Genomic DNA, 288,358 nt, shown 5'->3' on the forward strand with positions numbered 1-288,358 from the left:
GTTTACTTTTGTATACGGTGTTAGAGAGTGTTTTAAGTTCATTCTTTTCCATGTAGCTGTCTGGTTTTCTCAGCAGCATTTATTGAAGAGACTGTCTTTTCTCCATTGTATATCCTGGTCTAATTTGTCATGGATTAGTTGACCATAGGTGCATTGTCTGGTTTTAATGTTTGGAAATGATAATAGCAAATATGTTAATAAATCTTTTCCTGAACAGCAAAACTTTCTGTAAAGGCTTGTTTAGGGTTTCTCACTTTTGCTTCAGTATAGAAGCAGTAGAGCCTAGTGCAAGGCATCTGGATCCAAATCCTTGCACTGTTTCTTACCAGCATCAGACCCTGGGGAAGTTTATATAACCCTAGAAGTCCCTGCTCATGCATCTTGTACTCACCTCTCACCTCTTTCCTCCTCACACTCCGTGTTCTGATATCCTGTTCTCTGTGCCGAGTTTTCACTTGCCATGAGGGCTTTTTCAGTACGTAACACTCTCCCCCTGATTTCCCCCCTTATAATTCCTTAGGTCTTCAAGTAAATATACTTTCTTCTCTGACAATAAAGTGTAGATGTTTTTGACAGGTGCTATAAGTTAGTTCACTCCGAAACCATTTCCAAACTCTGTTGTATTTGCCTTCCATTAATGTAGAGTGGTTGTTATCAAAGTTATGCTGATTCTGGAACAAGCAGCAGAAGCTTTTTCTGAAGAATTGTTATAAATGCAGATTCTTAGGCCCTGCCCCAAACTGCCCTAATTAGAATTATGAGGGTGGGGGCCAGCAATCAATATTTTATTAAGCAATCAGGGTGATTATGATGCACACTGTAGTTTGAGTGCTGTACTAAGTCCTGCAGAAAGTATAATACTAAATATCCATTCTCTAGCCTTTCTGGATGCTAAAAGTGTCCATGTGAAACAATTCTGGATAAAAATAATTAGGTAAGCTCAGCTACTGAGGATTCTGAGAAAAAAAATTTTCTGTCTTAAAAAAAATAAGACAGATGCAGCTTGGATGGCCCTTTGCTCTTCTCCCTTCTTGCTCTCTAGCTTATGTATAAAATGCCTAGAGATGCGGCAAATACTTTGCAGCCAAGAGGTGATACACATAAGAGTTAAACAGCCAACACTGAGAATGGCAAGATGGGGAGAAGGAATCTGGGGGATCTGACAGCTTTATTAAGTAGCTGAACTAGATTGAAGAAATCATCACTTTTTTTTTGTCTTTTGTTTTTGACTTTTCTACAGTTAAAAAAAAGTTTATAGTTTTCTATATATAAATATAAAGTTACATATATTTATGTACTTTAAAATTTAAATTTTAAAACATTTTAGTATATAAATGCAAATCTACTTATGGCCTGACCTGATAGTCTGGTAATTTCCCTGAAAAAGGCTTTAACTGCCATATACTTAGACTTGTTCAATATGATATAAGATGTCTTATTTAAATGTAGGTTACAAAAACAAAAAGAGAACTGTAAACAAGAGAAGTGAGAGTGTAGTCTTGGCTTTCAGGAATGAGGGTTGGAGACAAGCTGCCAGTTTTGCCAGCCAGAGGCTGAGGTTTTAAAAGCCATGCAGGGAATGTAGATAAGGCCTACCTCCATGTCTGGGGATTTAAACTGAGACACTGGTATTAAGCTGTGTAAGGGTGATAGAGAAAGAAAAGCTTCACACCTGCAAGGGTAGATAACAGGGAAACTTGATCGTCATAGCTTAGGCTCTGGAAAGAAAAAAATATGAAGCTCTCTTGACAGTACTTATCTATGACTCTCCCACAAATGGACTAGGTGTTTTAATTTCCTGTACAATCTTAAAATTAACATAAAAAGCCATCTCAGGTTACTTATACCTTTGAAGCACCTGGCTAAGCCAAACCAAAACTTCCCTGTATGGATACAACTCTCAAGCAGGCCAGATGGTAGGTACTTCCAGAGATAAAATCCCACAGAATACAAGATCATAATCTAAAATTATAATTAATACAAGAACACAGTTCACTACAAATCTGCAGCTAGTGCAAAGCATAGAAATAGACTCCATAGAATGTCAAATTTCTTAGAATTAAAATATAGAGTATATAAGATAATATGCTTAAATACTTAAAGCTTAAAAAAAAAGCTATGACTTGGACTTGCTGGTAGTAATGGAGGGGTAAGAAGTTGTTAAGTTCTTTGTGTGTTTTGAAGGTGGAATTGGTAGAATTTGTTAATGAGTCTTATCTGAGGTGTGAGAGAAAGGAGACCAGATTTGGGGCATGGTATTTGGTCTGAGTAAATGGAATAGTAGACATTAAGACAAAAGGCTTTATTAGAGGGAAAGAAGTTAAAATTACCTCCTCATTAAGACACAGATATTCTTAACTTGAACATTCCTTACAACAGAGCCTTGAATTTATGGTGAAATTGTTAGAATTACAAGGTGTTATTGACAGACTCACTCTCATTGTGGGAAATTTTTAACAAATCTATAGTAATAAAGAGAGCAAAGAGAAAGAAGTAGAAATATAATTCATTTCAAGAGTAGTGAGTATACATTTTATGCATCCGTATTGCATTTAGAAAAATCAGATTCAAATTGAGCAATGCAAGTCTCAGCAAATATCAAAAGTATCATAGAGCTTACATTTTCTAACCATAATTCAATATAGTTTATTAATAATTAAACATATGTATTATTTCCCATATATATTTCTATATTTCTATTTTCTAAATGATTTACAGGTAAAAATAAAAATGAGAAAGTATAGTTATAATACTTTATCAGACTTCGCGAGTTGCAATTAAATTCATATTTGAGAAAGATTTGCAGTGTCAAAAATTAATACAGTAAAGTGCAAATTTTATTGTCATTGCATCTGTGATCCCACTTAAACTATTACACAAAATGACGTATAGGATATGACCTAGTACTAAGACATTCTATGTTAATATAGACAGTGATGCTTTTTTGTATCACAGTTGACCCTTGAGCACCACAGAGGTTGGGGGTACCCACCCTTGTGCAGTCAAAAACCAAGTATAACTTTACCGTTGGCCCGCCCCATTTGCGATTCAACCAGCCAGATTCCTCAGTACCATATTATGTATTCAGTCAAAAAGATCTGCATATAAGTGAACCAGTGCCATTCAAACCCATGTTGTTCAAAGGTCATTTGTAGTTTTAAAGCCGACTATGAGCACACTGGTGTGTACTGTAACAAAGAACACTTTTATACGTGATGATCATGTCCATTTCTAACTTTTCATCAGTATTTACCTTGGAACCAATTTAAGTTTTCCAAGCTCACGTCTCCTTCTGTCTGAAATGCTCCGTTCCTTTTATCCTCCTGGAAAATTCTCATCTGTTTTGGCTTCCTATCATATTATCCTTTCCTGATTGTGGTCTATGGCTTTATTCTCCACTCATCATGTTCCCCACCATCTATAACATGCCTGTGTATTGTAAGTATATCAGCTAGTTTACATATAGTATTGTAATACAATGATTTCTATATATCTTTTTCTTCTGTTGGTCTAAACATTTTGAGAGCAAATGCCATATCTTAACAGAATTAGCATAGTGCTTGCCATATAGTGTATGCTCAAGGAACAGGTATTAAATTCCTGCGAAGGGAAATCAGACAATCCTTCTACATTATTTCTTCATCCATAAAGTAAAATCTTTTACCGTAGTGATGTATTAATCATAAATATGTATCACCCACACTACTAATTTACTTCTGTCTCACATTGTCACAAAAGGATTTAAGGAAATACAGGGCCAGAGGGAGAGAGAGAGAGAAAGAAAGAGAAAAGGAGAGAAAATAAAGATCCATGTATTTATAGAGTTTAATATTTGTTCTAAGTGCAAATAATGTTAATCGAAACTCACAAAGGGAAGACAAGAAAGAATCAAACAGAAAGATGTGAAACATTTATATTTAGGAGGTGTGAGAAATAAAGTCAATTCATGAAAGATTTAGATAAGAATGTATATAGAGGAGTTCCCATAAAGGATCAGCGGAAATGAATCTGACTAGCATCCATGGTGATGGAGGTTTGATCCCTGGCCTTGCTCAGTGGGTTAAGGATCCAGCATTGCAGTGAGCTGTGGCGTAGGTCACAGATGTGGCTCAGATCCTGCATTCCTGTGACTGTGGTGTAGGCCAGCAGGTATAGCTCTGAATGGACCCCTCGCCTGGGAACTCCCATATGCTGCAAGTGCAGCCCTAAAAAGCATAAAAGAAATTACGTAGACAGGAGAGCTAGGACATTGTGACAGAGAAACAAAGGGAAGGAGTGTATCTTACTGAGAGAAAGCCAACATTATAAGTGAAGCAAAGTTAAGATGAGAATTAAACACCTGGCTACATATTAAATAAGAACTACATTTTTGTACTGGACCAGGGTGAACATCATAAGATCAAAATGGGAGTTAAATATTTGAAGAGAAATGTTATAATTTAGAATAATTTAAAAGGAAAAACCAGCTTTTGAAAACCTTTAAAAATTCATTTTTAAAGCACTTTCAAATTCTTTATCCAAGTGAAATATTTTGGGGAATAAACATTTCATATATTTTATCATAATTTCTCTACCTACATAGTATAATTATATATTTCCCTTCTGTTTATTCAAGGTAAATCTTCATTCTCTTTGGAGAGAAGAATGAACTCAATAAATCTTATATTACTTCAGAAGTATCAACTATACTTTCATGATACATTCACTTATTTTACATGCCTCACTCCAAATACTAAATTCTGATAGTTGATGTTTTCATTGTATCACAGGAAAAGTCAGGGTGGGCTTAAGGAAAAAAAAAAGTGAAACTTTCAGAATGAACATTTGTTGCTGATTATGAGAATGTGTCAGATATGTGTATGGGGAAGGGGGTGGGTGACCGGTGGTGGGTAGTTGCATGATCTATTAATAAGAAACAGTGTAATGCAGGAGATCACTAAAGCATGCCTAATTCTGAAGCCAAAACCCACACTTTCTTAACTTTCCCTCCAGCTTTAGAACCAGTCTCCACACACTCAGTATAGGAACTGAAACATTATTCTTTGAAAGCAAAGCCAGTGTTTAGGAAATCTGAAATTGAGCTAACAGCGCAGCATATAGAAGTCACACAGGATGTTATTTTAAACTGTAACGCAGAAATGTCAGTTCATTTGATATCTTTATTTGTTACATGTGGGCCTGAAGAAAGCATGTTATATACATTTTTGCTTTACAGATACTCTGTTACAGAGTATATTCAACTGTCAGGAAAGTTTGAGATCCATCAAGACAGAATCTTTAGTGAACAGCTTTGGAAGCTTAGAGAAAAGAACATAAAACAATTTCTCTCATCTTCTCCTAGGACAATATATAGTTTAAAATACCGGTTAGGAATCATTCAGAAAAGATGTCCAACCAGCCTGTAATGTTTATGCAATTTAAGAATCAAATTCATATTCTATCCACATGTTCCCTCTCCATTGCACATAGGTCAAAAGCTTAAATACACAATTGGGTCCGAAGACGGTTATGCCGTATGTGGAGGCAATGAACACTGTGTTTAATTGGCTACACTTGACCAATGCTTGTGCTGTTCTACAAACAGCCCCAAATCCAAATATCTCACCACCTCCTACATTTACATTTCCTCTTTTAGCTCCACTACCAGTTTAATCTGACTACTCCTAAAATGTTAAACCAGATGGTTAATTGGCGACCTTCTACTAATTGATTAGCTGCTGTAAAAGGGAAAAATGAAATGTGAATTTTAAAATCAATCGCACATGCTTTTACGTTCAAAATAGTCTGGAGTGTATACATCTCTGTTTTGTATAAAATGTATAACTAGGATAAATGAATTAGTTGAAATTTTCTATGTCTCTGTAGCACAGATAAGCAGAAAATTCTTTTGGATGTAATACTAAAAGAAAGCAGTCTTTGGCAATTGTTGTAGAACTGTTTCCAAAGGAAAAGAGCAAAGTTACTTTCCTTTAACAAGGACATGAGGAGAGAAAAATATGGGGTAAGAAAGGACCTACTTTTTTTTTGTTTGTTTGTTTTTATTTTTGTCTTTTTGCTATTTCTTGGGCCGCTCCCAAGATGGAGATGCCCAGGTTAGGGGTCTAATCGGAGCTGTAGCCACCAGCCTACACCAGAGCCACAGCAATGTGGGAGCTGAGCCGCGTCTGCGACCTACACCACAGCTCACGGCATCGTTAACCCACTGAGCAAGGGCAGGGACCGAACCCGCAACCTCATGGTTCCTAGTCGGCTTCGTTAACCACTGCGCCACGACGGGAACTCCGGACCTTACTTTTATTAGCAGAAAACTTAGAAATGAAGGTCTGCAAGCTATGGCTGTACCTATACAATATAGCTGTAGGAACAGAGAAACTCCAGCTCAGTAAAGGCTCTACCACAGGCTGATGGTGGTTTTGCATCTTGTTGGAGGCTGGTGTATGAGTGGCCAGAGCACATTGGAAATAATGTACTACAATGTCTGTCTACTTCAATTTCGCTGAAAAAGACCACCTCTGAGTATCAATACTTAAAAATATGTGATGGGATATTTTAAATATTGCATGATTTTTAAAATTTATTACCTTTAACAAAAGATTTTGATAAGACAATGTCTCTTTTTTCATAATAGTGAAAACAGGTAGAAACACAATATTTAATGTGAAGAGATTTTATAACTATGCATATTCAGAAAAGCAAAACATACTTCTTTCCAAATGATTATATTGATTAAAAATAAGCAAAGCTAAAGATACTGGACAAATTTTATTTTTAAAAAAGTACTTAAAGTGACTTGTATATGAGAGGAGAGTGTTTTATGCTCCAACAGGTATATGTTGCAAAAAAAAAAAAAAAGAAAAAAGAATAATTAGGTACCAATCAAAACAGTTTTGTTGCCAACCATCAAATTCCTTGCATGTTTTAACTGTTGCTTTACATTTATATGTTTTACTTGTATCCTATTATTATGTGTAATGATTCAAACAATAGCAGGCCATACAAATCCACTGTCAAGAATAACTTTTTGACAGTGAATACATATTTTATCCAAGAGTCTGATTAACTCCTGTCTTTAAATTTATTATATTTATTCATACACTTACTCATCCAAAAAAAAAATGTGTGTTGAATGACCTTTATCTATTAGGCACAGTTTAGGCACCGGGGGTTGGCGTTTTCATTAATTCACTTATGGTTGACCCTTGAACAATGACCCCTGGGCAATAGAAAAATCCATGTATAACTTCACAGTTGGCCAACCACATTAGTGGTTCCTCATCCTTGGATTCAACCAACTAAGGATCATATAGTGCTGCAGTATTTACTGAAAAAAAAAAAAAATCCACATGTAAATGAACTCTTGGAATTCCAACCTGTATTGTTCAAGGGTCAGCTGTATTTTGATAACTGTGTTGTCAGTCATTTCCTGGGATTCGTGTTTTTCCTTAATTCGTCGGGATTATAAGTTGTTTTGAAGAGAATAAAATGAAACACTGATGAGAGAGTAACATTGTACAATCACGATTCAATTTTTCAATTTTTAACACGGTTTGTAATTCCTTGTGTTGTTTATACTAAAACTACTCCCATTGTGTGAGAAATATCCAGAAATGACTGAGTTTACTTTGATTTGAACACAACTTGAATTTTCCACCATCACTGGACATGGGGCTACAGAAGTTAACTTCATAGTAAAATACTAATTAAGAAGCAAAATTTTTGCATATATGAATTTGAGGAGTAAATATCACAAAGATCTGTCAAAAGATATTTTTTGCATACATGAAATTATAATTATAAATCATATAATCGTTATATACACTGCAAAGGACTTGGTGGAAAGTACAAATAAATTATGTATTAAACCTTCACTGAGTTAGTATGTTACCCTTCTTTTAGGAGGGAAAATTTTTGAAATTCTGCCTTTGTTTAGAGCCTCTCTTTAACAAACCAAGAAATCATGGTGTCATTAACTACATATTCAGCTGCTCATGGACTTTACCGATGCATGGAGATTCATTGAGAGAGAGAGAATGAATATCATATACATAATTTTACATCATAAATTTAAATGGCAAATACAATAAAGTAAATGCTATTGTTTTTGAGAATTTTTGCATAAGAAAAATAAGAGATTCTGGATAGAAAAACAGAGGGGAACAAACCAACACTGGATGAAGGAAGAATACAGATTCAGAAAACGTTTCCTGTTTCAATACATTAAATTCAGTGTGAGAAGAGAACTTTCAGGAAAGACCCATAAGAGTCACCCCAAATTTCGTTGGAATTGTCATAGCAGACAGGTCCCAGCATTTAGAATGTGGACCATCCAAGCTGTTGCTGTGGCTCATCACTTGTTCTGCCACAGTACAGTAGTTAAGCATGCAGGCTCTGAAACAAAACTGCTGGATTTTGATTTTGTTTCTACCACTTATGAGCTGACGAACTTGAGGCAAGTTAATTCACTTTCTGCTCGCTAAATTCCTTCATCCTAGGAGGTCCCATCATGGCTCAGCGGTTAAGGAACCTGACTAGTATCCATGAGGACGTGGGTTCAATCCTGGCATTGCTCAGTAGGTTAAGGATCTGGCATTGCCGTAAGCTGTGGTGCAGGTCCCAGACCTGGCTCCGATCCCAAGTTGCTGTGGCTGTGGCATGGCCAGCAGCTGTAGCTCTGATTCGACCCCTGGCCTGGGAACTTGCATATGCCACAGTGTGCCCCTAAAAAGATTGATAGATTGATAGATTGATAAATAAATTCCCTTTTCCCCAAAGTAGGGCTGGTAAAATTCTCTAATTCATCAAGCTGCTCTGATTTTCAAAAATTAGGCACTTGAAACAATCTCTAGTGCCCTCAAATCATGAAATATTATTTTTGTTTCCATTAGCACTTATTTCAAGTATTACCATTCTTCTCAGATCTCTTACTAACCCTTCCCCATCTTATCTTCAACTGATAATCTCAAGGTCTAATTTGCCAAGATTGTTGAATTCCTTGGGTGTCATCTCCTTCTACCTCCCAACTTTTGCTAACTAGTTTATCTGTAAAAGCAAATTTTGTTACTTCCAGTCTTCAAGAGACATGATATCTGTCCTACTGTGGAGCAGCTCATTCTTATCCTTAAGTCCATCATATCTTTTGCCTATTCTAGGTCCATTTGTCTCCATTTGTTCTGCTTCAGTCCTTTATGGTTCCCTTGGACTATTCTAATTTCCAAACTAGTTTCCTGTTCTCTTCCAAACCATTCTGCCCAATGTGACCAGACTGGGCTTTTGAAGTTATTTTTGTTGTGCCTCTATGTAAATCCTTTCCATGGTATCCCTTTGTTCTTAGATTGAGAATATATACTCCATAATAGATGCTGCATTATCTGGCTTCTGCCTACAGCTTCTTGCGCACCTCCCACCACACTCCACCTCTTTTGCTGTGTGTCTCTGGCTACTCTGCTTTTCTCTGCATCACACAGAAACAGCTCCTTGCCACTCTGCTCACATGGTCCCTTGTGCTTGGAATGCCCTTCCACCACTCCAGCACTTTTTAAAAACTGATTTGCTGCTATCTTATCCTAACTTCAATATTACTTTATCAAGGAGAATTTCTCTAACATTCCAAACTGATTGATACTTACTTCCTCCTAAAGTGTCCTGAAATTTCTCTTCCCAACACAAGGTATACTGAAGTTTCCCATGATAGTCATCTAATTTGCAGATTTAAGGTTTGCCTATTTAGTTCAATAACTCAACTAAAACTTGAGCAAAGTCTAAGTCTGTGTTTTGTTGTTCACTGTTGTATTTCTGACACAAAGTGACTGGTCGTTTTATTTTTGAATAAATTAACAAATTCTGCTGTTTCACTAGGAATTTTTTTTTCTTCTTTTTAGGGCCTCATTCATGGCATGTGGAGGTTCCTAGGCTAGGGGTAGAATTGGAGCTACAGCTGCTGGTCTATACCACAGCATCTGAGCTGCATATGTGACCTATACCACAGCTCACAGCAACACCAGATCCTTAACCCACTGAGGCAGGGATTGAACCTGCAATGTCATGGTGTCTAGTCAGATTCATTTCCATGCACTACAATGGGAATTCCTACTAGCAATTTGATGTTAGAAAAACTCCTTTACCCTCCTCTCGAGGCTATCAAATTTCAAAATGTATTGCATGAATTTTGACATTGGCCTCAGCTTTAAAACTCTGTAAGAAGCAGAGAAACTAAGAATTTTAGCTATTTCAAATCAAAATATGAGTTAATCTGCTTACCCTTCAAAAATTCTCTTAAAATAATGTGATTATGTGGATTTTAGAACTGAAATGTACCATTAATGATTTTGGATGCATTATTTATAGCCATCTTTTAATTTTCTGCTCAATAGCTGAAACTTAGGCAGATTAATCTCTCTTTGACCTGATTTTCTCATTTAAATGTGAGTATATGCTTGATCATCTATCAAAAGTCTTTAAAGCCATTCTTGTACTATAGTAGGTACTCAATAAATGACAGAAGTTCTTTATGATTCTTTTTATTAATATTAAAGCCAGATATAGTAGTTATACCTGAAGTGTGCAAATATATATTTTTCAAATACATATTTGAAAAGCCTGTAAATAACAGTGTTACTTGCCAGGATACTCATTGGAACTAACCAAAGAGCAAACTATACCACAGGAAGGGGGCCAAGAACAGAATTTAGTGCACAGTAAGTGTGAAGCACATGTTTGTTGAAATAATAAATTAATAATAGAATAATTCGGAGTTCCCATCACGGTGCAGCAGAAACGAACCTGACTAGCGTCCATGAGGACGCAGATTCAACCCCTGACCTCCTTCAGTGGGCGAAGGATCGGGGTTGCCATGAGCTGTGGTGTAGGTCGCAGATGGAACTCAGATCTGGTGTTGCTGTGGCTGTGGTGTTAGGCCAGCGGCTACAGCTCTGATTTGACCCCTAGCCTGGGAACCTCTGTTAAATGCCATAGGTGCGTCCCTAAAAAAAAGACAAAAAATAATAGAATAATTACAATACAACAGAGTTCCATATTTTAGATATACAGGAAAAAAATAGAAGCAGCTTGAAAACTAATGTTTTAACTTAGCAAAATTAGGATATTTTAAAAATCTTATATATCTACATTGGTTGATAAATTTAATTTTCTATTACTTTGGATTTTGAAGTGTAAATTTCTGTAATTAAACATTTAAATTAAAACTGATAAATTTGTTTATTTATTTATTTTTCTTTTTTCTTTTTTTTTTTTTTTTGGCCGCACCTGCAGCATATGGAAGTTCCTGAGCCAGGAGCTGAGCCACAGCCACTGTAGAAGCAACATCAAGTAATAATGTTGTGAGCCACAAGGGAAGTCTAAAATTGATAAATCTTGATATAAAGCAATGTGAACTCTTTTCATAATGAATTATTTAAAAAAAAAAAACTCTCAATACTTCCTAGTTGTGCCATCCTTCTCCAGAGGTTTTAAATCCTTTGCTACTATTTTGACAATGGGCTCCATAAGATAATTTTTAAGTGTCTCTCTACATGTCTTATATTGGAGGTTGAGCAAAGAGTATGGGTATCTGTCTATGGCAAATGTCCCAGGAATAATAATGAATAGTAAAATAAATATATAAAGTTTACATGAGTAAGTTGGCATTCTGCCATGGAGAGACAACTCTATCCCCGGCTTCTCTCAGGGAAGATTCAGCTTAGTATCGATAAATATTTACTTTCTTAATAAAGTCATTGAACCATATAATAGCACAGCCTCTACTTCCCTGAACTGATCTTAGAAGTAATAAGCAGCCGAAAGGTTAAGTCCCCGCTTCTACTGTAAGCAAGTCAAGGAGTGGACTCCTAAGAACACAGTTTCTTCTGATGAATTAGTTGGAACGCATGGATAGTCATGGTGGGAGGAAGCTCTATGGAGTCTCCAAGCTCTGGTCACAGACTAGGGAGGCCACAATCGACATTCTAGATCTATACAGTTAAGGTGATGACCCAAGAGGCAACCCTACTTTCTCATTTTTCTTTGTGTAAGAGCAGAGAGGATTCATATATCCAAACATAGCTAAACAGAGGCATTGATGTCATACAATCAAGAGTCACAACTATTCTTAGGAGGAATAGCCAGAGATGTCCCTGGGATAGAACCTTGAGACAGAAAGAGAAGAGACTAGGAGTCCCTATCGCCTGTGCCATTTCAATTTGTATTCACTACATGCCCCCTCCACTTCCAGAAAATAAAAATAATAATAATAATAAAGGTCTGTGTTTAAGTGCTATGAGCTGAATATTTGTATTCCAAAAATTCATATGTTGAAAGTGTAATCCCAATGCGATGGTATTTTTGAACATGGGACTTTTGGGAGATAATTAGGTCATGAAGGCAGGGCCTTCATTAGGAGTAGTGCTCTTAAAAAAGAGGAAGTTACATGAAATCTGGGTATGTCTGTGTATACACACCAAGGAAAGGCTGTATGAGGACATAACCAAGTAGGCAGCTCTCACCAAGAGCCTGACCACACTTGCACCCTAATCTCTGAGTTCCAGCCTTCAGAATCACAACAAATAAATGTTTGTTGTTTAAGACACCCAGTCTGTGGTAATTTTTTATAGCAGCCCAACTTGACTAAAATACTCAATTTCTAAGATTGATAGCTCAGTTCATTCAAACTCTTAAGATTTAAGACAAGCTAAGTGAAAGTTTAAATAGCAAAACACAGAAATTGGTGAGAAGAGAGATGAGCCATGTTTTGTGAAATAATTTATCACTTCATAACATGTTTACCAAAGAATGCTCTGATCCCTGGCCTGGGAACTCCATACGCTTGGAGTGGCTCAAAAAGAAAAAAAATAAAGAATATGGAAGATAATATGGGAAAAAAGGATGTATTATATATGTATAACTGGGTCACTTTGCTGTATAGCAGTATTTGACAGAACATTGTAAATCAGCTATTAAAAAAAAAATATAGTAACTCCAGACCAACAAATTTCAAACCTATTCCATGAAGTTCTAGAATGTGAGCAGTAATCTTAGGAGGTTCACTGAAATACAGTGTGGTCACAGAAGGCATGCTTTAACACCACCATTTTGGGGACTTGATGCTGACAATGAAAGCACATGAGGGATAGCAAATAAAACTGTCTGCCCTGCTTGGGGAGTTCGGACTTGTGTTAGGGAAACAGTGACTTATTTATGACAGGTATTTGGAGAAGAGATAGTCTGTCAAAATAAATGTATCTTTCCTCTTTTCTTGAGAGGAAGCAAGCTGTTTATGGATTTCCTTGGAATCCTTAAAAACAGCAGGGGGAGAAATGTTTCCATTATTCATGGCATGCTTTAAGTTTTGCAGGTTGAACCGGCTAAAACATTCATACTTATATAGATGAAGCTGGAAAGTTTCATGCCTTGCCATGGGCTCTTTAGGTATGATCCATACTAATAGCTTATATCCCCCATATCCAGGATCTTTGGACTTCCTCAAAGGACTTGGCATGATTTTAGTCACACACAGATTCTGAAATTAGGAAAGTCAAACACAGCAGGGAGGAGAGCAGAGCATAGGGTGAACCATCTATAGGTGCCTGCAAGCACTTGTCTTCCTGTGTGTAAAAGAGAAAAATAATTACACTTCAAATTCTTTGGTCACCTTGATTCACACTGTTTAGTTTACCTGAAAAATTCCCCATATTTTCTTTCTCCCATCCTCAAATTTAATCCTATAATTTTGTGAACTAATGAATACTGGTAATTCTGGGGTTCAAAACGCATCTTCATCTGTCAATTGGATATTATCTTCTTGCAAGGATGTGAAAAAGACTAAATGGAAAATGTAGATTCAGCCCTTAATGAAATGCCAGGCACACAATAGGCACTCCATAAATTATAGCTTTAAATAAAAAAATACACAGACTTGCATCTATATTCTTTGAACTAGTGTTATAACAGTATTATCCCCAAATGATTTTCCCTCTATTTTATCCTCAGAAGTTGTCTTAGGCACACAGTAGTAGAATATAAAATAGGTTTTTGATTCTGAAAATGAATCCTGATCATTTAAAGGCATATATGTCATGCCCCGACCATCTATTGAAAGTGGGACAGTGTACATAAACATCTTTCACTCTACTAGAAACAAATGTTCAGGATAAATTTATGGATAGTATTTGGCAGATTTAGATCCTTTTGGAAGATATGGAGGAAAATAATGCTTTGTAATTATTGTAAATTCAATTTAAAATTGATTTAAAAGTCTTTCTCTTTGGTTATTATGGTTGTTTAAGTTCTGGCCCTCCTCCTCTAATTACCATGATTTCTGGCCCCATGTACTCCTCCTTTATTTCTTGCCAAGGAATAAAATCAAACCCTGCTGCGATGATCCTTTTTCATTTTTCCAAACAAGCATTGTCTTTTCAGGAATATAGAACATGAAGCAGGGGAAAGTAAACTTCTGGTTGAACTGTTCAGCTCAGAGTTGCCCTCCTCTGGGAAACTTATCTCTACCCTCCTTCCCTTAAATCTCTATAGAAGTAATTATTCATAATTATTAATATTCTGTGCTCTCTGCACTCTGTACATATCATTAATCTTTCCTTTACCATACTGTACTGTAACATTTTTTTGCATACCTGCCTCCTTTCGGAGACTGTGGGCTGTCTGAGTGGAAAGACCAGTCTGTAAACATCTTTGTATCCTGATCTGCTGCTTGAATACATATGTGGCAACTATTTATTGAACTGAATTGCTGATTTCTGGAGTAATTACTGTTACTTTTAGTTAACACCTAATGTGTCCACATGTCCATTTCATAACAAATGGTCAGTGGTAACTATTTGGTTAAGCCATGATTTTTAAAAAGCTTTCTTTGTAATATATCCATATTTTCTACTTTTTAAAGGTTAGTGTTGGTGTTGTACGTTTTTTAATCTCTAAACTCAATGATTTACTTCCACTTCACATGTCACTCTAAACTCTTGGTGAAAAGTTTCATGCCTGTTCTGCCTTTTCTGATGAATGTTTTCCTTTTGGGTGTGTTTAAGTTATTTACTTTTCCTGTAATGACAAATTCTGTCCAACGAAAGAGTATCTTTCTAAGTTGTTAGATAAATATCTTAGATTTAACAGCCCTTAAGGAACTTGCCTGAATTTAAAAGATTTATTTTCTCTCTATTTTTCCTCTGACAAATAAATTCAGCAAATACAGAAAGGCTGTTTTTTGGAATATTGTGTACTAGGTTTTTAACTACTTTAATTTTTTGAAAAGATAAAGATGAAAATATATAAATTAGTAATTGAATTCTTATTGCATCTCTTTCTTATTTTCAACATTTGCTCTTTAATATTTTACTTTATAAATTTCCAAAAGTAACTGCATTAGAATGTTAATACTAGGTTTTTCGTATATTTATGAGAGAAAATAGCCAAGATATATTGCATATGTATGACATCATATTAATGATAACAATAAAATAATTTTCTGTATACAGTTACGGCAAAAGGTCAGAAATTAATTCACTACAGAACTAAATTATTTTCTGAATAATAGCAAACAGGTGAGATATATTTTTAACATATTTAAAATTATATTTAAAGTAAAATAATCTCTGTATCCTGCTATATTACAACGTTTAAAGGGACATTCATGTTAGTTGTTGTTGATAAGGTTAACTTGCTTGCTAGGGTCCCATACCTAGTTAGCAGCAGGGTTTTCCTGACTTGCAAGCCAAGGTCTTGTTATTTTTAGGCAAATAAATTAGAAGGACACGTTAGACCATGAATTGTCAATGCATTTCAGTTATCTCATTATTAACCATGACAGTTACATAATGGGCTGTTTTGGTGCCAAATTTTTATTAATTTTCAGTGCAAGGCCTACTAAAAATATACAGAAAGTTACTGCTTAGTGTTTATTTGTTTCTTTTTTCATTAAACATTTATTAAGCTCAATCAGTGTGCTGCCTGATGTTAGGCATTGAGGACACCAAATCAGCTGAAAACATCTGTGCCCAAAGACACATGGTTGCAGTAGAAGAGCCAGCCCTGTGAGCATATATTCTGAATATTAAAAGTTCTTTTTAATATTCAACGAAGAGTGCAGTATTTGAGCAAGGACAGGTGATATTCCTGGAGTTTCTCAAGTTTAAAGAGAAATAAATTTCAGAGGAACATAACTAGACATACCTGAAACTGTGAATTAAGTCAGTGGTGCTGTTTTGTCCATACCTGACACACAGTTTTCCTGGAACTGATGCTTCACAGCCTCTTCTCATTTGTCCCCAGCAGATTCTGCACCCCACCCACTCAGAAATCCTGCCATGCCCACTTACTGCTCAGTGTCTTTTGTTCCTATTGGCTCTCTCACCTTCTTTCAGTTCACTATTTCTTATCCATTCCTTAAATCTCAAATCAAATACCTTCTCTGCTTGGAAGCATTTCTTGACCCTCCAGTAGCTGAATTCATCACTGAGTCACTTGAAATGTTAGATCTAGTTAAAGTGACCACTAGAACTGATATATCTACTTTGTTTTCTTGTGATTTTGCACATTAATTAGCTTAAATAAGAAGGGATCCTAACATTTTTCTAATCCTACAAATGATATGTGGCTCTCAGGAAAAACAAGTTCCCTCTATTTATTTATTGCTTTTTGGACTGTACCTACAGCATATGGAAGTTCCCAGGCAAGAGGCTGAATCAGAGCTGCTGCTGCCAGTCTACCCCACAGCCACAGCAAAGCTGGATCCTTAACCCACTGAGTGAGGCAAGGGATCAAACACACATCCTCATGGATACTAGTCAGATTCATTTCTGCTGTGCCACAGTGGGAACTTCCTGGATTGTAATAATTTAAACCAGTCCTGGGTTGTTTCCTACAGTGATCATTTAAATATTCACCTCATAATATGGAGAGATAGGGTGATAAGAGTTTATGCCTCAGTTTTTTGATTTGTCATTACAGGAGTAAGACAATTTCTCTCTCTCAGTGTTGCTCTGGAAACCTTGCTCTTTATGCCGCTGAGGAGACTAAGCAAACAAAAGACTGTAAGAAGAGAACAGAATATGTGCGTCAAGGAAGAAAAATTTTGAAGCTCCTTTTATCAATCTATTTATCAATTTTTTTCTACATTTAAACATAAGAATAATTTTATATTAAAATGTCTTCATTAATAAAATATTGTCATAATCACCTTTATAAGTTTGAAATACCAAGTGGCATAGGAACCCCAAACAGTTACAGCAAGTATTGTACATTCTCTATTTTACATTGTTTACATTATTGATTTTCAATACATCACTTGCCTCTTTTATCTTCTGAACTAATATCATTTGCTCAATTGCCTCATCAGTACTCCTTTTAGCAGAGATTATTTCAATATGTCACATTTCAGAAAAAAAATCAGATCTTTGAGAGCTTAAATTTTTTACTTTAGTTTCTTCCAAAATTGCTTTGTATATTAGGTCATAAACATTTCCTAAAACTAAATCAAACACATTTTATTTTGTATGGTTACAATTTCTTTGTTTTAGATAAGTATTATCTATGGCTATATGAATATGTTTTAAATTAGCTTATGATGTCTTGAGAAATTATGTCCATTGTAACATCAGAAACCATTTTGAATTTTACAATTGATGTTATAGGTTAGAAGTTGATGTTTTTCCATTTCCTTTCCCTCCCCAAACTTTCCAGTGGAACCTACACATCTAAACAATTATCAGGGTTAATGTAATGTCTGGTTTGTTTCTAAAATCTTTATTTAGTTCTGAAACATATTTATACCATACACCTATAAATGATACAGAGATAATACTGCTGATTTTACACTTTGTAAGGCATAATAGACTAAATAATTTCATACATGTCTAATGGATCTTCTAAGATACTGACATTTTAGTTTACTCGGCAGAAAACAAAGTTCTCTGCATGGAGCACAACTCATGCAACAGTATCCTTAAAATATGAATTAATGATTTAAATCATTATTATTTATTTCTTAGTACCATCTCATATAATTTTATCCTTTTTCTCCAGTGAGAATGTGTATGTATTCTTGTGGTAATCAAGATCATTTTTATATTCCTTTCTGCAATAGAAAAATTGATCCTGGGGTTCCCGTCGTGGCTCAGTGGAAACAAATGCAACTAGTATCCATGAGGATGTGGGTTCAATCCCTGGCCTTGCTTAGTGGGTTGGGGATCTGGTGTTGCTATGGCTGTGACCTAGGCCAGCAGCTGTAGCTCTAATTCAACCCCTAGCCTGGGAACTTCCATGTGCCATGGGTATGGCCCTAAAAAAAAAAAAAAAAAAAAAAAAAATTGATCCTTACCTCCTTTCTCACATTCTTTCTGAAAAAGCACCTGTGTCCACTGGAAGTTTCCACTATGGTGGATGGTGAACCTAGGCAGCTTCTTTTTTCCAGGTGACCTTGCCCTTGAAGGGATCCAAGCAGATTCTCTTAGGAATTTGCAATTTAGAAAGATCAAACAGAGCGAAACATCCAGCTAAAAAATAAAACCTAGTCACAAGATAATAAAGAGATATGACTGGAAACTGGCTCTGAAAAAATCCAAATCCAGCTACAGAGAGAAGATGGCCCCAAGTCAGCAAAGAAAGGTGGTTTTCAGAAAGAAAGAGTGTAACAAAACAGAAGCAAAAATCTAGGCAAGACCAAGAAACAGGCAGTCCCATGAAAAGCAGGGGGAGTAGTCTGGTTCTCCACCCTCTGATTTGGGCCAGTGTGACCAAGCTGAATTGTGCTTTTGTGTCTTAATCTCAGGTACCATCAGATATCTTCTACCGCCTGCTTCAAATTTTCTGTGCAAGCTTGAGTAAATTTTTGTTAACTGCAACTTAATAATCCTGAGAGGTATTTAAAAATCAAAAGATATTTATAAATTTAGTAATACTTGAGAAGTATTATAAATCAAAAGAGTGAAATAGATTCTCCTTATTGTTCCATTTTTTATAAAATTACCAGATCCAAAGTATGTGAATAATAAAACAGAGACATTTCATCTGAAAAAGAACTTTTTAATCTTAAGTTATATTTCTATATTAGAAAACCACAAATGATTTTTTTTTACGTGGTATCTATCACACGAGGCAATCATGTCAGTTGCTCTCTAGTAAATTCTCAAATGTCCACTTGGCTCCAATCAAACCTGAACTCTAACATGTGTTAAGCTAAAAGTTAATGGAAAGTATACTTATTTGCTCAAGTAACAAATTTCCTCTGTTTGTTTCTAGACTGGAGTTTGTTCAACATGTGTTCTTATTTATTCCAAATTCAGTGTATTTTTATTTAGAACTCTTTTGACTCTAAGTGATAAAACCCCAAACTTTGAAATAGCTTAGACAAAAAGGGAAATTTGTTGAGTCTCATGATAGGATCCTCTAACATTAGATGTCAGGTCTGGCTCGAGCCATAAGTAGTAATCTTTCTCTCTTTGCCTCTTGACTCTGCTCTCCCCTTGTAGAGCCTTCTTTCTTAAGTAGGTAGTCTCCTATCTTATCTCCTGCCAGTTAAGAAATCCTGGCAAGAGGAGAACTTCTTATTCTCAGTGTTTCAGCAAATGTCTGGTCTTGCTGCTAAAATCAGCTTTTACGGCCAGGGATAGAATGCTCTGAGTTGCAAGGTCTGGATCCTATGTCCACTCTTAAATCACATGAAGAAAGAATGGGGCAGTTGGGAATGAGTAGTTTTATAAACACTAAGTGCTTTCACTGTGAGAAGGACAGGTGGTGCTGGGAGGCACAAGCAAAGATATACCCTATTTTTACCCAGTATTTCCCATTTCTGTATTTATTCTGACTTCACATGTCCACTCCAGTTAATATAGCTTTGTTCTTATCAGTTATGTTCTGTGGAGCTACAAATTTTTTTGCATTTAGCGGGATATTATCTTTCAAATGGGATCCACCAATTCAAAAATCATTCATCCAGTGAGTCTTAGGAATCAAGACTCTTTACATGATCTGATTCAGAGTGCTTGGATATTTCCTCTTTTTCAAATATTCCCTCCCACCACCTGACAAAGATATGTGCTTCTTTGGATCCTAGGGGTCTTGGAGTTTTCCAGTTTTATTTAAACACAAATATCCCATTAGAGCAGTAGTATCTTAAGCCAATCAGAGTTGGTACTCTAGCAGGGATTAGCTGATGGCTAGTGATAAAAGTTTTCTGAGGGATAGTGGCTAAGAGAGATGGAATATTAGATGATTTTTAATGGCTCAGCATCAAAGATTTACTTGGTTTAACGTCACAATTTTGGTTGTGGTTATTCCAGCTCTAAGCCATCTTTTATGTGTCTTAACTCCAATGGAAAAATAGAGATAAATCATATTGGATACAAGAGAAAAAATTACAAAACTATTTATAGATGTTTTAAAAAATGAAGGGATTTCAAGTGCCAAATCACAGGAAGACAACACATGGTAGCTATTCATCTGCTCTGGTGGAGTAAGATTCAATGTCAATGAAAGATAATGTTGGTATCTTTGCAAGTCTTTCTGGTAGGAAAAACTCATTCAATAACAGATGTTGAGATCATGAAAAATACTTTTTAGGTACAAAGCACTAATGTTTTATTGATTTGAAAAGGTTTTAATCAAGTGTTTTAACTTTTGGTACCTTCTACATGCCAGGCATTAACTGACACGTTTGGGTTGCACTGGTATGTAAAACAGACTGAGGTCCTCACCTTCGCTAAGCTTACATGTTAATGGATAACATAGACAAAGTCAACATAATAAATAAGTAAAATATGTAGAATGATAGAAATTTACCTATGGCCTGGGAAAAATAAGATACAGAATAAGTTAACAGAAATAAGGCAGGCTATGTGGTAGCAATGACACAATTTTAGGTAGGGTAAATTTGATTGGGAAGATGGCATTTGGTCAGACTTGGGCCATTGAGGAAATGAGCTAAAGATGTTGGCAGGAAGAAGTTGTGGGCAGAGAGATTAGCCAGTGAGACATTGCTGGTGAGAATGTCTCTGGAGGGTTCAGCACCAGCAATGAGGCTGGTCTATCAGGAGTGAATGAACAAGAAGGAGAGCAGGGGGAGATGAGAACACAAGGGATATTGTTACATATTATCTATAAAAATAATTTAGTATGAATTGCTGGTATCCCCTGAGGTTCTAAAGTTTTAGCTATTAAATTTTTCTAACTTTTTTTTTCTCCTGTAAATATGATTAGATTAAAATGTTCTGAGCTGTGATCTCCTTTAGTTCAATGTTAGTTTTACCTATTATAAATGTCCTCAAATTTGTAATCTCATTTTATAACTAAATGTGAGTTATTTCCTAAACTGGCATCTGTCCCATGTACGTTAGAAGACTGTTCTTAAAAATGTGTTTTTGTTAGGTTCTAAAGGTGGAAAGCTTCCATATGTGACTATATGCAGTTACAGACTGGATGATGATAAAAAAAGAATAGCCTTCCTGCAAGATATGACTAAAAGTGGATAACTACAAATAATCTCCCTCTAGTGTCCAAGAAGGAAAATGTGCAGACTTTACTGGAATGTAATTTGCTGGAAACAGAGCTTAAGTGAAGTGAAGATAAAGTTTAGCGGAACTTCCTGGCCACTGAAGTTCTGGGTAACTGTGACCAGTTATTGACCAGAATTTTAAATAAAGGGTTTGATTGCATCATTCTGAAGTTACTTAGTAGCTGATGAAATTTATTTGAGATCAGTTTATACTCTGTGTGTTTTTCAATTGACAATTGTAATTTATATCTAATCATTTATTTCACAAACATTTGTTAATATGAAACCCAGTGGATAGAGCTAAAGTATTTGGGGAAAAAAGTTACAAAACCAGAAAATCAGAGTCCCTTTTCTTGATAATTATAATATATTTTGGTTTTCCCAGCCCTGAGTATTTATTCCCAGCCCTGCCTTTGCCACTAAGTGACATAATTTATGGCTTCTTTCTTCCAGGGAATGCGAATGCTTAAGGAATAGCAATTTATTTAGTGTTAGCCTAAGTAAACACAAGAGAGCAAGTCTATGAAAGGAAATAAAATATTACATTCCAAAAATGTCTTATGTTATTGCTGGTTCTAGTGGTAAAGTTAAGAATTGATAATTTTTTTAACTGATAGAATCTTAGGTTCTTACTAATTGTTTTGAAGTCAAAAAGTTTCCCTTTAGTCCTCAAATTCTTGCTTAGTGTTTCCTGGATAGTAACAGTTATAAATTTCATTTTTCTTCCCTGTTTAGATAACATATGAATATAAGCATATAAAACATTTATAAAAACAAGACAAAAATAGAAGTGAGCTATAAAAATTTAAATGATTTTGGAAAGCACATACGAAGAAGTATCCTTCACCAACCTATTTTCCTCAGTCCTACTTCTCTTCCCATGGTGAAACCAACCTTAATTTCGTTTAAATGTTCAGCTTGTGTGCACACACAAAAACACAGTTAGACTGTGTTTTTCTGCATTTTGGTTTTCTTATTTAACTATACAATCTGGAGCTAGTTGTAGTGATAACTACTCATTTACCTCTATGTTTTATCTATCCCACTCTCTCTTTCTGTGTGTGTGTGTGTGTGTGTGTGTGTGTGTGTGTGTGTGTGTGTGTGTGTGTGTGTTTACCTACTTAGCCTTTTATTCACCCATCCATTTAACTAATCTCTTATTTTTAATACCACCTAGTAAGCCCTCTTCTCTCCATTTGTCTCCACCACTTTCTGCTCATCAGTATCAATCTCTCTCACCAAAGACTGACTTTCTTTCCCTCTTGTTCACAAGACAGAAAATAGTACCCAAAGATTCTGAGTGTGTATCTTCTTATATCAAGAAAACGAGTAGAATTAGACTGTTATTTTAATGCCCATTCCAATTTTCACAGGGAAGGAAGAGGCTTAATGGCCTTATTGGGTCAGATGTGACGCCAAATTCAAGTACTGTGTGGGCAGAGAGGCAAATAGTGCTGTAGCAATATGACTGTCAGGAACCTTGTTTTGCAGCTAAAAGAAAGACAAATGTTATACGATCTCATATAACCTATATGTGGAACCTAAAAAATAATAAAATAAATCCATACACAAAACAGAAACAGATTCACGAACATGGCAAACAAACTTACAGTTACCAAAGGGACAAAGGGGAGGAGAGGGACAAATTAGGATTATGGGATTAACAGATACAAACTATTATATATAAAGTAGACAGGCAATAGGATTTACCATATAGCACAGGGAATTATATTCAATATCTTGTAATACTTTATAATGGGAAATAATCTAATGGATTAGAAAATTTCATCCATATATAATGGAAAATATATATCACTGAATCATTTTGCCATAAACCTGAAACTAACATGATATTGTAAATTGACTACATTTTTGTAAAAAAAAAATCATATATCATACAATACAAAGAAAAAAATAACTATAGATGAGAGTCTGTTCTCAAAGAAAATGGTTCTCTGAGAAAGATCTGGGATCTAGGTATGCAATTCAGTAAGTGTCTACTTATAGGTTAACTTCCACTTTAAAAATTCAATTTAGGCAGTTCTCATTTGTGGCTCTGCGGGTTACAAACCCCTGGTATCCATGAGGATGCGGGTTCCATCCCTGGCTTTGCTCAGTGGGTTCAGCTTCTGGTGTGGCTGTGAGCTGTGGTGTAGGTAGCAGACATGGATTGGATCTGAGGTTGCTGTGGCTCTGGCATAGGCCAATTCAACCCTGAGCCTGGGAACTTCCATATGCTGCAGGTGTGGCCCTAAAAAGAAAAAAAAAATTCAATTCAGTTTTAAAACTTACCTCTCAAAGGTGAACTCTGGTATCAATAGCATTATTTTGTATATTTGTGTAGGAATTATCTTCTTACACAACTATTTCTGGGATAGACTCTTTTATTCTTCTCTGGTTTCTAAACCTGCATTACCATTATCCATTCCACACTGTAAAATATAATACTTTGGGATTGGGAGTACACTGATTTTTTTTTTTCCGACCTAAATCAGGAGACTTGTCTCAAGTGTTATTATTGAAACAAAAGGATAGTATTGTTGAACTTGGGTGTCACTAAAAAAGTTAAAATATGCTTGTTCTAGATATATCTCCTGGGAAGAAATCTAAATGATTTGTGGTCCTAAAGCCAACTTGCCTTTGCCGAAGTATTTAGAAGAGGTTAATTCCTCACAGATATTTTAAGTTACAGACCTCAAGTTTCAGTATTTTCAGTTCTCTTGAAGAGTTTAGAAGAAAATGAAAAGATATAATCAATATCCATGAAAATATTTTGCCCCAAAGGCCACCGATTTGTATAATTGGAGATATTGCCTTAAATTTGTTATTGCTATTGTCACTTTTATTTATGGAAATTTTCAAAACTGTAACAATAAAAACGAGAGTATAATTCATGTGTACACATCAGTTAGCAGACAATTATCTGCTTATGACCACTCAAGTTTCACTTGCATCCCAAACCCCTCCCTGAGATTATTTTGAAGCCAATCCCAGACATAAAGCTATCTCATCTTGTCAGTATTCTAGCAGGTATGTTTAAAAGATAAATACTAAAAAAACTTATTCAGAGAAACCATGATCACACTTAAAAATTAACAACAACTCCTAATTTTATCAAGTATCCATCATAAATTGTTCAGCTTGTTTGCTTAAATCAGATCCATATATGATCCATTCATTACAATTTTTTAATGCATCTCAATTATTTTTTATTTTACATCCTTGCATTTTTGTGTTGTTGCTATTGTTCATAAAAATTGAGTCGTTTGTTATAAAGAATTTTGTACATGATCAGGATTTTACTGATTTCATCCTTGTGCCACTATTTAATATGTTCTTGCATTCTCCTTATATCTGAAAATTCATACTTTAATCTAGAGGTTTCATCAGATTCAGATTCAATTTTTTTGTCAAGACAACTTGCTAGGTGCTACTGCTGACCCTAAACAAAAATGGCGCTTAGGGAAACCAGCGGTTGAAGATTCACATATAACTCTACAGTTGGCCCTTCATATCCTTTGTTCCATATTTGCCAGTTCAACCAATATTAAAAAATTGTATAACGTTGTAGTACATATTTATTTAAAAACTTTGTGTATAAATGGACCTGTACAGTTCAAACCCATGCTGTTCAAGGGTCAACTGTGCTATGGACTCCCATCAAGCAGCATCTAATATTTGGCTGTCTCAATTTCTGTAATGTTACCAAACGTCGATGAAGATTGCCTAGATTCTATTACTCCTTAGGCTTGCACAATGATGATGCTCTAATTCCATCATCTATTCTTTGTATATTAAGCCCTGTATGAAGAAAACTTCTTGATAAATTCTTTGATTGTTCTGAGGCACAGTGAGACTAGGAAAGGCAGGATAAATGCTTATTTTTTCTCCTTTGTCATTTCCAAAATAAGCTAGTTACTTTGCATGATCCAGAAGTAACTCAATTTTTAAAATATTGTAATGAACTAACAGGTCTGAATTATTTTATGAGTTTCAATGCATTATAGTTATTTTCCTTATTTATGCACATTTGCCAAAGGGAGACTCTTTAGGTTGGCTCCTAAATCCTTTGGATATGATCTTAGTGGTCTTTTATAATTTCCTTGCTGTCTAATTTGTCAAGATGATAAAGCTGAGTTTGTATATTTCCCACTTTAGACTTTAGCCTTTCCTGAAAAGAGCGCTTGATCCTTTTAGTAGGAAGTTAATATTGATACTGGAGATTCAAATTCCAGCATACAGCGTTTACTTATACATAGCCTCATAAATTTTATATCTGTTTTTCGTATTTCCAACATCAAAAATTCTGGTCCTCACCACACAAAAGTAATTACAACCCAACAGAAGCCACAGGAAAGCCTCAGGGTACTGATACCAACCTTACCTCTAAGAATCTGATTACTGAAAATAGTTCAATAATGAATAATTATTTTATAGTTATGTCAAGTATTTATACAGTTAAACTGCCAATTCTATGAAATGACTAATTTATATTCATGGTCCCCGCCATCCTATTCCTGTCCTCCATTTTATTTTGTGTCTTTATGTTTTAAAACTCATAAGCAAACACAAATAGAGACACAATTACAGATATGTCTTGTAACGACCCTTTCTTATTTAAATGATAGCACACAGTTTTCCATCTTGCCCCCCCCCCCTTAACTTAATGTTATATCTTGGCAATCACTCCTTGGGAATATATTAAATATGTTAATTATTTATTTTTACAGATACATAAAACTCCGTTGTAGATATGTCTTGAGTTTATTCAACAAATGCTCTGCTTATTGGACATTTAGATTCTTTGCAAACCCTTGATATTACAGACAGTGCCATAGTAAACACCCCTGTGTTAATGTATATTCCTATTTTTACTAGCGTATCTTTGGAATATATTACTAAAAGAATGATTACTCACTAAGTCGAAGGTAAAATGCATGTGTAATGTTACAAAATTGCTAAATTCTCCACCGTATAGGATACTACCATTTTGTATTCCCATCAACAAGGGTGCTTGTATTCTCCCAAGCTTGCTATAGAAATATTGTTGAACAGTTGAATTTTTGCAGTCTTACAGATAATAAACCACATATTTGTGTGGTTTTAATTTGTATTTCTTTTACCACATGCAAGAGCTTTTTCATATTTTTGAGCCATTTGATTTTTTTCTTTAAACTCTCTGTAGCTCGAGGCTATTTTTTATAGTTGTGGAACTTGTCCATTTTTAAGAAACTTTACACATTGGAGATAGTCACCATTTATTTCTGTATAAGATCCGATTACTTTTTCTTGTTTGTCATTAGTATTTTAGCTTCGTTTATAGTGATTTTTGCCAGGGAAATAAATCATCTTTATGAAATCAAATTTTCTACTCTTTCCCTTTATTACTCCTGGATTTTAAATCAGAAGAGTAATTAATTCCCTGGTTACAGAGGAACTCAGTTTATGGAGGAATCCATCCATTTTCTTTTTACCTCTGGCATTATTTTATTTTATTTTTTTACATTTAAAATTTGGATCCATTTGGAATTTATCTGTTAGTGTGTGAAGAATAGATCCAGTTTTACCTTTTTTTTTCATATGGTTATCTAGTTAAACTAAAGCTTAATAAGTCCAACTTTTTAGCCCACTGACTTGGGATGCTGCCTTTATCGCATACTAAATGTCTGTATGCAGTTGACTATACTCCTGAGTTATCTGTTGTGTCATGTTGGTCTGTATGTCTGTTTATGTGCCAGTAACAAACTCAGGCCATTTCTAAAGCCTTTAATTTCTTGGTAGGTTTATCTCCATCTCTCTAATCACTACTCTTCTTTTTCAGGATTTTCGTGACCATTCTTGTTTACTCTCCTGAAAGATTTTTAATCCAATGAAATTTATTTATTTATTTTTGTCTTTTTGCCTTTTCTAGGGCCACTCCTGTGGCATGTGGAGGTTCCCAGGCTGTGGGTCTAATCAGAGCTGTAGCTGCTGGCCTACACCAAAGCCACAGCAATGTGGGAACCAAGCCGGGTCTGTGACCTACACCACAGCTCACAGCAATGCCGGATCCTTAACCCACTGAGCAAGGCCAGGGATCATACCTGCAATCTCATGGTTCCTAGTCGGTTTCATTAACCACTGTACCACGACGGGAACTCCATCCAATGAAATTTTTAAAACAACTTTCCGAACTTTGGGGAAACAGAAACATAATGCATTTTTATTGATATCATATTAAACATACTAATTAATTCAGGCATAATTGATATCTTTGTAATGTCGAGTCTTGTGTTCGAAGAAAACTATATTACTTTCAATTGGCTTAAGCCCACTTCAAAAAAAATCTTTCCAGAGCATTGGTTTTTAAAAGTATATATTTTGTGCATTTCATATTATGTTTTTACCTAAGAATTATACTATTTGTTTTTGGCAATTGACATGAGGTCTTAGCTTCTGTTATGACTTCTAAATAATTTTTTTCTTACATATGAAGACTAGAGATTATTCAGCAGTAAATTTAAAGACTGATCCTTTAGTAAATTCCTTTTTTTTTAAGTTTTCCAAATATTTCCTTATATTATCTGCAAATAGAAGTAGGTTTACTTTAACCTTTCCAATTCTTATGGCTATAATTGATTTCTGTTTCTCCAACTGAATGACTTAACAATAAGAAGAGGATGATCAATCAGTTGTTTCTGACTTTCTTATTTAAGCATTAAGTGATTCTCTTAAGTAAGGATTCCAACTTGTAATGATATCTCTGTCCCAGTTATCTCTTTTTTATCTCTATATCTGTCTCTATCCCTTTACCTATAACTATACCTATACAGTTGACCTGTGAACAGTGTGGGAGAGTTAGGCGCACGGACTGTCTATGAAGTAAAAAAATCTGAGTATAATGTATAGTCAGCCCTCTGTATTTATGGATTTAACCAACCAAGGATCCGGTAGGACTACTGTGGTATTTACTATTGAAAAAAAAAAAAAACCTGAATGTTAGTGGACCCATGCAGCTCAAACCTATCTTATTCAAGGATCAACTCTATTTATCTCCATAAATTTCCATTCTATAGGTAATTTTTAGCATGAATGGTGTTGATTAGGTATTGCCAAATGCTTTTTCCTGCATCTATGAGATGATCATATTATTCCCTCCTTAGATCTATTATATAGTAGGAAAACATTAATTGATTTCCTATAAGTGTATTACATTTCTGAATAAATCCCATTTATTCATTGTTTAAAAAGACTATTGAATTTTATTTACTACTACCTTATTTAAGATCTCTTCACATCCACATTCATGTGTTATTGCTCACTCTTTCTCTTGCATAACTTGTTACTGCATATAGGCATTATATAATACATGTGTCTCTCTGAAAACCATCCTGACGTTTTAGTTGCACAGGTGACTGCATTTTTAGTATCATTCTTTATTTCAGTGTCTCCCTAGTCATTGTGGCTGTCTAAATCTTATTTTCCAGTGAATTTCTAAGGGAGGGCTTATGTGATAATATTCTCTGACTTATAGGCTCACTGGTATTCTTGTATATGAAGTCTGGTACCAGTACTTTGTCTGGCACTCTTGTATGTGAAGATCAGTTTAGCTTGATTCAAAATCTTGGTTACCATTTTCTTCCTTTGAATATCTTAAATATGTTACGTGATTGTATCCTACTATACAGTGGTTGATAAGAGTGACATGATCTTTTTGCTTACTTGCCAAAGGACATTATTTTCAAGTTCAGTAGTTTAAGTAGAATATGTTATGAAGTTGTCTATTCTGGGTTGACTTTCTCCTGTGTTGCATTATCATAACTAGTTTCAAATCTTTTTGTTTTTGTTAATGTTATTTTAAAACATTTTCTTAAATAATTTTAATTAGTGTTTGTTTTGTTCTATTGCCTGGGTTTCCTATTTGGGGGAAACTATTATAAGTATGTCCAATCAGCTTTTCCCATTTCTATATTTATTATTTTTCTTGAACTCTTTTAAAAAACCATTTTCATTATTTCTTGCTTTATAAACATCCTTCCTCTTCATCTGATATTTCTCCCAAAGATTCTCTTTAGAAGATTTATTAAATCTAGGTTTCTAAAAATGATTTTTCTTTGAGCTCCTTTGTGGCTCAGTGGGTTAATGACCCAGTGTTATCACTGCTGTCGCTCAGGTTGCTGCTGTGGCACAGGTTCAAAATCATCGGCCTAGGAACTTCTGTGTGCCATGGGTCCAGGAAAAAAAAATTTTTTCTTGTTACATTTCTTTTTAAATCTTTCTTATTTTGAGACATATTATTATGAGTTGTTCTAATTCTGACCTATGGTGTTTTTGATAATTTCAATTTCTTCTTCATTTCCTTTAGTGTGCTTTGGAATATTAGGTAATTGTTTCTGTGTGCTCACTCGGTTAATCATACTATAGTTGTAGTCTATCTTTTTTTTTTTTTTGGTTCTGTTATCCTAGTATCTTCTTCTGGTTTCGTAAAGAGGAGTTTAAAAACTATGCCATCATGAATTCCCAGAAGTTGAGTCTGGGAATACATGACGGCATAGTGTGTAACAAATGAGTGACAGTGTACAAATTAACTTAAACTTAACAGTTTTAGGTGTTAATACATTTTGCTAAAGAGAATGAAGAGTATTAGGTTGTAACAAATATAACTTTTGATCAGAATTTGTGGGCTTTATTAATGAGTGACCTTCTGGAAATATGTAAACATATAGAAGGAAAATCATGTAATTCTGTGAACATGAAAGTGGTGCTTAAAAGACTATAAATGGGAGTTCCTATAGTAGCTCAGTGGGTTAAGAATCTGACGAATATCCATGAGGATGCAGGTTCGATCCTTGGCCTCGATCAGAGGGTTAAGGATCTGGCATTGCTGTGAGCTGTGGTGTAGGCCGCAGACACAGCTCAGATCTGGCATTGCTGTGGCTGTGGTGTAAGTCAGCAGCTACAGCTTTGATTTAACCCCTAGCCTGGGAACCTCCATATGCTAAAGATGCTGCCCTACCAAAGAAAAAAAATATATTATAAATGTATCCTGACTTTTCACATTAGAAAGTGTCCTATTTGGCATATCCCTGGCCCCAGTGCTAGCTCCAGTGTTAAGTGGAGGGGGAAGGGTATTCAATATTATAGAACAAGGGGATTGTTTTTAAAATTTGAATAATGTTATAACATTGTTATAAAATTATTTCTTGTTAATTAAAATATAAAACATTTTTGTTGGAGAACAAGGCTAACCCAATTTTAAAACATGAAAACAGCTGTTATGTTCTAGGAGATTATTATTATTACTATTATTATTATTATTATTAGGGCCACACCCATGGCATATGGAGGTTCCCAGGCTAAGGGTTGAATTGGAGCTGTAGCCACTGGCCTATACCATAGCCACAGCAACGTGGGATCTAAGCCACGTCTTCAACCTACACCACAGCTCACAGCAACGCCAGATCCTTAACCCATGGGGTGAGGCCAGAGATGGAAACTATGTCCTCATGGATACTAGTCAGATTCATTTCTGTTGAGCCACAACAGGCACTCCTAGGAGATAGTATTTGATTATTTGCACATATATTCTTGACACTAAGAACCAAAATAGTATTACAGTATTTTATGGATTTCAGAAAGAACAACTAAAAAAAAAAAAAAACCCAAAAAACAAACCAAAAAACCCACCTAAATCTGAGCTTATTCTAACTCAGATTTCTTGATAATTTAAAAACTAAGTGGTCAAAGTGCACATGTACTAAAAAAAGATTTCATAAGCAACTTCAGTGAAATTAGATATTCCCTCTGCTTCTACATATTTAGCACTGCCTTGAATTAATTAAAGTTACCATGATTCCAAGTGACTATTAATTTACTGAGTAAATTGAACAAATCAAATTAAGTAAGTGGACAAATTAGGTTAGTAACAGAACAACGCGCTGATTGCTAGATCACTCTATTTTTGATGGCCATTTCCTTTTTCTTTGATCTCCAGTGATTTCAGTTTTGTATCACATACTCCTGTATTTTATTGCTTCCATCTTTCATTAATAAAGCGCTGTTTTTAAATACAGAAATGAGCTTATCTTCTTGGCAAATAGCTTGTACTTTTTGTTTCCTTTTTCAGGGTCCCAGTGGAATCTTGACAGTCACATTCAGGCTCAGTCAGCTGAGTTCATATTTAGCCATAATTCACACAGAAGGAAGGTGAGGAAGTTAATTTCATTAACATAGGCTAGAGGTCAAATGGTATAGGAAAAATTTAAATGACACTTTTAAGTGGACATAAGACACATTTCTCACCTTAAGTTTAGGAACTCCAGCAGAGTTGCAGAAATGTTACTCTTTCCTCAAATGTTTCCCATGCACTATGTCTATAAATGCATCTTCTGTAGGCTGAATTGTATGCCCCCTCCCTAAGTTCATATGTTGAAACCCTAACCCCTAGAACTTCAGAATGTAACTGCATTTGGAGATAAGCTTTCCCAAAAGGTAATTAAGTTGAAATGGGCTCTTTAATTGGAAATGAGCCCTAATCCAATACGATGTGTATTCTTTTGAGGAGAAGAAATTTGGACAAAAACAAAGGGACAGCATAGTGCAAAAAGGGCCATCTGCAAGCCAAGGAAAAAGACCTCAGAAAAAACCAAACCTGTTGATATCTCCATCTCAGACTTCCAGCCTCCTGAACTATAAGCAAATATATATCTATTGTTGAAGTCCTTCAGTCTGTAGTGTTTTATTATAGCAGCCAGAGCAGACAAAGATATCATCAGTATAGCAGAGAGACTTTTTGGTTTTCTGCTATATGATCATTCAGTTTTCAAGAGGCTTTAATATATTAGTTGAATCAGTAATATATGTCCTCATTTACTAAGAATCTTGGTGCTATGTGTAGTCCAAGTGATTTATCTTGGCTCTTTTAGAGGAATCAGTATATTGTTCTAATGCAATGGTGCAAAGGCACCTCCATTTCCTTTTGATAATGTTGGCTTTTTTTAGGTGCACTGCACACTGTTGATATAACTGAGCATCTATATCTACAACTTGCCTGCCGTGTGGCAAGTTACTCTTTGCTCAGAAGTATTTGAATATTGCACATTGTTTTAAAGGCATGAACTATGGTATGTAAATAAGAGATAATACATGTAATACATATAAAGTACCTAACAGGCCTGACACATTGAATATATTTTGGTTATCATTATTATTCTATTATTGTTATGTCTTCCAAGTCAGTTACCTAAACTGGTTGAAGTTTAATATCTTGATTTTTTCCATACCTCAAAATGTTTTCAAGCATTGGAGACTATTCTCAGAGTATTAAAAGGTAGGATCTATTACAAAATGATCATTTAAAGATAAACTAAACACAATTTATGTTCCTGTTACCAAGTGTGGTAATGCTGCAAACATGGAATTCATATTGCCACTTGGGAACCTATTTCCTTATTTTTTTTGCAGGTAGTTTTCCCATTATTTTTCAATCTGTGCCACAATTTATTTTACAGTTAAGGTTTTTCTTTTTTTATCTTTTATTTATGTGTATTTTTTTTCTACTGTACAGCATGGTGACTCAGTTACGCTTACATGTATACATTCTTTTTTCTCATATTACATGTTCCATCATAAGTGACCAGACAGAGTTCCCACCGCTACACAGCAGTATTGCATTGCTAATCCATCCCGAAGGAAACATTCTGCATCTATTTACCCCAAGCTCCCAGTCCCTCTCACTCCCTCCCCTTCCCTCTTGGCAACCACAAGTCTATTCTCCAAGTCCATGATTTTCTTTTCTATGAAAAGGTTCACTTGTGCTGTAGATTATATTCCAGATATAAGTGATATATGTTTCTGTTTCTGACTTACTTCACTCAGGATGAGAGTCTCTAGTTCCATCCATGTTGCTGCAAATGGCATTATTTCATTCTTTTTTACAGCTGAGTAGTATTCCATTGTGTATATGTAACACATATTTCTAATCTAATCATCTGTCCATGGACATTGGGGTTGATTTCATGTCTTGGCTATTGTGAACAGTGCTGCAAAGAACATGTGGGTGCATGCGTCTTTTTTAAGGAAAATTTTATCTAGATATATGCCCAAGAATGAGATTGCTGGGTCATATGGTAGTTCTATGTATAGTTTCCTAAGGTATCTCCATACTGATTTCCATAGTGGTTGTACCAGCTTACATTCCCACCAACAGTGCAGGAGAGTTCTCTTTTCTCCATACCCCCTCCAGCATTTGTTATTTGTGGACGGACTTATTAATAATGGCCATTCTGACTGGTGTGAGGTGGTATCTCATGGTAGTTTTGATTTGCATTTCTGTGATAATCAGGGATGTTGAGCATTGTTTCAAGTGCTTGTTGGCCATATGTATATCTTTCTTGGAGAAATGTCTATTCAGGCGTTTTTCCCATTTTTTTCATTAGGTTGTTGATTTTTTTGCTGTTGAGTTTTATCAGTTGTTTGTTTATTTTAGAGATTAGGCCCTTGTCTGTTGCATCATTTGAAACTATTTTCTCCTATTCTGTAAGTTGTCTTTTTGTTTTCTTTTTGGTTTCCTTTGCTGTGCAAAAGCTTGTCAGTTTGGTTAGGTCCCATTGGTTTATTTTTGCTCTTATTTCTGTTGCTTTGGGAGACTGATCTGAGAAAATATTCATAAGGTTGATGTCAGAGAATGTTTTGCCTATGTTCTCTTCCAGGAGTTTGATGGTGTCTTATCTTATATTTAAGTCTTTCAGCCATTTTGTGTTGATTTTGGTACATGGTGTGAGGGTATGTTATAGTTTCATTGATTTGCATGCAGCTGTCCAGGTTTCCCAGCGATACTTGCTGAATAGACTTTCTTTTTCCCATTTTATGTTCTTGCCTCCTTTGTCAAAGATTAATTGACCATAGGTGTCAGGGTTTATTTCTGGACTCTCTATTCTGTTCCATTGGTCTGTCTGTCTGTTTTGGTAGCAGTACCACACTGTCTTGATGACTGTGGCTTTGTAATATTTCTTGAAGTCTGGAAGAGCTATGCCTCCTGCTTGGTTTTTGTTTCTCAGGATTGCTTTGGCAATGCTGGGTCTTTTGTGGTTCCATATACATTTTTGGATTATTTGTTCTAGTTCTGTGAAAAACATCATGGGTAATTTGATAAGGATTGCACTGAATATGTAAATTGCTTTGGGTGGTATGGCCATTTTTACAATACTAATTTTTCCAACCCAGGAGCATGGAATATTTTTCCATTTCTTTACATCCTCTTTAATTTCCTTGATTAACGTTTTATAGTTCTCGGCATATAAGTCCTTTACCTCCTTTGTCAGGTGTATTCCGAGGTATTTGATTTTTTAAGGTGCAATTTTAAAAGGTATTGTATTTTTGTATTCCTTTTCTAATATTTCATTGTTGGTATACAGAAATGCAACTGATTTCTGAATGTTAATCTTATATCCTGCTACCTGCTGAATTTGTTGATCAGTTCAAGTAGTTTTTGGGTTGATTCCTTAGGGTTTTTTATATATAGTATCATGTCATCTTCATACAGTGACAGTTTTATCTCTTCTCTTCCTATTTGGATGCCTTTTATTTCTTTTGTTTGTCTGATTGCTGTGGCTAGGACTGCCAATATTATGTTGAATGACAGTGGTGAGCGTGAACATCCTTGTCTTGTTCCACATTTTAGTGGGATGGCTTTCAGCTTTTATCCATTGAGTTTTATATTTGCTGTGGGTTTGTCATATATGGCTTTGTTCACTACATATACGTTCAGATAAGTGCCCAGAAACAGACACATTTTACCATGACTGGATTAGCTACCCTGCTTTTCCATTTTTTAATGTTCTTTACTTCAAGTGATCATTTGTGACTGGAGAAGTTGAGAGGTTTTCAGTAGTTTCCCCATTTGAGTAATGTTTGTTTTGGAAATAATCTGTAATAATAACAGGATAGAAATCAATCCATCCTGTTGTTGTCAGGTTGAGAACTCATAGAATATTTTGCCCAACCCATTGTTGCTTCCAGATCTGTCTGGCTGGTTAAAACCAACCCACCCACCCACTCACCAGCCAACACACCCTTCTCCCAAACAAAAATAAGAGCCAAACAGGAATTTAAAAATTCATGTTGCTGGAGCCCTCTCCCTCAAAATCTTTCCAAGAGTACAGCAGTTCTAACTTCTGTGTTGGACTTCTACAGAACCCTGGAGGTCTAAGGAACAGAATTTTGAAAACATTGGTCAAGGTTATCTAAAAGCTGTTTTGTTGTTCAAGATGATATTTCCTCTTGAAAATTGCAATGAACCTCTCTTAAGAATTAAACATATTTCCCTTTCACCACCAAATATAGTGCTGTTTCCAAAGATTAATCTTGAAACAGCCCGCCAGAGCTCATTGGTAAGAGTAAGTGGACCACCATGAAAGATATGTGATGTGCAGAACAGGCAGATATTGTGCATCACAGAAGGAAGAGTTTGGTGTTAAGTATTTGGAGATTATTTCTAATCTCAGTTCCACCTAATATCACTCACATGTCCAAGAATCAATAGAAGTTTGTCTACTTGCACTTCTGACTGTATTATTTGCATGTTCTTTATTAGTTAGGTTCAGGCTCTAGGGAAGGGATTTGTTCAATGAATTTCTTTCATTTGGGTGGCAGATGATTGATGTATCAGGGAGCAAAATACAAACTTTTGGCTAAGAAGTTATGTTTCTGATTGATTTGCTCTAAAATCCCTTGAACCATTTCACTTGTACATGTTTGCGTCAAGCACAGCTAGTGCCTCAAATGTGATTAACAAGGTTTTCTCGCATTAGCTGGTTCTAGTGTCTAGGAGATCAAGTCAGAAAAGAGTTAATAGTTGAAATTATGGCAGGCATAGAACAAGAGATGTATTTTTTCATATCTGGAATGGAAATTAGTCCTATCAAGAAACACAAAAACTCACAATACCTGTGCTAATGTTCATTTATTACAAATTATTTAAAATGTTATTGATGCCAACATACGGTATTGTTTTTCCTTAGACAAAGTGAGAAACATAAAATTCTCATGTGATAAGATCCAAAAGGTGAGAGTTCCTGTTGTGCCTCAGTGGGTTACCAACCCAACTAGTATCCATGAGGATGAGGGTTCAATCCCTGGCCTCACTCAGTGGGATAAACAATCTTGTGTTGCTGTGAACTGCAGAGAAGCTTGCAGATGTTGCTCAGATCTGGTGTTGCTGTGGCTGTGGTGTAGGCTGGCAGCTGCAGCTCTGATTCAACCCCTAGCCTGGAAACTTCCATATGCTACCAGTGTGGCCCTAAAAAAAAAAAAAAAAAAAAAAAAAAGCAAGACGTAAGTACTACTAGAACAGGCGACTCTGTAGGATGGTTTACTATGGAGAAAGGAAACCCATGAAACTATACTTTCCTAATCTTTTAACACTCAACACGATGAAGATGCTTCATATCCGTCTTTCATGAACAAGATGATTTGGGGATATATGGGCCCTATGAAAAATTACTTTCCCTTTCCAAATTTGCTACAGTACAATTCTTCTTACCTAAAATAACCACAGCCAGTGTCATTTCTCTGGGTTTAACCACAAAGTCTCCCTGTACGCTATTAAAATGTACATGTAACTTATGAGAAATGGGAAGACTCTGGGAAACATTCTTAATATTTTTATTCCTTTAGTCATATGAATTCAACCCAGCTTGGAATTTCCAGATACCCTTGAGAGACTGAGATTGGCAGAAATCAGTGGTGGATGAGAACAAAGGAAAGCTCATAGCAGCAACCCCTGAGAGGGGTGTAGGCAGATTTCAGTAAGCCAAGGCCTTCACAGGGGCTGTAAGCCTCTCCATGGCCAAGGCCCACTTTTGGATCCTGAAGGCCCTAAATTTAATAAATATACAGTGAATACATGAACAATTGCTAAACAGACTACTGTAGAAAGTGGCTATAATGCAAAGAGAGAGATAGAAGGATGAAAAACAAGAATAAGGCAATGATATATACACTCAGCTTACATCAGGCCTAAGTATTCAGAAGGACGCCAGGACACAGGAGGAACTGCTGAAACAGTTGTGGGTTTTCTATGGAATCTAAAAGATCCCACAGCTGGAGGAGCAGGGAGAAGAAGGAAAGCATGGCCAAAGGAGAAAGTGTCCACTGAGGCACTTTCTTCTGGACAAGGAGACCCTACCCTTATTTCCATACAGTGTTATTTTTGTATATTTATTCCCTAATGATATTATTGAAAAAGGCATACAAATCTATTTTTCCAAGTAGGATATGAAGCTTGTATCTTCATACTTACGAAAACACACATGAGAAAGCACATGTGGGATTATGACAGTAATTCTAAGGATTATGTTTATTTGCAGTTAGTTGATTTTGTGTATGCACATCTACTTGTCTGCATATGGAGTATGTGTGTCTGTTCCTGTCTTCTACACCAGGTTACAGAGAGCGTTTGGATCATGAATGAAGTTAGTTTTTACCTCCTTTTCAGCCTAAGGCATAGCTGTGTATGTTTTAGCATTTGATTTCACAGTATGATTTTGTTTTGTATAAAAGGTACAATGTTTGTGAAAGTGACTTTGTCAACTTTGATTTTTAACTGAATTTGTAAAATTTGCTTTTGGAACTTGTAGGGTCCTGTGTAAACCTCTAAGATAATCTCTTTATCCTGATATCCAGAGCTGAGAGGTTTCTTGAATGTAAATATGCTGAGCTTTACACTACTTCTTTTTAACATATGACAGGAGTTAGGTCTGACTATGTGGTGTCTTATTTTGGTTGGTGGAAAAGAGAGAACCAACAGAAATAGGCAGACTACCTTCAAATTTTCTTTTAATTCATTTGAGTTGGTTCTTCAGCAACTGGTAGATATCCATACTTTTCCAGTGGAGGTAGAGTGATTTCTTGTTTGCATATTTAGCTCTCTTTTTCTTTTGTTCTAAAACACTCTTGAAAAATATCCAAACCAGTAAGTAGCCTCCTAACTTAATTTTATCCATTCCTCTGATGTTTTCAGATTGGCAGAATCACAATGAAGGCAAAAGATACAACCTCCCTTAAAGTCTAAGCATTGAATTCCAAGTCCCTATCTATAGAGTGTAATTCAGTTTCCTTGCCCTCTAACAGTGCCTGGGATGCTTCACTTGTCCTTACAAATCTATTCCTGTGTGTATTTTTATAATGTGAAAAGAAATTTATTGGGAACATCTCTACCCTGAGGAAGTACAAGGCAATCCAAAGATAAGAAAACATGTCTGAGTATTCCTCAGGTTTTAATCACCTTTTGCTTGTGTATTAAAAAAGAAATTGAAAAATCATTCTGAAAGTGAAGAATTCCAAGGCAGACAGACTCACAGAACAGGGCAGAGATATATGCAAAGCTGGTGCAGCCTGGGAGAGCCCAGCTATAAATTCGCACTGTAGACCTAATCCCTTTCTTGGGAAAAGAAAGGAGTCATTAATGTTCTCACATAGGGAAGTGTTGACGGTATACCCCCGGTAGGTGCTGTTACCGTAGATATGGATGTGATGTGTGCCAGGATCAGGTATGAAAGCTAGGGAATTCAGATCTGAAAATTCTAGGGTGGGGCTGGAAAGAGCAGCCTCCTCCCCAGCAGTAGCCGCCAAGTTGTGCATCGCTGCCTGTATCTCTCTGTGCACAGGTTAGCGCTCCAGAGAAGGAGAAAGGTAACAATTTCCTAGCCCCTCGCGTTGCTTTGGAAGCCTTGGTCTCCAATCAGGGAGATTGCCTGGGACAGCTCTTCTGCTGCAGTACTTCGGCACGTCGCTCATCAGCTGCTGCTGGCGCCCCCAAGTGCCACAGGCCTGCATTCACGCTCCAGACTTTTTCAGAGCCGGACCTGGGGAGCCTCCGGGTCTGGCAGGAAAGGCTTCCCATGAAATTCCCAGAGGTTGGGAGGCAGAAAGCAGAACTTCAGAGGCTTCCTTTCCCCCGTTCATTCCTGTTTGGGATTTCCTCCTTGCAAAGCGGGGAGTTCCATGGGGCGGTAAAGATGTCCGGTAGATCTGTGAGCTTCAAAACTCAAAGTGTACTGGGGTCACCCCAGTACCCCCAGATCCTCAGAGATATATGCAAATGCTGCTAGTCTGCAGGGATCGGGGGCTGGAGGTGAAGAGGGAGGAGACAAGAAAGTCCTAAATGCCTCTTGAGAGGGAGAATGGGGGTATCTTTCCCTCTTCTCTGGTACTTTTCTTCCCAGAGCCCCCATCCCATCTGGATCGGTTGGACAGCCCCTGGCGCACCAGTACAGTGTCAACCTCATACATCCACCGGGAGGCACAGGCTAAAACCCAACTTGAGCGTACACAGACCACTAACTCCCAGATGCCCACTTCCCTCAAACTTCTATAGGGCTTTTCCAGTGCTCCTCTTAGAGTCAGGAACTGGAGATGAGTTGAGCAACCCATGAAAGGGTATCAGTGGTAGCGAAGCACAGCGGCAGCTCCCCTCTCTCCGCTTCCAAATTTGCCCTCCGTTTGCTTTCAAAAGTTCTTCCACCCTCCGGAGCGGTTGTTAGGAATTAGGAGCCCTCATTTCCTCTAAGGGTGAGTTCTATTTTCTTAATTGCTGTACGGTGGAGGTGGAGTGAGAGGGGGCGAGGGAGAAGCAGGAGGGGAAGTCTCAGAAGGAGCAGCCGCAGGCAGAAGAGAAGAGGGGGCGGGGACGCGGAGGGTGATAGAAACGTTTTCACTCTTTGTCATTCTTGAATTGGGGGCGGAGGAAAAAAAAAAAAAAAAAAAACAACCCACCGTGGGAAGCTATAAAAAGCAAAGGGAGAGACTGTGAGAGAGCAGTCGGTGAGAGGGAGACAGAGGCAGACCGCGCAGAGCGCAAGACCACTCCCAGGGCATCGCAGGGTTCCTGGCAGCGTTTGGCTGCTGCCGGGTGGTGAACTGGAATACCACGCTTCAGGGCGACTGTGAGAGCGTACTAGGGGGACCTCGGCGGCGGGCCTCATACTCCAAGGGTCCGGTCTGGGGGCGATTCCTGATGCCCCATTATAGTTCCCGCTAACATTGAAAAGGGGGACTATGTCCTGCAAAGGTTGAGACATAAAGGGTAGGGAAGGAAAAGAGAGAAAACTCCACTGAGGCCGAAGGAGAAGGAACTAATGTGGACCTCTTGAGGAATTGAGGAGGATTGGACCGTGGAGAATCGGGCGGGATCTTGGAGGTGCGGGGCAAGGAGCAACGGAAGCTGTGCGGTCGGTCTGTGGGGCTGGGTCTTCTTGCACCTCGGGTCACGCCTCCTTGGCGAGAAGGCGCCTCGCCTTTGATTGCTTCCAGTTACTGCAGAACTTCCTGCCCTGGCGGAGAAGCGGGTCTTGCTTGGGTCGCGCTCTCTCCTGGTCTGAGGCGCGAGACTGAGTTCACACGGTGCTGGGCCCCCAAAGTCAAGTGGGGTTGTGGGAACAGAGTCCGCGAGTCCCAGCACCCAGAGTGAAGGGACTAGTGTTGGGGTCCTCCCTCCCTTTGCATCCGTACCCTTGCGGGCTTTGCGCCTCCCCGGAGACCCGTCGCCGGGAGATGGCCGTGTTGATGCGGGGCAAGGACTCCTCCCGCTGCCTGCTCCTACTGGCCGCGGTGCTGATGGTGGAGAGCTCACAGTTCGGCAGCTCGCGGGCCAAACTCAACTCCATCAAGTCCTCTCTGGGCGGGGAGACGCCTGCCCAGGCCGCCAATCGATCTGCGGGCACATACCAAGGACTGGCTTTCGGCGGCAGTAAGAAGGGCAAAAACCTGGGGCAGGTAGGAAAATACCCCAAATACATTCCAGCCCGAAGAGATAGGGGCTGGCTCGCTCTAGCACTTCCTTTGCCTTTGAGGCCCTCGACCTTCCTAGTGCGCCCTCAGGTGTGGCGCGCTAGACAGCTGGGGAGGGGTTCCCAGAAGCAGGTCTGCATGGGTGAGGGTGGCTGGGTGGCTACGTGTGTCTAGAGGGCGGCGAAGCGGGAGGGTTAGGGTACGTTGATCTCTGCTTTGGGATATGGGCATGTACTGAGATCTAGTGCATATTGATGGGGAAAGTGGCCAGAATGGTCCTCCACATTTAACACAGCGATGTGGAGAATGATGTTAATAGCTAATACATAGCAACTATTATGCGGCAGGCAGTGTTCTAAGCATTTAATACATTTTTAATCTTTACAACCCATGAGCTAGGCTCTGTTACTATCCCTGTCCTGCAAATGAAGAAATTTAGGCACAGTGTACGAGCTACTTGCCCAAGGCACACAGTGTATGTGGCAGAGCAGGATTCGAATCTGGACAGTCTGAGTCCAGTTCCTAAGCTCTTAACCATTACACTTCACAATCTGAAGGGGGAAGTTACCGGGTTTTTTTTTTTTTTTTTTTTTTTTTTTTTTTTTTTCAGGTTATCCTTCCTTTCCAGCCACTTTCTCACTTCCATGAAGTAAGGTCACATACAGAAAACTTCAATAGGTGTGCATTTCTCATCGTTGTAGAATTGTAATAAATCATCCAAAGAAATCAAACTAACGAAGTGACAATGACAGCATCATAGGTGCGGAAGCCCAGGGTGCCTGCAACATAGCAAGGCAAACTCTAGAGGTATAAGTTACCAGAGGAAACTTTCCTCGAGCATCTCTGTCTGTGTCACACAGACAGATAGACTGACAGTCACTCAAACAGTTACACAGACACACAGAGAGATAGGAGCGTGCGCACTCAGCACCAGATCCGGCCAGCGCACAGCGGCCAGGAGAGGGGGCCCTGGGGGCCCCGGGAACCGCTGCAGCTCCCCCTTCCGTTCCTTTTGTGAGAAGCCAAAAACTGAAAGCCAATTTGCCAAACAGCACCGCCACCTCACACAACACTACTGTCAAACCGTGAAGGCGGCTCATTGCCCCACAGATGTTGGGCTTCCTTGTTTTATGAGAGGAGCCTGCTGCAGCAGCTGTGTGGCTCAGTATACCCCAACGCAGGAGGCAGGGTGAAGGTTGACAGCCACGGGCAGTCCTGGATAGACTGCTGCGCTTGGCCCCCTACTGCCCGCTCACAGGGCAGGTTTTGCTAGTTTTGCATTCCAGAGTGCTTCCTAGGCTTTGAAACGTCAAACATTTGGGCTCTCCTCTCGAATACAAAGTCTACAATATCAGAACTTTTTTTTTTTAATGTTTCAAGGGAAATAATAACTATACATCACCATACACACTACCTGCATACATGCCCTGTGCATATTCTCACACACGTGCACATACCTTTATACTTACAAGACCGCTCTCATTCCCTTCCTTTTTCTCTTCCCTGGGAAACACCCTTCCATTTTCAAAAGGAATGGACTTAACATTCTCTTAGAGGTTCATCCTGGGATGGGTCAAAGGTTACAAAGAAAAGATGCTCTCAGTCCAAATCATCAAACTTTTTTTCAAACATCACTGACTTCAAATTACCTTATCAGTGATTACCTTATCAGTTGTTGAAAAGATCTGTGTTTATTTAGTTCAGTCATAAACAGAGGGATGGACCCAATGATCTTTGAGGTTCCTTTTGATTCTAATCCACATACGTTCTGTGAGTTTCTTTCCGTCAACCATTGGGCCGTAACACCTGACGTTCCTCAGTTAAATTATGTGTTATGTCAGGACTGCCACTAGCCGTAGACTGTAGAGTGAACTCCAGAACCTGGCTTACCCTTTGTATTTTGATAGTATATCTGTATATAAATATGTATAAAATGTTTGCTTATTTTTCTATCTCTCTAAATATCTGCTCCTTAAAGACACTGTGACTCTATTTTTTGCATGTCTTCAAATTGAAGATGGATTTATTTTATAAATGAGTTGAATTTTTTTCAATTGTATATCTTATATGCTCTCCATAACTTAGTGGTTCTATGGAATATGTCATTATATTTACCCATTATACAGGATCCTTAAAATTTGACATTAGCTTTGTGAGAAAATTGCAACTTACTAGAGACAATGGTAAAGTACAATGAAACCTTGAGTCGAATCACAAGAAGACAGCTGGAAAATAAGAGGATTATTTTTTGTATGTTCTGGCTTCTTATGCGTTTAGTTTATTGAGTGATCTAAAATGTGTACTCTTATGAAGTAACAAATAGAAATCTTTCTTTTTTGAACTAGGAAGAGGAATTCTTTGAATATTGAAGGGTCTCTTTATCTTCTTTCTTCCACTAGTTATGCGGTTCCAAATTCTTAGCACTCTTATTTTCAATAATGGAATAGAAATTAAAAGGACTGTTCAAAAGGGAACATACCATATCCTTTTATGGAAAAAAAATTTAGAGGTAAAATGTAGTTGAGCTTAATTTTTTTCCATAATAATAGAAAAATACAATTGGCTGAAATGTGTAAGTAAAATGCCAACTGATAAGATTAGCTAATTATGTAGTGTGATCCTGAGGCCTAATACGTCTGTCTCCCTGTTCCCAATCTTTGATTGATGATGCTAAATTGTATGCATATCAGAGATACAAGAACAAGAAGAGACTGTAAGGTGAAACTTCAAGCAGACTGTCAGAAACTTTGGTATTCTTTTCCTTATGTGAACACTGAATAATTATCTTTTTTTCCTGATTTACTTCCAGAATAGAGAATTAAAAAATTATTGCTGTTGCAGAAGAAATTATCAAATAAATTTAATAATTCATTAATCTACAAAACTGAAAATAAGATTAAATGGGTCCCGAGGATTTTTTGATGCACCGTAGCCTGATTCCATGTAAAGACACATTCTCATTTATAATTAAACATTCTCTTGTCCTGTTCCAAGGTAGATTATTTGTAAATCACTTCTGGAAAAGTTGCCTTTAAATTTCAGGAAAGATTTAGAAGACTCCCAGAGAAAATGCACTGTTCTCCAGAAATATTACAATTCTCATTCTTAGGTTTGCTTTCAAAGACACAGTTATGAATTTTGATTGGAAACTGACATAAAAAATCGAATGTCTTAGTTTTCAGGTGATCGGTTCAGTAGTAGCAAAAATGATTTTGCTGAATTATTCACATTAATGTTTTGGTTTGATTGTCCGTTTGCATCTCTTATTCATGGGTTTTAAAACATAGTGGGTGTATGTACATGTAGATGGGATAAATTAGATTACAGAACTATTACTAACATATGTGTCAGTATTTATATATTTCAATCTTTAGAGACTTGAAAGTTTTTTTCTATATCAAAAGTAATATTAAACAAAATCTTCAATATCATGTGGATTAATAAATTCTGATTAAGTACACTGCTGCTCGACATTGCCCCTTGAGTGTGAGATATCGGCTTTCAGAGGCCACCTTAAACACAAATTTTTTTAAAAAGGAGTGTATAAAATCAATTTATCCTTGCAATTAACAATGATTTTTTTGGTTAATGAAAAACCTTGTGGATGTATTTGTAATCGCTTCGTTTAGTTTTTACTCCTTTATGAGACGGGCAGATAAATTTGAACACAATGTTGTATGATGTTGAAGTATTTTTAAAAGTTATGGAAACTATGGAAAATAATTATATTTTAAAGGTAGATAAGCTTCCTGGCCTGTATCTATTAAAAAAAGAAGCAGAAACTAGCTTAATGTAAATTCGGATTCAATTATTTTCTGATATAATTTGGATAAGGATAAGGGTTTGGATGAAGGATAAGGGTTTGGATGAAGTTTGTTGTGAGAAAAGCACACTTGAAATTCATTGAAACAGAAGTTTGGAAGTTAGAGAACACTAATATTTGTACATTGTGTTTTATTTAATGAAAATGCTGCATCTATTTGCATGCACAAACACTCATAAAAATACTCATTGAAATAAACTACCCATCCTATTTTCTGTGGGTGATCCCTTCACTTTCTGAAATGATCTGACTTTTTTTAAAAAAAAAAACAAAAAACCTCAGCCCTACTCTCCCCTGCTAGAGGATAAATATTTGCTCTCTCCTCTGGACATCAACTGATGCCAAGCATAATCAGAAAAGCAAATCATTTTTGAAATTAAATTTTTCAAAATAAAAAGTATTTGAAATAATCTACATTGAGGTTTCTTTTTTTTCACTGTGGATAATGGAGAATTGATGGTTGACACGAGGGACGGTTAACTTGTGAATAGAAAGAAAAGTATTTTAATGATACTCTAGGTGTGTGTGTGTGGGGGGGGGCATCCGTCATTTATCTCTGTACTGAGGAGAGGGTGCAAAGGACAAGGTTACCGAAACTCATTGCAGCTGTGACTTTGAACTGCCAATCTTCCTTAGTAGTCCTCTCCGATACTAACTCCTCCCCATGATGTTTCAAATCTTATCATTTTAAAGTAGAGAAAGCAATGCAATAGAAAGATAACTGATTTATTCTGTTCTAGGAGAATATTGTTGCTCTTTTCTATGCACAATCATTTTAAATGCCCATTAAAACAATCTGTTAAATTATAGAGGCCTTTTATATGTTGACTATTTAAGACTCTGTTTCGTCTGGCTGTTCATTTGTTGGTATTGATGTAACATCAAAATGAATTACAATCTTATTTCTGTCTATGACTTCCTGGTGACCCTTATTTTTTAAGTCATTTTACTTCATTATACCTCTCATCACTTGTACGCATCTACAAAAAGGAGATAAAGCTGCTTCTAGTTAACTATCCAATCACTGAAAAGATTTATGCAATATTTATGTTACTCTTATTGAGTCATTTAAAAAAAATCTGAAGCGACCCCTCCAAAACAAAATTAATAATAATTAATAGATAGATTTTTGTGTTGTGTAGGCTTTAAGATTACATGGAAAGAGTAAAGATAGGATGTATAATAAAAATTTAGTATTGCTGTTTAAGGAAAGTAGATGTTAATTTTCTCTTCTTTTGTCCCCTCTTTCTAGAAACTAGAGAACAACATGTTTTTCTTTAATTATCTTTTGGGGGTTAAATATACCCCGTTCTCCCAAATACAGAGGTCAACTGATAAAAAATATTAGAGACTTTTTTTTTTTTTTTTGTAGGAACATCTGTCCACAGGAAGAAAAGTCACCATCCAAATATTTAAATAGTGGCTTCCCAATGAGTGTCTCATGCTAACAGCTTTGGGTTACTGCCCACTTCTTTGGGTTCAAACCAAGGAAGGAAAGCCATTAATAACAAACACCAACATCTAATCAGAGTCCTTAGGCAGAGTTCATCCCATAAATCCTTGTCTTTGTAATGGTAAATTAAATCAGACACCTTTAAGGCAGAGGGGGTTTCAATATCACATCTGAATCGCTATAAACTCAGTTTATGTAGCACTAGAAACAGAAGTATTATTCTAACATTTATCCACAACCACTGAACCTGAATAAGAGACTATATTTGTGAGTTCTTAACACTAGCTTGGTTTATCTATGTGTTCCAAATAATAAATGTAGAAATAAAATCAGAAAAACACATAAGTACTAAGTATTTTTAAAAGTTACTTATCTCTCTCCCAGAGTCAGATAAAAGGGACAGATGTGCATCAAATAGCCTTTGAAATATATTATGGTATTTAATTTAACTGCTTGATTCTAGTTATGTATTATAATTTGGCACATAATGGCTTAAGTTTAAATATTTAATTATCATTCAACATTTTCACTGTCTCAGTTTGTCTAAAGCAACAAATAAACACAATGAATGAATGAATAAGTATATTAAGTGGCAAAACGAAGTGTCATGATTGGGGCAGGGACTGGATCCATCCAAACAACTCCTAAAAAATGTTTGTTCTCCATACCATGCTTTATCATGAGAATGTTCTTTCTTCTGGGAACTTTTCAGATTGTATTATTTCCTTAAACAGGCTTGCAAGTAGTTATAAAACAAATTATAGTAAGAGGTTTAATTTATTGATTGTTTACTCTGTACCAGGAACTGCCCCAATTGCTTCATTTGAATTAACTTTTAAAAATTCTCCCTCTGAAGCAAGTCCTAATATCGTCCTTATATTTATAAATTATAAAACAATAATTCTCCTGAGACACAGAGAGACTGTGAAATTTGTACAAGTCATACGGCAGTAAGTGGAGAAAGCCAAAATATGAACCTAACTAAGAGAGGTAGTGCACATTTAACTAACCAGGCTAAGCTGCGTCAATATGCTGCTATATACAGTTTAGAAACAATACCTATACAACATGCACTTAAGAGGAAACATGGACCTTTATTTTACTCTTCCCTCTTCTATTTTCTAATAACATGGGTATAACTCTAGGTTCATTAAAAACCACAGCAAAATCTAAACCCTCTATTGTTGCCAACTGCCATTCTGAGTTTCCAGAGTATGTTAGCAGTTCATGGATACAATGGCAGGCACACAGTGGTACATTATTTTCATCTCTGCCTTCACTTGCCTCCCTGTTAGGGATAATTCACTGTCAATAAGAAAGACACACATACCTTTCTTTCTCCTACTCTTTCCCATTAGCGCTGCCCCACGTAGAAGGGAATGCTATTGCATAAATCCTATTTTTCTCTTCTCTTCTCATGGTAACCACCCCACAGTCCCCAGTGCCCATCTTCCTGCATCCAAGTAACATCACGTACCCATGGACATCAGCCAAGTGGAAGCCTTCTCAATGGCCTCTCTACAATGACTTTATGTCGGCTTGGCTGATATCCCTCACACTCAGATCAGAAAAGGGGAAACTGTCTAGGTTTAGAGGCTGCTATTGCTTTTGCGTTTTCTTTACTTTTGACTCCTCCTAGCTGCTTTTCAGACAATCAGTTTATCTGTAGCAGCGCTGCAGCACTACATTTTCCTAATAGAATTCCAAAGGGAATTTTTCTGAATTTGGCTGGCTCGCACTGACTAGCCTAACGTCTATGGGAAAGCCACTTAATCTTTGGTACTTCTTTAAAAAAATCTGTGAAATAGGATAACAATAACAACAGCAACCATAGTCGTAATACTCATCTTACTGGTCAACAGGGACAAAGAGGAAAGTGCACTTAGTCATTGTCCTGATGTCATTACTACTACAGCTGTTACAGAAATAAGTAAGGTCAAGTGCTCCTGTACCAAATAGAAAGTGGCTGCTTAATTTCCCCCACCAAGGTAGGCAGGAGTTACTAAACAAGTGATGTAGATGAAGGAAACAAATGAACGCAGTTATACCAAGGCCAAGAATTGTAAGACAGAACAAAATAAACATACACACATGCTCTCATGTTTCTTGTACTGAATGTTCACATTAAAAGGGATAGTAAGTCAATGTTGTCTTAGTAAGCAAAACATCATATAATTGAATAATTGGTGAAATTACACAGAAGCAAAATTATACCAGACATTAAAAATATAATCACGATAGGGAGAGGCCCTAACAACTACAACAATATTAGTTTTTTAAACACAGGAACCAAAATAATTGAACAACATGTTAGAGTCTGCTGCCAAGAGCATTAATTTGATATTCTCCAAAGTAAGATAGCCTGTGCAAAGGCAAGCTTATTGACACTTTCTGCATAGTGCTTGGAGTGCAAAGAGCTTGCTGAGAATTGGAAGATTTATGACCCTCTTTCTGCGTCAGCCTGTCCTGCTAACAGGACCCAGAAATTTGAAGCTCATTATTCCCATTCCATTCCCTTTACTTTTTTGTTTCATTTGAGTTCTTCTTTTCATGGTTCAGGTAATTTGAAGATGTTTTAATGTTTGAGAGTGGAAGTCATCTCAGTGAAGTATGTGGTTAATTTCCTTTAATATATTGGAAAGAAACTATATGCCAATAAGCGTTCATAGCTGGTAAGAAACCAAAAACTTCATCCAAATGGGAGGACTGGGGAAAACAGTCATTTAAACCGAGTGAAATGACAGCTTACAATCAAACAATAGTCCTCACTTCTCATTCTAACTTCACTTCATCTTAACCTTTTGAAATTTGGCTCAACAAGCACTGTGTTAATTTGTCACTTAAAATCCAAAGTCTTTTTTCCAGTAACCATTCTCTGTACTCTGTAGCCTGTTGTGTATCTTTTATACCTAACCTGTCCCCTTGTTTCTGTAATATTACGTGCTTTGCTTTTCCTCCCTGGCTGATTCCCCTTTACAGCTTTCACTGATTCCTCCAAAACCTTCTACCTATAAACATGGGCATTTCCTCATGTTTTCTCCTCAGTCATCTTCCCTTTCTGTTCCATATTCTCTTCTTGGCTGGTATTATTTCCTTCTTTGAAATCATTCATCACATATGCAGATGTCTATCTTGAGCTTGATTAGACTCCTGAGTTCCCATTGCTTGCTCAACTGTTTTGGAAATCCTTCCAGAAACAAACAAACAAAAAATATCCATATCAAAAATTAAAACTTTTATGGTTAACTCCAAATTCTCAGGACTCAGGCCACCAAGTCTTATGATTTCTCATCACTATCAAAAAAGCCTGCTAAAAAGTGTCCTGGGTTTAACTTACACAGGCCACAAGAATCAAGTCTGATTGCTCCAATCCTTCTCATGCTCTGGTCTGTTTCAGAACTCACTAGTGATGAAAGAAAGCTGTGTAGATTCCTATCAAGACAGGTGTTTTTGTTTCTTGAATCCTATTTATTTGAATGCTTGAGGTTTAAATGGCTTCTGAGTTTTTTTTCTCTATAATGGACTTTTTGTTAGGGCAAATACTATCTAATGAAGATATGCAAGTGTCTCTTATTTATGCTCATGAAATGTTACATATTTTAAACAATATGTAACATTTGTTTTTATAGCTTGAACTATGCACTAAAGAGTAAGTTTTTGCTACTTGCTACTTTGTGAGTAATCATTTGCTAATTTTTTTTGTGTGAAAAACCTCATTCACACTTATTTCAACCTGGTAGATCCTTAAGAGTGCTCATTTAATAACCAAATAAGAGGATTCTTCAAATATGCTTAATCATTATCAATCAAAAAGGAGAGCTTTAAAGAAAGAACCAAGAGAACATTTTATCATCTACAATTCAAAAATTTGTATAACAGACTAAAGTGGGCATAGAGCTGGGAGAAACATTAGAAATCACCTAGTTTAACTCACTTATTTTACATACAAGAGAACCAAGGGTTGGTGGTGGTCTGCCCAGTGTAGTACAAATAGTGCCTGTAACAGTGGAACTTCTGCTGGAACTTGGATCATCTAACTTCTAACACAAGCCTTCCAAATAATAACAGAGCTCTGTAGAAGAACTAAATTCACTTGATTAAAAGCTGGCATAAGATTAAATATATGTAGAGCTCTTTTTCAGCTCTACATTTGTGTATGTCAAAATGTATTAGCAAAGAATACAATGTCATGATGACAACTGAGTCAGTAGCTTTTAAACAAATTAACGAAAGGACGTGGCTTTGACTATATTGTCCTTGTTGCCTTTTCAGTCATGATACTGTAATGATGAGATTAGCAAGAAGCCTGGCTGAGAGGGTCTGTACCAAAAAAATATACATGTAAATATAAATATAAATACACACACACACACACAAAAGACAAGTACATATATGTATTTTTGGGCCGCACCCATGGCATATGGAGGCTCCCAGGCTAGGGGGGTAAATCGGAGCTGTAGCTGCTGGCCCACACCACAGCCATAACAATGCCAGATCCTAGCTGTGTCTGCAGCCTACTCCACAGCTCATGGCATTGCTGAATCCTTAACCCACTGAATAAGACCAGGGATGGAACCTGCATCCTCATGGATCCTAGTCAGGTTTGTTTCTGCTGAGCCATGATGGGAACTTCCAGAACTATATTTTATATTGGGATCAAGTACACACACAAAGTTTCAATCATAAATACTCTAATGATACAGTGAGACTTAAGAATTTTTTTTAGTCCTTCTGCTCTGTGCTATTCTCTTCTTCCATTCTGTTGGCTCTAGTTTAAATATTGGTCATCACTCTTAGAATTGATTGATCAAAATCTGTGGTTTGAAAACCCACTGACCTATTTGATACACCCTTGCCCTGCAGGGAACTCAGGGCACTAGGCTTGGAGACTGGCTGTACTTGAGAAATCAGCCCCATTGAGAGGAGGTAGAAAGAAGGGGCAGGTAGATTTTCATGGAGAGAAGCCTCTATCGTCTCAGACTTCTCCCACCTTCCCTTCTGCAGCCTCAGGTCAGCCTCTGGCCTAGATGTGGTGAACCTCTTCATCTGAGATGTGCCTAACCTCTGCCTCTTTCCCCACTTCCAGGAGTAACTGACTTATAATGATGCTTCATTTAGTACTTAGGTGTGTCAGGCATGTTAATCTTAATCTGTTACCCTACTTTAGTAATGTTCTTTCTGGGTGTATGCAATAGGTATCCTCATATTCTGTTTCTAAGAATATGTAGTTGAGGATGGCTACAGTTTCTACATAGGACAGATGAACTTAACAGAGCCAGGGATATAGATTCAGAGGATCTGGTTAGCCTATTTTTTTATATGCTGGACATTGAAGAAATCCTCTAACACCTGTTAGACTTAGTTTTCTCATCAGTAAAGTGGTAGTTGTGACAATGGTGTCTATTCTTATCTCTTTGAAAAGTACAAAATTTTGCTTATTTACATTTCATTATTAGAGGCTGTTTGATGGAAAACAAAATTAAGACCTTTCCACTCTGAATTTATGAAAGACAAATCTAAATAAAAGAGAATAAATCAAAGAATGAGTTAATCTAGTTGGATTTTATTATTCTGGAATCTATTTTGGTAGATTATGGGGTTTTTTTATAGGAGGAAAGATTGAAAGTGTATTTTTTTTTCTTTTTTCTTTTTTTGGTTTTTAAGGCTGCATTCATGGCATATGTAAGTTCCCAGGCTAGGGGTTGAATTGGAGCTGCAGCTGCCAGCCTATACCACAGCCATAGCAACACAGGATCGGAGGTGTGTCTGTGACCTATACACCACAGCTCATGGCAACACTGGATCGTTTAACCCACTTACTGAGGCCAGGGATCGAACTTGCATCCTCATGGATACTAGTCAGGTTCGTTACCACTGAGCCATGATGGGAACTCCAGGTCAGCGTATTTTTAAAGCTCTGAAACTAAATTTGAATGTCATAGTTTGGGCACATTATAGATGTGGGGTCACAATGGGGTCACAATGGATAAAGTTCATGGAATCATCCAGTTGGAAAGTCAAGTTGTATGGGTATGAAATCATAGGACTGTGACAGAGGAAATATATTTTGCCACAAACTCTTCAAACAGGAAAGAGGATATTTTTCAAAGCTATTGAAAACATATTATTGTTTTGCTAGCAGGCATTTCCTAGAGAACAATATAGTAGCTCTGATCACTCACATTACATGTGCAGGAATCTCACCTCATCATTTGTCCATCTAGAAACAGTCTAGGCTTCCTGCTTGTCATCCCTGTTCCTTAAAAAAAAATATTCTCTAATTTATAGGATTCTGTTTCTTAATATTGATCTCTTTTGTTGTTTTATCACCATCCCCTCTGTCACTCTCTTGATTCAGACTATTACATTTCCTGATTGAACGTTATAACATTGTTGTAGTTTTGTGCTTCTCCAAACCACCCTCCATACTACGTCTAAAGTGAGCTTTCTGAAGTAAAATATGATAAGGCTCTTATAGACATATTCATTTCTAGAGCCTGAAGTCTGAACTTCTCAAATTGGCACATGGTGTCATCAATTATCTTGCTTCTCTTCATTCCTGGGACCACTCATGGCTGATGAGTAGCAGAGCTGGGATTTAAAGCCAGTCTTACTCGAGTGTGTCTACTTAATCATGCTACACTATAGCCTCATATAAATTAGAGGCCAGATAATCTAGCTAGAAGCTTTTTATTGATATCTTTCAGAAATCAGATGTGATTCAATTCTTCCAGTAAGTCATTCAACCTGCTAGTTGTTTATATACTTCTTAGGTATTTTAAATGCTGTGGTCACAGCCAACAAACATAAGACACAATATGTTATGCTAGGTCCTTGGTATAAGTAGCCGTAAAAACAACAACTTGATGAGTTTTCTTTTTTATAAAGATTTTAAGGATGAACACTTGTATCTCTTACTTATCTAGTTTTCTTAACTTTAATTATGTTAAGAATGGGAACATTCTATTCTCTGCTCTAAATGAAGCATGAATAAAACAAAGCTGGGTCTCACTCTCCATGTAAAAGCCCTTAGCCATTTAGCCATTTTCACAGTACATACTCTAGTTGCCTTGATGGACAGTAGGCTGCCCTGGCAGAGACTCTATATTCATACACAACCAAGAAAAGGTCTGATACGCTGGACATTATGCTGATGATGTAAAGAAGTGGTGCATACCTTTTCATTTCCAAATATTTTGAAAGGAATTAAATTTTGATTTTTTTTTTCCTTTGTAAATGCCTCACTACTCCCTGAGGAAAACAGATCCTAATTTTATCATTTACAAAGCACTAAGGAAATCTAAGTGGAAAGAGGCAGGCTTACAAGGAATTAGAAGCATGGTTAAGAAATAACAAAGTTGCACTAGTAGGAGGGTAGTTGTCTGGTGACCTCAGAACAGATGGTGGAGAGTCATGTTAAGGAAAGTGGATAAGATCTTCCCACAGGTAGGGTGGAGGAACAGAACGCGTGTTGAAATATGTCAAAGAAAGAATGTGATAAAGGTGTGAGTTTAAAATGATGTCATAGATTTTTTTTAATACAAACACACTCAATCATTATTTTTCCAAATTAGTCACTGAAGAAAACTCATTCCCTTCATATTGTCATTCTAGACATTTCCTTTGAAACTAACTTCAGAAGTAGTTTACATGTTTATTTATTTTAGGCCATAACCTATGACCATAAACAAAATTATACATTTGATTAACACACTGCATTCAAAATCCTTGGCTCTGACTGACTTTGTGTTGTTTCCATAAACCAAATAAACCACAGAAGGCAAGGATGTCAGTCAAAGAATTGTGGTGCAGTTTCTGAGAACAGTTCCAAAAAAGTTTCAAAAGGCACTCTGAGTCACGGAATGAGTGTTATGGTTATATAGGTAAACCCTTCAATGTTGATTGTTCTAAGGGAGAATACCCTCAGTTTGGTTGATAGCCTTACAAAAATCTGCACTATTATCTGTAATCAGGTTCTTTCCTTAAAAGAACTTGGGCAGAGTTTATGTAATAGAGTTACCATTTCTCAGAGAACCACAATGTTCAGGAAGCAGTTAATGAGCGCAAGCCAATAGTATGTTCCCCACCCTAAACCCACTCTGTTCCTGAACGAGGAGGCAGGAACAAATCATTCCCAGTGCAATCCCCTAGAGTCCAGTCTGGTGATACACATAACTTCATGTGCCACTTGGTAATTAAAATGCGTGCACTGAAGAAAAAAAAAAGTCAAAGCTATTTTTTAATGCAAACACATCCTCTTAAATTTCAGAGAAAAGGCTAAACAGCTTAACTGTGTAAAAATGTTTTTGCAGTTGTTCAAAATTAATACAATGCTTCCAAAAGACTCTTTGGAAATCCTCATAAATTTAGCTACTTGCTTATTTGCCCTACTGCTATCTTCCCAATACTCTTTAGAAGGAAATGGCTTTTTAATAAGAACAATCTTCTTAAATTACATTTCCAGTGGGGTCCTGGAAACGCATTGTAACTAAATTTTAGTCTCTGTGGGCTCGTATTGTTCAAAGCACAAGTGACCAACTGTCAGGTCTTGTGCCACAGCCACCCCAGTGATTGACTACAAATTGGATTGGGGTGTATGCTGTGAATTTTATTGTTAGAAAATACAAGCTTTCAACACAAAAGAACAACTATATCTGATAGTTTGTCATTTGAAAAAATAAGACGAAAAAGTGTAATTCTGGTTCTTAGTAGACATCAATACAAAAAATGTAGCCCAACCTCACCAGTAATTCCGGTTTTTAAAAATGTCCACTTCTGGAGAGTCAGACTAATTGGAGAGAATGCTTTGATGGTGGGACCAAGATGTTCTTAATTTTTATGGACTATTTAAAATATCTGAGGAAGTCAAGGCAGAGTGGCCAGAGCACTAGACTAATTATTGGTTTCAAATCCCTGCCAACAGATTTAAGACTTATACCTTCAGTGAAGAGCCAATAGTCATCATCATAATTAGGTTTAATCTACATGTTTGAAAAAGTGATATTCTGCAGCTAAAATGTATGGGAAGAAAAGGAAGAGCATAACTGATAGATGCTTATGACTTCAACACAAAGTTAAGCAGGATAAGCAAGGTAATTTCCAAATTATAGTCATTGCCTATCCATGGATCATACGGTCTGACATTAAACATGTTGTGACTATACCTCTCCACCACATTCTTAGCAGTATCCTTCAGCCAGCATGAGTGTGGTTGATACTGTGGCTGGCTATCTAAGCAATATATGGGCCTTTGCTTCTAGAAGATAGTCTAACATTTGTTGAGCCAAGAAATGTATGTTAGCGTTATTATATTAATAAAGTCAAATTCAGTTAATCTTAATGCCCTATAGCTTCTGTAATATGCAGAGCACTCAGTAAATGAAGAAGGCCATCAGGCAGGGAGGAAGATGCTAGAAAAGTGACCATATACATTATAAGCAAGCTCAATATTTGGTATCTGTGATTCTGTCATGGATCAGGTTCAAACTCAGTTTTTAAACTGCAGTTTTATATAGAAGAGTTTTGCCTTGGTGAGTTAAGTGGGACGAACACGTAAATTTCTTGCTGATTTTTTTGTTGTTGTTAAAGTGAATGAGATTGTTTTCCCATATTGGGGTTTTAATTTGTTTAAGGAGTTTAAAAGCCTTATAGAACTGTGCATGTAAATTCTAGAAACATATTGAAATCCTTGTGTTCTCATCTCTGAAGAAGAAACCAAAATGGCCACAATCTTCAAGGGGAGTGGAGTATAAATATCCATTAAAAGAAAAATAAACATTTAATGTATCTAATAATTACAAATGGTTACTAAAAGGTAACAGATTGCTAAGAAAGGACATAAAAGGCAATTCATACTAATTGTTCAGTAGATTCTGGGCTGTCCACCATATTTTCTCTGACCAGATTTTCATTAAAAATCAGGAAGGCAAGGTATGGGCCAAATATCTCATTATATCTTAGAGGGACTAGGAAAGATAGATATTCCCTTGTTGGTATGATTGTTGCAAATCCAGTGACAGAAACAGAGCATTTTTGGAATTTGCACATGCTTAACACCTGGAATTTTCTGAGAGTTACAGTCATACTTCATCAGTCACTAGAATGAAAAGCCAAATGCCGATCTGAAGGAGAACTTCTGAGAACAATTCTTCTGGAGCTAGCAATATACCCTACTTGTCATCTCTCAGACACAAGCCTTTAATCCCCTCTTCCTAAAATTGTTTATTTTAAAATGTGAGGAAGGCTAAGGATGTCACAGTCAAGTGGTGAGCTTTCTCTTTAAAGAATCCCATTCTTCAAACCCATCTTCAGCAAAGAAACTGGTATTTCATGTGCTGAGCAGATGGCGTCCTGTAGCACTGGCCAGCCCACATGTGCAGCTGGGTCTATCTGGCACACAGGTGTCCTGATTTGGAACTTCTTGAAATTCTGACACCACATTTTCCTCCATTGGGAACTATGACTTGGCTATGCTATTTTCCAGTGACAACAGATATACTGGCCTAACAATAACAGCTCCAACTAACGTGATAACATAACCCTCTAACTTATATTTAGTTGGGACCCAGGGTACAGGGTTTGTTCTAGGAGTCTGAGCCAACTTTTTGGTTTTGATTTCCTCTTTTATATTGTATTTTGTCATTCCTATCTCCCTCTTTCACGTCTTTGGATTCTGGGTACATCTCAGAAGGGTGGGCAAGTTCCTTAGAGAAGGAAAACATTGTCAGAATAAACAAACAAAGCTAAAAATCGTACATAATATAGGCAGTTTTCTAATCATTGGTAAATATTGAGTAACCACATTCCAAAGTGCTTAAAGGGTTTAAGAATAAGCAAAACTGGACAAATTCATTAAACTTTTCATAGTATTTGACAAAAACTACTGTGAAAGTAAAAGGAGACTTTCAAAATGTAGACAACAAGGAAGAGATTTAGTTGCTGTTCATTCTGCATAATCTTTTACATAATCATTTCAGTCTCACCAAAAATATTTCTTAGTGCAGAACCCAGATGTTTTGGAGCTTTTTTTTTTTTTTTTAAGAAAGCAATATTTAAGACCTTTCCCATTCCTTTCCATCTTAGTAACAGCTGCCTCTAATAACTGCTTATAATGAATATGTCTAAGTAGGAAAAACATAAGTGGAAATAACAAAGGAAATAGATGGTATTGTTATTTAAAGCTATAGATTGTATTCTTGCCCTGACTTGGATTCTCTCTCACAAAACTTAGTTTTGAAAATTATGTATTATTTATTAAAAGCTATTTGTCTTCATTCAGGTATGACTTACAAACTCAACTGGCTCTGCCTATAGGTAAGCAGGCAAAATTACTTGGCTGAAGAAGGAACTGAAAGTTTATTACTCAAAGTTATTTTATCCCACTGTCTTAAGATAATTCAACTATTGTCGTGGGTCTAAAAGCAATAATATATGAGATATTCTGATTTTCCAAAAGTGACGGTTTGTTCTAGAGAATGATGGGTTTGGTGTTGATTGTGGACTACATTACAAAGCAGATTGTAAAATTAAGTACTTACAGAAATAGGTTTATTTAGAGTAAATCATGACAAACTAATTTTATTATTTCTTAAACATGGGAACTGGTCTGATACTAGTATGATGTTTAGTCATTGCCATTTATAGCCATACCCTTTGTGGATTAATGATCTTTTGGCTTTACATCCACTATATGCCAATGACGTCCGTATTTATATCTGTTGGTAATACCTTTCTCTTGATTGTCAGAATAATAGGAATAAGGGTCACCCTAACATTTCCACTAAAAGACATTTCATACTGACCATATCAAATTCATCTTTTCCCTTTTCCAAACCCATTGATCCCATCCCATTTGATGGTAAATCTATTTATTCTCCTTATTGCTCAACCAAAAAGCACTGGATTCAGCTATAACTTTTCTCTTTCCCTTGTTCTCATGTTCAGCCCATCAGGAAAGCCCCTTAGCTCTATCTTAAAAAAACATATCCAGAGATCAAAACAGGCATCTCTACAAAGGGATGTTAAGAGTATCTCACAGAAAAACGACTTAGGAATTTAACTTACACTGGGCAAGATACAGAAAGGGCAGAGGAGACCTTTCTAAGAAAATACCTTCATGTACATGTGAGAGACATGTTTATTTTATGGTCGAGGCAGTGTTTTATCTGTATACATTTAGAGCATTTAAAAAATCTTGTATCCAAAAAACCAATTCGATCTTCAAGGCTGCCACTGCCAGGGCAGGAAAACTCAAGTTATTAACCATACCCTATAAAAATAAGAACATTTTGAAAATCCTCTTCTTTGTTGGACTATATTCCTCAATCATCTTTTCAGTGACTAGACAACACCAAAACCCATGCATTAGCTGTGTTTTCCTGATACTTTCCAAATGTTTTTTGGTTTGGGGGTTTGTTTTTGTTTTGTTTTGTTTTGTTTGTTTTGGGGGGTTTCTTCTTTATTAGTTTTTCTCTATGTATGGTACACACATAGCTAGCAGTGGATTCTAGGCAGACAAGGAGAATAATTTGTTAGACTGGCCATTGTGTTCTCTAACAGTCTTATATGGAGATGTGATTTAGTCCCCCAAACTTAGACTTTTAAATAATTTTGCTCTAATTTGACTCTATGGAAGGGCAAGCTTTATTTATTGTTTAGAGTTGGGGGAAATTACATCACACAAGAGGTGTTATGATATTGTTATTATACCTTTTATCAATCTCAGTTTTTATCTTGGGTATTACTGCATCCTAGTGTCCACTCATATTGCCAATACAATTTATCTGGTATACTGGTACATGGACATTTGAAGAAAACTATATGTCACTTTCATTACCAAAAGTATTTTACCTTGCCAAAATTTCAGGTTATTCTGTAATCCCACTTACAAGAATTAAAATCCCATTTATAAGAATAGTAATAGTATTACTATTTATAAGTATTAGTAATTGATTAGTATCAATTAACTGTAAAGCTATGTTAATTGATGCTGTGGTACTGACAGAGTAACCAATGAAACAGACTAGAGAGCCAAGGAAGAGATGGAGATGGAGATCATTAAGAGAAGGAGGAACTATTTCAAAACTGATGCTGGAAAAATTGAGCATCCATACAGAAAAAAACCCGATATTGTAACACTACCTTACTACATACATACAAAGATCAATTCAAAATGGATTAGTGTTACATTTAGAAGAATATATAATAAATCTCAAATCTTGGGAAAGAAAAGACTTTTCTAAGCAAGGCATGAACCAGAAAATAGATGATAAATTTGAGTATGTTAAAAGAATACTGGCCTACCCAATGACACCATAAAGAAAGTAGGAAATAGGTCACTGACTGGGTGATGTGTTCAGCACACATAGCCAAACAAAGTCTTATATGACCGAGGATTAGTGTCCAGAATATGCAACAAATTCCTGTGAATCAACAAGAAATTAAAACCAAGGTAAACAATCCATAAAAATGGGAAAACACATGAAAAGGCATTTGACAGAAGAGTAATAAGATGGCCAATAACCAAATTTGAAAAGTTTCAATATTGTAATAAAGAGAATGAAAGTTAAGATGTCGACTTTCAATTATATATATATCATATTATCAAAAATTAACAAACTGATAATACCAAATATGTAAGACAATATGTGAAATTTTCATATATTGTTCATAGAAGTATAATTGCCACAACCACTTGACAATACCTTGTAATTCTGAACATTCCTACATTCTATGACCTAGCAATTCTAGTCCTAAAAATATAGCTCAGAGAAATGTTTATAGCCCATCAGAAGATAGATAGATAGACAGACAGACAGACAGATAGATAGAGATATATAAAGGGCTATCGCTGCATAGTTTGTAGTGTAAAAAACTAGGAAACAACCTAGTTCATCGACAAAAGAATGTTATATAAATTATGGTAGACTAATACTATGGAGTATTATAGAGCAGCAAAAATAAATAGCTGAACTATGGCTAGAAGTGAGCGCAAATGAAGCTTTGAAATGTAATGGTTAGTGACAGAAAATAACATATAAATAATATAGAGGATAGTGTTAATTTTGTAAGAAGTAAAAGGGGTTGGAACACAAGAATATACTAAATTAAGGCAAGTTATTGATATTCTAGTTCTTGGGTTGGATGGTGGGTTCATACTTGTGCTTGACAACTTACAAATACTTAAATATACTTTGTATTTTTTTTTTGATTTTTTGCATTTTAAGGCTGCCCCACGGCATATGGAAGTTCCCAGGCTAGGGGTCGAATTAGAGCTACAGCTGCCAGCCTATGCCGCAACTACAGCAGTGCAGGATCCAAGCCACATCTTCGACCTATAGCTCATGGCACTACTAGATCCTTAACTACTGAGGGAAGCCAGGGATTGAATCCGCATCCTCATGGTTCCTAGTTGGGTTCATTAACCATTGAGCCACGAAGGGAACTCCAAATATATTTTAATATATTTTAAAAATAAAAAATTTAAAAGGTAATGCAAAAGAGAGATCTGAAAATCATTGTATAACTTGGGGATCATCCATTCAGGTGAGAGTCTGCAGATGAGATCTCAAAGATAAGTAAATGCCTCTGAGCCTATCTTCTGAGAAGTGTTATCATTTTAAAAGTAACGATTAGGAGTTCCCATCATGGTGCAGTGGTTAGCGAATCTGACTAGGAACCATGAGGTTGTGGGTTCGATCCCTGGCCTTGCTCAGTGGGTTAAGGATACGGCATTGCCGTGAGCTGTGGTGTAGGCTGCAGACATGGCTCAGATCCCGTGTTGCCGTGGCCCTGGCGTAGGCCAGCGGCTGCAGCTCTGATTCGACCCCTAGCCTGGGAACCTCCATATGCCATGGGAGCGGCCCTAGAAAAGGCAAAAAGACAAAAAAAAAAAAAAAAAAAGTAATGATTAGAGGTCATAAGTTGACACTGTGATAAAAAGTATTAGGGAGAGTTGACTAAAAGTAGAACTCATACCTTAAAGAATGTGGTTAAAGCTTTTATGAGATTTCTCCCTAATACTAACTAACCAGTGATGAGTCTCTTTCCCACTCTCACACATCCCCCTACCTCAGGGTATATTCTCCCTGTCTATGAACCTGGATATTCTTCTGCTTACCATCTCTGAAAACATCATGATTTGGGGTTAGTTTCTAGATTACTAATCTAGAAACATTTTTTCTTCTTTTAGAAAAACAATCATGGCTTCAATAAGTAATCCCTTCTGCAAAACATGTCTCTTTCTTATTACTGTAGCTACCTAGAAGATTTGATAGAGATGAAATTACTTACAATAAATGAAGGGAACAATAATTTTAAGGTCTCAACATTGAAGCTGACACAAATAGTGGGTAAATTTATTTTAATCACATTTGCAAAACACTGCTGCTAAATTGTTCTACTGGGGATTTTATTAAATCTATTTGCTCCTTGGGTTCCTTGCTTGTAAAGTAGGTGATAATTATTAAGCTGTAGTAAGAGAGGTTGAAATCTCTTTAAATTCTGTGTTTAAACTTTCCCTTCACCAATATTATTTGTATGGGATATAAGATATTTCAGCATTTCAGCTTTGGATATACTTTGCCTGTTACTTTGGAGAGTGTGGTTAAAATGATTTTTACTATGTCAAGTAGTAAATTATATCTGGTTAGCAACTTCCTTTCTTAAAGACGATAGTGGGCAGTGCTGTAACTCTTACCTTGAAGAGTAAAATAGAAAATTACTTGTTCTAATTTATTGACCTGAAAACTTACCTTATGCCAACTTGTGCAAGCTTGGCCCATAGACTCTTGGGTATGCCCAGGACCCTTGCAAGAAGTCTAAAAAGTCAAAACTCTTTCATAACACTAGAATGCCTTTCTTTCATTATGTTGACATGTTATCAATGGTATGAAAACAATGGTGAGTAAAATTGCTGGTGCCTTATCATGCATCATGATAATGGCACCAAACTGTGCTAGCAGACAGTATATTCTTCACCAACACGCATAATAAATTATACATACATACATACATATATATGAACTTTCCTTTAAGAATGTCCTTGATGAAGCAGTAAAAGTTAATTCTATTACATCCTGACCCTTGAGTACATAACTTTTAAACATTCTGTGTGATGAAACAAAGTATGCATAAAGCACTTTTATTGCATCTCATAATAGTACTGTAATACTTGAGTTGCAAGGTGAACTTACAGCTTTTTTTCAGGAAAAGTAAATATATATATTTTTTACCTAAAGAATAACTGAAAAACAAACTGTAGTTATTTAGACTTAGCAAATATTTAGCAAGCATTTTCTCAGAAATGAACAAAGTGAACCTGTTAGTTCAAGGAAAACAGCACATGATATTTGTTGCCATGATAACGTTTGAGCTTTTAGGGTCTGTGTAACTCTATGAACCAACAATTTCTAAATGATCAATGGATGATGTTGCAAAATCATAGTGCAAAGTGGACCAAAGGATTTTTATGTAATAGAGTATGAAATTTTCATTGATATGATTTTGGATTATATATTGCAATTAACCTTTAAGAAACTACCATCTATCAAGCTTTGGTGTAGCAATCAAAGAATATTCACAATTGTATGAAAGAGCTATTAAAATACTCCTCCACTTTCAAACTACATATCTGTGTGAAGCCAGATTTTCTTTATCTATTTCAACCAAAACAACATATCACAAGAGATTGAATGCAGAAGCAGATAAGAGAATCCAGCTGTCTTCTACCAAGTCAGACATTAAAGAGGTTTTCAAAAATGTAAAACAATTCCATGCTTCTTACTACATTTTTCTTTTGTTTTAGAAAATATAGTTATTTTTCATAAGCATATAATGGGCTTATATTGTTATTTTGTAATGACCTAATAAATATTACATTTTTACTTCTAGTATGGTCATTATACATAGGTACCACAAACATAAACAAAAGCTTTCAGGAGGGCCTTAATAGTTTTTAAGACTCTATAAGGGTCTTTAGATTCAAAAGTTTGAGGACAATTTTCTTACGCAAATTCTTGGTCTTTCTCTTCCAGTGGTTAAGAACAAAGTAAATAGAAAATTTCCAGGAGATTTAGAACTTAACAGGAGAACTAGAAAGGCAACTGAGTCCATTCCCTTTAGTTTAATATTTTAGGTTCTGAGACTTACCACCTCTTCCTAAAGTTGAACCCTAGGTTTATTCTCTTAACCAGTATTTATTGAGAACATTTTAAATGACAAGTATTGTCCTATGACTGGGAATACAGAAAGAGGACAAATGTCCCATCCCCTCTTAGAAATATTATTTAAATGAGATATTGGATTTAGCTTAAATTGATAACAGTGAAAAATTGTGAATGTACTGGTATGTATTTTGTCAACTGAAAAATCAGACTATTGCTGTAAGGCAACAAAACCGTTTACTTGGAGCCTTAGGAACTGCAGTTCTAGGGACACAGAATCAGGTAGAAATCCAGTACTCTGAGGCGGGTTAAAGGGTTTTTAAAGGAAAAGGAGGAATCTGATATGAGTTATATTGCAAGAATTATGGTTGGTGCTGGCAGACTGGAACCATTTTTGTCTATACTTAATTGATTACTAAGGTTGTTATTATTCAGGAGTCTGCCATTCTTTCAGGATACTGCGGCCCAGTTCAAAGTTCATGTTCCATCCAGATGGACACCTGCATAAGTTTGCTTCCCCGGTGGGCCCCTGGCTCCATATCAGTGCTCTCTTGGTATTATAGACTCTGTTTTATTCATTCTACCACAATTTAGTAGATTATTTCAATTAAAAAAATGGGAATGGAGGTATTATCTATTTTTATTGCCTAATAACTCTCATGTTTAGGTTCTCAACACAGGGTTAACCTATACTTTGAAAGTGAATCTTTGGATAGTTTATAATTTTCAGTTGATGAGGCTTTAACGGAGACTCATGGCTATAATCTAACTCAAAGCACACATGTGAGTACAGATATCGTGTCATTATTGATTTCCTACCTAGTAAGGAGGCAGCCTGTTGGCAGGTAAATCAAGTCATTTAAACAGAACAAAATAAAACTCAGAGGTTTTTTGTTTGTTTTTAGTATAAAAAACAGCTGATTTAAGATGATAGTGATGATAAATTTCACAGATGGCAAAATGCTTTGGGATCCTTAGAGGAAAATAAATCCTTTTGAAGTACAAACATGAAGAATTGACGAACAGTCACCTGGAGCCAAAATCATATCCTCTGTAATTTGAGGAGAATTCCCACAGAATTACAGAGATTTAGAAACTGGTTAGCAAGTACTCATTTAAAGAAAAATCTCTGTTAGCCAAGGAGCCTAAAATTGTTTTTTTTGTGTGTGAAACAAAATGCCTTAGTCCACTTTGATATTGATTCAAGAATGTCCCTTCCAATTCTGTCAAAGTGAGGGCTTGCATGTTCCACTAAAGTGACTTACTTGAAAAATATTGCTGTCCCTTTGCCCTCCCCCAGCTGCAAGATCCCTTGCTGAAGCATGATTTCATAAATTTATTCTGAAATAAAATTATTTTTCTTTGCTTTACCCTTTCCAGCTGCAAACGCCTATCCTGCCTTGTGCAGTAATTAATACACATGTTTAAAGTAAGAACTCATCTTCTCCCTTTATCCTCCCAGCTGCAGAATTCTAGTCCTTTCGTAGTTTTTTCAGCTTTTGTTTGTAGTAATATTTTATAAATACAGAACAAGTTTAGATTCTCCACTACCTCTTTCCAAACCCACACTGTTGTCCTGACTCTCAGTTCTGATTCTTGCCAGTGGAGATTAGCCCAGGCCCCTCCTCAGTTGCAACATTACTTTTTAATTCCACTATTTTTACTTTATTTTTGAATTTTTCAGTCCTGAAAACATTACTAAATGAGTACTAGCCAAGGAAGGACATGTTATAATTTTTTAGTACTGAAACTAGGGCAATTTTTTTTCTATGTTCAAAGATGATAGATATCTTTTGAACTGATCCTTTAGTAGGAAATCTGGAATGCCTTCATATTAAAAATGTTAAGTATGTGAAAGCATTTCAGTTGTTGAGAAAATATACTTGTTTCTATTTTGATAATCCTTGATGTTCATAATTGTTTTCATTTAATTATCAAATTGCAAACAGAAAATTCTGTTATTTGGCACTTTATGAAATGATTTTATGATCAAATCTTCCTGATAACAGAGTAGTGAATTGATATTTATTATACAATCCAGTTTTGATTATATTTGTCATCCTTCTAAATACTCTTGAAATTTTCTGCTTAGTGAAATATCAAATCTCAGAGAAATTCCTATAATACTACTATTAACATAATTTTATTTTGGCTTGTAATTTTCTTAAGTTATTAGGCCCTAAAACTCGGAAACAAATACTTAATAAATAACTTGATGTGTAGAAAATATTTACTTTGCACACGTGTGCTTAAGATATTGTTGTGTGTACGAGACAGCAAAGGAGCGTTGGCCTCTCCCTTTGCTCTTCCATGTTGTGGGTGGAGTGAGCTTTCAAAATTGGAAATCTGATGGTTTTTCCCCCCTTGAAAATGGAGTCTGACTGCCTTAACATGACTTGTAAGTCCATGACTTACACGAGTGCTTATGTTTGCTTCTTCTTTTTCCCGTTACCCATTTTACTTGGATAATTCTTGATCATTCTATAGGCTTTCATGAAGTTCTCAAGACAGAATACGATTCCTAGGTGTTCCAATAGCATCCTGTATTTACTCTCATTACAACTGTGATGTTCTGAATGTTTTTGGTTCATATTACCCGAGTCCCCATTTATAACCAAACTGACGTTCATATTTTTCAGCATTGTATATCCAACGTCTAGCACAATAACAGAAATAGAGTAGATGTGCAGTAAATACTACCTGAATGAATAAGTTCTCTTTTAAAGAATGTCTTCTCTTTTTAATATCTAAAACATTGTCCTTTTGAAAAGTTTTCAGTTTATCAATGTTTGACCTATTTGTCATATTAAGTCCTTATTTCCTTTCATTTTCTCCTTTAAAACAGCTGAATTTTACTTACAACCAAGGAAAGTTAAAATTTCATTTCAATTTGTACTACTCAATCAAAATTTGAGAACAATATTTTTGCTAAAATTTCTTATTTAACAGTTACATGTTTCCTTAATTTTCATTTGATGTGCTTTGTACAGAAACAGGATACAAGCCAGAGATTGTCACGGATCTTTTTACTTCTTTCACTTAAGTCAAATTGGGAGGTAGGGAGTGTGAATGTGGGGGAGGGGAAAAGCAGAGCATACACTGAGAAGGGGAAACCACCTGCCTGCAATTCAGCCATCAAATGAATCACATAGAATTTAACACTTCACAAATACTGTGCACTTAACATGATCCTAGAGTCACTAAAGATTTCAACCAGATCCTAGAAAGCTGATTCAGACAAACAAACCGTCTTGGTTACCAGAAGATTGTTTGTTGAAGGTATTGTTTTTCCCACAACCAGGTGCTGCTGAGCATGGAAAGAGGAGCTGAGGCCAGGGAGGATTCCTTCCCTGGGGTTTAGAGAAAAGTGGACTGCTTTGAAATTGTTGTTGAGATGTTGGAATTCCTCCTTCTGAATCATGCTATAACACCCTACTCACATTACCAAAATTATATAGGCAAGCATGATTATCATTAATAACACAGAAAAAACTGCCTTTTTTAAGGTCATTTTAATGTGAGCCCTCATACTATTACCCTCCAGCCCTTTAATTTTTTATTTCTGACATTTGCCTTCTAGCTCATTAGTTATATTTTAGCTCTTTGATTACTTTCTTAGTTCTTTAGCTAAGAATTGGTCTGTGAAGCCCTGCTGGGTTTTACACAGAAGGGTGTTATTTATTTTAAATTCCCATTGGTTTTAAAATTCTAGTTTCTGTATAGTTATGCTGTTTTAAAACAGGAGATTATAGTCTTCCCTGAGGAGCTTCTAAAGTAACTCTGGTAAGCTACCAGATTTGGGGATTCATCACTCTAGAAACAGAAGTATTTATAAAGTGATATTGTAAAACTTCTTTTTACTAGTGTAGCATAATCAGGGCAACTCTAATGATAATTGTATGATCATACTATAATTTATCCAACAGAGTGTATGAGCCTATTAGAAACTAAAACCAAAATAAAATAAAATAAAATAAAATAAAATCTACATATTTTATCTTTCCACTTATAAAAATACTTGGAAACAGCTTCTACCTCTTTATTTTTTATTTTTTAAATTTTTTGTCTTTTTAGGCATATGGAGGTTCCCAGTCCAGGGGTCAAATCAGAGCTGTAGCTGCCAGCCTACACCAGAGCCACAGCACCTCAGGATCCAAGCCACGTCTGCAACCTACACCACAGCTCACAGCAACACCAGATCCTTAACCCACTGAGTGAGGCCAGAGATCAAACCCATGTCCTCACGGATCCTAGTCGTGATCATTAACTGTTGAGCCACGAAGGGAACTCCTCTTCTACCTCTTTAATTGCAAGTTCAGATTAATAATGCAAATGGGCAGCAAGACATATAGAGGTGAATTAAGAGAATGATGCAATTGACAGAACACTGTAAACCAGCTATAATGGAAAAAATAAAATCTAAAAAAGGAAAAATTATTTAAAAAAAAAAGAGAACGGTGCATATCAGATACCATAGATGAAAGAAAAAAATGCAGTGATGTTAGAGCAAAATATATATCTCCATATATTTGGAGGAGAACTGCATTGAAGGCATCAAGAAGGAAGAAACAGATCTTCCAGGTCTTTCTACAATTTCATGTTTTTAAATTTTCTTTTCATTTTTCTTTTGTTTGCTTTCTCTTGCTGCTGTAACAAATGACCACAAACTTAGTGGCTAAGTCAGAAACTTAAATTAGTCAAATTAATTAGCAGATCTATACATCAGAAGTTCAACACTGGTCTCACTGGGCTAAATCAAGGTGTCAGCAGGCCTGAGTTCTATTCCAGAGTTCTAGGGGAGAATCCATGTCCTGAACTTTGCCAGTTTCTAGAGGTTTCCCACATCGGACCCCTTTCTTTCATCTTCACAACTAGAAACAGAAGATTGAATCCTTTCACATTGCATCACTCTGGTATCTTTTCCAGTTTTCAAAGACCTATGTAACTGGATTGGGTCTGCCCAGATATTTCAGAATAATTTCCTTTATCCCAAGGTCTTTAATATCTGCAAAGTCTCTTGTCATGGGAGGGAACATATTCACAAATTCCAGGATTAGGATATGGACACCACTTGGGGGATATTTTTCTGCCTAGTGCAGTGATTCTGTATACCATATTGAATTATAGAATTATATAGTGAGATAAATTTTAAAACTTTAGTAAAGTTTAGTAAAACTTTAGTAAAATAATAGAGCCTTAATTGGGGCTTTGATCTAAACCACCCTTGATAATTTTTTAGGAAGACATCATTGTGAACCCTAGCATAGGGCTTAGATCAATAAATAACCAATATACCCATTTTTTTTCTTCATTACTGGAAGGGATCACTAGAACAGTTATCTGTCTGAGCATCAGAAAAATATATATTCTTAAACACTTGAATGACAGTGAAGTGAAATACCACAATATCACAATGTAAGAATCGCTTTGAAACTGAGTAATTCAGTAGCTTATTCATATACCCAACCCCTCACTCACTCTGATTATATAGTTTGGAATAGTGGGCTTAATTTAAATTGTTCTCTCTCATACACTTGTATAGATTCTTGTACTTTTTCTCAACCCACATAGAATTATGTATATAAGTTATGCTGAACCATATTGCTTCATCAATTCTAATTTTGATCATCCCTCATAAGAAAATAAATAAGTAAAACAAATGGGGAATATGAATTCCATTCCAATTCATTCCCACCCCCCTTCATCTTGCAGTTTAGTTTGGATTGTAAGATTTACACAACTTCTTAAAGTGGGCTTCTCAAATTATAATGTGCATACACATTACCTGGGGATTTTTATTAGAATGCAGTTTCCAATTTAGTAAATCTAGGGTGGAGCCTAATATTTTGCATTTTAACAGGGTCTCAGGATGTGATGATGATGGACCCAGTCTGAAATGGTTAGTTGTGCCCTACTGATGATTTATTTGTTGTTGCTATGGTAACCCTGCCAGTAGGAAAGGAAGCTGCTGGTTCAGGCATTTGGTGTATATGCTTGGCTGAGAAGCCAAAAGGTCCAAGCTGTGGAATGATGACTGGACGCCTTTAATTAAGAACTCTGCCAGGGCAGAACTTTAGGGCAGTGCCACCAAGCCTTGAATCTTCTATAGCTCTTGGCTCAACAACGGTGAAGTTTGGTAGATTCCCTTGCTGAGGTGGGATCCTGAGGCCTTTCCAGTCAGCCAAGGGAACACTGGGAATATGAGCACATTTGTTAGGACTGGATGATAGTGAACTATGCCTGGGCAGAATGAAGCCTGAGGAAGCTCTGGTAGACATCTTAGTGGTCTTTTGCAGAACGCTCTTCTGACTTGACTATAAAGGAGAACGACTGAGCCATCCAGGAGCTAGTTTTCTCTGAAGTTTCTGTCAGGATAGCAGGCACACACCTGGCGAATGCCATGTGAAAAGGAAGACAGAAATCTACAAGCTAAGCCCCACTAAAGGTTGCCAACAACCACCAGAAAAGACAAGGAACAAATTCTCCCTTGACATCCGCAAAAGGAACCAACCTGCCACCACTTGTTAAGTAACAAGGTTTTAGTGGACTTGAACTATGAAAAACTTCACTTTCAGTCTATCCATAGCCCTTTAGTAGGTGCCATGATTTTATATACTATTAAGCATGTATGGAATATAATAACTAATCTGACACCACACTAAGCATTTTATTTATATACCAAATTTAATCATCCCATTGGTGTCAAGAGATGGGTATTATCCCTGTTTTATAGAACAGGAAGTGAAAGCTGAGAAAAGTCAAATGATTTGTCCAGGATTACATAGTTTGTAAGAGGCACAGTTGAATTCAAACATATCTATGTTATTCTAGAACCTGGAATTTTAATTGGGGTGTGCTATGGTAATTATTTCAACAGGAGCAGACTCAGAACCCCAGGTCCAAAAGTTAGAATGTTGGAATAAGACTGATTTTTAATTTCTTTTACCATTTTTAGGGCATGTCAAATTTGCTTTTGACTCAACATTTGGTCAAGGACTAGCGGTTTTCTTTTCCCTTTTCTTTCTTTATTTTTTCTTTTCTTTTTCTTTTTGGCAATAGAAATCATTGAGCCAGCAAAGCAGAAGCATGTGAAGCCCTCCAGCAGATAAACATTTTCCATTCACATTTTGAAGAGAATAAAAAAGCCAAATAAAAGAACCCAAATGGCAAACACTGTAAAGCCATTCCTTCATAAAAATAAATTTTTGGTGAAGAGGTTTTTCATTTGGAAATTAGATCCAGGTTCTGCTTGTGGAAAAAGCAAGTAAAAGGAAGAGAATCAGTAGGTCTGCTAACTATATAGCCACTTGGTGAAACTTGGAGTTCCAGAATACAAAAATGTAGACTTAAAAGATTTGGACAATTCATTTGCATCCCTATGCACTGTGAAATCAGTCATTGTGAAGAAACAGTGTCTTGTAGCTAGTTCAGAATGATATAATTCAGGACAGATTTTTTTTTTTCCTCCAACACATGGTTTTGAAATTGAGTATTTTTTTCTTTGAAGGAAGATGGAAAAGTCATTATGTACCAAGTGCAAAAAATTAAGTTCAGAATAAGATTTTCATGGTAGGTAACATTTCCCTTCCTGCTTATCTTTGATTGGGTGAATGTATTTTTTGTCAGCAAAGACCAGAGGGTTTCCAGGGCAGAGGTCTGCAGTAGTCCAGTGAAGGTTATGATGTAATGATAAGGCTTTCACATTCCAAAAGGCAGTAATTTTTCTCCGTTGTGAATTTTAAATGTTTATTTTTCTTAATTGTAACAGAAAATTTCTTTAGTGCCTTGTTACATGCCTTTCCTTATGGAAAACAAATAAATTTTCATTCCCTTAGGTTAAAACAATAGCAGTTCAGTCTTTTGTAAACACAGCCCATTGTACTTTATAAGCAAGACAGTGCACTGATAGTATGAGAGATGTCAAGCCAAGATCTCTGCCCGCCATGACCTTAAAACCTGCAGATAATCTGGGATGAGAGAGAAGGAAAAGAGAACGTACTATTTCTCACTGAGCAAGAGATTCCTCCCAGGTTTTGGACTAAGAGGCTTTAAATATATTATTTGATCCTCACAGCAATCAGTATCAGTTGATTTCAACCCCATTTCAGTTGCCTCAAAAAGCTATTTCCTTAATTTAGCCCTGAAAGTATGAATATCATCATAGGAGTTAAATTACTCACTTGGAAAATTCTTAGCAAAGGAAAGCCTTTAGATTACCAAGATCTCTAGTAATTCCCTAGGGCTGCTTTAACAAAGTGCCCCAAACTGAGTGGCTTAAAACAAGAGCAATTTATGCTCTCCCAGGTCTAGAGGGGAGAAACCTGAAATAAAGGTTTTGGCAGAAACTAAAGGCTCTAAAGTCTCCAGAAAAGGGTTCTTCCTTGTCTCTTCTCATGGTTATTGGCAATCCTTGGCATTCCTTGGCTTTGTAAATTGTACAGAGTTAACAATGCTGAAGAGTTGTAAAACTCTCTTTGGGGCTTTATATTTCTAAATGGAAGGTAAATTTTTTGTTTTGTTTGTTTGTTTTTAGCAAGAGAGGAGCCCTACCTATGTGATATGGAGAAAAGTGAAAAAAGGTCACCCTTAAGTCCTCAGACTAGTCATACCTGGGTTTTCCCTCCCAGGAAGTTTCAAATCTATGATCTTAGAACCAGCTGTAGTTGGGACAGTTCAGGTATTTGTGGAACTTGGAATAACTGCTTACCTCTGCTCTCACAGATTTTGAAGGTAATGAGATCTAAACTTCCTATGGCCATGATCAAGAGACTGAATTCAAATTTTAATTTCCTCATGTGCAAAATGCAGATGATATGCTTTGCAGGAGGATTTTATGAGGCAGTACATTTAAAGAGTCTGGCATCATATCTGGCACATAATGGGCCATTTGTTCTCTTTGTCCTTTGATACATGTGAGTGCATGCTATATCTCAAGGGGGTCACAGTTTAGGAAATCTGGTACAAAGCTCCCTCTGTTGGCATATCAAATAGGAAAAATGGTGAGAAGAAAAACATTAGCATACAGAAAGATACTGAATAGTTACCAAATAACAAATTGACATAGGCAGGTATAAACTGCCTTTTTGCTCCTTGAATACAAGCCCCACTCTGAGTAAAGTCTCAGGTGCTAAAAGTAGTTTAATGTCCAGTGTTGCAAAACTGATGGTGCAAGTTTTGCTTGGATTGGAAATTCCATAATCATTTTGTCTTGATGTTATAAACGACATTCTTTATTCTAATTGAAATGAGTGTTATATTTTTGATGAATTAAACAGAATTGCTAATTTAATCTCTAGCCATTAATATAGCTTGAAAACTATTGAACTGTGGTTTTTCAGCCTAAAACACTAGCAAAAAAAAATTCATAGCAATAGCAAATTTGCCGTTAATAAAGGATCATTCTTCTTAAAAGAATTTATTAGATATTTAGCAAATCTTAAGCCCAGTAAATAAGTTTTAGTGGGTTTTTATCTTTTATCTATAAAACTGTGTATTGTTTTAAAATATTTTGGCCTATTGATGTTTATATTTTCATTTTATCACCCTTTACACACATTCCTTTTCTGCACATATGCCTGTTCTTATCACCTCTTTATGTATTTCTTTTGCATTACAAATATTATTATCATGTTTATTCATTTTTAAGGTGATAAGGTTTCAAAACATCGCCTTCCTTTCACAGGAACAGTTCTTTCTACCAAAATTATTTGAAGTTCAAATCTTACCAATTAAAATACTCTAGATTACACTTAAAATTTACATTACACTTATGTCTATAGAATAGTAAAATAAAAAATATGAAAAAAATACAAAAATTGAACTTAGCTTTTTTAATAAACTACTTTTTTAGTGTAGCCATAGCCATTCTAAGAAAATAAAGATTGAATTAGAAAAAGAAGTCCCCTTGAAAAAGATATATGTATGTATACACACATACACAACACACATAGAGATTTTCTTTATAAAAATAGGATTACATCTAAAATTCTTTTTTTGCTGTCTTTATTTAAAAAATTTTTATAGTTGATTTATAATGTTCTGTCAATTTCTGCTGTATGCAAAGTGACATATTATATATATATAATACATACATACATACATACATACATACATATATATACACACACACACATTATCCTCCATCATATTCTGTTACAAGTGATCACATAGAGTTCTTTGGGCTATACAGCAGAATGTCATTGCCTATCCATTCCAAGTGCAATAGTTTGCATCTGCTAACCCCAAACACCCAGTCTACCCCACACTCTCCCCTTCCCCCTTGGCAACCACAAGTCTGTTTTCCAAGTCCATGAGTTTTTTTTCTGTAGATAGGTTCATTTGTACCATATATTAGATTCCAGATATAAGTGATATCATATGGTATTTGTCTTTCTGACTTCACTTAGTATGAGAGTCTCTAGTTCCATCTGTGTTGCTGCAAATGTCATTATTTTTTATGGCTGAGTAGTATTCCATTGTCTACATGTACCAAATCTTCTTAATCCATTCCTCTGTCGATGGAAATCTAGGTTGTTTCCATTGTCTTGGCTATTGTGAATAGTGCTTCAGTAAACATAAGGGTGCATGTATCTTTTTCAATGAATGCTTTGTCTGGATATATGCCCAGGAGTGGGATTATTGGATAATATAGTAGTTCTATATTTAGTTTTCTGAAGTACCTCCATACTGTTTTCCATAGTGACTGTACCAATTTACATTCCCACCAACACTGTAGGAGGGTTCCCTTTTCTCTACACCCTCTCCAGCATTTGTTATCTGTAGACTTACTAATGATAGTCATTCTGACTGGTGTGACTGGCCCCTCAATGTAGTTTTGATTTGCATTTCTCTAATAATTAATGATGTTGAGCATTTTTTCATGTGCCTGTTGGCCATCTGTATGTCTTCTTTGGAGAAATGTCTATTTAGGTCTTCTGCCCATTTTTCAGTTGAGTTGTTTTGTTGTTGTTGAGTCATATGAGCTATTTGTATATTTTTGAGATTAAGCTCTTGTTGGTTGCATTATTTGCAACTATTTTCTCTCATTCCGTAGGTTGTCTTTTATATATATATATATATATATATATATATATATATAGTTTCCTTTACTGTGCAAAAGCTTGTTAAGTTTGATTAAGTCCCATTGGTTTATTTTTGTCTTTATTGCTTTGGGAGCATTCTTAAAACCCTAAAACAGAATGGCTGAGCCTTGTGCTAGCTGATTTACATATTTCAGTTGTGATTCTCATAGCAGCTCTAGAAGGTAGGCATGGATTATCACCAGAAAAGTAAAGTAACTTGCCTATGGACACAAAAGCTAATAAATTCTGAAGTCAGTATATTAATCCAATTCTTTCTGATTCCAAAGTTCGTATGTTTTCCCTGAGGCCGACTTCTGCCTTTTTTCCCCTAAAGAAACTTATAGTGGATGAATCTGAGTTACTTACTACATTTGGCTCAGTCACTGATCCCCATTTTTAATGCTACAGTTTTCCACATAGTATTTGGGAACTATTTTTATTAGCTGCAAAGTCACATTCTTATAATATGACCCATTTATGTGATTACTTGGGATTTACTGGTACAAATGTAAGCTTTCTAATATGGTCATCAATATGAAGTACTATTTAATGTCTTCTGTAATTAGCACAGATAAATGGATTTCTCTCTTTAAACAAGACATAGGGCGATTTTTATGATTGCTATAGCTATTTGTATATGGCTCATCTTATGAACGTTTGATAATAAATTTATTAAACATATACCTGTGGAAAGTTTTATTAACATTTTTTAGAACTATTCCATATACATGAAAATACACTGAAGAATTTCTTTTAAAATTATATCACTATTATTTTTCAACTACAGCTACTAAGTTAAATGAGATTTATTGTAAGCTGCTTGCTGGCATCCATTTCAGAGTGCGCTTATAAGGAACATTGACTGGTTGCCCTCACTGGATTAAAGGAAGGGATGTAAATAGAACCTTATGCCTTTGCTTAATCAAAGTGATTACAGCAATTTGACAGGGAAAAAATGTGGATACACTTAATGTACTATTCTTCCAGAAGATATTTAAGCAAAATAACTTACCTGTGGCCAGAGCGAGGGCTATGACACTGAGATTGAAATAGAATGGACCAGAAAAACCCAGTACATTCAAAATTGATTAGAAGATATGGTTCCTTTGTGGAAAAACGGGATATCTTGACAACTGAGAAGAGGAAGTCCTTTGCTTGGATATTTCAACTTCTCTGTGCCAGTTGTTTAGGATTCTCCTGCCTTACCTGCTTAAATGTTCACAAAAAGCGTGTTTCATATGACAACAATGTTTGGATCATTCTTATTTTTGAACGGTCCTGACAACTTTAAGACAGTAATTCTAGAGACAGGAGCCTGATATTAAGCAACTGCATGTGCTGTCTATTATTTCCTCCTGAAGAAAACAATTGTTGGGTAAGATCACACTTTAATGGAATCCATTTTCAATAAATATGTACATTTACTCAGGTGTAGTTTGGTAGGCCATAAAAGAGGAAAAGAAGACACTATTTAAAATGAAAAGGGCAAGTATAATGCCCATTAAAAGTGTCTGAGTAATTGATTACACATATATGCATAATTGCAGACCTGAATATTTATTTCAGTATACTTGAGTCTTGGAAATTTTTGAAAAGAAAAATAAGTATTTATTTGGAGTTCCCGTCGTGACTTGGTGGTTAATGAATCCGACCAGGAACCATGAGGTTGTGGGTTTGATCCCTGGCCTTGCTCAGTAGGTTAAGGATCCGGCATTGCTGTGAGCTGTGGTGTAAGTTGCAGACACGGCTCGGATCCCTCATTGCTGTGGCTGTGGTGTAGGCTAGCAGCCACAGCTCCAATTGGACCCTTAGCCTGGGAACCTCCATGTGCCATGGGTGCCGCCTTAAAAAGCTAAAAAAAAAAAAAAAGGAAAAAGAAGTATTTAAGGGCCTTTGTCATGGATGTTTTGTTTTATGGACTTACTATGTTCCTGTCCTCCAGTAACTTATGTTGGATGACATTGCAAAGATTTTTCATTGGCATGGTAAAGAACAAACTGAACTCTAAGGAAATTAAAAAAAATATACCTTTTGTGTGGCTGGATAGCTGATTGTCCCCAGATAATCTTATTGATATTCTTGGTAATTTCCTATATTTCAGGAGGAGTTAAATCTATTTGCATATTGACATTTTATGTATAAGTATGATCTATATATACTGCTACCGAAACATGTAGCACTTGGCTGGTAAAAAAATTTGAGAACCATTTCACAGGATAAACAAATAAAATAATTGAACGTTTTTACCTGGGAAAGAATGCCTGGCAATATTTTAAGTGTTGATGTGGAGAAATTATTCATTCATTCACTCAATTATTTATTTAATAAAATTTATTGAATGCCTACTATGTATTAGGGCTTGTGCTAGATTCTGAGGATACAGAAAGAGCTCTTACATTATATAGCCAAAATGATGGAAGTAGTTGTGCTTTGTAACTGGAAGAAAGAACTGAGACTAATGGGTAGGCATTACAGAGATTAAACTTAAATTTTAAGGTAAAAATTTCTAAGAGATTTTATCAAAGTAAATGGGCGCTCTGTGTTATAGAACTCTCTAGGAATGTTCAAAAGGTAATTGTATGCCAATTAGGGAATATTTAATATATATTAGCATATCTATTAATATAGTGAAACTACCTTTTGCATCCTGTCAGTTTCTTTTTAAAATCATATATAATTGATAATTAGTCAAAGTTAACACACAGTTAATGTTGGCCTACAGAAAAAAGGCTAAACTAGGTGTCAGACAGACACTTTTCAGAGAAGCAGGGAACAAACCTCCTAGTTGTATTTCTGTAACAACTGCTTTAGAAAGGAGAGGGCCAATCTTGTACAGCTGCTTTTCTTCATCTCATTGGTTTTTAGACTAGCAAAGCAGGATGCCAAAGGAACCATGAAAACCTGTCTCCATCCCGTGGCTCAGTTATTTTGTGTGTGAGGTCAACTGCCAGATCTTGCTCTTTCTTTGATATCTCAGAGTGTCAGGTGAGGGTAGTCGTGGCCTCCAAGATCTGTCAGCTTCGATGTCCTCATGATTTCATAGTTTACCATAGAACTCTGGGCTTGAAAGAACTTCATTCAAAAAACATTCTTGGTAGCATATTAAATGTATAATCTTACAAACTTACAATGAGAGGTATTTAGTTACCTTTCCTAGAAATCTAATGGAATCCTGATCAGAACTCTTGAAACAAGAAATCTCTAAGTTTATACTTTTGTCTTTATAGTTGCATATTCTATGTTTTCCATAAATTGAATCAGACTATTTTTAAAAAATTTTATTGGAATGTAATTGACTTACAATGTTGTATTAGTTTCAGGTATATAGCGAAGTGAATCAGTTATACATATATCCATTATTTTTCCCATATAGGTTATTACAAACTATTGAATAGATTGCCCCGTGTATATGGTAGGTTTTTTTTTGTTTTGTTTTGTTTTTTTGTCTTTTTGTCTTTTTTGTCTTTTCTAGGGCTGCACCCATGGCATATAGAGCTTCCCAAGCTAGGGGTCTAATCAGAGCTGTAGCCACCAGCCCATGCCAGAGCCACAGCAACACCAGATCCAAGCTGAGTCTGTGACCTACACCACAGCTCACGGCAAAGCTGGATCCTTAACCTACTGAGCGGGGCCAGGGACTGAACCTGCAACCTCATGGTTCCTAGTCGGATTCGTTAACCACTGAGCCATGACGTGAGCTCTGATAGTAGGTTCTTATTAATTATATATTGTACAGAGTAGCGTGTATATGTTATTCTTTTCCTCCTAATTCATCCTTCCCCACTGATTTCCCCTATGGTAACCATACATTTGATTTTGAAATCTATGGTTTTGTTTTTGTTTCGTAAATGTATTCTTTTATATCATTTTATTAGATTTCACATATAGGTGATATCATATGATATTTGTCTTTCTCCCTGTCTTAATTACTTTACTTAGTAGGATAACCTCAAGGGAAATCCATGCTGCTGCAAATGACAATATTTTTTTCTTTTTTATGGCTAATATTCTGTTGTGTATATATATATATATATATGTATATATATATACATATATATACTGCATCTTCTTTATCCATTCCTCTGTTGATGGACATTTAAGTTGCTTCCAAGACTTGGCTATTGTAAATAGTGCTGCAATGAACGCTGGGGTGCATGTATGTTTTCTAATTTTGGTCTTATCCAGATATATGCCCAGGAATAAGATTGCTGGATCAAGCGGTAGTTCAATAGTTTTTAAGGAACCTCCATACTGCTCTCCATAGTAGTTGTACCAATTTAAATTCTCACCAACAGAATAGGGGGTTTCCCTTTTTTTCACACCTTCTCCAGCATTTATTGTTTACTTCTTGGTGATAGCCATTCTGGCCAGTGTGAGGTCATATTGCAATGCAGTTTTGATTCACATTTCTATAATAATTAGTGATGTTGAGCATCTTTTCATGTGCTTTTTGGCCATCTGAGTGCATTCTTGGGAAAATGTATGTTTATATTTTCTGCCTATTTTTTGATTGGGTTGTGTTTTTGTGATATAAAGCTGAATAAACTCTGTATATTTTGGAGATTAATCCCTTGTCAGTCATATCATTTGCAAAGATTTTCTCCCATTTGTGGGTTATTTTTTTTTTATGGTTTCCTTTGCTCTGCAAAAGCTTTAAGGTTTATTTAGGTCCCATTTGTTTATTTTTGTTTTTATTTTCATTATTCTAGAAAGTGGATCCAAAGAGATTTTGCTGTGATTTATGTCAAATAGTGTTCTGCCTTTGTTTTCCTCTAGGAGTTTTATAGCATCTGGCCTTACATTTAGGTCTTTAATATACTTTGAGTTTATTTTTGTGTATGGTGTTAGAGAATGTTCTAATTTCATTCTTTGCCCTGTAGCTGTCCAGTTTTCTCAGCACCACTTATTAAAGAGACTGTCTTTCTTCTATTGTGTATCCTTTCCTCCTTTTTCATAGATCCATTTACTACAGGTGCATGGGTTTATTTCTAGGCTTTCTATCCTGTTGCACTGATCTATATTTCTTTTTGTGCCAGCACTATACTCTTTTGATGACTGTAGCTTTGTAATATAGTCTGAAGTTAGGGAGCCTGATTTCTTTAGCTCCATTTTTCTTTCTCAAGATTGCTTTGGGTATTCTGTTTCTTTTGTGTTTCCAGACAAATTTAAAAAAAATTTTCTATAGTTCTGTGAAGAATGCCATCAGTAATGTGATACAAATTGCATCAAATCTGAAGATTGCCTTGGGTAGTACAGTCATTTTAACAATATTGATTCTTTTTTTTTTTTTTTTTTTTTTTTTGCTATTTCTTGGGCCGCTCCCGCGGCATATGGAGGTTCCCATACTAGGGGTCGAATCAGAGCTGTAGCCTCTGACCTACACCAGAGCCACAGCAACGCAGGATCCGAGCAGCATCTGCAACCTACACCACAGCTCACGGCAACGCCGGATCCTTAACCCACTGAGCAAGGGCAGGGACCGAACCAGCAACCTCACGGTTCCTAGTCGGATTTGTTAACCACTGCGCCACGACGGGAACTCCCAACAATATTGATTCTTTCGATTCAAAAACATGTTGTATCTTTCCATTTGTTTGTGTCATCTTTGATTTCTCTCATCAGTGTCTTTTACTTTTGGGAGTTATAGGTCTTTTGCCTCCTTAGGTAGGTTTAGTCCTAGGTATTTTATTTTGGGGTATTTTTCCCCTTAATTTCTCTTTCTGATTTTTCATTGTTAGAGTATAGAAATGCAAGAGATTTCTGTGTTAATTTTGTATGCTGCAATTTACTGAATTCATTGGGGTCTAATATTTTAATGGTAGCATCTTCAGGATTTTCTGAGTATAGTATTATGTCACCTGCAAACAATGACAATTTTACTTCTTTTCCAATTTGAATTCCTTTTCTTTCTTTTTCTTCTCTGATTTCCATGCCTAGGACTTCCAAATCAATGTTGAATAACAGTGGTGAAAGTAGACCTCTTTGTCTTGTTCCTGATCTCAGTGGAAATACTTTCACCTTTTCACTGTTGAATGTGATGTTAGCTGTGGTTTTTCCATAGATGGCCTTTATTATGTTGAGGCAGGTTCCCTCCATGCCCACTTTATGGACAGTTTATCAAAAATGGGTGTTGAATTTTGAATCATAGACTATTTTCAAATCTGATCTACAAATCATTGTAGGTAGGGCCTGCTTTGTATCTGAATGCTTATTAATTAAGTGATTGTGTGACTCTGAAGATATGGAATGACAAATATTATTTGTCTCTATATATTCTATTTGATTGTCATTACAAATGAAAGATTTCCAAAGCAAACATTTTTGTGTTTTTAATTCTTTAGCACTTGCCACCCATTTTAAGGATCTCTCAGTATCACAGGATTAAGAGGGTGGGACAGGTGGCTTGATTAAGTAAAAATATGGAAGCAAAATTTTTTCTGTACTCTTCATGATGAAAGGATACTTAAAAGTACACAGAACCCTATTCCTTAGTAACCTCATTCTTCACATGAGAATTTTTTTTTCCCCCCTACACTGTGTAGGATCATGAAAATTCATATTGGTGAATTTATTTTTTACAGATTTCTTCATATCACTTATTCAAAAAGTGAATAAGAAAGAGCAAAATTAATTCATTCTGTGTATCTTCCTAAATTAAATATAATAGAACATCCATTGAGGCTTTTGTCTAATTTAAAAAAAAAATTTGGCAGTGGTACACTGGTGAAATTTCTGAGATAAAGTTTAATTTATAAGTCCTTATATAAAGTATAAATTGAAGTAGGAAAAAATTTCAGAATTCTAATTAACATATTTACAATAATGTTCATAGCTAAGGAGAAATGAAAGAAAAGGATTAACAAAAATACTATACATTTTAATTTGTCTCAATATTCAAAAACATTGTCTTAGAAAATGACATTATAACTATAATGAATTTTAATATAATTGAAATTAAATTCTGGAAACAAAAAGGTAGCAAATTGAATTATAGGAAATTATTGGAGTCCCATTATGGCTCAGCAGTAATGAACCTGATTAGGACCCAGGAGGACACAGGTTTGATCCCTGGCCTCACTCAGTAGGTTAAGGATGAGGTGTTGCTAAGAGCTGTGGTGTAGGTTGATAACATGCCTCAGATCCTGCATTGCTGTGGCTGTGGTGTAGGCCTGCATTTGTAGCTCTGATTCAAACCATAGCCTGGGGGTTTCCACATGCTGCGCATGTGGCCCTTTAAAAAAAGGCAAAAAAAGAGAGGAAGTTATCTTAGGTAATAAAGTTTAGTTTATAAATAATTAGTACTGTTAACAGTGTTAATAATATTATCTATAGCAAATGAAGCCAAATTTTTAAATAAAATACTACAAGTCTTGAGAAATTTTCCGTGCTAAAATAATAGCATATTTTACTAGAAAAATGAAGGAGGAAATCAGTCTTACTGTTTCCCAGAAGCTGTTTGAGCAGTCAATTGCATGTGCCCATGTGTTGGTCAAACAAGAGCCCTTGTTGTGCTTGCTGTAGTGTCAGGTGTGCAAGATAACCCTCAGAGGAGCGCCAGGGCTTCAAAGGAGAGTAGCTGGAGGCCAGATGGGGCCAATGGTAGCCATGAAAGGGATAATTTGTTAAGTTCCTTAGCAAAGATCTTATTCTTCATTGGAAACACAAAGAAAGTCATGGTGCTGAATTATAAGAGAAAAAGAATTTGTCTCTAACCCTCAAATTATTTTTTCTTCTGCAATGTCTGCTTCACTCAGTATAACCTACCCTTTAAATTACTTAATTTAGAATTATTATAAACTTTAATTGTGAACTTGTACTAAAGATCATTTGTGAGTAGACTTCTTCCTAGAATAAAGAGGGAATGGATGTGTAGTATCAAAATCTTGGACTGAAATCGTATAACTATACTCTGACCATTTATCTTAAGTGAATGTAAGGAAACATCTGTTATAGCTGCACTGGTCTTCAGAAATAGTCTGCGGTGCGTGGGCATTGCATTGCAAGCTCTGAAAGCTTGGCTTCTGTCCCCAAGAGGTCTTAGGTTGGTAATAATCCAGAGATAAAGCTAAATGGCCCCACTTGGTGAGAGGAGAGGATGGTATGTAAACTTAATAGTGTTGAGGCTGCTAAATACAGTGTCTGCTACCCGTTTCCATAAACCACAAAATGCTCTTTAAGTTCTTCAAACCAAATTACTTCAACCACTAGATAAGGTTTCCATGCATGATATTATTATGCTGCAGGCTTTTTCCCCCTTCCAAGTTAATATCTTTGTTTTGATTTTGGCTGGGGAAGTGCCTTTGTTGGTCAGCCGCAACATTTCCATTAACTCACATAAATTCCCCGTGTCACAATGCTTGCCAGTTTTCTCCCTGCCCAGACAGGATAGATAACATTAGCAGTGTTGCGTGAAACATCTAAAATTAAAATCATTTTTCCTACAGCTTCCGACCACTGGTTTGTGAATAACTTTGATATTATTCACAACCTTCCTAATCACAGCAATGAACTTGGGAATGCTTTTTATTTTACCGAGGAATAAATCTTTATGATATTAGAAATTATTTATAATTTTTTAAAACATAAAGGGATACCAGCATTGATTCAGAGATTACTTTTTGATCTTGTGAAATCAAGTTTGCCTGTTTTAGCTGCCAGAGCAGTTGTCACTGAGAGCTTACATGGCATCCCCCTTCAACTCCCCATGGAGTTACCTAATAGGCCTCATGGGTCCAACCCAGGAGTTTAACCAGTCAGAAACCCAAGAGGCCAATATACTTACTACATATATGCCAGGTGTGAAGCAAACTGGTCCTCACAGATACTGTGGCAATGACTACCTGGGCAAAGTTAGTGTCTCACATTTTAAATAAACCCAGCAATTTGCCCAAGGGATTAAGGTCAGCAATGGAAAAGTCAAAATTTAGACAAGATGCTGAAGGCTATGCTCTGAACCATTATTCCATGCTATTTAATTGAACCCTGCTTAGCCAGGCTTTGGAAGGAATGGAAAACAAAAAGCTTCCTCTGCACTTGAACTGTTTTACGATTCAAAGGGACACAGAGAGATCCATCCTGGTTCTGTGCATTATCCATATGAGATCTTCATGGCTCCTGAAAAGATCCCCATTCCATGCACATGCAACTCTTTCCTTCTCAGAGGGCGCAGGAACACCTGGTGAGGTCTCACTGAAGCATCTATGTGATAACAATGATGGCAGTAACTCCAAAGAGCTTTCATCTTCTGCCAGGCACTGTGTCAAGTTCTTTCCAGGCAATAACTCATTTCTATCTTCACCACAACCCTATGAGGTAAGCTCTCATGTTCTGGAAGCAGAGTTTAGAGGAGGGATGAGGAGGAGAGTTTTTTCCCTAAATATACATGTAAATGCTACCTACTATATTCTTTCTCTAATACTTCATAGTTTACATGAGCCCAGGAAAGGCTCTGAGAATTTCTTCTGTAAAGAAACTTATCTTTATTCTAGTCAGCATATTCCAAATTTATTTTAATATACACTCCCATCTTCACTAACACTTGTTAACATGTCACAGCATACAAATTGAGGATTGCCGTTCCAGATCTTCAGTAATAGTCTGAATTCAGAAGCAAACCCACAAGGTAAAACTTTAATGACTAGGAGGTGGGGTCAGAGGCAGCAAGTGAAGAGGGATGTTACTCCAGAAATTCTAGAGACCACATCAAAGACACTGGGCTCAGGTGAGTAAGGCTCCTTTCCACATGCCAATCAGAAAGTTGCCAATGCAGAAATACATAGAGGGAAAGTTTGGCACTAAACTACAGGCTAGCACTTAACCCAAATCTTTTAGCATTTCTGCCATTTCCTAATGAAAATTTTTAAACACATTTATTATATATATATTTTTTATTTTATGGACACATCCATGGCATATGGAAGGTCCTAGGCTGTGGATTGAATCCAACTGCCACCACTGCGAACTATGCTGCAGCTGCAGCAATACCAGATACTTTAACCCACTGTGCTAGGCTAGGGATAGAACCCATACCTCCACAGCAACCTGAGCTTCTGCAGTCAGATTCTTAACCCACTGTGCCACCCCTAATGCAAATATCTCATCTAACAATCCTGTGATTCCAGGGCTTAGGGCAGACTAGTATCATAAGGGTAACTGATGATAATAGGATAAATCTGTTCAAGCAGAGATAATATTGTTACATTTATTTGTGAAAATTGCTGGTATTTTAGAGCTTCTTGCTAAACTCAGGACTCCAAGTCATTTAGATTCAAAGTCCAGTCACCTTTCTGATTCCATGGGATTTCTTTAGTGTCAGGATGGAGACAAAAGGAGCGATACAAGTTTGCTCGTGGAAACAACTGGAGGTAGAGGATCCAAGTGGCAAAATGTGTGAGGGAGTGGCTGTCACTAGAGTTCAGGGTCTGAAGCTGAGGATGTAGGATGGATAGTTATGAAGGCTTCAAAAAGTTTGACCCCCATGGAGGAAACTCAATGATGGGTGGGATTTGGAAAAAATACAGATGAGGAAAAGCAGTATTCTGATGTGTTCATGGATGTGTGTGTATCTGTATCTGTATATGTGTTTTTGGGAGGCCAGAAGAAAATAAGGAGTCAGTACGGAAAAAAGGTACTGTGGCAAACTGGACTTGTGTTCTGAAGATAGCAATAACTTGATCTGGCTGCACGGAAGTGCTCTTAAGAAATTTTAGGAGTTCCCATTATGACGCAGTGGAAATGAATCTGACTGGCATCCATGAGGATATGGGTTCATCCCTGGCCTTGCCGTGAGCTGTGGTGTAGGTTACAGATGCAGCTCAGAGCCTGTGTTGCTGTAGCTGTGGCGTAGGCCAGCAGCTGTAACTCTGATTCACCTCCAAGCCTGGGAACTTCTATGTGCTGTGGATACAGCCCTATAGAACCAAAAAAAAAAAAAAAAAAAAAAAATTAAAATAAATTATAGAAAAGTTGGTTAAACTCAAGTTATTGAGTTCTTTGAAGGCCAGGCCAAGAATTTAGACATATTTCAGAGAGAGCCTTGAAGCTTCTTGAGCAGCAGGGTGACATAAAAAGTGTGTCCTGGGAAGAATCATCCAGTGGTGAGAGGTAACCTGGAAATAAGGTTAAAGAGAGGAGGTACGAGGAGATCCTGCTAAATAGCATTGAGAACTTTGTCTAGATACTCATGCTGCAACAGAAGAAAGGGTGGGGGAAAAATGTAGTTGTAATGTATACATGTAAGGATAACCTGACCCCCTTGCTGTACAGTGAGAAAATTTAAAAAAAATTATAAAAAAAAAAAAGAGAGGAGGTAGAAGGGCCCAAAGAGGCATAGAGTGCAGCAGGAGGAAGACCTGGATCACAGGGGAATGGATCCAAAAGCAAGGGTTGGAAGGATTATTGAGAATTAAAGGTGCAAACAGCTGTAGAAAAATACAAATGTACAAACCTGGATGATTCCTAAGATGGACATTGAAATAACTGACTCTGAAGCACATTTACCTATGTAGCACATCAATTTTGTCAATACACTGAGTAATTATATTATTAGTACAAATAAATATATTGTTTCATACCAAAAAAGTAACATTTCAGTAATTGCAAAAATTATTTTCACAAAAATTTTTCCTAATCCATTGCAAAAGATGAAATGTGTTCTCTCATAATTTGTGACACCATATTAACTATTTTTCCCAAGTGGTGTCCACCAGGGATTGACATTAGAAGGACATTCTTCCTTTGCATAAATTCTTTACTCAGAACAAAACTTTTTGATCTAAAGGAGAAATAACCTGATACCTATTCTATTTAACATCTTACCTTCAAAGTTTATACTATAGATTTCAGCTTCCTTATGGTCATTTTCTTCTATATATGCAGAAGGAATAGAGATAATGATAGGTCTTTATTTTAAGCACTGACTATATTTTCCACTTGCCCTTTCTGATCCTTTTCCAATCTGTTCAGTGCCCCCAGGAGGCTGACCCATAAGAAGCGTATCAGGGTACCCTTGCTTCTGGTTCCCAGTTGAGTATGGCCATCAGAGGAGACCAGCATGAGACTGAACAGTAGGAGGAGATACTGTGGGGAGAGCCAATTCTGCACACTCCTCTCCCCCTATATGCCTTTAGTGATCTCATGTTGTTAGTTTTCAAAATCAGCCATGATCAGAGAAATTATACCATGGAAATAAGCATATGCTACAAATCAGGGCTTTCATTTTTGGAAAGTCAAGTTGCCGGCATGGTCCTAGAAGTTAGTGGTTCCAGGCACGTATATCTTTTCTTCCCTCTGTATTTGGCCATCTAGTTGGCTGTGTACCTCAATCAAAGTATATGGAAGGGACTCTTTCTACGTAGCAATGCTATTCATGTTTCTGCAACCACCACTTCCTCTTCATGCCTAGAAGAGATAATGGTTTCCTGACCTGCTCACCTCAGACTACTGCACTGTCTCTTGTTTCTCTAAACTTATACCATCCAATATGGTAGCCACTAGCAACATGTGGCTGTTGACCATTTGATGGTGTGATTTTTATAATGTAGCTGACAAACTGAATTTTTATTTTAATTAGTTAAATTTAAAAGCCAGAAATAGTATAAAACATTTTTCCATTAAACACAACTTTATTATTTTGGTAGGGCTATAATTTACTTGATAATTTGTTCTTTAAACTGAGATGGGCTGTAAATATAAAATGTACACCAGATTTCAATAACTTAATATGAAAAGAGAAAATTATCTTACTAAACTTTTTAATATTTACTACACATTAAAATAATATTTTGGATAGTTTGGGTTAAACTAAGGATATCATTAAGATTAATTTTACCTGTTTCTTTTCACATTTTAATGTGGTTACTAGAAAATTCTAAATTATTATCTGGCTCCCACTAATAGACATTCCTGCTATAAATCTTGCCTACACCACTGTAAATCGCTCCTTTATACTTTTTAAATATATAGCTTAAATATGCCATCAGTTTCTAACTGGTGGGACCCTGATTCCATGATGATCAAAAAAAAAATCTGTGACTAATTCATTTTATTTCTTGTGAGAGAAATCACCACTGTTTTGTTTTGTTTTGTTTTGTTGTCTTTTTAGGGCTGCATCTGAGGCATATGGAGGTTCCCAGGCCATGGGTCAAATCTGAGCTGTAGCTGCTGGCCTGCGCCACAAGCCACAGCAACCCCAGATTCGAGTGGCATCTGCGATCTGTATCGCAGCTCACGGCAACATGGGATCCTTAACCCACTGAGAGAGGCCAGGGATAGAACCTGTGTCCACATGGATGCTAGTCAGATTTGCTTCCACTGAGCCATGATGGAAACTCCCACCATTCTTTAAAGAGAAAAGAAACAGGCTTCTTTCGGGGGTGGAGCATATACGTTCAATGGGCATTAGTAGATTGGCGACACTTAGTTTCTAATGATGTTTCCTAAACAACTGTTACAGTGTGATCTAGTGGAATAATCTTCAAAAATACTTCCTGTATAGAAGGAAATATTAATATTGTTAGGTAGTTGTCAGAGGCCAGAGAATTTTTAGATAGATTATCCAACTACTCAATTTCTCATACCACATTCCACTTCTTTCACGGCTCCATGGGTACAACTTTCAAACACACTTAGGGTTGTCTCCAAATAACCCTGAGAGATAGGAACATTTTGAGGTGCCTTCATTTTACAGACCAGGAAAGTGAGGCACTGAGAAGTTACTTGCTCAAGGCCACATAGCTGGTAAGCACAGAGGCCAAAATCAAGCCCAGATTTGCTTGACTTTATTTCCCAGGATCATTCTAGCATACCAATCAATAAATATCCCTTACTCTAAGATATTTTAAACAAAATTTAGGGTGGGAAAGTTGTTGATTTTACTGGGTATTGATTTTAAAACTTTGGCTGCAATGTAGGTGGTCTCCAGTGCTGCTTTTCCCTCCCACCTGGTGTCTCAGGTCACTTTCTACTCCATTGGCCCCAAGGGTAACCGCTTTCAAGCAGACCTAGAAAAGACCACAGTTCACAAAACGTCTATGAAAAGGTAGTTCCAGGGGTGGCTTGTCAGGTCACTTGCAGGAAGGAAGAGACAGTGGTTTGGTGGAATAAATTAGTGCTACCTGGACCATTAGATAATCTTGCTTCCCTTTAATGACACTGGGAAAGGATGTAAACAGGCTCAGAGAAGTAAACTGTACCCAAATCACAAAAGGGATGAAGTTCCCTGAGCTTGGACTTGAAGACATCATAGTGCTGACTCCCATTTTTATTTTCAATCTATGCATAATTTGATCCTCCTGCCTTTGATTCTGACAGTGTAATTCTTCATGGGAGTTTTAAAGTGATGTTTACACATATGTTAGCACTTGCTGCTCTGGACATCACATATCCTCCCTAGCTAAATGGGTGTGAAATAAAAATGTGTTTTTAAGTGCAGGTAGGGACTGTGCTTGAACCCAAGCTAATTCAGAAATTGTGCACAGCTGTGTGACATTAAACACTAAAAAGGGAATTATAGGGACCTCCAGGATCACTGGAAACTTGGTCATGGTTTTGTACTATTTACTACAAAGAATCTTCTGGGTGCATAATAAATAGTGACTATCTGATTAAATGTCACAAAGAAAGGTATGCTTCCTCCTTCATCCAGTTTATATTTTTGATCTGATCTAATATGACTGTGTGACCACCTAGATGGCCTCTCATCTAAACTCTTCTGAAACTGAAAACAGAGCTAGTGTTACTTGGGGATTTAAAGAGCTTGGATTCAGGCAGACCTGCATTCAGCTGTGTTATCTAGACGCTGTATGACTGGACTAGTTCCATCACCTCTCTACACCTCAGTTTCCTACTCTACAAGAAGAGAGTGACAGCATAGTAGTTAAAGTTCTTCAGGTGGAAGCAAACAGAAATCAACTTTTAAGTGATCTACACAAAACATTATCATTATTTTTTGGCTGTGCCTATGGCCTGCAGGAGTTCCTGGGCTAGGGATCAAACCTAAGCCACAGCAGTGACAATACCAAATCCTTAACCACTAGGCTACCAGGGAACTCCCAAAATATTTTCTTAAAAATGAATTTATTGTAAGGATATGAAAAAGTTGAGACAGTCAAATGAAAGAATGCACTGAGACGCAGAAGAGCATGAACCCATGGTGTTTCAGGGCTCTAGAAAAACAAGACCTTTGGGCATTATTTGGTACCTCAGTCAAAATGAAAGACTTCTAATCATATTTTATCCTTTGGCCTTCCTACTCAATATGCAAATCCCCAGAAAGAGTCTGAGTGAACTAGTTGGGGTCTTGCATTACTTTCCTTAATGAAGGGAGGGCAGAAGAAGGCAGGGTGACCCAACTGACAAACTGCAGTAAAATGAGGGAAGCTGAATTCTTAAATAAAACATCGGGGTAATGTTACCACTGAAAGGGATATGAGTCTTGGATAAACAAAAGAAATGAAGTACTTTATATTCTCTTATAGAGTCACTGTGCCATTCAGATGAGATCATTGACATAGGTGTACACAGTAACAGTATATATAAATTGTCAATAAAAGCACTTTTTAAAAAATTATCACTAGAAAAATAAGTCATAATTCAGTTTATTTTTCTCTACTGATTATGTTCTCAAAGAGCATATTTTAAACACACAAACACTCACACACAACTCACACACACACACACACACACACACACACACACACACACACAGAGCAGTCCTTTAGATTTTACTAACCGGGGCATTGTAACAATTTACTACCTAACTAGATGGAGATATGTGGAAAACAAAATAGGTAGTAATTATGTCCCAAATAGTTAGCATGCAATTACTTAATTAAAAAATATGCCTTTGCTATTTCGAACTTAAGCCAACAATAAATCCCAAGCCATCTATTTTAGTTATGGTAAATCATAGTCGTATGTGGTCGTGATTATGGTTAATTGTGGATAAAGGATTTAATTTTAGAGTATGAATGAAATACACTCTTGTTGACATTTATGCACGACAGTCTGGGAACAATAGGGGAAGAACTAACAGCTATTTGATATAAATCCCCCTACAAAGAGAATAATAAAGAATGTTTAAATCAAGGATTCTAATCCTTAATGATGGTACTGATGATTCTAGAAGCCTGTGCTCTCCATATTTAGAATACACCAGCTGCTTCAAATTAGAGTGACTGTAGACTCTTCTGACATGGCTTTATTGATGGTGTGTGTGTATGCATGTGTGTGTGAAAATAAGTCTCTCCAGCTATGTGCAGGCAGAAAATCTAGAACACTTCCCTTAACTCTTAGCTTTTAGAGGAATATATTCTGTGGTAAACTGCCATCCCACACTGAATTGTAGAATTGCCAATCTACACTGAAATTTTAACGTTTTAAGGAACATTAAGACAGAGTCTATTTGCACTTGGTCTGAAATTGCTTATGAACTGAATGACAACAGGAACTTAAAAGGAACCAACTCTATTTTTTAACTTCTACTTTCACTTCATAAGAATGGCTGCTATTAAACAATCAGCACCCTCAATGCAAGGCCTCAAACAAGTAACATAAAACTCAGTTATTTCCCTCCTTGGAAATTTTTAGTGAAAAGCAAAATATTTATACAATATGAAGAGGAATCAAAGTATGCCCTCTGATTTCTAATACATCTCCAGTAAAAGAAACTCCTACTGCACTGATGGGGCTACAAAGTGTCAAGATTGTGCCAGTCAGAACTTGTCAGGGAATTCTATAGATACAGCTTGAAGGGAATTTTAAATTGGGCCATTTTATAATTGTACTGTGTGCTGCACACTGTGGATACTGAAATGGATGTGAGTTACCACCCTTTTCTTTCTTGAAGTATCTTAAGATTCATACAGTGCCTCTGAGCTACCATTTGGGGGCGATATAGAGGAAGCTTGTCTGGCTGGGATCTATTGATTCCTTCTAGTGTATTTTTCATTTCATGTATTCTATTATTCAGCTCTGTTTGGCTATTCTTTATATTTTCAAACTCTTTGTTAAAGCGTCTAACTTCTTGATCTGTGTATCCATTCTCCTCCTGAATTCTCTGACCACCTTTACCATCATAACTCCAAGCTCTTTCTTGGGTAGACAGCTTTTCTCCACTGCCTTTCTCCGCTTCGCTTAGTTCTTCTTCTAGGGGTTTATTTTGTTCCTTCATTTGGAACATATTTCTCTGGTGCCTCATTCTAAGTTGCTATTTGTATTTTTATGTGTGTTAGATTAGTTACAACCAAGTGGCTCTCTGTAGGAGGTACCCCATGGGTTCCAGCAGTGCACTCCCCTCTCATCACTCAAACTTTATTCGCTAGGGGTTTCCCCTATGAGGGCTGCATGGGTCCTTCTGTTGCCACTGGCTTACAGTGTGGGCAGTTTGGAAGGTTTGGTCCCTAGTGTAGTTGGTTGCCAGGCTCTGCCTTGTAAGGATGCTGCTGGCTGCTGTTTAGCAGGGCCTGGTCATGAAGTGCCTAGCTGCAGAACCCTAGGGACCCCAGGACTAGTGCTGGCTCAATGGTGGGTGGACTTAGGGTTCTGAAGCCTGAAGATGCTGAGGCTGTTGCCCATCTATTGGTAGGTAAAGCCAGATTCTGTAGTTAGCTCTGGTCTATTGGAAGGCAGAGCTGGTTCTCAGAGTTTGGCTGCAGGGCCCAAGGATCTTAAAACCCAGTCCAGATCGTTGCGAGGTTGGGGGTGGTTCCTACTGGGTGTGAGGTCTGGGGTATCCCAAAGTTTGCATTGTCTTGCTGTGGGATTTTAGTTTTCTTGTTCCTAGTGTCTGCCCCCTGGTGGGTGAGGTTGGTCTAGTGGCTTGTGCAGACTTCTTGTCAGGAGGGGTCATTGCCGGCCTATTGGCCCTCTGGTGGACTGGACCCTGACTAGAGGCATATCTACAGGTGCCTGTGGGCTCTTTAGTCTTTAGGCAGCCTGTTTACTTTTGGGTGGGGCTAGGTCTTGGCATAAATGAGCCAATATGTCAGCTGCTAAGAGTATTCACACCTTTGAATGTTCCCCAATACGTGTCCCACCAGTGTCTATGTCCCCAAGGTAAGCCACAGGCACCCCCTCCCTCTCCAGGAGACTCTCCAAGAGCAACAGGTAGATCTGGCCCAGGCTCCTATCACATTACTGGCTTTGCCTGAGTCCCAGTGTGTGTGAGATTTTGTGTGTGCACTTTAAGAGTGGAGTCTTTATTTCCCCCAGTCCTGTGGGACTCTGGCAGTTAAGCCCCCCATTGACTCTCAAAGCCAAATGCTGTGGGGGTTCATCTTCCTGGTGCCTTACCTCTGGGCTGGAGAGCCTGACATGGGGCGTAGAACTCCTGTACTGCGGGGTACTTCTGTAAGAGAACCTCTGCAATTATTCTTGGATTTGATTATATTGCAAGTGCGCTCCTCCTGCTTGTCTTTTTGTGGCTCCTCAATGTTTTCAGTTGTAGAAGATCTGGTAGGTTCCCATCTTTTTCAGTGATGGCTGTTCTGCAGATAGTTGTGATTTAGGTGCCCTCCTGAGAGGAAGTGGGCACAGGGCTCTTTCTGCTCCACTGTCTTGGCTGCTCTCTGATCCTGTGTCAGCGGGGATCTAAACTGCCTCCTGATCAAATTCTCAAACTGATTTTGTATTGTGTATTTGAGTATCTGAATGAGATTCCGTCCCATCCTCATTCTCTCCCACCCTCCTCACTTCCTTTCTTCCTCTCCCCTCACCTCCCTTTCTTCCTTTTGTTAAGTGTTTTGTTTTATGAAAATTATAGATTTATATGCAGTTGTAGTAAGTACCATACAGAGATTTGCTATACCCTTTGCCCAGTTTCCCCCAGCGGTAACATCTTGCAAAACTGTTACAACATCACACTCTGGATACTGACATTAATAATGGTAAAGGTACAGAACATTTCCATTCCATGGGGACCGATCATGTTACCTTTTATAGTCACATCCACTTCTCTTTTGCCCTAATCCTTGCATTTCAAGAATGTTCCAAAAATGGAATCATACACTTCATAATCTTTTGAGATTAGCATTTCTTACTCAGCATAATTCTCTAGGACTTCATTCAAGTTGTTGTGTGTATCAATAGTTCATTGTTTTTAATTGCTGATTAGTATTCCATGGTATGGATATATTGCTCTTTTAACTATTCACCTGTTGAAAGACATCTGGGTTTATTTTATGTCTATTAGAGCTGCTACAGATGCTTGCATACCAATGCCCCTAGCAGCACTGTTCACACTAACCAAAGGGTAGAAACAAGCTCAGTGTATATTAACTGATAAATAGATAAACCAAATATCATTGGCATAGAATATTATCCAGTCTTAAAAAGGAATTAAATTCTACATATGCTACAAAATAGATGAATCTTGAAAACATTATTCTAAGTGAAATGAGCCAAACACAAAAGGACACATTGTATAATTTCACTTTTATGAATTACCTAGGTTAGGCAAATTCACAGAGACAGAAAGGAGAATAGAGTTTATCAGGGGTGAAGGGCAGATGGAAATGGGGAGTTATTATTTAGTGAGTATGAACTTTCTGTTTTGGATAATGAAGAGGATCTGGAAATGGATAGTGGTGATGGTTGCACAATATTGTAAGTGTACTTAATACCTCTGAATTGTATACTTAGAAACAGTAAAATTTATGTAAGTTTTGGCACAATTTAAAAAAGTATATATTTGTACATAGGTTTTAGTATGAACAAAAGTCTTAATTTCTCTGGGATAAAAGTCCATCAGGGCACTTTCTGAATTGTATGGTAGTTACATTTTTGTTTTACAAAGAAATTCTGAACAGTTTTCCATAGAATTGTACATTTTAATTCCTATCACCAATGAATGAGTGATCCAGTTTCTCTGCATCCTCACCAGAATTTGATGTTGTCACTAATGTTTGAAAAAATATTAACCCATTCTGATAGGTGTGTATTGATATATCATTATGGGTTTTTTATTTTTATTTTTTGTCTTTTTAGGGCCACATCCATGGCATATGGAGGTTCCCAGGCTGGGGGGTCAAATCCAAGCTACAGCTGCCAGCCTACAGCACAGCCACAGCCACAGCCACACCAGATCTGAGCTGTGTACATGACCTACACCACAGCTCATGGCAACACTGGATCCTTAACCCACTTAGCGAGGCCAGGGATCAAACCTGTGTCCTCATGGATGCTAGTACGATTCGTTTCTGCTAAGCCACGACAGGAACTCCTAAATATATTTTTTCTTAAAGTGCAGTTGATTCACAATGCCATGCCAACTTCTGCTGTACAGCACATAGTGACCTAGTTGTGTATATATATACACACATTCTTTTTCTCATATTATCTTCTATCATGTTCTGTCCCAAGAGATTGGATGTAGTTCTTTGTGCTACAAAGTAGGATCTCATTACTGAGCCATTATAAATGTAATTGTATCTACTAACACCAAACTCCCCCTTCTTACCACTACCTCCCTCCCCCTTGGCAACCACAAGTCTGTTCTTCATGTCTGTGAGTCCATTTCTGTTTTGTAGATAGGTTTGCTTGTCCCATATTTTAGAATCCACATATAAGTTATACCATATAGTATTTGACCTTCTCTTTCTGACTTGCTTCAATTACTTTGAGAATCTCTAGTTCCATCCATGTTGCTGCAAATGGCATTATTCTGTTCTTTCTGGTGGCTGAGTAGTATTCCATTGTATATAGGTACCACATCTTCTTAATCCACTCATCTGTTGATGGACATTTAGGCTATTTCCATGTCTTGGCTATTGTGAATAGTGCTGCTATGAACATAAGAGTTCACGTATCTTTTTGAATGAACGTTTTGTCTGGATATATGTTCAGGACCAGGATTTCTGGATTATATGGTAGTTCTACATTTAGTTTTCTGAAGAACCTCCATACTGCTTTCTATAGTAGTTGTATCAGTTACATTCCCAGCAACAACATAAGCAGTTCCCTTTTCTCCACACCCTCTGCAGCATTTGTTATTTATAGACCTGTTAATGATGGCCATTCTGACCGGTGTGATGTGGTACTGCATTATAGTTTTGAGTTGCATTTCTCTAATAATTAGTGATGTGGTGCATCTAACCTATTGGCTATCAATATATCTTCTTTGGAGAAATGTCTATTGAGATCTTTTTTTTTCCCCTTTCTCTCTTTTTTTAAAATTACTTAATGAGTTTTATTACAGTTATAGGTGTACAACAATCATCAGAACCAAATTCTACGGCATTTCCATCCCAAACCCTCAGTGTATCCCCTCAGCCCCCAACCTGTCTCATTTGGAAACCATAAGTTTTTCAAAGTCTGTGAGTCAGTATCTGTTCTGCAAAGAAATTCATCCTGTCCTTTTTTTAGATTCCGCATGTGATAGCATTTGATGTTGGTGTCTCATTGTCTGACTGACTTCATGTAGCATGATAATTTCTAGGTCCATCCATGTTGCTGCAAAGGTTGTTATTTCATTCCTTTGAATGTCTGAGTAAATATTCCATTGTGTACATGTACCATATCTTCTTTATCCACTCCTCTGTTGGTGGACATTTAGGTTGTTTCCATGTCTTGGCTACTGTATACAGTGCTGCAATGAACATTGGAGTACATGTGTCTTTTTGAGTCATGGTTTTCTCTGGATAGATGCCCAGGAGTGGGATTGCTGGATCAAATGGTAGTTCTATTTTTAGTTTTCTGAGGAATCTCCATACTGTTTTCCACAGTGGTTGCACCAATTTACATTCCCACCAAGAATGTAGTAGGGTTCCTTTTCTCCACACCCTCTCCAGCACTAGTTTGTAGACTTTCTGATAATGGCCCTTCTGACCTGTGTGAGGTGGTACTGCATTGTAGTTTTGAGTTGCATTTCTCTAATAACTAGTGATGTTGAACATCTTACCATGTGCCTATTGGCTATCTATATATCTTCTTTGGAGAAATGTCTATTTAGATCTTTTGTCCAGTTTTCAATTAGGTTTTAATTTGCATTTCCCTGATAACTAATGATATTGAACATCTTTTTGGTGCATTTTGCCAGTCTGTACATCTTAGGTGAAGTGTCTCATCGTGTATTTGTCTACTTTCTAACTGTTCACTTTTTTACTATTGAATTTGAGAGTTGTTTACATATTCTGCATACTAGACCTCTGTCAGAGATGTAGTTGGCAACTTTTTTTCCTACTCTATCACCTGTCTTTTAATCTTTCATAGAGCAAGAATTCAAAATTTTGAAGAAGTCCAATTTATCACTTTTCTTTTTATGGATTATGTTTTCTGTGTCAAGTCTAAGAGCTCTTTGCCTAGTCCTAGATCCAAAATTTTCCTTATTTTTTTTCAAAAACTTGATAGTTTTACATTTACATTTAAACCCATGATTCATTTTGAGTTGAATTTTTTTTTTTTTTTTTTGCCATTTCTTGGGCCGCTTCTGTGGCATATGGAGGTTCCCAGGCTAGGGGTTGAATCGGAGCCATAGCCACCAGCCACAGCCACAGCCACACCAGATCCGAGCTGCGTCTGCAAACTACACCACAGCTCACGGCAACGCCGGATCCTTAACCCACTGAGCAAGGGCAGGGATCGAACCCGCAACCTCATGGTTCCTAGTCGGATTCATTAACCACTGAGCCACAATGGGAACTCCTTGAGTTGAATTTCTGTATAAGGTCCAACTTTAGGTCAATATTATTATTATTTCCCCTGTGGCTATCCAATTACTTTTGCACCATTTTGTTGAAAAAACTATCCTTTCTCCATCAATTTTTTTTAATTACCTAAAATAATACCTTTTTCTACCTTCCTTCACCCCTCCCTTCTCCTTTATCTTTCTTTATGGCTTCTGCTTTACATAATCTACAGAATATTCACTGTGGCTGGTTTTCTTTCCGTAAACAGGTTTAATATGTTTGTGCTATGAGGTTTGATGATTAACATATATATGGAAGGCACAAATTTATATTTTTATCTATTTATAAAACATCTAAATTGGCATTTTGCTCATCCATTTTTGTCTTTTCATAATTATCATGTTAATTAATGAGCAAAAGAGAAACGGAGACAGGTAAAACACTTTCAGTCTTTGTTGTACTATGTACTCAGTGTCAGCAGTGTCAATTCCTCTGGGTATATGTCTGTTCTGGTGTATTAGGAGCACCAGGAACTTGTAAATGAAGCACTGATGACTTCGCAGTTAGAAAAATGTGGTGATGACAGTAGTAATTTATGCGGACATCCTATTCGTTCCTTCTTCTCTCCCTTCCTCTCTCCTTCTTTCTACAAATAGTTAATAAATCACTGAGGCTAATATGTTATACAAAGTAGACAGGTCTTTGCTTTCATAGAGGTTCTAATCTAGTGAAGAAGGAACAAAATAAGTAAATAAATGAAATAATTACAGATCAGGATAAGTGCCATTTTATAAGACTTTACCATTGTTACACATTGACATATTCCAAATCTTTTTTTGTAAATTTTTAAATTTTTTCTATTATAGTTGATTTACAATGTTCTATTCAATTTCTTCTGTGCAGAAAAGTGGCCCAGTCATTCATATATATACATGAATGGATAAAATGTAATGTTTTATAAATGTAATGTTTTGTAAAAGAACATATATGTATATATTCTTTTTCTCACATCATCCTCCATCATGTTCCATCACAAGTGACTAGATGTAGTTCCCTGTGCTCTACAGCAGGATCTCATTGCTTATCCATTCCAAATGCAATAGTTTGCATCTACTAACCCCAAATTCCCAAATCTTTAAATATTTCCTCTGTTTAATGTCATACCAGAATTACAAAATGTCATTAGAGTGATATGTGTTGACTCATTGACAATATTTTGTTGATTTGCCCAATATTTACTACATATATGAATGTTGTCCTAGTTGCTGCTATAATTCCAAAGGAGAAAAAAATGCATATATTTTGATCTCTAAGAATTTATAATTTAGATGAGATAATATACATAAACATATAAATATTTTAAATGTGTCATATAAAGAGAATGAATGACAAATCAAGGTAAAAACAAAGTTCAGTGAGGAGGAAGAGTCCCCCTCCTCGGGAATGAACAGAGAAAAGCCTCACTGAACAACATCAGAAAGCTGGGCTTTGCAGCCAACCTTAAAACGGGGGACAGGATTACAAACAGTGAAAGACCATGGAAAAGGCAATTAAGTGATGGCCCTAGAAAGGCTCAGCATGGGGAGAGCACAACTCCTCTGTTTCAGAAATGACAGAAGACCAATTTGACAACATAGTTTAAAAAGTAGAAGGTTCAAATACAAAGGGAACACATATATGGTAAGTGAATTTTGAATGCTAGTGGAAATAAGTCTATTTGTACCTAGCTCCTATACTCATAACAGCTTCTAAAGGAATCCAAACAAAAGTTCAGATTTTGAATAGCATGGAGAAATGTTTTCATTTGTGTAATAGCTTTTTAAGATTTTAGGCTGAATAATGGATAAAATGTAATGTTTTATAAAAGAAATTTTTATTTTTCCAATTAAAGGCTGGAAATATTTGCATAATATGTTAACATGAAATCACAATAATTTGAGTGTTAATTCAATTCACTTAAAAAAAATCAGACTATTCCTTCATGAATGCAGGGTACAATTTTGCTTAACTCTGATTCTATCCACCTTTTCAATATAAGCTGCATCAGCAAAGTTATGAACAAATCCTTTCACCCGGTTGTTTTTTCCATCAGGCAGCATGTTTAAGAACTGGAGTCCTGGGAGTTCCCTTCATGGCTTAGAAATTAATGAACCCAACTAGGATCCATGAGGATGTGGGTTCATCCCTGGCCTTGCTCAGTGGATTAAGGATCTGGCGTTGCCATGACCTGTGGTGTAGGTCGCAGACACAGCTCAGATCCCATATTGCTGTGGCTGTGGCATAGGCCGGCAGCAGCAGCTCTGACTCGACCACTAGCCTGGGAACTTTCATATGTCGTGGGTGTGGCCCTAAAAAAAAAAAAAAAAAAAAAAAAAAGAGAGAGAATTGGACTCCTGACCTGTCCTGTATTGAATCTTCGCTCATGTCAATTTATAGTAATAGGTTTGCTTCATATTGTTGTTTTAAGGATGAGACCATGAAATGCCAATTTAATACTATTAGATAATAAATTTCATGATGGCTTAGACTACTCCCCACATATATCTGTCCATTCTCCAAGAGCCTGTTGCAGTACTCAGCACAGAGCACCAAATTACTATTCGTAGCATTACTGAAAATAGCAATAATACCATAGTACATTTACTTGTCTATACATATGGAATCTGTATGTCTGTATATACATCTATATATCTGTACTATCTATACATCTCTATATTTATAGAGATATATACTTATAGGCATACATATATACCTATATAAATATATATTTTTATAAATAGACATATATTTATATATCTACTTATATGCTATCAAAAATTAAATTTAAATATTTATGCTCAAACCTTTTAAACTTAGCTAACCTTCTTAACTTTTATGCATGTTGTTAACTTACTGTATAATATTTGCTTAACCATAAAGTGAAGCCAGTAGAAGACATGTAAATTAACTTTTATTCAGCATTACATTAGGTAAATCATCCCACAAGTATAACAAGTAATAATTATGTGAGTTTTGGGTAGTTTTTTTTTTCTTAACACAGGTAATATGACTTTTCTATTCTGGATAATTACTATGATTAAAGAGAATAATTACCTGCTAAACTTTTTGTAAATAAGTTCATAGAACATTCATGTATTCATCAACAAACATATTAAATAGATTCTATAGGTTTAGACAAATAAATGTACTTTGGTATTGTTGCTATTTTCAGTAATGCTACCAATGGTAATTAGGTGCTCTGTGCTGGTTACTGCAACAGGGTCTTGGAGAAACTTTCTGTAATGTAGACTGCTGTAGAAGAAACTATAATATATACACCACAATGAAATTTTACACGCAGGGTTTGTGGATGAATAATTTAAGACTTAGGGTAGTAAAGTGACTAGTTTTATGAATTGCCCTCTTTTGAATCCATTTAACCTTTTATAAAAGTCTAATGTAGTTAAATGTCCAGATTTAACAAACGAACAAACACCTGGATACTGTGATGTATGAGAAATGACAGAAACTGCATCTGTGCACAAGTGCCGTGCATTTGAGTAAGTCGGTAGTAAGTCTGGGAATAGCACGGCATCTGCTGAGTGTGTTACACACTTAACAGAGCAGATCCTGAACACGTGCAGGCCCTCATGGTTTTGGTCAGCAACACTGTCCAACAGTGATATGGTGCTCCTTCTAGGATAAGTCACTGGTGTGTAATTTACCATGGAGTGGCTATTTATGGTACACAGGAGGATACCTTGCTGGTTGTTTTTTTCCACAGTTATTAAATCTTAGCAGCAGCTAAAATCCAGAATACTGTATGACTTTGCAGAAGATGACAGGATGCTTCCTACACCCTTCCTGTCTTTGAAAAAAATACTCTTAAGTAGTCTAATCATTACTCAAGGAATGGGGAAAACATGAGTTTTTGAGCCAGATGAACTTGCCTTCAAATCCTGGCTCTTAGCTTTTGTTGGCCCAGGTTTCAGTTTTTCTTATACAACAGACAGAACAATATGCACCTTGTGTGGTCATTCTGAGTATTAAGTAAGATACTGGATGTAAATATACAATATAATGCTCAACATCTATTAGACGCTCATACTCCCTCATCCTTCAACACCATGTCTCCTTTCCATTTCCTATTGTCCAAGGGGAAATTAACAAAAGAATCTGAGTTTTATAAACCCTAAAAGTAAAAACTTTGAACAGTTTTCATATTGAAAATTGATGCTAATTCATATGAGAGGAATGCAACAGCTTCTCAGGTACTGGTACCTATAAGAAAAAGCTTGCAACTGTTCTAAAAACTTTATGCATGTTACTATTTTAACCCATATATTAATAAATATTTCATTTGTAGATAATATTATAAGCATTTAGCAGATGCTTATCGTAATAATCATGAGGAAAAAAGTACCAACTTACTTATGATGGCCTTATTAGAAGAATGCAAGCTTGGCAAAAAGACATGTTTAACTGCCTTGTGTTTTAATGCTACTTTGCACTGAACTTAATAGGTAGTCAAGAAACATTAGCTGATTTTTTTTCTTGAGAACTTTCACTGCTAAGCCCAGAAAGATGACACTATAGAGACTCCATTCCTCTGATCCAAGTACTAATCAAGAAGCTCTAGGTAGTAGATGAAAAACAAGAGTGTTGCTCTATAATTTGTGATAACCTTGATAAATTTTGCTTCTGTGAACTGGTTTGTTCATTAAGGTAAAGATGAGGTGGAGAGGTGGGGTAAGGGCATGGGCAAACAAAGAGAAAGAGTAGGAAGGTAGGGGGAGGTAGGAAAGGATATGACACAGTTCTAGAAGTCCTCAGGTATGAGAAATTAATAGTGAGTTACTCTTGAAGTACTCAGATTGCACTTCAGGAGTTACAATGAAAAAGGGACGTTAGAAAAAACGATTATTACAGCCTTACCAGCCTGAGAGCCTTACTTCTCTGGACCTATTGACTGGCATCAAAATGAATGGATGCTCCATTACAATGGCTTAGTACCAAAGTAAATAGTGTCAGGTTGCTACATCTGGATTATTTTCAGGGGTGGAAAATAAAATAATGAGGATACCAACTGGGCCACCCACTGCAAAATGTGGGTGACCAAATGAGCCAACGGAACCTCTAATGAGTATTTACTCCAAAGGACTCTGCATGTAAACTACTTCCAGACTGATGTGGTGCCAAGCTTAGAGGATTAAGTCTTTTTCAATGGCTTTTGTTGGTTTTCAGCCAATGCATCTAGGAACAAAGGAAGGGGGTCTCCTTATTAAACATATCAACAATACTACTTTCAGACAAGAAGAATGCAAAGAATGGATCAATGAACACCATAAAATAAATGGAAGACACTAGAAATAAGTAATAACAGCATCATTCATACTCTGGACTAGGGTGATTTCATTTAGTTAGGCAGTGCTTTAAAATCTTCTGAAAAATAATGCCCTAACATTTACGTGGTCTTGGCTACATTATAGGTAGTCGTGTACATGTCTTTGGTTTTGATGATCTTGAGGGTAGGAGTTTCCTCTGCTCTGTCTCACCAGAGCACCATTAATCTTCTGGTTTGTCTTCCTGTAGCACTAAGCAGAATATAGATATAGGCTGTTCAGGAATTATTTTTGAAATATGTTAACTTGAAGTTGCAGCTCCTATTGATTTAATAATATAGAGAACATGAGGAGGACTATATCATGGTTTTTTTGTTTTGCTTTGTTTTTGTTTTTGTTTTTTTTTTTTTTTTTAGGAGAGAGAAATCTGTAACACAAAGAAATTGCATGTCTAGGGGGAATAGCTCAATATCACTTAGAAAGTTAGTGGCTGGGTTTATCCTGACTCAGGGACCTTGTATATCTCAGACTAATCAAATCCCCCAAAGCAATGCAAATGACAGAGTACATATGGAAAATCACATTCTCTGTATGTTTACCCAGAGAAAATACAAAGCAAGAAAATGTTTGCAACACTGTGACAAAAGTCAGTACTAGAATAGATTCTAAGATGGCCACCCAAACAAATGTTTACCTCTGTAAAGCAAAGCAAAACAAAACCAAACTTAATTGGGTATTTTAAAAGTTTGAAACATAACAAGAACAGTTATTTGATTCCTTTTTTTTCTGTTTCCAAATAGTTGTGTTAACATTTTGGAATTTTTACCTTTCCAGTCCTTCTCAAAGAAGTGGTCAATAGTATTTTATAGCAAAATTTCCTAAGAGACATTGTCAAAAGTAAATTTTGGCTACCAGTTTCTTCCTCTTCAGGTACATGGTAGCCACATGGGTATTCAGAGTTGGTCTGCAATTTTGGAACTGCACTTCATGGATTAAAGATGTTTCCCATGATCGGCACTGCCCATTTTGCCACAGTCCTAACATTCTGTGGGTTCAGTAGGTCCTGAACAGATATAGCAGTTGACAAACCAGACCAAAGCAATAAAAATAAGGTTAACTTTTAACCAAAGCAGCGAGTACTTGGGTCAATTATTTGAAAGATTCTATAACGGCAACAAAGACTGCCAATCAAGATACTCTTGGTGTACCATGGGGAAAAGAAGGCGGTCTTGTAATAACAATACATGATGATGGTGATAATAATAGTAATAATAATAACTACCATTCGGTACCTGCTTTATGTCAAGCACTTTGCTGAGAATTTTATATACAAGATGTCACCGAATTTCTAGAGTGATAATGGCAAAAAATAGATAACTATTACACTTTCCTGAATGGACTACAATTATATGCTTGTAGTTACAGATGTATTCAGATAGCTTCCAAGGTGTTTGTTTATATATGTTCTTTTTTTTTTTTTTAATCTTTTCTAGGGCTGCACCCAAGGCATATGGAGCTTCCCAGGCTAGGGGTCTAATCAGAGCTATAGCCGTCGGCCTATACCACAGCCACAGCAATGCAGGATCTGAGTCATATCAGCGACCTACACCCGCAGCTCACAGCAATGCCGGATCCTTAACCCACTAAGCAAGTGCAGGAATCAAACCCGCAACCTCATGCTTCCTAGTTGGATTTGTTAACCACTGAGCTACGATGGGAACTCCTATATATAGTCTTAAATTCTGGCATACAGTGCCAGAAAATGTTCTCTGTGAAGCAGATAGCAACATCATCTGTTATAAATGTGAAAATTGAGGTTAAATAAATTGAAGGTCATGCATCTCAAAAGTTGTAGAACTGGATTCAAACCCAAGCCACCTGGCTCAAGCTCACTAATGTTTGACCCAAACTCAAAAACACATGGTGTAAAGAGAATAATGATAGTGGATGGGTTTTCATAAAGTTCTATGCAACTCAATATCCCTGAAACTATATGTTAGGCATTTCCCTCTTTTATTCCACATCCAGATCTGCAGTAGAAACAGGAAGTTCTCCGGGTCTTATGCCCCTGGAGTGGGGGAGGTGTCCCATATAGTAGATTTGAGAGGAAGTTTGGAATTATGATGGTGGGGGAGACCTCTGACCGATTTAAACTCCTGGGGATACTTCCGTGCTCTTGAGGACTCCCTGTCTTCTTTTGTCAGCTCCCTTGTTTCGCTGTGACCAGTAAATTCCAAGTTGCTTTATTTCCCCCTGCATTCTTTTTTTTTTTTTTTTTTTTTTTTTTTTTTGCTTTTTAGAGCCACGTAACACAGGATCCAAGCTGTGTCTGCAACCTACACAGTGGGTTATGGCTGGATCCTTAACCCACTGAGTGAGGCTAGGGATGGAACCTGCAACCTCATAGTTACTAGTCGGATTCGTTTCTGCTGTGCCACAATGGGAACTGTTTCTCCTGCATTCTTTAGTTCACAAAGTGGTAGAATATAAAGCAAGTACTCAAAGTGTATAAAAAATGTTTGAAGTTTCTATTGCCAGTGACCAAAAAAGAAACAGAGAGAGACTGAAAGTATGCCAGAAGAGAAAACATATCTCTCCTCTAAAAAAACAAAACTATACTTCTCCCCTTCTCGCCCCATCCTCTGTCCTCCATTTAAACACTATAGTTGGTCCAAGTTATATAACTGATTTTCAAAGTAAAGCTTTTTTAGGATGTAATTGTCAAGTCATCATGGCACTGAATTTCTGGGGGAAGGGCTGGGTGGCGTGGGAAGGGATAGAAGAAAAAAAGTGTCCCTTCTCACTACTGAGAGAGTAGGTCCCAGGAGTGATGGAGCCCAGGGAAATAGTCCTGGAGAAGTGGGAGCTTGGAGGATGGCTTCGGGCTGTGTGAGACAAGGAGGAAAGACAGGTCCCAAACTGGACCCTAAAAGTTTGAGTAATATCAGAATAAGTGGAGCCAGGCTTCATTTTGAGTAAAGATCATGAAACTGCTTCTTTGTAGTAGTTGACTCCTGAATTTTGAAAAAGGGGGGGAAAAAACATTAAATCAGCCTCATCCTCTAGGAACCTAGCACTCAACTTAATTCCCAAAAGTAATTGGGATTTATTTTAGGTCAAATGCTACAATTTCTTCTTAAGTACTTTTGTTTTACTCTGGGAATGTCTCTAAGTTGATCAGTCATGCTTCTGTGAAATCCAAATTGGCAACGTGGGAAAGGGAGGAAGAATATGACTGTATATCTTGAGGGAGTGTCTTTTTATCTTCTTTTCAGTGGGGGAGTCAATAATATTAACTCTTTTCCTTTTAACCTGAAGGAACTACAACCAGAGCCAGCTCTTTAATTTTCTGTAAACCCCATTATGACAAGGGCTCAGGAATCTTGCTCATTCAAAGCCAAGCTCCCCAGAAAGCCATATGGAAAATGATGACTCAATGACCTCATTATGCAGCCCATTTTATGCATTATGTACTTCTGCTATCTCTTGGGCATACTGTTTCACAGAAACTTTAATTAAAAGTAAATGTAATATTTGTAATAATTTAAAAACTATGAAGCACCGATCCTCATTTACTTATATAAGCTTATCATATTTACTCTTGAAACTCAACTCTGCCAAGCAACAAGCTGAAGAAAAGCAAACATTGTGTCTGTCTTCCTCCACCATGATGAAGCCAGAGCCTCCCATGGTCCCTGACCTATGATAAATGCTCGGTACCTACTGTTTGAATGAATGAGTGAATGAATGAGTGAAACCAGCAAGGAACTTCACTGTCATCAATTTCTGTCCCTATCAGTTACCACAAAGACTTAAATAGATCAGTCACTCCTTTAAAATTAAAAAAGTGCACACCTATATTGAACGGATGAACTATAATAATGAAGATAATTCTTTGAAGACAGTGCCTTATTGTGACCTTTCTTCTACTTGTAATATGTTATTAACCAGGAACCTGCAGCTGAAAAGCCTGGTAGTTTTAAGACAGCCTCCAGAGAATTATGACTTCCAGGCTCTTCATTAAGATACATATTGTTTAAAGAAAGAAAGAACTCAGAGGCCCACAGTATGCTCTTTCAAAAATGACTTTTTGTGAACAATAGTCAAGACATTTAGTTTATTTGCCAACAGATGAGCTTTAAATAAGAAACACACATAGATTCTTGGGAAAATTAGAATGGTTGAGAATTTAGAAGGGCTGGAGAGTCGGCACTAATGAGAAAACCCCCAGGAAAGTGATTAGGTTAGTATTCAGTTGCAGCTTTTATGACTGGAATTGAGAGTAATGCTACATAAATTTTGGCCTATAATATATATTCTGACGTAAATTCTATTTTGTGAAAGGGACATGAAAAAAATGAACTGCATGTGTTTCTTTAAACTCAGCGTCTGATATTATGTCACAAAAGCTAACTTTTACTGGAGACAGCATGTGAGATACTTTTTTCCTGATGAATTATTGTGTTAATTACTACTTAGTCATTATCTCATAATTTCAATCATCTTCGAAGATAAATTATCCATGACTTACTACAAACATCTAAACCAAGTTCATTTGAAACTACGTACATAAAAACCTTCCCTTATTTAAATTATTTTAAAGTATCACAAATTATTTTTAAGTCTTAAATTACTATGGATCACTGGATTTTTCACTGGACTTCAAATACAACCAAGGACTTCCCAATAGTATGAATATTTGGGGGAAGAAAATTGAAAGAATTATCTAAATGATTGAAAACATGTCAAACAGTTTACATGTATTAAATCTTATTTTTGGTGGGATGCTCCAAGCAGTTTTTATTCCTTTCTGAGAAGACTTGTATAATTCTTGGCTTTGACATTCTTGGGAAACCTATTCCTGCCAAACTTTTATAAATAACTCATTAGGCTTACAAGAAGATATGTCGCCATAGTTTTAACACAATGGTTGATATTAGCTATTGCAAGAAATAAAAAAGAAGTACTAATTATCTGAATATTAACAAAATAAAGGTATATTTCTATTTCATGTCTTCAAAAATGCTTCTTAGGTGGTATTTAAATATCAAGAAACAAAATTAATGACATAAAGTAGATGAATATAAGAAAACTGTAGAAGGAGAAATATTTCTTCTTTCACTTTTATTCTATTTGAAATCAAGAAGGTTGAGTGGAAATGAACACTTTTTCAGTCAGAGTTTTCCAAAGAAACAGAACCAATAAGAAATACATATAATACACACACACACACACACACACACACACACACACACATCTACATGTCTATCTATCTCTGGTTCGTTCTATCTATCTGTATTTTAAAAGCAATTGGCTCACATGATTGTGGGACTGGAAAGTCTAAAATCTGTGTGCTAGAAACTCATAAAAAGTGGACATTATAGTCTTCAGGAAGAATTTTTTTCTTTTCTGGGAAAACTCAGGTTTTGTTCTTAAGGCCTTTCCTCTGACTGGATGAGGCCCACTCCCATTATTGAGCATCCTCTCCCTTAAAGTCAACTGATTGTAGATGTTAACCACATCTACAAATAGCTGAACAGCAACATCCAGATAGAGCAGTGTGTGATTAAATAAATAGGTAGAGTAGCCTACTAAAGTTGACACACAAACTATCATAAATACTAACTTGCTTATTAATCTCCAACTTTCTTTTCTGCTCCTTACTGCCTATTCAGTTCACATTCTTAATTTAAATTTTAAGATAAAGCATTTTTGAAAACCTTTGTAATTGTGATAATTATCTTTTAGTTGCCTACCTATTAGTCATTTTGTTGAATTTTGGCACATTCATCTGAGAATTAGAAACAGAAGAGAGTAAATAAAGCTCCCTCTATCCATCAATGTACTTAATCAGTAGATCAAGTACACAAGATCCCTTTGGCAGTCTGGTGAAACTTAGTAAGCCTTCTCAGGATAATGTTTAAATAAAATTATACAACTAAAAGGAATATCATTTATACTTGAAATGTGATTAACTAAGTTTGTGATATATCAATATATATGTTTATATATTAAATAAGATCTAGCTGTAGGTTTAATAGGTACCATCATTTGAAAATGGTGGTGAGTGGAAACAGTATTTTGAGATCCAATATGATATAAAGATACCTGTGATTTCCACTGTTGACAGAGTCACAAATTCTGCTTATAACACTGTGATCCATTGTGTACATTCACAGTTGAAGGTCATGGAGTTAGAAGTTAGTGAAAATAAAGATGTCATGTTTTCCCAACCAAGTTCAGAGAAATCTGGTTAAGAAACCAGTCCACAGTTTGATGAGAAAAAAAAAAATCATAATTTGACCAACTGAGACTTAGAGATTACCTATGGATTTAATTTCACAAGCATTATCCTGATGACAATAATATTAGCTGTAGCTAAATACAGTAATTATTAAGTGTCAGACATTGTTCTATGTGCTTTAAATATGCCACATAACTTCATTCTTAAAAAACTCTATCAGGTTAGATTTTAAAAATGCACACACTGGTGATGTAACTTGTCTAAAGTCACGCAAATTTGTAAGTGATGAAGCCAGGTCCATCATGGTCTTTTAACTATTGTGCCATATAAGAAATGATTTCTTTGTATTTGCTTGAGTTTTCTAGCAAATGATGGAAGGACAGGATTATGTGAGACTTTATTTTCGGTAGAAAAAGTTAAGAAACATTTTTTAAATATATATAAATTTGCATAAGGGGTTTATTATCTATCTAATTTATAAACTGTTGAAACTAAATTGTTAATGCCAGAAGCCCAAGAAAGAGAAAACCCATGATTAGGAAGAAAGTCTCTGACTGTAAACTATTATCAGATTTGTTCTTTCTTTTTTTTTTTTTTTTTTTTTTTGTACAAGCTGTTGGTGATTACAAATGTTAGGAGTTTGAAATTTCTTTATAAGGTTAAGACATTTTAAAATTTATTGTTGTATGGTTGTTTGATGGAATTCTAGAATCACTCTGTTGTGAAAATGTCAAGGTCTCAGAAGTTTTAATAAGATTAAAAATTTAGGAAAGTTAACATGGTGTTAAAACATGGCTATTATAATTAAGTGTTAAATATTCTTCAACTCTAAATTTTTTTTTGCAAAAAACAGCTCACAGCATGTACCGACTTTTAAATTGGATCAAAATACGTTTTTTCTGATATATTTAGTGAATTTAGAATTACTATTTTAGAACACACAGAAATTTAGCTAACTCGATTTTCTAGAGAAAGGGGAAATAGCATGTGGATTCATAAGTAGTGTCAAGTCAAACATTATTTAATGTTAATTTAAACCTTATTTATCAAAATATTAGTTAAGTTTCTAACACATAAATGAATTATATGAATGGAATTAACCTCTTCATATATTATATTACTTGGCAAATGAGAAAACTTTGGATAAAAAGAGAGAATCAGATGGTTAGATCCCCCAAATATGCATAATTATAATGGATAATAAATATCAGTTAACTATAATGGATAATAAATATCAGTGACCATATTATTAAACCATTTTCCTCAAGTAGAGAATACTCATGACCTTAGAATGAACAAACCAACAGGAAAGAAGAAAAATACAAACCTGTCCACTTCATTTTTCCTTTACAGTTTAATCATTATTGCTAAGACAATAAAAAAAGAATTTGCTTAATTAGTTTTAATCATTTTTCTAATTATAACTAATTTGAAGGAAAGTCTGCACATTCTATAACAATGTGAATGTTAATATGAAATATCCTGAAACGTCAGGCAGTGTGTCTTAAGGCTAGTTGACCATTTATTAAGACAGAAATTACTGCTTATAAAATACATTTATAATGGATATCTAGACATCCAAGTTCTATGTACAATTAGTTTTATCCTTTCTTTGTCTAAGTTTTCACTCTCAGTTCAGTTTTCATGCCAGTGAGCAAACTGTTTTATAAATTGATAACATCTTGAGGAAAGTCAGAAATCACATTTTAAAAATTACTTCAGCTTCACTGAATATCTATGCACTCTATGGTAGGAAAGGAAAATTGGTCTTACAAGGGGCCAAAATCTGTTGAATGAATGAATAAGAGAGAAGTGAAATTCTGCCAACAATAACCTTTTCAATATCCTTCACTTTTGCAAAATATTGTTGTCATGAATTTGCTCATTTTGTGATTATTATTAATGAAGCATACTTCTTTTTTTTTTTTTTTTTGTCTTTTTAGGGCTGCACCTGTGGCATATAGAGGCTCCCAGGCTGTGGGTCCAATTGGAGCTGTAGCTGCCGGCCTACACCACAGCCACAGCAATGTCAGATCCAAGCCATGTCTGCTACCTACACCACAGCTCATGGAAATGCCAGATCCTTAACCCACTGAGGGAGGCCAAAGATTGAACCTGCATCCTCACGGATGCTAGTCAGATTTGTTTCTGCCATGCCATGATGGGAATTCCCCCATATTTCATATTTTAAAAGAAAATGGAAATTTTCATTAAAATTTGACCATTATGTTCTAGAAATGAAGTTACTTATGGGAATTTTACAAATTGTGAGTATAGGTCCCACTGAATCTCTGTATCTTAAGAAAACTTTGAAAGAATAGACATAAAGTATCAAGGAGAAGTGCCAGATAACTGAAGAGATTTACATGAAAGGGAAGGGGGTAGTTTACTTGCATTGAGTACTACAAGTCAACCATTGCTTAATAGCCTAGAAGGCCAATTTTCTTTCCTGAGAAAGAAGAGTGAGATCAATTAACAACATAAACTCATGAGAGGCAATCAGTCACTCATAAAAACAGCTTAATATAATGAATTTTTGTGATGTGGATATTTGGGATATTTAATTCTATCCACCAAGAAAATCCTTTTATATTTTGGAATATTTTTCCACTCAGGCAAATAAAATCTTTTTTTAGACATCTTGTGATTTTAGAAAGTCAAATACAATAATTGGGCATATTTTTTAGCTTTGCAAGATATTGTCTGCTTGATATGATCAGCTATAAAGAAATGTAAACATGTGTCTGTATTTAATATCCTTTTTATGTCTTAAATTTTTAATAACCTTTCTGATTCATTTTCTTTTATTTAAGGGATGGGGAGAACCTAAGGAAAATTGCATCTATTAGGCCGGAGGGCATTTGGTTGAACTGGATACCAAAAATGAGAAGCAGATGTGTTGAAGCACATAATTTTTACCCTCCTTGCTTAAGTAAAAATTTACCAAACTACATCCTTTAAAAATGATGCTAGGCGTGCATCCATGATCTTAGACTTCCTTCAGAGTACCTACCATATAATCTGTTTGGTAGGACTTTTTCTGTAGTTTATATGTGTTGTCTTTGGAGAGGTCTAACATAAATGGGAGACTAAGAGTGAAAATATCACCCTTGTTCATTGACTACAGGTACAGATCTTGTAAAGTATAAATAATGTTTAATCCAAGCACATTATCACAGATCTCAGGTTTGTTTCTATTTTTGATCAATCATTTTAAGAGGACTGAGATTAGTATTGATACTTGAGCTTGTGATAATTAGTATTTTGTTAATAAAGCTCTAAACAAACAGTTAAAAGATAGTAAAATAGTCCATTCCAAGGAGTCTGTAACATAATATATATATAATGTAAATATCTACTATACCTTTTTAATATATAGGGTCACATTATCAATCATTTCTATACTAGGTCATAGAAACTGCAAAAAATAGAGTTCAGACAATTCTGAATCAATTCTCAGATTCTTTCACTTTAATAGAAGTGGTCAGCTAAATTTTTTGAAATGTTTTTGTTCTTTTCAAAAGTGATAGCAGATTATCATCTTAGAAAATATGGATTATGTTCTCTTACTCTTTAGATTATCTCTGGAGTTAAGAATTCCTATATTCAATAATTATTCACTAATTCTCTTCTGTGTATCTGAAATTATTGCAAAAAAAAAAAAAAACACTTGCATATAGAGATGAGCTAACCACCTTACTTGCTCTTAGGGAAATATCTAAACAACTATTTTAGATTGTGCTAAATGCTGAAATAAAAGGAAACTAGTTCTACTGGGAATAGGAGGGAGAGTTCTGTTTCTGGGATCGGGATGCAGGAGGAGGGCATGGAGGAGAGGGTTTTACCAGAGGGATAATATTCATTTAACTCTTCACTGGGCCATGTTGTAATTTAAATGTAGAATTTCTCTTTTTATCAGTATTCTGTGATTACTAACAATAGCCTACTACCAAGCAATGTTTTTCATTTACTGCCTTTGTATTTCCGATTGTGGCAATTAAAACCATTGGTCATATCTAGGGTTAGCTGCAATTCAGCAAAAATTTCCATGGTACATCAGATGTTTGTTGACCTTTATTAGAAAAAAGCAATAATTTGCTTCTCCTTTTGTACAGTTAGGAATGAAAAGATGAGTGGTGGTGAATTTATGGGTGATGTATTAAAACCTATTGGATGTGATTCCAGAGGCGAGAAAACAGTTCTCTCACAGACACACTCTGGTGTGGTCGTTCCTTTGCCAACCCCATAGTCTCGCCAAGTGTCATGCTATATAGCCTAGTAAGTGGAGCCAGCAATGAGCCTATTTTAAAAATGTGTTCACCAACATGTTTACCTCTTAGCTGCCTGACAGGACCTCATGAACTGGGGGGAACACACCTTTCCTGGAAAGGAATTCTGACTGGACAGAGGATATTTAGAAGCTTTTAAAAGCATGCCTGACCCTTGGCAAACAGTCCACACTCCAAGGACCAGGAGTGCTGGGAGTGAGCACACCAGGAGCAGGGTGCTGATGGTAGAAGGCTTTCCAGAGTGTCTCTCTAGTTTCATTAGCACCTCAGTCACTGCTGGGGACCATAGCACTAAGATGAAAAGTATCTTCAGAGATGTGATGGTGAGCTTAACCATCTGATGTTTTCTAATACAAACTTCAGAAGCTCATAGAACTGAAGTGTTAACAAGTGAAAAGACATGGTACTGACAAGATGGTGGAGTACAAGAGCCTTGACTCACCTCTTCCCATGAGGACAATAAAATCACAAAAAACTGCTGAACAAGCACTGATTAAAAAAAAAGATTAGACCATACCAAAAAAAATTCTAGATCTAAATACAAAGAAGAAACCACAATGAGATAGTAAAAAGTGTAGCTCAAGATATAATCAAAATCCTGCACCCCCTGTCTGGGCAATCCACAAACTGGTGGATAATTATATTGTAGAAGTTCTCTCACAGGGGCGAGAGTTCTGAGCCCATATCGGGCTCCCCTCCTGGGGGTCTGGCATGGGGAGGAAGATTCCCCAGATCTCTTGTCTTTGAAAGCCAGTGGGACTTGATTGTAGGAGCACCATATGCCTGGGGACACAGAGACACCACTTTTGGAGGCTACATACAAGGTCTCGTGTGCACTGGGAGCCAGGGCAAAAGCAGTGACTTCATAAGAGCCTGGGCCAGATATACCTGCTGGTCTTGGAGGGTCTCCTTGGGAGGCAGGAGGTGGCTGTGCCTCTCTCTAAGGACATAAAAGTTGGTGGCAAATATATATAAGCATACTCACCTGAAGGCTGACAGCCTGTTTGGGTCATTAGCACTAAGAGCTGGTTCCATGCTACAGTGTGTAGGCTCAAGCGCGGGGACCCTCAGACCAAACAACCAACAGGGCAGGAACACAGTTCCACTCATCAATAGAAAGGCTACCTAAAGACTTCCTGAGCCCACAGCCACCTTGACATATTCACTTATACACTACCCTGACCACTAGGAGGTAGAGGGACAGCTCTACCTACCAGTGGGGCAGTACCAGGACCTCCCACTAGGAAACCTAAATAAGCCTCAATACCAGCCTCAACTACCAGGGGCAGGAACTACAAGCAATAAAACTAAAATCCCATAGCCTGTGGAACTGAATCCACAAACAGGTCAGAACCTACCCTGGAACCAGCTGGTCCTTAACCCTGGTGATAAGAGGGGAGTGTACTTCAGAGACACATAGAAGATCCCCTACAGAGGGCCATTTCTCCAAGAACAAGAAATACAATTAATATTTCAAATAAAAAATACAAATAGAAATTCAGACAAAATGAGATGGCAGAGGAATGTGTTTCAGATGAAGAAATAAAACTCCAGAAGAACAAATAAGTGACAGAGATAGGCAATCTATTTGAGAAAGATTTTGAAGATGATCCAAGAACTTGGGAAAAGAATGAATGCATAACATGAGAAGTTACAATAAGATTTTAACAAAGAGTTAAAAAATATAAGGAACAACCAAACAGTTGAAGAATATAATAATTGAAATGAAAAATACACTGGAAGGAATCATTACCAGAATAAATGTGGCAGAAGAACAAATAAATGGACTGGAGGACAGTATGCTAGAAACCAATGATGCAGAACAGAATAAAGAAAAAAGAATGAAAAGAAATATGGGCAATTTAAGAGAGTTCTGGGACAAAGTCAAATGCACCAACATTCACATTATAGAGGGAATCACAGAAGGAGAAGACTGAGAGAAAAGGCCTAAGAAAATATTTGAAGAGATGATAGCTGAAAACTTCCATAACAGGAAAGGAAAGAATCACCCAAGTTCAGGAAGTATGGAGAGTTCTATACAGGATTAATCCAAGGAGGAACATGCTGAAACACCTAGTAATTGAATTGATAAAAACTAAACATAAAGAGAAAATATTAAAAACAATGAGGGAAAAGTAATAAATAACATAAAGGGAACATCCATATAGTTATCAGCTGATTTTTCAGCAGAAACTCTGCAGGCCAGAAAGGAATGCCATGATACATTTCAAGTGATAAAAGGGAAAAATCTACAACCAAGATTTTAGCACTATCCAAAGCACTCTCCATTCACATGAGTGGAGAAATCAAAAGCTTTACAGACAAGCAAAAGTCAGGAGAATTCAGCACTACTGAACCAGCATTTCGAAAGGAATTTCTCTAGGCAGAAAAGGCCACAACTAGAAAGAAATCTATGAATGGGAAAGCTCACCAGTAAAGGCAAATATACAGTCAAGGTAGGAAATCATACACATGCAAGTATGTTTACTAAACAAATAATAGTGAGAGGAGAGTACAAATGAATGATATTTGAAATACATTTGAAATTAAGAGATCAACAACTTACATCAATCATGTATATGTACAGAGACTGCTATATTAAAACTCCCTGGTAACCACAAACTAAAAATCTACAATTGATAAATACACAAAAAAGAAAAAGCTTCCAAACACAATGCTAAAGAAAGTGATCAAATCATGAGAAAAGAGAACAAAAGAGGGAAAGAAGAAAAAAGACCTATTAAAACAAATCCAAAACAATTAACAAAATGGCAATAAGAATAAACATATTGATAATCATCTTAAATGTAAACAGATAAAAGGTCCAACCAAAACACAAAGACTGGCTGAATGGAAACAAAAACAAAACCTGCATGTATGCTGACTAAAAGAGACCCACTTCAGATCCAGGGATGCATACAGATGGGCAATGAAGGGATAGCAAAAGACATTCCATGCAAATGGAAATCAGAAGAAAGCTGGAGTAGCAATACCCACATAAGACAAAAGAAACTTTAAAATAAAGATTGTTATAAGATACAAGGACACTACATAATGATCAAGGCATCAATCCAAAAAAAAGACATAACAATTGTATATATATGTATGTGTATGTGTATACGTATATGTGTGTATGTGTATATATACACACATACACCCAGTACAGGAGCACCTTAATATGTAAGGTAAATGTTAATAGACATAAAAGGAAAAATTGACAGTAACACAGTAACAGTGTTGGACTTTAACACCCCATTATATCACTGGATACGTTATCCAGACATAAAATCAATAAGGAAACACAGGCCTTAAATGACACATTACACCAAATGCACTTATTTGATATTTATAGAGCATTCCATCTCAAAGTAGCAGAATACACATTCAAGTGCAAATGAAACATTGTCCAGGAGATATCACCACCTGGGCCACAAAGTAAGCTTCAGTAAATTTAAGAAAACTGAAATGATATCAAGCATCTTTCTGGAATACGAATCTATGAGATTAGAGATCAAGTACAAGAAAAAAAAAAAACGGTAAAAACAAGAAACATGTGGAGGCTGAACAATATGTTATGAAACAACAAATGGATCACTGAAGAAATTAAAGAGGAAATTAAGAAAAAATACATAGAGGCAAAAGAAAATGAAACCATGATGATCCAAAACTTATGGGATACAGCAAAAGCAGTTCTCAGAAGGAAGTTTATAGCAATAAAAGCTTGCCTCAGATAACAAGAAAAATCTAAAATAAACAACCTAATGTTACACCTAAAGCAACTAGAGAAAGAGGAACAAACAAAACCCAAAGTTAATAGAAGGAGAAAATCATAAAGATCAGAGTAGAAATAAATGAAACAGAGATGAAGAAAATAATAGACAAGATCAACTAAACTAAAAGCTGGTCCTCTGAAAAGGTCAACGAAATTGATAAACCTTTAGCCACACATCAAGAAAAAATGGAGGAAGACACAAATCAATAAAACTAGAAATGAAAAAGAAGTTACAACTGACACCACAGAAATACAAAGGATCATAAGAGACTACTACAACTATATGCCAATAAAATGGATAACCTAAAAGAAACAGGAAGAAGTAGAAAATATGAACAAATTATAAGAACTGAAACTGAATCTGTGATTTAAAAACTTTCAACAACCAAAATTCCAGGACAAGGTGATTTCACAGGCTAATTATATCAAACACCTAAAGAGTTAATATCTATCCTGAAACTCTTCTAAAAAAAACTGCAGAGGAAGAAGCACTTCCAAACTCATTCTATGACTCATCACCCTCATATCAAAACTAGACACAGGATACTACAAAAAGAAAACTATAGATCCAATATCACTGATGAACATAAATGCAAAAATCCTCAACAAAATACTAGCTAACAAAATCCAACAATACATTAAAAGGATCATATACCATGATCAAGTGGGATTTAGTTCAAAGATGCAAGAATTCTTCAAAATCCACAACTCACTCAGTATGATACACAACATTAACAAATTAAAGGCTAAATCCCACAAAATCATCTCAATAGATGCAGAAAAACTAGCTTTCGACAAAATTAAACACTTATTTATGATAAAAATTCTCCAGAAAGTAGGCTTTGAGGGAATCTATCTCACCATAATAAAGACCATACAGATGACAAATCCACAGCTATCATTATACTCAGTGATAAAAAGGTGAAAGCATTTCTTCTAGGATCAGAAATAAGACAGACATCCACTCTCACACTTTTATTCAACATTGTTTTGGAAATGTTAGCCATGCAATCAAAGAAAAAGAAATAAAAGGAATACAAATTGGAAATGAATAAGTAAAACTGTCACTGCTGTTGCTGTTTGCTGATGACATGATACTATACATAGAAAATCCTAAAGATCCTATCAGAAAACTGTTAGAGCTCATCAGTGAATTGATAAAGTTGCAGGATACACAATTAATACACAGAAATCACTTGCATTTCTATATACTAACAATGAAAGATGAGCAAGAGAAATTAAGGAAATAATTCCATTTACTGTCACATCAAAAAGAATAAAATACCTAGGAATAAGCCTACCTAAGGAGGCAAAAGACCTGTATTCCGAAAAGTATAAAGTATGAGAGAAATCAAAGATGACACAAACAGATGGAAAGATATGCCATATTTTTGGATTGAAAGAAACAATATTGTTAAGATGACTATACCACCCAAGGCAATCTACACATTCAGCAATTTCTATCCAATTACTAATGCCACTTTTCATAGAACTAGAAAAAAATATTTAAAATTTGTATAGAAACACAAAAGACCCAAAATAGCCAAACCAATCTTGAGGGAAAAAATACAGTTAGAGGAATTAGGCTTCCTGACTTCAGAGTACACTAAAAAGCTATGGTCATCAAAACAGTATGGTCCTGGCACAAAAACAGACATATAAATCAAAGGCACAGAATAGAGAGCTCAGAAAAAAACATGCACCTATGGTCAATTAATCTACAGGAAAGGAGGCAAGAATATACAATGAAGGAAAGACAGTCTCTTCACTAAGTGGTACTGGGAAAACTAGACAGCTACATGTAAAAAAATGAAATTAAAACATTCTTTAACACCTTACACAAAAATAAACTCAAAATGGATTCAAGACCTAAAATTTAAAGACAGATTCTATAAAACTCCTAGAGGAAAACACAGGCAGAGCACTTTGACATAAATTGCAGCAATTTGAGGAGGGGTTATCTCCTAGAGTAATGGAAATAAAAACAAAAATAAGTAAATGGTAGTGAGTTAAACTTAAAAGCTTTTGAACAGCAAAAAAAAAAAAACCCAAAAAATAAAAAACAAAACATAACTAAAATGAAAAGACAACCAACAGAATGGGAGAAGATATTAACAATGTGACTGACAAGGAATCTCCAAAATATACACACATCTCATGCTGATGTATATCAAAAAAAACAAAACAATCCAATCAAAAAAATGGGCAGATCTAAATAAACATTTCTCCAAAGAAGAAACATGGATGGCCAAAAGGCACATGAAAAGATGCTTAACATTGCTAATTATCAGAGAAGTGCAAATCATACTCCAATGATGGAGTTCCTATTGTGGCTTAGTGGGTTAAGGACCCACTGTCTTATCTGTGAAGATGTGGGTTCAATCCTGAGCCTCTCTCAGTGAATTGAGGATCCAGCATTGCTATAAACTGCAGTATAGTTTGCAAATGCTGCTCAGATCTGGTGTCATCATGGCTGTGGTGTAGATCCCAGCTGCAGCTCCAATTCAACCCCTAGACTGGGAACTTCTATCTGCCACAGGTGCAGTCATTAAGCAAACAAAACAACAACAACAATAATAAACAAACTATAATGAGATATTACCTCATGCTAGTCAGAATGGCCATCATCAAAAAGTTTACAAACAATAAATGTGGGGGAGGATGTGGAGAAAAGGGAACCCTCCTACACTATTGGTGGGAATGTAAATTATTACAACCACTGTGGAGGATAGTATAGTTTCCTTAAAAAATTAAATATAGAAAAAAAAATGTGACCCAGCAATCCCACTCTTACGCACATATTTGAAGAAAACCATAATTTGAAAGATACATGCATCCCAATGAGCATTGCATCACTATTTTCAATAGCCAAGACATGGAAGCAACCTAAATGTCCATTGACAGAGGAAAGGATAAATAAGACATGGTACATGTACACAATGAGGTATTACTTGGCCATAAATAAGAAAATAATGCCATGGGCCGTAACACTGATGGACCTAGAAATCGTCATACTAAGTGAAGTAAGTCAGATAGAAAAAGACCAATACCATAAGACATCACTTTATGTGGAATCTAATAAAAATGATACAAATGAACTTATTTACAAAATAGAAACAGACTCATAGATCTTGAGATAAAACTTATGGTTACCAGTGGGGAAACATGGGAGGAAGGGATAAATTATGAGTTTGGGATTAACAGATACACACTACTGTATAGAAAATAGATAACTAACAAGGACCAAGTGTTAGTACAGGGAACTCTACTCAATTTCTGCAATGGCCTACATAGGAATATAATCTGAAAAAGAATAGGTATATATAGGAAGAAGAAAAGGAATGAAAGGAAGGAAGGGAAGGAAGGAAAATGTGTTCACCTTACATTCATGCTCAGATAGTTTCAGCTATAGAGATATTTACCTTCTGACTTTAGGATGATGGGCAGGAACTATAAGTAAGAAAGAAAAGCAAAAAAAGCAATCCACCCAGCCTTCATTTTGGGAAAGGTCATGAGCATAACATTAAAGGAAAATAAAACATTATATTTCCAATTAGTTATAATAAGAGAATATTAGCATTAGAATCCAGTGCAATGTATCTTGTTCATTATTATTTATGAATTTAAAAATTTCCATTAAGTTCCACTGAGAAGGAAAGTTGCCTCACTGTGCGGTTTCCAAGGCTCTCCACTTGAAACAAAGCAGCATTATTATGAACTTGTAGGGGATATATATTTCACAATGAGGAACCCCCTCTATATTTTCTGGAAGAGTGTCCATCACAGACTCCACAGACATGGCCATTTAACACTGATGGTGGTTTCTGTACACCATGAATTGCCTAAGACCTCTTCTCTGTCTGTGAAATTTTAGCTTGCACAGTGGTGACTTTGGCTTCAAAGTGAAAAGGATGGAACTTTTCATCATGTCAGTTATCTTAGGGATTTTACATAAATCAAAGAGAATAATAATACTTCTATAACATTTCCAACGTACTTTACATATTACTTGACCACTCAATGATGTAATAAGTAGTAGTTATTAAACTTGTGTATTTGTGGAAACTGAGGGAGGGATGTTAAGAGATGGTACTCACACTCTATCCATAACTTGAATTTCCCTCACCATACTGCACAGCAGGACTTTCACACCCTAAGAAAACTAGATGTGTCAAGAGCTTAAGATAAATTGACTAGAATCATAAAGTAAATGAGTGCAGATTTGAAGTCTAAAATATTTGCCGTCATTATCCACAAGTGATAGGGTTGTGCTACAAGTTATATGTCCCATTATTCTGTGATTCTGGAATATCAGAAGGAGGCTATAAGTATTCCCCCTTTTTCAGGAAACACTCCGAATCTCTTGCTCAACTCATCACTGGGCTATGCTGTGACCTAAATTTAGGATTTCTGTTTTTATGTGAGGGACTGCCTCACATGAACACAAGTTTAAAAAAAAAAAAAATCTCGGGAACCTCTGAGCTTCTGAGAGAAGGGAAGGAAAGACAGGAAGTCTCAGTTTTCCCTTGTATCTACTGAGCTAGGCAACTCATCTATAACCTTGAAAATCATCAAAATGTAATTGATCCTCCAAGTGGTAACAGTTAAATCCTTCTTTGTCTCACATTTTTCTTTATTAAACACTTGTTACTTTGTTCTTTTTGTGTAGAGCAAAACCACTGGAAAGGTATGAACAGAGTTTATACCAGAAGGGTGTTCTAGCCACTCTCTAAAATTGTGTTACAAATGTGTTTTTGTCTGTTTTATTTCCATAGGAAAAGGTGAAGCTCAATCCCCCCTTTGGAGCAGTGAACACAGTGATGGGACTGCCGGCACTCAGTGCTGGTTGTCCTGGTAACAGCATCTCAAATCTTACACTAACATCTGGTGTTCTTAAGCTTAACAGCTGGTTGTCTACAGAAAAATTTGAACAAGGAGTTGAAACACAAATGGGAATACCATAAAATAAAAGTGGTTACCTAGGAGGAATACCAAGAAATAACTAAGCTAAAGCAGGAAATTAGATGCAACTTGCAAAAGGCAGAGAGAAATATATCAGGAATTAAAAATGGATAAAAGATAATGTCCTAAAAAATAAAATGAAGACTGAGTTTTAAGTTGTGCATTATTTTAATAAGCAAATTTACTAACATGGTGGAAAGATGAAAGAGCGAGATTAAATTTTGGAGAATATGGATTAACAGATTCAGGACTTTTGGGGACTTTCTATAAATCCTAACAGAAGTGGAAATCATGATTGTAAGTGCAGTTAAACCTCTTGACAATTCATGGTTAAGTGTTTGAAGCTGAAAAAAAAAAATACACAGGACTTGCTCCAGAAGTGTTTGATCAATAGCTTTTAACTTCTCATTTCTAATCAGAATTACACATATTATCATTATATTTGAAGGTTTGAGGCTATTTTGAGAAGGTTGTTTTTACTTTATGGACTCACTGGATACATACTGACATTGAATTAATACAAATAATGACTTTTGGCATCAAAATTACTCCTCATTTTGAAGTGCACAGGATCTGTTTACTAATAAAAAGTTGTTCACAGAGTCCTAGTGATAGTTCTCCACCTTCACCCCTTAAGTTAGAAAGTTCATTAAATTCCCAATTCCTATGCTTAAAAAAATTCCTGCTTTACCTCCTCTTATACTAGATGATATTAGAATATCTGAAACAGAAAAAGGTCCTTTCCTGTAATGAAAATGACCAAATCTAAGTAGAGACTTTCTCATGGTTTAAGTATAATCACAGAAACTTAAATAAAACCACTGGACTAGTAACAGTGTAAGACTTCTTCTGAGTAAATTTAATAGGCAGAACCAGAAAAACTGAATAGGACTGGAAAGGGAATTATACTTTTACTTGATATAGAGAAGAACAGTTTAGGAATTCATTTCCAAAGTGGAATGGACAGCCCCTTGAGGTCCTAATTTCCTCACTGGAGCCAAGGCTGGATGGCCCCTTGTCAAAGATGCTGAATAAAAGAGTCATGTTGAGTTAAATAACTGCCACGCTCCTATCCAAATCTAAGATTTAGTTTTCTTGTTGTTTAGTCAGCACCACACCAAACATGTAGTCATTTCCAAACATGCATTTTTGTTTAGTGGAATTTACAAAAAATAAGCAGATTATTGACTGCATTACTTTCCATTTAATGCAAATGTTTTCCCAAATGGTAGACATAGCAATTATTTCTTTTCTTAAGAGCTGTATTTTTAGAGAAATTTTTATTTTTTATTTATATTTATTTATTTATTTATTTTTTGTCTTTCTAGGGCCACACCAGTGACATATGGAGATGCCCAGGCTAGGGGTCAAATCAGATCTATAGCTGCTAGCCTATGCCACAGCAATGCCAGATCCAAGCCATGTCTACGACCTACACCACAGCTCATGGCAACGCAGGATCCTTAACCCACTGAGCAAGGCCAGGGATCAAACCTGCATCCTCATGGATGCTAGTCAGATTCGTTTCCATTGAGCCACAATGGGAACTCCTAGAGAAAATTTAAAAACTCTAATAATTTAAAAGGATGATAATGCCTGACTTCCACCACCCAGAACTAAGAACTATTAATGTTTGTCTGCATTTGATTAAAAATTAAAATTTAGAGTTTAACTGGTTGCACTTTATCGTTAAAAATGCTCTGAACACTGCTTCCCTTCCCTCCTTCGATATCATCCCCTTCTCCCATAGTCATAAAATTTTGTGGGTCTCCTTTTAAAATTTTGAACCACTTCAAATTTTTAGAGGATGTTTGAAGAGAAATAGGAAAGTCATGAGGAAGACATGCTTTTAATAGAAAATTAGTGACTGTAGATGCAAATATGCAACATTTAGGATGCTAGGTGAGACCCAGAAGATGTTAGGCAGTGAATAGGAAATGACTAGAGTTGCAAGGGGAGAGTTTTAGTCATTATTTTGTAGAGTGCCATCTGTATAAGATAGTCAAAGTCACAGAATGGATAGAATTATGGAGGGAATTACTGTACAAAAAAATTAAAAATCTGAGATCAGAGATATTTAGAATTATGATGTTAAAAGGTGAGGGAATGAAGAGGACCTGTTTAAGATAAAGTGAAGAACCAGGAAGATGAGCACTAGAAACTGAGGAGATAATCATTGTCCATAAAGGACAATTGTTTACTTCAGAAAGAGAGAGAATGACATGACCAAGAATTATCATTCAAATTGAGCTCTTAGAAGGTTCAATATAATCAGGAGCTCAGTAATGAGTTTCTGTACATTGGTAGCATCAAGTCTCAGGTTAAATGGTGAATTAAGGAATAGATTAGCAGCCAGACAGAGGAGTCTACATGCCTAAACTACTCTTTCAAGAAATTTACCAAGGGGTAGTTCCCTTCATGGCTCAGCAGTTAAAGAACCCGACTAGGATCTATGAGGATGAAGGTTCGATCCCTGGCCTCACTTAGTGGGTTAAGGATCTGGCAGTGAACTGTGGTGTAGGTTGCAGACACAGCTCAGACCCCATGTTGCTGTGGCTGTGGCATAGGCTGGCAACGGTAGCTCTGATTCCATCCCTAGTCTGGGAACTTCCATATGCTGCAGATGTGCTCCTTCCCCCCCCAAAAAAAAGAAAAAAAAAAAGAAAAAAAAAGAAAAAAGAAATTTACCAATGGAAGAATGAGCATAGTTAGAGATTTTGTTTGTTTTTAATGATTTCTAATTTTTCCATAATAGATAGTTAACAGTCAATTTTCTATTGTACACAAAGTGACGCAGTCACACATACATATAGAAATTTTGTTTTTAATATGAGAATTTTGCAAGGGAAAGACAATTTGCTAGTAGATGGGGAAAAATAAAAAAAATATATACTATATCCTTCTAACTGAACTCTCATTAGTCAAATTCAGGAAAACAATTTATTCTGGTAGCAGGCCAAACTTTCACAAGAGAAAGGAAAAACAGAGAAGGAAGAGTCTAGGGAGCCTAAATAAGAGAGCAGTGAGGAGAAAAAGTACCTCATTAATGCTAGAGGTGCAAAATTATGTTTATAAAATACATCAACTCATCCATCCATTCATTTTTAAAGCATCTATTACATGCCTGGCACAGTTTTAGATGTTGGAGATACAGTCATAGCAAGAAAAAATTAAAAAATCCTTGCCCTTGTGGCGCTTAGACTTCAGTGAGGGGAGAGATGATAATCAAGTCAACGGTTAAAATAAATAGCATGTCAGATGGTGAGAAATGCTATAGAGAAAAATAAACTGGTAAGGGAGATGAGGGAGCAGTAGTGTGGGTGACAGGGACGCCTCAATAATAAAGTGATATTTGAGGAAAGGCTTGAAGGAGAGGAGAGAGTAGGCCAGGTGGCTCAAAGAGAAGATCTGGTGCTGGGCCCTAAGTTTGAAGATGCCTAGTTTGTAGGAATCAGAGCAAGGAGATCAGCATGGCTGGAGCAGGGTACATAGTGAAAAAGCAGCACAAGGTCAGCTGATATCAAACAGAAGGGGTTCACTGGGAGTTCCTGTTGTGGCTTAGCAGGTTAAGAACCTAACTAGTATCCATGAGGATAGAGTTTCCATCCCTGGCCTCGCTCAGTGGGTTAAGGATCTGGCATTGCCAAGAGCTGCAGTGTAGGTAGCAGACATGGCGCAGATCTGGCATTGCTGTGGCTGAAGTGTAGGCCAGCAGCTGCAGCTCTGATTTGACCCCTAGCCTGGGAACTTCCATCTGCTGCAGGTGTGGGCCTAAAACAAAACAAAACAGAAGGAGTTCATGCATTTGTGCTGGGTGAGATGCAAAGTTAGTGGGAAGTTTCTAGCCAGTAATTGACAGGATTGAACTTCCATGTCTACTAGGGCTGTTGTGTTGAGAATAAAATAGTGCAGGAGAATTCTGGGATGGCAGAGCAAAGATAGAAGGCTTGGAGTGGGGTGAAGCAATGCAGATGGTGAAGAGGCTGGATTACAAGAACACTTTAAGGATAGAGCTCAGTGGATCTGGTGATAGATTTGAAGTTCAGAGTGAAAGAGACAAATATAGCATGGCTGCAAGGTTTTTGGCCTTTATAAACTTGCCATTTACAGAGATGGGGAAGACTCTTATGAAAAAGAATAGAATTGCATTTGTAATATGTTTTGAAAATCTCCAAAGGATCATCCCTGCCTACACGGATTTTCATAAACATATTATCTACTGGGACCTTTTTGATAGTCCAATTTGGAATTGAATCTCTGCAATTCAATAAAATGTTTCTACATTGTGCAGGAGCCTCATACACATTGTTGCTTGTACAGCACTTACACAGAGCATGGTCCGCAGTAAACAATAAATATTAGCTATTATCAAAAAAATTAGCTATTAATCAAAATTTTTGTAGTGTCAGGCTGTGTTTACAATGTTGATGCTTTTTCATATTTATCAAATATTTTGCCTAGATCTCTATAGTTTGTTATACTATACGGAAACAACAATAAAAGGGGACATATATCTATAATGCTATAGAAAAGCAGTTTAATGACAAATAGCCTCTGGAAAATGGGCAATTTTTTATCAGCTGCAACAGACAGCCTGTTAAAAACAAAAACAAAAACTTTTTTTTGAGGTGATTTCCTTCATTATATAGACAAAAAAAAAAAAAAAAAAAAAAAAACCAAAACAAAAACAGGAGTTCCTGTCATAGCACAGCAGAAATGAATCCAACTAGAAACCATGAGGTTGTGGGTTCGATCCCTGGCCCCTCTCACTGGGTTAAGGATCCGGCATTGCCATGAGCTGTGGTGTAGGTCCCAGATGCAGCTCGGATCTGGCATGGCTGTGGCTCTAGGTGTAGGCTGGCAGCAATAGTTCCGATTCGACCCCTAGCCTGGGAACTGCCATATGCCATGCGTGTGGCCCTAAAAAGACAAAAAAGACAAAAACAAAAAACAAAAACAAAAACAAAAAACAGAAACCCACAGATGTTAAGTGATATGTGCAAAGTCTACATGCTGATATGGAAGAGTTAGCACTTGAACCCAGAATTCCATCTCCCAGTCCTCACCTTCCTGGACCACAATAATATTATCTTTTGTTTGAATCCAAAAGCCATTTGTATAGAGATTCTATGTGTTTTCAAGCAACTGCTTGAAATACAAATTCATCAGAGCCAAAAATGCCCCCGCTACTATTGTTTATGTCTTTAACACACGGACAGAAAATAAATAGAAGTGATAAAAATGTGACCAGGGCTGTCATCTTTTTACCCAAAGTAAAAAAGAGTCCGAATAGCCACCCACCCACAGAGCAGAGCTCTAGAAATATGTGAGTAATTCTAGTCACTTGGTACCATGGGCTCTGCAGGTGTTTGTAACACACACCCCTTACTGGTAAATGGTTTCCTGGTGTTTCATTTAGTCCCAATGTCAGTGCCTAAAGAAGGAAATCTCAGACATCAAAGGAAGAAAGATTAAAGGACCCCAGCACTTTAGAAACAAGACATTGTCAGCTCTACCGTTTACTCCCCAGCAATGCTGGTCCATACTGAATCCCAAGCGAAGTGACCAAGAGACTGTGCACAGATCTGGCAGGCAGATGTTGGAATATATGTTGGCTATATTGCCAGTTGTCATCTATACACATGTACACACATGGGGCAGGGCAAAGAAAGTGGTTTGGGGTTGATGCTAAAACAACTCCTGCAGACATGCAGGAGAGGAGTAGATGCCCTAATCAAGCTTCTAAGACCTTTTAATGCACACAGACTAGGGCACTGGCAGGAAACCTTTTGGGTAAGGATGGACCTGTGTATAAAGCTCTGTCCATTATGTCAATCAGATAGGTTGCTTACAGCTATGTATTTAGAAGTACCTCAAGTCGTACTATTGAAGCCCTCTTACCTGTTAGGTAAATAATTCATTCAACATTAAAGACTAGTCTATGCCAGTACTGTGTATCAGACCCAAGATAGAAAACACCTCTAGCTCTGGCATTTTGGAAGTACAAACTTAGACAGTTTAGTAGTTTTTTCAGACATACTGGAAGAGATAGCTAGTTAAGTACAAAGACTGATCTTCAGCAAAGGGTAAGATTCTAATTTACATCATCATTTTTAAGCTGACATAGTGCTTTTACCTACATGTTTTCACTTTGATGTTGATCCAGCCAAAAAACCTGTGACAGAGAGAAAGCAGACCCCTCCTGGAAGCCAACTTTGTTTACATATATAATGTCCTTGACTGAATTAGCAACATCTATAAATTAGAAGACAGGCGAAGAGGCAACTCAATTTAGCATAATGGTTCCAAAGTGGTCTCAGCAACATCAGTATCATTTGGAAGCTTATTAAAAATGCAATCACTCAGCCTCTACTCCAGACTTAACTGAACCAGAAACTTCGAGGCTGGAGCCCTTCAGTCTGTGTCATCCAGGTGATTCCATGCAGGCTTAAGTTTGAGATCCACTGGTTTGGTAAATAATTTAGAGTTGGAAAACTGGGCTCTGTTTTAGGCTCTAGCGCTTACTAACCACTGACCATTTAACAGTCCTAATGGGAAGCTGATTAGGCTTCCATACCTGCAAAGCTGAGATGCTTACCAACACTGTTTAAATGGTATGGGGGACAGGTGGTGGGTATTTTGGAGAGATGAAAATGGTTTGGAACTAGACAGAGGTGGTGGGTGAACAACACTGAATGTACTGAATGCCACTGAATTGCTCACTTTAAAAACATTTTATTTGATGTGAATTTCACATCAATGGTGTTTTTAAAATGCCTACTCAACTCACTTCTGAAGTGAATGACAAAACGTGTATGGAGGCTCTTTGCCAAATAGAAGGTGCTATACAGACATCATGGCAAGGCTATTAGAGAGTAACTTTTCTTAGCTACTTGTATTTTTCCTGAGAAACAGAGAGCCCTGTCATTTACACAGACGTTTAGCAAGTGTTACCAAATGATGTGACATTTTAATGAAAACATTTTATCTTTACGATACCTTTCAAGCAACTGTAAAGGGGTGAATTTGAGGTGGGCAGAGGGGAATACCAGTTACAACTGATGTGGTTAGTATCAATCCTAGATACAATCCTATACTTCCAGAGCATAATGCGCCCATTATTCCAAGACCAGGAAAAAAAGAAAAAGAGACTCCATCTACTTAGAAACTTTGACTCAGTTTGATATCTATTCTCTTCCCCTGTGCTCATTCCAAGATAATGGAGTTCCTGTGTGCTCCCTGAAAAGATGGGTCGAAAGTATGTGTTTTGTCACCACCTGAGTTTTGACTTTCCACAAAAGCAATGGCTTGTTTCTGTCCTACATGAGTCTCCTGAGGGCACTGACTATGTTTCATGCATCTCTACCACCCCTAAGTTGCAAACATTACTAGCCCTTCAGTAAATAGTGGATGACAATATATGTAATAGGTGTTTTCCTGTGGGCTCCTGGGACAATTTTTCACTATAGAGATTTGAGGGTCAGAGGCCAAATCACTATAAACCCAGTGTTCTCATGACTACCTCCATATAGTAGATTGTGAGTAACCCAGTTTATAGAAGCTCAGAAGTTTACTCACACTATCAGAGGTCTTACCAGACTGATGCAATCTTATCAGAGGCTGCCTTTAGACCTTCTGCTAAGTGAGGATGGTATCAGGGGGAGAGAATTCTGACTCTGTGTTGTCAAGATGCTGCTTGCACTATATGTGTGGAACTGCGTGATTTCAGGTTATGTCTGTAGTTGGCTGCTCTTTAAAGACTAGTTTTAGAGTTGTGCCTATGTTGCAGGAATTCTTCAGCTTTTTTTTTAATGGAAATTTTATACATACACAAAAGTAGAGAGAATATGTGAATCCGCATGTGCCCACCCTATAGCTTCAACAGATTTTAACTCATAACTAACCTTGTTTCATCTACATTCTCCAACTCATCCCCACTTTCCAAAGACCATTTTAAAATAAATCTTACATGTTATTGCATCCACAAATATTTCAATTGCTTCTTAAAGAGAAAAGAACTTTATAAAAACTGCAATACTATTATCAAGACTTAGAGTTAACAACAATTCCTTAATATCATTAAATATCCAATGGGTGGAATTGCCGAATGCTTACAATTGTGAAAATTATCAAAGAAAAGTGAATACAATTAAAGCTTGTGATTTGTAATGAAAACCCGTGGTTGGTCTTATCCGTTTGTAAAGTGCTTAGGCAAATTATGAAATCATTTTGTAGAAAGCACATCTGCAAAATATCTGTAGTTTCCAGGAGCCTGTTATTTTCAGGGTCTCAGAAAAAATATGTGCAGTTTGTAGAGAAGCTGTAGCAACTGTGGCATCTGTTAGCAGGAGGAGTCTTTTTGGCTAGTGAGATGGTGAATTTAAAGATCCACGGCTGGGCTGAGGTTATGCGGAGAGTACTGGACTCTAGTGAGAAATATGGAAAGCTCATCCTCACCACACCCAGGTTACGCACCCAGATTCCCAGACAATTTTTGTATTATTTTCGGCAATTCTGTCCTCAATGAAAACCATCCTGCTCTATCACTGGAAGCACATTTTTTGCCTTTGATTGGGTCCTGGTTGTGGATTTGGCAGTGAACCAGTGAGACAGCAGGACATGGGTGTGTTATTACCATGACTGATGTACATCCAAATATGTTTATCTAACAATGGAAAGAACCTCTGCAGACATTACCAGGATAGGATGCATGGATGTTAAACAAAGTTTTCCCTAGAGCTCTCCAAACATATATTGGAAGTTATGACAGAAAGGGTTAATTTGTTAATACTTAAGAAATCACTGCTCTGAGGACAAATAGCTTTATGCACAGTTGCTGCTACATGTTAATAATAATAATTATTATATAATCAGTAACTGGCTGATTTCTCTTAACTGATTCATTCTGTGAAACTGCCTTTGAAAGAACTGTGATTTCTTTTTGGAAGGTTCCCAGAAAGCGGAATGGGAATTTTTAGTAAATTTGCTGTTATTTATTAATGTTTCTATATAAGAAAGGCATTCTGATATTTCTTAGAATCATCATTTGCAAGTTGTAAACAGTTTTCAATGTATCATTTATAAAAGTACAGCCCCAATTCTTGTTACTATGAGATGAGCAGTGTTATTTTAAGAGCTCTTTCTTGACTTTTCCAAACTGTCCTGTTTAAAATCGCAAGGAGAATTTGATCAGCATGTATTAGTCAGTGCTGTGTTCAAGGAGGGGAGATGAAAAGCAGTACCTGGCCAGATCCTTATGTTTTTGATCTGCCCTCAGAAAAGTGCCTGGCGATGCTGGGTTTTGTAATAAAAATCACTTCATCCAGTGTTAATGTGGAAACAACTTGACTTGTTTGTGTGAATAAAGTTCTGTTGATCTCATTTAAACCCAGGAAATGTTAGAGTCAGACCATAATCCATCCTGTCTGGTACCTGCTGTGCCCAGGTGTATCTGTATCTTGGTTCTTTCAGCAGAACAAGGGAATCCAATCCCTCTAGTCTCTAGACTGTGCAGCAAAACTGTATAGGAGTGTTATGGAGATTTAACCTTTTCAAATACACAGTGACATCCCTACCTGTACTCAAAACTTTAAGAAATATGTAACTTAGGAAACTTGACCTAGAAGGTTCTTATTTTTGGCTCATATAACCTTTCCATAAACATCAAATACAAATCTATTTGAAGCTGAATAAAGTCCTTTGCAAATTTCTCTAAGTTCTTAAACTTGGGAGTAGGGCCTGAAAAATGTATGGCTATCTCAAAAATTCTGACATGTGGGCATAATGAGCAGAGCTGATAAGTGTGTACAAAAATTGTATACATGATTTGAAATGAAATTAGTTCAAAACCTAGATACACTGTCCATATTCGGGGGTAAAAATTGACATGCTAATGAGATTTAACTAATTTAACATAGTGAGAACCTTATTTAGCTCAATTCGTTTAGATCATAAACAAGTTAGACATTAAATAAATGTTTTGATGTTGGCATTCCATGAAGCAAGCATTTAGACAAAGTAATTTAGTGGCTTTGTACTGATTGCTATATTGCTGTGACTCAGGCATATCAAGAAATTGAATCCCCTTAGTACCTACGTACATACCTTCAGCATATTTAAAAGAAGCCATCATGAGTTGCTTACCTTTTTGCTTCTTTACAAAAATACCTCATTGTTATGGAGGTTAACTAAAAACGCTATCAGATATGACTGCCGATAAGAAAAATATTGATAGACAAAGGCAAAGAAAATTTAGAAAGAAATATTTCTAAAATACTTGGATAGAATGTCCCCAACTTCATCTGACCCTGTCATAGATTCCACTCACCAAGAGGCTTACCAATTTCCTAAAGAAAATTAGGAAAGAGGTAAAATACAGAGTCACTGCTGTGAATGGCTGCTAGGACAGCATTACTGCTATGGCAGAGATCATCGATACTACTTAGAAATGAAAGAGCCTACTTTTCACTTTAGATGATTTATATGCCAAAAATATTCTTGGCTATAGGAATGTGATGTCAAGAAGCTGATGACAGCATTTGAAAATGTGAATTGAGGCTCAACATGATCTTTTAGCAGCCAGGTTGCTGGTTGGAAAATTAACCAATTTTCTTTCTTTTTTAAACACATATAATGTCCTTAGTTAAATAGCTATAGGTTACAAATGGTTTATGTAGGACTTAGCTTATTTTAAAAAATCTATTTCAGGAATTCCCGCTGTAGCACAATGGGATCAGTGGCATCTCTGCAGTGCTGGGACACAGGTTCAATCCTCAGCCCTGCACAGTAGATTAAGGATCCAATGTTGCTGCAGCTGCAGCCTAGACTGAAATGACAGCTCAGATCTGATCCCCGGCCTGGGAACTCCATATGACACAGCGAGGCTAAAAAAGAAAAAAAGCAATTTCAAAGTATAAACAAAATAATCTTTTTTTGGATTATTATCGTTTACAATGTTGTGCCAATGTCATGCTGTACAGCAAGGTGACCTAGTCATGTTATTTTTCTCGTATTATCTTCCATCATGTTCTGTCTTAAGAAATTGGATATAGTTCTCTGTGCTATACAGTAGGACCTCATTGCTTATCCATTCTAAATGTAATAGTTTGCATCTCCTAACCCTAAAATCCCAGTCCATCCCACTCCCTCTCCCTCCTTCACAACCACAAGTCTGTTCTCTGTGTCTGTGAGTCTGTTTCTGTTTTGCAAATAGGTTCACTTGTCCCATATTTTAGAATCCACTTATAAGTGATACCATATGGTATTTGTCTTTTTCTTACTTTACTTACTTTGAGAATTTCTAGTTGCAGCAGCAAATGGCATTATTCTGTTCTCTTTATGGCTAAGTAGTATTTCACTGTGTATAAGTACCATATCTTCTTAATCCATTCCTCTGTCGATGGACATTTATGCTATTGTGAAAAGTGCTGCAATGAACATATGGGTGCATGTGTCTTTTTCAATGAAAGTTTTGTCTGTATATATGCCCAGGAGTGTGACTGCTGGATCATATGGTAGTTCTATATTTAGTTTTCTGAAGTACCTCCATACTGTTTTCCATAGTGTACCAATTTACATTCCTACCAACAGTGTATAAGAGTTCCCTTTCTCCACACCCTCTCTGATATTTGTAGACTTATTAATGGCTCTTCAGACCCATGTGAGGTGGTACCTCATTGTAATTTTGATTTTCATTTCTCTAATAATTAGTGATGTTGAGCATTTTTTCATGTGCCTACCAGTCCTCCAAATGTCTTCTCTGGAGAAATGTCTGTTTGGGTCTTCTGCCCATTTTTTGACTGGGTTGTTTATTTTTTTGTTCTTGAGTTGTATGAGTTGTTTATGTATTTTGGAGATTAAGCCCTTGTTGGTTACATTGTTTACAACTATTTTCTCCCATTCTATAGGTTATCTTTTAGTTTTGTTTTTTTTTTTTTTTTCAAAATCATCTCTCAATTTTCAAGCTGGCTTTCAAGTTGCATCAAGATGTCATTCATTAGTTCACTGATGGACAAAACATGGAAGGCTAAGTTATTCCCAGGCAGCGTGTGACCACTGATGATATAGAGATGAAGGATGATTTCCAAAATCAAAGAGTATAAAGAAGGCAGAGGAAGAATTTAATAGAGCATTTGCTACATCACGGTATAGATAAGCATGAGGTGCTAGCAGAAGCATTTTAAATGGGACATCCAAATCAGCTGGGAGTAAGGAGCCAGCCCAGAAGGTTTACAAAAAGGGAAGTTTCTTGCTATAATCTCTGAATAGTGAGTTGGATGATGAAGTAAATGGAGGAAAGGTATGCTTGGCAGAGGAAAAATATTTGCAAATGCATAGTCATGAGGGTGCGTGGCTCATGAAGGGATATGCAGGCAGCTCTGAATTGCTAGAATATATAACACTGTGCTGGGGTGGCAGGTAGACAGGGATCATATGGCATGCTAAGAAATTTATTTTCTGCTCATCTTTATTGCAACATAATCGCCTTCTTTAGTAAAAAACAAACAAACAAACAAAAACAAAAGGGATAGATTTCAGATAGATCCCAGACATAGCTCTAGAAATACTTTACTATTGGATATGAGGGAAAAAAAAAATTGAAAAACATACAGCATTTCAGACTGACCCTAGCAAAGTTGCGCCACATTAGCAAATCATTTGGCTAATGAATTTTGTTTGATCTGTTTGTAGACTTCCCACTGACCACAAGAGCACTCAAACTGTGTTGAGACAGGACACATCTATCACAATCCCTGGGGTAATCCTTGCTTATTTAGCGGCACTCCATTTCTCTTTCCTGCTCTCCCTCCCCATCTCATGCTTTAGGGCCCCATATTTTCTGAAAATTCTGCTGGAATGTGAGTCCAGTGCCAGTACATCTGGGGATCCTTAGTAATGAATGAGGGCCTTAAAAGAAGCAGCAGAAATACAGAGGAGCATACTTTTTGCACAGTCTGGAAAGACCAATGGGATGAAGGGGAAGTGACTTAAGTCCTGAGATATGCTTTCATTTTTTTCATCTAGTCACAAATCTGACCTCTCCTGCACTACTGAGAATGCCCTGGTCACCACACCAAGCAGATGTCTGAAATGTGGGTGGTATGGGGGACCAATGTCTTCTATGTGTTTTCTTTGCGACTACTAACACGTTAAGTATGTTATCACTAGATGTACCACATTTCCGAGGCTGAGATCTGGACACTAAGGTCACACAAACCAAAGATGTGTCATCTAGATCATAATTTCCTTTCCAATCTTCTAGCAAAGCATTTAAATATAATTTTTGATAGAAATATATCATAAGCCAATGAGTATGTCTTTCTCTATGCCTTGAGGTTCAGTAGACAAAAATGTTCTTTGTCCTTTGTGTGCTGACCTTCCCTTCCTTCTACCACACAATAATAATTTAAATTTGTTCATGGGGGTAGGAGGCTGAGAAAACCACGTGTGTATTGAGATATTGATTATTTTTTGGAAAAGTGTTGTATTTTAATAAACAACATGTGGTCATATAATTGCTATTATCCAACGCTAAAAATAAGAATACTCTCCAAGTTGGGGCTTTTCAACCCAATCGTCTTGTGAATGCCTGAAATAAATGAGTAACCCTGGATATTGTAATTTCATCTGTCAGGAAGTCAGGCAATAATTCTCCCAGATTAACCCTATGATTATGTTAGAGACTCTGAGAGTGCTTCAAATTCTCTCAAACATTGTCCCGATATGTGGAACTCAGAAATAACATCCTAAGTGTACTTAGAGTGCTCTTTGTATGAAGAAATTTTTTGCGAGATCTGGTTTATCAAGTGAACATTCCAAATCAATAAAAATGAAACATGGGCATGAAGCAGAGATCCCTACTTATTTTATGCATCATATAAATATCAGCTTAAAATTCCTAGAGAAGAGGGGTTCCCACTGTGGCACAATGGGATCAGCAGCATCTCTGCAGCACCAGGACACAGGTTTGATCCTCACCCTGGTACAATGGATTAAAGGATCTGGTGTTGCCACAGTTGCAGTGTAGATTGCAATTGTGGCTCAGATCTGATCCCTAGCCTGGGAACTCCACGTGCTTCAGGGCAGCAAAAAATGAAAAATTATGAATAAAAAATTTTAAAAATACCTAGAGAAGGAATCAAACTAAAAAATGGGAAAGAATAAGGATAGTAAAATAACTGATTATGTGAGATAAATCCTATCCCTTTCTCTTAGTAGCAGATAAGCTTAGCAACTTATGCAAACTTATTTCTCACTAACTCATCCAAATCTCAGGAGTTGAAGCCCTTCATCCTGTTGCATGTATAACCTGCATCTTAGCCCTTCCATCTCTCAGTAGCATAGAGTATCATTATTCTAGTCCAAGACTCTTCTCAGACTTTCTGTTTATTTTCCTCTAAGACAGAAATAAATTGAGTTACTTAGGTGGAGTTCAGAGTTTGAACTCTGAACCACCTCTTCCTCCTACTTTCCTAATCAAAATGTTCCTTAGGTTTTGATTCAATCTCTGTGGCTATTGCTACTGAGGAAACCTCTTGCTCCAACCTTCTGGGTGGTTTTTTGAGATCATGCTTCATCTCAAATGATTTCTTTTCCTCCTTCTCCACACCTGGAGGATAAAATGCTGCCTGCCTTTTTTATGATTCTAAATTTAAATGGTAACATTTTATATTTTCAAGCAATATTTATACAGAGATTAAAGTAGTTCTTTCTTAAACAGAAACTAAGAGTCTTTTCACAAAAAATGAATACTGAAGATAATATTTTGCTATGCTTTTTTTCTATCTTCTCACCAATAAAGGAGCAATATTTTCAATTTTATCAGCTTCCATCAATTGTTTCCTCAAAATCAGAACAGAATATGGCAAGTGGCCATTTGATTATTAGTCTAGCCTAATTCCTAGAAGAATAAGATAATTAAACAAGATTATCAAAGCATAAAGTTTGCAGGTCTTATACTAAAAGAAATCAACCAAGAGAGTAAACATTAGCTCAATTAAGTAATTGTTGGAACAATGGGTTATTTACATTATATATAATTTGAATGTTGCATCGATGATTTGCTTATGCTAATAAGATGACATTTATGATTTATGAAACAAAAGGGAAAATTTTTAATCAAGAAACTTGCTGTGTTCTTGATACTCTTGCAAGAAGCCCTGACTCCAGGAAACCCAAATTCTTTTAAGCCTTCCTAATACGAAACCACGAGGCATACATATTAGCAAGAAATAGGAAATTTCACCTTGAATCTCATAATATTACAGTTGTCCCTTAGCATCCACAGGGACTTGGTTCTAGGACCCCCCACAGATGCCAAAATCCGAGGATGCTCATATGAAATAGCTTAGTACAGTTGAGCCTCTGATTGGTGGGTTCCACATCTGTGGATACAGAGGGCCTACTGTCCATCTTTTAAACATTGTATTATTTTTAATAGATAATGCATGCACCTATTGCAAATTATAAAATGCTTAAAAGGATTTCCATGGAAACTAAATATTCTTCTTTTCTCTGTTCTCAATAACCCTGTCTACCCTCCCCTGGGTAAATTTTGTTACATATTTCTTGGGTATACTTCTAAGAGAAGGCAAGAAGGCAAGATAACATATATACATGCACACACACACATCTTCACAGGGTTCTCATTTCTAAATCCATGATATTATAAGTGAAAAATGACTCCAACTCAAGGAACATTTAAAATTCGCAAGTGTTTACATTTGGGTACAGAAATATTTACCAACATTGACCTAAACTATAATCTTAAAAGAAGGTCTTTTCTAAACAGCAGTTTGAAAGTATATTAAGTTTTCATAGCTATCTGAACATCAATATTTGAATTTTCAATGTAAAGGAAAATGTTATGCTATAGAAAGTATAGAAAATAATAAAAGGCACACATCATCTATTTATCATACTTGATATGGGGAGAAAGGATACTTGTTTTGCAAAGACCAAGAGGATACACGAAGCAAAGAAAACTGCAAAGCTACGCATTGCCAGAAAGACACAGGTGTACACCACATGAGGATCTGAAACAAGCCAGCTGTAATGGGTGTGCTGACAGCTCCAAGTCCACACTGTGTTTCTCCCAAAGTGCACTGGTGTGTTTGTTATGTGTTACTTTACTTTTTTTAATACAGTTTTAGAAATTCTTAAGCCCACCCCCAAGCACAGTGGCAAAGTTCTAGGAGTGAAGATAAACATGCCTGGAAATAGTTTTTGTCAGTGAGTCTCTTACTCAGACTCATGTTGATCTTAGGGAAGCAATACCCCACTTAGACCCATGTCTCTCTGTGTGATACCACTGAGTTCAATTCCACATCTCATGCAGATGAGGCATTGTCTGCATAAAGCATATGCAAGAGGTATGTTTAAACTTCACAACAATTCTATAAGCAGTGTTTCCCATCTTACCTTATCATATACTCGACAGGAGAGTATTCATTAAAAATATAGATTCCTGGACCACATGCAGTCCTACAGAACTAGTCTTTATGGGCAGTCTGTGAATAAGCAATTTTTAAAGAAACCCCACAAGATTTTTTAAGATCAGATAAGGAGGAAAATGCTTCTGAAGGTAGGAATTATATCCATCTTATCAAGGAGGAAACTGAGGCTCAGTTAAGTAACTTGTAACAACAAATTAGTTTTGGAGATGTGGTATATATACACAATGGAATACTACTCAGCCATAAAAAAGAACAAAATACTGCCATTTACAGCTACATGGATGGAACTAGAGACTCTCACACTGGGGGAAGTCAGAAAGAGAAAGACAGATGCCACATGATATCACTTATATCTGGAATCTAATATACAGCACAAATGAGCCTTTCCACAGAAAAGAAAATCATGGACTTGGAGAACAGAATTGAGGTTGCCGAGGGGGAGGGAGTAGGATGGATTGGGAGCTTGGGGTTAATAGATGCAGACTATTGCCTTTGGAATGGATTAGCAATCAGATCCTGCTGTGTAGCACTGGGAACTATGTCTAGTGACTTATGATGGAGCATGATAATGTGAGAAAAAAGAATGTACACTTGTATGTGTAACTGGGTCACCATGCTGTAGAGTAAAAAAAAAAAAATATTGGGGAAAAAATAAAATAAAGTCAGGAGGTCAGACAAATGTGTAAGGCTACCACGAAAATTTTTATTATAGACGTTTGATCATGGACTTGGAACAGAACCTGAAATTGTGTAGTTTCTTCTTCCACTTTGGTTAGGGCAATTATACTGAACCAATCTCAGAACTACAAAAGGACTTCATAATTATGTATGGAGTATAAAAAGCTCCAACCACTTCTGCAAAAACCCTCTGGAATTGCTTTCTGAGTATGGGATAGAAGTGTTATGTTATCTATATTCCACATGAGGAGGAAATGGTCAAATCCAAGCAAAATTAAAAACCCAGGTAAACAACATGGTTTAGATTTCTAAGTGCTGAGACTGGGTGGAAGTGGTTAGCTTTTCCCATTCATCCTGTGATCAATAGCAGTAACAGATATGTTACAGTTGAGAATGTGGTCTATGTTCAAAGTAGAGAATCCTCCGGAATCTTCTTTCTGCTTAATGATACACGGAGAACAGAGTGGAGCAAGCGAAGTTGGAGAGGACCATGCCTTTCTTTCAAAGAATTGTTGTTTCTTAAGATTTAAGTGAGGCTAACTGGGGAGGTAAATGGGCCCCTGGTATAAGTTCATCATTCCTAATTTACAATCCAAGCAGTATTAGTAGACATTTTCTCAATTCTGGGATTTTATATCAAAAATCAAATGTCTAACAAACAGCCTTAAAAGAGTATGTGTGAAGGTACTCAAAGGTTTTCCATGGTGGGTGCAGCATAAATTGTTTTAGGGAATTGATTTCCAGATCCTCCACTTCCATGCTGTTTTTTTTTTTTTTTCTTTTCTGAAAACTGGAATATGTTTGTGTTTAAAATAAGTCTTTTGCTATTTTATGGGGGGAAAAAAGGCAAAACTGTCACACATTCCAAATCTTGATATACTGCATTAGCCAGAGGTACAAAAAATATTTTTGGATGACAAACTCAAAGACATTGGTTTAACCAAAGTATTCTTAATGGTTGATCAGGGCATCTTAAACATACAACACCTTTCTTTCCTTCTCTTATCATTAATTTTTTTAAAGTGAATCTCAGCCCCAGTTGAAAAGTTCTTAAGGTGGATGTGGAACATTCAAAATCATTTTTATGACTAGTGTGTTTTAAAATATAACTGAATGTTTTCTAAGACTAACTTTCAAGGAAGAGTATATACTGGTATATACATTGGAATTTATTTTAAGGTAAGGATACATTGATCAATATTTTATTGAATCATTACAAATTGTGAACTGCACCTTAGAAATGTTTAACATTATATATCATATTAATAAAATTTATGCTGAAACATTTTCCATGTCAAATGTGTGAGGTGATATATATTTCTCAAAATTATTTTAGGGGAGAGGTAGACAAAACATTTGTAGATCACAGACTATAGTTGTAAGCATCTGGATTAGAGTGGGTGTTCAATAAAGAAATGCTGAATAAATAATTATCAAATATTAAATGAATACCCACACAGCTGCCTCAAGAACCTATGGCACATATCCAGAACATCATGAAATATCTAAAAAATTCCCCTCAAATTTAATACAGCTAAATCCTCCTGGCCTTAGGTTCAGAAATCCTCAAAGATGCATCTAGGTAAACCCCTATCCCCTAGAGGTAACTATGGACAAAAGAAAAGATCAAGTTGCACAGCCACCTTCAGCTTGAAGTTTACAACGGCGCATTAGCCAGATTGAGTTCTATTTCCCTGCACCTCCTGCAGCTGCAATCTTACGGTTTGATTTTGAAATGACCACCTTAAAGGGAAGCATATTTTGCATGCTCTTTGAAATAGAGATCTATCATGTGGAATGTCAGGACGAGAGAAATTAATCTTTTCTCTAAGGACCGAGAGGGGGCAGGTCTGATCTGGTTCTGCAACCCTTTGCTGTGCTCTCTTTGAGACCCCAGACAAGTTCCAGTTCCCAGCCTTTTGCTGCTATGTCCCTCTATCCACTTGCCTCAAATGTTTTTCATTCCCAAAGCTGGGTTGTCCCCCTGCAGGCTTTCTTCTGCCTGCCCAGCTGATGATGTTTTTCTGGCTCCAGAAAACTTCTGAGATTGTTACAAACAGTGCTTGCGGGGACAAAGGATTGTCCCGATTAAAAACAACAACAACAACAAAACTAGGACGGTCTTGCAAGAATCTGGATGGGTGGCTAGCCCACATGAACACTTTGTGATGTCTCTCTCTTCTTTCTCCCCAACCCCTCCATCATTAAACAGGAAGAATGTCATTATTTTGAAAGCTCGGGAGTTAAACTTAGTTTTTGGTTGTGACCAAAGACTAAATAGCCAGCACTGCTAAGATACCTGAAACACTTTCTTATTTCATTATCACTTCACTGTTGCATTGAGGGGGGTTCTAAGGGGCAAGCAGTAATTGAAAAATAAGAATAAATTCAAGCCTAAGTCTTGATTTAAGAGGGCTTTTCTCCCTGCGGGTTTAAGAATAATTGGGGGGAAAAGGGCTCAATACGTTAAAATAAAATGCAGCAACATTTTATTCTGTTCATTAGAAAGTTATTTAATTATTATTATTTGCATGGTAAGATTTGCTTATAATTCTGATTACACCAAGTTTAAGTGTACATAAAACTGTTGTCAAAAAAATGGAATGAGAAAACTTTTTTTAGTCTTGTCCGTGTTTTCTGCCAGTATTCTGTTTTTTCCAACAGCTGCAGCAGGACATGCTGTTGGTATTTAGAGGCTTCTAGAAAGAAAAGTAGCCAAGTTTATTTTCCTGATCTCTAAATTCAGCAAAAAGGTCACAATTCAAATATCTCCTCTATGTGTGCATTAATAGTCATGATTAAATGGTCTTATTTGTGACACTGTACAGTGAGGCCTGGAAGCCAGGTCAGGGCTCTGAACCCCCAAGTTTTCTGCCACTAAGCACATACCACTTACTTAAACTCTCTTCACTCCCTTGTAAATAAAATTTCCAGATTCGCACAGAGTAAATGGACTTAAAAAAATCCTCTATTCTAAAAAAAGAAATGCTCATTTCTGATAGACATTATTTTCAAGCTGCGTCCAATGTGTTCACTCTTTTTTCAGTCCATGGCCTAGTGGTAATGATAACTAGCACTGCTATTTATGGGAACCACTGTATTTTTAGTCTAGTAAGTGAGCTGGGCAAAACCTCTTTGTGTTTTGGTCTGATCCTGGACAGCTTTCATACGCTCTTAATTTATGGCCCATCGTCTGCTATTATTGGGTACCTCAGCTCAATTAATCTCTTAAGTGTGACTGAGGCTAAGTCATGAATGATTCTGCATGAAGGCAAGTATTCCTGGATACTCAGGCAACCAGGGATTTCTGACTCAGTTTTGGAACATTTTGGTCCCAGACAGGCATGTAGAAAGTCTCTCTATAATTCTTTCATTTGATCTCCAGTCTTCTACATAGACTGTCACTGTTTCTTATACTGTTCATATAAAGTCAAGTAAATGAAGAATCACAAAAACTCACTATTAATACTTTCCATGGCAGGTTAAAAATCAGTTTTCTTATTCATTTATAAACTAAGTACCAGGGAAGCATATTATTATTTTTGTTAAATGGAAACTCAGACAAGGTACCCAAATATACTTTTTTGTTTATCGCACAATCATCATCAAATGGGTCCTTTGGAGGAGAAGGAAAATGGAAACTATAGATTTTTTCATGGGAAAGTTTCTGAACAATACTTTTATTAACACGTGTAATTCCCTTTATTGGTCTGTTAATCGTCACAACTCATCACTTCTTCAGGAGCCTCCATAAATTCTTTATGTTCTTTGCTTTCTGTCTCTTTCTCTGCCTCTTTCCCAATCTCTCCCTTCCTTCCTCTCTTGCCTAATATGATACTATTTACAGACACGTTAAAAGGGTTAATGTAAGAAAAATCCATAGCAAGCTGCAGAGCCCTTATACTTGAGTTTAAAACTCTTTACTGAAAAATAATGCATTAGGTTCAAAATATGAGAAATGGTATTAATGGGTCAGAGCCATATTTCCTCATGTTCTCTGTTTTATTGTTGATGGTTACACCAAGGGAAACTTTAAGACTGACTAAACTCATCCTGGGAGACGCTGATTTCAGATGACAAGACATGCCCCTAAATGTCACTTACTTTCCTTAAAACTTGTTTCAATCAATTTGTCTAATTCATTCTTGATTTTTTTCATATATAAAGGCTATTTATTGGAGCCAGGAGTTCCATAAATATGCTAGAAGCTTGCCTTTCAATTATTAAAATCTAACTTTTTTTTGTCAAAGTACTCCTCAATGTTATATTCTGGGATTTCATTCCAAGGGCAAGTTCACATTAATGCTAACCTTCCATTTAAAAAAATTCCTGCATACTTTTTCTGTCTCTATCATTTATATTTCAAGACAATTAAAAGACATATAGGAACGTAATGAAACTCCCTAATATTTTTTTCTCTCCTCCCTTTGAAAAAATGGTGAAAATTTTACTGTGATCCCATTCAAATAAAGAACTACTGTGTATATTACTTTTTTATTTATAATGATTCTTATTTTTTTCCATTATAGCTGATTTACAGTGTTCTGTCAGTTTTCTACTGCACAGCAAGGTGACCCATTCACACGTATTACTTTTCCATTTCAATATTTTCCATTTCCCATCAACTGAGAATGATGATATGCTTTTCACAATTTTTTGCTAACTGCTACTTTTAGCAAAAAACTTTCTTTCTAACATAGAGACTATTTTTTTTTAGGAATGGAATCAAGTATTACTCTATATTCAGAGTCTCTTGAAGATTCATTGTCTGAGTTGAATAGTACAAGATGTTTTAAGTGGCATGGGTTCTCTCAACTTCCGTTGAAAGAACATGCCCTATTTTTGAGGAAGGAAAAAAAAACCTTTTGAGACATCAAATGTTTCTTGCAAAACAATTTGGTGAAATAAATGTAAATGAATCAGAAACATGTGAATTGTATTTCAAATAAAATTAATAGGTTTAAATACGAAGGCAGTAAAGTGCTTGAAGGGGGAAGAGACAATCAGGAAGTGACATTTGTTCTGTTTTCATCAGTCTTGGACTTTTGAAAAATGGCCTAATGCTCTAAATTCAACCACATTCAGATTTTCTCTTAAGCCTAATGATAGAGTTCCAGGATGAGACAGTAATATCCAAATACCTTTTATAGTTTTATCTGGCTCCAATTATAATGTGGGCATCAAACATTGCCACTGTGCAATCCTTCAAAAGCACTTTCAATAGGTTTTCTATTTCCTATTCTTCTCTGAGGGTAACCAGTAAATTGTAATGATGCTAAAAGTATACTTTTTCATAGAACGACATGTAAAGTTTTCTGAGTCACACATCAATTTCATATTATTTCCTCTTCCTGGGGACTGGATGCAGTACACACATAAGCAGGAGAAGGGCATGGGGAGAAAAGGCGATGGAAGAAACAGAGTGTAAGAGAGAGGAAGAGATGGAAGAAAAGAAATAAGCAATGCATGCAACCCCAGGCCACCAAACCTCATAAATAAAGTACTTAAACCATACTCATTATTCAAGAGTGACACAAATTTTACCCTGTAGGGTTTTTTTGTTTTGTTTGTTTGTTTGTTTTTTGGTCACACCTGAGGCATGTGGAAGTTTCTGGGCCAGGGATTGAACCTGGGCCTCTGCAATGACAATGCCAAATCTTTAATCCATTAAGCCACAAGGAACTCCCTGACCCTATAGTTTTAAAGTCATATCATTTATGCTTCCTTATAAACAACTACATAGCTTCCTTTTATTTTTGTATTTTTCAATTTAAAAAAACGTGCATTATTCTGAAAGTCAAGGAAAAAAAGAACTGCAGTGTAAACAAACAAACAAAAACTACAAATAAGTCTCCCAATCAACATGCCTCAAAATGCAAGTTTGATTTGTGGTGTGACATTTCAGTTTCTCAACTCTCTGTCTCTGAAAACAGGGACATTTTTAGTGTTGCAATAACTTCCAAGAGACAATAAGTATATAACTGGAGTGTGTGTGTATTAGGAGACTGCTTTTTTGTTTTCTGAGAACATGATGATGTAATTAGAGTTTAACATCCCTCTGACCACTCAGAACTCTGCTCACCATCAGGTTTAAAAAGAGGATGCTGCTCCTTTATTTCTTTGTGCCAGAGAATTCACTGTTTCAAACTGTTCTGGAAGCATTTCTCCTCTTTGCTCCTCACAGGCAGGAATTGTGAGGAGTCACTCTTCCAATATCTTTTCCATACATGGGCAGGAGATGTGTTCTAACTGCTTAACATAACACTTTCTTGCTTTAGTTAACTTTCTCTCCATCCTAGTTTAGCAAATAAAAAATGAAGGGGCTAGGCTATGTCATTTATACCCTAAGTTAATGGCAATATAACACTTTCAAATGTTTCTGAGCCTACAAAGACACTCTTAAAAGCTCTACTTAACAACATAAAGTCTAAATCCTAACGCTAAAACTGTGTCAATGGAAATATATGAATAATGTCAACTTTACCTTCATCACCATCACTCTCAATATTTATAAAGTTGTGAATTAAGTAAATGTCGATACGGAGTATCTCTGCTCAGAACATTATTACGATGGTGTATTTCCTTGGAGGAGGGATATACTGTGATTTATTTTCCCCCATGATTTGCTATAATGACTTTATGTGTTAAAGATCTAATCTCCTTTGCTTTTGGTGGTGTTGTTCCACTTCATGGCAGGCCTACCCTTGTAGCAGTGATAAGGAATGTGAAGTTGGGAGATACTGCCACAGTCCCCACCAAGGATCCTCAGCCTGCATGGTGTGTCGAAGGAAAAAGAAGCGCTGCCATAGAGATGGCATGTGTTGTCCTGGTACCCGCTGCAATAATGGTAAAGGTCTCACTCAGAGCCAATGGGTGTCTTTCCTTTCATGTGGGAGGCCTGGCTACCAAGTTAGGCTGCTTTCTCCTTAGTCAGACTCCAGAAATGTAAGGAGCCTTTCAACTGGCAGGAATGGGATCAGGGTTTAGATTGCTGGGATTCCCTCCCACATCTTAGTTTTTCTGGGCTCTGATAACCTTCTGCCATTTATAATCTATGCTGATCTAGGACTTGCCATGTTGAAATGTTGCATATAAATAGCTATATATTCTAGTGGACTAAGCACATAAGTGAATATGTGCAAAGGAACCAAGAAAGAAACCTACTGTGATTTAGCAACACAATTATGAGTCTGTTTTCCATTTTTGTACTAGTTTCATACCTTGGTTCTTATACTCAAGGTGTCCTCTTTTGAAGGCCCCACCCTGTGATATATACAAATGCTGATGGAGTGATTGGTTCCTCCTAAAGGAGACACAAGAATCCATTCCCTAGCCTTCCTCAAAGCAGGGCTTCACTCAATCTCAATGAGTTTATAGGCAGACAATTCAGCATAAATGATGAAATGTAGAACCACAGACAACACAGGGTAAAACCATTACATAACTGTAGAAGGTGATTAGAAATATACACTTAGTCATACAAAACAACACAATCAGACTCATATTTCTATACTGGTTCCTGACCTCTGGGCATAGTCCTACTGGGAGTTCCTTGCACAAAAACAGGAGGAAGGGAGAAGACCTGGTACCATTAGATGTGTTTACAGTATAGTCTAGGAGTCTATTGTCGAATGAAATAGGAAACTTGATCCTGAACAAAGATGTCTGATCAGACAATTTTAAAGTACTGAGAGCTAATAATAATTTAATACTCTACTATGTCACTATTCTAAGTACTTCACATGTATTGATAATAACTTAGTGAAATGAATTCTGTTTTTATCCCCATTTTTGTCCAAGGTCACTTGGTCTTGAGATTGACAAGATTCAAATCAAGAAAGCCTGGTTCAGGTCCAAACTATTCAATACTCAGACTAGATAAATATGTAAATAAATGAATGGATGAATAAATAGAAGATAGACAGCTTCATACCTCACATCAGGAGACTACTTGGATAAGACCCACACTTTATAATAAGTCTAACAAATTACCTGACTATTTCTAGGCATCTGCATCCCGGTCACTGAGAGCATCTTAACTCCTCATATCCCAGCTCTGGATGGCACTCGGCACAGAGATCGAAACCATGGTCATTACTCAAACCATGACTTGGGATGGCAGAATCTAGGAAGACCACACACTAAGATGTCACATATAAAAGGTAGGGATATCTGCAGTTCTATGTTATTTTTCCTTGTTTTATAATGAAATATATATATTTGGGGATGAGTGCTAAGACCACATTGTAGAAGAGCCTGTGAAATGGGAGCTGTTGCAGGGGTCTTTAGAAAATGTCTCCCATGCTTTTTAATCTGGAAAATTTTCCACAATTCTGGGAATTTTTGAAAACTATTTAATACAATCTTCCCCTCCACGATTTCCCTTTGGAACTCCTAATATTCAGATGTTTGACTGCCTATATTGATGCTCTAATTTTCATTTCTCTTCAATTTTTAATATCTTTATCCTTTTATGCTACTTTCCTAAAATTTCTCTGTTTTATCTCCATTATAGTGACTCTAATGTTACAGTGACTTTAAAACTGCTCCCATATTGTGATTCTCCACATTGTACACCTATAAATTATATAAATATAATTCCATTAGTTTTGTGTGGAATTTGATAAAAAATATAAGGAAGGTACAAGATTTTAACTGAATTTCTCAATTCTTAATTTTGAGGATGCTAGAGATTTCTTAAGACATCTTAATTTGTTAGAAAATACGTATCATGGGAATTGCCGTATTCTGATCAACCAGGCCATTTTCTAAACAGTTCTGCCTTTTTATATGATATTTAGAACAAATCTTTTTTTTTTTTTTTCCTTTTTATGCCCACACCCATGGCATATGGAAGTTTCTAGGCCGGGTGTCAAATTGGAGCTGCAGCTGTGGCCTATACCACAGCTATGGCAATACTGGATCTGAGCCACATCTGTGACCTACTTACATCACAGCTTGTGGCAATGCTGGATCCTTAACCCACTGAGCCACAACAGAAACTCCAAGAACAAATCTTTTATACAAGCATTTCTTTTATATAAGCATCTCTGTTCCTTATTCAAGAATAAAGTATTCTAGGAGTTCCCACTGTGGCTCAGCAGTAATAAACCTGACTAGTATCCACAAGGATGCGGATTTGATCTCTGGCCTTGCTCAGTGGGTTAAGGATCTTGTGTTGTCATGAGCTGTGGTGTAGGTTGCAGATGTGGCTTGGATCCCAAGCTGCTGTGGTTGTGGTGTAGGCCAGCAGCTACAGCTCCATTTTGAACCCCAGCCTGGGAACTTTCAAATGACGCAGCTGCAGCACTAAAAAAAAAAAAAAAAAAAAAAAAAAGAAAAAAAAAAAAAAAGAAAAAGAAAAAGAAAGAAGTTTATTGTCCAGCAATGAGGAAAACTGGTTAACTTTTAAAACTCCCTGGTTTACTTGACCACAAAACAATTTCCCCACATTTTCACATTTTGCAGTGCTAGGATCCTATAGAGTATCTGACCAACTTAGAACACTAACAGGTATATCAATCAGACTAAAGAGACTGACAATTTTAATTATCCTTTGTCTGCACTCCCTGGGGGCCTAACTGCTTTGCCCATATCTATTTCTATTCCACCAAATTCACATGCATTTGTTAGTATACGCATATCCTTCTTTATTCCAACAGATATCTATGTCACAGTATAACTGCAAATTTATTAATTGTTTTCATCTAATTATATATGTAATTTTCTTATGGAAGCCAGGAAGAAATGTTGATGGCTAGTGAGTTGTGTCAATATCACACAGTGGAATTGGTGACATCTGGGCTGACAGATAACCTTTTATAGCAGTCTTGGCATACTACTATCCGTGAGCCAAGTCTGTCCTGATCTCATTTTTGTAAATGTTTTATTGTAACACAGCCTTGCCCAATCACTTAGGCATTATCTATGGCTGCTTTTATGATACAACAGCAGAATGAGGAACTAACATATGGCCTAAAAACTCAAAAGCATGTACGATCCTGCAGGCTACAGAGAAGTTTGCTACTTCTTTATAAAGGTTATACGCCAATCCAACTGTGATACTGTGATTACTCTTTGATGACTTGATCCTTTCTCTGAATTAAACACCCAGATTTGTGCCTATCTGCCCTCGCTCTGTGTCATAGCTTTCAAGAGACTTTATTTCCTAGGCTCCCTGTCAGGTGGCTTCCAGCCATGTGGGTTTGGCTGTGGTGGGAGACTGAGAGGCAGAGGAAGGGAAAGGCCAAAACATCCTCTCTGCCTCAGGTAGTGTTTCTGGCAGGGCCGTGCCTCCTTGGGGCTGTGGCTCCTGCCAGGTGGACCTACTGGGATTCCAGTACCAGCTGGTAAATCCAGCCCCTGCCCTGGCTCCATTCTGACTTTATCTGCCCCTATGGATCCTCCAGCCTAAATGTGGTAGTGGCTTCTGCTGTGCTGCTTTACCATCCTCTGGTACTTCTTACTTCTTAGCCCTGCAACTCACTACCTATATGACCAGTTCTCCAATTAAATATATTCCTTTTTGAATATTCAACATTTTTGCTTTCCTGGCTAGACTTTAACTGATGCATGGTTTTAGGAGTCCCAGAGAATTTAAGCCTTCTCCTTGAATCAGTTTGTTTATACCTTTGGGGTATTAAATTAATTTCAGAGTGATTCTTTTTATTTACTTATATTCACTCACTTAGTAAACAGGAAAAGGACAAATATTTAAAATCATCACATGCCAAAGTAAAGAGAAGATGAAGCACAGTCCTAACTATTTATTAAACTTGATATTCAGGTAGCAAATAATGGAAATAGACAATAATCAATTTACATGATTAGAGGGAGAGCCTATAGTTATGATTCCCAGACATCATGGAAGATAGTATAAAAATTTTAAGATCCCTCAAATATGTGGCAAACAAAGTTACTAGATCATATCTTGTAAAACATGGGCATTCCCTATGATTGACAGAATTAAACATTTTAGGTGCTTCTGATTGCAAAGCAGGTTTTTTTATAAAGCACCATGGTAAAATATTTTGGTCATCATCTCTGCAGGGCATGAAGGAGATCCCTGTCTACGATCAACAGACTGCATTGAAGGGTTTTGCTGTGCACGTCACTTCTGGACCAAAATCTGCAAACCAGTGCTCCATCAGGGGGAAGTCTGTACCAAGCAGCGCAAGAAGGGCTCTCATGGGCTGGAAATCTTCCAGCGGTGTGACTGCGCAAAAGGCCTGTCTTGTAAAGTATGGAAAGATGCCACCTACTCCTCCAAAGCCAGACTCCATGTATGCCAGAAAATATGATGACCTCTGAGGAAAAGCATCACTAGCAGACTGTGAATCTGTGTATTTAATGCATTATAGCATGGTGGAAAATTTGGTCTGGATTTCATAAGAAGAACTAAAATGAGGAATGTGATAAGAATATAGCAGAGAAAGAGAAGAAAAAGATAAAGAAGCAGATTAGAAAGGGTGACAAATGTAGTACAATCAGTGTTTCCCATCATGCAACTTGTTTCTGTAAATAATGTACACATTTGTGAAAATGCTATTACTGAAAAAAGCACATGGTGAAATTATTGACGAATACCATGTGACTTTCCAAGAGTTGAGGTTGTGCTGGAGGATTGGTTTCCTTCAGACTGGTGATTGCCTATAAAAACAACCTAAAAGCCATATTTCTATTTAAAGTTATTGTTTAATAAAATATTCTCCACATATACCCTGGTATACAGTAGGCTCTAAAACATGAAAAGGGCTGTTAAATAGGCAATGAAAGCATCGAGTCAACTTGCAACACAGAATCACCTTTTAATTTGGAACACTACTTCTTACCACTCAATTAAAGACTGTGGTAGACAAGAAAAAAAGCAGTCAATACTTTCCAAATAATTTCAAAACGACTGCAGGTCTTTTGTCCAGACCTTCAGAAAAAAAAAACAAACAAACTTGGTTTTCCTCAAACTGATTATCTACATTTTTCAAAAGTTCGATTTCACCTATAGTTAATAAGAGCCAGTATTAATAAGACAAAAAGAATCCCTTCAGATTCTCAAGTATCTAAATTGCATGTCTCCTGATTGTGATTCCTACCTATTTTATTTTCCAAATTATACCCATTGCGAATAGCACAGAGCAGAATTTTCAGACTGCAAAAATTTTAAGATGCCCCAAATATGTGGTAAACAAAGTTACTAGATCATATCTTGTAAAACTTGTGCATTCCCTATGATTGACAGAATTAAACATTTATCTTTTACATACTCTGCAGTATAGCAGGGTAAAACTGATAAAAGAAGCTTAAGCCACATCTGTCCTGCACTGAAGCCATAGCAAGGAAATGGGAGAAACTCTGGGAAGTGGCCAGGTTTTGGCAACACATAGATCATATGTCTGAAGCACAAACTGAGTTTTCACATTTGAAACCCAAGGCTGCACAACCTAAATGGAAGTTTTCCATGGGATTTGCTATCACAATATTTACCACACAGATGAGCTCAGTGTGAGGACACACCTGACCTCAAAATATTTTTTTTTTTATCTATTTTTGAGGTCCTAAAACAATCTTAATGTGAGGAGGTCTCTTGAAATGGACTCCAAGGCAAGTAGGGTAGGAAGGAGGCATTGCCCTCAGTAGGTTTCTAACTGGCTGATGGCACCATGTGATTGTTCTGCACCAACGACAGCTATTTTTTGCCAAAGATGTTTTCTGCGGTAATTGAGATAAAAAAAAAAAACAAAAAACAAAAAAAAACATATAAATGGAATAACGTGTAAAGTCTACATTTTGCTAATCTATAGAAACCACAGGTTCTAAATTCTTTGAATCCATTTTATTATTTTTTTTACTTTACTCAGTTCTAAATATTATGTCTAGACATAAAGCAAAAATGTTATCTTATAGTTGTTACTTTTGACTTTTCTTTTATAGACTGTAAGTCACTCCTTAATTTTCTTTTACTTAACTCCCATTTGCAGTCTCAAATTCAAGTTTTCCCAGTAGAAACTGAACCTGAGCCTGCATGACTAGCTTCCTGCATTCATTTACTACGATGATTAAGATTTACATGTTCCCCACATGTCTGCTAAAACAAAAATTATTAGCTAATCTATCCAAGAACCAAAGTCTGTACAAACAGGTTTCTATTAGCTTGGCAACATGAAAATGGAACATTTCAGTCAAATGTTTCCTATATAGCAATTACATTTACAATCTGGTTTCTTCTACATTATTTCCCTTATGTACATCCCTTCAAAAATTATTATTTGAAATAATTTATTTACAGGAAATGTTAATGAGATGTATTTTCTTATAGAGATATTTCTTACAGAAAGCTTTGTAGCAGAATATATTTGCAGCTATTGACTTTGTAATTTAGGGGAAGTGTATAATAAGATAAAATATATTAAATTTTTCTCCTCCAAAAATGGAATTCAAATTTCCTTGTGTTTTGCTTATGGGAAAAACTTTAATAGAATCCTGGATTCTCAGAGTTCAACTGGACTGTGTCTAATTTTGCAGTTTTGGTAGAAAGCTTATGGATGACATCACCATGAGATGATTCAAGGTAGTTTACTATTATGAAGGTGCTTACTTCATAGCAGGAGAGCTCTAATGGTTTCAAAGTTATCTTTTCATTAAAGTATTCTAGCTTATGCTTTTCACCCCTTTATTCTTACCTTACCTTCTGAAACATCTCAGAATACAGTTTGTCCACAAACCTCTTCAAAACAATTGAAGCCACCTGACATATTCCCTATGCAATCTTCTCTCCAGGTTAAAATTTCCCAAAATATAGATGCCAACGTACTTATATTATTGGTTCATTCCCTATAGCACAAAGAAGCTACAAAATATCTTTATCCCTATATGGCCATAGACTGGCCTTGCATGAACTCAAATCTACTTCCTCAGAAGGCCTTTCCTCTGCTTCCTGAACAAAAAGATGTCAGGAGTGTTTGACAAACAGTATTCCAACTATGAGACTGGGAGTGGTTGCAAGAGCCCGTGTTGTATTAGAGGTGTTCATGGGCTGAAGATGTGGAAAATAAACATTCTGTGACATAATGGAATGAATTAAGTACACCTATGGCAGCTTAATGAAGCTAAAACAGTTCCCTAGGTACAGGTCAGTGTTGAAAACATCTCAAGCACTGCTGAAATAATTCCTCACATTATTCTAATTAGTCAGTTGTATGCTTAAATAGTTATCCATTTCCTCAAACTGAGAACATTTATATTTCCTAGCTACAGTGTATTTCTAGATTATAACAATCATATTGCGTGATATTTTTCTTTTCCACTGAGCTCAGTGTGATTCTCTGAGAAGTGAAGAATTTTTCCGACTTCCTTTTATTTTTTTTTATTTTATTTACTTTATTTTATTTTTATTTTTTTGTCTTTTTGCTATTTCTTGGGCCACTCCTGCGGCATATGGAGGTTCCCAGGCTAGGGATCTAATCGGAGCTGTAGCTGTCAGCCTACGCCAGAGCCACAGCAAAGCAGGATCCAAACCGTGTCTGCGACCTACACCACAGCTCACGGCAATGCTGGATCCTCAACCCACTGAGCAAGGGCAGGGATCAAACCCGCAACCTCATGGTTCCTAGTCGGATTCATTAACCACTGCGCCATGACAGGAACTCCCCGACTTCCTTTTTAGCCAAGAAACAAAATACCCTATCGAAGCCTTAGGATTTAAGAGGGGGGAACAATCAATTACACTTTTATCCTACCCAAATTTGGACCATTTGAGAAAAAGGTTAAGAAAAAGAAGTCAGTAGTTCCTATTGTGGTACAGCGGAAACGAATATGACTAGGATCCATGAGGATTCGAGTTCCATCCCTGGCCTTGTTCGTTGGAGGGGATTTGACCTTGTCCTGAGCTGTAGTGTAGGTCGCAGATGTGGCTCAGATCCCATGTTGCTGTGGCTGTGCTATAGGCTGGCAGCTACAGCTCCAATTCTACTCTCTAGCCTGGTGACTTTCATATGCTTCGGGTGTGGCCCTAAAAAGCAAAAAAAAAAAAAAAAAGAAAAAAAGAAAGGCAGAAACAGATTCTGTGCCCACTCTCAGGCAACACAAGCCATCAGTTCTACCTTCTGGAGCTGCCCCTGTAAAACGTACAATGTGGATGCACAGAGCATAATGACACACTTTCTTCTGGCAGTTAGTGCCAAAGAAGAAGGGTGGGGAAAGGACAGAACTATGCATTTCTCATTCAAGAATTTCATTTGAAATTCTTCAAAACTGTATAATTCATACCACATGAAAAGAGAGTATGAGGGATGGAGCAAAACAAAGATGATTATATACTCCATAGTCAACTAACATTGAGGCTTAGAAAGGATATCCCTCCATCAGTCCCCAGACCTTTATATTCTTAATCGATTGAACATAGCCATCTGTCTATGGTAAAAAAAAAAAATGGGTTTTTATCATATAATATCACTTACATGAGGAATCTAATGAAAATAATACAAAGGAACTTATTTATAAAACAGAAACAAACTCACAGATTTCAAAAGCACTCTTGTGATTCCCATGGGGATACTGTGGGTAAGGGGAGGAAAGAAATGGGAGGATGGGAATAGCATATACACACTTCTGTATAAAATAGAGAATTAACAAGAACCTGCTGTATAGCACAGGGAAAACTACTCAATAGTTTGAAATAACCTATATGGGAAAAAAGAATGGATATATATAAACGTATATACCTGTACCACTGAATATATATGTGTCATTACACACACACACACAAAAATATGTATGTATTTGATTCAGTGGAATTACTCCCTCAACCCTACATTTGTTCTAGTTAAAGAAGCATACCAGCAGATTCCTGAAATAAAATTGTTTTGAATACTTCTGAAAATCACTTTAGCAAATGGGGCTTGGGGCATCGAAGACCCTCTCAACATTCCTTCACTCAACACACACTCATGGAGAACAAATTCGATGGTGCTGGGCAGCTTTGTAGGCTGCACAGTTGGCAGAAGCAGAAAACCAAACCAACAAAGTTCATCCATTCACTGTTTTTCCCCCCATGTTTTAGGGCAATAGCTAGGAGTCAGAAAATAACTAAATAGCAATTATATACTTTAGGAGACATATATGAATTCTATGAAGAAAACTGAAATAAGGTAAAGGAACAGAAGTGGCAGTATTTCAGATTTTGTGGTCAGGAAAGATCTCTCAGAGGAAGCAAACATGAGTAGAAAGCTGAATGAAATGAGGATGTGGCCTGGAGAAACAGTAGCTCAGGAAGAGCAAGGGCAAACACTTGACAGTGGGAAGGAGTTAAGGGGGAGATTGTGACGGAATGGGTAGCAGGAGAGGAGATGAGGTCAGAGAAAGAGTTGGGCCAGACTGGAGTTCCCATCAAAGCTCAGTGGTTAACGAATCTGACTAGGAACCATGAGGTTCTGGGTTCTATCATTGGCCTTGCTCAGTGGGTTAAGGATCTGGTGTTGCTGTGAGCTGTGGTGTAGGCTGCAGATGCAGCTTGGATCCCACATTGCTGTGGCTCTGATGTAGGCCAGGGGCTACAGCTCCAATTCGATCCCTAGCCTGGGAACCTCCACATACCGTGGGAACAGTCCAAGAAATGGCAAAAAGACAAAAAAAAAAAAAAAAAAAAAAAAAAAAAAAAAAAAAAAGAGTTGGCTCAGATGGTCAGATTGTATAGAACCTTGCTGACCATCATAAATACATTTATTTTGAAAAATATATGAAGTTGGCAAGTTTTGAGTATGCAAGCTTTGAAAAAAATCACACAAGCTGATGTGTAGAGAAGAAACTAAGGCATCCAGGCAAAAACTGCTGGTGATTTAATTGGTGAGGTGAGGTGGAGGTCCTGAGAGGTCGCAGGACTTCAGGTATGTTAGAGGTAGAGGCAACTGGACATGCTGTTGAACAGGATGAGGGTTGCGAAAGAAAGAGTAAAACATCTTTGGCCTCGCATGAGCATCAAGAACATAGAGAGGAACATAGAACAGTTATTGATGAGAAAACAGTTTTTAAAAAATCCACCTCTTTCCTGAACAGTGCCATTTTATTTTATAAAGAAAGAACAGCTGTCAGTAGGATATTGATAATTCTTCAGAAAATTGCCCTTTGTAACTTTCTCATCAGCCAACTTGAGAGCTTAAGAAAAATCATATGAAGGAGGGGTTGTGTCAACAAAAAGAGAGAACTTGTTGGATGCACTAAGAGAAGCAGTTGCAAACAGAAGGAAGATTGAAAGGGCATCAAGAAGATGGGGAATAAACAGAGACTGAGGAGAGAGATGTTAAAGCAAGAGTGTAAGAGAGATGCGTCAAGAGGCATGCTGGAATTCCTAAAAGGTGCTAATAAGAAGCTTCAATTTGATGCAGATGTCAAAGGGTGTCAAGGAAAACTTACAGGAAGAGAACAGTTGACTCACAGCAGTAGGTTTACAAAACTATTTTAGCAAAGGGTGTAGCTCAGGCAACACTCCCATTGACACTGGGCCAATGCATTGCATTAAAGGGCAATTTGTCAAAGTAAGTCATAGCTCTCTTTGAGTCTTAAGTAATTGTAAAATATAGGACCTGGGAATTCTAAAGAAATAACAATATGCAAGTAATTGAGGTACTTTCATGAGAAATACACTTGCCATCATAGCTCTCACACATACGTCATGAATAAATACCATAGTGCATGACCCTTTAAAATTTCCTGGGGGGTCAACATTTCTTATAGATGCCCTGGACTTGTTTCATTTGCTCCACACCTTCCCACTTCACTGCACCTGCTACACCAGTCATCATTCTGTGTTTAATGGCCAGTCAGCCTCCAGGGCCTAGTAACAGATGGAGAACATCAGATCAGCTAGTGCATGTAAAATATGCTAGGTTCTACTTAGGCTTTGCAGGCAGACTTTGAAATTGAGATCATTTTATCTTCCATTTATCTCTCTACCTTGCCTATCGCTGCTGACAGTTGTGTTTTTGCCTGTTCCAATAGGTTATTTTCTCTGTGCCCAATTGTATGCCATTGCTTAAAGCTTATTTAGATAACAGTAAAACTGAGCAATGTCTATGGAAATATCAACATTCAAGTTATTTAACATACATCCACGTCTTTCTAATGTCCAAATATAGTGATGCTGCCTTTTATAATACCTGAGAGGAAAATACTGCAAAACTCATTTTTACATTTCAAGGGACCTTGAGTTTTCTCTGGGGAGTAAATACCCCAATACACTATGGGTTTCAGTTTGGGACTGCTAAAAATCAGTGTTGGCTAAGGAACAATTTGAGGATGCAGTATACACTTTCCTTAAGATAAAAGCAGTAAAAACAACTTGAAAATAGGATTTATTTAGTAAATGAGTGTGTAGTTACTCAAAACAGTGTTTTGAGGTTACAGATGAGAATGAGTATCTCTTATTTAACTGGGAAAAACAACCTCAGAAAAAGTCTACTCAGTGTTAAGAGTGGGACAGGCTGAAAAGAGTGACCATCTGGAAGAAAGAGACAGGAAGAGGCAATTCAAGAAAATGTTCAGGGAGCAGGGGATATGGGAACTTTCCTTGGAAAAACTTTTCTGTCAGTAGCCTTGAAATACGTCAAGAGGAGCAATTGAAGAGAAAGACTGGGTGAAAACCGGCTGTTAGGGGTGGGGGCTTCACAGAAAAAAACAAAGATTTAGAGACCGTCCAAAAAGAACATTCTGCTAGTCCAACATTCCTTTCCGATGCTTCGGGTTATCACACTGAGAATCCAGCTCTTATCTCATCGTCCACTGGCAAAGAAGAATGTTCGGAAGGACTCTCCCATAGGACACATACACCATAGTGATGATAACAATCATTACTATTTACATAGCACTTTTTACTTCGCTTCAGAAATGCCATTGAGTGTGTTACTAAGCTATATTCCTTACAATATGCTTGCAACTCCTGACTCTTTTTTGAATGCTGCTGATGAACCAGGCACTGGCCGACATTGCTCCATCACCCTTTGTCGCTCTTCACAAAAACCATCTACAGCAAGGAGGGGTGGGGCCATGATCTGAGACCCTGACTGGGGCCAGACTTTGCACTCTTATCACTTAGGCTACACTGCCTCCATTTGGAAATAACAACCCCTCTCAGGATCATGAGGCATTCTGCGGTTTGCGTACTGTTGAAGAACCGAGGTGAAAGTCTATCCTTCATAACCATTTCTTTACTCCAAGATTTGCTGAGTACTTCTTAAAGCAGTTTCCTTATTTTTCCTGAAGTCATAGGAGTTAGTGCTGGAATTTAGGCTAATTGGAGAATATACTGTTCTCTCTGCAGCAGACACTCCTTCCCATTGATTTCTTCTGAGGGTAAAAACTTGTCCAGTTAAGCATTTTGGACAATGTTAGCATGAACAGCTTACAGGTAAGCAAAAGTTTATGAAGTTTACAAATATATACTCTATCATTTGATTGGTGGATAACTAAAAGGTAATTTAAAAGTTCAAAATTTTCACACCAAGAATAGATAGGAGGAGTGGGATTCTTCAAAGCAGGATGTGGAGAGTATATGGCTGGAATTAGCTTTGTGACTAACAGGCTAAGATAGTTATTGAATCTCCATCTCACGCCACTTCACATTTTGCTATGAAACATAGCTCATATCAGAAAATTAAGCAGTTTCTTTGAACATCTTGTCATTTTATAAAAAATTAGTTTGAGTCCACTGAGCTTGTACTCTATGTCCCTGACCAAAACATTATCTCTATTTAGATAATACTCAGAATTACTAAACATGATATCAATGTGTTAATCCCTATTTAACTACAAACGGTCAAAGAATGTCCACTCATCTGTCAGGAAAACAGATACACAAACTGAACAAAATGACTTGCCGTTGTCACTGGGTTAGGAGCAGAGGAAGTAAAGGTGGAGAGTCTCTTACACTTTTCAATTAACACATTGATCTGAGTATCAGTTGCATTTTTTTTTAAACTGATTTTGGGATTTTTTTTTCTTGTACCTTTAGAAAAAATGAAATATCACAATCATTTCTCTACTACAAATACTCCAGTCTCTCTTTACCTTCAGAATAGCTTCTAAATCAAGTGACCCAGCTCTTCTTATGTCTGAACTTTATTTCCCATCCCTCTCCCCTTCTCACTCCACTCCAGCCAAGCTTATTTTTTTCCCTGTTCCTTGAACTCACCACAGTTGTTCTCATCAAGCTCACCCTTCCTTTAGCTCTTTTGCCTAGTATCATTTCAGTATACAACATATTCCCACATGAATTTAACATGGCTTGTTACCTTAATTCATAGTGGTCCATTAAATGTCATCTCTTCAAAACAGTCTTCTCTTTAGAGCACGGAGGCCTCCATTCTGAAAGGAGAATATATGCATACAACTCTATTATCTTGTTCTTTCTTCTGAATCCTCCATCTACTTTTTTTTTTTTTTTTTTTTTTTTTTTAAATCTAGCACTACTCTGTCTCAGGATCATCCACCAACAAATCTACAAAATTGTAGCAGCAAGTAAACCATACTGCATGACCTCTGCATGGTCCAGACTGAATGTTGCTTCAGCCATGGGATTAAGGCATAGAAGTGTTTGTGTGCAGTATTAAAACCAGATGGTGTCATTTTAATTAGTGTAATGGGGGTTCTTAATCAGGAAAAGTGTACTAACAAAGCCAGGATATATCATGACCATTAAAAAAAAAAAATGAGCAAAGCCATTACTTTCAAATGTTCTTGAAATTTTTCTATAGAAATATGTTTCCATTAACACGTGCTTGTGAGCCTTTTCCAAAATTCTTTCCATAATCATTTTTAATTCATTGAATGAAGAGACAAAAAGCATAAATATCTTAAATGGCACATAAACATAGTTTTGGGGCTTCACTTTGGGTGTGTGTGTGTGTGTATCTTCTGTGTGCACAAGGTGTGTTTCCTCAGAAATAAATAAAATAGAAGATAAATCCTCCCTTTGGAACCATTAACCACAAAAGATTCCTACGAGAAAAGTGAAATTTAATTTGGGAGGGATGAATGGAACAATCTGGTCCCATAAGTGGTGCAATATACTTAGCTCTATTCCAATCATTTTAATAACTCACACCCACTCTTTATCCTTTTCACTTGCCTGTGTTTTAGCACTTCTATGCATATCTCTAGAGACCTGAGCATTCTTTCCATGTTTCTGACACTTGTTCTTATACGTATTGGGGCTGATCTTCTCTCTTCCATTAGATTTTAAATTTATGGTGCACCAAAAACTTTATAACTCCCCACTCCACTTAGTAGCTCCAGCTGAAGTCTTACCTCCTTCCTGAACTCTCCCTTAGACCCTTCTGACCCCTGGTGATCTTTTCCTTCTCCAAATTCATACTGCATTTTTCATTGCATCACATCCCACAGCACTTTCTGTAATAACATTTACTGAGCACTTGTTATTTGACACACACTCCTCTGTACTTTGTATGCATTACTAAATTTAATTCTCACAATAGCCCTATGCATCAGGTATGGTCTTTATGCCAATTCAATAAACCAGATTAAAACACTCGCTCAAGTTATACAGCCAGTAAGTGTGACCGCTAACCAAGATTTCCAAATTTGGAGATATTCTTTTTAACCATTCTGTTTGATCATGTTACACTGTCTCTCACACGTCTACTTGTATACAGATATGTCTTACACATTGATTTAGTCTCAGCCAAATGTCATTCTGTATGCAAGTCTCCACAGTGCTCAGGTCTGTATTATGGGAGGCACTCAATAAATACACCTTAGCAAATTTAGAAGCTAGAGCTGGGACTAAACAGTCCTCAAAAAGAGTCTCTACAGTCCTACATCAGCTCACCTAGCTGCCTGTAGCCAAGTATTTTTAAAAATCTATGAGACTTCAGCATTTCTATTTTTGAGATCCTCAGAATATTCCAAGGAAATGGATTTATTCTATGTAATGGAGGTTATTATTTTTAGGATCTAAGGAAGGAAAGTCAGGCCTGCAAAACCTTCCATTCTCCAACATGATCAGACACAGTACTTCCTTCTGGTGTAGAATGAGTATATACAGTGTAAATAGAAATATTTCACCTTAATTTATGCTGTGGGGTGAAACAGAGATGATAAGAGAGAGAGGATAAAAATGAATCACTATTCATTAAGCCTCCCTATATCTTATTACCCAAATTTACCTTAAAATTGTATTTTAAAGCATTTTAAAGACATTGGCTATAAGAAACCTGAATTCCTCATTTCCTTCTGTTTCCTAATGCAGGGGTTCTTAGAACTCTATGGTGTCAACATACAGACTTCAGGGTGTTCAAAAAACATTACAAAATTCTCTGTAACATTATGTGTGTCTTTGTGTTTAACTGAGAAGTTTCATGGCTTTCACCAGCTTTGAAAAGGAGCTTTGACCAATACCCTTAAAATAAGAGGCCAATAAGATCCACTGCTTTCCTGATTATAGTACATCATAAATAACCTGAAAGTTCTTTATTTGCCCATAATCAGATGGATTAACTGATATTAAACTTCTTTGAATGACACTTTCAGGGTTTAATATAAGGAAAGTGAAAAACCCAAACTGATGATATTTTAGAACAGAATTATTTTCTATTCTTTAAAATGATTGAGAACCCCAAAGTGCTTTTGTTTATGTGGAAGCTATCTGTGAGTAATTACCACATTAGAAACTGAAACAAATAATTGAAAAATGCAAGTATATGTAAGCACACATTCCATTAGCCTTCAGAAGAGTGGCACCATCAGAGTGATGGTCATGTAATCTTTAGAAAACACCATGCGACCAAAAAGAATGAGATGGAAGAGGCAAATGTTGTTTTTGTTTTATTATGAAAATAAGTTCACTTTGCAGCTCCTTGAAGGCTCTAAGGGACACTAAGGTGTACTCAGATGACATTTTGAGAACTACTACTTTAGAGAAACTAAAATCCTTAAAAACTGGGTACTATTGGGTACTATTTCCCCAATTACTTTGGGCTTTTCTGTTTTTCTTTTTCTGGCTGCACCCATGGTATAAGAAAGTTACCAGGCTAGGGGTCGAATTGGAGCTGCAGCTGCCAGCTAACAATATAGCCACAGCAACTGAGGAAATGAGCCACATTTGTGACCTACATCACAGAGCATGGCAATGCCTGATCCTTAACCCACTGGGGGAGGCAGGGATCAAACCCTCAACCTCATGGTTACTAGCTGGGTTTGTTACCACTGAGCCACAATGGAACTCTCATTTGGGTTTTCGGAAAGCTGAGATCCAAACCACTCATATCCGGGAAATGGAGTGAAGTGTTAACACTATCCTCATTCTAATTTCTTCCCTTAGTTTTTCTTTGCCTTACTTTTATCACGTATTTATTTCATCTTACAATACCATGTATTCTTTACAAATCCCCTTAAGTCCTTATTGAACAAGATAGTATTTAAAGAAACAAAGCAAAAATAAGTACTAAATTACCATAAAATGCTAAGATGGAGGCAATAGTTTTTAAAAATAATTTATTCTGAAGTTGCCATCGTGGCGCAGTGGAAACGAGTCCAACTAGGAACCATGAGGTTGTGGGTTTGATCCCTGGCCTTGCTCAGTGGGTTAAGGATCTGGCGTTGCTGTGAGCTGTGGTATAGGTCGCAGATGTTGCTCGGATCTGGCATTGCTGTGGCTCAGCTCTGAATGGACCCCTAGCCTGGGAACCTCCATGTCCCGCAGGTGCGGCCCTAAAAAAAAGATGAAACAAACAAACAAACAAAACGAAAAATAATTTATTCTGAACTTACTAAGCTCAGTGTCATGATAATATTAGAAAATGTGTAACTAAATTTAGCAAGTTAAAAATTGTGTAATGGAACAATTTTAAAGCTAGAAGTTTTGGTGTTTTAGTCAAGTCTTTTCTTTATGCAGAGCAAAAAGTAAAGTGATGTTTTATTTGTTTCCTTAACTACTGAATATTTTAAAAAATTCCTTTAGTCCTTGAATAGAGAAATTACTTTGAAAGAAATATAAGGTATTTTTATTGTATTTTTATTGTTAATGGTGAGGAACACATGATAATTCTCCTACACAAATGAGCTGTGATGCCATTGATCTGTGTCCTCAATCTATGTCGGGCCATGTCAAATACGCCAGAAAAATGGAGGTCGTGAACGGAAGCAGGGACACCAGAAGCAATGAGTGTCTGTACCTGTGAACTGTTCATCATTGACAAGAAAATACCCCATGTTTCATGTGCAACTGTGACCTTCCCTTTCTGCCAGTAAGTAGCCTAATGTTAAAGATAAATGTTTGAAAACAGGAGATTTCTCCCATGAAACCATAAATCTGTGTTTGTGGTATTGTCTAATCTCTGTTGTGGGAATGGATCTGACATCACCATGTGAAAATTATGACTTCTTTCAACCCCAAACCAAGACGCAGACGATGATGATGAAAAATTTCCTCTTCATATTCAGGCAAATGTCACAATCGTGTATGATTCTGTTACCTATGTTGAGAAGCAAACAGACTTAAGGTTTACTGTCCTCTTAATTAGAATTATCTTCCAGGAGAAGTCATGGTTTATGTGCTCAGTAAAGCAGTTGAACTGAGCCCTTACTTCCTCTCTCGCTAATCCTGAGCTGGAGAATGCAAATGTCATCACTGTAATATTACAAGTCATGGAAAGAACCCAGAAAAGAGGATTTTCATCCAAAGGTTCAAATCAAGTCCATATTTCCAGGTCCCCAATCACTTCCCTATGTTCTTTCATCAGACATTTCCAGAGTGCATCACACCTTGCTGGAAATATCCTTTAAATTCCACTTGTCAGAGTGACATGATGCAAAAGTTGTGCTTTATGGTAGGAAAACAACCTGCCACCTACTTATCTATGCATCCCTCTGTCAATCCCTGAAACACCCTCCAAGAAAACACTATTGCTTTCCTTATCCTCCCTTCCCTGTCTTTAACATCTGAGTACATGCTGGAGGTAATGACATCATGCAATAACCTTCCTCTCTCAAAGAGCATGCAACACCTTTCAGTCAAGATGCTCACAGTGAACATTTACCATGCATCCTAACTCCTCCCTGCGCAAGGGTAACCATCTTCACGTCACCACGGAGAAGTTCATTTACAGAAGGTCACTCTATGATCTGACAGGGAAGCTTGGAATCGAAGCCAGAAGCCCCAGCCCTCTGTGAAGTGTTGCAGCTAGAAAATACGAGGCCTGTTTCTTTGAGGAAGAAAGCCCACTCTGGGAGCAGGGTGATGATTTGGCTAAGCCGAGGATGGTGAGGTCTTCCTCAGCCCGGAGTGAGCACCACCTTCACAGTGGTTCTGAGGCCAGGTGCGACCTTTGCTAAGGAACTATTTCTATCAGCGCAAAGATGATCCTGCTCCACATTTGATAGTAATACGGAGGCAATTTTCTTATTTCAAAACAGAGGATTAGACTGGAGAAGAGCCACTCTAGAAACACCTTCCTTGACTTATAAAACAAAATCAAAACAAAACAAAAACAAAAACTCATGGTGAACTTCTATGAACTTCAGGCAAATTTTTACTCACTTTTTATTTTGAGGAATTCATAAAGTTTTGTCACTGTGAGTTGAATTAGGTATTCTGGGCAGCTGCTTTAGGGGGCATTGTTAAACCTGAATATTTTGAACTTGTTCACACTTTAGCATCTGAGAGCTTCAGTATGTCCCTCACTACGTATTCTATGTGTCTTGCAACTACCAGCAGGGTTCAGCTCAGCATCACCAGGGGAAAATTATTCAGTTAAACTAAAAACATAATTTGTTTTCCACCTATATTTCTAGCTCAAAACAGGTTCTCAACAAATATTTGTTGACTATAATAAAGAAAATTCTTGTCAAAACCCATGCTTGTGAAGGATGACTATGTCCCATGCTCATTTTATTTTATTTTTTTTGGAAAAAAAAGGATTTTTAGAGAGACAAGGGCAATTCAGGTGATAATGAAGAATAATTTGATAAAATTTGCTGCAAAAATATTTTGAGATCTATCATTACTCATGCAGGCATGGTTGCATATAGTGAACTGAATGTCCTTCATGTGATTTTACTTTCCCATCCTGCATAACTATTCTTTGTTGACATAACTCTGATCAGCCAAAGTAATGAAGCTACTGTGCTCATTTAAGTTTCAATTTTTAAGAAAGGCAAGACCTAAAGGATCAGTCAGAAATTCTGCCCTGTAAAAATGCAGCATCGAGTTAGATTTTAGTTCTTCTATAAACTAACCCATCCTGGAGGAGTTCCCGTCGTGGCTCAGTGGTTAATGAATCCAACTAGGAACCATGAGGTTTCAGGTTCGATCCCTGGCCTCACTCAGCGGGTTAAGGATCTGGCGTTGCCATGAGCTGTGGTGTAGGTAGCTGACACTACTCCGATTCCACATTGCTGTGGCTGTGGTGTATGCCAGAGGCTACAGCTCTGATTAGACCCCTAGCCTGGGAACCTCCATATGCCACAAGTGTGGCCCTATAAAGCAAAAACAACAACAACAAAACAAAAACAAAAAACAAAAAAAACTAACCCATCTTAAATAAGGCTTACATTTTTTCAACTTAAATGATTATCACCATATAGAGATAAGCAGACGTTTGTCAACCAGTAGCCTGGAATCCAGTATACAGTGACATATAAACTTGTATAAAGAAGTGATAAACACAGGTTAATTACTGGGATAATGGGAAGGGGTCAGGAAGACACACCCTCCACCTGAAAAAAAAATCCAAAAATGCGAAGCACTTTTTAAGACTTTAGTAACCTTTCACCTGACTCACATTGGTTAGAGGCCAATATTGACCACAGGGACTGGAATTCATTCTGATGATGTGATGGTAAAATGTTGTGAGTTCAATGAGTCTGGTGGTCTTGGCACTATTCCCAGAGAACTTGAGTTCCCAGCACTTAACTAAAGGACCTCAACTTTGGTCCAACTGGCAGTCTTTGTTCTGTCAAAAAAGACTCAGGGTGGAAATGAGCCATGGGGACACATTTTTTCCTTCCTACTGACAGGCTTCATCTCTGAATGAGTGGAAGGAACTCTGGTGGTCATCTCTGGAGAAGCAGTGGCCAGGACCCTCTTCTCATCTCAGTCTGATCTGTGATTGCAGTGGACTCAGGTTTTGAAGGAGTCCTTCTCAAAGCCTTTTGCTAATGCAGAGGAACCTAAAGGAACATAAAATTTATCACTTGGAAAGAGAATAATTTCAATGTGCAGCCTCCATATCAGAGTCCTCAAGGAGGAATGATGAATAAGCTGAGAAATTTTATTCAGCAGAACAATTCCCTTGGGTTTGAGAAAGACTGAGCCATGGTCATCTTTATTAGAAAGTATGCACCTGAAGCCTCCCAGACAGAGGGAGAGAACATTTACAATCCCCATTGTACAACATTTTTAAAAATCTTTAGAAAGCATTAGTGCATTAATACACAAGGGTTTTTGTTCTGACTGCCTGATATGGAAATTCCAGCTGCTCATCTTTAAAAGCTAACACTTTCCATTACAAAGTGGGTTTTGCGCTGTTTTTCTTTTAATCTGTGGTATTTGTTTATCGAGTCTACGGTCCCTATGGTTTCTAAAATTACTAAAGGAAGAAACCCTTCCCAAAGTGTTGTAAGTGGCTGGGGTGAATGACTCTGATCATGGATCAAGCTCCAAAAATATATGAAAAAAAGTGCAAGCCACGTTATGGTGAAGTGATTCTAGCCTCGATTATTGTACAATTCCACTGATGTTCAACCCAAATGGATTATCTACAAGAAAATGATACAAAGCCCAGAAGGTCCTTGGAGGAATTCAATCACAGTAGAAGAAGATGCAGGTAATCAGAAAACAAATCACAAAATTAAGTTTACAATAGAGAGAAGGAACCCTGAAACAACAGTCACGAAGAAAAAAAAAACTGCACATGTAGCAAGACGGTGCAAGATGAAAATTTAGTCAGCTCTTCCAACTTGTATTTCATTTGGCCTATTGGTTAAATATGACACTGGTCTTCATGCCCTCTGTCTTGAAATATTCTCTTCTCTTGACTACTGTAGTACTAATCTCCTATCCAGGCTCCTATTCTGATATCCTTCTGCCTGGAAATTTTGATATTTTTCAGGGACCTGGATCCTCTCTCCTTTAGAGTCTGTGGACTTTCCCAGGAATATACAGTAGTATTGTTTGGCTTTAGATTCCATCTACTTGATAATAACTCCTGATTTGGTTAGGGCTTATTTGGAAGCCAGAGGCAGAAACTCACATTAAATCAAATAAATTTCAAAAAGGGTATTTATTGACTGAAAAACTGAAAAATCCAAGCACAGTTATCATTAAGGTGTTCAACATATTCATTCACTTAACATTTTTTTTTTTTTTTTTTTTTTTACTGAAAAATTACTGTCAGGTCAAACACTATTTGAGGATTAGGGATAGAAAAGTAAACTAAATAGACAACATTCTCTGACATCATGTGTTGGACAAAAAGCAAATAAGTAATATCAAAAGTATACAAAATGATGTTAGATGTTGGTAAGCGAGAGGGAGAAAAATAAGGCATGCAGGGGAGATAGGGAGGGCTGGGACGGAGTGGGGCTGCTAATATAAGGAAAAAAATGTCACTGAGAAAGTAACATGTTAGTCCAGATCTAAAGGAGCTGAAGGACTAAGCCATATAAAGAGCTACAGAAAGAATGTTCTGGGCAGAGGAAACAGCAAGAGCAAATGCCCAGGGGTAGGGTGAGCCTAAAGAGCATGAAAACTACAAGGAGTCCAGGGTAACTGCAGAAAAGTGAGCGAAGGAGAGAGTCACAGATGGAAGCACAGAGGAAGCCAGTGGGCAGACCATGTAGGGCCTTTTGGGCCTCTTTATTGACCTGTCCTCTTTATTTTGAATGAAATCTAAACCTTTGCTGTGTTTTAAGGAAGAGAGTGTCAGGACCTAATTTAGGTTTTGACAAGATTATTCTGATGGCCAGAATAAGGGAAGAAAAGTTGGGATCAGGAAAATCAGTTGATACATGTATCATCCCCAAACTCAAGGGCTTAAAACCATAGGCATTAATGATTACTCATGAATCTTCAGGTAATCTGGATGTTTTCTTTGTCTAGTCTCAACTGAGCCTACCCATGTATCTGTGGTTGGCTATAAGGCAGCTCTGCTGGCCCTCCCATATTTTGTAAGATTAGCTGACTGGAAGCTAGCCTCAGATGGTCTCAGCTGGGATGTCTGGATATCTCGTCTTCATGTTGCCTCATTCTTCAGCAGGCTGGCCTTGGTTTATTCATGTGGTGGTGGCAAGGTTTCAAGAGACAGAGGAGGAGCATGCAAAGCCTTTGTAAGCTGATCATGGAACTGGCACAGTCACCTTTGCCATATTCTGTTGGCCAAAGCAAGTCACAAGGCCAGTCAAGAACCAAGGGGTAGGGAAGTAATTCTATCAGTTTATGGGAAAAGCAACAAAATCATGTTGCAAAGCATATGTGGGCAGTCCAAGAATCCACGACAGTAATTTTTAAAAATACGTGATTGAATCCTATGTAATTTGAAGACAGAACCAAGAGAATTTACTGAAGAACTGAAAGCAAAGAGAAAGAGGAGTTGAAATTGACATAAATGTTTTTGTCTCAAGCAAGCAGAATGATGGAGTTGCTGTTAACCTGGAAGAAGATGGTAGCAGGAGATAAATAATTTGTCCTCTCCATCAGGATTCAAATATATATATATATATAATGATTTTCATTTTTCCACTATGTATATATATATATAATGATTTTATTTTTTCCATTATATATATAAAATGATTTTAATTTTTTCCATTATAGCTGGTTTAGAGTGTTCTGTCAATTTTCTACTGTACAGCATGGTGATTCAGTTACACATACATGTATAGATTCTTTAGGATTCTATTTTTAAGCTCTGATTTCCTGTAGAAGTAGGCTTTCCATATCCAGAAAAAAAAATGGGCACTAGTAGTTTCAGTATGTCTCTTTCTGTATTACCAATTAAGCAGAAAATAAAAGTCTCTTTTTCCACAGTTTTATTAGAAGTTCTGAACTTACTTTCACTTGATGAGTTAAGCCCTGTGCCCATTCCAGAACCAGTCATTGCGACTATAATTGCCCAGGTGTGTCTTCGCCCTTGAAGCCTGTGAGTGCTATCAGTCTATGTGAATTACATGGGTTGGGAGAGGAGCAGTGGTGATTTTTTAGAAAGAAATGGAGGTTGTATTACTAGGGAGAGTAGTTTCTAGGTGCCCCTGGCCCCAGAAACAAAAGTATCCATCACAATTCCAAAATCTGTATCTGCGACCAAGAACTTTCTTATGTCTTGTCTTCCTGGATGATAATGTCACCTGCGTATTCCATAGGCACCTCAAGCCTAATATATAAAAATCTATACTCATCCTTTTCTACCGCCCTTGCAAATATTACTATCTCATGTGTTTCTTATCACAGTGAATGGTACCACGATCCCTCCATTTGCCAAGTAAGAAAGCTAGGAATCATCATTCATTTCTACTTTCAATAATTAATGAAGTCCTATAAATTCTGTATTCTGAATATCTATCTAGTGGGGCCACTGTCCACAGTTTTTCCTGTAGCTCACTGACTAATTTCTTTGTCTTTATTCTCATCCCTAGTTAATCCACACCTGAATTAATTTTTATGTGGCTGACAGGGATATTTCTACAAGAAGATACAATTATATAATTTCTTTGACTGATGTCCAGATAATCAGTCCCTATTTAGATTAATACGGGTTGAAAAGTCCCTGTCTACCTCTCCAGTTTCCTGTATTGTTATTTTTAACCACTCAGAGTGTGTTCTCCTCATACTAAACACATTCAGTTACTCTAAGGAACTCATCACTTCCCTCTCATCTTGGGCTAGTTATTCTGTTTCTTTTCTTCACACTGTGCAGCTGTAATGGAAGGAAATGAGTGGAAATGCCAAGAAGCCTAAGTATAAATGGCAAATAATCTTGAAGATCAAATAAATTCATGGCATATGGGAAAAATGATGAGATCTAGTTTTAATTACAAGGGTTTTTAAAATGGAAAACATCCTGCCAAGAAACCAAATACAAAAATGTTTAGACTGCATTTCAGTTACAGTTAGAAAACATAAATACAATGAGTTTGAAACTTTATATTCATCTTATGGACTTAGGTGCATATTAAATGTCCAACTGAAGGTGTCACATGAGCTGGTAAGATTAATATTAGGTGTCTCTGTTGCTGATGTTGAGGATATACTCTGCAACACCAAATCTTACAGAGACATCTATCTCTTTGAGCCTTTTGCCCAGTTTTTAATAATATCTTGGTTTCTTCTCACATGAACTTTCTCCCAGAGCCTCAGAGCTTCTTGGCAGAGAAAACTGGGAAAATACTTGGCTTCACAATACTCCCTCTGCAAAGATGATGCTCTCACCCACCACACAGTCTTTTTAGATCATTTAATAGAGCATCTATTATATCAGCCTGAAGCATTTGCATTTGGATGCTGTCCCAACTTCCCAATCTTCCAAAACACAAGTACTATCAAGCAAAATGACAAAGAAGCTCATCAGACCAAAAAGGTCATATCAAATATAACTTTCATTGACCACTCTTTAAAGCTATACAATGCTAATTTCATGCCAATTTCTGGCAATTTTATCTCAATCAGTATGTCCTGGCAGTCAGCCAATAAAGCTTTAGATATACTGAGCTACAGTCTGAGAACACTAACAAATAAATGGCAAACTTTAAATGTTATTCCCATAATGCAATTAATGTGGATTTTCTACAATCATCTCCCTTTAGTTAGATAGAACTCCATACAAACTACTTTGAAGAGATATCTATCAACTAGATTAAAACTCCACCTTTGTCACTTGTTTTCAAAATCAGTGTCGGAAGTTTAATGTTTCATTCAGTTCATTCCTACAACAATTTCCCTTGCATCTCACCTCATGGGAGGCTCCTTCTGTGCCCATATTGTAATATTTCAAATAAACGTGCTTTAATATTGCCATTTAACTCTGTTTTAGGGCCTATCCTCCCATTTCTGCCTTTGTCTTAGTTTTTAAGATCTTCTCCCTGGCACATAAGAGTATAAGAGAGTCAGAGCAGGAGATTTGTGTACAAACCCTCCCTACCACAGATCATTACTCATCTTCTGACTCAAGTCCGGAGGCTTAGAACTGTCTGTTTTAGTCACAATTGATTTTTAATACAACTACAACAACTGTGTTGAGAAATGTCATTGGCATGTGACATTTCAGTTACGTGTGGGGGCAGGGGTGCTTGCCTTTAACGCAGCACAGGCACTAGAGAAGTTCATGATATACAGTTCTTAAAATTAAGTTTAAAGATATAATAAATTAACAAGCTAACAGGCAACTTTAATGGAAAACTATAACTCAAGTTAACCATTTTTGGGGAGTTAAATTCTGAAAGTTAGTTCAGACATTCCATTTTCTTGAATGGTAGTCAAGAAAACAAATTGAGAATGTGCAATATCAAAAAAACTAAGAAAATTTAAATTTTAGGAGTCATAACATTACTTTTCTTAAAAAATAGTTCATCTTTAAAATAGTTTACTAACTGTTACTTGATATCGATATGATTATTTTAAGTTTGGCTGCCTTAGCTGAGTAGCTAACACTAACCAAGAGAACCTAAAGATTGAAGTAGGTACAGAGAGTAATGGAGACAGCATTCCTTGGAATTCACCTTTGCCCAGGAAACCAACCTTCTGGACAAGTCTAGGTGTCAGAAACTGATTTAAGAAGATGCTAAAGAGCCTAATACTTTAACATATTAATGCCTATGAGATGGGATGCACAAATTCAGATTTCAAATTTGTAATTTTTAATGCAGATATAATAATTTTTGGAAAGAGCAATCTCAAACCTTTGTACTAAATCAAAGGGAAAAAAGTCAGTATCTCAGGCAGATCATCAAAGTGAAACTACTTTACATATATGTGCAACCAGGACAGAAAGTATACTAACACCTTGAACATATTCTACTGAAATACTTTAATATTTTCTGAGCTAAAATAAAGGAATAAAAGATGTAACTATGTGATTCAGCACCCAAATCTATTTAGAAGCTATATTAAGTAATGCTGATATTACTTTACGGGTTAACCATAACACATGAATTTTAAATTTAAGTGCCAGAAAATCTGACCCTACATCTAATATGACTCTCAACATTCATCCAGCAGAGGGCAATGGTGCATACTTCCAGCTCAGCTCTGACCAGGGAAAGGGGGAGAATCCGAGGAAAAGAAAGTGCGGGGCTGCCAATAGGCAAAGCACAATACCGTTAGAATTTATTATAGATATCCCTAAGGTTTGTTAGTAATGAGACATAAGGCACTTCAGATCTTCAAGATTTATTGAGATGCTGGTAGAAAGAGCCAAAAAATGAGGGAAATCAAGCTTCTGAAATGCTTTATCTCAAATTAGAGTCAGACGATTTAACAGTGATGGGAATTATGCAGCTCTCTCTCTTATTCTTTTAAACTCTGTTTCTTATTTTATTTCACTGAATACTATTAAAAATCATCTTGTTATATCCTTGTATGCAACAAGAAAAATAGTGGTAACTAATATTTATTGGGACTTTATAATTTTGTCAGGTATTGTCTTAAAGTCTTTACCTACACTATATGCTATAAAATGAACATTTATATTCCTTCGAAATTCTTATGTTGAAGTTCTCCCCCCTAACTTGATGGCTTTAGGAGGTGGGGCCTTTGGAAGGTAATGAAGATTAGATGAGGTCAGGAGGGTGGTGCCCCCATAAACAGGATGAGAGCCCTTCTAAGAATAATGAGAAAACTGGTTTCCTCTTCTCTGCTGTCTGCCATGTGCGAACACTGGTGAAGCAGCAGTCAGAGGGCACTCAACTGAACCTGACCATGCTAGCAACCTGATCTCAGACTTCCAGTCTCCAGAATGATGAAAAATAAATTTCTGTTGTTTATAAGCTGACCAGTCCATGGTACTTCGTTACAGCAGCCCAAAGGGACCAAGATGCTATACTAACTCATTTATTTTCTCAGCAACTTTATTGCATATGTATTCTTATTATTTCCATGTAAAGGTGAATAAACTGAGGTTAAGTAACTTTTGTAGTTTGAGCTTACTGCTCCTCACTGGCGAATCATATTTTAGAGTATTTCCTCCACCATATGCTTATATGTTATGGTACTGCAGAGGCATAGCATGCCTCCAAATCCCCACAATGGCTTACCCTCCTGCAGTGAACCCATGCAAATTTTCCTTCTGTCCAGATCTATGAAATACATATTCACATGTGTAATTCCTTGGTCTAAAAGCATATCAATACTTAATTTCACTAAGAACTGCCAATTTGTTCTCCAGAATGGGTACACCTGGTCTCAAAGAGAATTCTTGGCTTCCCGATTCTCACTAGTTAAGATTTTAATATGTGCCTCTTAAATATATTTATTAATTTGCATTTTGCAAGATCATTAATGAGTCTTGTCATTTCTCTAAATAAACATGTTAGCCATTTGGATTTCTCATATTCTATCCCCAAATGATTAATTTTATGTGGAGAAGTCCAGTTTTCACCTTAGGTTTCCTCTTACTTGGGAGAACTCCACTAACCTTGGATCACAAAGATATAATTTAATATTTATTTTCCTACACTCAGGTTACAAGCCACATGAAATCCACTTTCATATATGTTGTATAATAGGGACTGAGTTGTATTTTTATTCATATGCTGAACAGTTTTCCCAGTCCCATCTTCCCATTTTTTCCAATCATTTGGTAGTGACAACTCAAGGTCCTATACACACACACACACACACACACACACACACACACACACACACACACACACATCTTTATAAACTATCAGTGGTGTTCTACTGGTCTATTTTTATGCTTTTATGCAAGTTTAATACTATTTTCATCACTATGGCTTATTATAATTTTGTCATGTGCATTAGGGCATCATGTACACACAGTGAAATCATCCTCTGAGGTAGGACAAACACATTGTCAATGTAACTTCTGCCACCATACCAAGCTATTGAAAAGAATTTATCACCTCTCTCCCAAATACTCTCATTCTTCTTTGTAGTCAACTTATATTCCAACCCAGACTCTGGTAATAGCTGATTAGTTTTTGTCCCTCTAGATTTGCCTTTTCCAGAAAGTTATGCAAATGGAATCAGAAAGTATGTAGTGTTTTGAGAATGGCTTCTTTCACTTGGCAAGATTCATTTGATACAATCCACACGGAGTGTATTAGTAGCCTGTTCTTTTTTATTGTTGAGTATTAAGCTATCCTTGGAAGATGACATTCACCAGTGAATTGTCAGTTTGTTGCTTGACATTTACTTTCTTAACAATGTTTCTAGAAAAGCAAAACTTTTTAATTTCAAGGAAGTTCAATGTATCAATTTTATCTTTTATAGATAGTGCCTTTGGAGAGGTATGTAAGAAATACTTGCATATCTCAAAATCACAATTTTTTTTCTCACATAAATTTTCTCCTCAAGTTTTATACTTTGTGGTTTTACAATGAGGACCACCATTTATTTTGATTTAATTTTTTTAAATATATTGAGGGTATGGGTCAAGGCTTATTTTTCTGTATATAGATGTCCAATTTTTCCAGTGCCATTTGTTGAAAAGACTATCCTTGCTCTATTAAATTTCCTTGGTACAACAATTGCCCGTATTGAGTGGGTCTATTTCTGTAGTATTTCTTCTGCTCTGCTATTCTACATAGACTCTTTGTCAATATCACTCTGCCTTGATCACTGTAGCTCTAGAGTAAATCTTGAAATCTGATATTATGTATTCTACATGTCCTTTTTCACTGAGATTTCTATATCAAAAAAAATGTGGTATCTTGTGGTAGTTTTGATTTGCATTTCTGTAATAATCAGTGATGTTGAGCATTTTTTTTCATGTGCTTATTAGCCATCTGTACATCTCCCTTGGAGAAATGTCTATTCAGGTCTTCTGCCCATTTTTTTCCACTTGGGTTGTTAGCATTTTTGCTGTTCAGTTGTATAAGTTGCTTGTATATTTTAGATATTAAGCCCTTGGATTGGGAGTTTGGGGTTAATGGATGCAAACTATTGCTTTTGGAATGAATTAGCAATGAGATCCTGCTGTGTAGCACTGAGAACTATGTCTAGTTACTTATGATGGAGCATGATGATGGGAGAAAAAAGGAATATATACATGTATGTATAACTGGGTCACCATGCTGTACAATAGAAAAAAAAATTGTACTGGGGAAATAACAATAAAAATGTGCCTAAGTTCTAAATAGACATTTATCCAAAGAAGACAGATAGATGGCTAAAAAGCACAGGAAAATTTTGCTCTACACTGCTAATTATTAGAGAAAAGCAAATCAAAACTACATTGTGGTATCATGTCACACCAGTCAGAATGGCCATCATCAAGAAGTCTACAAAATAATAAATCCAGGAGATGGTGTGGAGGAAAGGGAACCCCTCTATACCGTTGGTAGAAAGGTAAGTTAATACAACCACTATGGAAAACAGTATGGAGGTACCTTAATAAACAAAAATTAGAATTACCATTCAATCCAACAATCCCATTCTTGGGCATATAAAAAGAGAAAACCCTAATTTGAAAAGATACATGCACCCCTTGTTCATTGCAGCACTATTTACAATAGCCAAGACATAGAAGCAACCTATATCCCCAGTGACAAAGGAATGGATAAAGAAGATGCAGTATATATATGCAATGGAATACTACTCAGCCATAATAAAAGAACAAGATAATGCCATTTGCAGTGACCTGGATGGACTTATAGATTATCATACTAAGTGAAGACAGATAAAGACAGATCTCATATGATATCACTTAATATGTGGAATGTCATAAAAATAAAATGATACAAAATAACTTACTACAAAACATAAACAGATTCACAGACCTTGAAACCAAACTTATTACCAAAGTGGAAACAGAGGAGGGAAGGGATAAATTTGGAGTTTGGGATTAACATATACATAATAATATATATAAAAGAGATAACCAATAAGGACCTATTATATAGCAAGGGAATGCTGCTCAATATTCTAAAATAACCTATATGGTAAAAGAAACTGATAAATTATATATACTTTATCTGAGTCACTTTGCTATCCACCTGTAATTAATACAACACTGTAAATCAATTATGCTTAAAAAAATAAAAAGTGCTGGAAAAAAATGTTGAGAGCCAGAATAAGGGCAGCACCAGTGGGATTGGAGAGCTGGTCTAAGAGATGGTATTTAACATATTTACACATACATAAAAAATGAATTCAATATATGATTAGAGTAGGGAAAGAAAAACAATTTTAAAATTTTTAAAATTTCCTCCATTAAGAAGGATGCTTTCTTTCTGTGGGTTTAAGTTATATAGTTTTTTGGGGTTTTTTTTTCTTTTTTTTTTTTTTTTGTCTTTTAGGGCCGCACCCACGGCATACGGAGGTTCCCATATACCATTCAAATTATTCTTACATTGTATTTAAAAATCTCTCCTGTATCTGAGACTACTTTCCTTTTTTCTGATATATTTTTGCTTGGCATCTTCCTTTTTGTGTCTTAATAAATGTTGTTAAGAGTTTTGACTTTTTTTAATCAATCTTTTGCTTTGATGTTCTTCTTATTTATTTAAATAAATTTTGCTTTTATGTTTGTTGTTTTCTTGCCTTTGTTCTGTTGCCCTTTTTCAAAATGAAATTAGCCTGATTTCAATACTTCCTGCTTTATGAGTAATCTATACAAGGCTATAACTTTCTTTCCAAATTCTGGAAAGCTGTGTATAATAAACTTTAACTGGACTGTTTTCATTTTTTGTTCAGTTCTTTATAATTTCCCTGAAGATTTGCTCTTTATCTCAAGCGTTTTTCATAGTACATTATTTAGTTTAGTTTTTTTATAGACAGCAGGGATATTTAAAATTCCTTTTAATTATTAATTTCTAATTTTATTGCTTTGTGAGAGGCAAACATGATAACCACTACACTATGGAAATAGTACTAATTTTATTGCTTTGTGATCAGAGAATGCATTCAGTATAATATTCGCTTTTTTTTAATATACTGAAGCTTCCATATGGCCATTACAAAATTTAATTTTTGACTGCTTCTTGTTTAGCCATGCAACAATATTTAATAAAATAGTTCCTGGCACTCTTTTAAGCACCTGGGAAAAGTTAGTACATAAAACAACACAAAATCTCTTACCTTATATTCTACCAGAAAGAAAAAGGTAATTAGCAATGGCTAATAGATAAATGGAAAGAAAGGAAAAAATGCTATGGGAGAGAAAAATGTAGAGTTGGATAAAGCAAACTGGGAAAGTCAAGTGGAGTAGTATTTCATTTTTAAATAGAATGAATTAAGGTTGGCTTTGTTGAACAGGTGGCCATCTGAATAGATAGCAAAAAGAGGTGAGACTTAATTACTAAGATATCTGGAAGAATATCATTCCAGGGAGATGGGCCAGCCCAGGCTCCTCAAGAAATGTGTGGTAATAGAGAGCAAATGATAGAGAATCCTGTGGACCATTGTAAAAACTCTGGCTTTTATTCAAACAAAGACAGAAGCCATCAGAAGGTTTTGAACAGAGGAGTGCTATCATTCTCACATTTTAAACACTGGCTATTCAATGGGGTCAAGGATAGAAGGAGGAAGAAGAGTTAGGAGATCAGAGCAATAACCAAGATAATCAGTGATGAACAATCACAACCATGATTATTACTACAGTGGAAATAGTGAAATACCATTGTGTTGTGAGCATATTTTTTAAGTGGTAAAAAGAGATCTCCTGATACATCCAATGTAGGAATTGAGAGAGGAAGGGATGTAAGATTATTTCCAAGTTTTGGATAAAGTAGGTTTCAGGGAATGATAAATTTCCTGAGATCACTTTGAGATGTGGCCTAATAAGCTAAATATTCAGGTCAGAAGAAATGTGCGGGCTGGAGCCATAAATGTGGGAGAAGTTTTTAAGGTTGGGGGAGAACTTAAAAATGTATAATTTTGTTCTGCTAAAAGTAAAGTTTTCTATGTATTTATTCATTAGACCTAATTATCATTTAAATCTTCTATGCCTTTGCTTACATATGCATTCATGATAAATATATTTAGTAGATGATAGCACAGAACCTGAAACCATAGCTCCAGAGTTTTTGTTTTTTGTTTTTTGTTTTTTTTTGGCTTTTTTTTTTGCCATTTCTTGGGTCGCTCCCGTGGCATATGGAAGTTCCCAGGCTAGGGGTCTAATCGGAGCTGAAGCTGCTGGCCTACACCAGGGCCACAGCAACGCTGGATCCGAGCCGAGTCTGCAACCTACACCACAGCTCACGGCAATGCCGGATCGTTAACCCACTGAGCAAGGGCAGGGATCGAACCCGCAACCTCATGGTTCCTAGTCGGATTTGTTAACCACTGTGCCACGATAGGAACTCCCAGCTCCAGAGTTTTAATTCTGGTTTTAGATCTTTCTGGCTGGGGGCAAGTTGCTAAACCATTTGCTGCTTCACTTTTCTCATCCATTAAATGTGGAAAGTAGTACCTGTATTTGGGTTATTATAAGGATTGAATGTGTTATAATATGTAAAGTGCTTGGAACAGCACACAACATATAATATCACTTTATATGTGTTTGTTAATTTTAGTATAGCTAGCATTAGTTATACTATCATTTTACTATCATAAACACTTTTTCCTCAGTAATAGTTTTCATTTCAAATTCCAATTTGTCTGACAGTATGATTGCTACCACATTTTATTTTTGTGCTCAGTATGTATTTTTCCTTTTCTTTTCTTTGTATTTTACTTTGATTTAAAGATGTCCTCCTGTAGATAATATATTGTAAAATTTGTCTTCCTAGATTTTACCAGAGAATCTCTGCTTTTTATTTCAATTAGTATGCTTCATTTAGATTTCTTGCAATACCTGTTATGCTAAAATTCATTTATAGCATTATATTTTAATTTACCACTATTTTTGTTTTTGTTTTTTCTGGCTTTCTGTTTCCATGGTACAGAGTGCATTTTTTTTCCTGTCTGTTGGTTTACCAGTCATGTATTTTTTACTTTGCTTTTGGTTGTTCCTAACTTACTTAAGACCCATTGCTGTTTTTTTGTTTTGTTTTGTTTTTGTTTTTGTTTTTTCTTGTCAACCATTTAAAATTCTCATGATCTGTATTTTCCACCTAAACACATTAGCTCCTATTTTTTTTTTTTTCTGTCAACTCCCCAACCACAGCCATGTTGCTATTGTCTTTTTTTCTCTTTTTGCATTCTGTGTTGTTTGGATTATCTTTTTTATCTTTTTCTCTTGCTTTTTTAGAGCACATCTGTGCATTTGTGTGTGGGGGGGGGAAATTAATGCTCACCATTATTTTTCATACATGTCATGTGACCTCCTGAGTTTTTTCGCTTCTTAGTGAAGAGGACCGTCACCAAGGATTTTTAAAGTGGGTCTTTGCATGGTTATACTCATTCTTGGGAACAATTTAATACTGACTTCTTATTTAAAGGACAGCAGCTAATTTATAAAATTCTAGATTTGGTATTCTTTTCCTTTAACACTTTGAAAATTTTATTTGATTCTTAATTTGTTTAGTATGATCCTAGTCACTCTTGACAAAGTAACTCAATGTTTGCTTTCTTTTCAGGAATCTGTTTTTGTTCTCTGAAAGTTTTTTTTTACCATTTTTGTCCTTAAATTTTATTATCATGTATCCAGTTGTGGCTCTACCCCTAGAACATGCATGATTCTAATGCCTAGGTTTGGGCCCTTACTGCAAGAGTGGGGCATTCCTGATGTTTCAAATGAAATACAGTTAGTACTATAAAGGTTCATAACATGTATAAACCAGGGTGGGACTTGAACTACAATCTTTTTTACTAATAACACACAGGTGATCAGTTGTATGTTATTAGCTCTTTATTCTCTCTGTTGTCATTTTTCATTGATTTTTTTTTTTTTTTGAGTTTTGCCTTGCACATGCGAATCTTAGAAACTGATAAAACACTTATGGAGATTGTCTATGAAGATTTTTATTCTCCTTCGCTATTTCTCTACTCCTTATTATTGTTCCCCACCATCTGACTGCATCAAACTTCAACCTCTGTCTCTTTAGCCCGTGAGATCTCCTGTTCGGACTCCATTCCCCTGACCCGGAATGTGCAAAGTGCTCTAAGAGACTATGTGAAGTTAATGTGGACCCTCCCTGTGCGCTTCTCTTTTCTGGTTGTTACTCACTGGTGCCTTTAAATAGTTGCTTTATGTACTTTGTCCAGCATTTACAGTGATCGTCTGCAGGTGACCTATTCTCTGAAGGCAAGTCATTGCCTCATGACCAGAAATGGTCTGGATTTTGCTTGTTTGTTTTAAGAGTTGAGGATTTTTTTTAATTTATTTATTTAATTTTTTTCTTTTCTTTTTTTAGACATACTTGCAGGATATGAAAGTTCCTAAGCCAGAGATCTAGTCTGAGCTGGAGCTGTGACCTACACCTAAGCTGCAGTAATGCTGGATGCCCAACCTACTGCACTGGCGCCTCCAAAGAGACAAGCTGGATCATTTACCCACTGCACCACAGGGGAACTCCTGGATGCTTTTTATTTTCCTTTATATGTAGCCACTTCATGGCCTGGAACCCTTACCCAAATGGGGCTAATTAGAGACTCATGACATTCCCCATAATGTTTTGAGCTGCTTTTATCAGAGCGTGTACCAAAGGGTAAAAATGGACTCTGATAGTCTCAGAATGGCTAAGACTCCATACCAGGAGAATAAATACAATTTCAGAGGTTCTCCCTGAGGATCTAGGGGTCAGAACCCCATATTAGACTCCCCAGCTCAGAGGTCCTATGCTAGGAAGACAAGTTCCCCAAAATATTCGGCGTTGGAGGCCCCAGGGCTTATAGTTGGGAGACACAGAGAACTTGGAAAAGGAGAGACTCCATTCTTGAAGAGCACACACAAAATCTCACATATACCATGACCCCCAGGGCAAAAGCAGTAATTTGAAAGTAGCCTGGGATAGACTCCCGGCAGATTTTAGAGAGTCTCCTGGAGAAGCAGGAGGCAAATGGAGCTCAACCTGAGTACAAGAACAGTGGCAGCAGCCATTGTGGGGAGCTCCTTCTAACCATGTGGACATGATGCTGGCAAGGACCATTTGTAATGTCCAGACACACCCCTACCCACCAGCTTATAGGCACCAGTCCTGGGACAAGGCCAAGTAAATAGACTGGCAGGGACACATTCCCAATCACTAGGAGGCAGGATGTCTCAAGATTCCCTGAGTTCACAGCTGCCCTTAGACATGGCCATATCCAAAGGGTCCAAGAGCCAGCTCCATATATATCAGGAAGCAGGTGACAGAATATTGACCTCAGGGCTCTGTAGCCAAATGCCCCAGGACTGGCTCTATCAGTGGGCAGGTACTAGCCCTAGAAACCCCCGGGCCCTGGCCCTGCCCACCAATGGATGGACACCGGAGCCCAAGTAACTGCAGCCCCACAGCCTTCCATGGCAGGACAAAGCCCATCTATCAGCAGGCCAACACCAGCTTTGAACTTGCCAGGTAGCAGCCCCAAACACCAACAGAGAAACCCCAGCTCTGAGACACCTTGAGGCTCCCATACAGCTACCCCAGGATCCATCCCCACTCAGCAACAGGCTGACACAAGTTTTAGGACATCCATAACCCCTAGTAACCTCCAGCCGGATATGTCAGGAAGCAGTTCCACCCACCAGTGGTCCAGTGTCAGCTCTGAGACCCCTGGTCCTGCAGCCAGAGACCCGAGGACATGGCTCTGCCCACCAGTGAAATGGCATCAGTCCCAAGACCTGGCTTCACCCACTGTTGGGCAAGCACCAGCCACCGATTTCCTGGACCCCATACCTGTGACCAGTAGGCAGAAGCCAGCCTCAGGACCACCACAGGATTATAGCCTGCCTTGTTAGGGCCCTTCCAACAGTTCAATAGGCTGGCAATAAATTTGGTAAAGCTGCAGGTTAGAAAATTAATACACTGAAATCCATTTTTTTCTACACACTAACAATGAACATTAGAGATAAAAAATTAAGAAAATAACAATCTCATTTACAGTTTATCAAAAATAATGTTTAAAAATCTATGAATAAATCTATCTACAGAGGTAAAATACCTGAACTTGTAAAACTATAAAGCATTGATAAAAGAAATCAAAGATCATATACGGTGGAAAGATAGGCCATTTTCATGAACTGGAAGAATTAATAATGTTAAAATGACCATATTATCCAAGGTAATCTACAGATCCAATGCAATCACTATCAAAATACCAATGGCATTTTTCATAGAACTAGAATAATTTTTAAATATCTATCTTTTAAACAAAAAAGACTCTGAATAGCCAAAACAGTCCTAAGAAAGAAAACAGAGCTAGAGGTATCACGTTCCCTGACTTTAGACTATATTACAAAGCTGTAGTAATCAAACAGTATGGTACTGGCACAGCAACACACATATAGATCAGTGGAACAGAATAGAGAGGTCAGAAATAAACACATGCATTTATGGTAAATTAATCTATGACAAGGGAGCCAAGAATATATAGTGAAGAAAAGAGTTTCTTTAATAAGTGGTGCTGGAAAAACTGCACGGCTACATGTAAAATAATGACATTAGGACATTTTCTCACAGCATATACAAAAGTATACTTAAAATGGATAAACAACCCAAATTTAAAACCAGAAACCATAAAACTCCCAGAAAAAAACATAGACAGAATACTCTTTGACATAAATTATAGCAATAGTTTTTGGCTCTGTCTCCTAAGGCAAAGGAAACAAAAGCAAAAAATACACAAATGGGACATATTTAAAATTTAAAGCTTTTGCACAGCAAAGAAAACCACCAACAAAATGAAAAAAAAACCTACTAAATAGGAGAAAATATTTGTCAATAATATGACCAATAATGGGTTAGTATCCAAAGTATACAAACAGCTTATATAACTCAACATCAAAAAAAAAACAAAGAACCTGATTAGAAATTGGGCAGGAGATCTAAATAGACATTTTTCCATATAAGATATAGAGATGGCCAACAGTCACATGAAAAAAATGCTCAACATTACTAATCATCTGAGAAATGCATATCAAAACCACAATGAGATATCAGCTCACACATGTCATAATGGCTAACATCAAAGGACACAAAGACAAATGTTGGGCAGGGATGTGGAGAAAAGGGAACCCTTGTACATTTTTTGGTGGGAATGTAAATCTGTATCAGTCACTGTGGAAAACAGTACAGAGGTTCCTCAGAAAACTAAAAATAGAACTCCCAGATGATCCATCAACTCCACCTCTCTGTTAATATCCAATGAAAACAAAAATGCTAAATCAAAAAGATAGGTGCATCCCAATGTTCATAGCAGCATTATTTACAGTCGACAAGGTATGGAAGAAACCTAAGTTTCCATTAACGGATGAACAGATAATGACAATATGGTACATATACAAAGAAATACTGCTCAGTCATACAAAAGACAGTTTTGCCATGTGCAACTGCATGGATGGACCTGGAAGATATTATGGTAGTCAAATAAGCTGAAGAAAAAATACTGTATGTTATCACTTATATGTGCAATCTAAAAAATAAAACAAATGAATATAAAGGAACAGACTCACAGATATAGAGAACAAACTGCTGTTTGCCAGGAGGAGAAGGAAGGGGGAAATGGACAAGATAGGTGTAGGGAAATACGAGGTACAAACTATGTATGAAATAAATAAGCTCCAAGGATATATTGTACAACACAGGGACTATTGCCAATGTATTATAATAGTTTTAAATAGGGTGTAATCTATTTATGAAAAAGTATATCACTATGTTGTACAGATTATTGTAAATGAACTATACCTCAATAAAATATTTTTAACTTAAAAATGAAAATAAAATTATATAGTTACCTATATTTTTTATTGACATTGCTGATATAGAAGATGATGTAAGTTAGATTTCTAAATACAGTATACACCTTGTAAAGTCCTTATTTCTAATCTGCACTTCAGTTAGAAAGTTAAGTAGAAGTAAGGATGGAGTAACATTGGTGGTAGGGTGGTAGAAAATACAGTATAGCACCTATAATGTTAAAATGATAATTTCCAACTTTGAAAATATTTGCTTTAAAACATGTACCATAAAATTAGTTATCACTGTTATCTGCAAGCATGTCACTAACACCGGGAAAAAGGAACTTCACAGTGGTAAAGTAGAAGTCAGAAGTTAGTCATTCCTCCTCAAAGAATGTTCCCTGAAACTTTAAACTGCAAGTGGCGCATTTACGAAGAGAAATAGAAACAAGTCAATTAAAAAGCTTGTGCATCTGGATGTTCACCAGTTTATAGTACCCTCTGAATTACACCCAGCGCAACCCTGATCCAATTCGGCTATAACTAAAACCTACATCAGGCTGTGATCAGGCCTCACTTGCTCATTAGGCTCTCAAGTTAGCAAACCAAAGAGCACACAAGGAATACATGCTTTTATGTGTTCTGTAGATGAACTTAGACCATGGACCAAAGCACTTATTTCTAAAACCTATAGTCATTGTTCTTATTATTGACGAAGTCCTTAAATTTACTTGTTATAATCTTGCCTGCAGAAAATCACAAATATGGTAATTAAAAACAAAGTTTAATTTTCTCTGACATTATAGTAAAGTAAGTTGATCATGGGTCTTGGAATCAGAGAAATGTGGATTTTAATCACAGTTTTACCATTTTCTAACTCTATAACCATGGATTTGTTAATTCTCACAAACTCATCTTCCCCTAGGGCAAAATGTGGATGACAACAATGGCATCTGCCTCACAAAGCTGTTGTAAAGAATAAAGAATGCAAGTGCCTGTCATTTACTGAATAAGTGATAAATCTTATTTACAATATAACCAAGGAGACAAAATAATAAAATACTATTATACTCCCCAAACAACAGACTTACTTTATATAAAAGTTAAAAACAACTTACATAAAAACATAAAAAATTAAAATCAGCCCTTATCAAATCATTCAGTATTTATACTTTCATAATAAATCAGAGATGTTATAAGTAGTCTGGAAATGAAAACTGATTTTTCTTTTTTTAATTTTGTGCTTTTAAGGGCCACAACCATGGCATACAGAAGTTCCCAGGCTAGGGGTCAAATTGAATTGCATCTGGGCCTACGCCACAGCCACAGCAGCGATGCGGATCTGAGCTGCATCCACAACCTACACGACAGCTCACAGCAACACTGGATCAGTGATCCACTGAACTAGGCCAGGGATTGAACCCACATCGTCGTGGATATTAGTTGGATTTGTTTCTGCTGCACCACAACGGGAACTCCCAAAACTGATTTTTCAAAATGAAATATTTTCAGGAAGCATTTATCCCCACCGAAAAGTTCCACAAGCTGCATTTCAGCAAGTTTCACCATTATAAAGATAACCGTGAATAACACTCTATGAGTTGCGTTATAAAGATCTTAGAAAAGAACACAAAGTGAAAGAGTGGTAAGAAAGTGACTGTGTTGTAAGATATATAGTTTTATCGTTGACTGCATCATCCCTTTGTGGCTTGACCACCCAGATGCAATTTACAGTCAGTACCACTTATTCCAGTAAAAAGTTCATTATGCTTCAGCCCTTGCACAATTTGTTTATTTCCTCCTTTATTGTTTTTCATTACTTTATTCTTACCATACTTCTCGGAAACAAAATTTATTGAACACAATTTCCTCTGAGCACACATATTTGAGTTAATTTGAAACTGTTTATGACAAAGGTAGAGAGCCTGTGCATCACCCCTCAACAAACATATCACACTTTGCGGAATAAGAATGGTACATTTCAATTGGTATTGAAGTAAGTTAAGTAAATTGTTCTAGGGGATTTGGTAACTATTAAAGAGAATAAAATTGAACTTATGTTTTAATATATATTTAAATAATTATCATATACATGCTATAACATAGGTATATAAAATGTTCATACATACAACCACTGCTTTATCAATATAAAGCAAAGATAATCACTCTCTGCTCATTTTTATAATTAAAAATTCAATTACTTTCATTTTTTTTCAATTTGTTCAATAAATGACCAAACTGTATGTCACTGGTTTTAGTCTGCAAGGGTTGTTTATTCTGTCAATTGCATATAAAACTGAAAAGACTGAAAATTCAGTAATTAAGTGCCCAGATTTTCCTGAGTTGACAGTGATAAGGACTAGTCTTCCAAGTGTAATTAAGAAGGGACTAGAACATCTCTTTTTTTTCTGTCTCGGTGTTCTTTTTTTTGCCCAAATTCTTCTTCTTCAGTGCTAATAACACCTGAGATTGGATATAGGAGTTTTAGGCAAATATTGAAGAGGGTTTGGCTTCACAGAATTTCTTGAATCTATGAAATGATACATTCCATCAGTTTTTGTGTATAGTTAACATGTATGGATAGTTAGCCAAGAAACTGGCAACACTGATTTGGGGGCAGATTTATTTTCCACATACACACTTTGAAATCATTTTTTTATCATTACCACTTGACCACATAACAACTACATAAATTTGAAATAACTTTAGAATATGGAAATATTTGAAAATGGAGTGGGAAAATTCGAGAAGATTAAACACGTCCCCATTGTGGAAGTGATTAAAAAAATTTGTCATTTTGGTTAAATTTTATATGTACTATATGCAAATTCATAATACTGAATAGAGACATCATAAAAATTATATCCTAGGTTAGCTTTCAATTATAGTTGCTTCATTATGCTAGGTAAAGAATATATATACTGCTTACAAATAAGTCACAGAAAATAAGCAGATGTTAGTCCATGAGAAAACTTCAAATTCCTAATATTGAGTAAATGTGCCTAGCACAGATATATTACATATATTCTTCCTTCCTTCCTCTTTCCCCTTCCCATTCTTTTTCTCTACCCTTAATTTTCTTTTCCTTTCTTCCTACCTCTCTCTGAATGATTAAATTCAAAGCTGTTAGGTAAGGCTGATCCAGGTAGGTGTCTGCACTGGAGAAATGGAATAAGTCATGCTCTAGATGGAGGAATGAGTGCCCAAATAGGTGCCCAAACAGGGTAAGGAAGACTTCTGTCAGGCCTGGGTGTTGAAAAGCAAGAATAAGGGGAATATCCATGCATTACTGCATCCTGTTATAGGGTATCAGAGGCCCAGTAGGGTGAATAATAGGTCGTCCCTGCAGAGGGTTGACCTAATGCGGGGTATTGAAGGCTAAATGGGGATAGGAGGAATGACTAGACCTTGGAATCAAAGCCCTAAACTGTGTGAGAAAAATCACCCACTCAAGGCAAAGTTTCACTAAAGGGCAAAAAACCTGAAGAAAGAAAAGAGGGGACTGAGGCAGTAGGGTCTGGCATGGATTGTAGTTGGCAACCCATTGAGTGGGATGAGGAAATGCCCATATGCCCAGCAGCTGCCTGACATATAATACATATAATACAGAGGTTGGAAAGAGCATCTGTATGGAAGGATGAGCTGACAAGGAGTATCTGAGTCCTATTCAGGTGAAACAGACATCAGTGTGGGAGCAGGAGGTGGGCAGCCTGGCTTGAGGGTGCACATTTCAAGCAGAGTAAAGAGAATGTCCATGTAGGCAAGTAGTAGGGGGTAGAGGGGTGGAGAAGCAGCAGCAAAAGTTAAGGGCATATATACAAACCTGCATGAGATTTGGAGGGTGTCTGCAAAGAGGAAGGGGCACTGTGTCAGAAAGTCAGAGGTAAGAAAAGAATGAAGGGCATTTGCAAAAGGACAGAAGCCCGACTGGGAAGGTTCACACTGGTCAAATGTGGGAGGGATCGGGAGCTTGGGCTTATCAGACACAACCTAGAATAGATTTACAAGGAGATCCTGCTGAATAGCATTGAGAACTATGTCTAGATACTCATGTTGCAACAGAAGAAAGGGTGGGGGAAAAAACTGTAATTGCAATGTATACATATAAGGATAACCTGACCCCCTTGCTGTACAGTGGGAAAATTAAAAAAAAAAAAAGAAACCATAAATAAATATTTGTATAAATAAGTGAATAAACTGACAGTTTGATTAATGTGTGTGTTTTCACTGCTGTACTACAAATTACCACAGTCTTAGTGGCTTTAAACAAGCACACATTTGTTCTTACATAGTCTATATAGGTCACAAGTTTGGGCACTGCTTAGCTAGGTTCTCACTGAGGGCCTTGCCAGGCTACAATCCAGCTGTCAGCTGGATCTCTAGTCTCATCAGAGGCTCAACTATGGAAAGATCTGCTTCCAAACTTCCTCAGGTTGTTGCTGGAATTTATTTCCTTGTGGCTGCAAGATTGAGGGTTTTAATTTCATACCTAAAATCACCCTCAGCTCCTAGAGGCCACCTCCAATCCCTTACTATATGAGTTTCTGCAATACTGCTGCTTATTTCACGGCAACTGTCTTCCTCAAAACCAGCAACAGAGTCTCTAGTCTCCTAGAAAGCAAAGCCTTACATAACGTAAAGTAATAATTACAGGAGTGACATCCTATCCCCTTTGCCACTTCTCTTGATGAGAAGGGAACAAGTCATAGGGCCCACCCATACTCAAGGAGAGGAGTCTGTACAGGGTGTGAATTTAAGAATGAAAGGATACTGGGGCCCAATTAGGGTTTATGCACCATCACTGCTATTGGCCCTCTGACCCCCCCATAGTTCCCTATCTTCCATATGCAAATAGATACTTTCATGTATCATTAGAGGGATTATAAATCATTAAAACTTTTCTGGAGAGAAATTTGGCTGTAGGCCAATTTTGCATTATTTCTCCTCAGGGAAACTGTATTAACTAATATGAACAATTAGAGATATGTACAAAAATTCAGCTATGATGGATGTTCTCTGTGTCACAGCAAAAAAAAAAAAAAAAATGGAAAAAAAAACAAACTTTCACATAGGTTGGCAGAAATGTCTAGGCATTGGATGGAATGCCACAAAGCCTCTGAAAATATCATTGAAGCATTTCTATCTTCATAGCCAAATGCAAAATACATTAAGTAGAAAAATAACTAGCTATATAGTATTTACAGTATGATCTGAGTTTTTTGTAAAATCTATAGCATATCCACATGCAGTGAGAGCAGACTGAGAAATCTAATTCCAGAGTTTTAAAAATCATTTACCTTTGTTTGCTTTCTTTTTCCTTTTATATAAGTTTCTATATTTAAAAAATATGTAGTTTAAATATTTAAAATTTTAAGAGTACTCTAGATAAAAATTGATTCGGATTCAACCTATATAACAATGTAAAAACGATCAATTCCTCGAAGGACAACAAATTATAGCTAATAAAAGTTATAACATTTAAACAGAAAAAAAATTAATGCCAACTTATTGACATGAACAAAATTTCTAACCAATTACAAAGCACTTAATCTTGTTGTAAATATCAAGGAAAAGGAGCTATTCCCCAAACATTCATCCAGTTTGAGACAGGATAGATAAGCAACATTCATGAAATATATCCACCATTTTTTCATGCAGATTTCAGCATAAATTTATTATTTTCTCTGCTTCACACAATTTCTCCTTTTCCTTTTTTGTCTCACCAAATTATATCTCTTTCTGTGTCTTTTTTCAATTAAATTATCTTAATGAAAGAGGAAATCCAGAGCTGAGACTTCTTTGTGAAGTAAAACAACTTCCTTGCTGCTGAATCTTCTATATCTAAAAACCACTTCTAAAATTATTATCAAATTTTCTCCCTTTTTTTCTCTTCCCATATAATCCTTTCCCTTTTTCATTTCTGTATATTTTTAGCCTCTGTTCTCTCCTGGCCAACCCCTCTCTGCTTAGTGTTCCTTTTCCCCCTTTACTTTTCCTACTGGAGAATTGGCATCAAGGCTGCTGTTGCCCTCAGCTGACTGATGCTGGATTTTTTTTTTTAACTTTACTGGAACATAATTGATTTATAATGTTGTGTTAGTTTCAGGTGTACAGCAAAGTAAATTGGCTATGTGTGTGTGTGTGTGTGTGTATTATATATATATAAAACAAAATATTGAGTAGATTTCCCTCATCTATTCATTAGGTTCCTGCTAATCATCTATTCCATACAGTAGTGTGTATATGTTACTCCCATCCCCCAATTCCTACCCCCTCCAACAGTTTTCCCTATGACAACCATAAGATTGATGCATGATTGAAATTTATCCCCAGATACAATGCTTTTAGGGATCAGGGGCTCATAGCAATGTGAAGCTGAAGAGGACAATAATCACGCAAGTAATGGGCAAAATACCTGCCCAAATTATTTTAAAAATTAACATGTAATATGGCATGGCTTGGTTCTGCATAGAGAAATAAGGACTCTTAAACCAGCATCATTGAAGCTATCTCTTAAACTTCTACTTGTCTCAGGTAGTACAAAATTTATTAGTGTTTTCGTTAAGAGTCCAGAGGACGGACAAAACAAAACAGATCAATGCATGGCATAGCTAAGAATAAAAATGTCCATCTTTCAAGTCTTCATTGAACAAACAATTCAAGGAGAGATTTCCGAGGTATGATATTTATGGCAAAATGAGAAAAAAAAATGGAGCATCATTTATTTGAGGCCATAGGAAGAATTCTGTTTAGATATGTCATTGGTGACAGACCTAGTTGGTGAAAAATGGCTAGTTAACTTAGTTGATTTTTACTTGATCTCATGGATCCTGGATTTATTTCCTTATTTGATTTCCCAGATTCTAGTGAGGAGGCATTTTATGACTTTCAGTAGTGCTGATAACAAAGCTTTTTTGAAGAGTTCCCATTGTGGCTCAGCAATAATGAACCCACCTAGTATCCATGAGGATGTGATTTTGATCCCTGGCCCTGCTCAGTGGGTTAAGTATCTGGCGTTGCCATGAGCTGTGGTGTAGGTAGCTTATGTGGCTCAGATCTGGCACTGCTGTGGCTGTGGCAGAGGCTGGCAGACAGCTGTAGCTCTGACTTGACCCCTGGCCTTGGAACTTCCATTTGCTGTGAATGCAGCCCTAAAGAGAGAGAGAGAGGAAAAAAAAAAAAAAAAAAAAAAAGAAGCTTTTTTTTTTTCTTCTTGAGAAAATATCATTCTGGCCTCCTAGCACCATTTTATTTCACTGATTCCATATCAACCTGATCCCCAGTTAACGCTTCATGTTTTCAGGTGCGTATGTGTATAGTATTTTTCCCCTTCAATAGCAGTAGGGTGGCATATTCAGTAGGTGCAGGTGTACACTGCTTGGATTTTAATTCTGGCTTTAAATTTACAAACGCTGACCCTGGATAAGTTACATAATCTCTTTGCATTTTGACTTCCTCTCTGAAAACTACATATAATGGCAGAATCTATTTCAAAAGCATAATATCTGAATGCACGTTAATACACGTGGAGCAAGCTGTAAACATTCCAATGAATACTAGTTATTTTATCTAATATTTATAGTATATACATATGACTATATAATACACAGTTTTACTTAATATTAAGTTTAGATGTTAGAGCTAGATCTAATTTTTATGACCTATCCTTCCCAAAATACTTTTTTGTAACAGCAAAAATGGTAAAGCATTAAGAGAAAGCAATACATTTTGATATTTTCCTTGATGGCTTTCCGGATATTAAAGTTAAAAAACAAAAAGTCCTTTGGGGAAAAAAACTATAAACAATAATCATCTAGACCATTCAGGAAATGTTTAAAAAACCCAAGAGGATGGTCTTAGTTTACATTGCAAATAGCATGCTAATTAGATGATAACATACTGATTACCTTTTTCATATGCCTGAGCATTTTTTTAAGTTGACTCCCAATAAGCTAATATCCTGACCCACTGCTTTTATATCCTCTTTACCTCTCACTATCATTCCCAGTTCAGCATTTAGGCAGTTAAGTCAGAAACATACATAAGGCTGTTAGTTATGCCCCTTTATAGTTCCTGAGCTGTTAATAAGAAGGAACTTCCTTAAGTATACACAACTTGCACTCACACAATTCCCTTACTTCTCCATCAATCCTTGCTACTTAGACTTTGGCCTTTACCCTCATCTGGATTCTGTCCCTCCATTAGTACCTACAATAGGCCCAGACCACTGGGTTTTATTTTCTTGGCCTGGCTTCAAGATTCAGAGCTTTTCTCACTGCTGGCCTGCTGCTAGCTGATCAAGGGCTCCCTAGCGGACATGGATCTAGATGCCTGTTTAACTTCTGTCCTCAGCATTTCAAAATTATTAGTCAGGATTTGGACTGGGGCCAAAAGAATATGAATATTTTCAGATGCACAGTTACTCCCATCCTTTCCTCACCCCCTGCATCTGGAAGACAGATAATGACTCCCCCAGAGTCTTGCTTATCCATACCCCGCATTAATTTTAGTTATGATTCTAAGTTAATAGCTCATTCCTGGCTATTAAGTTTAAGAAAGCTCAAGTGGATCTGGAGACTTCTGGCATGCTGAGTTACCACAAAGTGGCTTTGGGACACATGGAGAGACTAGTGGGATTGAAGACTTGTGCCATGGAGTATTTAAAGCTTAGTCTTCCCTCAGATCGGTTGATTCTGCCATTTTCATTCCAATAAGATAGGTCCATAACAGTCTGAATTAACTGTAAGAGAAGTGGCAGTTCCAAGCCAACTTGTTGTCAGTGCAATCTTCCATACCTGAAACCCACTCAGTCCCCAGGTATTTGTGCCTCCAGCTGCATCACTATAAATACAGGGTCCTTGTTTCTGAGGAGCCCAACTGTTAAACTCATCTGCAGGTATGCAGTGCCAGATGGAAGCCCAGTCTCTAGGCAGCCCTTCTGTTTAAATTCTCTGGTCTCAAGTTCTTTCTCTCTGGGGAAAGATAAATTTGATCTTGCTAACTTCTAATTTCTAGGGATATCAGAACACAAGCTGAATCTGTAAATGGAATAAGGGCAGCCAGCAATAGCTCTTTGGCCAAGACTGGATTCTTGACTTCACAAGAACTGCCCTTGAGTTCTAAAACTGCCCCTGCTTTCTCCACTACTTCAAGGTATTTGTCTTCTTCCTACTCTTACTTCTTGGTCATGGATTTGATCACTTGATTGCTCTCTTTCTCTCATCTTAACATTTTTATGATCACCCAATTCTACACTTGCTGTTTTCCTTCTTGACATCCAATTTTCTCCCTTTCTTTATAAGATTTTCCAAGAAGACTGGTCTTATTTTGTATGAGCATTTGGCTCTTGCTGACCGGAAAAAAATGGAATTATTCGTGATCAATGAAGAATTGCAATTTGGGGTCTACGACCATAGCAAGCCACATGCAAGTGAGGTCCCCCACAAAAATGGAGAGAAGGATTCTTCTATAGAGGAAAAACGAAGTGGGTGGTTACAGTAAAAAAAAAAAAAAAATGTACATGGATTTTCATTGGATGAGACCTTGCCCAGAAAGAAGAGGAGTCTCTTCTTCCTGTTGGGCTGTTTCCATCACAGAATGAGAGCGCAGCCCCATCTAATCTCCTGACTCTATTTCATTGAGGTTTCTGCTTATTAATTTTTTACACTTTCATACATGAAGGCTTCTCTTTCCTTTATGATTTATACTTCAATGGTATTCATGAACCCAAAGAAAAAAAAGTAAAGGCTAATTTGTCTTTTCTTAATATGAAATGTTTATCTTAACAAAATGTTTTTCACATTATAGAAATATTTGTCACAAGATTAGTATACATCCTAAGTATACATCTTAAGCCTGTGAGACATGTCTCTACTATTTTCCATATTTCCAGAAGAATCAAAAATTAAAATGAAGCAGTCATTGCCTACACACACAGAGAATTATTTTTAAATATTATATTTAGACTAGGAAAACACTTGTGTGTGATATAGGAAGTATCAGGGATGAGTATAATCTTGGCTAAAATAAAACCTTTCTTCCCAAAATTTGTCATGAGAGAAATAGAACCTTTTATAAACTACATATGTTGTTAAAATTTAAGTAAAAATGAAAATTGGATGTGAAATTATTGATTTTATATACATAAATAATAAAAGCCCTTTCTGTTTGTCGCAGTTAGTGGAAAAAAAATGTGGGCTGGCAAAGAAAATGGAATTCTCTATCAAGTCCAATTTGTTAATTACATACCATATGTATGATATATTTGATCATAGAAATTTAATCAAAACTATGCTAGTATAAAATATTAGCATAAACAGATAATAAATACTATTTATTATGTTCTATGTATTTTGCCAAAAAAGAAGAGATCTAGTTCATGTACTATCGAGTGAATAGAATGAATGGACACTGAGAATTAAAGTAGAATAAATTAAAATCTCCTTATTACCTCTCGGTATAAAGCACTATTCTGATTGTTTAAAAAAAGAGCTATTAGGGAATTCACTGTACACAATAAAGAAGACATGAAGCTTATAATCCTGCACATATTCATATTAAAAAAGGTATTGATTTTTTTGATTCCATGTTTGAATTACCCTCTGTTAGCAAATATATTTTGTTAAATTTATTTCCTTAAAGTAAAAATACGTTTCAGAGGTAGAAAAAAAGATAAGGTCTTGTTCTCTTTAGATGCCTTTTGATCTCTGTTATAAGTCCTGTAGAAATATTCCTGAAAAATACTGTGTGGATGTGAACAAAAGGCAAGTCAGCAGTTCAATGGATCCAAGTAAAAATCAAATATTATGAAGATCTTAGTAAACAGAAATGGGCATCTGAGTTCTTACAAAAAAAAAAAAAAGCAAAGACATAGGATATAATATCAAGTTAAAATGTAGGATTTCCAGGATGATAGGGCCTATCAGATGATACCCACCTTAAAGAATGAATGAGGGAGGGGGAGGGAGTGGGAGGGATCGGGAGCTTGGGCTTACCAGACACAACTTAGAATAGATTTACAAGGAGATCCTGCTGAATAGCATTGAGAACTATGTCTAGATACTCATGTTGCAACAGAAGAAAGGGTGGGGGAAAAACTGTAATTGTAATGTATACATGTAAGGATAACCTGACCCCCTTGCTGTAAAGTGGGAAAATTAAAAAAAAAAAAAAATAATGAATGTAAAAGGAAAAATTAAGGTATGAAAAATATTAAATTATAGCAAAACATGTTAAAATGTTTCAAATTTTCCCAATAACACATAATACAATTAATTTCATCATGAAAAAATTTATAGAATTTCTATATAGGATTCATAAATGATACTGAAAAATGGAAAACAAAACACGATTATTTCTAAATTTTTTAAATATTGTTTACTTAGTCTGTAAGACCATGAATAATTAAAGACCTCAAGATTTTCTTAGGCTTGATTTTATAATAAAGAAGCAGGAATCTGTGGTAAGTAGTTCCTTCTTAAAAAAACATCTCTGTGCCCAGTAGATGATATCTTTAGCTGGCTTCCACTGTGATGTATCTTTGAAAACAAAGAATCTGTCATTAACAGAGAGGATTGCTAGTCCCATAGCACTTGGTATGTGATATTCAGTTAGTATTGGGAGTTAGTCCAATGCCTATATTCTTCCGAGGAAACCGAAGAGTTACTGTAGCACATTTACTTATATAAGTCATGAGAGAAAATGTCTTCCTGGCCCCAGCTAACTAACCCCATTACTCAGATCAGGAGTATTAACAATTACCATATTTTTTAGACTGATGACGTGAATCTACATAAAAATATTTCGCCACTTTTAAAAGAACGCTTTCATATATGAAGTTATAGCAAATCCATTTAATTATGGTGAAAGAATAATGATTTTGTGTTTTAGTTTCAGTTGAAGAAGTTATAATGATAACATTGAGCATTTGTATAGGATTTTAAATTCCTTTAAGTCATTCTTTGTTTTTTCGTTTCGCTTATTTAGAAAATATTTGCTAAGTATCTACTCTGTTCAGACACTGCATTAGGTGTTGGAGATAAAAGCTGAAATAACAACATAAGTCCATACCCTCAAACAATTTACAATCTCACAGGATCATTATAAAAATCTGTGAAATAAAGAATAATGCCCCCTTTACAGATTAAGAAACTGGACCTCAGAGGGATTGTATGGTTTGCCAAAGCTGACACATTTAATAAACATAGAAACCAAAACTTGAAGGCTGATTTAGACTCTTTTTTTTTAACTCAACATACCACTCAGCAATAGCTCTAAGAGGACATGTGTTTCTGAGGAATACTTTTGGTGGAAAACTTCCGAATTATGCTCCTAAGTCCCCAGAAGACTTTAGTATTCTCTGGCTATTGTTCAGGAGTAAAAAAGTTGAGCAGGCTCATTCTGTTGCTCTTCAACATCCCCAATTAGATCTCTGTTGCTCTTGGTCACTAAGAAGTTCAGGCAGACTATGTTTGGAGAAACCACATTGCTCTGTTCCCTAACTGCTTCTGGAGCCTCATTTCCCCAGTTATCTTCTTCTTCCATCGTGATTCATTAATGCTATGTTTAGTGTCACTTTCTGAGAACATCATTGTATTCGCCTTATGTTTTAAAAGGCTTTCATTCTCCTCTAATTTGTTGATCAATTTTCTTAGAGATGTAAATTACTTTGGGTATACATTCTCTAAATTGAATTATTTTTCTTTTTTACTGTGAAGTAGTGTAGAGGAATTCCTTCCCATATGCTTTGTGTCTGGATTTTAAGACCTGAGAATTGAATGAATACCAAAGTAGCTTGAAAGTCATTTGGCAAGTTAGCATTCTCTGTAAGTTAAGCTTCATACCAAGACTTAGAAGCACTGAGAAAATTACTTTAAACTCAGTGGCACTTTTAGCTTTTAAAATATCAAATTCCAGAGTTAAAAACGAAATGCTTTTAAGTTTTTAAGCTAACCTCTGTTTCCTGATAATAGATCACAATACTATAGGGAGTAGAAGTTCAGATCAGGACAGATAGGGCTGAAAAATTCTATGCCTACAGTTCTGAAGATTAAGCAATGTTACATAATATTTCCTCTAGAAAGGGCCATATAGCATATCACTCAACTGCTGCACTCTTGGACAAAGGCAGTAGAGAAAAAGAGAGGAAGGAATATAGGGAATCTGAATGTCAGAGAACTTCCTAATGACCTCTCCTCTCCAAAATGACACTGTCAAAGTGTGTGTTCAGTCCTGGAACAATATGGTATACAAGTGTATAAAGTCAGTGAATGGCAATTCTTCCATTTACAAATAATAATAATACTACCTTATATTATCATTTCCTAATCAGTAACAACAGAAAAGTCCTGAAGAAGATTCTTGGAAAATAAAGTGAAATAAGCATACACAGAATTTCGCAAATAGCTAAATCTCTTTCTTAACTTTCTAAAACCCCATCCCTATCAAGATTTAACCCTCTTCAAAAATTTTCTAATTATCTCAAGAGGAATAGTAAAAGTCTCCAAATGAAATGAATTTTACCTTAATTTCCAAGAGAATACATGCTACAGAGGACATCTGTAGGTATGGAAGGGCAGTATATTATATATTGTACTCTGGTACAAAGAATGGTCACTGCCATAGTATAGACAACCAATACATTAAAAATATAACAATTGCAAATAAAGTAGAAGAAGCTGAAAGATTATTAAAGCAATACAAAGGCCAAGTATGCTTATTTTAATTTTAGGACTGAAATGAGTAACTACTTGATGGTTTGTAAGGAAATACCACCTCCCTTAGTAAGTTAAAATCCACAAGTGCAAAGCTGTAAGGCACTAAGCAAATTAATCTCATAAAGATAGCTGCTATTTTGGGGTATCTGCCCTGTGGTTGGTACTATTTTCAAAGTATTTCCTACATTTTACACCATTTAATATGAATATCTCCCAGGCATTATAAAAATTCAGATTGTCAGCTGGATTAGTAAGATTTAAATGATTTTCTAATCAAAACTTATTAGAGCCTTTAATTTTCTAAAGCTGAATTTGAATTTCTATGCAGTTTTTTTAGTATTCAGTGATTACATACTTATTTGATCATGGAAAACATTTTAACCTGGCATTACTACTAATACTGTGATTTATTAAAAATAGTTTTGGAAACACAAAATTTTAGAAATACATCTAAATGGGAAAAAATTTCTTATTAAGAAAAAAATACATGAGAAAATTGATAAAAGTTTCTTTCAAACAGATAAATTTAAAGTAACCTAAATAGTCAACAGTAAAATAAATATATTAAGTAAATGGAAATAAAAGGTAAAGCAGAGGAGTTCCTGTCATGGCACAGTGGTTAACGAATCTGACTAGGAACCACGAGGTTGTGGGTTTGATCCCTGGCCTTGCTCAGTGGGTTAAGGATCCGGCGTTGCCGTGAGCTATGGTGTAGGTCGCAGACACATCTCGGATCCCATGTTGCTGTGGCTCTGGTGTAGGCCAGTAGCTACAGCTCTGATTCGACCCTTAGCCTGGGAACCTCCATGTGCCACAGGAGTGGCCCTAGAAAAGGCAAAAAGACAAAAAAAAAAAAAGAAAAGGTAAAGCAGAGGCTGCAATTTTAGTATCAAATTAAATTTGGTACTAAAAGTACTAATATGACATGGTAGCCAATATACACGGGATTGTATCAAATTGTACTAAAGGATATTATTATAAGCACATGATGAAACATGTATAAACATATCTTTAAAACCTGATATATACACACACACACATATATATATGATCTAGCAATAAATGAATGAGTTTTTTTAAAATTGAAGTATAGTTAATTTATAAGGTTGTATTAGTTTCAAGTAGGTATCAAAGTGATTCAGTTATCTATATCTATATATATTTTTTTTCAGATTGTTTTCCATTTTAGGTTATTACAAGATATTGAGTATAGTTCCCTGTGCTATACAGTAGGTCCTTGTTTACTTATTTTATATATGGTAGTCTGTATGTTATTCCCAAACTCCTAATTTATCCACTTACCCACCCCACCACTCTGCTATCCTCTTTGGTATCCTCTTTATTTTCTATGTCTGAGTCTACTTCTGTTTTGTAAATTCATTTGCATCATTTTTTTGGATTTCACATATAAGTGGCATAAGAAAATTGTAAAAAACAAAACAAAACCAACATCATCAACAAAACCAACATCATCAACAAACACCCACCAGTATACACCACAGTAGCATGTACACTTCGGCAAGGAAGTAAAGGGAGCACTCCATCCCCGAACGACGAGGACAGGATATTTTTCTTTCTCTGACCTACTTCCCTTAATATGATAATCTTTAGGCCCACCCATGTTGCTGCCAATGGCATCATTTCATTCTTTTTTATGGCTGAGTAGTATTCTGTTTTGTATATGTATCACATCTTCTTTACCCATTCATTTCCTGATGGACATTTAGGTAGCTTCTATATTTTGGCTACTATAAATAGCACTACTATGAATATTGGGGTTCATTCTCTTCTTGAATTATAGTTTTCTCCAGATAAATCCCAGGAATGGGACTGCAGGGTCATATGATAATTCTACTTTTAGTTTCTTAAGGATGTTTGAGTTTTTAATACACATGTCCAGAATACTTTCCTTGATTACCCTCAGTAAGACTGGGAAAGATACTAAAAGTCACAGAAGAGAAATTTAGAAAGTAATTTTGCTCAGCTGTAACCAGGGATATCCATTATATAGGATGCATGGAAAATTAATGATACAATAAATAAAAGTGATTTTAATTGCTTCATATACTTTGACTCCTACAAAGGACATATCTTCCTTCAACTCTCATGGAAACCTTAAAATTGATTATACATTAAGGCAGAAAGACTATCTTATGAAATTCCCAGATATGAAAACTGTAAAATCTGCATTCTCAATGCATAGTGCAATAAACTAGGAAATAATAGGAGGAGTTAAAGGAAAAGCAAATATCCAGAATATTTATCCATTTGGAAATTTAATCACAATTTCTTAAATATGTCCCATATTGCTGAGAAAATAAAAGCTGCAATTTCAGACTAGTTTGCTATTTTAACTGCACCACACATTACAAGATACAGCTAAACAGGAAAAGACTTTTAGCCTTAAATCTTCTTAGTATTAATCAAGAAAGAATGAAAACAAATTCAATATTCAACTCAAGCAATTAGTAAAAGCAAACCACCCCACAAAAGCCAACCTTAAGAAACCCATGAGGAAATAATAAAAATAAGAGCAGAATCTAAAAGACAAGAAAACAGAAATACAGCAGAATTGCTAATTGTATTTAAAAGCTAGCTCTTTGAAAAGATCTACGACATAAACAAGTCTCTGGAATAGCTAGCAGATGAAAAGACAGAACTACAGGCATAAATAACATCAGAAATGAGAAAAGGCATAAGACCACAAATATGGAGTATTTTTTAAAATATTAAAATATGAGGGGGTGGAGCAAGAAGGCAGAAGAAAAGGAAGTTGTGCTCACCTTTTCCCACAAACACATCAAAAAAACACATCTACATGTAAAACGACTCACACAAAACATTAACTGAATAGTGGAAGAAGAACTTAAACCTCTGAAAAGGGCAAGAAACTCTTGACATAACTGGGTAGAACAAAAGAAAAAGAGAGAAAAAAGGAATCAGAACAGGACTACCATTCCTAAGAGGGAGCTGTGAAGGAGAAAAGGAACTCACATTCTGGGAAGACACCTAACTGATGGAAAGATCAGCTGAGTTGGAGGGACCTCAAAGTCTCCAGGAAAAGTGAAGCAGCTGGACTGAGAACAGCAAAACAGAGTGAGAGCTGCACAGATCATCTGAACCACCGGCCTGGACACCACAGCCTGAGATGCTCGGGTGGGAGCTGGGCACTGAGACTTAGGCTCTGGAGGTAAATCTCGGGGTGGGAGGGAGGACTGGGACTGGCTGTGTGGGGACAGACTGAGAGGCTAAGGAGCAGTGTGCCATGGGCAGGGGAGTGGTACGCCATGAGCTGAGGAGAGGAATGCCATGGCAGAGGGAACCCTGGAGAAGGTCTGGATCCTCAGGAGAGGGAAGGCACCATTGTTGGGGAGGGTGAGGGAAGGAGTGGACCACCATATGAAATGCCCTACACCAGAGCACGCGCATGCCCATTGCTCTCTCAGAGTATGGGGCAGCTCTGGTGCAGGCTACAGGTGGTGAGAAGCCTCTTGCTCATTTAGTGGATACTGGGCACTTCTTGTGCAGGCTACCAGTGGCCAGGCAACTCTTGTGTGGGCTAAGGGCGTCAGAGGGCTAAGTGCAATGTGGTGCCTCTTGCATGATCTATGGGTGGCAGGGACAGACTGGTGGTCGTCTCGGAGGCCAGAGGGATTTGTGGATTACCACCACTGGGGGCCTGTGAGTGGGCTCCACCTGCAACCCCAGTCACCTCAGGGGTTGGCAAAAAAAAGAGGGCACTGCAACCAAGCACCATACGCTACTGTTCTCACTCCCCTTAGAACACACCCGCCATGCAACTGTCATTGCCAAATGTTCTGGGTGGCACCCAGAAACTTGGTCACCGTCCCTTCCCAAGACCCTACCACTAGGAGCAGCTGGTGCAGTACCTCCTGTGTGAGCTAAGTGGGACAGAGTGCTTCCTGTGTGGTCTGCAGGTGATGGGGGCAAACTACTGCAGTTATCCCTGATTCCAGAGGTGGGCATGGCCCATCACCACTGGGGATACCTGAACAAAAATCACTTTCAGTCCTAACCACCTCAGAGGGCACCACAGAGAAGGACATTGTGATGGAACACCACCTGTGTTGCTCTTGCTCCCCTGGAAGCACACCTGCTCTGCTGATGCCACTACCAAACACTCTGGGCAGTGCCCAGACAGTGGATCACTGTACCTACCCAGGAACCTGCAACTAGGAGCAGCTTGTGTAGCACATCCTGTGGAGGCTAAACAGGATGAAGTGCTTCTGGCATGGTCTACAGGAGGCGGGGGCACACCACCGCAGTTATCTCTGGCTCTCAAGGTGGGAGTGGCTCACCACCACTAGGGGTCCATGAACAGATACCACTTGCAGCCCCATTCACCTCAAGGGCACCACAGAGAACACCACCTGTTGGTGCTCTCACACCCCTGGGAACACACCCGCCCTGCTGCTGCCACTGCCAAATGCACCAGGCAGTACCCACATGCTTGATCTCTGTCACTTCCCAGGATCCTGCAACTAGGAGCACCCTGTACAGCACCTCCTATGTGGGCTAAGTGAGACAGGTTGCTTCATGCATGGTCTAAAGGTAGTGGAGGAAAACCACCACAGTTATCACTGCCTTCTAGAGACAGTCATGGCCTGCTTCCATGAGGAGTCCCTGAACAGGCACCACCTGTGGTTCCAATCACCTCAGAGTAGTGCATTGCAATCAAACATGAGCTGTTGTTGCTCTCACTCCCCTGGGAACTCACGCACCCTGCTGTTGCTACTGCTAAATGCTCTGGTCACTTTGTAGATCTGCTAGAGCTCATTACCACTACCCAGGGCCCTGCAACAAGGAGTAGCCTGTGCCACCTTCCTGTAGGTCCTTGCTGCTGTTGAGAGCCCAACGATCACGCACTGACTGCTGGACCCACCCATTGCCTCCTTCTCCCTGAAAACACACTGAGCATCCTGTGGATAAAAGCCTGCTCATGCCAAAGAAAGAGACAGCAAATATTCAAACTCCCACACCAAAAATAAATAGTAACCTCCTAAAAATTCAAGGGGATATTCTTGCATAGAAGTAGCCTTATAAGACTAGTTTTGTTTCCCCATACTCACAGAAAAAGAAAAACACAAGCAAGATGAAGAAGCTCCGAAAACATTCCCAGTTAAAGCAACAGAAGAATTCACCTAAAGCAGTCAACAATGAAATAGACCTCTGCAGTCTGACAGGCATTGAGTTCAAAAGGGAGGTATTAAGAATACTGAAGGAATTAAGAGAGGATATGAAGAGTAATGCAGATTCCTTTAGAAAGGAACTAGAAAATATGAGGAGCCAATAAAAACTAGGAAATTCATTTGCAGAGATACAAACTGAGCTAGAGGCAATAAAGAACAGAATGAATAATGCAGAGGAACAAATTAGTGATGTGTAAGATAGAATAATGGAAATCACCCAATCAGGACAGCAGACAGAAAACCAAATGAAAGCAATACAAGAGACCTATGGGATTATATAAAGTGGGCCAATCTACACATAATAGGATTTCCAGAAGGAGAAGAAAAAGAAAGGGGGATGGAAAATATATGTGAAGAAATTGTGGCTGAAAACTTTCCAAATCTAAAGGATACCAATATCAAGATACAGGAAGCACAGAGGGCCTCAAATAAGTTGAACCCAAACAGACCCACACCAAGACATATTATAATAAAAGTGGCAAAAGTAAAGATAAAGAGAGGATTCTAAAGGCAGCAAGAGAAAAGCAAAGCGCTAATTATAAGGGAACCCCCATAAGGCTATCAGCTGATTTCTCTACAGAAACATTACAGACCAGAAGGTAGTGGAGAGATATATTTAAAATGCTGAAAGGAAAAAGTTTGGAACCTAGAATACTCTATCCAGCAAGAATAGCATTTAAAATAGAAGGGGAAATAAAGAATTTCCCCAACAAACAAAAGCTAAAAGAGTACAGCAATACTAAATCCATTCTAAAAGAAATACTGAAAGGGCTTCTCTAAATTAAAAGAAAAAGAAGAATTAGGATGGAGGAAACCACAATTGGAAAGCAGTCACTTAAATAAGCATACAGATCTAAACATGAAGATGTTAAAAAAAAAGACATCAAAATCATACAATGTGGGAAAGGAAAGTAAGAAAAGATAGATTCTTTTTTTTATTTTAATGATGTGTTTGAGCCTATATATGACTCTCAGGCTAAAGCCAGCACATACAGTAAGGGGTTAACATACATAAAAAATAGGACAACCACAAATCAAAACTGAACATTACATTCACAAAAACTGAAAAGTACTCAAGCATAAAAATAAATGGAAACCATTCAACCAAAAAAAGAAAAAAGAAACATAGAATCAACTGGAAAACAAGATTTAAAAAGGCAATAAATACTTATCTATCAATAATCACCTTAAATGTCAATGGACTGAATGCTCCAATCAAAAGATGCAGAGTGGCAGATTGGATAAAAAAGCAAAAACTTTCAATCTGCTGTCTACAAGAAACTCACCTTAGGGCAAAGGACACATATAGATTGAAAATGAAAGGATGGGAAAAGATATTTCATGCCAATGGACAAGACAGGACAGAAGGAGTTACAATCCTCATATCAGACAAAATAGACTTTAAAACGAAGGCCATAAAGAAAGACAAGAAGGACACTATTTAATGGTTAAATGATCCATTCTAGAAGAGGATATTATATTTGTCAATATATATGCCCCTAATATAGGAGCACCAAGATCCCTTCAACAAATACTAACAGACATAAAAGGAGAAATGGATGGGGATACAATCATAGCAGGAGACTTAACACCACACTCACATCAATGGGCAGATCCTCTAAACAGAAAATCAATTAGGCAACAGAGATCCTAAAGGATACAATAGAAAAGTTAGACTTAACTGACATTTTCAGGACATTACATCCAAAAAAAAAATCAGAATATACATTCTTCTCAAGTGCACATGGAACATTCTCAAGAATTGATCACATCCTGGGGCACAAAGTTAACCTCAACAAATTTAAGTGTACACAAATTATTTCAAGTATCTCCTCTGACCACAATGGCATGAAACTAGAAATCAACCATAGGAAAAGAAATGAGAAAAACTGACTACATGGAGACTAAACAACATGCTACTAAAAAAAAAAAAAAAAAAAAAAAAAAACCAATGGGTCAATAAGGAAATCAAGAAGGAAATTAAAAAATACCTCGAGACAAATGATAATAAAGACACACCCACTCAAAATCCATGGGATGCCACAAAAGCAGTGCTCAGAGGGAAATTCATAGCAATTCAGGCCTTCCTCAAAAAAGAAGAAAAATCTCAAATCAACAACTTAACCCTCCACATAAATGAATTAGAAAAAGAACAAACAAAACCTAAAGTCAGCATAAGGAAGGAAATCATAAAGATCAGAGAAGAAATCAATTAAATACAGATTCAAAAAACAGTAGAAAAAAAAATCAACAAAACCAAGAGCTGGTTCTTTGAAAAGGTAAACAAAATGGACAAACTTCTGGCTAGACTCACCAAGAAGAGGAGAGAAAAAACCCAAATAAACAAAGTCAGAAATGAAAAAGGAGAAGTCACAACAGATACAATGGAAATACAAAAAACCATGAGAGAATACTATGAACAATTGCATGCTAACAAATTTGACAACCTAGAAGAAATGGACAACTTTCTAGAGACTTACAGCCTGCAAAAACTTAATCAAGAAGAAATAGATCAACTGAACACACCAATCACTGGAAATGAAATTGAGTATGTAATAAAAACACTCCCTATAAATAAAAGTCCAGGACCAGATGACTTCACAGGCAAATTCTACCAAACATATAAAGAGGAACTTATACCCATCCTCCTTAAACTTTTTCAAAATGTTGAAGAAAAAGGAACACTCCCAAAGACATTCTATGATGCCACTATCGCCCTAATTCCAAAACCAAAGATACCACCAAAAAAGAAAACTACAGGAAGATATCTTTGATGAATATAGATGCAAAAATCTCAACAAAATTTTTAGCCAACCGAATCCAACAACATATAAAAAAGGTCATACACTACGACCAGGTGGGATGCATCCCACATGCACAAGGATGGTTCAACATACACAAATCAATCAATGTCATATACTGTACTAACAAAAGAAATGTCAAAAACCACAATGTCATCTAAATAGAGGAGAAAAAGCATTTGACAAAGCCCAACATCCATTCATGATCAAAATTCTTACCAAAGTGGGTATAGAGGGAACATACTTTAACATAATAAAAGCCATTTATGACAAACCCACAGCAAATATAACACTCAATGGAGAAAAGGTGAAAGCTTTCCCACTAAAATCTGGAACAAGACAAGGATGCCCACTCTCACCACTGTTATTCAACATAGTACTGGAAGTCCTAGCCACAGCAATCAGACAAACAAAAGAAATAAAAGGCATCCAAATAGGGAGAGAAGAGGTAAAACTGTCACTGTGTGCAGAACATGATACTATATATAAAAAACCCTACTCAACCCAAAAATTACTTGGAATGATCAACAAATTCAGCAAAGTAGCAGGATATAAGATTAACATCCAGAAATCAGTCGCATTTCTGTATACTAACAATTAAATATCAGAAAAGGAATACAAAAATACAATACCTTTTAAAATTGCTCAACATCACTGATTATTAGAGAAATGCAGATCAAAACTATCATGAGATATCATCTCACACCAGTCAGAATGGCCATCATTACTAAGTCCACAAATAACAAATACTGAAGGGGGCATGGAGAAAAGGGAATCCTCCTGCACTGCTGGTGGGAATGTAAGCTGGTACAACCACTATGGAAAACAGTATGGAGGTACCTTAGAAAACTATACATAGGACTACCATATGACCCAGCAACCCTACTCTTGAGCATGTATCCACACAAACTTTCCTTAAAAAAGACACATGCACCTGTGTGTTCTTTGCAACACTATTCACAATAGCCAAGATATGGAAACAACCCAAATGTCCATCGACAGATGACTGGATTAGGGAGATGTGGTATATATACACTATGGAATACTACTCAGCCATTAAAAAAGAACAAAATAATGCCATTTACAGCAACACAGATGGAATGAGAGACTCTCATACTAAGTGACGTAAGTCAGAAAGAGAAAGACAAATACCATATAATATCATTTATATCTGGAATCTAATACAAGGCACAAATGAACCTTTCCAAAGAAAAGAAAATCATGGACTTGGAGAACAGACTTGTGGTTGCCAAGGGGGAGAGGGAGGGAGTGGGATGGATTGGGAGCTTGGGGTTAATAGATGCAGACTATTGCCTTTGGAATGGATTAGCAATGAGATCCTGTTGTGTAACACTGGGAACTCTGTTTAGTCACTTATGATGGAGTCTGATAATGTGAGAAGAAAAGAATATATACATGTATGTATAACTGGGTCACCATGCTGTACAGTAGGAAAAAAAAGGTATTGGGGAAATAACAATTGACTACAATTAAGACTACTTGAAAAATGAAATACTGAAATATATACCTAAGATGTAAACTTTAAAAATTTAGATTGACTGTTATGTTTCTCTAGAAATAACCAACACTGAACAAGAAGTAACAGGCCACCCAAATCATAAAAGAAATGGAAAAAATTGTCAAGGAACTACCATCATCTGGCCCTGGGTCCAGGGCCCATATGATTTTAGGAATGAGTCCAATCAAGCTGATAAGAAATGGATAATTCCCCTTAGACTTACGTGAGTTCACAGAAGAGGCAGACATATTTTACCTTTAAGAATCTAAGATAAATAAATTTATTTTCTGTTGAACAAGGAGCACTCTCTAAGTATTACATCAGTTTTTTTTTCCATATCATAAAACAATCTTAACTATGTATTGCTGATTATTGCTTCTTTTCCATTTGGTCTAATGTTTTCTCAAGGAGTATCAATTTTCAATTCAAGCATTTTGCAAACTCACATAAGTTTATCCTATTCATTATTGGTTAAATTATATACAGTATCAGTATACAGTGTATTGTGGATTTTTAACCTGATAATGAGTTAGATTTTCTTGAAATTCTTTCCAATATTCTATCATTATTTTCACCCCATCCTATTATCTTTTCTCATTCCTTTTTTTATCAGTACTTAGTGGTATTAGGTTTTCTTCTCTCTTCTGATATAATATTAAAGATTTCATGTAATTTCTTAATATTTTCTTCTGAATTTCACAAGAGATCATTCTCAGAGGTGGCTAGCCCTTTGGTTCATTAGGATGATTTTTTTTCTCATTTTCTGTCATATTTTTTTCATTAACTCCAATGACATTTTATTTATTATACAAATTTTGAAGTGGTGGTGCTAGCTAGATCACTGAGCTAGGTCAGGTGCAGAATACACTTGGGTTCTACTGTCTTCTGTATTACATTATGATGAGGAGTTGAGACACTGGATCCAAATTGTCTGAATTCAAATCCAAATTTCATCACATTAGTTTTGTGACTTTTACTTCTCTATGCTTCAGTTTCTTATCTGTAAAATTTTAATAATACAATGATGATATCTCCCTCATAAGGTTTCTAGTAAAAAGAAACAAGAAAATTTATATAAAGGTTTAGAACAATATTTGATATATACTAAATACTGTAGAAGTGGTAGCAATTTTGCCTTAGTTGAAGGGTGACCTTCATTTCAGATCAACAAAAGAGAAGCCTAATGTTCATAGTTCTCAACTTAATTTCTATTTTTTATCAGAGAGAACAGCCATATTGACATATGATTTTCTCCTCTCCCTACACCTGGTTCTGTGGTACTCTGAATTTTTGGGAAAAAAATGAGAAAAAACATTTCCAGCAAGCTGGCATTCTTCTTATCATCACAAGATCATCAAGTTTATACAATGTCATAATATGTTCTTTCCTTTAGGTCCAATTGTTTGCTTGGAGTTGCTATTTCTGTATGAATGTGAAAAAAGATAGATGAGTCTGGACAGGAATTTCAGACAAAAGAAACCGGAATTCTTGCCTCCTCAACAAGTAGTACCTAGCTGGTCATAGGAAGGACACTCTAGGTCTTTCGTCCAGCTCAGGACAGGCTATGTTAGAGAGAGAATGTGTTCCCATCTTCCATGGGACTCTCCTGCCTAAGGAAATACCCAGATGTGCCATGAGATCAGGGTGCATTGTTCTCATATGGTTCAGTCTGGTTGTTAGTGTGCATGTTAACCAGGTCCTGGTCTTCATCTTGGTATTAGGGGTTTTTTTTGTTTTGTTTGTTTGTTTTTTGGTGTGTGTGTGTGTGTGTGTGTGCGTGTGTGTGTGCATGTGGGTGTGTGTTGCTAGAGCACCTGAGATCTACTCTCTTAACAATTTGCAGTATACAATATAAAATTAATAACTGTGTATAACCACCATGCTGTACAGTAAATATCTGGACTGGTTCAACCTACATAACTGCAACTTTTTCCCCTTTGACTAGCATCTCCCTATTTTTCCTACCTTTCCTAATCATCATTCTAGTCTTTACTTCAATGAATTCAACTTTTTTAGTGTCTACATATATGTGAGACTGCACAGGATTTTTCTTTCTGATCTAGCTTATTTCATTAATCAAATTTGTATCTTTTCCTTTGTGATTTCATGGTTAATTTATGCAGAAATTGAGGGATGATATATTGGGGGCCTACATGGCAGATAAACTTTTGAACTTTAAATGTTACTAATGTAAGGAGATACTATGTGCAAGTATCATACTTTCCACATAAAAATAAATATATTTCTTCCTCCACTACCCTGCCCACAACCATTTATTTGAAACATGGAGTAATTAGATGTTCATTATACATTTGTTTGACTGAGAAGGAGAAAAGGTCTTCTTTTGGAGGGGTGGGTTGTGCCTGCAGCATGTGAAAGTTCTTAGGCTAGGACTGAACCCATGCCAAAGATGCAGCCTATGCCATAGCTGCAGCAATGCTAGATTGTTAACCTGCTACCCATGTGGGAACTTCTGAAAAGCTATCCCTTTTATGCTTAATTCCTCAAATCTTAGCAGTAATGAAATAACCCTGGTTGAAGAATACAGATATGCCATATGCAACTTCATACAGCATAAAGTACATTAAGAAAAATAACCACAAACAAGCAGTCATGCCTCCTATGTTTAAGACTAGTTAATAGTCTTTATCCAGGAATATCTCCTTCACAAATAGCATTTTTGCAATAATTTATCCATTTTTTTAATTTATTTATCTCCCAGCCTTTTCAAATGAAAACTTAACCACTCTATTGCATTTCAATGTTATTTAGTGTAATTTACCTCTTTCTCACATTTGGTTTTCACTTGATTTCAGAATATTTAGCAGATTTTCTCTTGGAAACATTAAATTAATTATTTGAAGTCAATTGAAGCAAATGATACAGTTTTTCAAAATGCATGACATCTGCTATCCTTTTTAGTGAAAAGTGTTCTTTTAGCATCTATTTTCTCACTAAATTAAGAGAGGGCAAGGAAACAAAAGAATGCAGTTTCTTGGCTGCTTTGGTTAATTCATTTAAATTTAAACTAAAACCATGTGTAAGAAGGCTATCAACATTAAGGCAAGTGCAAGACAATGCAAAATCAAGGAGGAAAGTGATCGTTTATGGAATTATTGAATCCCTTTCTCTTTCTTATTGAACTTTGAGCAGTATTATATTTGGATCCACCAAATATTTTTCCAACTCCAGTAGTTGGATCTCTTACTAATTAAAAAATTATGTCTCTGTGGTTGACTGGTATTTCAATCATGTAGCAGATGACTATCGTGCACAAACAAGTCAGGGCTTCCATGATATAACAAATTGTCTCTCCTGCACTTAATGCCACAGTCTGTGTTTTTTTGTTTTGTTTTGTTTTGGCTTGTTTATTTTTCAGAAAAACATTGAAGATAACTTTTTAGTTTTGATAGCCCTTCATACTGACAAAAAAGTCTCACTGCAAATGTTGTACATGTTTTAAAGTAGTTGTGAAGAAGAGCACTTTGCTTATAAAGATCACTGCACATATGGTCAACAACTGGAACCCATACAGAGGCTTGATCAGTGTAAACAATTATTGAAATAATGAAATTGGCTATTTTGGTCCTCTGGGCTGCTTCGTGAATTGGAATAAACAATTAATCATTTTTACTACTCTCATTAAGAAAAATATACTAAAATTTGAACTTCTAAGATACATAAATCATTCCATTAATCCTCAGCATAGCTATTTACAATATGAAAAATAGCATTTAAAATCTCCTTTACATAGTCAGTCTCCCATGCTAAGATCACCTAGCATAATGAATAATTATTCATGAGAGTATTTTTGTGACAATATTAGTTTTTAATGATACTATATTAACACTTATGATCTAAATACCATTCTAATGAACTCAATGAAATAGCCTCATTTTCATATCAGCATTGAGAAATTATATGAGAGAAATAAACATGTGGGATATGTAGTAAGAACATGGCTTAATAAGGCATTTTCTTCTCCTGGAATCCATAAAAAAGATCAACAACAAAAAAATAAGGAAAACTGCAAACTACATTTCCAAAAAAACTAAGTATGCATATATGTAAGTATACACACACATATTTTATACAGACTCCAAAGTACATAGGAAGATTGGTAAAACAGCTGAGATCAGGTGAAAATATGCAACAGGAATATAGACAAGAATTTCAAAGAGGTTCAGGATACCACACAATTTACCAATAGATGAGGGACACATATGAAAAATGTTGCTATGGAGAAGATGAAAATACTACATTTTCTAACTCAAAATTGAAAAGACACAATTTTCCCTATAAAAAAGCCAAAATTGTAATAGTTCAGGGAAGAGACATGAAATAAGTAGGATTAGTCAAGATATGATTAAGTAAGCAGGTAGAACTCAAGAAAAAAATAGAAGAAAACACAATCGTAGTAGAAATAATGATGATATTCAAAGAAAAGTAAGGAAGATGAGACACAGTTGAAAACACTGCAAGGCCACAGAGAATGGAAATGAGAAAAGACTAGAGGGGAAACAGTAGATATAGAACATAAACAAAGAAGCTTAAGACTATACATTGCCTGATTCCCTGAAGAAGACATATCTGAAGGTTCAAATTTGAAAACTTTACTGATATAAAAAAGAACTTGAATTCACAAATTGAAGAGACACACTGCCAGAAGAAACTGACCAAGAGTATAATAAGAAAAATAAGTGGACAACTGTGCAAAACGATCATCTAAGTTGGAAAAAAAAATCAGTCTGTGGAGAAAAACGGAGATTATGTAAGAGTAACACACCTACAAAATAAGGAAGAAATTATTATGCAAAGTTTTTTATATCCTGCCAAGCTGAATTTCAAATAAAATTATTATAAGCAATTCTGAAAATACAAGAATGCATAAAATATTTTTCATGATCTCAAGGAACAATCTAGAGGGTGAACTCTAGCTAACAAAGAAATAATCACAAAAATAAGGCAAAGGACTGGGATGAGCATGTAATATATTTAACTGTGAAACTAAGACCCAAGAGATCAGTATGATAGGGCAGATCATAAACTTTATGCTAACACACTGCTAAGAACATAAAAATAACAAAAATTGAAAGTGAAAGAGGAGAAAAAGGTGATAGGTAGATAAATTTGCTGAATTTCAAGGAATCAAAGTATATCACCTAAAGCTGACACATACATATAGATTATATATAGGTAATATTTAAATATACTTTTTCTTCAGAAGATTAAAATGACAAATGATAACAAAACTATTTGTTGTGTGTGTTTTCATTTATTTTTATGACTGGGACTGGGGATATTGTCAGTTGACCTCCTTCTTTATCCAAGATCAGTCTCGTAACTAAGCCTTAAATATTTTCTGCCAATGTCAGAATTTGCATTCTTTTTCAAGCTCAGCACATGCCCTAGAAATTACCTTTCTTAGAGAAATTATCTTGCCTCTAAAACTAATAGGCCCATTCTTGTATCTCCTCCTCCATGAAACCTTCTTCCAGTACCCTTATTCTAATTTATAAATCAGTCAGAGTTAACTCTTACTTTGATTGTACAAATCATGTAGATATTTGCGTCATATGCTCACCATAAAATATCCACCACAGAATCAACAATCACTAGGTAGATGGGATAACTGCTTTGGTAGATATTAGTTATCTATCATTTGTCTTCAGTGCTGGTGGTGCACATAGGCTATCCATCCACCACCTTAAAAAAAAGCAGTGGCAAAGTGGATTCAATACAGGGTACACATAGATCTGAGCAGAATAAGCTGGAAAGTGTAGAAAATATTTCCAATATCACGTATAAGTGAAAAGCTAAAGGCTTTCCCTCTAAGATCAGGAACAAGACAAGGATGTCCACCCCAGACATTTCTATTTAATATAGTAGTAGAATTCTGAGCCATGGCAATCAAGTGGAAATAAAAAAATAAATAAAGGGCATCCAAATTATAAAGAAATAATTGAAACTCTCACTACCTGCAGAAGACTTGATACTACATATAGAAAACAGTGAAGACTACATAAAACACCATCAGAACTAATAAATGACTTCAGTAAATTTGGAGGATACAATTTTAATATATAGAAATCTGTTGCTCTTCTATACACTAACAATGAAGTATCAAAAAGAGAAAGCGAGAAAACAATCCCATTTATAATTATATTAAAGAGAGTAAAATATCTAGGAATACATTTAATAAAGGAGGTGAAAGACCTATACTATGAAAACTAAAATATTTTGATGACAAAGATTAAAGATGATACAAAGAAATGGAAAGATATCCCACATTCATGGATTGGAAGAATTAATATTAAAATGTTCATACTACCTAAAGCAGTCTACATATTTAAAACAATTCTATAAAAATTCCCATTTTTTTAATAGAACTAGAACAAATAATCCTAAAAATTTGTATAGAACCAAAAAAGACCCTGAATTGCCAAAGCAGTCTTCAGAAAAAAAGAATAATGTCAGAGGTATCATGATGCTTGACTTCATACTACACTGCAAAGCTACAGTAATCAAAACAATATGCTACTGGCACAAAATCAGGCACATATATCAATAGAACAGAATAGTGAGCCCAGAAATAAACCCATGAACATATGGTGCATTACCTACGGAAAAGAAGGCAATATGGAAAATACAGTCTCTTTAATAAGTGGTGTTGGAAAAACTTGACAGCTACATGCAAAAGAATAAAATTAGGGCATTTTTTCACACATTTGTATTTTATTGTACAAAAATAAACTCACAATGGATTAAAGATCTAAATGTAAGATTGGGAAGCATAAAACTATTAGAAGAAAACAGAGACAGTACACCCTTTGATATATGTCTTAGAAATGTATTTTTGCATCTGTCTCCCTAAGCAAGGGAAACAAAAGCAAAAATAAACTTAAAAGCTTTTGCACAGTGAACAAAACCATTAGCAAAACAAACAGGTAATCTACTGAATAGAAGATATTTGCAAATGATATAATTTGTAATGGTTGATCTCCAAAATATATAAACAGCTTACACAACTCAATATAAAAAATAAACAAGCTGATTAAAAAGTGAGCAGAAGACCTGAATAAGCCTTTTTCCAAAAAAGACATTCAGATGACCAAAAGACATATGAATGAAAAGATGTTCAATGTCACTAATGATCAGGGAAATGCAAATCAAAACCAGAATGAGATACTGTCTCACACTGACCAGAATGGCTAAACTCAAAATCACAATAAATAGCAAGTACTGATAAGTAGGTAGAGAAAAGGGCAAACTAGAACACTGTGGGAATGTAAATTGGTAAAGGTACTATGGAAAACTGTATGGAAGTTCATCAAAAGATTAAAAATAAAACTACCATATGATCCAACAATTTCATTCCTGAGTATATTTGAAGAAAATGAAAACAGTAATTCGAAAAGTCATATGCACCAAAATGTTTATAACAGCATTATTTACAATAGCCAGGATATGGAAGCAGCCTAAGTGTCTATGAATAGAGGAATGGATAAAGAAAATATGGGGTATACATGCAATGGAATATTATTCAGCCATAACAAAGAATGAAATTTTGCCATTTGCAACAACATGGACTGAACTGGAGGGTATTATGCTTAGTGAAATAAATCAGACAGTGAAGGACAAATACTACATGTTTTCAGCTGGAACCTAAAAACAAAACAAAACAAAAAAACATGAATCCATGTAACAAAACAAACAGGCTCACAGAGATAGAACAAACTAGTGGGAAGGGGCAAGATAAGGGTAGCAGTTTAAGAAGTACAAACCACTAGGTATAAAATAATTAAGACACAAGGATATAATGCTCAGCACAAGGAATATAGCCAACATTTTATAGTAATTTAAAATAGAATATAGGAGTTCCCGTCGTGGCGCAGTGGTTAATGAATCCGACTAGGAACCATGAGGTTGCGGGTTCGATCCCCGGCCTTGCTCAGTGGGTTAACGATCTGGCGTTGCCGTGAGCTGTGGTGTAGGTTGCAGACGCGGCTTGGATCCCGCGTTGCTGTGGCTCTGGCATAGGCCGGTGGCTACAGCTCCGATTCAACCCCTAGCCTGGGAACCTCCATATGCTGCGGGAGCGGCCCAAGAAATAGCAACAACAACAACAAAAAAAGACAAAAGACAAAAAAAAAAAAAAAATAGAATATAATCTATAAAAATACAGAATCACTATGTTATATAGCTGAAATTCATATAACATTAAGTTAACTACAATTAAAAAAATTAAGATAATATGTTTTCTTGGTATCCATAGTTTACTTTCAGCTCAGTCATTTCTCTTGAGATAGCCTTCTTTGAACAGGCGTGTATTTCACCTCTATCCTGAGGTTTATACCCCTAAAGAACTGTAAAAATTATAGAATATGTGATTATTGTCACAAAATATGATTTAATTATAATCACAAAAGCAAAATGCTTTAGTTTATTCAATTCATGTAATACCATTAAACCAAATGTAATTCACAAATAGGAAATTAGTACAGGGACTTATTGGCAGCTACTCAATCCATACGACTGCTCTGAATAAGAGTACCTATACTTTTCTAAATAAATCAACAGTGTTTCTGCTACTCACACGCTAACACAGATACACATACACTATTTAATTTAAATGTATTCTGCTGTCTCAAAACAAATGTAAGAATGTGCAATCTTATTGGGTCAGTTATGTTTGAGTAGTTGAATCTCTTAGAAGGAATTAGTTGTCAAGAGATTTGGGCTTAAGAAAGTTGTTAGTAAAAATTTAAAAATTTTCCTAACCTATTCACAAGATGATGTTAAAATAAGCTACATATCCATTCCTCACTATTAATTTTGCTAAATATCCCACAAATGCTGCTACTTAGGGACATCTTAGTCATCCCCCTTTCACATCATGCAGAGAACCTTATGTTTAAAGATTGTACAATCATAATATAATGTCTAAGAAATCATAGAAGTTGGGCATGAAAACATTGTTTTTATATTTAATTAATATTTGAAACCTTTCACCCCATTCATATCAAGTTCCTTATCTATTATGATAAATATATATATAAATAAAATGTTCTGTTTCAGGTTCATAATATAGTTATAGAATTCTCTGTCAGGTTGGTGAGATATAAATGGTAAGGTAATTTGGCAAACCTTTTCTAAACAATTTCTGAGGTCAGATAAACCATTTTTGGACTACAAGTAAAAACATGAAGCATCAGAGTATGAGGAGAAAATACACTTGACAAAAAGTTGGAAAATTACATTATCTTTCATTTATTATAAAATTCTATTAAAATACCTAAGAACACATGAATATGACTTATATAAACATTTTAAGAGGGCTAATATCCTGTAATGATTGAGTCCAGGCTCTAGAACTAGGCATCTCAGTTCAAATACAAGTGAGGCAAGTTACATGACTTTTCACATAAACAATCTTTATTCCTAAGTTCCTAAATCTGTAAAATGGGGATAGTATTATTTCCTAAATAATGGTGTTATAAAAACTGACTAAATGCAGATAAGGCACTCAGAACAATGCTTAGTGCATAGTAAATGCTCAGCAAGTGTCAGGTATTTTTTTTTTTTTAACACAATGTGTGGAAATATTGTGTTATCTTTTTTTTTTTTTTTTTTTTTTTTTTTTTTGTTCCCAACAGAGTCCATGCCATGGAACATTTCTCTATTAGAGGATAATTCACTCTTGCCCCATTACATCATATTTGGCCATATGATTTGCTTTGTTCCACTGAAAATGAATAGAAGTGATTTGTGCTACTTCTAGACAAAAGCTGTAAAAGCCGTAATTTTATCCATTACCTTCTCTCTTACCTGCCTGCTGTGAGGTCAGCATGCCCCAGAGATGGGTCAGTTCTATCAGCTTGAGTTCTAGAGTGCATAATACATGCAGTTGTATATATAACATGGCAAGAAATACATTTTTTGTAGATCACTAAGATATTTAGGTTACTGATTATCACAGCTTACATTTGAGATACTGATTGATACAAAAATTGGTGTCAGAAATTGAAAAAATCTTAAAAGTCATTGACTTTGGTGCTGGGGAGTAGGTACCAAGGACATTTCTACAGGAATCTGGGAAGACGACAATTCATACTATTCTGTACAAAACATTAGGAAAGAGTGTCACCTGTGATAACTTGGAAGCCATGTAATATATTGATTTAGTTTGTAGTTTCAGATGAGGAGCATTATTAGTGTGCCACAGTTGCACACAAATATGGTGATACAAGAAAGATATGAGCTAAGAAATGAATCGCCCAGTTTTCAGGAATAAATGAAAACCAGGTATAGTTGGTTAAACATTTTGGGGACAGAAAATGTAAGTGTTTCTTATCTTTGACAAATGAAATAAAACTGAGAAGGCCTTAAGCAATATAGGATAGTTAAAGCTCATACTGGGGTCAAAAACCACATCAAGAGTACAGGGTTCACACTGCAATGGATTGAAGGTTTATGCCACCCCTTTCTAAATTCATATATTGAAATCTATCCCCAGTCATATAATATTTGGAGGTAGGGGTCTTTGAGAGGTAATTAGGTCATGAGGGTGGAGCACTCATGAATGGGATTAGTGCCCTTATAAGAAGAGGCCAGAAAGAAGTCTAACTTTTTTTTTTTCTATCATGGGAAGATACAGTGAAAATTCAGCCATTTGCAAAAACTTGGAAGAGGGCTCTTTAGAGAACCCTATCATGCTGGCACCCTGATCTCAGATTTCCAGCTTCCAGAACTATGAAAATAAATTTCTTTTGTTGAAAGTTTATAATATTTTATTATAGAAAGTTTACCAAGTTTATAATATTTTATTATAGCAGCCTGAACTAAGCTAACACGTTTTATTAAAATCTTTGAATCAGGTGGTACTAAGTAAATCCTTTCAGTTGCATAAAATGGCACAAGGTAAAGAGAGTAAGGGTATAGTTCTCTAAGGTAAGACTAACAGTCTTAAATTAAAGGTAGTTAAGTAAAGAGAGAGATTCTCTCTCTCAGCAAAAAGAAAAAACTGTGGGCATGTCTATTGGCACTAGACATAGAAGGAATAAAATAGATAAAAAGCAACAAAGGATACAAATAACATAAGTTCTGAATAACAGATCCTATGATGCTAAAATCTATTACAGATATAAAATAGCTTGATTATTCATAACTGTCAGTTCAGTTATGAATAGCACATGTTTATATCTTGATGGCCAAACACAGAGATGATATAAAACACCTGTCTTGACTCTTACATTCACCTTGTCAGAGGGACTTCTTGGTAAATGTGAGTGATATTTTTTTCAAAAAGAAATATATCAAGTTACATATTAGAAATTTTTTTGCTGTGACTGAGTTTATTTTTTATTTAAATGATTTTTATTTTTTCATTATAGCTGGTTTGCAGTGTTCTGTCAGTTTTCTACTGTATAGAATTTATTTTTTTATAGATACTAATATTATTATCACTCAACTGTATTTTAACTCTGTATCATTTCACAATGAATTAAATTCTATTTGAAAAGTTCTAATTCCAAACAGTATAGAGATTAAATTCTGGGGCTCTTGGTTCACACAGATTTTTCTGACATAACATCTGAATTATACAGTACACCTATTCCATGGATGCCTACTCATTTATAGATATTTTATTTTATTTTATTGTCTTTTCTCTTTTTTAGGGCTGCACCCATGGCATATGGAGGTTCCCAGGTTGGGGTCAAATTGGAACTATACCTTCTGGCCTATGCCAGAGCCACAGCAATGCCAGATCAGAGCTGTGTCTGCGACCTACATCACAGCTGACAGCAATGCTGGATCCTTAATCTGCTGAGTGAGGCCAGGGATTGAACCCACAATCTCATGGTTCCTAGTCAGATTTGTTGCCACTACACCATGATAGGACCTCTGATATTTTTATTTTTATAAAAGGAAAAATAGAAAAACAAGCTATTCAAAAAAATGTGGGAGGAACGTTCTAACCATTCATTGAAGATCATTTCCCTCAGACAACATGATGAAACACATGATTAACCCAAGTGAAAGAAGATGCATCTTGTGTGCCTCAGAATTTTTATAGAGTATTTCAAAATTAAAATGAGATATTGCAAAATTGCAAGGAGATGGCAATATAATCATTTAGACTCTATATTGCTTAATTTCAATATAATTTGAAAATGCCTGTGAAAGGTGTGATGGCTCATTTTATGTACCAACTTAGAGGGTATTCTTGGATCATATTACTATTTAAATCAGTGAAATCTGAGTGAGAAGACTGCCTTCAATAATGTAGGTGAGTCTCATCCCATCAGTTGGAGGCCAGGAATAGAAGAAAAAGACTGGCCTCTCTAAGCAACAGGGAATTCTCCTTCAGACTTCATTGGCACTACTAGCTCTCCTGAGTCTCCAGCCTGTCTATCCACACTCAAGATTCTGGATTCTCCAGGCTCTATAATCATGTGAGCCAATTCCTTATAATGCATGTCCCTTTTCCTCTTTCCCTTCTCAAAATGTGTCTTAGTCTGTTAGGACTGCCATGGCAGAATACCACAAACTGGACTGCTTAAACAACATATATTCATTTTCTCCCAATTCTGGAGCTGAAATTTCTGAGATCATGGTGCCCATGGGGTTGTTTTCGACTGATACTTTTCTTCCTGGCTTGCACATAGCTCCTTTCTCATTGTTTCTTCACATGGCTTGTTTTCTAAGCGTGTGCAGAGAGCTCTCTGGTATCTCTTTCTCTTCCTAAAAGGACATCAGTTCTATTGGATTAGAGTCTCACATTTATGACTTCGTTTAACCTTAATTACCTTCTTAAACACTATAAAATCACATTGAGAATTAGGCTTCAACATATAAATTTTAGGAGGCTATAATTCAGTCCTTAAAAAAAAGACATCTAGAAAAAAGCCCTATTTTACTAATTTGTGAGATTATGACAGAGGAGATATGATTGTAAGAGTAGAAATACAAATTCACGGGGCAAGTGAGAGACTTGCTTTTCTAGAAATACTCCTTAATATCTTTAACACAGATATTCAAGAAATGGGAATTCCAGAAACTTGGACCTATTCTATTGAGAACCTAAATGAAAATGATGCAGGCACCTTTTTTAAGAGCATCATTTTGTCAGGAGATAACTTACATTTCCCAGGTATATCAGATGTTTGATATTGTACTCTGTGAGGTTATAATGTTTCACTTATGCTGCTTGAAAATTCAACTACTTATATCTGGAAAGGTAGAAAACTGATACTGGATATATAGTAGTGATAAGGGGAGATTATTAAGAAAATGGGCATAGCAACTGTAAATGCAAATTTGATGTTTACAAAAACCTGAGTTAATACCTTGCCTAGTTGTAACTGAAATGCTTAATTTCAATATTCTTTTTTAAAAAGTTCAAGAACTGTGTTATCTTTCATTCAAAGATGATGTCATTAACTTACATAAAAAGTTTTAACTGTAGGTATTTGTATAGGTTTGCTGGCCTAAATATTACAATAAATTCTGAGTCAACAGGCTCAAACTATAAAATTCACTTACCTCAAATTGTTCTTTAGGCGCTAGACTACCTAATGATGTTTGAATAATTATCATTAATAAGTTTTTTATAAGTAAAAGAGTACATACATTTTAAATTTAATCTTTATAATGATAAAGACAGGCTTAGCTATCTTACTTGCTATATTTTCCTAAGATGGAAGCTTTACTATTTTATTGTGTGACTGTCACCAGAGCAATCAAGCAAGGAAAAGATTTAAAAGGCATCCAAATTGGAATGAAAGAAGTAAAACTGTCCCCATTTGCAAATTATATGATCCTATATATAAAAAAACCCCAAAGATCCACAGAAATGATTTACACTACTAAACAAAGTCAGTGAAGGCACAGGACACAAAATCAATACACAAAAATCATTTGTGCTAATAACAAACTATGTAAAATGGAAATTAAGAAAAAAGTTATCACTCAATAGTATCAAAAAAGAATAAAATAATTATGAATAAACTTACCTAATCAAGTGAAATACTCGTACACTCAAGTCTATAAAATCCCTATGGCATTTTTTATAGAAATAGAAAAAAACAAGTCTAAAATTCATATGGGAGCACAAAAGACCCCAGTCAGACTAACCTTGAAAAATAAAACTTAGAGGGTTTAAAACAGGGACTATTTCTCAAGAATTGGGTTCCTTCAAGTAACTATTTTACAACATGAAAGAAAGAAAAATGGGAAGAGGGAATTGCCTTATTTTTATAGGTCACAGCCTATTTCTTCTACATGTACCAGTGGAGGTTCTGCTCTTGCTGCTACCCTGCTTTGAAATTAATAGTTTCAATAACCATGCCTGTTACAGGACACAGTTTGGTTTTCCTTAAAAAATGTCATAGGATATTCTAGAATTCCCCCATCTATAAAACATACATGAAATTAAGTTGTTAGGATTTCTAAAAAAAATAATTAGACTCTATAAATAATAGATAATCTTGAACCAATTGTCTGGGAGATCACTTTAATTGACTTTGTTTCACTGTTGATTCATGGTTCAACATCTATTGATTTTCTATGATGTTGAAACTGTACAGCACGGTGAGAGGCAAACGGTCTGTTTTCTTGCCCTTGCTGCTCCTCTGCTTGTATCCATTATTTTCTTATTACAATTGATTCCCTCTCCTGAAAGTTACCCTCCCTAGCACCATCCTCAGGAACATTCCACAGAGATGGTTCACCTCTTATGGTCTCCTTTCTCCCTAACTCTAATAAGACTTAGGCTCAGAACCACAGGTATCACTCCTATTGCCTTATGCCTAGGCATCATTTTTCCAATCTTACTATTATAACTTCATTATAGCACACAAGATTTTAAATTTTGTGTGCAAATTTTCCCCACATCATGCCAGGCTTACACATATGGGAACAGGCATTTCTATAGATTGGGAGGATCAAACTAATTCTAAATCTAACTTCATAAAATGATTAAAACTTAGGATCTTTAGGCTCTTTAGGCATATGTAAACATAGCCTACATTAAGAAATAATTTAAAATTTATTATGTACAAGGTACTCTGCCAGTTCCTAAGAATCATAAGGTTAGATGAAATACAACTGAATGAAAGAAGCATTTGGGTTTTTTTTTTCTGATTATAGTAGTAATGTAGGATTATCTGAAATATATTGCTTCATAAAAAGGTGATATTAATATTAAAGTTCCAGAATTAGATACTACTTTTCATTAAAGATTTAAAAACAATTATGTACTAAATTTTGTATAAAAGAAACCAACTAGAGCTAATAAGTGAACTCAGCAAAGTTGTAGGGTATATGATTAACACACCAAAATCAGCTGTGTTTCTACACACAAGCAGTAAGAAATCCAAAAAAGGAAATCAGAAAAACAAAAAATATTGCTAAAACTATGAAGAAATTAAAGAAGACATCAATAATGAAAAGACACCCCATGCTCTTAGACTGAAGATTGAAGAATTATTGTTATTAAATGACATTACTACCTAAATGATCTACAGATTCTATCAAAATTCCAATGGCTTTATTTATCAAAATGGAAAAGCCATTTCTCAAATTATATGGAATACAGAGAACAATGAATTGGCAAAACAATTTTGAAAAAGAACAAAGAGTATTCACACTTCCCAATTTTAAAACTTACTACAAAGCTACAATAATCAAAATAGTATGGTATGGGCATAAGTATAACATACACACAATGGGATACAATTGAGAGTCCAAAATAGGCCTACACATCTAAGCCCAATTTCTTTTTAATACGAATGCCAAAATCTTTCAATGGCACAGAATAGTCTATTCAACAAATGGTGCTGGTACAATTGTATAACCACATGTAAAAGAATGAAGATGGATTTCTACCAACACCAGATACAAAACTAACTCACAATGAATCAAAGACTAAATCTAAGAGCTTATGACAGTAAAACTCTTAGAACAAGACATTGGAGTAAATCTTTAAGACTTTCAGTTTGGCAATGAATTCCTAGATATGACACCAGAAACACAAGCAACAAAAAAATAGATAAATTAGACTTGATCAAATTAAAAATGTTTGTACATTAAAATACATTATCAAGAAAGTGAAAATATAACCTACAGAATGGGAGAAAATACTGGCAAATCATAAAACTGGTGCCCAGAATATGTAAGGACTTCTACAACTTGACAACAAAAGGCAAACAACAAAGTGCTTGAATACATATTTCTCCAAAGGTATACAAATGGTGAATAAGCACATGTAAAAGATGCTCAATATAATTATCCATCAGGGAAACATAGATCAAAACCACAATGAGATATCACTCAATGCCCAATAAGATTTCTAAAATTGAAAAGATAATAAATATTAGTCAGGATGTGAAAACATTAGAACCTTTATGCACTGCTGGAGGAATGTAAAATGGTAGGGGTGCTGTGGAAAAGTTTGGTACTTTCTCAAAAAGTTAAACATAGAATTACCATATGATAAGCAATTCCTCTCCTATGTATAAGCCCCAGAGAATTTTAAAAAACAGGTACTTGAAACAAATACTCATACACAAATGTTCACAGCACGACTATTTGTAAGAGCCAAAAAGTAGAAACAATCCAAATGTCTACCAATAGATGAATGGATAAAAAAAATTGATACACATGTAAAATAGAACATTTTTCGGCCATAAAAGGAATGAAGTGACAATATATGCTACAATGTGAGTGAGTCTCAAAAGGATTATGCTAAGTGAAAGAAGTCAGATACAAAAGGGTACAAGTTGTATAATTCCACTTATATTAAATATTTAGAGTAAAGTAAATGCATAAAAACAAAAAGCAGTTTGGAGGTTGCCAGGAACTGGGGCGGGAAGGATGGAGAAGTAATTGCTTAAGGGCTTGGGCTTTTAATTATAGTAATAAAAATATTTTGGAAGTAGATAGAGGCTGTGGTGTAGAACATTGTAAATGTACTAAATGTCACTGAATTGTTTACTTTAAAATGCTTAGCTTCTTGATTTGAGAATTTTACCTTAGTTAGGAAAAATGAAAAAAAAATCCTATATCTGTCTCACTGTATAATCTACACTTCAAAACTTCTAATTTCATTGCTTTTCTGGATTTTAGTTTGATGAATATATTTCATTTAAATTCCATGTGAGAGGATGAGAAAATGACTTCAATTTTTTATTCTTGCTTGTTTTGTGAATTTTCCTACCGATTTTAATTGACTTTATTTTAGAAGAGTTAATTAGAATCAGACATTTTCTGTGGAAAATTAATGTATTTAAATGATACTTTAGGAGTGGAAATAACTTAAGGTTAATCTTACTTTTTGTTAACAATCTGTTTAAAATATAATGTTTCTATAATCTTTAGAAAATCCTATCAGTAATATAAAAAACAAAAATCTTCAAAATACAGTATGTATTAACCAAAATCATAAACCAAAAAAAAAAAAAATTCTATTAGGAAAATAATATATATGATGTTCAGAATTTAAAACTACTGCCCACCAGAGGGCTCCCATTTTTCTTCTATTCTGTTAGAAAAATGAAAATCACATTTTAATAGATTATAGATTATACACCTGTGCATAAATCAAATACGTATTCTAAATGTGTATGGAAGCTCCCTGATGGTACATTTAAAATGAAATTTAAATGGTACATTTAAAATAAAGATGCAAATAAAGCATACCTCATATATACATACTAAATTTTTCTATATTTCTCTATAAAAGTTTCTGTGAAAGAGAATTTATGGAATGAACTATTGTGATCTGAGCAAGGGGGAAATGAGACAAAGTTTTTAAAATTCATAGAGCACAACCCCTAGAATAACTTAAATGTATAGTTAATTTTAGATATTCATCTCCATCATGATGGAAGGAACATTTCTCAACTATGTTTAGAAACAGCCTTAATCTGAAATATAATAAACTGAGTTTATATTGAAAAGATAATTTTACTGAACATGTATGGGGATGTGTTAGTAACTAAGATATAGTTGCTCTAAATGAAAATCTCAGTTTATAATGTGCAACAGGCCTGTGGATAAATAATAATTATACACTTTAACTGTTACAAAGAAGTATGCCTATCAAAAGACTTTAATTCTCAAAGAGACGTGAAGGCTGGGAATGCCGTACACTTTGAAGAAGTCCCTCAAGAAGTTTTCATCTCCACCCTCATTCTACTCCTGAGAATCACCGGTCAAGTGAAACTGTGGAAAGAGAAACTAGCCATCTAGAAGAACCAGGGAAGTTTCCGAAGCCAGAAATTAAAGATACAAGTTCAATCTGGGGAGCTGTCAGAGTAGAGAGACAGTGTAAAAGGCGAGTGGAGCAATCTAAGTAGAGGGAAGCGAGTAATCAAAGTCATGGAGCTGATAAATTAACAGAATACACAAAAGACCGTATGATGTCTTCAGGGACTGGGACATGATCTGGGCGCTTGGGGAACAGGTTAGGCCACAGAACATGGTGAACACCACCAGGGGAGAGTGAGTTTGAATACCACATTTTGAAAATCCCTGAATGCTTATAAAAAGCCTTTGACTTCATTTTGTAGGAAATTTGGAAGCATGGATTGTTGCTAGGCAGGGGAATGACTTGAACAGATCTTTAATTTAGCTGGCTAATTTTGATGGATCTGGGGAACAAATTAATGGTCTAGAAGAGCAGAAGCTATAAAATATGAGAAAGAGAATCTAATTAAGAAGTGATTTTTTCAAAAAGAAGTAATTATAAGCACTGAACACATGAGGGTCTTATTTAGACCTGGACTAATACGGAATGGTGAAAGCCAAATGAGTAAGATACATTAATGTCATTAAAGACACACTTCAACAAGCTTCAACCCAAGCATAGAACTTCATCTCTCTGTGATCTTGAGCTTAGCTAGAGCTTTATACAACTCATCCCAGAATCACTGAGAACCATGCCATGATTTTGTAAGGTAAACAGAGAAATGACCAATCCCTACTGATATTACCCTTTCCTCAGCCAATCAAGTGATACCTTGTTTTATTTGAAGCACACTTCCTCTCCTTGTTAAGAAAAATTATGACAAGTTGGGACTTATAAAAGGGCAGGAAGATATCCCTTTAGAATGGAGAGCTAATGGCATATTTATGAGCAGAGGAGAGGCGCTGGTACAACAAAAAGCAGATCCAACAAAAAGCAGATCTCATTCAAAGAGTCTCTTCCTAGAATCACAGTAACATTTAAATTTGTTGGTTAATAGTATTAAGAACTCACCACATGCTGCCCACTATTCTAAGTACTTTATTAACTTATTAAGTCTCCACAGTAACTTAAATGGGAGAAATTACATTAATATTATGCCCATTGTGAAGATCAGAAGATGAGGCAATGATTGACGTATGTCTTACCAAGTATATATAGCCAATGACAGCAAAGCCAGGATTTTAATCCAGGTGAGATGGATGTGAAGGCCATGATCTAAAGTATGACTCTATCCTATCTTACCTTCCAGCAGGAAGCCACAAAGGACAGAAAAGAATTAACAGCAGCTAGAGGAAATCTTGATCTCTGAATTTTGTGTTTTTTTTTTTTAAAAAAAGGTAAATTCTATAGAGTTTTTATCTAAAAGATGATTTGAGCAAGATGTACCTATAAATAAATAATAAATAAACATGGAAGTTATGCAATTATGGGATATATCTGGCCAGAGAATGGAAATTAGACCTGTAACATCTTTGCCCTGAATGACTAACCACATATAAAAGCTAAGAAGCTCTAAACCTAAATGGCTGAGCTGACACGCACACACACACTGTCAGTGCTTGTTTGCTACTCTTAGTGTGGGAAAAGAGACAATTAAGAAGCTGATTTGAAGGCTCAAGCCCCTCAGGAAAGGAATACTACTTGTGTGCCTGATTCTTGCTTATATTTTTTGAGCCATTAGTAGTTTGGTGTTGGGCAAGACCTATGATTCATGTGAGTCTCTTTTGATGAGTCTACCTTTTGTGGCAACTCACTATGGAAAGAAAAGAGCACAGCAGTGGGTGTTTTGGCTTTGAACAGCTTGAGTTCTGCCATTATTTAATCTATTATGATACAGGATTTAGTGTAATACCAATTTATGCCTATACACATAACTACCATGTCAGAAATTCCCCAATTTCTACTTAGGGGTCACAGATTCAAATTTTTAGTTTGGTAGAAGGCAGAATACAAACAGGGGGCCAGTGAAAACGGCTTGTAAAAATAAAAATAGCTAATATAGTTGGGCAATTGCTTTTTGCTTATTATCTTAACTGGTAACTTGTTTACTTCTCATAACAAAATTATGAGGTCAGTACCATTATTATTGCTGTGTTATAGATGTAGAAACTTAGTAAATGTGGTGCAATTACTGTGCCAGTCTGACCGCTGTCTCCTTCCCACAGAGGAGTGAGGAGGCCGGCACAATGCATGAAGAGAAGCACTCACCCCTTCCACAGAAGCAATGCAGATATCTCCCTCAGGTTCTATTCTGTTAGTTGACCTACGTATGGTTTGATACCATATAACTGTATTTGTCTGCTGAGACTGCCATCACAACCTACCACAGACTTAAACAACAGAAATTTATTAATCACAAATTATAGAAGCTAGAAGTCCACAATCAAGATGCTTTCAGGGTTGATTTCGGGTGACGTTCTCTTTCTTCCTTATAGATTTCTTGCTCTATCATCACATGGCCTCTTCTCTGTTTGCTTGGAGAGAGAAAGAAGGTTCTCTGGTGTCTCTTCCACTTCTTATAAAGCCACCGGCCTTATCACATTAGGATCCACTCTTATGACCTCATTTAACCTTAATTATTTCCTTAAAGGCCCCATCTCCAAAAACACTCTCATTTGGGCTGAGGACTTCAATATTTGAATTTAGGAGAACACAATTCAGTCCATGACAATGGTTCCTGTACCTTTCTGTCCATCCGTGGTTCTTTTTCTAATACTCTCTGCCCACTGTACTCTCATGATCTAATCCTTTAGAAAACCTTTGTCCTTGCCTTGACTTAGGCTTACAGGACCCATAGAGGTTAAGACTAGTTTTCTCCTCTCCCTGCTGAGAGTAAAGTATTCAGAGACGCTTCTAACTGTACTCCCTTCTGGCCTTCAGTAAGTTTTTCACATGGCCATCAGAATTATCATCCTAAAAATTAATTGAAGTTTTCTCAATTAGATAGACAACAAAATTAAAATCCTTCAGCATGGTTTTACACACATGCCCAATCCACTTTCCTTGCTTTATCATGCTGTGTTTCAGTCAGGATATAAACCCCATTCTTATGAATCTATCACTTTAATTCCTATCATTTAATGCTCTGCATGTGCTTCTGCTATGAGACTTAATTCCTCACATCTTGTATAAGAGCTGGTTGTTTACATCATTCTTAGAAAAGCTGAAACCTCATTAAGTTAGAGATGGGCAGAAATAGTATTTATCCTTGCATACTTATACTGACAGGTATAGTAAGCTCTCATTAATTAATTTTTAAGTTATATGATGAATCACATAAATATTTATTCAATGACTACTCTATGCTAGGCCCTATGCTTCAAGAAAAAAGCTAAAGATGTTCTTGTTATATTTTTAAATGTTTATTTATTATCATTAAAGTATAGTTGATTTACAATGTTTCATTAAGTTCTATTGTACAACAAAGTAACCTAATCACACACATTTTCCTGTGCTTTATAGTGAGATCCCATTGCCCATCCATTCCAAATATAACTATTTGCATCCAAAAAACCCCCCAAATGCCCATCCATCCCACTCCCCCCGCCACCTTTGTCCCTTGGGAATCCCAAGTCTGCTCTTCTTGGCCATGATATGTTTCTGCTTTTTGTTGGTTTATTTTAGATGGGATGATCTGTTCCCTATTTTAGATTCCACAAATAAGTGATATCATATAGTATTTGTCTTTTTCTTTCTGGCCTACTTCTGTATTACATTTTTTTTTTCAACAGAAAATGATTTTCTGGTTTAGGTAACAGATCATATGGAATAAACAAATAATTTAAAATTCTGCAATCCTTAGCTACAGTTTCAAAGCATGCTATGGGTTCTCTTTTGCTTTCGTTAGAATTAGGTTTACCTGACTGTAACTATATCAAAATACAATGGTTTAGATGAAGTACCTTCCTCACACAAAGTAAGCCCAGAGGTAGGCATGTCAAGAGCTGAGATGTGACTCTGAGGTTGTCAAGGACCCCTGTGCCTCCATTTTTCACTCCATATCCCTTGGATATTGCCCTGCCACTTGATACTCTGGCCACCACATAGGCTTTCCTGGCTGGTAAGTGGAATATGAAACTTCAATATATCCCATAAAAGAAACCTCCATTTATATCTAACTGGCCAGCACATAATCATATGACCTGACCCATATGTAGAGGGAGGATGAGAAATACAATATTTTAGCTAGGCACACAGCCACCTTGAATAAAATCAGAAATTCCTATTAAAGGAGAGAGAGTGAATGAATATTTGTGTCTTGTTAGAAGTACATATAAACTTCAACCAAGATAAACACACCTGTTAAGTCTTAATTGAAATGAAATTGCAAAATTAACTTTTAGGTATGAGTGAACTGAACCTGAACTGTTCACATTCAATTAAATTATGGCTCAAATAACTACCTTAATCAAATGGAAAAAAACCCACTGTTGAGTAAAATTCAAAGTTTATGTGGTCAATGGCTCAAATACCTATCTCTCTCCCCTCCACCTATCTACCCCATCACCTCCAGGCAACTTACCCAACCACATTTCCATCCATTTACATTATATCTTAAGGACTATGTTCCTGAGAACTCTCCTCCACAACCTCTTTCCTTGGCATATATTGCCTCTCGCCCTTCTTAAAGTGCTCATTTGTATATTTAAAGATGCTTAACCAGACAGAATTGGGGTAATTAAGCTTCATTTGCTGAACAGCAACAGAACTAATTACTCATGTATTTGGGCAAGAGTCTGAAATAAACCTCTAGGAATACAGTAAAGTATGGGTTGTAAGGATGATGAAAAGGAATAAAATAATAGAAGCAGAGCTTTAGCAAACGACCTCAAATTCTTGTCCTGGCAAGAGTGCAATATTAAGAGGGAAGGACAAGAGAAAAGTTCAACGTGGGAAAAATTTAACTAACTATAGTAAGTTTTATTTTCCTTCTGTGTTCTGTCAGAAACACCAGTGTTATTCTTCCTACAAATGAGGCTGGGAAAATATGAAATACACATGTTTAGTTTTGTAATATAAATCAATTTAAATGTTTTCCAAGAAAAATTAGGTAACAAATTTTAAATTCTCTATAATTATTCCAGGGATATTTGGGTGATGACTATCTAAAATCCTCTGTCTGCCCTTTTTACTTTTGAATATTAACATCTCTACTAAACTTGTTCAAATGGAAAAATCAACATATCTTCTCCCTCTTACTGATCATTCTGAACTATAAGGAATGAGTTAAATTTTCTTAATAGCAACTTTAGTACAAAGAAATAAAGAAAAAAAATTAAAATAATATTTGAAACCCTTTACTGAGCATGGCAGATTAAACTTACGTTTATGTCTCCAGTACCTTCCAAAACTGCATTACAATTAGGGCAAATAAATTTTTTAAAGTATAAGCCCACAAGAGAATGGAGGGTAAGAGAAGAAATGCTAGAGAAATAGCACCAAATTTTCAGAGCCACAAAATTGATGAATCATAACTGATCTGGCAGAGTGTGGAAAGGTGAAATCTAAATATCAACAGAACAAAAATTAAGAGGCAAATTTCAAAACTGGAGGGATCTAGTGTCACAGGGGCTAACGATAAAGACACACAGTAACAAAAGAATGGGTTAAAAGCCTATGGGAGACATTCGATCCCAGATACTTTTTCACAACCTGTACTCCTTTAACCATACCTGATTGCAACACAAAACGGAGATTTGTTCTTTGGACAAAGTCCCTCAAAAGACTCTCCATGTATAGTGAGGTGAATGACTATACTTATATTCACCTACTGGACCCAGAACAGGGAGAGCACCTGGGTAAATCATATAGACCCGTATGGGAAAGTCAACACACAAGTCCTTTCTGCTCCCAAATTCAGGCAGCAGGCTGCACAGGAGAAATTAATCATAGGAGAAACTGGCTAATAAGAGAGACCTGACATTTGTGGAACTACTCACAAAAAACAGATAGGTTTAGCTCTAGAGCCCTAAGTTAGGCCAACCAGTTGACACAAAGTCTTTCCACAGTTTTAAATGAACGTTTTAAGTCCACCTTCGTAAACATCAAATGGCAGGCAAGATCACTATTCCTACTAGGAAATTCTTCACACGAAAATGAAAGAGTGGAGCAATCTAACAAAAGAAAATGTAAAAAGAATATAAAGAGAATAGTGAAAAGGGGAAACAAAAATGTAAAAAAAAAAAAAAAAAAGTAATATACTCAAAGAAAGGAGAAAAAAGAAGATATGGCTTCCCTAAAGAGAGAGAGAGATCAGATCAGAGAACAAGAAAGAATTCTTGGTAGTTAAATATGTATGTATGAGGGAAGTAATCATCCCCAAGAGCTCCCCTAAAGGCTGCCATTTTGGAAATGAGATATAACTTCACCCAACAGCCTGCAGGCTCTACTTCTGGAAGCCTCAAGCCATTCAATAAACAGGGCAGAAACACAGCGCCACCTATCAGAAGACAGGCAATCTAATCTTGTCCCAGGCACATATGCCTCAAGACAGCACTGCCCACCAGAGGGATAGGACTCAGCTCTACCCACCAGTAGGCAGGCACCAGTCCTTCTAATCAGTAAGCCACCAGAAGCAAGAGGGTCTATAACCCTGCAGCTTGCAGAAAGGAGATCACAAACGCAGACAGCTAGAAAAAAAAAAAAAAATAGGAGTTTCCACCGTGGCTCAGTGGTTAATGAATCCGACTAGAAACCATGAGATTGTGGGTTCAATCCCTGGCCTCATTCAGTGGGTTAAGGATCTGGTGTTGCCATGAGCTGTGGTGTAGGTTGCAGACGTGGCTTGGATCCCTCATTGCTGTGGCTGTGGTGTAGACCAGAGGCTACAGCTCTGATTTGACCCCTAGCCTGAGAACCTCCATATGCCATAAGAGCGGCCCAAGAAATGGAAAAAAGACAAGAAAAAAAAAAAAAAAAGAAGACAGGAGAGAAATATGTTTCAGACAAAGGAGTAAGACACAAGCCCAGAAGAATAATTAAGTGAACTCGGAAGAGAAAACCTACCTGAAAAAAATTTTAGAATACTGATAGTAAAGATTATCTAAGTTCTTGGGGAATAAATGGAGGCACATGATGACAAATTACAAGAAATATTAACAAAAGCTAGAAATCTTAACAAAAAAGAGATAAATGATATAATAATTGAAATGAATAATACACTAAAGGGCTACAATAGCAGAATAATGAGGCAGAAGTATGAATAGTGAGCTGGAAGATAGAGTGGTGGAAATTACTGACACAGAAAAGAGTGAAGAAGAAACAATGAAAAGGAAAAAGGACAGTTTAAGAGAACTCTGGACAACACTGCAATACTCATGTCAGGCAAAATAGATTTTAAAACAAAGGCCATAAAGAAAGACAAAGAAGGATATTATTTATTGATAAAGGGATCAATTCAAGAAGAGGATATTACACTTATCAATATATATGCACCTAATATAGGAGCACACAAATACATATAGCAAATACTAACAGACATAAAAGGAGAAATTGATGGGAATGCAAAAATAGTAGATTTTAATACTCCACTCATACCAAGGGACAGATCCTCTAGACAGAAAATCGGTAAAGCAACAGAAATCCTAAATGACACAACAGAACAGTTAGACTTAATTGATACTTTCAGGACATTAAATCCAAAAAAAATAAGAATACACATTCTTTTCAAGTAAACATGGAACATTCTCATGGATTGATCACATACTGAGGCACAAAACTAACCTCAACAAATTTAAAAGTAGAGAAATTATTTCAAGCATCTACTCTGACAACAATGGCATGAAATATATATCAACCACAGGAAAAGAAACAAGACAAAACTGACTACATAGAAACTAAACAACAAGCCACTAAAAAACCAATGGGTCAAGGATGAAATCAGAAGGGAAATTAAAAAAATACCTTGAGACAAATGACAATGAAAACACAACCATTCAAAATCCATGGGATGCCACAAAAGCAGTTCTTAGAGGCAAGTTCATAGTGATACAGGCTTCCTCAAATCAACAACTTAACCTACCAGCTAAAATATTTAGAAAAAGAAGAAAAACAAAACCTAAAGTCAGCAGAAGGAAGGAAATCATAAAGGTCAGAGAGGAAATCAATGAAATAGAGTTTAAAAAACAATAGAAAAAAATCTATAAAACCAAGAGCTGGTTCTTTGAAAGGGTAAACAAAATTGATAAACCTCTGGCCATACTCATCAAGAAGAGGAGATAAAGAACTCATAAAATAATAAATTAAAAAGGAGAAATCTCAATGGAGATATGCAGAAATAACAAAAATCATAAGAGATTACTATGAACAATTATATGCCAACAAATTTGACAACCTAACAGAAATGAACAACTTTCTAGAGACATACAGCCTGACAAAATTGAATCAAGAAGAAACAAATCAAATGAACAGACTGGACACTATAAATTAAATAGAATATGTAATTAAAACACTCCCTACAAATAAAAGTCCAGGACCAGCTGGTTTCACAGGCGAATTCTACCAAAAATACAAAAAACATATACCCATCCTTCTTAACCTTTTTCAAAAGACTGCAGAAGGAACACTCACAAAGATATTCTGTAAAGCCACCATCACCCTAATACCAAAACCAGACAAAGGTACTACCCAAAAAGAAAATTATAGGCCACTATCTTTGATGAATATAGATCCAAAAATTCTCAACAAAATTTTAGCCAACCGAATTCAACAACATATAAAAAAGATCAAACACCATGACTAAATGGAATTCATCCCAGGTTCACAAGGATGGTTCAACATACATAAATCAACCAATGACATACAACACATTAACAAAGAAAAGTCAAAAAGTACATGATAGTCTTAATAGAGGCAGCAAAAGCATTTGACAAAATCCAACATCAATTTGTGATAAAGACTCCTACCAAAGTGGGTATAGAGGGAACATACCTGCACATAATAAAATCCATATATGACAAACCCACAATCAATATAATTCTTAACAGAGAAAAGCTGAAAGCCTTCCTGCTAAAATCTGAAACAAGACAAGGATGCCAACTCTCACTATTTATATTCAACAAAGTATTGAAGTCCTAGCCACAGCAATCAACAAACAAAAGAAATAAAAGGTATCCAAACTGGAAGAGAAGAGGTAAAATTGTCACTCTATGCAGATGAAATGATACTATACAACAAAAACCCTAAGGACTTCATACAAAATCTACTTGAACTGATCAAGGAATTCATCAATGTAGCATGATACAAGATTAACATTCAGAAATCTGCTGCATTTCTGTATAAGGATGAAGTATTAGAAAAGAAACATAAAAATTACCTCCTAAAATAACACCCAAAAAATTAAATACCTAGAATAAACCTAAGGAGGTAAAAGACTTATGTGCTGAGAACTATAAAACAGTAATCAAGGAAATTAAAGAGGATTCAAAGAAATGGAAAGATATCCCATGCTCCTAGATTGAAAAAATTAGTATCATTAAAATGGCCATAATACCCAAAGCAATCTACAGATTTAATATAATCCCTATTATATTATCCATGATATTTTTCACAGAACTAGCACAAACAATCCAAACATTTATATGGAACCACAAAAGACCCAGAATTGACAAAGCAATCATGAGGAAAAAGAAAAAAAAGCAAGAGGCATAACTCTCCCAGACTTCAGAATACACTACAAATCTATAGCAATTAAGAAAGTATGGTACCTGTACAAAAACAGACACATAGAACAATGGAACAGAATAGAGAAACCAGAAATAAACCCAGACACTTATTATCAATTAATTTTTGACAAAGGAGGCAAGAATATAAAATGGGAAAAAGTCTCTTCAGCAAGTGGTGCTGGCAAAACTGGATAGTCACATGTAAATCAATGCAATTAGAACATATTCTCACACAATGCACAAAAATAAACTCAAAGTGGATTAAAGGCTTAAACATAAGACAAGATATTATAAAACTCCTAGAAGAGAACATGGGCAAAACATTCTCTGACATCAATCATACAAACGTTTACCTAGGTCAGTCTTCCAAAGCAATAGAAACAAAAATATCTGGAATCTAATATATGGTACAAATAATCCTTTCCACAGTAAAGAAACTCATAGACTTGGAAGACAGACTTGTGGTTGCCAAGAGGGAGGAGGGAATGGGATGGAATGGGAATATGTGGTTAATAGATGCAAATGATTGCATTTGGAATGAATAAGCAATGAGATCCTGCTATATTACACTGAAAACTATTTATAGTCATTTGTGATGGAGCATGATGGAGGATAATGTAAGAAAAAGAACATGTGTGTGTGTGTGTGTGTGTGTGTGTGGCTCACTTTGCTGTACAGTAGAACACTGACAGGACAATGTAAACCAGCTATAATGGAAAAAATAAAAATTAAAAAAAGAAATAAAAACAAAAATAAGCTAATGGGACCTAATCACACTTAAAAGCTTTTGCATGGCAAAGGAAACCATAGAAAAAAAGACAACCTACATAATGGGAGAAAATAGCTTCAAATGATACAACCAACACGAGCTTAATCTCCAAGATATACAAATAACTCATACAACTCAACAGCAAAAAAACAAACAATTAAAAATGGACAGAAGACCTGAATAGACATTTCTCCAAAGAAGACATACAGATGGCTAAAAGGCGTATGAAAAAACGCTCAACATCACTAATTATTAGAGAAATGCAAATCAAAACTACAGCGAGGTACCACCTCACACCAGTCACAATGGCTATCATTAATAAGACCACAAATAACAAATAATGGAGAGGATATGGAGAAAGGAAACCCTCCTACACTGTTGATGGGAGTGTAAATTAGTATAACTATTATGGAAAAAAGTATGATGGTTCCTCAGGAAACTAAATATAGAACTTCCATTTGATCCAGCAATCCCATTCCTGGGCATATATCCAGGCAAAACTTAGTCAAAAAAGATACATGCATGTGTATGTTCATTGCAGCACTATTTACAGTAGTCCAGACATGGGAACAACCTAAATGTCCAAAAACAGATGAATGGATTAAGAAGATGTAGTACATATACACAATGGAACACTACTCAGCCATAAAAAAGAACAAGATAATGCCATTTACAGCAACATGGATGGAGCTAGAGATTCTCATACTAAATGAAGTCAGAAAGAAAAAGAAATATCATATATCACTTATATGATATATGATATTTATCTGGAATCTAAAATACGGCACAGGTGAACCTATTTACAGACTGAAACAGCCTCACAGATATGGATGTCAAGGGGGAAGGGGAGGGGGAGGGAGTGGGATGGACTTGGAGTTTGGGGTTAATAGGTGCAAACTGTTACATTAGATTGGATAGACTATGAGGTCCTGCTGAATAGAACAGGGAACTATCAATCACTTGTGATAGTATATGATGAAAAATAATATGAGAAAAAGTGCATATAGATGCATGACTGGGTCACTTTGCTGTACAGCAGAAACTGACAGAACAATGTAAATCACCTACAATTAAAATTAAAAAAAAAAATCAAGTCTGCAAGTGTTGCCCTGATTTCAAACTATACTACAAAGCTGTACTAAATAAAAATTGTATGGTGCTGGCACAAAAACTGACAAATCAATGAATTAAAATAGAGTGCCCAGAAATAAACCCATGCTTCTATGTTCAATTAATATATGGTAAAGGAGTCATGAATATACAATGGGGAAAAGACAGTCTATTCAATGAATGGTGTTGGGCAAATTGGATGGGTATACTCAAAAGAATCAAACTAGACCACTTTCTTGCTGCCCCATGCAAAAGTAAACTCAAAATGGATTAATATTTAAATGTAAGGCACGAGTCTATAAAATTCCTAGAAGAAAACATGGCAGTATACTTTTTGATAGCAGTCTCAGCAATATTTTTTGGATCCATCTACTCAGGCAAGGGAAACAAAAGCAAAAACAAACAAATGGGACTACCTCAAACTAAAAAGCTTTTCATAATGAAGGAAATGATCAATAAAAAGAGAAGCCAATCTACAGAATGGGAGTACTTATTTGGACATGATATGTCTGATAATAGGTTAATATCCAAAGTACACAAAGACCTCACAATACTAAGTCTAAAAATCCAAAATATAATCCAATTTAAACATGGGCAGAGAACCTGAATAGACATTTTTCCAAAGATATACAAGGCCAAGAGCCTAATGAAAAGATGCTCAACATCACTAATCATCAGAGAAATGCAAAACAAAACCATGGTGAGATATCATCTTACACTAGTCAGAATGGCTATTATCCAAAAGACAATAAATAACAAGTGTTGACAAAGACATGAAGAAAAGGGAACCTTCATGCACTGTTGATGGGAATCAAACTGGTGCAGGTTCTATAGAAAGTGGTATGGAGGCTCCTTAAAAAATTAAAAAGTATAACTATTATACGATCTAGTAATTCACTTTTGAGTATTTATCCAAAGAAAATGAAAATACTAATTTGACAGATATATGTGTCCCTATGTTCACTGTAGCAACCTAATAACATAAATAGATGAATGGATATAGAGGATGTGGTTTATACACATAAAAAAAGAATAAAATACTGATACTTGCAAGAACATAGATGGATATAGAGGGTATTACACTAAGTGAAATAAATCAGAGAAGGACAAATACTATATGTTTTCACTTACATGGAATCTAAAAAACAAAATAAGAACAAGAAGAAAAAAAAAAACAAGGCAGAATTAAAGATACAGAGAAAAACTAGTTGGTTTCCTGAGGGGAGGGAGGTGGCAGGTTGGGTGAAATAGTTGAAAGGGATTAAGAGGTACAAATTCTGGTTACAAAATAAATAATCACAAGTATGTAATGTATAGCACAGAGAATATAGTCAATAATACTGAAATGACTTTTGTATGGTGACTGGTGATTACTAGACTTACCATGGTGATCAATTAGTAACATATATAAATATCAAATCACTGTATCATACACCTAAAACTAATATAATATTGTATGTCAACTATACTTCAATAAAAAAAAAACCATGAAAAAAGAAAAACTAAGGCTGAGGAAATTTTCCAGATTAAAAGAGACTAAAGAGATATGGAAACAATATAATTCATAATCCTAATGTGGATCATGAACTGGGAAAAATAGCTATAAGGGATATAATTGGAACAATTAAACGAGAATGGATTATGGATTAGATAACAGTATTATATCAATATTAAATTTCCTATTTGATGGCTAAACTGGAGTTATGTAAAAGAATGACCATATTTTTAGGACTGAAGCATTTAGAATAAAACAGCACACACACCCTCTCCAACTTACTTTTAAATGTTTTTAGAATACATAGAAAATTGTGTGTTTGTGGGGGGGGCAGTTGAGCAGACAGAGAGAAAGAAGAAAATAAAAAAAATAGGGTAAAATGGGGTAGGAGATTAAGAGATACAAACTAATATATATAAAATAAATTATAAAAATATTTTACAAAACAATATAGCCAACATTTTATAATAACTATAAACGGAATATAGCCTTTAAAATTTCTGAATATCTATGTTATATACCTGAAACATATAATATTGTACAACAACTATAGCTCAGTAAAAAAAGAATTAAAATTTGGGTAAAAATGCAATCAATTGGTAAATTTGTACAAAAGCCTTATTTGAGTAACTTTTCCATTAATGTGAAAGAATAGTAAAATAAAATAACATGAAAACTTCTCGATAAATTTAGAGTTATAACAAATCCTAGAGTTGTATTTGTTAGGATATATGAAGTGGCAATTGAGAAGAGGTAGAGTTCCACGTTTCCTTTAATTTAAAGTATTCCATGAATTAAAAAGAGTCTAAATAGTAAAACTGACAGCACCTAAGGCCTGATCCTAGAGTGGGACTTGAACCCACGTGCCGGGACCTAAACCCAGCCAAAACCCAGATTGGGACCTGAACCCGCAGTTTTAAATTCAAGTTACTCACCTTGTGTCTGGACTCACTAAGGCTCAGGTTCTTTATGCCTCCACGCAGAAGGAATTCAGCGAGAGACGAAGTAACAGACATAGTAGGATAGGACGGTTGTAAGAAATGCAAGCAGACAGGCAAAGAAGCTCTGCCCAAGGATCCGGTGGGCAACAGTTTTATCATCCAGGGGGCGTGGGGGTTGGAAAAGCCCAGCTCTTCCTTTCTGGGCGTAGTAGCTCCTCTTTAGTATCCGTTAAGATATGTATTCAAATCAGCTGAAGGGCAGTCTTCAAACTCCTGCCCCTGGCCTGAATCTGTATGCAGGCCTCATCCCATGCCTCACCCAACCGAGGCAATTCTCACACCTCCACCAGTTGAGCAAGCCTGCCTTATTCTGATAGCTGTCTTGAATTTAAGAGTGTTCTCCCAACATCCCTCAGGTTTCCCTCTTTATCTGTGATCTCCTATTGGGACGTCTATAACCACCTGTGCCTACTCCAGCCCTATCAATAGCACTAAGTTAACACTCATTTTAAAATAAAAATAAAAGTAGCCATTATTTATTAAGATCTAATTTTGTGCGGCATTGTACTAACACTAAGCATTTTACACACACTATTTATTTTACAAAATAGTTCTATGACATTAGATTATAATATTGGACATTTTACAGTAAATTGAAGTAATAAGTTAGGTAAGTTGCTTAAACTCATATGATTTTAAAATCATATGAGTAGAAATGTAAGGTTTTGAAAATGAGACTATGTCACTTTAAAATGTGTGCTGTTGAATGTTGTATTATACTGACTTCCAAATACAGTATGCCTGTTTGGAAATTCAGCCCATTAATTCCTTGAAGTTGGAGTTTGGGGGTTTTATTTGCCAAGAGCAAGACAGAGAGTGTGTTTGTTTTTCTCCTTAGCATAGTATCTGCACAATCTTGTCTAAAACACTGTGGTCTTTGGCTCACACCATCTTAATAAAACCCAGGTGTATTTAGCCAGATTATATGACATGTTCAGGTTCATGTTTGATTTCAAATTAAGTATCTAGATGATTTATGGTAAAGAGTTTATTTCCCTATTTCCCATGTGGATTCTAATTCTAATCTTCAATCTGCTCTTCCAACCCTTCTAGCACTTACAGTTTTCCCATTTAAACTCTTCATTGTTATTTTTGTAATCACAAGAGACTGTTACCTAGCCCAGCACCTGTTATTTCTTTGATTTTTTTTCTTTGAAGGAATAAATGACCTTTTATTAATGTGACTACAGTGTGACACTATTTGACCAAATTCCTCACAGAAAAGCATTATTTTTGGTCTCCTAGAAGTATTTGATTACATCAGTTTGTAACTTTATAATAGCAGGGATCATTTAAGCAGTTTAAAATTTTAAGTAATTTCAATTTCAATTTTGAAACATTTAACTATATGAAATTTACTCCCCATATTTCTCACATTTGGAGAAAAGGCATAAAGGTGAACACAGTTACACTTTAGGAACAGATAATTTGAATTCTAATGTGGTTGATAAATCAGGTTACGTAAAATCTAAACATACTGGAATTTTCATCACCAAGATGAGGTGAAACTCAAAGCTACATCAAAGTTCAAAAACACTTCATGGCTAACTTATTCTATTCATTCAAGTCTTCCTACAGTTCTTGATTAGTCTAACACCAGACTCACTGTTTCCACAATTGTGTAAGACAAGCTTTTGAGCTGACTAAAATTAAGAAGCAGAGAAGTCTCCGGCCAAAGGCTGTTTTCCATTGCCTTTGTTTTATTGCAGTTTTATGTGGTTGAAAAACCAAGAAAGAGAAAAATCCTCTTTCATGAGATTTCCAGATTTTTTTACATATAAAAGTTCAGTAAAATATGTAAACAGTGGAGTTGTTACTAAACTCTGAGCCGTCAACTGTTATTTTGATTCATTATATCTGACCTATCAACTTCAGATAAAGCACCAGCCAACAGGTAAAACTGTCTCCAATGCATAAGGTGGTTGAGATCACTGGTGTTGCTAAGACATTTGCCAGTGTGCTAGATGAGTGAAAGGTCTAGGCCCATTGTATTAAACTTATTTTCTCCCCTTCCTCAATGGGAGGGACAGTCATGTCTCAGAATCCTTTTGGAAGATAAGCTGGCCAGCCATTAATAGGACCTGGCTTAGTCACTGGTACTTTTAACTGTGCCAGCTACATTTTGCTACAATTCTGGACTGAGATGGAACCTTAAAGCTATACTAATCAATAATTTTGAATCTGTACATAAAAAGCTGAGACTCAGATTAAATGACTTGTACACTAGGATTTTGTAGTCCAGCTAGAATGTAGAATACTTATTTCCCGATTTAGGACTTATTTTGTTTGTGGACCCAACAAAGAAACTGCTTTTAAAATTTTAATTCCTTTTCTCCTTGTGGAAATGTGAGATGCCTGTAGGAATTGCCAAGATCATTCCTTTCACCCCTCTTTTCAACAGGAATGGTTTTGAAGCACCCAGGTGGACAAACACCATATCATTAATGAAGTATCTATTCATTATGCACTTACTATGTTCAGATGTTGATAATCACTTAGGCATGCTCTCCCAGGAGCTCAATGCCCTCATAGATAGTTAGAAAAAGGAGAATAATATAACTAATTAGCCAGCTCAGGCATGTGGTAACAAAAAAGGGAGCCTCTGCATTTACTCCATCTTGGCGTTCTCCATGCAGGGATGTTAATCAGTGGTATGAGAGAGGTAACCTGAATTTCAATTAGAAGATTTATTAATTACATCCACCTGAGGAGAGACAGCAGGTAAAGCGACTGGTTTGCAGTTCCCCAGATACACATCCTAGTACACGGACTAGAGTCTTTTCTTTTCTGCTCATAAAACTGACCCTCACTTCTCCATACATTTTCTTTCAAGATGGAGTTAATAACTTCACTGTTAAGTGATTTAAGAATTACATTATTTAATATTTATCATAATACTGTGAGGTAGGTATTATTCTTTTCATTTTACAATGGAAAAAATGGATTATAAAAGAGGTGAACTTCTCACGGATGTCTTGGTTGTGCATTGTGAAACCACCAACCCAAAGCCTTATATCTTCAGATGTAACTTTAAAGTAGCATGAATGAAAATACAGTAATAACCTTAGGATTAAACTTCCTTATGGTTGGGATAATTTCCAGTTAAGGTATTGGCTTTCAAGTGTAAGGAACACAGTAGGTTTTTTGGTTTTTTTTTTTTTTTTTTTTGGCTTTTCAGGGCCTCATTGTGGCATATGTAAGCTCCCAGGCTAGGGGTCAAATTAGACTTGCAGCTGCTGCTTAAATCACAGCCATAGCAATGCAGCATCCAAGCCTCATTTGCAATCTACACCACAGCTTAGGCCAATGCCGGATCCTTAACCCACTGAGTAAGGCCAGGGATCGAACCCACATTCTCATGGATACTAGTTGGGTTCGTAACACATTGAGCCACAATGGGAACTCTGGGAACTTAGTATTTTTAACCTAATACCTAGAAACAAAAATGTGAAAGAAATAAACTAAAATGTTCCAAGAAAAGATTAAAATAGTTTAATCTAAAAAGTGCATTGGCACCACAAAATAGCTATATAGGTAGTAATTGAAGGATTTCTGTACAGTTAATAATACAAAAGAGAAAGCCATTTATTTCTCTAATTCATTTTCATCTTACCCTGAACTAGGCTGTATATTATGTATTGGGAAACCCTTTTAGAACTTCAGTAGGCTATAGGTTTATCCTATTAACTAAAATCTACCTAATTGAAATCTGTGTGTGTATTGGGGAAGAGGTAGAAATAATAATATACATTTTACACAATCATAACCACAATAGATATTCAAAATGAGAGCAAGAGAGAGATGGGGGAAAAAGCTAGAAAAGGTTATTGTTTATATTTTAGGTCAAAATTTCTTCAAAACCAAATAATGTCATAGTTATTTTAGCATTAGAGCAACAAAACATTCATTTTAAAACACAGAATCGGTGCTTCACTTTTGGTCTAAGAACACCGTTATGTTCACTGCTATGCTGTCCTGCTCTCACTCGCATTAGTGATTTTGCTTTTGACATCACACAAGTAGGGACTGCACAGCTGACAGTTGCTAAATCTACTACTTCTCTTTAAGTTTTTCTTTTGCCTAATAGAACCAAGTTAAACAATAAAATTTGCCATAATTTTATTGTTGAGGTCTTTACCCGCTATTATTAGCCTTTAGAAAGAACTGTACAAATGACAAATGACCAATTCAAAGAAACACAGACAGCTTTTATCTGTTCGTTGAGAAACATTACATGCTTAAATCTTCTATCTATAAGGAGCTACACCTCATCTGGATAGCTCACAGAAATCTTGTTTTAATGAAACACATTTGGAATCTGACTTTAATGGAACACATTTTTTACCTTTATGTCATGCTTTCCGAAATAAAATACAGGTTTGCAGCAGCACTATGTATGGCTCATCAATAAAAATGCAAGCAATCTTGGCCATTATCAACCACCTGCAAGCCTATCTCTCTCATCAATGCTTTCATTTCCTTTGGCTTATTTTAAGCCATGTCACATTTCCCAAGATGAAAAGAAAGGGGAAAAGACTCCTTTATTTTAAATTTAGGATTAATCATCTAATAATAATGTCTTGTATTTATTTACTGTTCTTTGCTCAAATGTAACCTACTTGTACAGCAATTAGATCTTCTTGCTGCTTCAGCATTATTTTTCAGGCACTATAAGAAAATTTGAAATGTAGGGGTATGTTGGAAAGATCTTACCCAGAAGAGCTTAATCTAAGGGAAGTGTCATAGGGGTATTTAAGAACCCAGGAAAAGAGAGATCAGCTTTTACTTTAAGAAATTCGTGAATGGGGGAAGGAAAAAAAATAAAAACTCATGAATGACCAAAAAATAGCAATATAAAAGTTCATTATCTTACACATAAAGGAATGCCTTGTTTTGAAAACTGTAATAAACAAGTACATCTTCTTTATGTGTTGATTCTTGATAAGTAAATTATAGATTACAATATTCATGTAAGTAATTTTTATATTTTTCGCAAGCTAGATGATTGAATAGACATGCCCTTTAAAATCTGCTCCCTTTAAATTCAAATTACATACACCAAATGAAAGGCTTGAATGTTTGTGTGTGAAAGGATATCTGAATTGATTATATTCTGCCTGGTCATTTTCCAGCTATTCAATATACCTTTGAAATCCAATTGATAATAATTGTAAACAAGTAACTTTAACTTTGTGATCCATTAAAAAGACCCATCAAAGATATTTCCAACATGACATTGCTATGTGGTCACCAGATCTTAATTCATACAGCAGAAACTCTATTCCAGAATTTTTTTAGCATTTTACAATTTTCAGCTACACCAGAGAAAGTTCAAAGCATATATACAAATTAACACAAAAGATTACTTTTTCAAAAGTACTTATTTCCTTAGGCTTTCAAATATTTTTCAGGTAAATAAAACTGAAGATAAAAGGCATTGACATGATTTAGGAAAGAAACAGATGAATATACCCATTTATGCTAATCAGCATTCTAATATTATTAATATGAAACATAGATAAAGTTAGGTGGATTTGAAATAACTTTCATTTTTCCATTTAATGTTGTTCATTCTTCAATTTGCAGGGCAATAATTTTCACATTGTAAACTGTTCATTCTAGTTCCTTGTTCTTCATTCTATGGACATGACTTATCATGGATCCTTGAACAATGTGGGGGGTTGGAGTAAGGACCCCCCCCCCAGTAGGAACTCTGAGTATAACTTTACAGTTGGTCCCCCCACATGCATGGTTCCACATCCATGGTTTCAACCAACATCAGATTAGTTAGTACTACAGTATATATTTATTGAAAATAATCTCTGTATAAGTAGCACAGTTCAAATGCATGTTTTTCAAGGGTCAACTACAGTGATATAATTTTTCAAAATGAACAAGTTATGCTAACTTTCCATGGTGAAGACAATCAAAATGAATCAAAATAAATAAGACAAAACCAAATTATTTTTTATCTTTTATGTAGATGGTTAATGATGACCTAATTAGCAATATTCCAATTGTATTCTAGTCTTTTAAATATCCCTTGATGGCTTGAAAAAATTATCTAATGCTTTCTGTAAAGTGAAAAAAAAAATATTTGAATGCTTTCTGTTCTACATGCTAAATGAGCTAAATAATGGGAAACACATTTACAATATATTTTAATGGTAAGCCTATCCAATTTGTGATTTAAGAGGTCAAACTATTGGTTATTTTTGCATTCCTAGTAATTTAAGGAGAAGCAGACTGGGAAATATGTACTCACAGGCCTTATAAAACTGCCGCAGTTATTTTGACTAATAGACGTTTATGGCCAATGTTCTGCTGGTAGAAAAACACTCTTGTAAGATTATAAACTAGTAGGAGAGCTCACAGAACCTTGAAGCATCCAGAGCAACAGCTGTGTGGACAAAGCCACATAAAGGACGAAGCAATCCTCTATGCTAATGAATTTAGGTAAAGTGGACAGCACATTAATAAGTCAAGGCTGAATTGTGGGGGGGGTGTGTGTGTGTGTGTGTGTCTGTTTGTACACACACAAGTGCGCGCTTAACCTTGGTCACGTGATAGAGGAGATGTAATCAGTAATTTTCTCACTCCCGAACCCTCCTTTTATTCTACATCACTTTTGGTTAATAGAACTTTTCTTTCTTCCACCTGTATCCTGAGCCCCAGAATAGGAAAAGCCTGTGATTAATAAATGAAAAAAAAAAAACCACTCTTATTTTTACTAAATTATTTCTTCAAAGAGTGTGAGCCAATAAAAGAAATTTCTGTTTTGGTAACATTCCCAGAGAAAACTGCAAGCTAGAAATTATAACTGAAAAGAAATAGATTCTTAGGTACACATAAATTCATTTTTGCCCAAAGGCTTTCATTTGAAGAGTAAGAGGCAAAAAGCAGAATTTGTTATTTCTGCCCATACTATGCTCATTCCTAGTTTTTCTGGGGGAAATGCAATTTGTTAAGACCATATGAATATTTTCAACTTATGCAATGTTATAACATTGCCTCCTTTATTGGAGATTTTTTTGGCATAATGTATTACATTCTATTTACAAACAGTGGAAGCATTCTTTTTCAAAATTTTTTATATAATGTATGCAATAAAATCCTTTTAATACCTGCCTATACTTCATATATAGGAATAGCTGTAAAAAAAGTGGGAAAAAGTCTTTCCAGCAAATGGTGTTGGAAAAGTTGGACAGCTGTATGTAAATCAATGAAGTTAGAACACAATATACAAAAATAAACTCAAAATGGCTTAAATGCTTAAAAATAAAATATGACACCATGAAACTCCTAGAAAAGAACATAGGCAAAACATTCTCTGACATAAATCACACCAATGTTTTCTCAGGTCAATCTACCAAGGCAACAGAAATAAAAGCAGAAATAAACAGAAGAGACCTAATCCAACAAATACGCTTTTGTACTGCAAAAGAAATCATAAGCAAAATGAAAACACTGCCTACATACGGGGAGAAAATATTTGCACATGATGTGATGGACAAAGGCTTAATTTCCAAGATATACAAACAGCATGTACAACTCAAAAACAAAAAAACAATCAACCCAGCCGAAAAATAGGCAGAAGACCCAAGAAGACATACAGATGGCCATTCGACACATGAAAAGGTTCATTATTAGAGAAATGCAAACCAAAACTACAATAAGGGGCCACCTCACATGGGTCAGGATGGTTATCATTTAAAGGTCTACAAGTAACAAATGTTGGAGAGGGTGAAGAAAAAAGGAAACCCTTCTACACTGTTGGTGGGAATGTGAACTGACTCAGCCACTACGGAAAACAGCATGGAGGTTCCCCAAAAAACTCAAAACAGAGTTTCCACATGATACCACAATCTCACTCCTGGGCACATATCCAGACAAAAACTACAATTCAAAAAGATACACGTACCCACTATGCTCATAACAGCACTATTCACAATAGCCAAGACATGGAAACAACCTAAATGTCCATTGACAAATGGATGGATAAAGATGTGGTACATATATACAATGGGATACTACTCAGCCATAAAAAAAGATCAAAATAATGCTATTTGTATCAACATAGTACATAGTACTCAACATCTGTAGAGATTATCATACTACTAAGTGAAGTAAGTCAGAAGACAAAGACAAACACCATATGATTTCACTTACATGTGGAATCTAAAATATGGTGTAAATTAACCAGTCTCTGAAACAGAAACAGACTCATGGACACAGAGAACAGATTTATGGTTGCCAGGGAATGGAGGTTTTGAGGATGGATGGATTGGCAGTTTGGGGTTAGTAGATGCAAGGTATGATGTATAGAATGGATCAACAACAAGGTTCCTCCTGTATAGCACACGGAACTATGTTCAGTATCCTGGGATAAACCATAAGGGAAAGGAATATAAAAAAGAATATATGTCTGTGATTAAATGAAATCGCATTGCTGTACAGTAAAAATCAAGACATTATACATCAACTATACTTCATTGAAATATTTTCTTAAATGTTAAAACAATCATGATTTACCCTTAACAACATCACAACACAAAGCACCAGAAATGCATACATATGTTCAACCCAAGACAAGTATATTTATCGCAGCATTATTTTTAAAAGCCTAAAACTGGAAATAACATAAATATCCATCAACAGCAGAATGACTATGGAAATGAATATGAACAATCTAATGTTACACGTAAATGCTACATGTATTAATATAAATAAATCTCATTAGTGAAAGAAGCTAGACACAAAAGAATATATAATATATGCTGATCTCATATTTTTAAAACTCCAGTTCAAGGAAAATTAATCTATAATATCAGAAGTTTGAACAATGGCTAACTTTGCAATGAAGAATGGGAATAATTATGGAAATAAGTATGAAGAGGCCTTCTTGTTTCCTGATAATGTTCTATTTTTTAACTAAAGAAGGAATTATGTCTTTTTTCTACTTTATGATAATTCTTGAGCTATTCACTTACAAAATTGTACTTTTCTGTATGTACGTCATACTTCAATAAAAATATTAATTAAAAATAAATTCGTAATGCCTTAACTGGTTTTCCAGTTTAAAAGCATTGACACAGATTTTTATTTACCAAATACTTACATTTTATACAAGTATTCAAGTTATAAACATGCTTTTATAATTGAGATTAGAGCTATTTTATAATTTACTTATTAAATGTTAAATAAAATTTTAAAATAAAATAATTCGGATTTTTTTAAATTCTCTTTTTTGTGTGTTTGTGTGTGAGAGAGGGAACAAGACAGAGAGATGCACAGAAACAGAGACAGAGAGGAAAAGAAAGACAGTTATTTTTTTCTAATTATGTGCAATATGAAACTGTTTCCTAGGTCAGATTTTTCAAGGTTTTGGCCCAGTATCAAAGGTAAAGTTAGTTTTCAGTGACGAATAGCTTAACTAAAACAACTGTTGGAAAAACATAGACTATAATGCCATTTCTGAAAATTTTCAGAATGAATTTTCAGAATTAAAATTTTCAGAATTAAAATTTTTGTCAAGATTAAATTTGATCACAATAACTCCTTTTAAAATAATTAATATGAAATGTATACATCCTAAGGAAACAAAAGATACAATTTAAATGGACAAATCTAGGAATTATTTGAAAAATAATAAGTAGGAGAGTCATAGAACTCAATCTCACTTAGTCCAAGCAGTGAGGAAACAGACAAATGAGGAAACAGACCTAAGGCAGTATAATAATCAAAGTTATTTCCTTAAAGGTAGATTAAGGATTCCAATATTTATGACAATTAGAGCACTGTTCTTTCCTATTCCTCACTGGGCCTCTCAACATGCCTGTACTATAATATACTTGTGGTTAGAACACATTTAGAAGTAAAATTCCAATGAGCCTCTATTTGAGTTCAAATAGAATTTCAAGCCCCTTTCCGTCTCCCACCCCCACCCTCCATCAACACACACACACGTGAAAATCACTGCAGTACTCTGAACCTAATTCAAGATTATATTTCTCCAAATGATTAATCACAGTATTAGCTATAGGTTATTTTCAAAACAAATAAATGAATTAATAAGGCAACAACTCACTCCAAAGTAAGATTCTAAGGCATCTTGTCATGGTGACTGGGAATAAATGTCCCTGAAACATAAGCGTCATGAGGACATACATTCAATTTCCAAAATCAACAAATATAGACTGTTTCCATAGAAAGAAAAAAACAGAATATTTATATATTTTTTAATTTTGTTTGAAAAAAAAAATGTTGAGATGTATTGCATTTACTCAGAAATCACTGAGTATTTTTCAAACACTAATTACAGCTTCCTTGATTTCAACGATTTTTCTTTATAGAGAAAATAAATTTTGTTATAGGCTTATACACAATTTTAATAAAGTCACTGTTAACTTTTATGCCATGTAGATAGTTCACATTTATTTAAACCTTTAAAAATAATTTTTACTTTAGTGTTGAATCCTTTCATTCAACAAGTATTTTTGGTTAACGATGATATACAAATTATCATGCTTTTTTTTTTTTTTTTAGTGAATACTTCACTCACTCCTCCAAAAGAGTTCTTAACCACTTAATGAGTCTCACATTTCTCTAGTTGGTGGTATATAATATCTGACAAGACCAGTCAACCATTATTACGTGGCTAAGAATATTCCAAAAATTATGTCATTTAAATAAGATTCTCTAATATTTTGGTTTATTCACCTTTTTTATAGCACTTCTCCAGGTAGACAGCAGTGGTGTGCAAGATACATCTTCAAATTATTTAGTTTTAATAAGTTTTCATATCAAAAGACTACTGTGTCCAAGGCAATGCCACATATTTACCTCTGTAAGTAAATTTTTCCTATACATTTTTGTTATTCAGCAAACATAGGCCTTGTGAAAACTTTGTATTTATGATCCATATTAAATATTTTCTTGAAGTATTACAGTGGTCATGCTTGTTTTCCTTCTGCTTTTTTAACCCCACAAAAATATTAAGAATGTGAAGTTAGTTTCTTTAAAGTATCTGAAACATATTTCTTTTCTAATAGCAATAAGTGTTGGCTCTTGAAACTGTTCTGTTGACATTTTCCATATTCAAAATGAAATTGTTGAACACAAAGTACATTTTAAAAAATACTGCAGTTAAATTCGCATATTAAATCCATGGAATCCATTATGCCCCAGGTGACTCAATATTAACGGTACCGTAACAGAAACCAAGACTGTTTCCAACTGTAAAGCAGGACAACCTTTAGCAGTATTTCTTCAACTGAATACTTATCTTATGAAATGAAAAAGGGCTCATTCCTCATATGACTCATATCAGTCATACGCTCTGAATGCACTACCTTAAAAAATTAAGAAAGTCTTGCTTGGACTTTTGATTTTTTAACTCCATCATTTAATTATTCCAAATTTATGTCAATGCACAAACGTGCAAAATACAGGCCCTTAAAGATTATTTCTTAAAGGTCAGAGACTTTGTGGTGTGAGGATTATATTTATTATAATGTATCTTTGTGAGCATACCCAGACCAATGCATTAGCATCAACATGCTAGTTTCCAGAGTACAGCAACTTTTCCAACTCTGCTATTTATGTACATTTTTCTAGCTACAACAGTTACTCAAATTTGAAAATGTGACCCATAATTTGTTTCTCATTGATGAATGCATTCTTGCTCTTTATGTTTCATAGATTTTAGACCACTTAAGAAAATGCCATATGAAAGTTTCTTTTATTGAAAATAGTTATAGCAGACTCAAAATTAAGTATTTCAAAGATTCACGGAAGGTTCCAAAAGACAGGCTAATGACTGAAATGGTACAGAATTTACAGCATTCCTATATCAGGTTTTAGAATTATTATATATTTTCATTTCCTAAATTTGATTTGCATGTGAATAGCCCATGACAGTATTTCTCTGTTCATTTTAATACATTTGTTATAAGGTTGCTCAAAAGATACTGTATATTTAAGCCTTTATATATTAATTAAAGGCATTTTTAAAAAATAAAGAGAAAAATAAACATAGGTAACATAAGAACGGCTAAAAAATACAAAATTCAACTAAGTAAACTTGCAGATCTAATTGGCTTTATTAGGCAATTTATAGATCCAGCTGCACCCCATCTAGTGTACAGAGAGATCCTCTTAGGAGTTGTACAAATGGGAGATTTTTATAGGCAGAAGGAGTGTGGGACAAGGAAATTATTAGCAGGAGAAAATAATCATTTCAGGGTAAATAATCATCTTCTTTTGGGAGGCGGGGGGTGGGGGGGGGGGCTGCAAAGGTCTTATTTTGCAGATTACCTCACTGGTGCTAATCAGGAAATCTCAGATTGTCTGTTTAAAGGTCACATTTCTGGGAGAGGATAAAAATTGCAATTAAATCCTGGTTTGCTGTCCTGGGGGTAAATGACTCCATTTGGGGCCTATTGCTTTTGTTTTTTAAAAAACACAAACAAAAATAATTATTTCCTTTTGATCAAACTCTCTGCCTAATTCAGAGATTTAAACAAAAATGAAGGCACTAGTGCCACTCTCAGCTGCCTTCTGTAGTTCTTACAACTTTCACTGATCCTCTGTATCACCACTTCAGGTTCACAGTTTCTAAGTACATCATTCTCTTTGTTCCTTCTCTGACACTCTAGTCTTAGGGAGATCATTTGCTTGGTGATTAGTGGCTGGAAACATGCTTTAAAGCCTTTAAGAGAATACAGAATGCTAAGGAGATTATAAGCAGCATAATTCCCAGTATTTGGAGTTTACTATAGAGTATGGTCTCCAAGATCCAAACCAGTTTAAAACGAAACAAAACAAAACAAACACACACACACACAAAAAAAAAAAAACCCTGTTGAAGGAATTATCTTTTTAAGCCAAGTGGCGTGCTCAGTGATCTTAGGTAACTGAGTTTCAACCTCCCTAGAGGTTCCATTTCAGGTACAGCAGACAGTGTTGGTCAAACACAGACACCTCTTTGTTCAGCTAAAAGATAATCAAGAACCATCTTTTAAAAAGAACAACCTTGGCCAAAGATGCTAAGAAGGGTGTTTGTTGGACAGGTGTTGTCTTAACAGTAAAACCTGTCTCTAAGAGTTAAGGAGAGGTTTTCTATCATATTCTCGTTTGTATTTACTCCTAACCAGAGAATGGATCTATTCACAGGAATGCTATGTTTACTTGTGCAATCCAGGGGTCACTGAGGTTTTTAGCACGTGTGAGAAGAGAATCTGTCTTGGCCTGAAATAAGGAGTCATCCTAAATGTCTTTCAAAAGCTGGTGCTGCTGGTAAGATATCTTAATGAGTGGAGGCAAATCTGATCTAGAGATTTGGATAGATCAGAATCTTTGATGACAAACCTAGTAAGGGCCTGGGAGAAACGGACAAGGGTGTCATCTTCCTAGGCCAATCCCAGAGTAAAGGACAGGAAAAGAAGGAGAGTTTTAGTTTAGTTGCAGTATGAAGTCTGTGATCTCTAGTCTTAGGTGGAAGCAGTTTGCCTGAATATCAACTACTTCTCTTCCTTGTCAATTTGATTTGGTGGTCCCCAGCATTCATACCGGACCAGGTGTCAGGGAGATCTTCTTTAGCTGTATGTTGTGTACTCATGGCTCAATTCCTTCCAGTTTTGTAGCCATGCCAGTGGTCAGGAGTACCTGGTAAGGCCCCTTTGAAGGAGACTTAATGACAGTCTTGGTTCTTAGAGATTCCAAAACAGAAGGTAAGAGAAAACTGGAAACACTAGTTTTGTGAGTTGTAGCCAGATTTTGAGGCAACCAGAAGAATTCAGAATCCAGTCTAGTTTACAGGTATATAACAACACCTCAAAGGAAATTAACAGAACTAAAATCTAATATCTACGAAGGAACAAAAATAATTTTTCCCTCTACAATTACTCCATAACCATATTGGTAACTATAGTAAAATTAACTTATTAACACTTGGCCTGATTATTTTAATTTATGTAAGTGCAGCAAGAATAGTGATTGACTATATAATTCCTTTTAAGGTTGTTTTGTTGAAACTTTTAAGAAGAAGCTCAGACTGAACTCTCAAAAGGCTTTAAGGCCAGGAAACCAAGCCAAAAATATCACCATCAGATTTTATTTGAAATACCATTTCAGTCAAAGCCTTGGTAATACAGCCAATGTTTCCTGTTACAAGGACAACAGTTTTCTATTGAACTTATGCAAATAAATATCCTGTCATGAAAATACCCACTGAGAGTTTTGCAATTTTGGAGGAATTAGATAGAGAGAAAAAGTAAATGTTTCAACACTGTTCACGGAAGGTATTTCTTACCAAATTACTGATAACTTAAAAGATTTCTTTAAAGCTGGAAAAAAATTAAAGAACCAGCAATATTTTAAACATAAAATTATAAAAATGATAACCATCCTCATCAATTCATTCAGTCCCTCAATATTAATTATTTTTTTTCTTGAATCAGTTTTTCCATTAGTTCTCTTGACCTTGCCTAATGATTGGGGGTGATAGAGAAAGTGATAATTCCAAGAAGTTTGCTAGGTTTTCATTAAGGATCATATGATTTGCCCGGTGAAGTGGGTGCCTCAATCATAGTAGATTGTGGAAATTATATCCTAAGTGGGTATATTTTCCTAATAGTTTCTGACAGTTTCTTTGCCACTGTGAGGACATCAGCCTTTAGGAAGGGGAATGCTTAAACCCACCCAAAACCATATACAATAATAAAAAAATATTGATAACTCATACTAATTGGGAGTTGAGGAATGTCCAGATGCAGGTGTTGAAAGGGTCCAGAAGAAGGAGAGTCTGAGACCTATAAGAACAAAAATATTTTTTCTAAAATGCACTACAGTGGGTAAAGGAATGCAAAAACTGAAAAATCTGGTTTGTCAGGGAGCTAGGAAGAACCAAGTGGCTATTTGGGTTTTCCATTGCCCCAAATGTTTGTGGGTTATTTGTTTGTTTTTAATTTATAGCCATTGTTTATCTAGCTTAATTAATCTAGAAGCAGACTGTTGTCATGTCCCAAAGACATCAGGGTAGCAAAAGCTTGGCAATGAGGAGTCATTTTTTATAGCAGCAGAACAGACTTCATCCACAAGTGTCACAATCTTCATAGATTCTATTGTTGCTGTCCTTGTGTAAAAGTTAGCTAGAGCATTTCCTTGATTCTCAGCTTCAGTCCTTTTAGTGTAAGCCTCAATTTTGATGAAAGCAATTTCAGAATGTAAGAGAATAGCAGTTAAGAAGGTCATGTACTTGTTTCCCATTGTCAAAGATCTAATGAGAATTCACTACAGTGGAAATAACAAGGAAATTTGGTTATTTCTGTGACACACACCAGTTTAAGATAATAACTAGAATAATGTGATAACAATACACCAGGACAAATTAGATTTTTAGAAAATTCTAATAATTTCTAGACCAAGTTATATTAATAATATTCACTTATACAACATAACCTAAAATTTATCATCACTTACTCCACAGTGCTTCCCATGTAATTTAACTTACCAAAAAGCCTAACTAGTGCACATCTTTTTATAAGAAGAGAGAAAGAATCATTTCAAATGTTCCAGGGACCTTCTGAAAAACTTCAGCTGGTTCAACAACAAAAAAGATTTTATTTTGAATTTGATTCTTGGAAAGTATGTAAAAAATATCAAAAGTTTTTAAACATTTGACTATATCGGATCGCAGATCATTATGAAACAATACTTATCTATTTGTCCAAAGTGACAATAAAAGATTTCTGAGACAAATAGTGTTAAACAGCTGTTAGTAAAGCTTAGCTCTTACTATTGAGAAGATTCAGTTTTCTTAAGTAATCAAAGATCTGATAAACGCAGGGAACTATTTTGGCCAAATACAGAATCTTTGCTTTCTAGGCAGATTACTTTAAAACGTAAAGAAAACTCTTCTATAATCTCTTATTATCAAGAGCAGACCAAAAACATATTGTTCCTTTAGTGGATAAAAAAATTAGTTCTATTTAACATAAGCACACTATTGCTATTAAAGTCCATTCTTAAAACCTCCACAATACCTGTAAAGGACTAAATCATCCTCTTATTAATTAACTCCCAGTCTGCATGACAAATCCTGTCATATAGGAGGTACTCAGTATGTGCTGAACTGAACAGAAACTAAGAAGTCATAAGATAAAGTTGGAAACACAGGGTTGTGAGTCCTCTGATTAGAAATAAAATCCAAAGACATGAAACACATCTTGAAATTTTATAATTATGTTTGAATTTTACTAGTGTTGTATGTTAGTTCAAATAATCACAAAATCCTCCTCTCTCTTTATTTTTTCCCTTCTGATTTAGAATCTTCTTCCTAAAGTTTGCATTTCAAAGACTGGCTCTTATATGAAAGAAAATCAGGGCAGAAAATCTTTCACAAAGACACAGATTAAGTGTAGGACAATTCTGTTTCCAATATTCTGATCTGTTTAAGTATTTTGGAAAGAATAGGCAAGGTTTAGGAGATGGGAAAAAAAAAGGCAGGCGAACCCTGAACTTGTGTAGAACCACACAACTTTAGCCCTGCCCTGTAGAGATTTGCAAGACAAAGAGAGTTGTCTCTAATTTCTTCAAATAACTGAGTTACAGCTTTTGTTTACTGTGTCTTTTATTTCTCTAATTTTTCATTAGCCTTTTGCAATGAATCTTTCACTGACATTATTTTGAAATTTTGAGAACTTTCAGAGGCTTCTACATAGTAATTCAAAAGGTATCTCATTCTATTTGCCTAACTTGGCATCCCTTGCTTTTAGGTGCACTTTTTAAATGATCTTATCTATTTGGAAGATCTTCATAATGGCCATTGTAATTTCCTCTAAGGACTGGCAGCAGCTTAACAGGTCCTTGGCTTCAAATAGAATTGAACTCACATTTCTGTTTAACAAGGTCTACCCACAAAGGGGGTGCAACTCACATTTCTATTTAGCCATATTTTGGAGCCCTCAATCTGATGGCTACCAAATCAAGCTCTTGGGACACACATAAAAAAGCTTCTCAAGATTTTGCCACTTTTGGAAGTTCTGTGTCGCAGTGCGTTAAGGATCCAACATTGCTGTAGCTGAGGTATAGGTTGCAACTGTGGTGTGGGTCTGATCCGTGGCCCAGGAACTTCCACACACCTTGGATACAACCCCCCCAAAAAAGAAGATACATTAAAAAAAAATTGCCACTTTTGCAAATATCTACATCTTCTAGGATCACAGTTCTCAGACACAAAATAAGCAGGTGGCACTCAACTCTTTTGATACAAAGATTGCCTTAGCAATTACCCTACATATATGCAAAAGAATACAAACAAACATGTCTACTTTAATAGGTTGTCAGTAACCAGGAGATATCACTGTCTTTGGCCAAAAGAAGGCCCTGTGCACATAACCACCAATTCCTATGGACTGAGGAAATGACAAAACCAGCAAACCTCAAGGAATGGAGACTATGGACGGATTCCAAAAAAAAAAAAATGGGAGAACTACAGCTGCCACCAACAATTACCAATGTGGAATCTGGGGACAGAATCAATCAGCACTGGGGTTTTCTACTCAAAAAATCTAGGAATTATGGTCTGAAAGGCAAGACACTTGGCTCTAGGCAGAACTGTCTGACAGTGCAATTGGACTCTGGGTAAAATCTTTTACCAGCTCAAGCTGACCTGCCCTGAAAAGGAAAGTCAGTTAGACTGGAGATCAAATGCAGAGAGGGGTGCTCACACTGAGAAGAACTCAACAACAGCCCTCAGAAACAGCAAGAAAACCAGTGAACTCAAAACAGTTCTTGAGGCACCAAGCTTGTGTTTCTTGTTGTCCCTGAATGCCCTGGAAGTTTTCTTCAGATCCCATTGCTGTCACTAAATCTGTTAAAAAAAAAAATCATCAACTGAATAAATTTGAAGATCCAATTGGCTTTATTAAGCAATTCATGAATACAGCACACCTATCTAGCAAATAGAGAGATACTCTGAGGAGTTGTACAAAGTAGATTTTTATAGGCAGAAGGAAGGTAGGACAAGGAAGTTATTAGCAAGAGAAAGAATTATTTCAGGCCAGGTCATCTTCTTTTGGAGGAGAAGGGAAAGGCAGAGGTCTTATTATACAGATTACCTCACTAGCACTGATCAGGAAATTACAGATTGTCTATTTAAAGGTCACATTCTTGAAAGAGGCTCAAACTGCAATTCCACAAATTAAGTCTTGATTTCCTGCCCTGGAGGGGAAGGGGCGATGGTGGTGATGGTAAATGACTCTATTTGGGCCCTTTGCTTCTTTTTATTTCTCCAAAAAACCTAACAAAGTAATAAAACTTTAAGCCTTAGTTTCCTAACATACTAATAAATGATGTGGTCTCCTCATAGAGTTATTACTATAAAGGCAAACGTGTCCATATGATATGAAGGGACTTGATAAACTGTAACGTACATTGTCTAAAACTGCAAGGCATCTTTCCAATTACATGAGAAAACTTTCAGCCCATAAAGAAATAAATAGCTAATGGGACATGTTCCTTGGCAGTGAAATTTCTCCCCTAGTATATTCTCCTAAGGGCTCAATTCCAGAAGACTAGGCAGAACTTCTATGGGAAAATGCAGAACCAAATTTGACCTGTCCCAAAGGGTGGTAAGAGGCTGTGTGGCACAAGAGCTTTTAGAGGAAAGCTGCAGTGGTGCCTTGGAGAAAGAAACACCACAATCTAAGGAAGATACCAGACTCCCACATGCTCAAACTGGGATTGAGGAAGAAATGATCATGGCCAGATTAGCACTGGGTTATTGATAAAAATATGCATCTCGCTCCTAAATCTGCTTCCTCTCCTGGATTGTTGTGCCTATTCGCACTCGTCTTTTTTCTCCTTGGCTCTTTTTTCCTTCTTCCTCATTTAATCCAAGTGCAGACAGTTTAGCAAAACTGCAGGTATTAGCCAAAAAACTTACTTCATTTTGGATTTAGGGTTATAGTTTTTACATTAATTAATATTTACTTTGGCCCACATTTCACTTTTGTTTATATTTTTCTCTGACAATCTAAGTCCTACTTGAAAAGAATCATTTACAAGGCAGCATCAGAGCTCCAAGAATAATAGGAACGAAACCTGACATTGGCAATAATCAGATATGCCATATGAAGTACTCTAGGACAGCCTCAGAGTTAATTACTAAGAGTTTCTTGATAAAATGTATTGGCATAGATAGACATTGAAAGTTGAAGAGTTTTTTATTTCCCTTAGTTAAATTTAATCATTCTGATAGATGGATCTACAAGGGAAACTTTACAAGAAATTTGGGAAGAGAATTGAAATCTCCAAAATATTTACCTACAGAGTTTTTTGCTGGAGATCATTAATAAAAAATATGAATTTATTACAAATTATTCAGGAGAATGTGACAAAGTTCTGGGAGTTTTAGAATAATAGTTTCTATATGGTACCCACTAAAAAGTGTCACCTTTAGAGATAAAAGAACACATCTTGGAGATTCTTCACAATAGATACTCTAATTTTCAAGCACACCCAAGCCTGTCTATCAAGCAAATGCGTAACAAGACATTATAATCTCAATACATCCATAGTATTAAAATTATTAACTTGCTTTTTGCTTTAATTTCTTAAAAAAAGAAAAATATTTATCTTGCTGCAATCATAACCAATTTCATCTCTATTAGAGAAACAGTTAAATTGGACTACAGAGGCACAAAATCCAGAAATTGAGTATTCTGAATGCTTAAGCCTTCTGATTACATCCTATTGTGTAGTTCTAGGCATTTTTCTAAGTCACTGACCTGGGGGCCAGAAGAGGTGATGATCATGGGGTGTGGCAGCTTGAACGGGGATCTTAGTTTCCTGACCAGGAATTGAACCCAAGTTGCAGTGCTAAGAGCACCGAATCCTAACTGCTAGTGCACAAGGGTCAGTGGGTAGGACCTTGGTCCTTGTCTTCCTTAGAAAAAGAAGTTGGCAAAGAGATCAACAGTAGTGAAACAGGTAAAGTGTTTATTAGGAGAAAGAGTACATGCGGAAAGACACATGGGAAGGCTGAGAGGGAGAGTCATACTTTGGGGATAGCTTAAATTGTTTGAATGAGGACAGTTTTCCAGGTCCCCTCTGGCAATTATCTTGCTCATTGCCCATATCTGATCTGACTCAGGGACCTCTCCAGTATACACATACATTATTTTAGCCAAGATGGGTTCCAAGGCAAAGGCTTTGGGAGGTTGGCAGGACATATTAAGGGCTAGTGTCCCTTCCTTTCCCTGACCCTGGAGGAACCTTTCTGCACATGTGTAGTTGGGGAGGTCTCCTTGACCTCAAGAATGAAAGACATGGTCATCTTATCCTTTTACTCCAGCAGAGCTCAGTTCCTTTCTGCTCCTGCCATTATCTTTCCCTTGAAATATCAGTAGCAGACAAGCTCCAGCTGCTCAGCCTGGGGCCCACCTACCTCTTAACTCATTATCACTTCTTAGCTCTTCTTTTCTGACCATAACTTCATCTATCTATCCTGACTTCTTTCCCAATTTTTGATGGCTGCTTACCAGCCAATCATTTGAAGTCTCCAGATTTAATCTTACAGTCAGCCTTTTCTACCTGGGTGCATAGGTAAGGCCCTCCAGAGTAGCTCACTACTCCCCCCCACCCCACAGAGTTCTATGTCAGGCATAAAGGATTTTATTACTCAGAGCTTCATTTCCATTTACTTGTTCTCTATGTCTCACAAATCCTACAGAGAAGGATGATACTGGTGGCATGTATGCTCACTGGGTTGAATAACTTTGGGCTTGAGGATTTACTGTTTTTATTATGAGCAAAAGCAAGCCTGCTTTTTTCCCAGAGAGAGAGATGATATCTTATCCTAAGTTGTTTGCTGCAAGGACAAGTCTGAGAGATAATCTGGATAAAGAAGTCAGGGCCTTATATTTTTGGGATACTCAGAAAGAATGTGCAAGGATGCTCAGTGACCATGGCAGGTGCTTTTCCCAGCAGGTCACCATATTTAACTAGATGTCTTATAGGCCTGCCATTATGCTAGCTATGGCTGATGACACCTATAAATCCAATATAGCCTTGTTTTTAAAAAACTAATGGCCCTTTTACAGTTGAAAAGAAGTAATCAACATACAGATTGTAGTGTAAAAATAATACTGCTATAAAATATTTAAGGATAACAAATGAGATATTTATTTCCTTACTGTATTCAACACCTGACCTAAGTAGTTCCACTATAGTAGGGCTACTATAGTATTAGCTCTATATTTTCAAAAACATCTATTTTTACAAAGTGAAATACATGCATGTAGTTTATAGATCAAGAAATTAAAGACTAAATGTACCCAAGAAAACCCCAGATCCCCCTTGATGAGAACTGAGAAATTTATGCTTTTCTGCCAATCCATAAACTTGGCATATCTCTCAATTTATTCAGGTTTTCATTTCTCCCAGTAATGTTTTTTAGAGTTTTGTTTAAAGGTCCTAGCCAGGTGGTTTGTTTGTTTACATTTTTTGTTTTACTTTTTTTTTATACATGAAGATTTTTATTTTTTTCCATTATAGCTGGTTTACAGTGTTCTGTCAGTTTTACTTTTTTTTGAAGCTATGCCATCAGGTTGAACTCAAATTTAGAATTACTACACTTTCTAGTAAATTGGTTTTCTATCATTAACAGACATTACTTTTTTTGTGTGCTCACATTCCTTTGAAGCAAAGATGAAATGAGGGTTCTTGTGCAAGCAATTTATCAAGAGTGCTTTCTGCAGGAATATGCAAGGAAGAGAGGGGCATAATTGTAAAGGAAGAGACGAGCAAATATTTAGGTCCAGCTGGAGTCTAGCCTCACCGTACCCCGCAGGCACTCTGTCTGCACTAGAGTTTGGGCTTTTATATCCCAATATCTGTGAATTATTGGTTGCATTTGTTACGAAGGTAGATTTCATGTTATGTGTTTCTTACCACAATTAAAAAAAAATTATGGCCGTGGGTCACCCCCAAGAGAGCATCTCTGGGTGACATGGTTCTGAGTATTTCTCCGGAAAAGTGTGTAGCTTTGAGCTAGTAGCAGCCAACACTCACAGCAGCAGAAACCCTGGAAAGGAAGCTGCCCTGATAGACACAGGATAAGCTTCCAGTCTACCTACTCTCTCTTCACTGTGTACCCTATGCCATTAAATATACCCACTGAGTTCCTATTGTCAGTGTAGATATTTTTCAGTCCCAGGATCTTGTTTTCTTATATTCTAGTTCTCTTGTGTAATTAATCACCTTTTCATCTATTTTCTTAACAATAATAATCCTTTTTTTAAGTCTATATCCAATAACTCTAGTATCTGGGTTAACTGTGGGTGTCTTCCAATTGTCTCTTTTTCTCTTCCTCCTATTCTAAGGTTTGTTTGTAATTTTTATTTGAAGATAAAATATTTTCTCTATGTGAAACAGTAGAGGTACTGGGTGATGTTATCTCCCTCAGTAGTGAATTCACTCTCTTCACTGGATGACAGAAAAGGGACATATCACCTGAGTACAACCAAATACCAAGTAGACTGGGTCTGGGCTATATTCCTAGTAAGTCTGCTTGTGCTGTACCTCCTAGAACACAGCTCTTCAGGGTTTCAAATGAGAGCTTTGAGTGCTCCTTCTCCTTGAATGGTCCTAAATAAGAAATTCTGTCTTTCTAGGATAAAAATATAGCAAAAAACCCAGCTTTGCCTTTTGACTACTTTCTGCTTGACATTTAGCCTCCCTTTCCGTAGAGCTTAAAAGTTAGCAAATGTCTTAAGGGAGAAACTAGTGTTGAGTGTTGGGCTCACTCCAGATCCCTACTCTCTCAAGTCTTGGCTGCCTTGGCAGCCTCATTCCAGTTCTGGTCTCCCTGGGACCATGAAATTGCTGAAAGATCTGCTGGTTTTTCTGTCTCTAAATAACCATCTTCTGCCCAGTTTCTTGCTATTTTTTTTTTTGAGTTGATAAATGACCAGAAAGAGAAAATGTACACAGAATTTCTGAAAAGTAGGTTAATTTTTGGCTGCCTAACCCATCTTCTGATGACTCAAATAATGATTTACATAAAATAGCATATGTAGGTATGTAATCTATCAAATCTATATCTGGCTGTTCTACTGATTTTGGGTGCAGTAGTTGGTCTGCTACAAGTTACACAATCACAGTTAAGGGAGCAGTCATCTTAACAAGAATTTTCAAACTTCAATCTTAAAAATAGTTTTTGCCATTCATTAAGCAACTAGTTTTACTGAGTACCTACTTTGTTTAAATTTTTGATCCAGGTGCTGGTAAAATGAAGAAGTAAATAAGAATAAGTCTAGTCTCTTAGTAGAATCTTATCTTCTGGGCACATTTATAGGCCTTAAAATACAGTTTTCCTATAAAATTTCATTATTTCCACCTTAGTGAAAATGCTCTCTCACCCATCTCTCCATCTTGAAATTATTCCACGGCTATTTTTTTATATTGGTTAATGTAAGAAAAAACTAACATTTACGGAGTGCTAGATGTTTTCTATGTCCTATCACTGCTAATCTTTATTAATGTAAGATTTTTATCCCTATTAAAAAACTGAGTCTATTGAGATTTTTAGAAAATAAACAGTATGTGAAAGGTTACAAAAGATGCAAATGGAAGAAATATCATGCAAATTTAGGTCCATTTGACTCCAAAGCCTATATCTTTCTGCTGCTAATAAGGACTTTCTCAATATGACATGTGCCTTGGGTAAATGCAATTATAGTATCTCAAAAAGCACATAGCCCACCAGGAATTTTGTGAACTAGAAAAGATGCTGTATTATTTAATGATGATATTCACTTCTTTATTTAATATTTGCGAGATTTGCAGCCTAAATTCTACTTGGTGCTCTACCATTCCATCTATTCTCTAGCCAAATTAGCATTTATTTCATCTCTAGGAATTTTAAATATATATGCTACATTTATGAATACCCAGAAAGTATTTCCCTGTTTTAACATGCTCTTGAACTATAAATGCCTTGATAGTAGAGACTGAATTCACATTACATCAAGCATAAACCTGGGTCAAATAAGGCCTCAAAAAATAATCAGGGGTTTTTACTCATCAAATAATATTTGTCTTATTCAACTGAAAATTTATATTCTATATTTATATCCTATATTTATAATTTATATTCCATATTTATATACTTTTTTGTCAGGTAATCAAGAACATGTGTATGAAAACTTTAAGTAGCAATTCCCCCTGATAATTTCTTTCTGGTAGTTCAGTTGGTTTGTATGGTCATTTCTAGAAGCAAACAGGTGGATAAAATTATTTCTCCAGACTCTTTTCAGACTTCCTCAGGAATCTATGCGCTAATGTCTCTCACATTAGCACCAAAACAGAGTTCCTGGTTAGCAGAGAGTTAACACATGTCCCTCACACCTGGCTCATGTCTGAGCTGTAAGAGCAGTTACAGGTCCATGGCCAAAGATAACAACTAAAGTTGGCCAGGCTTAGTTCCTTCAATGCTGAAATGAAATATTTCTTTTCATCCATGACAGTTGCTGATACTATCCCTATCCTCTTTTCACTGGAAATGTCAAAGCTATGAGCAGAGTATTAAGAAATAAAATGGATGTACTTACTGTCTGACTCTATAGCATATTTACAACATAAGATTGTCAGTATTCTCAGAAATACTTCCGCTGATAGGAAAATAATATTAGGGTGGCCTGTTTACAAATGTGACTCAAAGTGTCTCATATCTTTTGTCAACCAGTAGCATGAATCATTTTCTATGATATATAGGTATAAGAAAGATATGGTAAACATTCTGTTTCCTATAGACAAAGAAATGCTATTCTTAAGAAATTATTGTAAATTTTGCAGGGGGTATGATATTGGTATTATTATGTTTAGGAAAAAAGTCTTAATCTATTAGACACATGTAATCAAGGATTTACACATGAATGTGATTCTAGGATTTGCTTTAAAATAACTGAGAACAGAAACAACACAAAAATGGCAGGTAGTTTAAAACTGTTGAAGCTTAGAGAGGGTAAGTGGCTGTCTCTGTCCTACTTTATCTTGTGTATATTTTAAACATTCCAAGATAAAAAGTTTTAAAATGTTTTCCCCCCTCATGGTGAAAAAAAATTTCATAGCTAGCTGAAGTCAGTATTGAGATACATACACCTCAAATGCAACTGAAGGGTTTGTTTCCTACTTTTTTCCTAAATAGCAATGGTTAGCTTGCATATTTTCTGGCCATGCCCATGGTAAACAGAAGCCCCAGTCCAGGGACCCTCACTACAGCTGTGACAACACCAGATCCTTAACTCACTGAGCCACCATGGAACTCCGAGCTTGTGTATTCTGCATTAACCTAATTATCAGATCGAATCATAAAACACGATCTTTAAGAATTCTTTAAAGTCTCAAGCTAGATGGAGAGAATGAAAATGTAAAATAATTTAACTAGTTTCCTCTACGACATTTTATTGCATGAAAGGAGTACCTCCCACTCCCACTTTATTTCTTTCGAAGGCTTTTGTCATCGGAAGTGTCCTCCAATCCATTGCTAGTTCTCATTCCCTGTCCCTCAATCTTTATCTTCAATCTTTGTTTCTAATTTGTCATGTCAGGATCCATCATAGCAACTGATCCCTCTTCTACAAACATAACCTCTCAACAGCATGTATTTGAACCAGTCACTCAGAAGAAATGCCAAAAAAGTATGCTTCTACTAAATAGATATTTCTTACTGTATAATTTCTATCTGCTGCACTGTACTGACCTCTCTGCTTGGCCTATAGTTTCCTGCACTGCTTTCCTTTCTGCTAGCAATTATCTATTGACTTCAGCTTTCTGCTCATGCTTCAGCTCTAGACAACTCGACTGGCTCAAAATGCCCTTGCAGCTTAAATTTCCTAGCATTCAGCTCTACCAGCCCATTTGTCCTTAAGCAAACCTTGCAAGGTTGGGAGTGGTACTCTTGGTCCCAAATCATCTCTGTGATTGCACATCTCTCCCAAGATTGTAAGTTCAAACAGAGGTGTTAGCATTTAGAGGGAATACAATTCACCAATCTTTGTGTAGAACATTCAGTTTCTGTGTTTTTCTTTTCCCTTTTTTTTTTTTTTAAACAGCTGTACCCACGGCATATGGAAGTTCTCAGGCCAGGGACTGAACTTGAGACACGAGTGCATCCTACCCCACAGCTGCAGCAACACAGGATCCTTTAACCCACTGGGCCAGGTTAGCAATTGAACCCACCTCTCTGCAGCAACCTGAGCCATTAGAGTCAGATTCTTAACTCAGTGAACCACAGCAAGAACTCCATGTGAGATTTTCATATAAAAAGATAACATACTCACACACATACACATACATACATCCCATATTTATGCAAACACACACAATTTTTTATTTTGTCCTATTTGATAACAGTGATATTACATTATACATTGACATTAAAGACACTTCACAGGATGTTAAGTCTTCTGGTTCTCAAATGTATAACACCACCAAGTCAACTGAGACAAATTCTTTAACATTTTCAGTTTTTCTCAAAATGAGTCCAAGGAATGATTCATTTCATATCAGCTTCCTCTTAGACTACAATAGGAAGGATAAAATTTCAAAAATAGAGTACTTTTTTGTGAAAACAAAACAAATTTATACAGTAGGTAATTCCTTTAAAAAGTACTTAACTGTCTTCATACATTATTTAAAGTATATAGAACATGATGAACATCATGTTGTAAACATGTCCATTTTCTGATTTTATATTTTATATAAAATTTTAAAATTAGAAACTTTTTAAACTTTTATTACTCAGTGAATTTTATTACATTTATAGTTGTACAATGATCATCACAACCCAATTTTATAGCATTTCTATCCCAAAGCCCCAGCCCATCCTCCATCCCCCTATAGAAATTTTTAAAATTAAAAACTTTTCAGTGAAGGAAGTATAAGGAAGTAGACAATACAGAGAATAAAGACAACAAAAAAAATAAAATATTTTGAATTATGACAATTATAGATAGATTAAACATCATCTATTAAAATATTTCAAATAGATAAAGCACAAAAACAAAGTATTACATCTATTTTTAAAAATGATACTGGCTCACAATTTTCCTACATGTAGAGATACTCATTAGTTTTGGTCATCCAGCATCCAAATCCCTTTTCAAACAGAACCACAATTTCCTTCCTTACTCCCCAGTAAATAATCTAAACCTATACAGTTGAGTACTATCTTCTGGAATTTAATACTGAAATCATTATTCAAGGATAGAAGAAAAATCTGTACCTCATTCAACTCAGTGGCAGAGCCCTGTCACTGCTGCTATAGATCTCCTCCTGGAGTTTGTGCTTCTTGGCTCTAGAGAATTCCTGTTTTCAGTTCACTTTCAACCTTGTTTTCCTATCTTCCAACAATTCTATAAATTCTCAGTGTTTTCATTCTATAAATTATCTCGTGTTTTCAACAAATTCACTTACCGCTCAAGCTAACCAAAATCAATTTCATTTGTCTGCAAAGATTCCAATACTTCTAATATTGATATGAGAAAGAAAACTGATTATAGAGAAGATTGTAGGGTATTTAAAATTGCACTATTGAGATGGAATAGAAGAAAAATAGTGCCCCATATATGAACATATACATATATGTATGTACATATAAACAAATAGAGACAGAGATACACACACACGTATATATATTGTATTCCAGTACAGAAACTTTGAAGGTCTATGAGAAAATAGTCAATTCAATGTATTCACTTAGTATCACCTAGAACAATGTCTCACTGGCACGATAAAACATTTTGAAGAGGATGAGGAATTCAAACACTTTATGGCAGAGTGGCTGATTTCCTTAACACTATAAAGAATTCCAAGGTTAAACCCCCAAATTACTACCTTAAAGAATGAACTGATGGCCATGAAAGAGCAGGAATTCAACTGATTTTGTAGTTCAGTAATGTACAGCTTAACTTTGTTTGCTTTGTTAACTTTGCTTTTATGTGTCTGTGGGGGGGTGGGGTAGTGCATAAGACCACAATCACAAAGATAGGTCCCTGGCTACTTAAAAGGGGGAATATGAAGGGAATGACTCACCTGTCTGTCCTTGTCCTCTCCCATGAAGCACACTCCACCAACTGCCAGTACCTAAGGAAGTTCTTTTCATTCTTTGGAAGCTGCTCTTCCACTTTGGTTTTAAAAAAGCTATTATTTCCTTGCCTGAGGATGCTCCTTTATAAAGGTAGTTAATAATTCCTCTCATGCCTTAGCCCATTGTTACTAGACCAGTAACTAGAACCAGACTCTAGAATGCCCCAGGGTTATCACTTGTAGGATTGAAATCCTGCAGAAAAGACTAACAAACCCCCCAAATGGTAAAAATTTGCTGATTTATACTGTCAAAAATCTGTCATTCTGAACTTTCAGAGTAGATGACAAAGAAAGGCAAAGTTAAATTAAGATTGGTCTGAATTTGTCAAGATCAATGTGCTTACCAGAAAATATATTTACAACATTCTATATGAAACACCCAATATTTTCCTAAACTTTGTTAGTAAGTTTAATGAACCTAAACCCAACATTGACACTCTAAAGGAATTTGACATACCAGAAATCTTTGGGCATAATATAGATAGAATTCAAAGGCTTTGAGAAATAGGAAAGATAAAGTCTTGCTGCTACCATTCAAGCACATGTCCTTGTTATGTCTTTGGCAAATTATGCTCAGAAACTGAGACTGTCTTTGCCAATAACTTATTTAACACAGATTCACTCTGGGAATTATAATTTGTAATAATAATACTTCATAAGTTAACAGCACACAGGATAATGTCTCTTAACAAGCCAACAAAGAAATAACATACTCCAAACCAATGAAAAATTACACTATTGTTCCAGACAGAGGGCAGGTGAAAAGAAATTAAAGTCCAAATTTAGTTGAGGTGTACATTTCTATGAGTTGGTTCTCAGAAGAGTGAGCTTAGCTAATCAAGAGTTGATATCCAGCTGCCAGAGCAAATCAAAAGTCTCCTATTATTAGAGCACAATGCTAGTGGAATGAAGGTGCTGGTGTTGACAGGCAAGGAGGTCTGCTCTGAAGGTCATTATTTCAGGGACCATTACACGACTTTGCCACTACCTATGAGGAGTAGCCTTGCCAAGGAAGGAACAGATGTTTCTTCTCTTCCTGAGACTTCTGCATGGTTTGCTACCACTACCAACCCAGAGGAGCTTGGTCACACAGGAACAAATCTCTCAAAATCTTCAGAGAGCTATTTAGATCAACAAAAAGCAGCCTTGTCCAGACCATACGCTCTCCTTAAAAGTCCTTACAAATTCTTGGTATTTAAAGCTTAAATATCATTACATCAAGCACTTTGAAATACAATAATTTTACTGACATCATTCTGACATGGACTCCCTAATATAAACAATTTCATCCTTATATAAAAACTACTTCACCTAAACCACGAACAGGTATATCAAAATAACTTCACTTAGGTCATAAACAAGTGGATACGAAATCTAAATAAAGCAATACACAACTCTCCTAATTTTCTCCCTTACTCTGTCTTCAAAGAGAGGTAAAAAGAAACTCCCTTTACTAAAATGTTGTGATATATATTGGTAGAGGAAGCATTAGTATCTGTAAGTCACAACGACTATTCTTCTCAAGCTCACAATCATCACGAAATTTGCTATAGTTAAAACAAGCTCCACAAACTCAGTAGGAATGAAAACACCTCTGTAGAGGTATAGTGTAGGGCATGACTCCAGAAGGAAAGTACCTGAGATGACTCTCACAACTAGCAGTAATTTGAACAGTTTGATCTGCATAAATCTCTGGTGATGGTTAAATAATCACGAAGTCCCAGGAAATGAAGTATATATGCAAAATATGAAAGTTCTACCTACTTCAGAAGACGAAAAATATAATTAAAATTTTTATTTGAGAAAAAGATAAAAATTTAATCTGGGAACAGAAGACTGATATTAATTGCCACAAAGAGGAAGATAAAAAGAAAAGTGGTAAGTTTGCACTAATCTTTTTTAGGCCATGGAAAATTTGTGAATATTGGCAAATAATTTTAATTGACAATTTACAAAAGAGAAACTCTGAATATTCAATAAATAGGTGCCTAGATAATCAACCTCACTTTTAATGGAAAGTACAAGGTAAAGCAAAACTGAGATAGTCTGGTACATATCAGAAAAGTCTGACAGTACTAAGTTTTGTATCCTGTTTTGTATTGTAAATGTACACAACCAAATTAAAGAACTACCAATACTATTTATTAAAGCCAAAGACAGATTTTTTTACCCTAATACCTAGAAATTCAACTCCTAGGTACATCGAGAATTATATGTTCCAAAAGATGTATATAAGAATGTTCATTATAATATTGACATTTAAATATGATAATATTGACTGTATAGCAGAAAGAATTTAGAAATGATCCAAATGTCCATCAAAAGGGTAAAGATAGATTATGGTATATTCATATAATGGAATAATATATAATAGTAGAAAAAAATGACACAGAACTACTTTTCCCCAAATAGATAAAATATCTAAATATATATGGAACAGGGAAAATGTATGGAACAAAATTAATGTTATCTAAAGATATTTAAGGTACAATACCTTTTGGACGACATTTAAAAACATGAAAAATAAGCTGATATTCATTAATTATATAATTATAGGAAAATATGTGTGAACATAGATTTTTAGATACTAAAACTTATACACTAAAAGTCTCAAAGGACTTCTCGTCGTGGCTCAGTGGTTAACAAATCTGACTAGGAACCATGAGGTTGCGGGTTCGATCCCTGGCCTGGCTCAGTGGGTTAAGGATCTGGTGTTGCTGTGAACTGTGGTGTAGGTCACAGATGTGGCTTGGATCCTGTGTTGCTGTGGCTGTGGCGTAGGCCAGTGGCTACAGCTCTGATCTGACCCCTAGTCCGGGAACCTCCGTATGCTGCAGGAGTGGCCCTAGTAATGGCAAAAAGACAAAAATAAAATAAAACAAAAGTCTCAGAAATAGGTACAAATTTTTAAGGAATCTACCATAAAGCTTTTTTTTTTTTTTTGTCTTTTTTTTTGCCTTTTCTGGGGCCACTCCTGTGGCATGTGGAGGTTCCCAGGCTAGGGGTCTAATCAGAGCTATAGCTGCTGGCCTACACCACAGCCACAGCAATGCAGGATCATCTGCAACCTACACCAAGCTCATGGCAATGCTGGATCTTCAACCAACTGAGCAAGACCAAGGATTGAACCCGCAACCTCATGGTTCCTAGTCGGATTCGTTAACCACTGAGCCACGACGGGAACTCCTCAAAAAGTTTTAAAATAAGAAAAAAACACCACTACTTCCACACCACTGGTTTCCAAATGCATGACTGTAGGAAAAACAGCACTGTGTATATGTATATATTGGCCACTAACATACACATTTTATACACACACACACACACACTCACACAATACACACAGCTCTATACAGCATTTAGCACCCCAATCACAGAACTGAGTCTTTGTTATGCCATTTCTTATACCATAAAACTGGGTGCTTTTAGGTACAGAAGTATCTAATGACATCAGAACCTCGCATCTTGTGTTACTACAGCACATCAGGTATTTTTTAAGGCCGTGTAAGTGAACACTTGCAGACGTATAATAAATAGGGAAAACAAAGCCAAATCTAGAATGATTATTCCAGCGAGGATAAATTCATGTTTCTTCTAAGATAAAAGTGGAGAAAAATCAACCTGAAAACAGGCAATTGAAGACTAAACTCAAGATATGGTAGCATCAAGTATCACGACAAAAATGAATGTTGCCACAAAGCCTTCCTTGTCACCTATGCCAGGTTTATGCTCCACAATTTGCTCCTGGAACAACTCATAGCTTCCATATTATAGTATTACTACACTTTCTAACTATATTAAGTATCTATTGTTATCATTAGACCAACCTCCACTGAGAAAAAGAGCTTTATTTATCTTGTTAACCTTTGAATTCTCAAGTCTGGGACAATGACTGGCAGGTAGCAGCTGCTCTAAAATACTATCAAATGAATGAATAGTTGTCCAAGAATTGATATATATCAATGAAATATTCTAGTTCATGTAAAGATTAGTGCATGTAAATAAACACTTGAGCAAAGGAAGAATTCTTATAATAACAATAATAATAGGTGACATTACAAAGTGCTTACTATTTGCCAGACATTGTTTTAAGTCTCACTTAACACTCACTCACCCAAGGATCTCATATTACTTTTGTCCTCAGAAAGGTTAAGTACCTCAGCTTCTGAAGCACATTTGGTCCACAGACATATTTTGGAGTACCACTCGGTACAACTAAAAAATTTTGGAATGCATTAAAATGCACAAAATGACAGAAGTTCATAATATATCCACCTACTACCACCTATTGAATTTCACTTGCCAGCTTAAGTAGGTTGTTGTTTGTTGTTGTCTCCTGCTGGTCCCTGAAAGTATTTAAATTAGTTACCCATGTCATAACAAGTAAATGTAATTATTACTTCTTTCTACTCACACGGTAATAATCTTCTTAGCTTTCTACGAGTGGGTGAGTGACTACATGCAGTGTTCCCTAGTGGATTAGAAGCAGAGGAACTATCCAGTTTTGCGTGTGTCCCTGAGAGAGCCAATGAAATAGTTTTAGATGGGGGGCAAGGGATTCCAGAGATCAGACTGAATTGGGTGTGATAAAATTTCAGACATTTGTAAGCATGTCAAATAGATTAGTAGGATAAAGCAGCTGAAGTTTTTGCTTGGAAGCTGGTAAACCTTACAGAAAAAAGATATTCCTAAAGGAAGGTTAAAGTCAATACTCACCAAGTGGTCTAAGACCAATAGTCTGTCATAAATGCAATGGGATGATTTTGAGTTTAGTAACTTTTCTCCAGCAAGTTCCTGGTAGCTGAGTGCAGAAAATGGATCTATGGCAGATATTCCATCACAGTCAGACAAAACTTTAGATTTTATATACCTGATATAGCTCATGCCATGGAAGTCAAGAAATGATTCATTCAAGTCCTTATTGAAAAGAGAAAGTTTAACAGCTCCCCAAATTATATTTTTTCTCAAGTTTCCTTCTAATTCTTCCACCTTCCAGCAAAGCCTAATAACTTCCATAACATAGCCAACCTCAGATTAGGATAGTGAAGAGACAGGGATAAAACAGCTTATCTGGAAAAATAACTTCTGCTTTTCCCTGGAATTTCTCCTCAGGTTTTCTCCTGTGAGCTCATGTCACCTTTAATTTTTGGCCTACACTAAGGAATCTAAGTGTTACGATACCTCTTGGACTTAGGGTCCTGTATATGTTGGGCATGATGAGGTTAGTCAGCTAAGACCAAGGATTATTTAGACCACAGACCATCTTGAGAAAAGGTGAAAGGTCAGGATGTTATCAGAGGGTGACTCCATTAATTAGATAAAATTTAGTCTCAGGAGCTACACAACACCCAACTCTGGAGCAACAGAAACTCTGGACGCTAGCATACTCCCTAAACACCTTCAAAGGCGTCCTGACACCTACATCCGTCTTTCAGTCCTCGGTACATTTCAAATCACAATTCAAATCCCTCTCAATAAGAACTTCATAAATGCAACTCTTCACAATTTGCCTTTCTTCCTCTACTCCCTCAAAACTTCGATTTTACCCCTATGATAGCATTCATTGCCATCTTTGTTGTATTCATTGTATCTGTCTCATCAACCAGATTGTAGCTTCTGGGAGAAACAGATCATTTTTTAGTATTCAATTTCATACTGAATGAAAGTGACTTCATAAAGCCATGAGGCTCTTGAGTTTGGACAAGTTCTGCATTTCTTGCTCTTTCAGTCTATTTTAGTTAAAATTTCTTCATTATAATCTGGGCCTAAATCAACCTCAATGTTAGAATCTGAAAGATGGCCAATGAAGAAGAAGAAAGGGATCTAAGTGTTCGGTTTTCCTTATTGCCTGTATCTTGAAGCAAGTCCCACTATTATCATCACTTCCACTTAATAATGGAGGTGGTTAATAAAGTACACCGAGATAAACTGTTCATATGGGAGCAAGTTTCAAACTGGGGAGCATAATCCTCAAATTAGGAAACAAGGGAAATTGCTTCACACAAAATCTCATCACACTCAGGAAGTATATTTCACAGGAAGGACGTTATTAAAGAGCATAGGTGAGCTGAACTAACACCTACATTTAAATTTGGAACCAATTAAGAAAAGTAAATAAACACAAATGAGAATTCTTTTAAATTGGAAGGTTCTGATATTCTAGCATCTTAGAAAAAAAAAAAAAAAAAACACTAACTGAATACTCTGGAATCTTTTCATTCCTAAATGGATACTCAATTTTCCTCTTGCTTATAAATCAAAGTTCAAGCAGATTTATATAATGGATATGTTTTGCAAAGAACATTTCCAAATTCATTTCTTATTTCTAAAGATAAAACTATTTAAGGGAGTTCCCTTGCAGTCTAACAGTTAGGAGCCGCACACTTTCACCACTGTGGCCTGGGTTCAATCCCTGGTCTGGGAACTGAGGGATTCCCAGACCAAGAATCTGCTGCACACTGTAGCAAGGAAAAAAAAAAAAAAAAGGCAAAGGGAAGAAAATCATGAATTCTAAGCATTTTATCGTGCTTATAGAAAAAGATGAATGATTAACAAAAAAAGAGCTGATTCTGAAAATAAAACTTCCTACCCTAACAAGGAATTCAAATACCTAATACTTTAAACTCAGATATGTGATACAATTCAACTCATGACTTTAATTGGTAAAGAGGCAATCTGGTTAATGAACATAGTAATAAGGTTATATTGTTGAAATGTATTTTTAATTACAAAATCTCTATGTATTTATTACTTCAAGTATCTCCACCATACATTTATAGGCAGTAATAAAAAAAAACTATATAGATTTTAAGATTTTTAAAATCCTGAAACATAAGGCAGCATATTTCAATACAGTAAAGCTCTCCTCAGCAACCCCCAAAAAAATCCCGTCACTTTCAGAAATGCACCTACTACCACCTGCTAGTTTAATTTGGGTTTATCTTCACTACTAAAATGTTAGTAAAAGTTAAACATAAGTATCCACACCTTCTAAAATCACTAAAGTGTCAACTCTCTTCTAAATAAATCATACAACTATCTTACAGATTTTAAGGACCAATGCACTTTGCTTTCTCAATCCTCTGAGAGCACACAAAAAAAATCTGTTATCCTTTCTAGAGAAGAATTAATAGTTTTTCTCTTTTTATTTTCTTGCTTGCTTGCCTTTGTTTTTGTTTTTTTTTTTGTTTGTTTGTTTGTTTGTTTGTTTGTTTGTTTTGAAGCTCCTGGGAATGCAATCACATTAAGGAACAGAAAGAAAATAAAATCTTTCTATGTCTGGAGTTCCCGTCATGGCTCAGTGGTTAATGAATCTAACTAGGAACCATGGGGTTGCAGGTTTGATCCCTGGCCTCGCTCGGTGGGTTAAGGATCCGGCATTGCTGTGAGCTGTGGTGTAGGTCGCAGATGCATCTCAGATCCTGCATTACTGTGGCTGTGGCTTAGGCCAGCGGCTACAGCTCCAATTTGACCCCTAGCCTGGGAACCTCCATATGCTGCGGGAGTGGCCCTAGAAAAGGCAAAAAAAAGAAAAAGAAAAAAGAAAAAATCTGTATTTGAATCAATCAGCTAGAGGTCAATTATACAGCAGTAAAACTGACTAAGATCCAGGAGCATAGGTTAACCTACATCATCATTGCAATTGCCCTATGATTGTTTTTCTGCTAAATTATAGATTCAAAGACATGTTACTATACAAAGCTATCTCTCCTCAAAATCCAGATTCCCATTAGAGTTTTATCCTTTGTGCCACTTCCTCTCATCTCCTCCATTCTTGTTTGTTTGTTTGTTCAATTTTACTGTGGTAAGAATAATTAACATGAAATCTCCTCTCTACAAATTTGTAAGTATACAATATCATATTGATATCTATATACACAATACAATTCAGAGGATTCTAGAATTTATTCAACTTGCTTAATGGAAATTTTATATTCATTGTAGCAACTCCCCCTTTCGCCTCCAGCCCCCCTTCCCTAGGAACCATAATTCCATTCTTTGCTTCCTCGAGTTTGATTCTTTTAGGTACCACATATACATGGAATCATGTAGTATTTGTTCTTCTGTGACTGGCTTATTTCACTTAGTGTAATGTCCTCAAGGTTCATCCATGTTGTCACATATTGCAGGATATCCTTCTTTTTTAAAGCTGAATAATATTCAATTGTATATAGTACCACAGTTTTTAATCCATTCATCTGTCCATGGACATTTAAGTTGTTTCTACATTTTGGCTATTGTGAATAGTGCTGCAAAAAACATAGGAGTGCTAATATCTTTTTGAGATCCTGATTTCAATTCTTTTGGATAAATAACCAGAAGTGGGATTGCTGGATCATATCTCTTTTTTTAATAAAAACCATCCTAACTGGTGTAAGGTGATACTTCATTGTGATTTTGATTTTTAACTCGTTGATAATTTGTAACATTGAGCATTTTTTTAATACATCTACTGGCTACTTGTATGTCATCTTTGGAGAAATGTCTATTCAAGTCCTTACCCATTTTTAAGTTGAGTTACTGGTATTTGTGCTATTGAGTGGTAGCAATTCCTTACACATGTCGGTATTAACCTCTTAACAGATACATGATTTGCAAATATTTTCTCTCATTCTGTATGTGGCCTGTTCACTCTTTTGGCTGTTTCCTTTGCTGTGCAGAAAACTTCTAATTTGATGCAGTCATATTTGCCTATTTTTTGTCATCTCTTTTATTCTGAAAACAAAATAAACATGCACTATAGCTTCTTTATTTATCAGGTAAAGAGTATGGGCTAGCCAATTCATCACCTCTTTATTTCATTCACTGTGTATTTACTGACTCCCTACAGTGCGCAGACACTGTTCTAGAGAGACGGTGAGTATAAGAGTGGTATAAAAGACAGACTTGTTCCCATGCAGCTTACATTCATGAGGAAGAGAGACAATAAATAAGTATAAAAGTAAATATACATATAAAATGTCAGGCAATAAGTGTTGTTGAAAAAATGAAACAGGTGAAGAAGCAGAGAGAGACTGAAATGTTTTTGTTATTGTTTGCATTCTAACTCATCTGAAATAGTTATTTATTTCTTTACTGGCAGAATAAATAACAAAGAAAACTAACCAGAAGCATGGGAATCCAACGAGCTTAATCGACACTAAAAAACACTTTAATATGATGTATTTTAAATTAATCTACCTCATATGTGAATTTAGCTGTGTTTCTGAACTAGAGAACTAAAAGATATTTAAAATGAGCAGTCATATTTCCAAGGCAATTTTAACAGTACTGTAGTCTGAAAACAGGAAATAACTGTTTATAGGCTTATTTATATAATATGTAAATATCTAGACATTTCAACAAGTTTTAAAACCATTTTCAATATAATATATATGCACATTGAGGTTATATTTAAACATGTCATTTTTTAACCTAATAACTGTATAATATAATATGAATTTAAAACTTCTAAGAACATGGCTTGTATTTATAATTGAGGTAGATAACAGTAAATAACATGAATGCATGCATCAAGAAATATCACTGTTTTTAATATCTTGATTCCTGTATTAGATGAATCTTAGCAACCAGAAAGACAATTATTTAGCTCTGGCATCTGTTAACCTTGAGAGATGACCACGTACTCTGACCACCTGAGGTCCTTGGTTCCTCTCTAAGTGTTACATCATTTTGGATTATTCACTATCACATAATGAAAACATCATACTACTATGACTCATTGGGCAGGTGATTTGGGTTCTCCTCTGGAAGATCACTGAAACTATCTTTAAAAAGTTTTTTAGGAGTTCCAGTCATGGCGCAGTGGTTAATGAATCCGACTAGGAACCATGAGGTTGCAGGTTCGATCCCTGGCTTTGCTCAGTGGGTGAAGGATCCGGCATTGCCGTGAGCTGTGGTGTAGGCTGCAGACGCGGCTCGGATCTGGCGTTGCTGTGGCTCTGGTGTAAGCTCCAATTCAACCCCTAGCCTGGGAACTTCCATATGCCATGAGTGCAGCTTAGAAAAAAATGAAAAGACCAAAAAAAAAAAAAAGTTTTTTAAATGACGATGAGTTTATATTTAGTTACTTTTGGTGAATGCTAAAGCATTTCACTGTCCTTAGTGCATAACCTCGCTCATTACAACAGTCATTCAGGGACTAGTCTTTGTCACAGTAACAGGGATTCTTTGACAGCCACCCTCATAAAGAGCCCTCAGGGCAAGTTCTGGGCAAAGAGAACCCTGAGGTCTAATTCCCATTTTTTTTCTTCTCCCTACTTGTCCCAATGTTTTATTTAGAAGAGGAATACTCAACATGAGGAGAAAATCATGAATAAAGTCAGAGGGATCTTCAGAGTGAGTCAATCTGCACATATGGCAGAGAAAGGCACCAATATGCATCAGGAAATATATTCTAGAGGAATTAGTACATGGAGCCCTAATCTGAAGAAAATTTTCTAAGCCTTCAAAATATACTAAGAGTTTATATATTCAGAAGATTTTTCAAAATCATATAAACTCCAGGAGAGAAGAGTATTACCATAAAAGAATACCGTTTAATGTTTTGTTTTGTTTTCCTCCATCTGCTAATAAGCTATTTATAAATTTGTTCAAGGCAAAATCTAAAGTTTGGCAATTTACATCTTTGTGGTATTTTTATCAAGGTTAATGTTAATGTCACTTTCCAAAATGTGGACAAATACTCCCCCAAGCATTACACTGATTTTGTGCTATGTATTTTTCTTTAGTGTGGTTTCATTAAATATTTCTGACAATAACAGCTATTACATATTAATGAAAGAAAACACATGTATGTTATCTCAGTTAATCTTTATGCAAAGTTACAGAGAAATATTAGAAAACCCAGTAATAGGTAAGGAAATTGAGATTTAGACAAGTTAATTGCCTTGTCCAAATCACGTGACTAGTAAGTGCTAGAATAGAGATCTGGACCAGATCATAACTCCCATGTCTTTCCATAATATTGCTGTATTATAACTATATTATTAAATATATTATATATTATATAAATGATATATGACATATTATATTATATATTGTTATATTCCCTCAAAAAAAGAAAGTTGACACTAGCCTTAAGAAATAAATACATGAAGTTCATTACTTTTAAAACTCTTTGGTCTGGCATTAAAAAAAATGATGGCATTCCATTGTGGCTCAGCAGATTGAGAACCCAACTAGTATCTTTGAGGATGCAAATTTGATCCCTAGCCTTACTCAGTGGGTTAAGGATCTGGTGTTGCAGTGAGCTGTGGTGTAAGTCACAGATGCAGCTTGGATCTGGCATTGCTATGGCTGTGGTGGTGGCGTAGGCCAGCAGCTGCAGTTCTGATTTGACCCCTAGCTTGAGAACTTTCATATGCCACAGGTGCAGCCCTAAAAAAAAGAAAAAATGATAGTAATAGATTTTTGGATGGGAGGCAGGCATATTGCAGTGTTTTCTGTGTTTTAGCCATGAATAATGAATGAGGTAGGGGGAGTTTGTGAACTGCTAAACAAACAATTCGTCCTAAGAATTGTTGAAGGCATTGGTTGAAGGCATTTCCTCCCATTATTCTAACTCTATTTCTCTTTCATACTAGATCTTTTCTAAGTACAGTTGGTATTTCTCTTCTGAAGTAGCATGTTAAAATCCCTGACACATTTTTCTGCCTCTTTGTCATTACATATTTGAAAGCTTGATGTGTCAACATTTGATTACAGGTCATTTTGTATAATTTGTTGGGAACCAAAGGGACAATGATTCCCTAACGAATAAGCTCGGGCAAGTTATTTTGCTCTCCACTCCCTATTATTTGTTAAATTTTCCTTATTGTTGCACACCAGTGTAAAGCAATCAAAACAAAATACTTTGTTTTTAAAATAAAAACTTACAATACAGATGATTATGTAGTGTGTAATAATGTGTATTATATAAGTGTTTCCCCCTCAAGTAAGTATTAGTCTACCACAGTTAATCTAGTACATGGAACTATATTCTTAAGGCATGGATCAGTTGAGTAATGAGAATTTAAAAGGTAAAGCCTGGAATTCCATTGTAAAGTGAAGCTAGATAATTAAAGAGAATGAGGCATATTTAGAATTATAATGCGGATTAGCAGGTAAATGTGATTCAATTTGCTGAAGTTCCTAGGGATGGAGAAGAGGAAGGACATCAACTGGGCAATACTGATTTACCTTTATGCCACCAGGAGCAAGTGTAAAAGGATGAAGTCAGTGGGACCCATCAAAGCGTAAAGAGGATCTCTGCCTAGGATTCATAATCTAACATAAACAAACTATGAGGAAACACATCTGGAAACTTAACAGTAGAAAAAGTCTGCTTTTCATAAGATGTCCCAGAACTGGCATAGCTGACTAGACTGGTCAAGATTTTATGATACAGCATCCAAACTTATTTAGATCATTTTTTAGGCTCAGCTTTGAAATAGTCATCAGGCAATGGGTCTTTTATCATTTTACTGAGAATAATTTCCAAGATGTACCTTCTTTGCGCAGTAGCTTTATAGTTATTTCAACTATCTCCTATTAATTTTTTATGGTAATGGAATTGTACTGTTCTATTCAGTTTCAATTTTGAATACCTGGCCAGCATTCAGGGAATTCATAAGTTATATTATAATTTTATGTTAAAATTTATTATCCTTTTCAACACTATTTAGAATATGTTTTACCATTTCAATGTACATTATTAATCCCTAAATATTATTTTACATAAGTTTGCTCCAGTGATAGAAGTGTTTTAAATTGCTCTTACTAGCACAGATCTCAGAACTCTGACCTAAGTTCCCTATACACTATATACTATACACCGAGCTATACACTCATATACTAACTGCCTTCTGGAGAGATCTAGTTAGATATCCCAAAGACACACACTTGAAATTCAAGATGGACAAAACAGAATTTTTTGATTTTGCATCAACTTTAATCCTCTTATCTTCTGCTAGAAACTCAGAGTCCCCAAATATGAAACATGATGACCGTACTTGACTTCTAATTTTCCAAGTTCTGCAGTCAATTACTCATCAAGTTTTGCCAATTATATTTTATAAATCTCTCTCAAATTTGTCCTTTTACCTCTATTCCTATTAATAATACTGTAGTTTGACTTTACATTACTTCTCTTCTGGATATGAATTCAAAATATACCTTCAGGGGGCATAGCTCAGTGGTAGAGCATTTGACTGCAAAATATACCTTCATCAAACTGCAACACTGACTAACCTTAATCCATCTGAACCTCAGTTCCCTTATCTGTTAAATACAAGTTATTAGATTCTGAGTACTGTTTTGACTATGAAATGTAATAAGGAATATAGGTTAAGCATTTGGACAGTGCCTAGCTTATAATAAGTACTCGCTGTTTATAATGTAACTAAGTCACAGGGATATAACATATGGCATAGGGAATATAGTCAATAATATTGCAGTAACTTTTTAGTGACAGATGGTTACTAGACTTACCATGGTGATAAATTTATAATACATATAAATGTTGAATAACTAAGCTGTATACCTGAAACTAATATAATATTGCAAGTCAAATATACTTCAATTTGAAAAATTTAAAAAAAGCAAATAAAAGAAACCAGAAAAGTTTTTTTAAAGGCTATATTTGCAATAGATTTTATCAGCAAAACAAACCCAGTAGCCCAGTAGTTAAGAGACTATGCTTGGGGAATCAGACAAGATGGCAAAGTAGCTCCTCTCAAGGGCGCACTGAAAGCACGACTATCTGCATAATAAACATCTATGATAAAGAGTGAAACCCAGCAGAAAAGATATTTTACAACTAAAGACATAAAGAAAGAAATCCAAGAGATGGTTAGGAGGGACAGACTCATGATATAATTAATTCTCATATCCTTGGGTTGGCAACCCACAAACAGGAGAATAATTATACTCAAGAAGTTTTATCACAGGAGTGAGAGTTCTGAGCCCCAGACTGGGCTTCCCACCCCAGAAGTCCAGCAGTGGGAAGATGAGCCCTCAAAGCATTTAGCTTTGAAGGCCAGCATAGCTTAATTTTCACAATCTCAATGAACTGTGGGAGATAGAGATTTCACTCTTAAATGGTGCATACAAAATATACATGTACCATGACCCAGAGCAAAAGCAGTAATTTGATAGTAGTCTGGGCCAGATTTAGCCGCTGCTCTTGGAGAATTTCCCAGAGATGTAGGGGGCAGCTGTGATTCATCCTGGGGACACAGACATTGGCATAAACAATATTTGGGAGTTCATTCTATTGCACGAACACTGGTGCTAATGGCCACCATCCTGGCTTATTAAGTGCTAAGAACTGCCCCACCTAATAGCCTGTAGGTGCCAGTGCGGGCATGTCCCAAGCCAAACAACTAACTGGGTAAGGACGCAGCCCCACTTATAAGCAGACAGGCTGCCTAGAGAAGTCCTGAGCACACAGCCACTTCTAAACACATTTCTACATAAGCCCTGCCAACCACAGGGCCAAGACTGAGCTCCACTCACCAATGGGCAGGCAGCAGCCCTGCCCTCCAAGAAGCCTATGCAAACCTGTAGACAAACCTCATTCACCAGGGGGAAAATAACTAGACACATGGACACTGCATTTCCTCAGTCTGATATCCATTCCACCTATAGCAAGCCAGACCCTATCCTGGGACCAGTGGGGCCCTGGATCTGCTCACTAGCAGGCCAACACAAGTTTTGGGACAACCCAGATGTAACACCCAACTATGTTAGGAATAGGCCCAAAGACAAGCTCTGGGATCACTGGGTCTTGCAGCCAGATTCTAGAACCTGGCTCTGCCTGCAAGTGGTCCAGCACTAAACCCAGGACCTAGCTTCACCCATAACAAGGGGAGCAATAGTACCAGAGTCTTTTGAACCCTGACCTCACCAACCAGTAAGCCAGCACTAGACTCAGGGTTCCCTGGAGTCCTAAGGTCAGCATCCTCTTGACCATAGCCCACTAACCATCAGCCAGTAGCATCTGCACAAGGTAAGGCCTGGCAACAAATCAAGCTAAGAACTAACCAAGCCTACCAGTCTACCCACATTATCAGCACATCAGAGCAGAAGGACCCACATAGCCCTCCTAGGTCCCAGGTCCTAGCTTCTGGCTGCAAGGCCCATTGATCCCAGAGATTGTTTCTGATCATTAGGTCTATTCCTGACACAGCTGGGTATTACATCTGGGTTGTCCCAAGCTTGTGTTGGCCCTCCTAGGGGGAATCACTATAGTATATAGCTTGGGTGAGGAGAGAAGAGGAGAGTGCACTGCAGGGACTCATAGGACTGCTCCTACAAAAGGCCACACCTCCAAGGTTGAGAAACATAACTAATATAACATCTACATAAAAATAACAATAGTAATTTAGACAGATTGGGGCAGTAGAGGAACATGTTCCAGACAAAGGAATAAGATAAAACCTCAGAAGAACTAAATGAAATGGAGGAAGGCAATCTTCCCAAGAAAGAGTTAGAAGTATTAAAGATGACGAAAGAATTTGGAATAAGAATGGATGCACAGAGTGAAAAGTATAAAGTTTTTTAACAAAAACTTAGAAACTGTAAAGAAAAATCAAATGGAGAAGAATACAATAACTGAAATGAAAAAAACCCTATAAAGGGCCAATAGTAAATTTAATGATATATAAAAATGGATCAGTGAGCTGGAAGACAGAGTAGAGGAAATCACTGCCACTGAACATGAAAAAAAGAAAAAAGAGTGAGAAGAAATGAAGACAGTTTAAGAGACTTCTGAGATAATATCAGCCTGCTAATATTCCCATTACAGAGGTCTCAGAAAGAGAAGAAAGAGAGAAAGGGCTGGAGAATATACTTGAACATATAATAGATGAAAATTGCCTTAACCTGGGAAAGGAAAGAGTCACATAAGTCCAGGAAGCACGGTCCCATACATGATGAACCCAAAGAGGAATGCACCAAGACAAATTGTAATTAAAATGATGAAAAATAATGAAAAAGAGAGAATTTAAAATCAATAAGGAAAAGGCAACATAATATACAAGGGCGCTCCCATGTGGCTATCAGCTATTTTTCAGCAGAAACTTGGCAGGCTATAAGGGAGTGATACCACATATATTAAAATTGATGAAAGAGAAAAACTTACAATTAAGAATATTCTACCCAGCAAGGCTATCCTTCAGATTAATGGAGAGATGACAAGTCTTAACACATGGGCCAAAGCTAAGTGTTCAGCATCTCCAAAACAGCTTCAGAACAAACGTTAAAGGAAATTCTTTAAGTGAAAAAAGATAAGGCCACAACCAGAAACAAGAAAACTAGAAAATAAAAAGGCTCACTATTAAAGAAAAATACACAGTTGAAGTAGGATAACATCCATACACAAAGCTAGCAGGAAAGTTAAAAGACAAAAGTGGTTAAATCCACAGTAAGCAATTAAGGGATAATGCCAAACAATTAAATGTAAAATATTGTAAGCAAGCAACCATTAGTGGTCCTGTTAAGCTGTTGGTCAGCATTGTAATAAGCCCTTCCCCCAAGCAAGTGACAGTAAGTGAGTGGCCACTGGCCCCTCCCCCTCCCCTTTCTCAGTGTGAAAAGAGCCTGAATTCGGACTGAGGCAAGATAATTTTTTGAGACACTAGTCTACCATCTTCTTAGTCTGCAAGTTTTCCAATTAAAGTCGGTATCCTTGCCCCAACAACTCATCTCCAAATTTATTGGCCTGTCATGCAGCGAGCAGAGTAAACTTGGATTCAGTAACAATTTTGGCGAGCCAGCCAGGAGTCTTGCTATTTGTGACCAGCCGGCCCCAGTTGGGGAATTTTCTGGTAAGTTCCTAGCAGCAGCCAGGGCCACTTGTCCTGAATATCTTCCCTTAAAAATTCACTGAAGTGGCACCAGCTGCCCCATTGCTTGGCAGTTGGAGCAAGGAATCAACATTTGGAAGCTGATGGGCTCCATACAGTAGAATAGGTAGCTCCAGTGTGTACAATCAGGAACATTCTCCCCTCTCAATTTGGGCTTTTCCTTTAAGTGAAAAGTCACTTTGTTTTGCCTTTGACTGGGGTACCCTGTTGGAGAGGGGAACTGTTGTTGGACCCTACCTAATTTGATTTGTGAACTTGTGCATTTGCTTTTGTTTTGCATTCATCCATGATGGAATCTGTTTGTTCCTTTGGTATTGGAATTTGTTTGTGCTTTTTGTGTTTTGTTGTTCTTAGACTTATAAATATGGGAAATACTCCAACTACCCCTAAGGAAAGCCCTTTGGGGCATATATTAAATAATTGGGCAAAATATAACTGTGGGCATATGAATAAGAAAGAGATGGTACTCCACTGCAATAACGTGTGGTCCCAACATGTACTAGGCTCAGGAGAGAAATGGCCGTTGAATGGCTTACTTATACAATCTTGCAATTAGAGTTGTTTTATGAAAGAGCAGGTAAAAAAATATGTGATTCTCTATGTAGAAGCATTTATGATATTGCATCAGGAAGAACAGAAGTCAGACAGCTGTTGCCTTATATTACAGCAGTGTGAAAGGAAAACTAAGGGAAAACCTGTTCCACAAGAGGGAGGGGAGAAAATGAGAGTGAGGACATGCTACTTCAAACCTTAAGACCACCTTCCAGCCAACCTGCCTCCCCCATTAGCTGACCAAGCTGCACAAGCAGTTGTTTCAACTGCTCCCATGCTGCCAGCATATTTACCCTCTCTTGTTTCCCCTTCTATGGGGATCAGTTAGAAGGTTCTATGTTAACCCCAAGAACACAGGAGCCTGGTTTGGTATCACCATCTAAGACCCGGCAGGGCACTCAATTTGGACCAGGAGCCACTTCCACAGCAAGACAGTTTCCCTTATGCCAATATCCCATAAGAGGCCTTAATGAAAATGGCCAACCAGCTGGGTTTCTGTGGATGCAACCCCAGGTAACTGTGACAGTAAGGGACCAGTTGATTGACTTTCTTATAGATATGGGTGTAACTTACTCTGTGGTGAACACCAAGTTGGCCCAGAAAACGTCCTAATCCATTCCAGTAATGGGAGTTTCTGGAGAAGTACAAACTTGTTCTTTCTTTACAACCTCTAGAATGCCAATGAGGGGCCCTCACTCTGAAACACAGTTTCTTATATATGCTAGCGTGTCCAATCCCTCTTCTGGGCTGAGATCTCCTTTGTAAATTAAATGCTCAAGTAACTTTTTGCCGGAAGAGCTTGACATCAGAGTCCCAATGGAGCATGATTTGAGCCTACAGATGGCACTCATGGATGCCCCAGAAAAGGAGGCAGAGCTCTTTCCCCAGAGGTCTACAAAGAGGTAAGGCCAGAAGTGTGGGCTGATGGCACCCCAGGAAAGGCCAAATGCCAGGCCAATAAAAATTCCATTAAAAAGGGATGATGGGACATCTAATCTAAAACAATATTCTCTGAGGCAAGAGGCCCAAAGGGAATTCAGCCAATTCTCAAAAATTTTTTTGGAAACAGATTTGATTAAAGCTTGCAAATCCCAGTATAACACCCCTATTCTCCTGGTAAAAAAGCCAAACTCAGCAGAGTATCATTTTGTCCAAGACTTGAGGGCTATTAATAAATAGTCTAAGATTTGCACCCTGTGGTACCTAATCCATACACTTTACTCACAACTATTCTGGGAGAATACAGCTGTTTCTCAGTTTCAGACTTGAAAGATTTCTTTTCTGAATCCCTATTGCAGAAGAATACAGCAGCTATTTGCCTTTGAATGGCAGGACCCAGAAACACAGGTAGTCCAACAGTATTGTTGGACAGTCCTGCCTCTAGGATTTAAGAATTCCCCTACCTTGTTTGGGGAAATGATGACCAAGGGCCTTAGAAACTTAATATTGGACAAAGGACCCTTACGCCAATGTATGGATGATTTACTCATAGCAAGCCCTACATATAAGTGTCTACAAAATACCATCAGAACCCTGAACTATTTGACCACTTGTGGATATAAGGTCCCCCAGAAAAAGGCCCAAGTGTGTAAGCAACAAGTCACATATTTGGGTTTTGCCATTTCGCAAGGACAGCGGAGTCTTTTGTCTGATAGAAACACATAACTGCAGGCTTGGGAACACCCAAGATTCACGGACAACTGAGAGGGTTTCTGGGAATGGCAGGATTTTGTCGGATTTGGATTCCAAACTATGCGCTCATAATTAAGTCCCTCTCTGAGGCTTTAAAAGGGCGTGATCTTGAGCCCCTTATGTAGACTAAAGAGTGCCAAAGAGCCACTTAGGTAATAAAGACAAAGTTAGTCTCTGCCCCAGCTTTGAGGCTACTGGACTTAAAGAAACCTCTCAAATTGTATGTCTATGAGAGACAGGGCATAAGTCTTGGGGTATGAATTCAGTATCTGGTGAATATCCTTCAACCCATTGCCTACTTCTAAAAACAGCTAGAATGGACAGTTAAGGGATGGCCCCCTTGACTTTGAGCTGTAGCAGCTACACATAACCTACAGGTTTACCCTGGGTTGTATGTATGTCTATGTATGTCTCTCACCGTGTCCTTTTTTTTATTGGACCAAAATGGGTGCTATTGGCTGATTTCCAGGAAGATGGAAAAGTACCAAGCCATCTTAGACAATCATAACCTAAGACTGCAAGCACTTCAGCACTGAATCTAGCCACATTGCTCCCAACTGACACTGCGCAATCCCCAGAGCACGACTGCCTCCGTATCATTGAGCTGGTGTACTCTAGCAGACTGGACTTGATGGACCAGCCCTTGGCTGAGCCAGTTATGGAACAGTTCACTGAGGGAAGCAGCTTCATGGACCAAGGTAGGCATTGTGCTGGGTATGTGGTAGTAAGCCTTAAAAATTTTGTTGAAGCAAAAGCCCTGCCCCCAGAGAGCTCAGCTCAGAAGGCAGAGATGATGGCTCTGACAAGAGCCCTACTGCTCACTGAAGGGAAACCCATAAATATACACACAGACTCTCACTACGCAGTCTCTGTGGTCACGGTAATGGGGCAATCTGGCAAGAAAGGGGGCTCCTCACTTCAAACAATAAAGACATAAAACATGCTTCTGAAATCCTGTCGCAATTAGAAGCAGTCCATAAGACCTCATGAGTGGTCATAATGCACTGCCCAAGTCACCGAAAGGGTTAAACTCGTATAATAAAAGGTAACCAAATAGCTAACCAAGCTGCAAAAAAGGCAGCGAAGGAAGGTGATTATCAAGACACAATAGGGTCACTTCTCCCACAGACTGACTTGTCATAATACCAGCCAGTATATTCAGAAAAGGACAAGGAGAGGGCCAAATAGTGGGGATTCATTCTTGATCATACCTTGCCTGGCTGGAAATGTAGCGCACAAGCAATTGTTTTAATCCCTGATGCCCTCTTGGACCCTATGCTATAGCACGTTCATAATACTACACATTACAGGAGGGATGCTGCCTTGCAATGGATTTGAAAATATATAATGGGGCCTAACCTACAAAGGCCATCTAAACCACATGATTTGTGCTAAAAATAATCCAAAGACTGCTGTGAGGCCTCCACAGATGGGGACCCAAAATGGAGGAATCTGCCCCTTGGAAGACTGGCAAATAGACTTTACCCAAATGCCTCGGGCTGCAGGAAATTTCAGATACCTGCTAGTATTTG

The 288,358-nt window shown here is 36.3% G+C and overlaps 1 protein-coding gene, 2 long non-coding RNA genes and 1 other non-coding gene across 6 annotated transcripts; 1 reads left to right on the forward strand and 3 right to left on the reverse strand.

Annotated features, from left to right (window-relative positions):
- Positions 1–35,277: 35,277 nt before the first annotated feature.
- On the reverse strand, positions 35,278–47,920 carry LOC110262177 (uncharacterized). The gene is made up of 3 exons (XR_002346839.2): positions 47,864–47,920; positions 42,715–42,820; positions 35,278–35,396 (listed from the first exon to the last, which is right to left on the reverse strand). It is a non-coding gene; the product is annotated as an uncharacterized LOC110262177 (long non-coding RNA).
- On the forward strand, positions 39,880–152,542 carry DKK2 (dickkopf WNT signaling pathway inhibitor 2). 2 transcript variants are annotated; one of them, XM_084973263.1, is made up of 4 exons: positions 39,880–40,039; positions 145,815–145,965; positions 147,125–147,280; positions 150,168–152,542. In XM_084973263.1, exons 2-4 carry the CDS (start codon positions 145,893–145,895, stop codon positions 150,416–150,418), a joined length of 480 nt encoding a protein of 159 aa, XP_084829389.1. In that variant the 5' UTR covers positions 39,880–40,039; positions 145,815–145,892; the 3' UTR covers positions 150,419–152,542. The 2 variants fall into 2 exon arrangements, with proteins under 2 accessions (XP_084829389.1, XP_003129317.1); XM_003129269.5 differs by lacking the exon at positions 39,880–40,039 and adding an exon at positions 40,283–41,242.
- On the reverse strand, positions 83,272–239,903 carry LOC146401014 (uncharacterized). Of its 2 annotated transcripts, none has more exons than XR_014813248.1 (3): positions 239,518–239,895; positions 159,395–159,467; positions 83,272–84,103 (listed from the first exon to the last, which is right to left on the reverse strand). It is a non-coding gene; the product is annotated as an uncharacterized LOC146401014 (long non-coding RNA). The 2 variants fall into 2 exon arrangements; XR_014813249.1 differs by lacking the exon at positions 83,272–84,103 and adding an exon at positions 157,444–159,108 and having other exon boundaries at positions 239,518–239,903.
- On the reverse strand, positions 91,296–91,407 carry LOC146401015 (U5 spliceosomal RNA). Its single transcript, XR_014813938.1, has one exon. It is a non-coding gene; the product is annotated as a U5 spliceosomal RNA (small nuclear RNA).
- Positions 239,904–288,358: the final 48,455 nt, after the last annotated feature.

This window comes from Sus scrofa, chromosome 8, assembly GCF_054392235.1.
Source record: "Sus scrofa isolate SSC_HxYL_T2T_F1_AM1 chromosome 8, Sscrofa_HxYL_maternal_Yorkshire_Landrace_v2.0, whole genome shotgun sequence".
Lineage (NCBI taxonomy): Eukaryota > Metazoa > Chordata > Mammalia > Artiodactyla > Suidae > Sus > Sus scrofa.

Coding starts and splice junctions, on each gene's coding strand:
- DKK2 (XM_003129269.5), top strand. CDS start 41,021: ATGGCCGTGTTGATGCGGGGCAAGGACTCCTCCCGCTGCCTGCTCCTA. Junction 145,966..147,124: donor TGGTACCCGCTGCAATAATG/GTAAAGGTCTCA, acceptor GACTATTTCTAG/GCATCTGCATCCCGGTCACT. Junction 147,281..150,167: donor TAAGATGTCACATATAAAAG/GTAGGGATATCT, acceptor TCATCTCTGCAG/GGCATGAAGGAGATCCCTGT.